Genomic DNA, 288,358 nt, shown 5'->3' on the forward strand with positions numbered 1-288,358 from the left:
TGGTGGTGGTAGTGTTGGTGGTGGTGGTGGTGGTGGTGGTGGTGGTAGTGTTGGTGGTGGTGGTGGTGGTGGTGGTAGTGTTGGTGGTGGTGGTGGTGGTAGTGTTGGTGGTGGTGGTGGTGGTGGTGGTAGTGTTGGTGGTGGTGGTGGTGGTAGTGTTGGTGGTGGTAGTGTTGGTGGTGGTAGTGTTGGTGGTGGTGGTGGGGTTGCCAGTATGTATGCTTCCTTGTAATATGTGTACATGTATTTGTGTGCTCTGTTTTCACGGTGGTTCTCCTTTTCTTCTGCTGTACCCATCGTCTTCGCTCTCCTCCTACTCCTCTTTCTCCTGTTGCTGCTCATACTCTTGTTCCTCCTCTCCTGCTGCTCCTACTCCTGATGCTGCTACTGCTGTTGGCGCTGCTAGGTTTTAATAGCCACCAGTACTCTAGCCTGGGGTGTCAACTTCCCAGCCCATCTTGTCATTGTCAAGGGTACTGAGTACTTTGATGGAAAGTTGCATCGCTATGTGGACTTTCCCATCACTGATGTGCTGCAAATGATGGGCCGTGCTGGTCGGCCACAGTTTGATGACAAGGGAGTGGCATGTATTCTTGTACACGACATCAAGAAAGACTTCTACAAGAAGTTCTTGTATGAGCCATTCCCGGTCGAATCCAAGTGAGTTGTCAGTGATGCTCTCCTTTCTGTCTGCTTTGCCTTCTCTTGCTAATGCTCTATCCGTGTATACATCTGTGTGTGTGTGTGTGTGGTGGGGGGGGGGGGGGGGGGGTTGAATACAGTAAGCTGTGACTCTTATCACCAGGAGTAATGTGATGGTGACATATTTTTCAGTACTTTCGCCATGTGTCACCTATCCATAGCTTTCCCGTGTGTGTGTGTGTGTGTGTGTGTGTGTGTGTGTGTGTGTGTGTGTGTGTGTGTGTGTGTGTGTATGTGTGTGCATGTGTGCGTGATTGTGTACATTTGTGCATTTATGGCAGTTTGCTAGAAGTGTTGGCCGACCATTTGAATGCTGAGATAGTAGCTGGTACTATTGGCACAAAGCAGGCAGCGCTCGACTATCTGACATGGACTTATTTCTTCCGTCGCCTGGTCATGAACCCAAGGTGGGTAAAGTTGTATGTGTGTACTGTAGTGATGTGTATGGTAGGCTTCATGTAGTGCAAGGTGGGTAGTACGTACGTAAGTGTGTGTGTGTGTGTGTGTGTGTGTGTGTGTGTGTGTGTGTGTGTGTGTGTGTGTGTGTGTGCGTGTGTGCGTGCGTGCGTGTGTGTTGTGCATGCTAGGCTGCTAGGTTGCTGCATGTAGTGCCAGTGGTACATAGTGATTAGTTTTGCTCCAAGGCTGTTGTGCCTCAACACACTCTCAAATTCAGATACTCTCGGGTACTCTCAGATTTGTCTGGTTCTTGGCCATTGTTTTATTAGATATAATTTCCTTGTTGATGTCATGCTGTGGCAACCCCTGGCCTGTGGCAAGATGGCCTTCTCTCTGCATTGTCTCTACAGTGTTGTCTTGTTGACCATACTGCTTTATGCTGTGTGTACTTGGAAACCGAAGCATCTGTGCTCTGCTTCGGGTGGTCATTTCTCCGCTGCTGCTGGTGGTGGTGGTGGTGCTGCTGCTGCTGCTGCTGCTGCTGTTGTGTTTCTCGCTGCGCCATTGTTGGTTGCTGTGAGCACAGCTATTATGAGCTAGAAGACACTGGACATGAGTGCCTGACTGGATTTCTGTCCAATCTGGTTGGCCGAGCACTCAACGACTTGGAGATGTCTGGATGTATATCGTTCGACGAGGTACTGTATATCCTGCATAGTTCTAATTTGTAGTTTATTGCTATTTATATGAAAGTTTCTATCATTTGTTTTATGAGAGTGCCTTTGGAAAGGACTGTCTAGCCAGAGCAGCTATGAAGCGGCGAGAGCTTTAACCCTTTGTGAGTCCACTGGTTTCGGAGAAAATGACCAAATTTTCCATTCCGACAATAATCCCCTGTAACTCCACAGTTTTTGAGAATTTGTAATTAGAAGTTGTGTTTTTCTGAATGGAATCGTTCGGCTGAATCCAAAAAACTATGTTAGAATGTTGCCATGGTTACCAATGTTGCCATATTAGGCACATATTGTCATAATCAAGTGTATAGCCGCGTTATTTACAGAGCGCACCATAGGAAGGAAATGAAACCATACTTTTATGTACAAATATACAGTAGACAAGATAGAAACTCACAGCACTGAGATAAGATATCCTTCACGGGAAGTGGCATGCATGGTAAGCGGCGTAGCAGTCGTGGTCGCTCGTGATGTGGAGGTGAACATCGCACGTAGGGCAGTAGGTTACACACTGGTGCTGCTTGTTACCCACTTCTGTGCAGTTTCTGCAGTTCTTCCTTTTCCTCACTCCAGGTATGTGAAGCTGAGCAACAGGAACCTGGACATCCTGCGGAACAGGCACTGGGCGATACGAGCGCTTCGGTGGCGGTGCATGCTCATCAATCGATGACAGCTGCCGGATGAGGTTACAGCGGAAATCCGAGTGCTGCAAGTTGCATCGTCGACTTATCACCCCTGGATGCTGGCTCTGCCACAAGTGAAAGAGGCGGTATGCATTGACAGCGCACACGTCGACCTTATCCAAGAAGAGACTCTTCCAGTATTTCTTCGTTTTGCGAAGCACACGGTGCGTTTCGATCAGCTGATCGAACGTGTCGACTCCACCCATGCTGCTGTTGTAGTCTCTGATGCACATTGGCCTCTGCACTTCCATTTGCTGGTGTGCACCATCAATCTTGACATTTCTTGTTACTGTGTCATGCTCATGGCCCTGATGTATGTTGCTGTACATGGACACACACCGCTTGTCCTTCCATTGCTGGTACAGGTGATCTCCGTTGCGAACATAGCGTGTTGCACCTCGCTCTGCATGTTTCTCGAACTGTTTCATGTTGGTCCGCAATACGGCTGGAAATCCAGTGCGGTTCGCGCGGACGGTGCCAACCAACGATATTTGCTTGGTACGAAGAGATGTGGCCAGGGTTTCGGAAGTGTAAAAATTGTCCGTGTAGATCACACTTCCGGCGCGCACGTCACTGACCAGCCGCATCACCACAGCATGAGTCAGGCCATTTTCACCTCCAGGTTGCTGGCCTGTGTAAACTTCAAAGTTTACAACAATGGAGCTTTGGGCGTCGCAGGCAGCGAAGACCTTGAAGCCCCATTTGACGGGCTTTTTGGGCATATACTGCGTAAAAGGAGCGCGTCCCTTGCACTTGACCATGCGCTCGTCAACACTAACGCACTTGCCAGGGATGAACAAACGCTTGCAGGCCGCCTGCAGATGGTCGTGAAGGTATCGCACCTTACGAAGTCGATCATTTATATCCTCTGCCCTGAAGTCCACAATCTTGATGAAGCACATCAGCGCAAGAGAAATGCAAGCGGTCGTAAAACTCGTTACGGTCGGTCTCCTTCCACACACCATCCGTCTGGTACGTCTTTTTTTCAGCGATATGCTCGTGCGCATACAAATTTGTAAACTTGACAATTGAATCCACAACTTCGTCCGGGAAATATAGTTTGAAGAAATCAAGTTCACATGCTGGAGCGAAATTATCAGGTAGGTTCAAACCAGTGCCAGTTATGTTGAACTCAGGTGTATTGGTTTGCAGCTGGTCAAAATCATCATAGCCACTACAATTTTCGTACTGTATACCACGTCCTCGTCCTTGCCCTCTTGCAGCTCCGCGTCCTCGCCCTCTTGCAGCTCCACGTCCTCGCCCTGTCGCAGCTCAATGTCCTCGCCCTGTCGCAGCTCCACGTCCTCGCCCTCTTCCACGCGCGGGGACACCTACTGCTTGGCCTCTGCCTCGTCCAGCGCCACGTCCACGAGCAGCGACGGGAACAGGAATAGCGATATCGTCAGCCGAATCGGATCCTATTTGCTCCAAGTCGGAAAAGAGATCGTCATTCAGGCGATCTTCCTCGTCAGACGAAATAAAATCGTTGTCCGAGTCACCTACCTCGTCGCCTGAAGAGCAAGCGATATCCTCTACTGGGAGATCTGCTTGGTCCGCGTCTTGTATTAGGCGAAGAGCCTCGTCTGCATCCATCGCTGGATAAGTCCAAATTCTAATTTTGACATCAAAGGCTCTTTGAAAGCGTGCTATCAAAAAAATGTTAGTGGCGACCTACATCATGTTTAGTACCTACGTCACGGAAATTTTCTCAGCTACGCGGTGGTGAAGCCTCGGCGCGATGCGGTAAACCAGTCAAGCGCGACGATCAAAAATGTGACGCGCGTTTGAAACGAGCGAAATTGCTCGTTGAGCGCACAAAGGGTTAAGCCTTTTACCCCTGCTATAGGTGTGACCTTCACTTTCTTTCTTTGCTGAATCATGTACATGTACATGCGCCTCATGCGTGTGCTTGCTTGCATGTATGCTTGCGTGCGCACACACGCACGTACTGTGTACATGTGTATGTGTGTGTATGTGTGTGCATGTGTGTGTATGTGTGTGCATACGTATGTGTGTGTATGTGTGTGCATACGTATGTGTGTGTTTGTCACTGTATGTATTTCTGTGTACATGTGTATGTGTATCAGGATGGTCGCACTATCATAGCAGGCACCCTTGGCCGTATAGCATCCTACTACTATCTCCATCACAGTACAGTGCGTGTGTTCTGTGAGTGCCTTCACCAGTCATCCACCAACGCTGATGTACTCAAGACACTCTGTGTAAGTTGCCACCACGTGTAGCTTGTATTACACTGGGTCTTGCTTGTGCTGCATTTCCTTTGGGATTTGAAATTCCCTGTGCTAGAGATGTGTGGGTGCGGGCGGGCATGCGTGTGGGTGCGGGCGGGCGTGCGTGTGTGCGGGCATGCAGGCGTGTATGTGTGGGTGCGGGCGTGTATGTATGGGTGCGGTCGTGTATGTGTAGGTGCGGGCGTGTATGTGTATGTGTGTCTGTCGGCTGGTTTGGGAAAGGCTAAAAAGAATATTAGACATTGTGCTAATCTGCTAATCTGCCTGGCGGGTGGTTGAAAGATACAGCTCAGGCCGCGTGGCCCAACGGATAAGGCGCCTGACTACGAATCAGGAGATTCCAGGTTCGAATCCTGGCGTGGTCGAGTTTTTTTTGCTTTGCTTCCCAATAGCCCTCCGTCATTATCAAACCTCACCAACACTACATGTGTGCAGTGCAGTGCAGTGCAGTGTGCAGCTAGCTTCCACATGGATGTCTGCTTAATACAGTAAGAAAACAATTACTGTACAGGCAGAAAATTTCGCCGGTCAATAATTTCGTCCAAAAGGGAGTTCATCTGGTTGTAGATTTCGTCCATGGATCATAAGAATGTATTGAAAAGCTGGACAAATCGACATTAGTCCGGCATTTCTAAAATTTAGTCCAAAACCTCCTTGGACGAAAAAGACGAAATTAAATTCCAGACGAATAATTCTGCTTACTAGTATACAGTACTAGAAATCCTATAGTATTGCATGTCGCGTGAGGGTTGTCTGCAAATACAAGTACCTCCCTCCACGAGCAGGCAGGTATCTTCATGGGATTTTTCGTGTATTGCCTGCGGGGTCGGATCACCCCGGGCAAGCTCGAAAACAGGAGGACTCGACTGACGACGGACATGCACAGAATAACGGTCAATACACAAACTACTTGCCAACCTGAACCATTGGACTTGCTTGTTCACTACGAAGTGACGCATGATGTCTGTTGTAACTGCGCGATCGTGTGCTTGCCAGCTAGAGCAAGCCACTCGTGCACACGTTGAAAACGGATTGTTCTCGTATGGCCGTGGCCATTAGCTGGAGCATTGCACCTTGAAAACAAGTCGAAAGCAAATCTGATCCAAAGCGTCACACGTGCATTATACACACATTGTATACACATTGCACAACAGACCTGGCCGCGTGGCCCAACGGATAAGGCGCCTGACTACGAATCAGGAGATTCCAGGTTCGAATCCTGGCGTGGTCGAATCTTTTTGACTTGGCATGCGAAATTACTGGTGAGAAAGTGGTACGAGGTGATTTGGCTTTTTTTAACATGGTTGTAAAATGACGTTTTTTCAGCCACTTCTAGGCAAGCTACGTCCAAATGAATTGTTGCAAGTGGAAGTGCTATCCTTCATGCCCGTTGTCTCAAAAAATGGGAATGATCCCACTTTGGAAAGTGTCTTGAATCATGTCCTACTTTCATAGTATTCTCAGGGTTCAAATAATTGGTGTGTCATTTTTTAACAAATTTGTAAAATGGCATCACAAACTGGGATATTCGGTTATCAATGTTCTGAAGTTGATAGATATCACTTCGGGGAATGCTAGTGGATGAAAATTAATCTGTCAACTGCATTGTATGCTGCCGGAAAGCCGTGTTTTTGTATTTGTAACTAGTGGCTGTGTCATACGGTAGAATTGGATAGGTAGCATAGCATCGCAGCCATGTTTTCGTTCTCACAGAGTGTATTCCGTGACCTACTGTTCTTCATTGTTGTGTTTAGTGATGGCAAGACGGCCTGACGCCGTCCAAAGGCCCTGCGGAAGCAATTCACTGCCCTCCTCGTCCATTCAAGGGCTTATTTTACACATTTTACACAAAATGGCAAAGCACCCACCACTAGTTATACCGATGTGGCAGGGAGAATTAAATTACATGCACCAAATTTCCTGGTCAATATTGATCTACGATAAACTGGCTCTCTTTTGTCACCACCCATGTTTCGATACAGCCATCCGGAGCAGAGAAACAGCCAGAAGAAAAGCAAATTTTACACATTTGTTAAAAAATGCCAAATGTTAAAAAAAGCCAAATGTTAAAAAAAGCCAAATCACTTCGTATTCAGAGAATCTTTTTCCTTTTCTTTTTTTGCTGTGTGCAATCAAAGAAATCCTTATTCCTTACCCCTGGTTTGCAATTTGGTGGGCTTCACTCTCTCTTTTTTCACCACATTTGTAAGAGCGGAGTAGGGGACCAGTGTGGTATGTTCGTGATGTTGAGTGGATGGTATGTTTGATGTGTGATTTGTGTGTTTTGTGTTTAGGATGTACATGAGTATGCAGAGCTACCTGTGCGCCACAATGAAGATGGCCTGAACAAGTGAGAACACATGTAGTAGCTGTTTGTAAACTCTGTACTTGTACTTGTAGTAGTACTGGCACTGGCCCAGTCTGGCTCTTGCCTCCCTGAAGTATAACAAGCTAGGACTAGTTTCTGGTGCAGTAGCAGTCTCTTTCCACCACCAAAGGTTGTGCTTTCCCTAACTGCGATACTAAACAACAGCATTGAGCTTAGCATTAGAATAAGTTTGAGCGTGTCATTACAAATGCACATCATTACACCATTACAAACACACATGCTTTCTTTCTTTTTACATTGCCGAATACACCATAATGATTGCGTTTTTGTATTTTTTTTCAACTATTGCTACTTCGCTTTGTGACATGAGCACGGGTATCATTTTATTTATAGCTATCTTACGATTGTGTTTTTGTTATTGTTTTCAGGACCCTCTCCGAGCAGATGTCACTGGAGATTCCCGACCAATCGTTTGACAGCTCTCACACCAAGGCGCTGATCTTGCTGCATGCACACTTCTCCCGGGCGGCCTTGCCAACGTCTGACTATCTCACAGATACCAAGTCTGTCCTGGACCAAGCGCTCAGAATCTTGCAGGTGAGCTAGTCTTTGCACAAATGGCATACTGCTGCAAAGGAATTTTTTTAAATTTTAAACTTGGAGTACATGTACTAACTTACCTTTGGAGTTTCCAACAAGAGCAAGCTATGTGAAGGTATTCAAACTGTTGGTGTTCTTGTCTATGGTGAGCTTTGACAGGCAAAAATGGGTGATGTATCATCATGTGTATTATTGGTGCAGCAAGCATAGTATACAGTACTATGTAGATGCACAGTACAGTGTGCACATTGCAAAGCTGCAGCATGTTGTCAAGATGCGACATCAACACTTCCTACTCTTTATCACTGAGTGCTAGATTGGGTCTTGTCACTTGTGCCCCACTGCCTTTTAGCCATTCAGCCGCATTCCTTTTCACGGCACTATTACATGTGTGGTGGTTGACTTGCTGAAGCGCGTTATCTCCTGAAATAAAAAAGTACTAAAAGTACTTCAAAGTACTGAGTAGTGTGTAGTTCTGTTGTTCAAAGTACTGAGTAGTGTGTAGTGTGTAGTGTGTAGTGTGTACTGAGTAGTGTGTAGTTCTGTTGTTCTCACATTTTGCTGATTGTAATAAAACCTTTGTGTCGAGTATAGCTCTGTTGTTTTGCTGATGTTTTGTTCTGTCGATGCTCTGGCCACTGCTGCTGGTGGTGTTGGGTGTGTGCTGTCCAGGCTATGATAGATGTAGTGGCAGACCAAGGCTGGATGGCCACAGCGCTACGCTGCATGCATACAGTGCAGATGTGTGTGCAAGGTGCTTGGCTGGAGAAGAGCTCACTGCTAACACTACCACACGTTGATCAGGCTGCTGTCGACAAGCTGACCTCTGCCAATCTCACGATCCGTCTTCTCAGCAGAGAGCACAGCGCTGGCCCCCGGAAGCAAGGAGGAGGTCGAGGAGGCCGTGGAGGACGTAGCAGCAGTGACGCTAACACCGGTAGTACCGTGCTTAGTTCTATCAAAGGCCTTGCTGAGCTACTGTTTGCGTATGAGAATGATGCCACCGCTACTCGTCACCTGCTGGAGAAGGTCATTGGCAGTCAGCAGCACACTGCACCGGTATGTATATGTTCTGATGCACCACCGTCATGTACCACACAGCGGCGTATGCATCTTGTACCATCGTCATGTACCACACAGCGTATGCATCTTGTTGTTGGGGTCTTGTGTTTTTTTAAAGAACTCTCTAGCACTACATGTAGCAGGATTCCTTGTCTAGCACTACATGTAGCAGATCGCACTTTGTCCTTGTAACTAGTTGGGTGCGCAGCAGTTGTTCCCTGGTATACACTTTAGGGACCTATTGACAGCAACATTCACATCATGGGTGTGTGTGCGTGTGTGTGTGTGTGTGCGCGCGTGCGTGTGCATGGTTGTGTGTGCATGTGTGCTTTCATACTAACACCTGGCACTGCGTCACTGGTCAAGCCACTGTCAACTCTTCCTTGCACACTTCTTCATGTTCAGCATGCGTTTGAAAGACTGAGAAGAGACTTATTTATGAAGATGGCTGGCCTTCTTTCTTTCTTTCTTTCTTTCTTTCTTTCTTTCTTTTTAGTTCAAGCCCCCATCCACATTCGAACAGGTGGCGTGAGACAAAAGTCGTAAATTAGTAATATAAAATCATTATGAATATGCACACTCGTATCACGAACATGAAAACCAAAGATCTGTTCCGCATCGTTTTCTTGTGATAATTTTCATTGGAACCTCGTGACTGAAAGGAAAGGAGAAAACAATAGGGTTTATACACTTTTAAAGAGTGAACACCAAGGGAGTGAAGTAGTATAGGGGGAGGGGGTTCTGGCTCACCTGAAGGTATCCCCCTATACTTGGGATGTCCTGTTGCTCCCCCTATACTACTGAGTGAAAATAGCAGATAGTTTTACTACTCTGTAGCTTCACGTACAAAGATGAAAAATGCAACCATTGCAACACTGTGGTTGCTTTTTTCGTGATATGAATGTACATATTATTTTATTCATTGCTATCGTCATCATTAACTTCTCTGCTTTGTTCTAATCTGGGTTTTGTCAGGTTCTCAGTGTCCTGGATGTGTTGCCCATTATCGATGTGCGACTGCGTCTCACAAGCACCGGTGTAGCAACAGCAGCAGCACGTGGACATGGTGATGCCGACGATAACGAGGAGGACACCAACCCTGACCTTCCTGTTCATCCCAAGGGCTCCAATGGTGCTCGTCGTGCTGCAGCTGGTGGCAGTGTGTCTCATGAGATTCAGTGCATGCCGCTAACATCACGGCCTACTGAGAAGCACTGGATACCTGTGAACTGTGAGGGTGACTGCACTCTGAGTGTACAGCTGAGGCGGCATCAAGCAAGTAATAAGGTATGGTGGCCTCTTTGACTGTCATTTTGTGAGAGCACATGCTCACTGTGTTGCCAACCGCTCCGTATCTTTTTCCATATTTTGCTGGAGAAAAAGAAATTGTGTCCTATGTGGGACTGGCTTGATAGTCGTGCAAAGTCTGAAAGAGCTTTGTAGGCTGTGGCATGCCGGTACTTGCATGGTACTGTAGCGGACATGAAAATCCAGTTGATTGACCGGGGCCGGCGCCCTCAGCGCATACAGACCGCTAGTGCAGTGTGCAGTGTGCATGTTGATCCGATGCAATCACTGAATCAGCGCGCGCGCTGCATGCAGCGCATAAACATCCATGTGTGTACCGCTTATCCACGGCTGCATGGCCAGCGCCCTGGGGCCGCTAGACGTGCGACCGGATTTCCATGTCCACGACAGTAGGTAGGAGAGTGCAGTTCAATCATGTTCTGTGTCCCATCCGAATTGCTGCCTTGCAGCAGCTACACATACACAGATGGGCAAAGACTTTAGCTGTACGTCATCGTATAAGGAACTGGAGTAGGAGCTAGGTCCTTGGCTGAAGAATATGATCGCATTGACTGCCTGCACATGGTTTAGGCTAGTGTGCAACATGGGAAATCATAGGAAATCTTCCTGGGAAAATTGATTCTAAATCGAATGTTTTATACCCGACAGTAAATAGTATGAACATCATGCCCTACTACATAGTTCTTTCAAAATAATTAATAACTAAAACTCATTCAGTGAAGTACAGTCAGACCTCGCATAACCGCACACATCTGTTTTCCACAAAAACATCCGGATAGGCGAGGGAACCAGATAACCGAACACCGTTTATGTTGGATGCATCACGTATGCTGTAAATATGTAACCAGCTATTTTCTTCCGGATGGCGAGGGATCCGGATAAAAGAGGACCGGATAAGCGAGGTCTGACTGTATAATAATCTAGGTATCAATTTGATTTTTATCTTGCAGGTAGGGTTTTGATATCCGTGAATTGTTAGATGGCTTCACCTGATGTACATGGTCAGTTAATTTATCCTAACCAAATCTAATAATAATAATGTGTGTTGGTTGCGGTTTTAATTTCCTTAGCGACCGGAGTCCAGGGCCGTAACTCCAAGATTTGGCAAGGTCAAAGACGAAGGTTGGTGGCTGGCAATCGGTGAAGCAGACACCGGAGAGCTGCTGGCACTGAAACGTGTTGGCTTCTTCCGTGGCACTCAGACGGTGAATATCAACTTGCTGGCACCGGAGAAGCCTGGTCGTCACATCTACACAGTGTACGTCATGAGTGACTGCTACCTGGGTCTGGACCAACAGTACAACTTCGGTATTGATGCCTTACCAACAGTACAACTTCGGTATTGATGCCTTACCAACAGTACGACTTCGGTATTGATGCCTTACCAACAGTACGACTTTGGTGGTATTGATGCCTTACCAACAGTACGACTTCGGTATTGATGCCTTGCCAACAATGACCGTGACAACGGCGGAAGCCAGGATTCAGACGTAAATTGGCGTGTGCATTGGCAATGGCAAGCAACATGAATGCACAACACTAGTGCCGTCTTCGTTGCAGCTGCTATGGTGTGTCCCTGCATGCAGCAGCAGCAGCAGCAGCAGCAGCAGCAGCAGCAACAACAAAGGAGCACCACCGAACAACCCTTCTTGTACATATAACGTGGTTACTACTAAGATGGTACTACTCAGTGTGCATACTCACTACTCAGTGTGCATACTCATCTCACTGTACATTGAGTATCGGATGTTCATTCTTCCCCACTTTGTTCATATTTATTCTCCTTATTGTATATGTTTTACCCTTTATCCAGTTTTTACCTTTCCTACCCTCATCAATTTTCATTTTATTATGCTCTTTTGTTGAGTTTGTGTGAAACATTGCACGCATTAAACCATAATTATTGCCATACGAAAGCGGAATGAAAATAGTTTCCAAGAATTATCAAACACAAGAAAGCTCTGCTCTGACTTTCCTTTTTCCCTTTTCTGATCTTCTTACCTTACGTTTCTGGTATGGCATTGTTCATAGGGAGGGTATTCACATTCTTTAATGTTAGGCTCCTACCATAAAATTCTTGTGTTTTAAAGTGTCTTCCTGGAAGTGAAGTTCGATGTCCTGCCATTGCTGCTACTTGTACAACGTAGTGTTGATTTTCTTGTGTGATCTGAAAGCAAGGGCAGTGTAGAATTGCATAATTTTCGTGAAGACAACAGAAGTTGCCAAGTCCGGTGAATGTGTGATATCTCTCTAGACATCAAGAGATGACAAGTTACAGAGTAGGCTTAGGTTCTGCGAAAGTGCTCCTCAATACCTCTGATTCAGGCAGAGCGGCGTACACAAAGGCGCACAATGAAACCCTTGGCAAATTCCGTTGTGACTCAGAGTTTCACGGCTGAACCAATCATCAGACAACGGTTCAAGGTTTTCATTGTGTTCAGATGACAAGTTCATCAATCATGCTGTGGCCCAGGGATGAGGTAGTAGGATGAGCAGGCAGCTATTACTGTACAATGATTATGGATAAATCATTGGATCTTCTTGAATACTTTAGAAAACTGGGGATATTATTCGGGAAAGGCCTGGAGTCATGTCATGCTGTGTACCAGGGTGAACATTTAGTATTATGGTAAGCTGGAAATGCGCGAAGCCGGTAGAATGAAATTGGACAGTGAAGCAGCCCCTGTAACACGGAGTAGATCGTTTGCCTGGTGATTGGTGTGCTGGTATGCTACTTCCAGTGGACCTATTTGTGAAAGTTCCCGATACAAGTACGCATGATTATAAATCGAAAAATGTGAATGTGTTTGCAGCCTATGCCTGGGATCCTTACGCCGTTATGGAAGCATTTCTCGCTTCTTGCCGTTTGTGTGCGCAGGGTTAGGATCAGCATGTGTACACAGTCATGTTTCTACGTGCACAATGCATTGGACCAAGAAATTGCGGTCAGGTGACCCGAAACAACAAACTAATCTGGGTGGTCTACTAGTCTATAGTAATGGAAAATCAGAGAGCATTACTTTATTCATTTATCCTACACCACCACACTATTAGCATGGGTGCAGTGAATGGGATTTTTGATCACTTTGCGGGTGGGTCACCTCCCATTGCTAAGGAGCTGCATCTGTGCCTTGATCCTTCAGGAATCAGGGTACTGGTCCACTAGTGGAGTTCCCATGGATGCGGGAAATTCAGTCGAGTCTCGCGTATGTATGCTCCGTCATCATGGCTCGTCTTGATATAATTATTATCTACTTAAAGTACATACCTCTCTGAAGGAACTCGGGGGAAATCGTCCTTCGTCTTCTGCAGCTGTTGCTACTGCTTTTGTTGGTACCGTCGCCGCCGCTGCTGGTGATGATGTAGCAGTCCATTCAATTCTCCTTCACATGATCATGTGTGTTCAGGCTTGGGAGGAGAGAGAGAGAGAGAGAGAGAGAGAGAGAGAGAGAGAGAGAGAGAGAGAGAGAGAGAGAGAGACGTAACAGCCATGCAGTTACAATGACTTCTGTGCCACATCTGCTAGTGACCTGCTACAGTCACCTGCCTGGAAAACATGTAGCAATGATGAGAACGATGCCATGGGCATGAGCAACAGTTGGCGGCGGCCGGTTTTGCTTGCCATTGCTAAACTGTCTGCACAAATCCAACACCAATACATGCACTACCTGCACTGAAAGGCAGGCAAGCAGTTGGGCAGGTACAGTCTTCTATTCATGACTCGCATGCATCAGGTCTGGGTGGCTACGGTCAGAAGGTATACACCTGTACTAGTAGCTAGTAACTAGTAGGCAGTGTAAGCCATTCTTGGGAACTGTAATTATAGTTATCGCCCAGACACATCTACTCTTCGGCCGGGCGTGATACAATGGTGGAGAGAACAATGGGCATGCTTGCCATGTACTCTTGGGACAAGGTGGATGACACTGAGGTGTGTCATCATTACATTGACAGGTGTGTCATCATTACTGACAAATATCAGATAAACCTGTCAAGGAAACAGGAAAACCAATTTTCTAGCTGTCAAGAATCAAGATAGCGCCCTGAGTGTGTTATATAGCTAGGATCAGTATCAATGGCTAGTGTGCTGCTGCAGTCGCCAGACATCAAGAACTTACGTAGGCTAAGCGGCAGTGACCAGCAAGGATGGCTTGGTTGCCATGAGAGCCATGCTCAGCTGCACTTCAGCGTAGAGTGCAGTAATGGTTGACCGGGGCAGGAGGGCGTTGCTGCAGTGGCTGGAATCAGCAGTGCACCATGCTGCTTGTGCTATTGCAGATTACAACGCAACTGAGTAGCCATCTGTGAGTTACTACTCAGTCTCAGTGTTGTAGGTTCAGCTTCTGTGATCATGAGGGCAAAGCAAAGAAACAGGCATTGGAGACACAGTCTTCTGCAGTGTATCTCATAGATGTGGTGTGTGCACCCGTTTTATAGTTGGTTATATCAAAAGTTCCCTTATAGAGTCGGTCGGTCTACAGCAGGATTGCAAATGAAAACTACACACTGCCTATGGGCCGGGGGGGGGGGGAGTCGACATCACCAACATGACAGACCCAAGATTCAGTCCCATTGATTTCCTTTTCCTTGCCGACAACCTGCAGCTGTTATCACTACGACCTGCCTTTCATTGAATGATTATCGCTATTCAATGATTACAAACTGTCTAGACACTTACCCAAAGGCTGTGACTCGGAAGGAATCGTGAAGTGCATACTGAACTGGAGCCTCATTTTCCTGACATAGCCGCTGTCACTCTCATCACCTTCTGATGGTGAGCTGTACACCAAACACCACATGTCAGGTTTCATACCATGACACACATCAACATGGGCAGCAGTAGAAAGTAGTTCCAAGGCAGAAGCCTGCACTGAGTGTGGACTTACAACCTCCATTGTATGGCCATTCAGGGTACTGCCACCACACTACCCAAAGCACACGCCCCTCCCCCTCCCAATACACACACACACGCACACACCAAATGTACAGCTGCAATATGAAAGTGTGGAAGTTTTCCTCTCAGGCATGATATTTGAAGGTTTTAAATCTTAGGTTTCCCACGGCACAGCAGTGTGAACACATAGAGCAAGGCAAATACCTTCTCTAGCCGTTATGATCAGAATGCCATCAGATACGCTCAGTGTAGCAACACCACATGTGTCATTGTTATTGCGTGCACACTATGCAGTGTTTGCGGCAATGCAGCTTGCGCAGTACAGGACAGTGATAGGCACCAGCACAATGTTCATCTACCGTGATGAGCGGATTGCGTTCGACATACCACCACTCACTGCCCTGACTGTGCATGAGGCAACTTTCAGTACAGTAAGTTAGTTCTGCTCCAGGAAGATATTCATCGGGTCTTGGCTCATTAGTGATAATGTGAGGCTCCACTGGCACAAGATAACATCTGTGTTCACAAGCAAAGAGAATGCTGAATCGGGGGACCGTCTCATTAACTCAGAACATGACCGTAACTCGCATAACAGTTAGATGCAGTACACGGACAGGGCACAGTATTGCATACATCAAGCCAGTTCCACTAGCGTCCAGTTAACACAATGTGTCATAATTATCATTGCTGTACTTGCTATACACAGCGCACAGATCCAAGAACATGATATACGGTACACATTTTCACGTGCAGATCTTCTGCCGGTCCTAGTCCCGGAGATCAGGGAGTAGTACAATACTACTCCCTGTCGGAGATAGCACACCCAATTCAGGAGCCAGTAGGCCTATTGCAAATATTGCTACTTCGGATACATTACGCATGGCAATGAAACTGTGGACCACAACGCCGTCTACTTGCTAACCGCAGGCTCCAGCCCAACAACAAAATTGATAATCATACTAAGGGATCATTCACCAGAGAGCAGCATTAGGAATAGCTGCCCATGATGCACCAGTCTCCAATGACAGGTGACAGGGCAGCATGGGCTTCCCAACGCATCCCACACATAGTACACTCAAGGTGGAGCAAGACACATCTCGGCATATGACACCAGAAATAACCATTTTGAAATAGGCCCCACTCCTATTCAAGAGTTGGGATTTTCGATCCTCAAGGTTGGTATCCACAAGATCATAATAATTTTATTCCCACACTTGCCCATTTCCTATACTACATGCATACCGTCCCAAGCCAATGATGATGATGTACATTGCATGCAGTATGTAACCCGGATGCAGGTGCTACATAATTTTGCATGCTGCATGCATAATTATGTGTGACTGGCCCTGTCCAGGTCGAGTGCCACTTATCATCTCTTATGTCTCACTCATGTTATTATTGCCCTACATTCAGGGGCTGACCAAGTAGCATGTCAAGAACAGGATGGGCCTAAGTAGACCTTGATTGTCTCCATGTTCCCAGCTGAACATCCCTACTATGATTCTGCTCAGCAGATGCTTGGATCCCTACAATGCTCGCAGCTGTAGATACTCTCTTGTTCAGTGCCAGCTTTCATACGCACATGATGTTCTCATCTTTCTCTTTAGCAGTAGGAGTCAGTAATGAGATTCGAGATTGAGATAAGACAATAGACTCGGAACAGAAAGGCTGGTCAGAGCAGACAAAGTATATAGCTAGATGTGTATGCCGCAACACAGCAGAACAGTTGCATAAAGCGGTACTGAATAATAGTTAGACACATATGCTTTTTCATTTAGTTACCCAGGTCAGAGAGCTGCAGAGAAGTTATATTCTTTCTTTGTCCCAGGATATTTTTTCTGGCCTGGTAAGAAAATTTAGAGTAGTGACTTGCACCCCCTCAGTGCTTGCCAGGAGGATGTAGTGGGTGAGAAGTCATAGGTACTCCACTCTGCTGGAAGATGGTTGAAGAACGTATCCATCCAGCTTAGGCAACGAGAGGGTGTCAACAAGCTAATGGGATATGGCACCTACAACTAGATATGTAGCTAAGTGCCGACGTAGACAGCAGCAGACTGCTGCTGCTGGTGCTGCAGTGCAAGGAGACTTCCCCAGTCCTCCCTGTCCTGAGTGCGAGCGGCTACCAGAAGCAGTAGTCCAGCTGCGTAGACGTCTCAGCAAGAAATACATGAGCCAGGCGTATGTACGGTTTGGTTTGCTCTCTCCGAGTAGTTGCATCAGGAAATTGAAAGTTGATCATGTGTTTGGCAGACTGCTCATCTTGCCACGCAAGGTCTTGGCCACAGAAATGTACCAGAAGGGAATGCTTGGTTCGCTCAACGATCTGGACAGAGTTGAGCACATGTACAGTGAAGCAGGCGGCCAGTTGAAAACCATTTCACTGGACGACCTGTTCAGAGCAGATGGAAGTGACGACATGTCATTGGTGCCAGAAGCTTACCGCATTGTGGCAGTTGCAAGCGCCGGCTGTGGAAAGACAATGCTCTTCACAATCAAGGCAACACAGGACTGGATACTGGGAAGGCTGTGGGTGAACAAGTTTGATGTGCTTGTGGCCAGAGAGCTGCGCTCAGTTTCAGTCCAGCAAGCCAAGAGCATCAGTGACTTGCTTAGCTTGGGCCACATTGGAATGAGGAGACCAGCTGACCAGTATGACATTGAAGAGTTTGTCATGGACAACCTGGAAAGAGTCTGCCTCATTCTCGATGGTTTTGATGAAACCACAATGGAGCAGTGCAGTACATTCATCCAAGACATCATCCGCGGCAAGGAGCTGGTGGGACTTAAGCTGATCCTGACATCTCGCCCATCGCCGGAGGTGTTTGAGCTGGCAAAATGGTTCGACATGCGTATTGAGCTCATCGGCTTCATGCCCGATGATATGAAGCAGTACATTCGCAATGTACTGGAGCCAGTCAAGGCTGAGCAAGTTGTGGAAGCTATCGGGACCAACCCGAGACTAGCCAGCATCATGTCCACCCCGTTCTTTGCAAAGGCAACATGTGAACTGTACGAGTGGAGACCCGAGCTGCCCGCCTGCATTTCAGACATCTTCGACTCCATGATACTCCACATCGCGGAGCGTGCTGATCCACAAGAAGCAAGCACAAAGCACTACTCGTCCTGGTCAGAGGTTCCAAAGAAGATTCAAGACCATGTTCTAGAGCTGGGTTTGTTCGCCTTCCTGACACTGATCGACCGGAAGCTGGTGTTCTACGAGGAAGATTTCCGAACTCTTGGACTCTCCGACGAGGCCATCCACCTGGGACTGCTTGTGGCATGTGAGAAGTCACCGTTTGACATTGCACTGCAGTGGAGGTTTAGTCACTTGACACTTCAAGAGTGCTTGGCAGCAAGGTTTATCGCTGTGCGCACATGCCCGGATCGCGGTGACGAATACTGGCTTGTTCAACAGCTCGGCGCATTGAAGAAGCACCTCAACACGTTCTGGGTGCTGCTCTGCGGCCAACTTGAACCTGCAAGGGTGGCTACGCTTCTAACCGCCATGCTGTGTGACAAGTTAGGTCGCTTCATCAACCCAAGAGCAAAGGATATACAGCGCAGCGTAGAGCACATGCTTTTCATGGCCGAGAAGGATATCCGAGCGCTGCACAGCTTGCTATGTGAGTTGATCAACTACGATGAGATGTGCAAGCTTGCTGATATCCTGCTCAGTGATGCTGTCGGCCGCAGCGGTCAGCGGTACGTGGAGGAACTCATGCCCGTGGGCCGCACATACCGAGACACCGATTATCTTCAACTGCTCCTCTACACCTGGCTCTCGGTTGAGCCCAGAGCAAGTCGAAGATCACTAGTGGACGCCGTGTCAACGTTCGGCATGCCCAAAGCCCAAGTCCTTGCACAGCACTTTCAACCGACATTGGATGAAGCAGGCCGCACTGTGATACTAGAGCGAAGCGCAGAGGAAAACTCCGTCTTGTGCAAAGAGCTGATGCAAGCAGCAAGTCAGCAGTTCTTCATTTGGTCGCAAGGTGCAGGAGAGGTGCTATTGCTGGCTCAGTGGTGCTTCTCGGAGTACGCTCAGCATGCTGGAGATCATGCACAAGCTATTCCCATACTAGGTTACCTGCTGGGGAAGTACGGCATCAACTCCGTCGGGCATCGTATCCCACTGTCCGGATGCCGGTCGATTAGTGACACTCTCATCTACCATCACGACAACATCACCGTCATCAATTTCTTCTACTCGCACATGACGGACAGCGGATTGCAGCAGCTGGTACCTGGACTCAAGGCCTGCAGTAATGCCATTGAACTGCATCTTGACGGCTGTGACCTAACCAGCGATGCGGTGCCCTGGCTCTGCGAAGCACTGCCGTGCATGGACTCCTTGGTCCGCTTGAGCCTCAGCGACAATGAGATAGGAGACGACGGCTTTGGAAACATCTGCATGGTTCTGCTGCGCTACAATACATCCCTCCAGTTTCTCTCCCTCTACAAGATGCTGCTCACACCGACATCATTGCTAGCTCTGTCCCAGCTCCTTGAGAGCCTGCTTCGTGTGGATGAGATTGAACTTGATCGCAATGATTTCTGCACGGCCAGCGAGAAGACCCAGCAGAGATTCGTCAAAGCCTTAAGCACATGCGAGCACATGAAAAGCCTGCGGATGCCCAGTCAGCTGCTCACTGGAGATGGCCTGTGTTCCGCACTCAGCCGTGTTAGCAGTGGCGCCTTCAGTATCCGCTTCTACTAGGTGGATGTGAATCAGCCTTGACATTGAGATGTCATGCATTGAAACACACAGTATCGACGGTACAGCGTGTATCAGAATTCGCACCGGACCATGTAATTTAACTCTAGCCGTGGCAGCTATTCTACGATGCGAAGGTATCACTTATCTGTCACTTGCTATTGTCGAACTTCTCTTGAACTCCTCTTGACGTCATATTACCACTAATGCTACTTACCCACCAGAAAGCATATTGCTCCACATACTTGATGATTATTTACACCCTTCCGATGCTGTGAGCAGAGCCAAGAATAATATCCTCCCGTCCGAGATAACCAGCCTGCGACCAGCCTTGCAGTTTTCATACGAGCAGATTCTAACAAATTGCCATTTCTAGACGTACTGGTGGAAAGATTGTTTGGCGGTGCTGTTAAACATCTGTCAATTACAAACTTACATTTACTGGACAATACTCAATGCTGCAGGCAGCGCACAATAATATTATAAACAAATTATTTTATAGGTATAATGCTCAATCCGTACCATCGGTGTTTCAAATACTGTAAGACATGTTATTATAACGAGTCGCAAATTTAACGATTGTCCAAAATTCATAGGTTAACGAGAAGATATGTTAACGATCTTGCAGTATTCTGCCATATCCACACACAGCATATATGAAGCAGCACGGCCTCAACGGATCTTATTATAACGAAGAAATGTCATCCGTTAAAACGTTAGATTTGCTTCCTCGTTATATATACATGTCTTACAGTAGTACAACGCCAGTCTGGATAATTTACTTGACCGTGAGTTGCGGCAGTTTTGGCATCCATGTGTTTGGTTTTACCCGTGCTGGCCGGGAGGGGGGGGGGGGGGGGGGGGTATTTTAACTGTGCTGGCCGGGAGGGGGGGGGGGGTATTTTAATAGGACTATAACACCAACTACATGTACCTAGGAGGGGTTATCGAGAAACTGCTCAGAGCCAATACGGTAGTGGGGTTGCACAATGGAGAAACTGCTCAGAGCCAATACGGTAGTGGGGTTGCACAATGGAGAAACTGCTAGCCAATACGGTAGTGGGGTTGCACAATGGAGAAACTGCTAGCCAATACGGTAGTGGGGTTGCACAATGGAGAAACTGCTCAGAGCCAATACGGTAGTGGGGTTGCACAATGGAGAAACTGCTAGCCAATACGGTAGTGGGGTTGCACAATGGAGAAACTGCTAGCCAATACGGTAGTCACGGGGTTGCACAATGGAGAAACTGCTAGCCAATACGGTAGTGGGGTTGCACAATGGAGAAACTGCTAGCCAATACGGTAGTCACGGGGTTGCACAACAAGCAAACACAATGCAATGCCCGGATGTGCGTGGATTGGCTTTGGATATCTCAAAGCAAATGCAGAAAAGGGGGTGAGCACAATGCGCAATAAATTTAGTGGAGAAAAAACTCTTGGAACGGAGAGAAAGAACCGGCCAACGAAGATGGTATGGCTACAAGCTTGTTTCGCGAAAGAGGACTTATCAGACCACTGGCCTAAGTCAGAGGAGGCAGTCCTTTTCTATGTGTGAGGTGCAGTGGAACTCAATCTGCGAGATATCATAGGAGAGTAATTATAATATAGGTACTCATACTCATGATACTCATGTACTCATGATTGGAAATTTTTATTTCCATTGCTATCAGGTTCGGCCTCATTTCCTCTGTGCTGCGCTGACGAGTCCACAAAGGACGAAACAGTTCTGTCCGCAAATTGAGTATTTCGCTCCTGCTCTTGTAGCAGTTGAGCAATCTTGCGTGGGGTAGTGCCTTTGCTGTTTGCTTTATGCAGAGCTCACTGACTTGTCAGTTTGAGCACTCTGGCAAGGTACGTTCGGGCCTGATTGGAAATTTTTATTTCCATTGCTATCAGGTTCGGCCTCATTTCCTCTGTGCTGCGCTGACGAGTCCACAAAGGACGAAACAGTTCTGTCCGCAGATTGAGTATTTCGCTCCTGCTCTTGTAGCAGTTGAGCACTCTTGCGTGGGGTAGTGCCTTTGCTGTTTGCTTTATGCAGAGCTCACTGACTTGTCAGTTTGAGCACTCTGGCAAGGTACGTTCGGGCCTGATTGGAAATTTTTATTTCCATTGCTATCAGGTTCGGCCTCATTTCCTCTGTGCTGCGCTGACGAGTCCACAAAGGACGAAACAGTTCTGTCCGCAGATTGAGTAGGTACTCATACATGTAGCTTGAGAGGCTTTTCACCTTTTCCATGCAATTTACGGTGGTGAGCCAAGCATTTCGTTTCGTCGCATCCGCCGGGATTAAGATCCAGATCCCAGATCCACTGGATACCTCAGAATCAACCTATCACATTCGGAACACACTGCTACCGTGACCATGTTGAGGTACAGACGTCGCCAAAAAAATCCGGCCAATGCTATGCTAGCTACGGGTAGCTGTACGTGGCCGTATGCACTGCCACCGCTAGTGCTAGCCTAGTGCTAGCCTAGTGCCAGTAGTGGCACGGCACATGCTCTGCTACCTGGCCTGCACTCTGCACTGCAATGCACAGACTTCCGTGCTGTGCTCGACTGCAGCAGGTAGAGCTATAGAGTGCAGCGTGGACTGCTTTAGCTCAGTGCTCAGTGCTCAGTGCTCAGTGCTCAGTGCTCAGTGCTATGCTGGTAGACCCTCTACTGTCTGTAAATGCATGCATGTGACAGGCACCATGCCACTGTACATGTATCCATGGCATTGGCCGGATGTATCCATGGCATTGGCCGGATGTATCCATGGCATTGGCCGGATGTATCCATGGCATTGGCCGGATGTATCCATGGCATTGGCCGGATTTTTTTGGCGACGACTGTAGAAAACCACAAAAAGTTACTCCAGGTTCGTACTTGTCATACTTATCTGCATGGTGCATCTCTTTTAATCGTGTATGTGTACTAAATGCGTATATCAATGATTGTTACCCGCCAAACAAGTACACACGTCTTGTTTTTGGCAAAAAACGAATTCGTTGGATCCAAATCTGATGGATCTGGATCGGGATTCAACCAATCGATCACTGCAGATCAAGTGGATCATACGGATCTGGATCTGGATTCGACCAAACGATCCGGGCCTTAGTGAGTGGAATAAGTTAGTGAAAGAAGCTGTCCACAAATTGGCAACGGATAATATACACACAGCCACTGAGCTTGGGCAGTTGGAGTCCACTTGAGCGGTCCGGCCCTGGACAGATTCACTGGGCCGCAATTCCCTACCGTCCCACCCCCTCCTGTCTTCAGTAGTTTGGACACCACCGGCACTGCTTCCTTCGGTCACGGTGTGGCACAAATCAAATGCTTAAAGGGGAAGTTAAGGCAAAAATTAAAATTTCACCAGTTGTAGTCTTCGGGGTGCTGAGTCGAATGGTCTTGGTCCGAGAAAGCTGAGACGCTCCCTTCCTACTTGAATCCCAATCGAACTCGCGCACTTCCACCGAAACTGGGTGACTGCGCCCTACTAGATGGGGATTTGTATGCAAAATGTCACTAAAAGCGCCGTTTCGTTCTTATAAAAGCACGGATGACCGCGATTGGCCCATATGTTGTAGTCTTTTGGACGCTGAGTCGACTAGTTTTGGTCCGAAAAGGCTGCGATGCAGCGTTCCTCCTTTATTCCCAATCGAACATGGCTGAACAAGCGGTCACGTGCTCCTGGGTGCCCAAATCACCTGGTCACCACGCCAGCAGGCGAGAACTTTCACACCAAGGTTCAACTCGAGTGACAGGACTGCACCCAAAAAAGGTCAAATAGGCTAGTAAGTTGTACCCTGCAGGCAGGGTGACCAGCTGACTGGTGTACGTTCAACCATGTTCGATTGGGAATAAAGGAGGAACGCTGCATCGCAGCCTTTTCGGACCAAAACCAGTCGACTCAGCGTCCAAAAGACTACAACATATGGGCCAATCGCGGTCATCCGTGCTTTTATAAGAACGAAACGGCGCTTTTAGTGACATTTTGCATACAAATCCCCATCTAGTAGGGCGCAGTCACCCAGTTTCGGTGGAAGTGCGCGAGTTCGATTGGGATTCAAGTAGGAAGGGAGCGTCTCAGCTTCCTCGGACCAAGACCATTCGACTCAGCACCCCGAAGACTACAACTGGTGAAATTTTAATTTTTGCCTTAACTTCCCCTTTAATACTTAGTGGTACCGGTAATTGTGCAGAAAAAACAGTTACGGGCTACATACCTGCATGATATCCTGGCTTTTGTGTTAGCGAATACACACCGTGTTGTGTTTCAGAGCAGAGCCAACCATGTAGACGCACGCTTTCCATTCGGGCTGCAAGAAGTTGCTTTGAGATGACCTGACGGTCAGTTGGCTGGTGGCTTATCACTAGTATCAGCCCGTGTCGGGCGAACGCTGCAAGGGCGGACTGGGCAGATTCTGGCTCCACGCATGCAACTAATAATAGTAATAATACTTCCGACATCCGGCGCTGGTCTCTCTGCTCCCGTCGACGATACATGCACAGTGGAAATTAGTTGCGTGCCGTTCGGTTTCTGCGTGACTGCGTCGATAGGCTACATCAGTACATGTACCACCACGAAGGGTTACGGCAGGTCATGGTATTCCGTACACACGTAAACATCACACACCAGTAGCGTCTGGACATGACAAGAACACGATTGTACGGGGTCTCTACTACTTGAAGGTGTCACTCCAAGTTGTAAGAAAAGGGTAAGCTTGTTGGAAACGAGGTCCAAGAAATAAAATTAAAGAAATTACTTCCTTCTGCTACGCATACGATACTGAGCTGTTGTCTTTCAACTGAGGAGAAAATGAGCGTTTGGTCTTGAGCTCTTGAAGTGAAATGGCGCGGCGTGTGACGAAACGTCGAAACTGCGAAAGACACAGCTAGCTAGCTGTGAAAAGTGCCCATGTCATGATCTTGGTGTGGTATTTCGTGTGACCGTTACCAGGTTTCCTCCCTAGTAGTGGTTGACTGCTTACTAATACTAGTACAGTGCTCAGCCTAGCCTTGTGTGGCGTGGTAGATCTACTCCATGTACTAGTACTACTAGTAGATCTACATCAGGGGCGGATCCAGAGATCTCTACAGGGGGGTTCCGGTTGAACCAAAATTGAACAGCCAAAATATTATGGAATCAGATGTGCGCTTGGCACTTGTAATAACGACAATCCGATATATACGCGATTGTGTTAGTGGAACCGCATGCTTTTAAAACATACTACGGACATAATAATTATTATATTTTTCCATCATCGACCACACCACAACTGCGCTCTCCAGCCGGCCTCGACACGTTGCCACAGCACACCACCACTGCACCATCGCTGGAGACTGAGTCGGAGCGCAGTTGTGGTGTTGTGGACGATGGAAAACCTGTACAGGGCCAAATGCTGCTACTTACCCTACATTGCATATTATTTAGTACGGAAGACCCTTTCAACTTCTTTTAAAGATCGAATATGCAAGCCATGGGTACGTTGAGAGCCAGGAATGCCGAAATGACAACTAAGTTACTTTCCCTGTCCATTTGTGCTTTCGGAAATTTTTGGCATTTTTACGATGCGAAATGCTCTATAGTCACAGGACAAGAGCACCGTCTTCACTTCAATTCAGTGACAGAAACAACAATAGCGGAACAGTGTCGACAATTGTACAATCCTTCCAATGTCATCTGAAACACATCTGGCGCAGCACTCTGTTCCTGCGGAGGAACAACTAGTCACTACTGCATGCTGCAGCAGGTAGAGATTACTGACTTTGCTTGGATGTCGGAGCCCTCATCTTGATAGGCGTCAGCCTTTGGGTAATCTTGAAATAAAGATTATTATAATTATTCTGAGGAGCTTGAACTCTACGTGTACGGTTCGAAGTACGTTGAAGAGTGTCAGTACTCGGAACATCCTTTCTCTTGTGCAAAAAACTTGTCCAAGGAATACTGACCACACCACACTCATCCTGAGCAGCAGTGAATGACAGCGCCAATGGAGGTAAGTTTGGATCGTTTCGAAAGATCAAAAAGGAAACAACCATCCAATGTTGTCAGTGTCCGTTTGTATATTTTCACGGATGTGAACACCAGTACAGACTACTATCCGTACAGTATCGATCTACCGCACGCGCATGCAGTACACTGACTGACACAGTGACAGTCTGTGCTCCTTGACTCAGTGACCAGGTGACTGCCACTGACTGTGATCGGACGGACGTCCTTTTGAAGTTTTGTGCACACATGATATTTTTCGATATTTCTCAGCCGCACACTTTGCAAAATTAATTTAGGGGGTTCCATGGAACCCCCGGACCCCCCCCCCCCCCTGGATCCGCCACTGTACATGTACATGTACATGATTTGTGGTGTGAGATCAGTTGGCTGACAAGTGACATAATTATCACCTTTCTCGTCGCATGTCGCAAAGAACTTTATTGAAAAATCCATGATGGTCCTTTCTATGACACCAGGGATCTACAACTAACTATTACTTACTTACACTAAAATTGACTTACAAGTAGGGAGTGGACTCCTCAAATACCTGTACTCGTACATGTATTTGACGACTCCCTGCATGCATGACATGTCGACAGTAGACCTCTACTGTCTACATGCATACGTGATGATGTACAAGCCCCCCCCCCCCCGGGGGGGGGGGGGCCGTGGCCCGGTCGGGTTCACCAGATCTGATGCCGCGATGGTAGAAGTACAGAGTCGAAGTGCAGTCATGTAGATCTGTATGTATATTTTTATTTGAATTCGCAAGTACAAATTGGGCTAGATCTACATGTAGCTGTAGCGTTGATTGGTCTACGCGGCTACGGAAGCTCCTTCCGATCCGGTACGCGGTACTACAAGTAGTAGACTGCACTTGCACTGGTTCATTCCGAGTTCAAGAGGTCAATCAGTGCGCATGCGCATCAAATATACCGACAAATCCACTGCATGCATGCTATCAAGAGTAGATAAACAAGAGTGTGCAACTCCGGATGGATTGGCCCACGGCGGAATTTTTTGTTGACGTAATCTTTTCGACGACGCACGCGCTGCGAGCCTTTTGGAGAGTTTTCCCTCGTGCACTTGGCTGCGCTTTACACTACAAGGTCGGTGCCCAGCACGTGCTCTCACACTGCTCTGCGGCAAAGCCGCGTTTCTCTGAAAAAAGGTGACGTAAACAAAAAATTCCGCCGTGGGCGCGGGGTATCTGCAGATTGTGCAGGAGAGATCCGGAGTTGCACACTCTTGTTTATCTACTCTTGATGCTATAAATATGAGCGGACCGGTCGACCGACTACAAAAACTAGGAATGACTATTGACTATTGACTTGTACTAAGTTGTAGACAAGGACACGTTTTGTGCTGAGTCCGTTTGTGCTTCTCCGAGCTTCTGTCATTGTTCCAGTTTGTTGTGACTTTTCACTACAATAGTATCGCTTACTATCCCTAGTCTAGAATAGGGCCGTGAGCGGCAGTTCTAACAGCAGCAATTGCAATTGATGAGCTATTGGGGATTTTTTGCATTACTGATTTCCCATGTCCATCGTGACAGAGTTCGCTGTATCACTGCTACACTAACACAGCGGAGTACAGTTCCGCAGGGTTGCTATGCTGAGACAGTCAACCGTATGCTCCCTAATTGATGTGGCGAAGCCAAACCCAGGGAGCCAGGCAAAGTCTGGATCTGAGAAGCGGCAGGTGTGGCGGTTGCACAAGTATGCTCGATTTGTTCCGATAGAGCATGGAGGCGGACAATCCAGTACTGCCGCTACAACAGGAGGAACATGGAAACACTATGGCAGCACAGCAGGTGAGAATGATGGAGAGTTGAGTCTGAGTATACTGGAGGGAGGCCACCTGTTGATCGGAGTCGACAGAGAAATTCTGGAAAACCTCATGCTATGGAATGCACACAAGTGGCTGAGAATTGCGCGAAAAGGAGACAGTCTTCTGTTTGTGTCACTCAACCCTGGGCAGACAAATCGAAGATTTCGCGTACGATTCCAGGGTGATGAAGAGGAGAGCAATGAGGAGGCTTGCGAGCGCTGTATATCCTTGCTACAGTCATATACAGACATCAAAGAGCTGTCCTCAGAAGCGGACGATCAAGACATACCGCCATCCAGAGACAACAGTCGTCCAAACACATATCAGCCATCCTCAGTCGGGAAGCAGACAGTAGGTGCAGCTACAGCGCCATCTTCCACAATGTTGCCTTCCCATCAGGCCGGCATAGCAACACTCGCAACACCCAGCGCTGGCATAGTACGCAGTGGCACCACTCCTACCAGCAGCAATAGCAGCATGTCTGCTGGTCCCCTTAGAATGAGTACGGGAAGCTTGGCCAGACATCTCGTCTTACCAGCATCTGAGGAAGAGCTGCCGCTGAGCGAAGCATTCAAGCGTTTGACTACATCTGGTACAAACTGGCCCACGCACCAGATGCGTACTGTGTTACATCTGTGCCTGTCTGACTCAAACTTTCCGGCATTCGTAGAACAGGTTGAGAAGGAGTTGAAAAAGGTTATGAACAATGATTGATTGCACCAGGCAATGCTTAGCGCTGACAAACACAGCATCCATTTCTATCCGTTCTATTCTTTTTTACAGAAGTTCATTCATATTCTTTGGAAGTGTGACTATAGTCTTTTCTTTAGTCCTTTCTTGTACAATTTGATAGGTGTGTTTTAGTTGAAGAACCTTTTATTTAATACTTTACACCGGTTTCACATTTCCTCAAAACGGCTCGGCAATCGTAAGCTCAGGCCATTGCTTGCCACGTACATGCACAACATAATACAGGCCTGCTGCTGCTCTGGTTAACCAGCAGGCAGGAAGTCGACAAAAACCATAAAATACCAGTATTGTATAAGGGAGTCGTACAATACCGGTTTCTAAGTGGAGATGCCGCGAGATGGATTCTTTGCGCAATACAATAACAAGCGCAAGCTCAAACATTGCTGCTCTCGGTCTGCTGGTGACTCTACTGGAGAGGCGAACGTGTGTTCTGCGGGCAGAACCACACACCCCACGGAATGCGGTCGAGATGCAGGCAGCAAGTCGCCGGTAAGTGACTTAGAGGTTATCTCGCCTCCCGAAGACTCCATATTAGATGTCAATGGCCTGATCGAAAGCATCAAGACCGAAATAGTTGGGCCAGTCAAGGCTGAATTGGCCGCCCTTCAGGAAGTTTTTTCAGGGATCTCCTCGGCAATCGTCAACATGCAAGGGGAACTCTCCATGATTAGAAAAGAGCAAGCTGACCTTGCACACACGCATACGCCTATTAGTACGGTGCAATCAGATTCCCGTATATCTGCGCTGGAGGACAAGTGTAAGGAACAGGAAGCGCGCCTCAAGTCAGTAGAGCATAATATGCAACACATGTACACTGAACCGACCCCACTCAAAAAGGCTGGCGATACCGTATCCAAGCCGGGTGCACGTGGGCTGCAAATGCAGCAAGCCAACCAAGGGCGCCTCAAGTCAGTAGAGCATGTACAACACACTGCACCGACCCCATTCAAAAAGGCGGGCGATACCGTATCCAAGCCGGGTGCACATGGGCTGCAAATGCAGCAAGCCAACCACATGGATACGACTACAAGTTGTAGCACTTGCAGATCCACGACCCAGCAGCGCGTATGGGCATCAGTGCTCAATAGCTCCAGTGACAACGGAGCACTTCGGCCCTCCTCCAAGCCATCGGTCACTGCGCAGCCACCTCTCCCACAGGAGCACCGCCAGCAAACTAACCAGCACCAACGACCCCAACAGCGACAACAACAACAAAAACAACAACAACAGCGCCAGAAGCAGCAACAACAACAACAACAACAGCAGCAGCAGCAGCCAAACGATGAGGAATGGACTGAGGTTACTAACCGCAATTTGAAAGGATCACTTGGCTCACTCCGAAAAGTATACTTTGTTGGTAACATTGACAGCAGCTGCACCGCGGATACCATAATAGCCCACTGCAAGCACAATGGTATCACACCAACAGCATGCCGCACCTTTCCCTCTCGTAAGCATATTGGTACAAAGGCTGCACGGCTTACGATCCGAGAGGACCAATGTGCACTGATCGAGAAGGATGGGTTCTGGCCAGCACCAATACACATTCGCCCGTGGGACTTTCGTGAAACAAACCAGAACACCTAAACCAATATGCGTACCTGTGCTGCTACCCGAAGAGCAAGAAGTCATCATTCCAGTAAGCCAACTCACCATATCTCACATTAATATATGTAGTCTCAGAAACAAGGTCCATCACATTCACCATCTCCTGCACCACCATAAGATCCACGTGCTATCAGTGAATGAAACCCACCTAAACAGCAGCATACCCGATTCTAGTGTTCATATACCAGGCTACGATCTATATCGCAAGGATAGAGATCTACATGGTGGAGGGGTATGCATTTATGTCCATTCTGATATTCACTCTATCAGAATTCCCATCACTGAGCTAGGAGTGGAGTGTGTCTCTGTTCGTCTTCGCCTGTGTACCAAACCTAAGGCTATTGAGCTGGCTGTGTGCAGTATATATCGTCCACCGAGTGCAACTGTCGACTTCTGGAACCTGTGCAGTCAGCATCTTGACGTCATCAGCCGTAAATTTAGCAGGATTATTGTACTAGGGGACTTTAACACTGATGTGCTACAGCAATCATCAAATAACCACCATTACAAGCACCTGTCCAATCTGTGTGAGGAGTTTCACCTCCGCAATGTCGTGACTTCACCAACGCGACTTGCCAAGACATGTCTGGATCTAATACTCGTTTATGCTGCCGCACCACATGTTAAGACAACTGTAGTATCTGTAGACGGCGTGAGCGACCATGATCTCGTTCTGACTAACTTCTCCTACAAAGCCACGCAGCAAGCTAACTCCCGCCTCAAATTCGTGCGCAAACCGCTCCCACATGCAATTGACCCCGCTACACTCTGTGATGATATCGACAGCACTCTGGAGCCTCTCCCCAAGTCAGCTGATGTCAATGCACAAGTCACCCAGCTTTCACACTGTATTACTCGAGTTTTAGACAAACATTCACCGATCTGCCCCGTGGTCTCACCAGCTTTCAGTAAACCGAAGCCTCAGCCATGGGTGACACCTCAGTTGAAACACCTCCTCCAGCAACGAATCCACCTACATAGAAAAGTACGCACTCACCCGTCAGATCAACAGCTTCTGCAGAGGTATCGTGCAATACGGCGAGAAGGCACTCTCCTCAACAGGCAGCTGAAGTCACAGTATTACATCAGAGAGTTCAAAAATCGTCGCCATGACCCACGAGGCCAATGGGCCATTATCAATAGCTTGTCTGGTAGAACAGCAGTGAGGGCTGCCCCAGCAGCCACACTCGCCGATCTGACAACTACCTTCGCCGAGATCGTCCATGACCCTGCCAGACCAGTCGAGCTGCCCCTACCCGTTGCAGACCCCAATAGCACTACTCTTTTGGAGTTTGATACCGTCAGCGTCGATACCATCTCCAAGTTGCTTGAATCTCTGGTATCCAACAAAGCCACCGGCTCCGATGATATTCCGTCCTGCATCCTGAAATCCTGCAGAGATTCAGTCTCGTATCCGTTAACTGTTATCGTCAACCAGTCTCTTCGCTCTGGCATCTTTCCTGCTGCCTACAAACATGCCCATGTCTGCCCTGTTTACAAATCTGGTGATAAGACCTCAGCCACCAACTACAGGCCAATCTCACTGTTGCCTATCGCGGCCAAGATCCTAGAGAAGGTTGTCCACAAGCAAGTCACTTCGTATTTCACCCAGAATCCAGACCTGTCAGCCATACCAGCTGAACAATTTGCGTACCGCTCACACCATAGCTGTGAGGATGCCCTGACACTTTGCATAGACAGATGGAACAGAGCACTTGACAACGGTGACCAATGCGGAGTAGTCTTTGCGGATATGAGCAAGGCGTTTGACCGTGTGCAGCACACAGGTCTGCTGGGAGAGCTAGCCACCACTGGCTTAGGCGGCACTGTCCTCAAGTGGTTCTCAGACTATCTCACGAACCGCAGCCAGCAGGTTACTGTCAATGGTGAGAAGGGTGACACCAAACCCTGTACAAGAGGGGTCCCCCAGGGGTCTGTTCTTGGGCCTTTGCTTTTCTGCGTCTACATTCGCCGGGTACCCGATATATTTCACCAGAGTGTCGTGCAGCTGTACGCTGATGATATTGCGTTCTACGTATTCGGCTCTGATGTGGCTACAATTATGCTACACTTGCAGGATAGTATGCGGTTGCTAGAGCAATACCTTGATGAGAAAGGCCTTCTGCTCAACCCCACTAAAACACAGTTCATGTTGATACGGCATCCTGCCCTGCCTGCACTGAGCCCAGCCCTGTACCTGACCTGTAAAGGTATTGTCATTTCCCCTGTCTCTACTGTGAAATACCTCGGTATACTAATCGATGAGCATCTAACGTTCCGCCCACAAGTAGAAAAGGTGTGTTCAGTGGTCTTCGCTAAACTAGCCTGTTTTGCTCATGGCCGTCGCAATTTATCAGCTACAGCTCGGAGAACTTTCTTCTTGTCAATTATACAGTCTACTCTAGAATATGCAAGTAATGCGTATGTGCACTGTTTGAAAACTACCCTATATAACAGGCTTGTAACGGTCAGCCATATTGCGATGAAGAAGGCATTTGGTTTAGATAGAATGACCCCAACTGCATTAGTTTTACAACGATGTCATCTGTATTCGTTTGAGCAACGAGTTAATTTGAAACTATACGTTTTGGTCTATCGCTGCTTGTCATCAATTACTAGCCCCCTCCTTCAGTCACTGTTTCTCCTGCGTTCAGTTGGCCCGCACACAAATGCTCGTACTCGTGGCCAGGATACAGCTGCCTTAGTATTACCTACTGTACATATTGGGTATGGACTGCGCTCAGTTTCTTTTCTGGCGGCAGGTCGGTGGAACACTCTTCCTCCAAACTGTCGTCAGGCACAATCTGCTGGTACTTTTGCTCACCTCACAAAGATTCACCTAGGGTTCCCTGTAACAAGGCCATGCCTGTTGGGACTCCCCTAGTCAAATAATAAATACTACTACTACTACTACTACTACTACTACTACTACTACTACTACAAAACAACACCAGGCTTACAAACCAGCTCACAGGAGAGGCAGCTCATTTTCTTTCGAAGGTACTTGACATAAGTACAATCACCAGACGAGTTGGTGCACATTTAAAAAAATTCTTACTTCGAGTAAATAGAATAATATGGTGGGTTTGGAAATGGGTATCATGACCTCGGGCCATGGCTTCAAATAAAAAGTTAAAACTGCCACCTAGTCGCAAACAGTACCGGAGTTACCCTGGCCCTGCCATGGCCTCCAGTTCTGTTTAGCATTTAGTCTATAAGTAGAAATCTCAATCTCAAGGCAACTAAACGGTAGCCAAACTTGACTTCGGAACGAGTGAAATGAGGCCTTGTGCAGCGATGCATAAAGGCCGATTCATACTTCATTTCGCGTACGGGAAAGTCGGCTTTTACGGCTTTCCCGTACGCGAAATAGTTGAGCTCAGATCAACTTTTTCGCGACGCGACGCTTTTCTTGTACGCGAAATGAAGTATGAATCGGCCTTAATTGCCAGAGTTTTGTAAGAGTCGGCACATCGTCATACATGATGGGCGAAGGTGACAGCTTACTGCCGGAGTTCTGTAGTATGTAGTATGCAGCATGCTTGAAGTTCACTGGAGTAGCGCATGGACAAACTACGGACGGACTGGTAATGGTCCCGGTGCCGTGACTGGGCAGATAGTAGGGTTCTGGCTGGAGTAATCAGTGCATGGTCTCACCACCACTAATGCCTTGTGCATGCTACATAAGCACGTAGCTCTCCGATTCATTGCTGCAGTGAGAAGCAACACTGATGACAATGGTATGATGTTGTAGGCATGCCACCGCAGTGTGTCACTCTGGCAATACTGATCAATTAGGAGGCCAGTGAACTTGACGTTGGTATCATCTTACTTCAGTGGTGTCTATAGAACTTCTCTGAGCAGCAGCACCAGACTCGCAACAACTAGCAGTAGAGCAACAGTGATCTTGAGTGTTCTGTATGAACAACAGGCAACAGCAATAGGTAACAACCAGCAAACCAATAATGTCATCATCTGCACCTTAGAAGTGAAAGGAGGATCCGTGGACACACCATTGGTAAGGAACGACAGGTTTACTAGTACATGATCATCAGGATGGCAATGTGTGTACTCTCTCTCTCTCTCTCTCTCTCTCTCTCTCTCTCTCTCTCTCTCTCTCTCTCTCTCTCTCTCTCTCTCCCTCCCTCCGTCCCTCCCTCCGTCCCTCCCTCCCTCCGTCCCTCCCTCCCTCTCTCTCTCTCTCTCTCTCTCTCTCTCTCTCTCTCTCTCTCTCTCTCTCTCTCTCTCTCTCTCTCTCTCTCTTCTCTGCTAGCGATACGTTGATCTACCTTGCAAATATGGAAACAAAAGCTAGTTCCAGACGATAAGCATTCGTTTCTCGCCAAAAACACTAAGTCAGCTACGACGGGCCAAGTTTCAGGAATTTTACTCTAATTTCAGAAATTTTAGTGGCTAAAACCTTTAGTTAGGTATGAAGGCATAAGACCAGGTTAGCTGAACAGGGAATTCAAGTACAGAGTACAGAGAACAGAGAAGCAGTCCCCTACAGGATGATGTTTGTCAGTATTTGTTCGGCTATTGAAAGAGATGCACTGAAAAATATGTAAAGCCACAGCAATCCCCGAGCATTGGATTCCGCAGTAGTGACCTGATTCTCATGCTGGAAGCTGTGAATCCAAAAAGTCGACACTCTACCAACTATGGAGTTTATACATTTATTGTTGGTAGCTACATACGACTTTCTGTTATCTGCATACCTTTGTGGAAGGTGATCGGCTATCGCAGCACCAACAAAGACAAATGGCACCAGTCCAGCAGCCACGCATCCAGCTGTGCATGAACAAACAATCAATAGCACAGGCAAGCTCTTGCTTTCAAACTACTTTCTAAAAAGTAGTGCAAGCCAGATTTCTCACCACAAACAACGCCGCCCGAAGTTGTCGTCTACTGGAAGAACACTGCTGAAGTGAAAAACATTCCTGCATTGAGGCACAGTGCATATCGGTTATAGTGTGGTCGTCTAAAAGAATATACTGCATACAAGAATGAACTCTTATGTTTTCATAATCATACCATGGGTTTCAAGTAAACATTTATTCTTACAAGCAATGTTATCGCATAGGAGAATATATCGGTCCTAAGAACATGTATGATGGCCTTCCAACCTCCGCGAACATGAATATGATATGTCACACTTAATTAATCGTGTGTAAGAAATATCGGAAATAAGAACAGATAGTTGTTTTCAAACACCCACGCTACAACCGATACCTACTGTACAATATAATCTCCCATAGTGCGCGGGGGGGGGGGGGGATACTATTGATGGTGGCTATCTCCACACTCACGGCGGCACAACGGTTTACTCCCAACTGTTCTCAACCAAGTCGCAACGCATTCTACAGTACCGGGCAAATACATCCAACCCTATGAATAAAGTAGTGCCGGGCGCTACGCAGCCCCAGCACTACACGTACTGGTCTGTCCACTCGAACGCGGCGCTACTTTATTCATAGGGTTGGATTTCGATGGCCAGCACTTTACAATCCAGACAAACAAACCAGTATAAGATTACTGTATAGCAGGAAATTTTCGGACGGAAATATTTTCGGACAAAGCCAAATTTCGACCTTTTGTACGGATTTTATTTTCGTACAGTGCTGCATGCTAAATACACGTGTTCGCAAGGAGCATGCATGTATAGTGTACATAATTTCACATGAACAAATTTTAGTACGGAATTAATTTTAGTACAAAAGAGGCCGTGTACGAAATCGTCCGAAAATAAATTCCGTCCGAAAATTTCCTGCTATACAGTATATTATGTCTTGTCCCTGAGGTGTCCGTAATTTAAAAAAAAAAAGTTCCAACGTATTGCTGAGCTTATAGACCAAGCAACATGCTATGAAAAGTTACAAGACTGATAAAATTGTTGTACAAGTAGAACTATGGTATGGATAGGTGGACAACATGATCTCAAGTAACACTGCAGATCTTCGTTCGGAATTCACTTTAGTTAATTTTGTTTCGCATCCTGAATGAGCAAAATTTAATTCTGAACAAAAATGGCTGTGTACACAGCATGGAGGACATAGGGCGAGGGTCCACAATTGTGTTCCTGGAGGGAAATACCGTAAAGTACCGCCAGAGCGCCCCGTCTCGCGAGAGCACCCCACCTTGATTTTACAGCCAGGGAAAAGAAAATCGTATGGTAGAGGGCAACGAAGTTTGTACTGTGTGAGAACTTTAGTGCACTAAGGTCACACTAAGCAGATTTTTGTGTGGAGTTCATGTCCGCTCGAAGGTACGGATTGTCTGCACAACGTGCAATATGTGTACAAAGTTCGTGTTGTATGACCAACAGGCAGGAGACCACCTCCACAATACGACCACGAAAGGACGAGATGGTGGGGCGCTCTGGCGGTTACTTTACGGTTTGTGCTAAACGGAAGTTTTTACAAACAAAAAAATCTTCTCCAGTACCGGATGGTTCGTACGTGCACACCCATGGAAAACACCAGCTTCTTGGCAAACTTACCGAGCTTAAACATGTCATGGAGATCAACTTGAGATGTTGCGAAGAACAAGTTGCCTACAGTCGCTGCACAGGCGATCGGCACTTGAATAACCTGAGCACAGCTGTGTGTGTGTTTGTATGTGTGTGTATGTGGGGGGGGGGGGGGGGGGGGGGGTGCATATGATCGGCAGGGGAGATGAAAAAAGTCAGGAACATGAATTCAGTAGGTGAAACAGGATGAACAGGATGTGCTATAGTATACTACACTTGTAGAATGTGTTAATATCAACAACCGTGTGCGTGTACATCCTCACTGGCATCCTCACTGTCCTTACTCTACTCAAAGTCTATCACCTAGATCAAGAGTACATGAAAACCAGAGTGTGCAGCTCGGATGGGTTGCTGTCACGGCGGAATTCCGTGATTACATCATTTTAGTGATGTAGTGCGTACAAGCAGGATTCAAGCAGGTCTCTTTCTGCACAACTGCAGCTCAGTTGTACGCACTACGCCATTTCCCGCCTCTGATCTGCGCCAAATATGATGTAATCATGGAATTTCGCCGTGACAGACACCCATAGCAGAAAAGGCCCCAAGCTGCACACTCTGGTTTTCATGTACTCTTGCCTAGATGAACAGCCTGTTGAATTACTTTCCCGCTAGATTTCGTCACAAACATTTGAAAACCCTTTTTTGATGATGAGCGGCACGGAAGGGTGCTGTCTATACTTAAAAATCTAGCCAGAACAACTTTCAAGTAACTTACCCAAGAGCAGGAAGAGCAGGCCAGAGAAGAATGAAGAGCATGGGAAGCAGAAGTACTGGACCGCTTGTGCCAGTCAGTGCTGAACCAAATCCCGCCAGCATGCCGACCAGCAAAGCCTGCACAAGCTGTACACCTAGCCGCCCAGAATAACAGGAGATGGAGACAGATAACTTACTATAGCACAATCACACCAACAGTTCCCTTGAGAGGACATCAACAGATACACTGTCCATAGATAGTGCTGTTCAATACTAAGCATAACGTTACTACTATGTTCAATACTAAGCATAACGTTACTACTATGTCCGTGATTACAGCAGGACATACGGGCTGTGCGATTACACAGTGGGTGAACACAAGTGCAAAGACTCTTTTTCAAGATTCATGAAGATACTGGAACAACCAATACTAGAATGAGAAGCATGATTGTGTAGCAGTACTTGAAGAGGCTACAGTACAACAAGCCAACCAGGCCACCAGCCCTACTGAACCACTGTGAAGGTTCGTACAAGTCAATCACGACTCAATCATAATTATTATCTCCTAGCACAACTGCACCTCAGCATCAGACTTGAATATGGTCACCATACCTGTTAGTGATCCAAAGCAGCACATAGCTTTGTCCGTACTGGTGTCTGAGGCTACCCTGGGCAAATAGGCAAGAGGAGACGACAAGCTATAGTGACAGGTCAATTGATTCAGTATGCAGTGGAACTCACCCAGCACGTACTCTGATAAGGCGTACCTCTAGCTCTGCATACCAAGGATATTGTCAGGGCACCAGTATACTGGTGCATATTGAAGTATGGTCGGATAAAACCCATGCGGGTATCATGTCTTACTATGATCGGACTTCCACTGTAGTTGTATCCATAGTATGTTCACAAGTGCTTTATGGGTTTATGCTGCTTACTGGCGGTGATTAGTGCTCGCACCCGCCACCACCACCGGTCTCTCTCTGCCATTCTGTGAAAGAATACCAGGACCAGCAGCCTTCTCGTCCCCGTCAGGTGCCATCAGCCGTGCCTGCTCCTGTTCCATACTATGCACTCCATCATCGAATGCAGTTGAGTCCTCACCCAGACTAGCAGCGCCACTATTGCTTTGACGATCAAAGCCTGACATACCCGACGCAATCGTGTCTCGGGTTCCAGCTATAGATCTGGGCTGCTCGGCTTTCTTCTCTGTCCAAACAGCATGAAGTGAGCGTACAGCAGACAGGCAGGAAGTGCCCAGCATAATGCTGTACAGCACAAGCTTGACTACATGAGCACTTAGCCTGACTAACGTCCATGATCCCAGCAGGGCGGCAAGGGCAGCAGGCAAGCACATGAAGACGGCGCTGTGCCACGGTACAGCACGTTTGCGCACATACGCCACAGCTCCGGCCAGACCAGCCGGTACATACGCAGCCATACACGCTACCACGGCCAGGTGAATGTCCACATCATGACGTAGTATGAGCAATGGCACTATCACCACACCACCCACACCTATGCAGCCAATCAACACTCCAGCAACAACTCCAATTACTGCTGCCAACAGAAATGTCAGCCATGTTAGTGCCATACTGGGCTGAGCAGTGGCCCTGCCAGTACTCGGTCAAGGTATGTACTGCACAAACGTCTTTTCGCTGTTGCTACAAGAAATAGTTGCAATCTGGTCGGCAAAACTGATTTATGCAGGATTGGCAAAACTCGTTGAATGTAGCCATCCGCCCAGCAGCTTCCACAGTTTTATTTCTTCTGTGCTAGAAGCTGCAGCCTGGTGATACTTCACGAAAGCAGCAATAGCTCAGGACATCTGCCAACACCCACGGTACCTGTTCATTGGGATACAGTCTCTGACATGCTCATTTGAAACTTCAATTATTTCATTGTAGAGGAGACGGCTCGATACCGGAACGTTTTGACAGCCAAATTTGTATAGACCCAAAACGATCATCAACGTTGATTTTTCACTCGAAATATGTTTGTGGAAGGAAACTGGCATGTTGAAGTTTGCTCTGGGGCCAGAGTCAATCGAACTGAGCCACTCCTTTGTGTTGACCCATTGCCTCCAAGTTGCCCAATTTTTCGCTTCAAAAAAGTTCAAATCAGAGGTGGCTCCAAACCGGACACGTTTTAGAGTGCCCGTCAAATTCACTCTGGGTCTGAAATTAGGTAATTGCTATCGCTCCACGACGGCCAGTACAGAGTAACAATAAGCCTTGTGTGTGCTTCCATTAGTTTTGATTGGTATGCGGTGCTTTATTGTCGAGAGGCGAGCCGCTGTTTACCTGCGACAAGAAGTTGATTTTTCGAAAGTCGTAAAACTCAAGTCGCAGTGCGAAGCAACACGTCAAAAACTCACCTGCTTGATATGGCGCTTCTGGTCATCGCAGAGCCATGAAATTTTGGCTCGGAGTATAACACATCGTAGTCTCACTGTGACATATGTTTTCTAATCAAAATACCAAGAGAGAAAGTGAATATTGAGTCCGTTCCGGTTTGCAACCTATTTCCTATTTGAAACCGTCGCCTCTACATGTACATTGTACATTCAAAGTAGTTTCATTGCAAATCTGGCAGCAGCCTGCAGCCTAGCCAGTGCAGTGGCACTCGGCACGTGGAAAAATGACATCATGGAGAGTAGAGTGTACAATGCAATAATTATACTAGGCGATACTATATACGACTATAGCTAGCGCGCATAGCGCCTAGCCCCTTAGGGCGCGTTCAGACTACCGTGAACCCCGTCAAACCGTGAATGCCGATAAACCGTGAAGGACATTCACACTACCAAGAGTCCATAAACAAGAGTATGCAACTGTGATCTCTTTTCTAATTTCTATGGGCCAGATGCGCGGCGCGCTGCCTTCATTACATCATTCAGCTGCAGTCCGCGCACTGCGGAAAATCAAACACCGCACTTTCCCTCCAGTTTGAAATGAACTTTCGTACGGAACTGGAGTTCACGCACCAGAATTCAGAGATTTTGTAGGTACTGGAACGAATGGAGCAAAAACGGATGGGCTCGTGCGAGAAATTGAGAGTTTGGATGCATGCTTTCAGAGCGTGATGAAGGCAAGTTACGTAATGAAGGCAGCGCGCCGCGCACTGACCCATAACCACAGTTGCATACTCTTGTTTATGCACTCTTGACACTACAGATAAAGTAACGTCACCTGGTCACCGTGCCTGCAGGGTACAACTTACTAGCCTGTTTCAAGTGTTTGACCTTTTTTGGCTGCAGTCCTGTCACTCGAGTTGAACTCGAGTTGAACCTTGGTGTGAAAGTTGTCACCTGCTGGCGTGGTGACCAGGTGATTTGGGCACCCAGGACCACGTGACCGCTTCTTCAACCATGTTCGATTGGGAATAAAGGAGGAACGCCGCATCGCAGCCTTTTCGGACCAAAACCAGTCGACTCAGCGTCCAAAAGACTACAACATATGGGCCAATCGCGGTCATCCGTGCTTTTATAAGAACGAAATGGCGCTTTTAGTGACATTTTGCATACAAATCCCCATCTAGTAGGGCGCAGTCACCCAGTTTCGGTGGAAGTGCGCGAGTTCGATTGGGATTCAAGTAGGAAGGGAGCGTCTCAGCTTCCTCGGACCAAGACCATCGACTCAGCACCCCGAAGACTACAACTGGTGAAATTTTAATTTTTGCCTTAACTTCCCCTTTAAACTAAAGTATCATCTGAGCTGAGTGACCACTTATTTTATTTTCTGCTTTTGCCGTTTTCAAAAAGTGGACCTACAGTGTAGTAAAGTGAGTTACAGAGTGACTACTGACGAGTAACAGTAACACGGACACAAGTAATTACACACTTGTACTTTGTAGTTGAAGATAGTTTTGTTGGTTCCCAAGTGTCTCTGACTCTGAGCAGGGAGTAGACCTTTCACGAGAGACCCAGTTCCGCCAACCATTACCTGCCTAGCGCCTGGCACACTATGAAGTATTATAATTATGGCGCATTTTGGATTGATCGTGACTGCATGCAGTAGCCAGTACCGGTCGAGTTTTCGAGAGCGGGGTCGCCCCCTATGTCTATGATATACTATGACCCTGTCCCTTCTCCCTGTCCCTCCCTAGACCCTCTACAAGTCTAAGGCTCTAGCATAATAGTACTAGTAGATCTACTAGTACTAGTAGTAGTGTAGTATCCCTGCTTTACAGTTAAAGGGGAAGTCCGGTGAAAAATTTAAATTTCACTGTCCGTAGAGTTCGGGTCGCTGAGTCGAATGGTCTTTGTCCGAGGAGGCTGCGGCTTATGGTTCGTCAGATACGCCCAATCGAACATGTGCGAATTTGAGCGCGCATCACCCAGATCTAGGTGATGACGTCACAGCGTGCAGTCAGGTAGCCACACCATCTAGTTGTGTACAAAAATGGCCATATTCGGAGCGCGTTCGATTGGGGAACCGTTTGTCGCAGCTTCTTCGGACCAAGACCATTCGATTCAGTGTTACAAACACTACGTACCCTGTGATTTTCAGCTCGGTAAACCTGGAGGTTATACCGTATTATAGCCGTTTCCGAGTTGGACTTTTCCGTCAGCCTCTAGCTCTACGCGCTCTGCGCTGCGTGCATGCAGTGCGTGCAGTGTGTTATCTAGCTGTAGTGCAGTCAACAAACTCATCACAGAGGAACTACTCCCGCACTGCCGTGCTGGTATGGGGTATGGGGTAGTATGTACAAGACTCGAGTCACAACTGACACAAGACTCAGAAAACTAGTCAACACACGGACTTGTCATGTACTACACTCGTATCAGTCGTATTGTACAGTCATGTAGTCAGAGAACGTGCGTTTCTCCTTGCCGGTGCCGGTGGTTGTGCTTTGAGAAAGAAAATTTTAGTTTTCCGCACCCGCCTCATTATTTTTATGTTACAGCGATGAGTGCACAACCGGTTAACCGTGACAAGTGACAAAACAGCGAACAGCTCCCGGACCTAGAACTTTCAGATTCCATAGCGTTGCGAGCGAAGAGTCGTGCCCGTGGTTCAAAGAGCCTGCACTGTTCTCCAATTGAGTAGTCCGAAATATTCCAAGTTCGCACCAAAACATCACCATGTGGCAGGCTACTGGAGTCTAAGCGAATCTAATCGGTATGGAACAACATTTAGAGCACTCGCATCACTCTTCTCCATTTTGGCGACCCTGCTCTCCAGCGATCTGATCAGCCTCGTCTGCAATAGCTGCTGCTTCTTCATCAGTCGGAAACTCAGTAGCGCTCACTCTTGACCGGCCCGCGTGGCCATTTCTTCAGCTGAATACCGAGGTTCTCAGCCCCAGACCGAACTCATGAAGGTCAGCCATGGCTGCATCCTCACTCTCACAAGGAGTTACAGGTCTTCGGGGTCGCTTGCACCAAACTATCAGTCGCCAAATCATTTGAAATAGCACTGACACTATTGCTTTCACGCACTCCTTTTGACCTAGCTGCACGCTATGACGTTGCAGAGGGTGTGGCGCGGCCGCATGACGTCATGGCGCAGCCCCCGAAACTCAGTTTTTCAAACGGAAATATCTCGAGAACGCTTTGTCGGAGACACGTGGGACCAACACCATTCGACTCAGCGCCCGAAACTCTACCGACCCTGAAATTTAAATTTTTCACCGGACTTCCCCTTTAACGCATGACTAGTACTTTGCATGACTCTTATTATTACTCTTGTTACTACTTTCAGACAAGTCCTACATCATGTACCTCACATATGATTTGATTACATCAGGAGTACCGCGCTTCTAGAAGATCATAGATTCCATGCATGCTGCTGTCATCACTTCTAGTATCACTTCCTTTTAGTTACTAGTTGGTACAGTCATGACTCATGTACACATGTACATGTATGTCATGTTGTTCCGGACTATTCCAGACCTTCCACGTCATATGCCCGATGAGTAATGTTGCTGACTAAATTGCATAATATAGATATCTCATCTTCTAGAATACCTCGCTTAGTCATTATGTTAATGTTACGTAATGCTCACTTCATCTACCTGTATAGCAATGATGATCTCGGTTTGCCTTCTCCACTATTCTAGAACTTGTACTAGGAGGATGATTTCGTAATCACTGCAATGGCTTACTAAGCTTACTTTCCTACCGCCGCCTGCTTTGCTATACATACTTTGCTTGCCTATAAAAGCTGCTGTGTTTCTCTGCCAAGATGAGCTGAGCTGAGCTGGGAGCTGAGAGCAGAGATCAGAGAGAGAGCAAGTTCACTTTCACTTTGATATAAGATAACCTCCAGGCCGTGCCGGAGTAAGTTCTGATACGTTACTGTAGTTGACTGACTGTGGGTAGTAGCCTCCTAGCCTCGCCGACGCACGTTACATTGGTGGCAGCGGTGGGATACGTTACATTGGTGGCAGCGATGGTTCAATTTTATAATTGCTAGATTCGAACCCATCTAGTATCTGTACTGCATTGATGGCAGCGGCGCTACAGAATTGATGGCAGCAGTAAATTGTTTTATTGGTGTAACCAGTACCAGCATGGCCCAACCTGATGCGTCAGTCGCCGCTACTCCTTCGCCCGCCATGTCTCCCCCTAGCCCGAAATGATGACGGACAGCGTCTCTACCGATCAAGCTCCATGTCCAATGTAAGCTAATTCCGGGTATGGCATTCTCTTTCCTGTCTTCCTTCAGTCCTTCTGTTCTCTTCAGTCTTCCTTTATGCGAGTGAGTGAATCCAGTTTAGTCCGGTAGACGTCCGATCATGGTGAGCCACGGTCTACCTAGCTAACCTGGGACAATGTGTGTGAGAATGCCCTTGTGTACTCAGTTCGGCTTGGAACTGCGATTTGGCTGGCAGGTTGTGCCAGGGTTGTGCAGCAAGTGAGCTGTAGTTTTTTCGGTCCTGTTTGGAGGACAATATTCCCTTTTTGACCCCGTGAGATGGTGAGAACCTGGTGTGCTTCTATTTTTGATTTGTTATCAGTTCAGTTCTTCTGTCTACTCTAAAAATGTTATCAGTTCCGATATTATTTGCCATATTCCGGTTGACGCTCTACAAGTAATACGCTATCTACTATGACGTTCACACCGCCTCCTATGATCTGCTGCTGAGCTCGAGCTACTACTACTACTACTACTACTACTACTACTACTAGTGTCAGTTGTCACCCTTTCGTCCGAATATCAAGCACTCTGTTCAAGATTCAAGAATACATGGACGTGAATGCAAGTTAGTTGTCCAGTCCACCTACTGACGGTGCCTTCTAGTTCTAGTGAGTACTGTTCATCATACATCATCGAACTCTCTGTCAAATCACGAGGGCGTGATTTAGTGTAGGAAGGGAGGGTGTAGTATCCCTGCTTTACAGTTAACGCATGACTAGTACTTTGCATGACTCTTATTATTACTCTTGTTACTACTTTCAGACAAGTCCTACATCATGTACCTCACATATGATTTGATTACATCAGGAGTACCGCGCTTCTAGAAGATCATAGATTCCATGCATGCTGCTGTCATCACTTCTAGTATCACTTCCTTTTAGTTACTAGTTGGTACAGTCATGACTCATGTACACATGTACATGTATGTCATGTTGTTCCGGACTATTCCAGACCTTCCACGTCATATGCCCGATGAGTAATGTTGCTGACTAAATTGCATAATATAGATATCTCATCTTCTAGAATACCTCGCTTAGTCATTATGTTAATGTTACGTAATGCTCACTTCATCTACCTGTATAGCAATGATGATCTCGGTTTGCCTTCTCCACTATTCTAGAACTTGTACTAGGAGGATGATTTCGTAATCACTGCAATGGCTTACTAAGCTTACTTTCCTACCGCCGCCTGCTTTGCTATACATACTTTGCTTGCCTATAAAAGCTGCTGTGTTTCTCTGCCAAGATGAGCTGAGCTGAGCTGGGAGCTGAGAGCAGAGATCAGAGAGAGAGCAAGTTCACTTTCACTTTGATATAAGATAACCTCCAGGCCGTGCCGGAGTAAGTTCTGATACGTTACTGTAGTTGACTGACTGTGGGTAGTAGCCTCCTAGCCTCGCCGACGCACGTTACAGTAGTACTACTAGTACTAGGCTATATCTAATCTATACCATGCCATGTCACAACGTGCAACTCAAAATACAGTAAAAAAGAAAAAGAAATGTAAAAAACAGTAAAAATAATCAAAAGTTCAAAACCCAAGCCCAAGGCAAGGGCCAAGATCAAGACCCAAGAAAAGACTAGTATTTTAAAGTAAAAAAGTTAGTAAGTAAAGAGAGTAGCTAGTTGAAGAGTGAAGTAGCTGAGTAGGCTGATCGCCGCAGATCTCTGTAACTAACTAACTAAGATATTACACAGAGGCAATAGGCCGCTTTGGTTCTGCGAAAGTGCTCAATACCTGATTCAATCATCAGACAACGAACTAAGACATTAGTGACTTGGGTAATTAACTGTCACCTTCTGGTGCAAGGACAGGTTATTCCTGCTAGCTGTTGCGCCGAGCAAATATTGGACGAAATGTCTGCGAGCGGGGAAGCCAGCACGCAAGCAGGCGCTGCGCCTGCACCTAGTCCGAGTACTGGTAGTACGCGTAGTGCAGCTAGTGATGTGCACGAACAGGTGAGCGCTCAGCGGAGAGCGGAACGACCATTCCGAGAGCTATTAGATTGCTATAGGCTAGAACTAATTGACAAGTTGGAATGGGAAGCCGTTCTAGATTATCTGCTGAGCGATCCCAATAACGGAGTGCACCATGGCGATCAAACAGAACGCATTAGTCGAGCGAACCACGATCGCCGAAGCAGGAGGTATCTCCTGGACGCCGTCATGTCCAGAGAACTGGACACTTTCCGATCATTTGTGCGCGGCCTGGCGCGACCTGAGGCAAATCCAAGACTGGCACAGCGTATTGCTGAAGGTGAGCAATTAGAGATTTATGAGAGCTGTGTATACAGTGGAGATTGGATATAACGACACTCTTTCGGGAGAAAGCAAAATGTCGCTATATTCGATCTGTCACTAAACCCGATCTTCACATTTAGTATGCAACATGTATATCAAAAGGACAGAAATGTATTGTAGATACAAGTACATGTATACATTGTACTAGTACATGATCGTACATGTGGATAACAGATATGTATGATTGTACATGTGGATAACAGATATGTATGATTGTACAGTCATGTGTCTTGCATGCATTGTTCAAGGTAAAGTCATACCGCACCGCTGCACTGCGGCTACAACGTGTAATGTAAAGCACACATGAGTGACCCGGAGGTCCGAGCACGTGGCACAGCCATAAATAATATACCATGTTCCAGACATGCCAGTCTGCCTGATGCAAGAGGAAAGTCGTTATACCCGATGTATTTTCACTGTTTTTCTGCTCTTCGGGCACCAAAAAAGTGTCAGTAAATTCGATCTGTCGTTATTTTCGAGGTCGTTATACCCGATCTATAATGTACAGAAAGGACTTGCTAAACGACTTGGGCAACAGAATTGTGTCGCTAAACTCGATTTGTCGTTATATCCAAGGTCGTTATACCCAAGGTCGTTATACCCAAGGTCGTTATACCCAAGGTCGTTATACCCAAGGTCGTTATACCCAAGGTCGTTATATCCAAGGTCGTCATACCCAAGGTCGTTATATCCAAGGTCGTTATATCCAAGGTCGTTATACCCAAGGTCGTTATACCCAAGGTCGTTATATCCAAGGTCGTTATACCCAAGGTCGTTATACCCAAGGTCGTTATACCCAAGGTCGTGATACCCAAGGTCGTTATACCCAAGGTCGTTATACCCAAGGTCGTTATACCCAAGGTCGTTATACCCAAGGTCGTTATATCCAATCTCCACTGTAGTATCATTTAAATGGGGATGATCAAAAATGTTCTCGAACCTATGCTGAAGACATCCTTCGAAGTGTTTTCAGCCGCATATCATCTTTGTGTGTACGGACGCACACACACACACACACACACACACACACACACACACACACACACACACACACACACACACACACACACACACACACACACACACACACAATGGAGCGCGAGAGCAAATACCAGCACCCACTGTGGTATGCGTCCACATCACTTCTATAAATGACACATCTGCATTAATTCGGTATGGCTTTGAACGCCCAAGCACTGTATCTACCTTATTCACTGCCAGATAGTATTGTTGTATGTGCCACATTCTTCTATAGGCAAGACACAACCCTGTGAAAATTATAAGGTGGAGCGTCAATTTGCAGCGTGTGGCGTATTCCATGCTGAGCTGGTCACGGACATGATTGGAAATAATTCCCCGCTTGGCTGCAAGAATGACATGGCAAATACACGCAGTGTGTATCCATGTACCCTCCGGTTTTCGGCAACCCCTATCGGACTTCAGGTCTAGTAAATTCTCGAGCTGGGATTCGGCTCGCAAGTGCTGACACACCTTGATCCCCATCAGTCTGGAATGTGTTGTTGTGTTATGTGCCCAGATGCTGATGCACAGCTGGATTTGAAGCCGCCATTGCTGTCACAAGTACGAGAGATAACCGAAAGCGGTGCTAGCACAGCCAAGGGCAGCAGGACAAGTACCTCGAGCAATGATGGCCAAGCAAGCAGTACAGCTGTCAGCACCAGCAGCACCACCACCACCAATATCACAGGCAGTGTTCTCCCCCCACACCAAACCCTCCCGCCGCTACCGGTCGCTGGATCAATGTCACAAGCCGGCTTGACGTACTTACCGCAAGTGCCGGTCGATCCTGCGAGTGACGTAGACGGGCATCCATTATCGTCCAGCTTATTAATCACAACTTTAGCCGAACTAGAGAGCGAGCAATCAGTGAGTATTCGTGAAATGAGCACTGCTGAGTCTCAGTTAGGAGAAAACAGCCCTGTTGTAGAATTGGATCGGGCAGTAAGTACATCTTCGGAAGTGTGCGGTGTGCCCGTACAGGTGGAACAGTCTGACACAGTGGAGCCAAGAGCACCGGTTTCAGTTGGTCCTCGTCCTACCATAATAGCCTGTCAAGAGTCACGTAATGAAGCTGCTGAGCGGTCAAGCGAGCATGCTGAACCCGATTTGGTAGCAGACGTGGGAGATACAGATTACCCCTATGACAACAACACATCTGACAATGTTGATTGTAGACAGCTGCCTTCACCACCACCATCACCACCTGTACCACCTTCACCGTATGCAGCACTGCCTTCACCAGAACTAGAACCAGCACCAGAACCAGCAGCAGAACCAGCAACAGAACCACCAGCAGCAGCAGCAACAGAACCAGCAGCTGATGGGTATGTTCCCTGGTATTCATCACGATCGTTTCCGGCCATTGCTATCAGTGGACTCGGTCTGACCTGCTTGCTGCTGGCACCTGCAGACCGCGCACAGCACATCGTTATCCTTACCGGCATTGTCGTGGCATGCTCACTTGTAATGCAATACCACCCCTAGGCAACCACTGGCACATGTGTTTAGAAGCGACCGTTGACACCCTGGCAATTATCATCATTCTACTCCGGCTCCCACAACACTACTAAGTTCTGAGATCAATCTACAACCTAGATGCACTATGCACTATGCACTGTAACATTTAATGTTGCTAGTATTTGTCTATTACTAAAAGTAAAATGTAGGAGCTAATCGGCGCATAATCACGTGCCAGTAGTGCAAAGTTGAAATTAGTAAACACCGCTAGTGGTGGACACTGCTATCACTAGGAGCACTATTACATTGACAATATTAAATTCGAGGTCACAAGTTTTGAAATGGAACTGAGATGGAGGAAGAAGAAATGTAGTTTTCAAACTATAATGGAGAGTTTGCCCTCCCCTGCTCAAACCCGAATGGTCTTCCTATGCGCCGTTTCTTGCACCTTCCTTTATGCTCATTACATTTATTGACCGTCGTTCCGCGGCCCTAACACCCTGCACACTTCTCTGCGGACTTGAGTGCGGCGCTACTTTATTCTGATCAGGTTGGATTTCTCTGACCAGAACTTACCTCACCGCCGCATTGCATTTTCTAGTGCATTGCTATAGCCTAGTTACCGAATCATCAGTTGTGTTGAGATTATTTGACGAAGTCGCGGACGGAGTGAGAAGTGTTCATGAATATTGCATGAGTGTAGCTAGCATGACAGGTTAGGTGACGTAAGAAGAATGTGAAGGGTTCCTTCAACTTCCTTGCCGGTGCTTTCCCTCCGTTGGTAGTGCACTCGCTATGACATAAAACTAACTAATACTTACGTACTTAGAAGTCAGTAGATCACTAGCGAGCTGCGTGTAGCATTGGCATTGCATTGCCATTGCCATTGATCTGTGCACATGGTGCATGCAGTCACTGAGCCAAAAAAGCGAGTGTGGAGCTTTCGCATTCAGAAGATCCTAGCCCTGGCCGGGTGGGTCGCCGAGTTCGAGTGCACGACAGTTTGATATTGATAAAAATTCCATGGAGGTTTGTTGTTGTCCCTTTCACCGATTCTAGGTCGACATGTCAGTGTGCTTTTACGTGTGTTGAGTGCAGTGTTTGGTGTAGCGTAGGCTCAGTTTGATTCCAGGCCAGGGTATGAGCTGAGGCGGCGGGCAGTTGGACTCGAGCTCAGGCAATGATTCCCTTCTAGGCTGCTCCGATGGGAATCGCTACGCGAGGCCTTGTAGTGATTCCTGTACATCTGCTAAGAAGGTTTCAACTCACAAGGACTGCTGCTGCTGCTGCTTGTTAGCAGATCTATGTCGTATTGATACTACTTGTAGTAGGAACATCGATTTGTCTAGAATTTCTTTAGTGCTATAAACAGCAAAACAAAAACCGGGAGGAACTGGCCATTTCCTCATCGATCAGACGGACACCCACCCCAGTCGCTACTACTTCTGCAGCAGTTTGACGAGGCCGCGGTAGTGTCGAACTTTTATCGGCCTGCTAGAAGTGTAGTGTCTGTGCCGCTTGTTGTGGTCCTGGAGCGTCACGGAGATTATCAATGGACAACGAGGATGAAAACAGCACTGAGCTGAACGCTCTTAGGGAAGAGTACGCACATCAGGAGCGAAATAATGCCAGGTGCCGTGCCCTGCTAGACGACAATCGCCCGTTACTGACCAGGTCGATGTGCTGGCGTTCTGTACTAGAGGGAATGATCGGACATAAGGATGGAATTGATGCAGGTAGTGATGCAAAACAGAAGATTGAAGCACCGCCCATAGAGAACGAACGCCGAAGGTTGCTGGTCGAGTATGTACGTGCCAAGGGTACAGTGGAGACGTTCCAACTGTTCGTGAGGCAGCTCGCTCAGCCTGGTGTCAACGGTGGAATAGCGTTGAAGCTCGCCAGAGGTAATTGCATTGCAAGAGTTGTAATAACAGTACTTGAACTGCAGGGTACAGGGTGTGCTGTGGCTGTACGGCCCGTCGCCCGGTGCATGGAAAGGTAATGCATGGCAAGTCGGTACAATCGACCCGGCGTGAGGGCATGTACCGGAGCAGGTCACGTACACACTGGCAGGTGGGTTGTACCGTCAGCATGCATTGCACGAAACAAAGGTGTTGAATCCGCAGCCTCAACTCCAGGTATAAACGGAGAACTTGTGACTCCAGACAGGGTCAGGGATGCGGTGAGTCACCCCATCCCTGACCACTATCCCTTCCGGAGCTTGGTGACTCCACGGCCACACTGTTTGTGTTAGCTTCAATTCTCTTGGCTCCAATCAGTCTAGCACTGCTATTTTTGTGTGGTCTGGCTTTACACCTTTGCATGTCTGTCTGTCTCACGTCTGTCTGTCCCTCTGTGACTGCCTGTCTGTGTGGGGTTGATTGCCAATGAACTGCCCGTATGCAGAGTTTGATGCCGTGGTTAAGCTGACATCTCCGTTCCTACCTGAAGTTAAGGCTATTTTCAACAATGGAAAGAGACCGACTAGCCAAGCAGCCACAGCATTGCCTGTACAGCAAGAAGATAGACAGGAAAACGTAGTGCAGCCACCAGCCGATTTGCAGCAGAATGGTCATGCGGAGCATATATTGGGAGGTGGTGCGCCTATCTGCGAGGAGGTCGGTCCTTCAGACCAAGATCAGACAGAAGGCACCGACGACACAGTCCCGTCACCTACAGCTTCCCAACCCCTACACCCAACTGTGTACAGAGATGGCACGCAGCTTGGAAATGGAGACGTGCACTTTCGACATGCTTCTCGTCAGCATGAGAACAGGCCAATTCCGTGTACGGAGGATTTTCCAACAACAGTTCGAGTGAGTACTGATCAGGACAATGGTTACTCTGATTTCCCTCGCGACTCAAATGATCATAGCTACCAACCCCAGCAGCTCCAACACTACCACCAGGGTAATCAACAACAACAACAGCAGCAGCAGCTGCAGCCATTCATCAATGGTGGTGCATCGCATAGCGCAACTAACCCCAGTCCTCAGCGGCAAGCACAGCAAGCCCATGTCCCAGAGCTCAACTGCACGCTGCTCCGTATCCAGATAATTATTCTTGCACTACTTGTCATCTACAGTCTGTGCCACGGACAGACCTTAACGCTTGGAGCATGTGAAGTATTGTGGTATTTAGTTTTAGTTCTTGTCGCTGTTGTGTTGTTCTATACTCTACAAGATCAAAATCAGCACCAGCACAATCGTTGAGTAACCAGGCTACATGTACTCTCAACAGCGGCCTTGGTAGCCAACATGTACTGGAACTGGCCCATGTTGAAGGAGTATAGCGATTCTGAATATAGTCAAGCTGTTTTTTAGCCACAATGCATTTCAGCACCCGGCACATGTACTTCGCATTATATATGTTATTATTACACGCATCAGCGATGATCTCTAATTCACCTGAGTTCCTAAACTAGGACTAGGAAATGGCACCACCATGTGCCAGCACTGCCGTGCCCACGAGGCGTTATTCTTGATGTACATACACCCCACAACAATCCTTCAGCTTTCTTATTCTTCTTCCATCATTATCAGCCATTCCCGTGCGCTTGCCATTATGTTACTGTGACAACTGTTTATTGAGTGAGTTGAAACGCCAGAGTTGAAACCAACAACGACACTAATGTAGATGACAGCAATGCAACAATACGTGAGTCACCAGCCATGGCTTTGTCTTGTCTTGCAATTACTTCGCACATTTTATCATACACTTGGCTGCTGTTCTATCTCCGAGCGTCGCTGACGTTCCAGTGACTCGATTGCATTTCCTTTTAGTAAAACAGAGATTTATATTTTCTTTTTCATCTCATCCTGCCTTTCCAGCTGCTTGACAAGTTCTACTGGTACTCTACTACGTATACAATGATGTGTGTAGTATTTTCAATCTCCGGAAAGCAAGCTGTTTCGACCTTGTTGGGTAGGACTCATCAGCCGCAGAGTTCAGAGTCACTGGCCGAACCAACTGCATAATGAAGAGCAAAACATTTTTTTCTCTATACACCTAAAATACAAAAGTACATGTATACCATCCCTGAGGCCAGCAAGATGGCAGGTACAACGACACACCTTCAAGCAGCAACCCATTGGCAACAGAACAACACTATCTGACCTAAGTGTACTCACTAACTCAACTAAACGACACCACATGCGCACAAGCACGCACACACACACACATGCACACACACACACACACACACACACACACACACCATGCACACACACACACACACACACACACACACACACACACACACACACACACACACACACACACACACACACACGCTGTGACACACACACTGGTCCTGGTAAACACTGCCATTGCGGTCACGTGTCCCCTTGCGGGGCCGACAATATGGAACGACGAGCGACGGCAGTCTGCTGAGAGAGAGGTACTAGGTCAGGGACTCAGGGACCATGTTCGAGAGAGCCATCTCTGGCAGCTATGGATCTGGCTTATCATCGGAAACGATTCCTCTCACGGCTGCCGCTTGAACTGGTCCATCACGCTCCACAACAGAGCGAACATTCCATGAGCCAATGCTCAGAGTCGTTCCAAGTCGTCGTCTTCGTGCGGTAGTTTGCTCCACTTGCGGGCTTGCAAGGCCTCGCGAAGGACTCCGAGGTGGGGGCGACGAGGAGAGTGTTGGCATCGTAACTATCCGACCGAGTCTCCTGTCGTTGAAGACCCCACCTCAGGCACTGTTTGCGAGGACAGCTGGGGACACCCCAGGCCGTCCACAACGGCGAGAACAAGCACACGCACCACACACACACACACACACACACACACACCACACACATACACACACACACGCACACACATACACACACACACACACACACACACACACCACTCGACATGAATACGCATTTGCGACTACTTCGCCTCCAGCTGTTGCCCGCTCTAGATTATATCTCCCATGTAACCTAACAATATTCTAACGGCACTGCCGGTGACCAGTGATATACAATTGTAAATGAAGTACAGTATTCTACATGTTCTATGTATGCAACTAAAACCAATTTTCAAAATACTGCAGATATCCTGGCATCAAAGAGAAAGCATACTCAAAGTATATTTACTTCATACATTCACAATCATCCGGGACTACAAACGACTTACATTCAAATTGAGAAGCAGCAAAGGAAAACACTGGCATCTGCCTGACTCCCACCAGCATTACTACCATCAATAATCATCAATATTCGTACAGCAAAACAAGATGAAACTTCCATTCACTGACACTAAAACCAACCCCATTGCCACGCACCACGCGTAAATGCATCACCTTACAAAACACAAATGAACTTGGAATAATTATATGGAAAAAAAAGTAACCGGAAACAACATCCATTGTATGCATGGGCATCAACCATGCATAATTTCATTGTGCATCTTCAGAGTTACACGTGCCAGCACATGTTCACTGCCCGTCTCACTGCCCGTTCGTGCCAGGTCCTTCGCAGACTGGACAGTCTAGTAGTTCAATGCACACAGGAGAGCAACGCCTTGCTTGATCCAGTAGTTCTGTGGTTTGCTGGAGGGTACCTCTACAGCGACTACATAGTTTGTTGAATGACCGGTTGTTGAGAGGGTACCTGTGAAGGATAACAATAAAACGTAGACACACCAGTTAACACCTAGTAATTGCAAAGTGCTTGCGATCAGTTCTAGAATTGCTTTCATCATTGAGGCTAGTGAGCAGTGTGATCCCATGCCCTAGCAGTGTGATCCCATGCCCTAGCAGTGTGATCCCATGCCCTACCAGTGTGATCACATGCCCTAGCAGTGTGATCCCATGCCCTAGCAGTGTGATCCCATGCCCTAGCAGTGTCATGTCATGGCCTGTACTGGCAACCAGGATTTGATGTTGTGTTGATAAGCTTGTGGGTAACTGGCAGCTTGCCAGACCCTTGAACACGGTAACACACGGTTGTGCGAAACATTGACCAATTGTGCAGTTCACATGTTGTTGTATGGCTGAGCTTAGCAGCGACCAGTTGTGCAGTACAGACGGCACTGTATGGCTGAGCTTACCTGCTCGCTGAAGTGTCTTGTATACCGGGCACTCGTAGAAGCCACTGGTCGGTGCAACGCGGTTTTCAGCCGGCTTCAGCCACATGATGGGCATGTCTGTGTATAGCTCCTTGGGCCGAGACTCACCAAGCTCGTGATTTTCAGCATTCCAACGAGCACCCTCCAGAAACAAACCATGTATGTAACAGCCACTGGCTGGCCTCTCCTTCAGATCCTTTGCTTGCTGCTTCATTACCTGGACACAACCGCACAACCACAGACAGTGAACAAGAGCTCTCGTCAGCTTTGATGACGGGAAGGGCTGCTTGTAGTGCGATAATAATGTTGCAGTACAGTTTGCGTCATAACAGTAGCACTCGTAACAGTTACTCGTGCTCAATATATCCTCTGCTGCTGCATGTGTGAATGTCGTTTCACATGTGCAAAGAGCGAACACGTTGGCAGAGCAATCTCTACTCACCTCGAAGTCGAACGAAATCGTGTCAATAGACACCACTTCTCTACGCGCAAAATTCTGCAGTGTGCCAGTGAGGAAGGCTTGCGGGAAGAAGAATCCCGAGATCCAGAAGACAGTTGGAATTCCTGTGTCCACCCAGCCTTGTATGAAGTCCAGGCGAGTCACAAGGTCCGTCACCCAAGACGCAAGTGGCTTCAGCGACGGGTATGCCTGTGCAGATCGGATACAAGTATATCAACGAGACGTTCTAGCATTTCTAACTGTATACATTCAAATCTGTGCCATGAGGGCACAGTGTACTTTACATTATGGTATGTGCAAGGGAAAGAGTGTACAAAAACACAAACCACACGAGTGCATTGTCAACCAGTCTCCACAGTACTTTAGACAGGATCTGTGTCAGATGGTCTACTTGACACGGCTAGCATTCAGTACCGGGTGTATGCATGTACATCGTGCCACCACAGTGCCTACCTTGCCGGCCCAAAGGTCTGGAACGGCATTGTTGTACAGGCTGTTGAACATCTTCTCCAGCTCTGCGGACATCACCACCAGGCCTTTGAGCGCCTTCAGCATGTCACGCAGCGTTCTCTTCACGGTGGTCAGCAGGCGATTGTAGCGGATGACCTCTTGTATGAGCACAGTGTTCATGCTCTCCTCGTAAAGCACGGGGTAACGCTTCATCACCGCCGACAGGTTCAGTGGATCACTGACACGCTCTAGAATGCTGTTAGCCGTCTCAGATACCACCTGGAGAGAAAGTCATGAAAGAAAATCCCAGAGAGAAAAAAACGTTAGGTGTTGGCTGCCATCTGTGTGGGTTTTCTCACGTAGCCTGAGCACTGACCCAGCGAGGGAAACCGTGCTGTGGCAAACTCCAAGAGTTCAATGCCTGCGAAACAGCACACATCCGAAACACCTATGCACACAATACCACCCTATATTACCGTACTCACTCGATTAGAAGCCGGGGGCTTCTATTTTTTTCAATACCAATTTTGAGGAGGCTTCTATTCAAGAGGGGCTTCTATTGGAGAAGGTTTTTTTATTGTTTCATTCCATTCCAGTATTCCAATCGAATCTCTAAAACTTTCATATTCACAGCAACTCGTCCCCGAGTTTGTTTGCACACACTACGTCGACCAGAACATGCACCAATATGAACATGCACGAGATGTTTTTTGCACTCCTTCATACATGGCACTACCTGGTCACCCCATGCTTTGCGAATAGTAGTCAGGGCTTCTATTCGAGAGGGGCTTGTATTTTTTCAAACAGTCCTTGTAGGGGGGCTATTATTCAAGAGGGGCTTCTATTCGAGAGGGGCTTCTAATCAAGTGAGTACGGTAAATGGATTTTATTTTTATTTATTTTTTACTATTAACACAGCCCTACTGGCAGACAGGTGGAGAACAAAAAGAAACGAGGAAAAGGACAAAACATAAAATTGAAACGCTAACCTCTTCCCGAGAGCGGCCCTTGCCGCTGCCAGTCTTTGGCTGCATGGTCAACAGGCCGTCGAGAAGCGAGAACGTTTCGTTCTGGGCAAACGTGATGTTAGCGTTTTCATGCAAGCCAAATATCTCTGGTGTGTCGTTGATCGGCAAGTTCTTGATGTACTCCACATACACCTGCACGTACACAGCGCAACAAACAAATCAGCAGAACCAACATCTCATAATTCTTATAGAGCGGCATGTTGAGGTGCCAGCGCCCACTGTCAATCCTCTCCGAAATGTGGTTTTCAGTTGCCCAAACTGCCCAAAGTCATGAATACAGTGCTGACGATCATCGCTCCATGGGTCATACCAGAAAAAATCTGATATTGGTGACTTTGCATGACACCACTTTAATATAACTGCAATTGTAAAATTGATCTCCCATCACAACAGTCGTAACGTTAGCCTCCTTTCCACTATGTACTGGGGCGGAAGCCAGGCATTGAATCGTTGCAGGCTCTCTGTGCAATATCTTCTTGCTAGATAGTATACGGGGTTCATACCATCAGAAACAAACATCTCCATGCTGTCATGGCACAAGTCCTACATAACCATACTCACTTGATGCTCCGTGTTGCCTGGGAACTGGTGGTAGATTCCCGACGGCGAGAAGGCGTGATCGTCTTTAAGCACTGTAGGATCATAGAAGTCATGTAGAATATTCATGAGGCATCGCCGATCCCAGTCATCGGTGACTCGTCCGCCATAGTTGATATGTCCAGCAGTGTACGTCAAGACCTATACACACATACACACAATACACACACATGTGTATGCATACAGAGTTCACACAGGTCATGCAATATTACGCTCCCACTACCCCCCCCCCCCTCTCTCTCTCCACAATAATTCACCCTCTCCACAAGAACTAATCAGCTTGTCCATGTAATGCGGGCAATGTAGCCTGGATCACCTTAACCTTTCAGTGCGGATGACATCTTTAGACGTCATGGAAAACGGTATGCTATTTGGCGGATGACGTCTTTAGACGTAATGGAAAACGGTGTGCTATTTGGCGGATGACGTCTTTAGACGTCCTGCACTGTATAGTGTACGTCGCTCGGCAGATAGACATCTGTATACATTTTTGTTTCTCTGTCAAATAGCAACCCATTGCAATAACCCAAGCAAAGTTGGAAAGGTCTTGCTCTCAGCTTTCCGTAGATGGACAGTTCTTTGCGACAGGGAAACAATCGACCCGAGCGGCAACAAGAAGAAACTTGAAAATGTGCTCTCTGGCGATGGACACGTTCTTTTACTCGCAATTCTGCAGGTGCTTGGGGATTTCCCATGGCCACGGCGCTTGCGTAATGGGTAACAGAAGGAGCTCTTGAATTTTAGATTTCCAACTCACTTTGAATCGTGAAAATCAGTTGAGTGTGAGAAAGGAGGTAAAAGAAAGTGTGAGATGAAGTTGTTTCATGAATCTGATGCATGGTAGGGCAGCTTAGAGAGGACATGGAAGTAGGCCTGACATGCCTAGGGTGCTGAAAACATCACGGATATCTTCATATTATCCTGATCTTTCCAATGAGCCATGGATCGTGAAAATCTACCAAGATGAAGTGAAATAGGAATCGAGTTGATTGCAGCTGTGCACGCAAAATTCGTTCATGTGAACAATAGCAATGGCTGAGGAAAGTCACCTGTTGTTTCAATCAGGGGTAAGGGAATAATAAATGTCCACTGCAGTAATGTACAAGTTAGCGCAAAGGTCAAAATTAAGGTGAAAGGTACAAAGTACATACATGTACTTCCTCCGCGTCATTAAAATTGTCGCTTCGCACATTGCAATATTTGTGACTTGGCTCGTCTTCGTCAGACAGCCGGAATCGCTGTTTTCTGTGTTCGAACACTGGTGCGACCCTTCCTGCGCAATGTCTACTTGTTACTGAAGCCGTGGTGGTCACGGACTTTGTCGGAGCTCTCTTCCGCACCAAGCAAATTCATCGCGCTCCACACTATTCACCCCCAGAGCGCATTTCGTTTTCTGGAGTTCGTGCCGTCCCACATCGTTCGAGTGGGCATTTATCAAGACTGCAAGCCCGGGTATAAGAATCCTGGTATCTCTCCTGAACACGAAATGCTGAAGTTGACGATGGCAAGAACAAAGTGGTCTCAAGTTCCTAAAAGGCGCTACTTGTGGCGCATGTTGCTGCGAAGGTAGCAGGTCTGAAAACCCCGAAAAAATCAGCGAAGCGCTTGCCAAGGAAAGAAGGTGCGAAACTGCTTACCTACCCTGCTGGAAGGTCGTTACAGTGTACTTGAAAATGTTAGCTTGCCTTCATCCCCTGCCACCTGGAGGCATGGATCGCTTGAAAACGAAGTTTCTTGACCTGGATTTGAACGCACGTCTTCTTCATCGTATTGTTGAGTGCTGAAGGGTCTGCCTCAAACTCTGATGAAGACGTCGACCTTAGCTGCAAGTGCAGCGAAGCGGGAGGCCACAAACTAAAGCCTGGTCCGTCGACAATGCTCTGCCTCAATTTCTAGCTGATTTCTTTGCCCCTCGAGTGGACAAAATAAATTCGAAAATCGCTCTGGGAAGCGACAATTTTAATGACGCGGAGGAAGTACATATGTTGGACTCAGTAGGCACTCGGGTCACTATAGGCAGTCAGGTCACTACATGCAGTTAGGTCACTATAGGCAGTCAGGTCACTATAGGCAGTTAGGTCACTACATGTAGTTTGGTCACTATAGGCAGTTAGGTCACTATAGGCAGTTAGGTCACTACATGCAGTTAGGTCACTATAGGCAGCCAGGTCACTAAAGGCAGGTAGGTCACTATAGACAGTCAGATCACTATAGGCAGACATGTCACTATAATCAGTCAGGTCACTATAGTCAGTCAGGTCACTATAGGCAGTCAGATCACTATAGGCAGTCAGGTCACTATAGTCAGTCAGGTCATTATAGGCAGTCAGATCACTATCGGAAGTCAGATCACTATAGGCAGTCAGGTCACTATAGGCAGACATGTCACTATATGCAGTCAGGTCACTATTGGCACCCAGATCACTATAGGCAGTCAGGTCACTACAGGCAGTCAGGTCACTATAGGCAGTCAGGTCACTATAGGCAGTCAGGTCACTATAGGCAGTCAGATTACTATAGGCAGTCAGGTCACTATAGGCAGTCAGGTCACAATAGGCAGTTAGGTCACTATAGGCAGTCGGGAGTCTAGTATACAATTTGAATCCTGTAAACAGTCGCATGATGTGCCCCTAGGCCTCTATGAGCAGTCGAATCCCTGGTATGCAGTCAAAGTCAACGGATATGTAGTGTTCACTTCATCACGTAGCAAAGGCTGATTCAAAGCGATACTAGTATGTTCCAAAGCTTTCTAGTATTTTCAAGTACCAATACAATTGTTTCCTGCAAGAGCTTAGTCTTTGATTGTCATTGATGAGGCTCCAGCTTCCCATGATCAGGAAACAATAGCATTCAGAAGTACTAGTAGTGCAGATGTGAATGTCTTGAAGCAAAAGTAAAAAATCGACAAGTTAAAATCGTAGCTGTTGCGGTACGCCGGTGCTACAGATATAGCTTATACTTTTACCGAAGGTCTATCGCCACGCGAATTATTCTTTCCTTGCCGAGAGCTAGCTGACCTCCACACTCCGTCAAGTTCTACCAAAACGTCCACTGATTAGCTAGTGGCGGTGTCATTTCCATTGGCTTCAGCTCCGATAAATTCTCCAACTCATTCTCCAACGCAGAAAAGTGTTGTAGCTGCTGCTCCTTGAGAAGTTGAGTGCAATATGACATTGATGCACACTTCAAACTATCCTGCATACCGGTAGTCCATGATTGGTGGATGAAGCGGGTGCGTGACCTTTCCAAAAATCCGAACTGACAAAACTCTGACTGCGTACTGGAAATGTTTTGACTTTCTACAGAGGAAGTCACCGGAGTTCGACGGAATCATAAACATATGACTAGATCATGAATTTGACTCCCTACTGGACTTCTGAGTTCTGATTGTTTATAATTATGACAACGACTGCCTACTGAGTCCAACATAATTATATATCTGCCTAGCTTACAGATACATACAATCATGTACTTCTGTTTCACAACCTATACTGTACACATAGTGCTCATACAATGATGCAGGAAGTCTCATAATGCGACACGGAATGTTAACCAGCCAGAGTATGGCTTACCTTATATGGGATGTCGGAGTACTCATTCAAGAACATCTTCAGCTGGCTGATACATATTGCCAAGTCACCTTCAGTGAACTCGTAAGGAATGTTGAAACCCAGAGCTCCAAACTTGCGTCTCTCAAGCGTGATGCCATGGAAGAGACAGAGAGATAGCAGCAGGCCCTTGAATTGCTCGGCCTGCGGGGATGGCAAGATAAACACATCGCCACAGTTGCAGAAGAGAACTCGAGTACAAACCAATGACCTGATGGCTTCCGGAATCCAGATCTCCTGGAAACGCACGCAGAGTAGTGCTAGGTGACCGACACCGATACTGAATTCCCCATCCAGAAAAATATCCACACGTACCAATCAATTATGCGCGATGCAGACTGGTGTACTTTTGCTAAGAGGTCTGTAAGGCATCAGTCCTGTGTACAAACATCAAACCTTACCTTGGAGCAGGTCTCAAGGAACTCGACAGAGAATCCAGTATATGAGCGCAGTAAGTTCGCCTTGATGCCCTTTGGTGGTTCAATGGTCATCTTGGAGCTGTTTTGAAGGATAGGAACAGGGAATTTGGGACTGGGCATACTTGTTAGCCATAGTCGAAAGTCTTTGTGGACCTGCGTGCACACGGTAAAACACAGTACACAATGAATGCCGCTGGGAACATGAACACAGAGTGAGGCACAGCACTGTACAATGAACCCCGCTGGGAACACAAACACATTATCTAGATGCTGCGTAGGAAATATTTGTCACGTAGCAGCCAGCATCATCGTCTACTTCTTCACATCCCAAGTTGAAAGATATACAGGAAGTACACATAGCTATAGAGGTACAGCTCCCAGTTTTAATCCCAGTTTTAATGGGAGAGTAAGGTCTAGAATCAACATTTCTCTACTCGTAGTCTTCAGGGTGCCGACTCAAATGGTCCGAGGAAGCTGAGACGCTCCCTTCCTCCTTTATTCTTTCTCACATCCCTCCTCAGTCATAACTAGTGCAGGGTTGGCTGCAGACAGCCATATTGCAAGACAACACTTACAGCCTGTCAGCGTGCGCTCCGGTCATCCGAGTTGAGCCTTTGTGTGACAATTGTAGCCTGCAGGCACGGTGATCAGGTGGCTTGTGTACGCATCAGCATGTGACCGCTTGCTCAACCGTTTCCGATTGGTAATAAGGGCCGAATGCTGCATTGCAGCCTTCTCGGACCAAAACCAGTCGACTCAGCGTCCAAAAGACTACAATATATGGGCCAATCGCGTTCATCCGTGCTTTTACAAGAACAAAGTGGTGCTTTTAGTGGTTTTGCGTACACATCCCCATCTAGTAGGGCGCAGTCACCCAGCTTTGGTGGAAGTAGCGAGTTCGATTGGGAATAAAGGAGGAAGGGAGTGTCTCAGCTTCCTCGGACCAAGACCATTGGAGTCAGCACCCTGAAGACTACGAGTAGTGGAATTTTGATTCTAGACCATACTTCCCCTTTAAAAGGGGCTGTGTGAAGCTAATCCATGGTAAGAGAAACAGGAATGCAGCTAGTAGAAACCTGCACTGCTGGTTCTTGATGTGCACATACCTTTTCTTTGTCAATGTTCTCAATCAGTCTTTCCAGGGCGGGCATCCAACTCGGCGACAAGTGGCAGTTCTGGAAGAATACCCATTTGCCGCGGTCCATTGCTTGCTGCATCAATTCCTCAGCGCGCGGACCCTGAACAGAGAGGCACGTGGTGGACAGAGCAGTGAGCGGAGTTAACCGAATGTAGACAGAGCCGGCTGTACAAGGCCAGTGATCAGTGCCACTGCACTCACACTCATACAGAGTGAAGCCAACATAATAAGCCCCCCCCCCCCCACACACACACACATACACCGTACAATGAGCCCCCCCCCCATCCCATCCTGCTCGCACATACACTGTAACACATAAACAGTAGCAATAGCTACACGGTTAGCCTGGCGTGCGCACTGAGCGCAGTACAGGTGAGTTCCACACTCGGCGCTATCGGAGAAAGCTACATAGAACACATTCTGTAATGTCCACACATATAAACATACATGCACACGGACACACACACACACACACACACACACACACACAAACAAACGAACCTGTCCCTGTCCAAGGGATATGGCATTCAGCTTCCGTGTGAAGTTCATTTCATCAGCAAACTTGTAGAGGCTAGCTGCCGGATCCGTTCCAGTGGACAGCACAAAAATGAGAGGTATTGTCGGTGACGAATCCCCAAACACTGCACTCAAATCCGCAGTCTGGCACAAGGAAAATAGAACAAAAGTTTTTTTTAAAATAAAGAAACTATTTTGGGAACTACATTCACTCACAATGGCACAATCATATACATTTCGTGACATTCTCCTGCCCAGCATCCGAAGAAGCTCAATTCGCAAGATATGTGAATAGCTAGAGAACTGATACCCTTGTGCGTTGACTCAGGTATCCATTTGTAAGCTGACAAACCAGAGGACATGACCATGAAATTTTGAACGAGCTCTGGTTCAAATGTTCTTTCGTCCAAATGTTCATTCGGCTTACTTGAGGTTCAATAAAACGTTGGCCAAGATGATGAGCGACAAAATCCTGCAGGGAAAAATAGAAAACGACGTCCACCAAGAGCTAAGTCGAACAGAGTAATCAATTGCACCGTAAGCATTTTTAAAGCCAGATTGGACATTTCCATCACCATTATGAAATGGAGGAGAGGACTTTGATGAACACATAAGTCTTCATTATTCCGTCATTTCTCTTGCTTTGGCAGTGCAGTTAAACTCCCCCAATCCATACTCCCCAGATCCGGGTACTCCAGTCAGCCGGGCACCGTTTCGATCCTTCTTGAGTCACAAAAGATAACTTTCAATGAAAAATAACATCAAAGCAAATTGGCATAGAAAAGTATTTACTTGCATGCCAACAGTGTCTGCGTTCTGAGTTGCAGGCAATTCCTAGTCACGAATTGCGCCCCGATCCCAACATGAGGAGTTCTGCTGTGCACAGCTGTGGATACTGCACTGAATATGATACAGTTCATTGGGGTTGCAGGGCGGGTATCGTAGGAGGGTTCAGCAAAGTGGATCTATGGCAACCTAACAGTACAGAAGGACCGACAAGCATACATTACCCATGATTGCAGAGACAGTTGGTAATTACCTGCATTGCATTGGTGATCTTGTCAACACGTAGACACCGCAGCACCAGCATTTTCTGGAATGTATCTAAGTCCTCATTCCACTTGCCTGGCAATGGTTCTCTGCATGCACAAGAAATACATCAAGACCGGACGTACATCACAGGAGAAGAGCTATGCTATGCTTATATATGTCCACTGCAAAGAGTACTCAACAGTGCTGGGGTGCACCAGAGCTAGTACACACTCAAAGACATCCATCCATAGCTAAAATCATATCCATCCAAAATAGGCCAAACACGTAGCATTGAGCTGATTTTTATTGTAGCAGTGTTGTGGATCAAGCATTGGTGGTCGGCTGTTTCCGTACTGAACATTGATATACATGTAAAGCTGAGACACCAATGATCCAATACACCTGTGCAGCATCACTACGGCATGCAGTGCACTCAATCGCCAATGACATGTTGATTCTGTCATAAGATTGTGGGGTGGGGGTGGGGGTGCTGCACTTCAACATACAGGTATGCAAAACCGATTCATAGCCTTACCGATGAGGGTCAGGACTGTCAAACACAGCTCTGAACGCACCCGTGTGATTTGGAAAATCCGTTGCAAAGGCTGCAAATGTTGGCTGTAGAGTAGAGAGAAAAAAAACCGGACCAATGCTTAGCCTAGGCCATGTATATCTGGATGATTGGAAGAAGCATCAGCCCTCCAAACGTGTAACAGAATACTTTTGGATGATTGGCGCTGCAAGTGTTCTGTGATCCAATACTGTTCGTTTGGCACTTGAAAGACTTTCTACTGTCTATACAAAATCATTAGGCGTTTGGTTAGTGGGCCGTGACATGGAATGCACACTGTAATGTATGCATGCAGAGTTGTCTGACTGTCACAGACAATCTGGTGAGCTGTATTGTACACGGACAGATGACACTGCACACGTCTCCCCGAGACAGCGGCACAGACAAACGATGTGTTCACATTGGATGCACAACTGGAGACCCAAAGCACATACCAGTGAGTACAAGGCATGTCTGCGATCACCATCACCCCTAGTGGATCCCCAGGACCAGTATGCACCCCCCCCCCCCACCCCCCCCCCCCCACGCACACACACAAACAAACACACTCTTATCACTCACGAGGACAGTCAAGTTGAGGAATTCAAACCATGCTCGTTCACTCAGCCATTCCGAGGCTGGGTTGGGAATCTTCTCTGGACTGGTTGTTCCTCCTGCTAGCAAGTATCTCCATTCATCCTGTGCAATGTACATTCAAATGAGACGCACATGTCAGCACACATATCATCACACACATTACACACACAATCACGGTCCTGAAGCAAGTAAGCCGTCCAATAGAACATCTTCCACAGAGACGAATCCTATGCCAGGTATTACGCTTAAACATACGTATAGCACTATTGGGAGCATTCGCTTGTTTCTAGCATGATCGAAAGGAACAAGGATGATGAGTGAATTTGAGGGAGCATGTCGAAAAATAGCCTGGGCATAACAAGCTGTAAGAATGAGTTGCGATTCGGAAACCACACCAATATTTCACACACCGCCGCAGAGCACACTCACCATGTTGATCCGGTTGTCATCCATCAATATGCGGGCACACAGCAGGAAGGAGAAGAGTAGCTTGTGCTTCTCGAACAGCGAGCGACATACATTGGAGTAGAGACTGAATGTGAAGAACTCGTTGATGTGACCGATCCTTTCGACCACATCCTCTGTGCACCATAGACATGCATGCACACACATACACATACACATGCGCACACACACACATGCACCCGCACCCACACATACCCGACAATGCTATTTCTGAAGCACCAATCCTAGTCACAAGCTATCGTACCAGTGTCACTACAGCCAATAGCAAAGGTAATATCCTTTCTCCTAATACACCACAACCTCAAGGTAGCACACACTGGCAAAGCGAGTTACGCTGAGGCAACTATTACAAAGTAGGAACATCCTGGCTGCCTAGTCGTGTACCTGATGGTTCCGCTTTTGCTATTCCGTTCTTGAAGATGCCAATGAACCACTCCAGGGAATATTGATACATAGGATCTACATTGCTAAGATCCGTTACACAGAAGAAGAGGATCTGTGTGCGGCGTGCGACAGGAATGTACTGGCTACGCGTGTCGTCAATCTCCTTCTCGGTGGCTTCAGCAGAAGCAACTTTGGTCTGCAGGGACGCAAGGCAAGTTGGACAATACACAGCAAGTACATGTACAAAAGCATTCTTTAAACATCATGACTGTGCTAGCAGCAGCTTTCAGCCTGTTCGCCGCATCTGTACCGAGAGCGCATGCGGGGGAGCTTGGACTACATTTTAAACATTATTCAATACTGACCTGTGAACTACAGTGAAATCTGTCTACTACGACCACTGCTCAAGGGACCTTCAAAGCTGTCTCTGTTACCAGGTGGTCCCCTTATCCAGGGTTATTGGACTGGAAACAGTATCCCTTGGTTCTTGTTGTGGTGGTCTTCTGGGACAGGTATCTGAGTGGTCTGAGTGGTCGCCTTGACAGGTGGTTTACTGTACATCAGTTCCAGGGCCACAGAAGGAGTGGCTGTTTGTATGACAGGTTAGTCCTATCCTGCAGCCATAACTATATGTTAGTCCTATCCTGCAGCTGCAGCCATAACTATATGCTCACGGTAATCACTATGCTGTGAAGTGCAGATTTCGAAAGCCTTCGGAAAGGGCTAGAAATTCACAGGAGCTCTAAATATACACACAGCACTTGTATATGGAAACATACACGCACACAAACACACACACACACACACACACACACAAGCATAAACACATACACACACACACACACACACACACACACAAACACACACACACACACACACACACACACACACACACACACACAAGCATAAACACATACACATGCATGTACAGTGGCGGATTTAGAGGAGGGCGAAGGGGACACGTGCCCCCCTTCAGAAGCGCCGACCGACTTTTTTTTTTACTGATCTCGATCGAAACCGAGCTCGCGCGCACTTCCTGTGTAGATGACAAGGCCCAGTCGCTGTACTGCATGCACTGTACACATTCATGCACTGGTTCACCGGGTCCGTAGATCGATACGCGGTACGCGTGTACTGAACTTGTGAACTGTCAACTCTCGTCGCGTCGATCTGTATTCCGCGATCCGCGATCCGTGCGCACCAGAACTACGGTTTTGGTCTAGTACTGCACTGTACTCGTAGTACGAAAACAAAGACGGTACAAGTGCAAGTACACAGTCCAAAACTTCGCATGGCAATTCATTTTACTATACAACTTGAACTAAATAATTACATCACTTCATAAAACATCACAAACATCATAAAACAGGTCTTTTTTCCGTTTGGTTGGTACAATTGCTGATTGTTATATTATACCAATAGTGCCCATACATTTACATGTTCGAGTATCACAAAAGTCATTGTAAAAGTAAACTTGTTCCATTGAGCCTGTAGTGTGCCCCCCCCCCCTTGTTTCGAATCCTGGATCCGCCACTGATGTATGTGTAGCTACTACACATACACACACTAGCGTGACATACACACACTAGCGTGACATACACACACTAGCGTGACATACACACACTAGCGTACATACACACACTAGCGTGACATACACACACTAGCGTGACATACACACACTAGCGTGACATACACACACTAGCGTGACATACACAAACTAGCGTGACATACACACACTAGCGTGACATACACACACTAGCGTACATACACACACTAGCGTGACATACACACACTAGCGTGACATACACACACTAGCGTGACATACACACACTAGCGTGACATACACACACTAGCGTGACATACACACACTAGCGTGACATACACACAGCTCTGTTACCTTGATCTCCTCAGATTTCACTTTGGAGCGTTCAAGGGTGTCGATGAGATCCACGTCATCAACAGGACTTCCCTCTGATGAGCTAAGTTTCTCCAGGATCTTGTCCTCGATTTCCTTCAGTTCCTGCTTCATCTTAGCATTGTTCACAATCAGGTGGTTCTTGGCTTCCTCCAGGTCCGGGCGTTCTTCTGCAACTACTAGTGCTAGCAATTGATCTTCCAGACCGCTACACACAGCAACAACAGCAGTCAGGAAATACAATGTGAAGCAAACGAATGCACATTGGTGTAACGAACTAACAAATCACATACTTCGAAGTACTTCATTACGTTGATCATCTTGCCATAATTACGATCCATTTACACAACAATAGACAGCAGTACACCACCACCGTGTTTCTAATCACCTTGGCGATAGCGTGAAGTTGACCAGGGTAACCTTGGTGGATACCTCTGGTGTGTAGTGAGGGTTGGGTAGCTTGGTGGTGATGTAGAAGCAGAAGTCATTGTGATACGGTATAACAGCGTCGCCGAGCTTGATCACGATACTGCCTGCTTGCTTGTACGTCTGCACAGAAACGCACAGACCCAACAGTACACAGGGATAACACATTGACAGTGCAGGGATAGCATGGGGAAACACAGCGGACACCGGAAGAAAAACAGAGACAACACAGAGGGAATACATTGACCGTCTAGCATAATTCGATGATGTCATCTACATTAGTCATAGGCTAGCTCAGGGATGGCATAGAGAGAACACAGGGACAACACAGAGACAAGACAGAACGAACAAAGTGATGACAGTACAACCTCTTGCATTTGCTACATGTCCAAGATGCAGAAACACTCGGCATAAATGGTAACAGTTTTTGGAGGACTTACAGGTCAATACCACAACTCTCCAATGGCAGGAGTCGGTAAGCAAACATACTTTATTTTCAAAATCCAAGGAAAGGACTAGAATAAGGGATACACATAAACCGTCGTACACACGCATGGTACACACATGTATACACGCATGGTACACACAGTATTCTTCACAAAGGTAGTGGCTGAATAGAGTATTCATTGATCATACCTGTCGCAACAAGATTGGCTCCAGTGCCGGGTCCAACTCCTCTCCAACGTTCTCGAGCAAGCACGCCCTTCCAAAGCGCACTGCGTTTTCCAAGCTCCGAAGGAAATCCCGATCAGTGAGTTTGACGACATCAAGACCACGTTCCTTCTCCTGTAGGAGTAGCGGATCAAGTAAAGTAAAGTTTGCACATCCGCGTCACAACCGGTTATACATAGCCAGCTTAGGAAGTCGTGCTTGTGCCAGGCCACCACCATGCCACCACCATGCCTGTAATACACCACCATGCCACCACCATGCCTGTCATACCAGGGTGGCAGATGCAGCGCCTAACAGCAAGGGCGAGGTGGTAACTCTCACAACCAATGCCCGACAAGGGGCGAACCTCGTTAGCTACATCCATGTTACCCTCACTCCGAGTAGAGAGGATCGAGTAAAGAAACTAATGAAACCATCTACAGTGTGTGTGTGTGTGTAGGACTGCACATCTTACTATAGAAACTTACAAGTACAATGTTGTGAACTTGTGATACTTCACATGTTCATGCATAGGATGCTGTTTAGACTGACCTTGTTCTTCACCCAGCGATTGGCTTGGCCCTGCGGGTCGATGAACAGCGGCCATCGGTTGGAGAACTGCGTTACAATACCATTCTCCACGGAGAGATTATCTCGCGGCAGGCCGGCAATCTGCCAACTGCGGATAGCAACCGGGTCACCTAGGATGCTCAGCAGGTTACTGCCTGGCGTGTGCGGTAAACTCTTCACGGCAAGCTTACTCATCCAGTCCGTGACCATGGCTGCTCGGTATTCACCCTAGGAGTGTGGCACAGAAGTGCATCAAGACAAGCAGGAACAATATATATGAGAACACATTGGAGCATACCAGTAAAATACTTGTATACAGGTCATACTTCTTACATCACAGTAAGATGCGTTTCCAAACTGTGAAAAGTACATGCTGGCATTCACACTAAGCCATGCGGGTATAAGATCATACAGTCTTTGGGAGTGCAGTAGATTTCCAACGACAGGTTGTATCTTGAAACGAGAGTACTTACAGTGAAAGGACCGAGATAGGCCACTGCACCGGCCGCTACCAGTACATCTCCCACAATGTTGATCAGCATGGCATTGAGATTTTCCACGGAGTCCGCCCAGCGGTCTTTCTCGTCAGCAAGTCCTCCTATGAGCTATTCACAAAGTATGAACATGAGCAGATTCGTAGAGAAGTATCATCTTGCTAGCCCGCAGCTGCAGTCAAAGCATTTTACACTGTTATGATCTTAGCCGGATGACCAATGCTCTACCAATATTTACCGTATTTTTCGGAGTATAGTACGCACCTTTGTATAACGCGCACCCCCAATCTTCATTGGGGGTGCGCACTTCAATCTTCATTGAAGTACATGCATTTCATATTCGGAGCATAGTGCGCACCTGCGATTTAGGGCCTAAAATAGCATATCTAAAGTGCGCACTATACTCCGGAAAATACGGTACTCGTTACAAAATATAGGGCACTGGGAGAGCTGCAACAAGACATAATACAATGGAAAATGATGAAAGATGCTCAGATACCTTCTCGGCACGACCGAGGCGAGCACTGCAGGTATCGACGTTGTTAGCTAGCTCGACTTTCTTTGCCTCACACTCCTGGAAGCGAGCTTGGAGGACAGCGATGCCCTGTTCGACACCGTCCAGTTCCTTCTTGGCAGCTGCCAGAGTTCTCTGTGTCTCTTCAAGTTCCTTCTGTGCTGCCTTCAAGGCTTGCTGCAGAGCAGAATCATAGAACAGAGAACAACACACTACTCAGACATGATCAGCCAATACTCCTTTTATGCACCTTTTCATATTGGTGGTCAAGGAGCCATTAACCCGACTGCTGCATGGACGATAAGTGCTGCGAATAGTGATCATGCGCCCTGGCCTGAGTAGCTCGCTTGGCTAATTGAAAGTCTGCCGACCTGGGCCACATTATGTTGCTAAGGCATGCACAACCCCAGTCACAGCGCGCAAGTTGGTTGAGTTTGGCCGTCAGGAGGCCAGCGCAAGGTATCCGGGGCGCGGGTCTGATTCCAGCGAGGGGCAATGTGGTACCCCGCAGCGCAAGGGTAGCGTGATACCCTAAGCCAGCGTGCGTGCTGCATGAGTAGCGTGATACTCGCTGAGCGCTTTTGCTGTTGCCTAGCAACGCGTTTCTGTCTTTCCTGGGCCCCCAACGCATGTTGGGTGGCCCTGCGCATGACTGTACGTTGTCATAGCAACCTTGGAAACCTCAAGCCGGTTACCAACAAGCTAGGAATCAGACCAAGCCGCCGAATGCCCCCGCCGGCCCCCGGCGCTTCATTGCAATTGAATTAATATGTGTCCAGAATAGTGAGCTAGGACAGATCAAGAGGCGTGGGTGGGAGGGAGAAATTGCAAAACAGTTGGATGCACGCAGCAGCACAGCTAGCAAGAGAAAGAGCCGTGGATGGGTTTGTTCCTGTTTTTGATGGCTGTGGCCATCCGTTGGCCCAGCGGTCTCGTGTGAGTACGGTGTTTGTTCGTGCTGCCAGCTCGCGCCCGGCATTTGTTTGCGCTGGCAGCTCGGGCCCGGTGCGCGAGTGAAACCGAACCGTGACAAAGGCTTTCGCTCTTTAGTGCTATTGACTGGCTTTTCATACGATGCCTATTGATGTCTAGAGACATGCTGTCTAGCCTTCCCCTAGTACGCATTCACGGGGCTTTGTTGAAGTTTGTGCCGTGAACTGCCAAAGGGAACTGTTTGAATGGTGCTGGGGCGAGTGCGACATTACGGCGTCCCTGCAGCCGGCCTAATCGCGTTTGTCGCCACAACCGATTTTAACCCGACTGCTGCATGGACGATAAGTGCTGCGAATAGTGATCATGCGCCCTGGCCTGAGTAGCTCGCTTGGCTAATTGAAAGTCTGCCGACCTGGGCCACATTATGTTGCTAAGGTATGCACAACCCCAGTCACAGCGCGCAAGTTGGTTGAGTTTGGCCGTCAGGAGGCCAGCGCAAGGTATCCGGGGCGCGGGTCTGATTCCAGCGAGGGGCAATGTGGTACCCCGCAGCGCAAGGGTAGCGTGATACCCTAAGCCAGCGTGCGTGCTGCATGAGTAGCGTGATACTCGCTGAGCGCTTTTGCTGTTGCCTAGCAACGCGTTTCTGTCTTTCCTGGGCCCCCAACGCATGTTGGGTGGCCCTGCGCATGACTGCACGTTGTCATAGCAACCTTGGAAACCTCAAGCCGGTTACCAACAAGCTAGGAATCAGACCAAGCCGCCGAATGCCCCCAAATGCCGCGTTGGTCAGCCGAATGACCTTAGTGTGGTATTCAAGCGCTTCAGCTACATGTACGTAGTTCAAATGCGTGCCCTTCGCATGTTTGTTTTCCCTTAGTGACACCGAGAAGGGTTTGAATCGCATGTAGTCGGAGCGTGCGTGCACACATGGGGTGTCCCACACCGCCATGGCATGGGGTGTCCCACACCGCCATGGCATGGGGTGTCCCACACCGCCATGGCATGGGGTGTCCCACACCGCCATGGTCTGGGGTGTCCCACACCGCCATAGCATGGGGTGTCCCACACCGCTAGGTGGGAGCTATAGCACAGCAACAGAGTGGTGCAGATAACTTATCATAAGTATCAGAGGCGTGCGTGCACAGTCAGTGCTAGAACGTGAGTGCATACGTCCGCGAATGGGCGTACCAGCGTGTGCGCAGCGTGTGTACCTGCATGCATGCTTGTGCGGTGTCAGACTGTGGGTGCGTGTACGCGTGCATGCATGTGTGTGTGCATGCGTGGGTGTGTGTGCGTGCGTGTGTATGTGTCTGCGGGTGCGTGTATGTGGGTGTGGCTGTGCGCGCTTGCGCGCCTGCGGACGGCGAACAGTTACTTTCCACAGCGTACATAGTTCTTGTAGCAGGCACTTCGCCATCTGCCGAGTTTCATGATCTCGGATTCGGTGAAGCCGCTCATTGCTCCTGTGGTTGTGGCTCCGGCTCTGAGGCCGTGCAGTGAATACTGGATAGGTGGGTACCCTGCGCTGCTCAGGAGCTGACGGATTAGACGGGTGAGTCTTGGTGCAGTTAGGAACTTGCCACAGCTGTCAACGAACAGTGGTCTATTGGGCAGGTTGGGGCGTCTTGATAGATAGGTATGCATGGCTTTGACCGGGCAAACCGTTGAGTTGGTGGTTGTGAGCCGGACGGAGTGACCCTTGCCGAGTTGGTCGGTCTTGGACTTCTTGATTGTGACCTGTATTGCCTGCGGCGTGATGGAGAGGTCTTCTGTTCGGAGGCCACCGTCTGACATGGTCGTGGCGGTTGTGGAAGTGTACTCACTTGCCCGGAGACACGCAAAGAAGCCCAGGCAAATAGCTGCCCATACCATGGCTCGGTCGGTCGCGTTGAGGTTAGACCGTATCAGGGCCCTGCGCATAGCTGCCATGTGGGGCAGGAGGATTGGCTTACTGGCGTTTTTAGTTCGGTTGGCCTGTGCACGTGCCACTCCTTGAACTGCGAGGTCCACTCTTCGCGACGAGAGATCTTTGCCGTTTTCTTTGGCAATTGCCCGGATCGCCGACACATACAGGCGGACGGTTGACGCGGCATGTTGACGCGCCAGGTAGGCTACAAACGCCGGCATGATGGTGTCTGTAATCACCTTGGTGCCGACTAGTTGGCAGAATTGGTGCAGTCGTTTCCAGGCTGTCGCGTATGTGGCACGTGTGGACGCTGACAGGCCTAGCCACTGGTAGGCCTGACCCTCCAACATCAGAGGGAGTAGGTGCTCTCGGGCACCGGAGATGGCGTGTCTTCTGCTGTGGGTGCCAGTCGGCGAAATCGGGCCATCTGAAACCGAGACAGAGAGTCAGCAATCGCATTGTCAGTGCCGGGGATGTGGGAGACTATGACGTGAAAGTTGTGTCGGGCAGCAATGGCAAACAAAGTGCGTACCAGCGCCATTAAGTCGGGGCACTTTGTGCGTGAGCGGAGCCAGATGTCGCATACGCTACGGTTGTCGCAGTGGAAGCGGATGCGCTTCAGATGCAGCTGCGGTGCCCATGTGGATGCTGCGGCCACGATGGCAAAGAGCTCCATCCACGCGATGGATCTCTGGGATTGGTGCCTCTGCCACCGGTGTTGGAGCCACCGGCCGGCGAAGAAAGCACCATAGCCGATGGCTCTAGATGCGTCCGTGTAGAGGTCCATATCGGCGGCGGCTGACCACGTGGGTTCTAGGAAGAAGGCGACGCCATTCCAGGCAGGGAGGAAGTCAAGCCACCACTGGATGTCTGCTTTGGCGTCTTCTGTGATTCTGATGTAATCGTTTGGATGCGGGACCGTCGTGCTGAGATCAATGAGGCGGCGCAGAAACATGCGGCCCGCAGGGACCGCCTTGCAGGCAAAGCTGAGGTGACCTATCAGGGACAACAATTCAGACTTGCGGGCGGTAGGGCGGGTATGTTGCCAAGCCTTGAGGGCAATGAGAAGGTCTTCTAACTTGTCGGATGGGAGGCGGATTTCGAAGCGCTCTGTGTCCAGCATGACACCGAGGAATGTCAGGGTTGTACTAGGGCCTTCCACCTTTTTTGGATTGACCGGGAAGCCTAAGTCGTGGCAGGCTACCAGGGCACGGTCAAGCTGGTGCTGTGCGCCGATAGAGTCCGTCGCTCCACCAAGGTAGTCGTCTAAGTAGTGGATGACTGGGGCTACGTCGAAGTTGTGCGACATGACCCACTGGAGGGCGTCTGCGACTTTGTTAAACAGCGACGGTGATGAGCGAAGGCCGAAGGGTAGGCATTTGTCCACGTAATATTGCCCGCGCCAGAACAGGCATAATAGTTCCCAGTCCTCTTTCCGTACTGGACAAATGCGAAATGCGTCTTGGAGGTCGACCTTCCACAGATGGCAGCCACGGCCTAGGGACCGTGCGAGATTTACGCCCTCGTCGACCGAACAGTACTGTACAGAGAATTTGTCGACAGGGATACCATCGTTCACTGAGTGGCCCTGTGGTGCTGACAGATGCATAATCAAGCGCCATTTTTGCACCGACCGTGACTTCTTGGGAACCACACCCAAACCGGAGACGTGTGTAAGTGTGAAGGGGGGCTCTTGGTAGGGACCGGCCATGCGACCTGCGGCAATTTCACGACCGATGGCAGCATCGACAATGTCAGGGTGCTCAATCGCTGATTTGAGATTACGAGAGACTCGGAAGGTACGGGGACCAGCAAACCCAATATCGAACCCGTAAGACAAAGAATGTATTACGAATGAGGCAAAAGCCGGATCAGGATGCTGACACAAAGCGTCCTGCAGGTAAGAAACGTTAATGGGGGTTACAGGCGTGTGCAAATGGATTGGCTCGTGAGCGAGGGTGCGTGTAGGAGAGATGTGAGCAGCTGGGCAGAGTGTGTGAGTGCTATTGGCCTGGGTGAGTGTAGAGTTACCGGTGAGTGACTGGAGTGACCGAGTCTCCAAGCTGGGCAACTGCGAGCTATTGGTCGCGGCTGGCGGCGGCTGGCTTTCCTGGGCATGACTTGGCGGGGTGGCTGCCAAAGCATGTGCTGCACTGGTGGCCGTAGCGACAGGCTGCGCGTTGGCAGCGGCCTTGGTTGTAGTCGCGGCAGACAGCTGGGGCGTTTGGGTGAGCGGTAGCCCCTGACCTGAGAAATTGCAAAACAGTTGGATGCACGCAGCAGCACAGCTAGCAAGAGAAAGAGCCGTGGATGGGTTTGTTCCTGTTTTTGATGGCTGTGGCCATCCGTTGGCCCAGCGGTCTCGTGTGAGTACGGTGTTTGTTCGTGCTGCCAGCTCGCGCCCGGCATTTGTTTGCGCTGGCAGCTCGGGCCCGGTGCGCGAGTGAAACCGAACCGTGACAAAGGCTTTCGCTCTTTAGTGCTATTGACTGGCTTTTCATACGATGCCTATTGATGTCTAGAGACATGCTGTCTAGCCTTCCCCTAGTACGCATTCACGGGGCTTTGTTGAAGTTCGTGCCGTGAACTGCCAAAGGGAACTGTTTGAATGGTGCTGGGGCGAGTGCGACATTACGGCGTCCCTGCAGCCGGCCTAATCGCGTTTGTCGCCACAACCGATTTTAAAGTAGTGTTATTGAGGGTGTGTAGGTAGTATAGTACAAGAAAGCCCATGCTTGACAAGAAAAGGATGGTAAGAAGTAGGTGATAAGGAAAGTGGCTGATACTCGTTTATACCACCATTCAACCTTCAACGCTGACTGCACTGAGCTCTACCCGGCACTAATCCTACGCATGGCAACAGACAATGTCTTCTTTCCAGATGCACATCTGTGACTGTGATGTCTTTGCAATTAGTATCCATGCACAGTGAGCCAATAGGCACACAGGTCATATGCACTGCAGTCATATGCACTGCAGTGGACCTATCCGTAACACAGGAAATGGCAATGGAAGGGCAGTCGTTAAAACATGTGTACTTGGTCGGATGTTATCAAAAAGTGACACCAAGTGCCTCCGGAAGCCCAGGCAACTTACTCGTTTAGGCTCGACACCCTTGGCCACAAAGTGATATTTGTGCATGGCACGCACCCATTGGCAAATAGATGTGCACGCCAAGGAAACCTGCAGACAACACACACACACACACACACACACACACACACACACACACACACACACACACACACACACACACACACACACACACACACACACACAGATTATCGGGCACATGTTTTTGTATTGCAAAGACGTTTCTATCAGTTTGAACAACACACATGACGACCTAGGTAGAAACAAAGCACATCGAGGGCCCCTGGGCTATCAGACCCTCTATTTCTTGTTGGGAACAACTCCTCAAACCAACGTCGTGTGTGACTCGCAACTGGTAAAAACGAGCTGTTTCCTTTCCGGAGGCTATTAATCTTCTTGGAACTCCACAGCACAACCAAGTCTATTACTATTATCAGTGCAACCCGAAACTAGTAAAGTATTGCAATCGGACCGTAGAGTTTATCTTTGCTTTTCTGACCTTCTTGATAGCCTCAGGCATGAAATCCTGATTGTCGATATACGGCTGAATCTTTTCAATAACTTGGCTGGGGATGTTTTCCTGCAAAAGTGACACAAGAAAGTGACAAGCGGCGATGTAGATGGACAGAATCACATTCCAACAATCAAAAACATGCAGCTCCAGTCATCGTCAGTATTGCTAAGGTAAAGGTCATTCTTATGAGAATGAAGAATATCACATGCATGTACCTTGTCATAGTTGAACAAACTTTCCAAAAACTTGTTTGGATCTTGAATCATTGCCTTGCCAACTTCCCAATAGTCGTCGATCTTCACACCCGGCTTGTCACCAGCCACCTTCTTTGGCTTGACTTCCTTCATGATACAGCATGCCTCGATCACCATGCGTACACCTTGCGGCGGGCGTGTTAGAGACCGAACCTCGGTGACGTGGCCTTTGTTAAGCAATTTCAAACTAGCCAGAGCAGCATCCTGAAAGTCAGCAGAGCATAACAGCACACACAGCCATGTTAGGATCAAGCACTGGACATGCGGACACGCATGCGCTCGCATGCACATATGCACACACACGCGCGCGCACAAGCGCACACATACACACACGTAAACACCCACACGTAAACACACACCACATACACCCACACCCACACACACACACCCACACACACACACAGGGACGGTGCTGTATGACACTGCACTTGATTCATCTAGATATAGCTAGTCAAATGTGTTGTAGTACGTTAGCAAGAACATTAATCTAAAAAGACCATTCCTAAGCCAAACAGGCTCTTTTTGATAAGAACAAAATACTTGCAGAAACTGAAGTTGTATGTCCAGGCAGCTAAACAGCGAGTATCCTTCCTACCCGAGACATATACGTAATTTGCTGCTGCACCATGCTATGAACTCCGTACTGAGGATCAACATGATACCACGGAAGATAGCACTGCTGCATGCACCTACCAACGCTGGCAAAGCTTCATCCAGATCTTTCTGGGCGCTGTTTTTGATTGCTTCAGTTTCCATGGCTTTCTGAAGTGCCTGCTCCTCCTCTTGTTTCACCCGCGCTCGAGTCTCATTGGCGACTAACTGTGATGTGCAAACATTGAACAGAACAAGACCTTGAATACAAATCACTAAGGATCTTTGTACAGGTCTATCCCACAAAGTAGATACAATGCCAAGGTAACATGAGAGAACACTGTGCTTACAACTACATCAGTATTGCATGCTAAGATCAGTACAATGCAAGCCCAAGTACAACATTGTGTGCCCCAAGCGAAATCGTTGTCTATTGCAAGTGCTCACAGCTCACAGCTCACAGCTCACAGCAGCGCATATTTGTCTGGCCTGTGGCCCATGGCTTGCGGTTCAACAGAACCAGTGTGGTGAGGCAGGGCACGAATGCTCACCGTATCTCTATTGATTTGAACGATGGTCTCCTCGGTCTCCACTTGAGCCTTCTTCAACATGGGCTGCATCTCTTCCAGATCCTCTTGGAGCTTGGCAACTTCTTTCGCTGTGGACAGCAGCTAGTTAGAGACAAATGCAGAGGCAGACGCAGAGGCGGAGATGTGAGTGGAGTGACAGAACACACGACAATGGTCAACACACACACACACACACACACACACACACACACACACACACACACACACACACACACACACACACACACACACACACACACACACACACACAAACTGATAGACACACTAGGCTCACGGTTAGAAGAATGTGGAGCCTGGAGAAATAAGTGAACTTCTCAGGTTAGCACCCCTCGATGATAGATCACATCCTGGAGTTGTACGTAACGAACCAGGCTGGAGTCAGTGATGCTACATACTTGGAAGCAAGAGCCTAGAATACGAACTTATGATTCCCACTTCAAGGCTATTTGTTTCATTTCACATTGGTTTCAGACTAGGCATGTACTTTCCAGTCACTTCGTCACGGTCTACCCTACAAATAGGAAAGAGACAAACATGCTGTGACAGAGGACGACATCTAAACCTAACAACCTCTTCCAGTTACAACATTGTAGAAATCTTGAATGTCAACGTCAGCTCCTGGACAGAAAATATACCTTGTCCAAGCCTATCTTCGTTCTGTTACGCTGGTTCAGGACTTCAGTCTTCTTCACTTTGAGTAGCTTTGAGAAGATACCAAGAAGCTCCAGGTAGCTAGTCGGTGTCACATAGTTGTGACGTGACAGCTCAGACAGGAACTTCTTGGATACATCCGCAACGGACATGTGAATAGCGACGCAGATGTCAACCTGTACAGAGGAATGAACGCACGCACGTGCACGTGCATGGGCACACACACATACACACATACACACATAATATGGTAAGTTAATGCATACCAAAGTAGACCCTGAAGTTGCTAGGACTGCTTTTGAATGGGTATGAGGAGGGAGAAAAGACTTCAATGACATGCACGATAACATGGCATAGGACTATTGCATCTCATAAGTTTGAGGGAGGTGAGGATACTTCTGACAAATATTGCTTTTCGGCTATGCTGCTGTACTCCGCTGGGTATAGCATCATGCAACACAATAAGAACCATGGTAACACTGACTGGGCAAAGGGTATGCTACAATTTGGAATGGATGTCGACATGCGACTCACCAAGCCCGTGATGACATCAGCCTCAACATCCAACTCTGTCATTTCGCTCATGAAAGAGCGTGCCACTGATTGCAGAGCCTCGTCTGGCCACGCGGAGAACCAATCGATGGTGCAGCAATTGACCAGCGACGGGAACATACGCAAACGCTCACGGAATGTCTCACCAATGGGGCTGAACAAGCAGTAGCAAACAGATGACATCACAAAAATTCTTTTTGCAGGTCTCCAGCCTTGATTTGCAGGTCTGAGGTCATATTTGGTTACAAAGGCATGGCTGTACACAAACGTGTACACATACAAGAATGCAAGCAAGCATGTGCGCATGTGCGCATGTACGCATGCATACATCAACAGCTAACCTCATGGTGATGACACTGTGAATGTTTGAGCGGACGCGCTTGGTGTAAGCAGAGAACAAGTTCGCCTTGGTGGGGGCCAACCCCATGTCTTGCACAATGCCTTTCATCGAAGCATAGATCTTGTCCAATTCGTCCAAGGCATAGATATTCGGCACATCGCCAGAGTTCAGAATGTTGTTGATATCCTCCAGGAAGCTTTCTTCTTTGATCTGCAGAACATCGATAGGAAGGAAAAGGACATAGGAACGATACATAAAGCAATGCCTTTCAACCAGCCTCCTTTGCAGTGCCTTTTAACCAGCCTCCTTTCAACCAGCCTCCTTTCAACCAGCCTCCTTTCAACCAGCCTCCTTTGCTAAAATGAATCACGGTGTTATGACTGTACACTCAAATGCCCAGACTTGCTAAGTGTATCGACAATGCTGCCATACCATCACCGTACCACTCTATTGGGTGGCAGAAGTGGACCCCTGCAACCCATTCCAACACAAAAAGGAATATCACATTACTTCAGAGGCAGTCTTTCGGTATACGTTACTTGGTCCGCCAAGTTAAAATTGGCGCTTATCTTCTCACTTGGTTTTTCGGTGTTCTGCCTGTGTCACACGGCATGGAACCAGCGATTCACCATCCGAACATAACCATTGACCATTGCATCCGACGACATGGCGGCACAAACCATCACAGAAGTTGCGATCGGTTCGTTTGAGTCTTTTTGACGGAGCTGCCGCCGACGAACACTTCCGTCAGCGCAAGAAAACACTGCAACCTCCGCTCGAGTCCGTAAAATAGGTCAGGATGTTCGCATTTCAGAGCGATGGAGAATACAGTTTCTGTCTACGTCCAGCTGTCTGATGGCAAGGATTGTTTACCCCGGGGAGGTAAAGAAAAGCTGAAAAAGCGCTTCGTGAGCTTGAATTTTCAGTGCTTGCACAGCACAGCGCCTAGTGAAGGGCTATCACCAGCAAATCGCTGACGAAGAAACTGCAGCTCATGTCGACATCTCCAGTAAGTGAGACCAATCCGGCGGACACACTTTGAACCTCACAGAGGACAGGGCAAAGGAGCTAATCAAGGAAAACACCAAGTCCTGAGGGAAACACTCGTGCAAAGGACTTTCAGGAAACTAGCCGAAAAGACTGGTGCACGGCGTTAGCACTTACTTGTAGGTGCCGTACGCACATGTGCTACATCAAGCGGAAGCTATCACTGCGCTGCATGTACAAGCACCAGCGGCTCGTGTGGGTGCTGATCAGCAAATACGACAAGTGCAAGAGGCGATTCGAAAAAGGGACACTGATATGGCGTTGCCTTTTTGTCTCAAACAAAGACGCATTGTTGGGACGAACGGAGGTAACACTTACAGTCAACATGCAGGCAGTCTCACTCAGCTTCTGATCGGCAAGGTGACAGGCATGCACTGCCTTTGAGCGTGATTCGAGACGAGAAGTGGAACAAGCTATGAAACGACACGTGCAGCAGCTGTCCGGATCGAACGTTTTTAGCTCTTCCTCCAGCGACGATAGTGGCGAGGAGGATGTGTAACTTGCTTGAATTTTCGACTGAGTTGCTTACTGACATGTAAATAATCATGTATATAGTGCTTTGTGATCGTGGCTTGCTTCAAATATTCGTATTTCTTTCCTGAGACAAGTGTGAAGATAAGCGCCAATTGTAACTGGGCGGACCAAGTAAATTGATTCAAGGCTGATAGTATGAGATCACACGTGTTCCAGGTTGCGGCCCTACTGCCGAGAACGTCGTCACGCAGCAAGTGCAGTGGATTTAACAGCAAGTGTAGTGGATTTAACAGCAAGTGTAGTGGATTTAACAGCAAGTGCAGTGAATTTAACAGCAAGTATAGTGGATTTAACAGCACGTGTAGTGGATTTAACAGCAAGTGCAGTGGATTTAACAGCAAGTGCAGTGGATTTAACAGCAAGTGCAGTGGATTTCAGTGTCTGCTCCAGCGCCGGGTGAGCCGGGTAATCCACCCGGTTGGGCGGCGCTTGGACCCGGTTGAAAATATAGTACCGGGTCACCTGTGACCCGGTTGGTACTTTACACTTTCGAACTTTGAAAGGACTGACTACATGGCTTATATGTGTCAGATACTTCTTCTTCTTTCGTAATTTTCTAATTCCTGTCCTCTCTTTTCTAAATGCGGCTTATCCATTCGCCTTTATATCATTGGGCCTAGTTCCCGTTTATTGTCCGAATTAAAATAAACCAACCAACCAGTTAAAGCATGTGACTCGGCTGGTGAGACAGTGTCAGGTGCATGAGTACCCGGCTCCGACCCGGTTGAAATGGTTGCGCCAGGTACACGTGTACCCGGCTGTCCTACAATCCTAGAGCAGACACTGAATTTAACAGCAAGTGCAGTGGATTTAACAGCAAGTGCAGTGGATTTCACCACATCATCACTGACCTGAGTATCACTGAACAAGAAGACCATGGATATGTCCTCTAACCCAGCCTTCAGCATGATATTCTTCAGGTCTTCTTTCCACTCCGTGATGCCATAGTTCTTAGAGAGCTCAATTTGGAAGCATTCAAAGTCAGCCCTGACCACATGTATGCATGCACACGCATGAACACAACCACATGAACAAAGAGCAGGTTTGAGACACAAAGCTCTTCTGGATCAGCACTGCACATTACGACCAAGCAGCATTGACAATGCGTGGAACCCTATGCTGCCATACAGTGTATAGTGAAAAAGGCACAGATTTCGCTGGGGAAACACTTGTTGCTTGTGGTGTGACTTACATATGGGACGCCAGTCGTGTGAGACTCTGACGACCACTGCCGCCAACACCAAGTAGCAGCGCATTGCCCAGTGGCTGTCGGATGATACGGCTGATACGAGCTACGTGCCGTGCGGCGTCCAAGAACAGCACGAGATTCATGGGAGCTGTGCTTGTCTGGTTGTAATCCTCCAGGTTTTCTTCAATTACACGAACCATCTGCAGAATGACAACCATGTCAGGACACAAGACCAGACGTTTGGCCGGACTTTACCAAAGTCTCAGTTGTCAATTTGACACAGAATGGTAGAAGTCTCTCACAACACACACACACACACACACACACACACACACGCGCGCGCGCGCGCGCGCACACGCACACATACACACACACACACAAACGCACACACACACACACACATACACACCCCTACATACACACACACACACACACACACACACAACGTATGATGTTTGATGAATACAATTTTTAATCACGTGCACTATGCCAGCAAGTCCCATCTACTCGCCGTGAGTTCGAGGTGAGTTCAAGCACAGCTTTTTTCCATCCCCTTAAAACAGTACTAGGGAAATGAACATCCAGCTTACCTTTCCAATGTCGGTGATCTCCTCGTACGTCTTCACGTCTGAACCTTGTGCAAAATCACCGTAAATTGGAAGGCCGTGAGGTAAAACATCATCCACGGAAACATTCAGATCAGTTGCCATCTTGTTGCGCAACAGGTCTTCAAACCAGTTACGATCCTCGTTGTTCACCAGGCGGTCTTCGAACACACGGCAGCACTCGTGGAACCACAGACGGTACAGGCCCACGTCGTCCTGTCGGAAAGTAGAAAAGAGAAATTTAGGCTAAGCTGTAGAACGGAGAAATGTAGGCTAAGCTGTAGAACGGAGAAATGTAGGCTAAGCTGTAGAACGGAGAAATGTAGGCTAAGCTGTAGAACGGAGAAATGTAGGCTAAGCTCAGAGTACCCTGTCATATTACCAGTGTCACTTCAAGTGTTTACACATGTTGGGTAGTGTAGGCTCTTCACTGTTCAATATAATCCCCGGCCCAGCGAGGGTAAAGATCCAGTCACACTTGCTAGCTAGTCTCGTGTATTTTACGAATCTTCCAAGTACAGCGGAGTGTTCCTAGTGATATTGTCGTGTTCGGAGCAGGATTTTCCTGAAGTGGAAATCTTCCTACAATGTCAAAGTGCACCACTCCCCTGCATCCTGAGAGTATACACATATTACCTTCACTTTAGATGGCTTGGCCATGAGTAGGCCTTGAAAGACCTTGGACAGGTCACGCAAGTTGAATGTATAATGTGACTTGGCTGGCGTGGGCAAGAGCTGGGAAGTGATCGTCCCGTAGATGTCAATGGTCGTTGTCACCAGTATGTCGCTCAGTGCTGCACAGTCTGGCAATTCAACTACACAGCACACAATGCCAGAAGACAATGTCCACGGCAGCGACTGCAGGAAAGGCAAAGGAATTCTGAACCCTTCCCCTCCCCGGCCTCCTTCCCCTGGTGTTCTCCCCCGGATCCCTTGCATAGGGCTAAGACCAAGTGTCAGAAAGCCGGTCTTGTGGCCACGTACTGCCGAGCGTCAGCTCTTATGCTAAAGAATTGGATTTCTTTGGGCCCCAACTGTTGTTAGGGGAGTAACACAGTTTAGAGCATCAGACAAGGAAACCCTGTGATGATAGCCTGTATAACAACATTGCTAAGGGAAACCCCCTCCTGCAAAGCAGGATCAATATGACGGTCTGTGCATCTTCAAGACCAAGCCGTCCAGCATGAACACCATACATAGCATGCATACCATGAGCTATACACATGAGCTATACACATATCAAACTAACAGAAGTAGTAGGCATGAATGTTGCCATCTCCATCTTACCTAACCAACTATCAAGGATTGTTTTGAAGATCCTGTGCTTGCTCGATGTCTCCATTTCGCAGAATGTCAAGAAGTTGAAGTGACGAAGGAAACGCGGCGTTACCGGGTTTCTACCGCCACCAGGAGGACCCATTGCACAGATGAAGCCAATGTCAACAAGGTTACGGAAAGCGCCTATACAAAAGCCGAGACAAGATACGGGACAGTTAGATCAGCGTCACTAGACCAACAGCATTACATCACCTGGTTCAGATGATGGAATGGAGGCATTTTGCCCTGATGTATTGATCGAGTAGAAATAGCATGGAGTTTTGAAGGTCTACACAATAATGTACATGTATGATGAGCAAAATGTGTTAACACAAGTTAGTAGCCAGCCCAGCGAGCTGGTCCGACCTGCGCGCATGCGCAAGTCACACGGGCACGCACCCTTCAAGATCCCGTGCAACGTTGCTCTTGCAATGTCATTGCTGTTTTGACTTTCGAGCTTGCAATATATAAGTCATGTACTTGTGATCGCCTGAATTTGCCCTGTTACACTCACCTATCTGTTTTCTATCATACCAGCCGCCATGGTCCATCCACTGGCGGAGCAGTTCTATTGGAGGCTGTGCACCGTACGTTTCCAATGCCGGCATGTTGAGGTCATCAATAAAGAAGATGCAGAACTTGCCCAGTGGTGGGGCGAAGATGCCCTTCCGTCTGTCAAGCAACACACAGTAGACGAGCAAACCGATGACATTGTTGGCAGCATGGCCGGGGACACAGAACTGACATTACAAGACAAGACTTTACAACAGGGGCTCAATCAGTAACTGTGTCCTATGCGTCGAGAGTCCTACCTCTTATCCAGCTTTGAGTCAATCATATCCTGTGTTTGATTGGCACCGGTGCGAGCCGAGAATGAAATGAACTCGGATAGGAATTCCTTGGGCATGTGACTGAGCAGCTTGCTGGCGACAGTCAAAGTTTTACTCGTACCAGTTGGGCCCACACATAACACCTAGTCAGTTACACATAACAAACAGAACACACAGAGCAAAAGAAATGAGGCTAAAAGAAGTTTGGATACAACCAGAATACAGTAGCAAGAAATCTCCTTATATTGTAGGGTCTGTCACAATAGCTAATCATGATCTCGGCATTCTTGATACAATATGCTAGAGGTATGATCTCCAGTACCATTACATCCTTGCCAGGATGCATTGTATATAAGTTGTTTTCCTGGGAATGGCTAGAGGGCCAGTAGAGACACATACATTATCTGTCATCATGTACTGCTGAATATCAGGCAAAAACACATGCATACGTAGACGGCTTCCTGATCTATCACCGGGCGCTGCTACATATGAAAGCTATTACCTTTCCCTGAGCCTGGCTACACATCAAAACAGACAAACAGACGCATGCACAGCAATTATTTGTGTAACAATGGCAGCAGCAACCATGCTACGTGTACACCGGGCTAGAGCTAGACTGCATTGTGCATCATGGATTTTACAAATCGCATGCGTAGCGTAGGCATGGACTGACCTGTTTGTCGTGTGTCAATAGCAACTCCATGAGTGCTGCTGATCGCACCGTATCCATTGTAGGCACAATGATATCTGAGTACCGCTTTGGATCAACAACCACGTCTGGCAAACCCTCCATCCAGCCCACCCAGGATACCTAGACACAAGAATATCAAAGCCGATATAATAACATGACATCATCGTGCACACTATGACATCATGCTGTGCACACTATGATGTCATCATTCTGTACTCACTACTCACCTACATGTCCGGTTAATATGCGGCATGATTATCTCATCGACTCCTTTGCGTTGTCATCCTACAGATATCAAACTGAATGGCCCGCAAGACTTACGGATCTTACAAGAGCACAGTGAGACCATCTTGGGAAGCACAACCTATGCTATGCGCCTCAAGTACAACCCAGCGATTATTCGGCCATTACAACAACATTCAGACAGCGTGCATACCTTCTTTTTCTTCTTCTTTTTGGCATCGTCATCGTCATCATCATCACCAGCAACTTTGCTCACACCCAGGTCATCAATCTGATAGTCGTAAACAAGACCCTCCTCTGGAAACGGCAGAGCAACCTGCAGACATTGTACAGAATCGTGACTCAAGCACATGCTGGTGTAGACAATGATTGTATTGGGAAAGCTGCCATATGTGATGGCCTTGGGCAGTAAGGCAGCAGTCAGCACTTTGACCAAACAAAACGTCAAAAGCAACTGAAAGGGAAACAGCTCATGGCATCATTTGCAGTAGACACAGCTATCCAGGGTATATGCTGGGGTTTTCCCCCGGCATGGCATCACCATCCATGCTAAACGATGGTTTGTCCGGGCATGTCTGCTGGTCACTACCAGTGACTACCAGTGCTTTACTAGCTAGCTCTAATCAGTCATGGATGCTACAAACTCTCCAAATCAGCAGCTTGTAACAATGACAGTACTGTTTGTAAGCACTGACCCAAACACTCCCCCCGTCTAGCAAACACAGTGTTACTCCCTACTCACATTGTTTTCTTTCATCTTCTCACGCAGACACTTGTCTAACTTGCACCGGCCATCTTCATCACAACTACCGCCGATGCCCCACACCAGAGCAAAGAAGAACCACGGTTCAATTAGCTTGGCTATGAGAGATTGCTTCTCCGATGTGACTTCCACGGTTTTGGCACTGCCTCCGAGCTGAAACCAACAAAGAGATCAACTTCTGAAATCAAGCACAGCTGCTGGCATCAGCTTGTCAGCTCTTCACATTCAACAGTACTTAGAGAGTATACACATGTCCCAGGCTCGGAGATATTCATAATAACCATCGCAGCAGGCTCTTGATATCAAACATCACATCACGGTCTGGGATTTTTAAAAAATTGACTCCTTATCGTAAGGTCACATACGTCCACGTTACCTGCTTCTTTGGAGGTGCAAATGGTGCAAAGAAGCAGTCCAGGATACGCATCATACTGCCACACAGGTTGCTATCCACGGAGGGAACATACTCCTTGGCGTTCTCACGGAGAAAGTCAACACATGGCTGCATGCAAGACAGAAGAACAAGCAGAGAAACACAAACGCAACTATCACACATTATGCTAAGAAGTTGTTGGTAAGGTCCTGGCTATACGTAAGGCACAGTTGTTGGTAAGGTCCTGACTATACGTAAGGCACAGTTGTTGGTAAGGTCCTGGCTATACGTAAGGCTGTCTCAGCAAATTAACATGTCTTGTATTCTCACACTCACCTCCATGTATGTGTCAAAGAGCTTGCTCAATTGGTCTGCATAGCCAGTGAGAGCCTTGGGCAGCCTCTTCAGCCAGCACTCGACAAACGGCTGCAGTCCAAGAATGCTGGGTTCAAGGTAGACCATGCCACAGCGACTGACCGTAGCTGGACTGGCCACCGCTAGATCCTGCACTTCAAACATCATTGTCATCACCTGTGCGGGCAGCAGATCGGCATTGAAGGACACGTCCACGTGAGAGAATGAACACGTGAGAGAATGATATGCCGGGGCATAGAGGTAGCAGTACTCGTAAAGCCATATGTGATGCAAGTATGAATGGGTTAGTTCGTGTAGCTATATGTGATGCAAGTATGAATGGGTTAGTTCGTGTAGCTATACTAGGCAAACCAACATGCTTGCGCAAACATCCAGGCACACTATCAGTGGACATAAAAAGGAGAGCAATAATAGCATTCTGCGTGTGCCACTGTTTCAATGCACCAGCTGCTAAATGCACAGCGCTATCTTCTATATGTATGTTGTGCGTTACCTCAGAGAGTTTGATGATCTCTCCACTGCTAAGGCAGAGTTTCTTGTTGTCGTCCAGTACAGTGTTCATGTTCTCAATCCACACAGCATCCACTGGACCATCAAACATGTACCACTTCTTGTCCTCGTCCTGGGCTGAAGCTCCCCAGCGAATGAGGGATGAGAGAATGCCGTCCGTCCTTCATGCACACACAGGAACAGACCAGGTACAGACCAGGTAGGATCAATCAATCCAAACTCATCACTTCAATCATGCACTTAATCAGTTTGCTGCAGAGAACCGTGACCCAGCATGTCTGGACATGGCTGAAAGTGTGTATACATGTAGGCTTAGTCCAGTATCTACTGGTAACACATGGTTGCTATCATTGATGGTTACTACCAGTTGATCATCCTATTGGAACTCGCTCTGTACTCATATCATGCGGCACACCATCTTGCAACGTTTAGCTACGCTAAAGCAGAGGACAGTTTACACACTCAATCAGATTGTGCTGGCAATCTCACCATTCATGGGTCAGTAAGTCAAACTCTCCATACAGCTGACCCATGGTGATGGACTTCGGGTTGACTACAAACGTGTGAGTTTCCGTAAACTCATATCCAGTCGGTGCCACTTGTCCTTTGAGTGCAGACAGAGCTTTCTTCAGCACGCGATAGCACTGCCAATATGAGTAAACAAGATAGAGAAATGCCAGCAGCAGAACTGACCGGTCATAAACGACACAGGCTCCCAGCAACACCACTGTGCAACACACCACACATGCCACCAGCAATAGTATGTAATACACCACACTGGAAGCCCATACTGGGAGTGCTATCCAGTAGAATACCAATAGCAGCGCACATCAGTACACACCAGTACACATCAGTACACATCAGTACACATCAGTACACATCAGTACACATCAGTACACATCAGTACACACCAGTACACACCAGTACACACCAGTACACATCAGTACACATCAGTACATATCAGTACACATCAGTACATATCAGTACACATCAGTACACATCAGTGCACATCAGTACACATCAGTACAGTGCAGAACCTCCCATAACACCACTAACACCCATACATTCTTGGGCTCCTATAGCAGGGCTTCTCAACGGGGTCATTGATTGTTCCCATGTTGGGAGAACCCTGACGTGCACCAAACTAAGACCTCTCCAAAACATATCATGAAAGTCATTACTAGTGTACTACAATACTGCTAGACGTCAATCCGCTCACAACACCTGCAGCAGTGTAAGTATAATTATTACGTCGATTACGGTGTAAGATGATTTTTGTCATGTTTACTTTCTCCAAACTGTCTCCCCTTGCGGCAACGTCACTCTATGCCTACTGTCAAACGGTACAGAAGCAGATCTCACAATTCAGGGCCTTTCAGGCTTCAAAGTGCGCCTCCTTATATGAAGCAATACGATGGAAAATCAGCAACTAAGTACCTGCGTCTTTCCAGATCCAGTAGGTCCGACCAACATCAGTCCATGTCTGACAACTGTAGTCTCGTACAGCTGAATGCACTTAGTGATGAAATCTACAAATCCAAACACAGAGGGATAAATTCATTGGTTTCAGGGAAAACACCTTCATTCTTCTCAAAAACGCAATACACTGCAATGCATGGCATACAATGCAATGCATGGCATTCAATATTGGGTAGGGAAACATAGATGCAGCAGTCCAGTAGTCCATATAAGGTCTGGGCATTCAACCAGGCAAAAGTGCCTAACAAGACCCAGTCATAGTATGCTGAGAGGCCATTGCTCTTTCCAGTCTAGACTAGAGCATCATTCGCCGGCATGCATCCACTTACTGTCAACATCCTTCAGTCCAGAGTTGATGGTACATGTTCGAATGGACGCCTCCAAGTCTCCATAATCGATTGGCTGCTCCCTGCACAAAGACACAGCAGTCGTATTTGAAGTAACTGTTAGTAACAGCTAGTCACTAGGTGCAGCACAACGATCACAGACTGACCGTGAGCAAATCACAGACTGACAGTGATCAACAAAGAGATTCCCTGCAACGTGATTTAGCCTGAATTACAGTGTAGGCGACCCGGTGGACACAACAGAGATTGGGTGACCCAACTTCGGTTGGAGAGGCAAAGGTGACAAGGAAGAGGCGATATGTCCACTATGTCGAGCCTATTGAAGTAGGGTGTCTCCAACATTTCCTGCCCCAGAACCACCTGTGAGCTACCTTCACCGTATTCAGCAGCTTCCAATAAGATTGTGAATGGATAGAGAGAGAGAGAGAGAGAGAGAGAGAGAGAGAGAGAGAGAGAGAGAGAGAGAGAGAGAGAGAGAGAGAGAGAGAGAGAGAGAGAGAGAGAGAGAGAGAGAGAGAGAGAGAGAGAGAGAGAGAGAGGGGGTGAGGGGGAGGGAGGGAGTGAGGGAGAGGCAGATGGAGAGGCAGAGGCAGAGGCAGAGGGAGAGGGAAAGGGAGAGGGAGAGGGAGAGGGAGAGGGAGAGGGAGAGGGAGAGGGAGAGGGAGAGGGAGAGGGAGGGAGAGAGTTTCGCAAAGCAGCAGTACGCATTTAAGCATTGTGAATCTCTTCTTGACTGTCTGGTCTTGCTTGACTTGAGCATGGTGCTATACCACTCACTTTATTTGTGGGAAGAGATCAGAGACAATGCCGTTGAAGAGCTTCAGATCATCTTGCAGGAACTTGGGTACGTTGACATCTCGAATAGCACGTAGGACAATCAGTTCCTGCAAAGCAACCAGCCAGAACACGGCTCAAAGTACCCAGACACTACCTGAAACACCACATGTCTTGGATCAATCCTGCCAACACAAGCCAACACCTCCCAAGTGTAGTATTGTTTCTTCTTCAGTCCAAAACAACAAGAGTCCAGAGTCAAACCATGCACAGCAACTAAAAGCCGCGAAGTCCGTTTCACGCGCGCGCGGGAAACGGCACATGCTACATGCATAACATCACGATGTACTACTACTACTACATGCATCATGAATGTCTGGAGTGGCCAAGGAATGCCACAGCGCGTAGGAACACGTGAACACTACATCTCTCCCAAGCACAGATGAAAAAACGTAGGGTGAAAAGTGGAAAACTGAAAACTGAAAACACGAGGCATGGATAAATGACTTGATGTCAGGCTGTTCCTCTCCCTATGCTACAGATAGAAAAGGCGGAGCAGGTAAACAGTCACACAAAGGATAAAAGGGAAAAAACTGAAGCCAGTCTGAGATTCAGGGTGGACTTGATGCACACATACATCAGGTGGCGCGTGCTGTTTGGACATATTTGTGGACCGCCTTGGCCGAGCGCGGTGGCTGCTGACGCCGCCGGTGGGGCAGGTGTGGTGTTGTCGGTGGTGGCGGCGGTGGCGGCGGGGTAGGTAGTGGAGGCTCGGGCGACGGAGGATGAACCACGATAGCGGGAGCCGGCTTCGTAAATGACACATGCCTAGAGACCCGCTGGCCTGTGACTGGATGGGTGATGACCACGGTGGAGCCCGTCATCTCGTCCACAGTCCATGGGTTTGGATCCCAGATTGAGTCGAGCTTGTTGTGCTGCCGTTCGTTCTTGCGCAGAACTTGTTGACCCGGCTTGAGGGTGATGGTCGAAGCCGGTTGCGCACTGCGATGGTGGTTCGCCGCCTCGCATTGGCGGGCGCGGAACGCATGCTCCTTGTTCGCCGTGACGGTCGCATCTGGTGCTGGGGCCGTGCACAGGCTGGGGAGAGTGTCCCGGATGCTGCGGCCGAACATGATGGTAGCTGGCGGCAGGCCTGTGGCGGGGTGGGGAGTGGTGCGGTATGCGAGTAGCCACTCGTCAAGTGCAGCACGCAAATCTCGGCCATCCAGTTGGGCAGCACGGAGGACCTTGCCGATCGTGCGGTTCATCCGCTCCACTGCACCATTGGCTTGGGGCCAGAGAGGAGGCGTGCAACGGTGAGCGATGCCCATCTGGGCCAGGAAACGGTTGAACTCCGCCGAGCGGAACTGGGGGCCGTTGTCAGAGACCACTTCTTCTGGCAGGCCGAATGCTGCGAACGCACTGCGGAGCACTGCAAGTACGCCAGCTGTAGCGGGAGTGGAGTTGAACACGTGAGTGACTGGGTAGCGACTCAGTTGGTCCACCGCAACCAAGAGTGTGCTTCCGCCTGGCAAGGGGCCATACAGGTCGACAAACACCCGTTGCCATGGCGCCGTCGATGGTGGGGTCGGTGTGGATTCCGGCCTGTATGGGCCTGTTGGCGTGTTTGCCTGACAGGAGAGGCATTGGCGGCAGAGGGATTCCGCAGCGGACGTCATGCCAGGCCACCAGACTTTCGTGTACAGTCGTTGCTTGGTCCGTGTCATGCCTTGGTGGCCGGAGTGGGCCAGTTGAAGTGTCCGCTCTCGGAGAGACAGTGGAATCACCAGACGATGGTCCTTGAGCAGGAGACCGTCGGCGGCGGAGAGTTCATGCCTTTGCGTGAAGAAAGGGCGGATGTCCACTGCCTTGTCGTCCCACATGCCCGTCTGCAGTGACAGCAGCACGGCCTGGAGCGTTGAGTCTGCTCGAGTTGCGCCTTGGATGTCGGACAAGAGGAGGGCGTTGGGAACAGAGGACTGCGCGATGGCATTGATATAGGCGGTGTCCTCCTCCTCACCAACATTCGGCAGGGGAGGATGTGGCTGAGGGTGACGACTCAAGACGTCTGCTGGGTTGGAAGGGCCAGGTTCATACACCAGCTTGAAGTGGAGGTCTTGGACCTTGAGAGCCATCCGTTCAATGCGGGGTGGAGGTCGTGAAGACGGGTGAAGCAGCTGTAGAAGGGGCTTGTGGTCGGTGTGGACCGTGAAGCCGGGGTCGCCGCTGAGGAAATGGGAGAAGCGCAAGCAGCCGTACTTCACACCGAGGGCTTCGCGTTCCGTTTGCGAATAACGCTGCTCAGTGGGGGTCAGGCTGCGGCTTGCGAATGCGACTGGTTTCAGCTCGGAGTGATCCTGGACGACTGCTTCAGGAGACTGGCAGAGAATGGCGCCAAGGCCAACGGGTGAGGCATCGACGTAAAGGTGAGTGTGTTTGGTACGGTCGAAGTAGGCGAGGGCCCGATCAGCTGCTATGTCGGCTTTGATGGCATCGAATGCTGCCTGAGCCTCGGGTGACCAATCCCACTGCTGACCCTTGCCAAGGAGTTTCCGCAGGGGTGCCGTCTTGGTGGCCATGTCGGGGATGTAATGGCGCATGAATGTCGCCAAACCCAGGAAACTCTTGATATCGGAAGCTGACTTGGGTGTGGCGAAAACAGCAATGCTCTCTTTGTGGTGTGGTGCAGCCTGAGTGCCCCGGCGACTGTAGATAGTCGACATGAAGGCCAGGCGGGTTTGGCGAAACTGGCACTTCGCCAGGTTGAGGGTAACATTGTGGGCACGTAGGCGTTGCAGGCAGGCGTGCAGGCGCTCATCGTGGACTTGGGCCGTCTCGCCGTAGATGAATATATTGTCGTGCACGCTGCGAACACCTGGGAGACCCGCGAGGACACGGTCCATGGTCCGCTGGAGGATCTCAGACGCTGAAGCCAACCCCATGGCGAGTCGCTTGCACCGCATTAGGCCGAGGGGCGTGTGGAACACGGTGAAAAGACGGGAAGACTCGGCCAGTGAGATCTGGTGGAAGGCCTTGTTCATATCCAACTCGGTGAACACGGTGGCCCCTGGCATGTCGGAAGTAATCTCCTCGAGCGTGGGGATGGGATGGCGTTCCCGTGCCGCAACGGCATTGACATCACGGAAATCCTGCGTGAGGCGCACTTTGCCCTTGCGCTTCGGCACGACCACCATTCGGGCAACCCATGGGGTGGGGCCAGTGGCAGGCTCGATGACATCCAATGCGAGCTGCTCATGGAGCTCAGCGAGTGCGTCCTCCTGGAGGTGGACAGCCACTTTGGATGGTGCGTGAGCGACAGGGCGGGCGTTGCCATCTACGTAGATATGGGCTTCTACGTCGTTGATGCAGCCGAGGCCCTGGAAGCGGTCGTGGTACTCAGCAAGGTCGTCTGGCAGTTGCGGACTTTCGATGCTGTGGACCAGCTGGATGAGGCCAAAATGCATGGCGGTCTCGCGGCCAACGATAGCAGCGGTACGTGGCGCGTGTGCGACAACGAGGAATGTTGCCATCGAACTCATGGTAGCGGAGGAAACACAGAGGGTGATGCTACCCAGAAGAGGAAGAGGTGAAGTTGAGCCGTAAGCAAAGATTTGCACATCCGTTTGCTGAAGTGCTGCACCAGGGGCAACCTTTGCCAGGTCATCAGTATTGATGATATTGTGACTGGCACCACTATCAACCAAGACAGTCAGGGGTATGCCGTTGACGTGCACGGTGCGCCGAGCATCCTCACGGCAGGGTGCCGTAGATGGGCGAGGCGGAGAGTCGGTAGAAAACAGCTCTGCGCCAATCTCTAAAGAATGAATGGCATGGTGGCCGCTGTTGACAGCGTGCTGGTCAGAGTGTTGGTGGGGACGGCGTTCCCTGAACGTGCGGGCCTGGATGGCGGAGTCCGAGGCGCGGCATGCCGCAGCGAAATGGTTTGGCTTGCCACAGCGGCTACAGAACTGGCCCTTGGCAGTGTCACATGTGGCATGGCCTGGCTTTCCACACCGGTAGCAGGTCAGACCGGATGAGGTAGACTGTGGACACTGGGCTTGGGGCTGGCGTGCAGCTGCGTAGCCGTGGCGCTGTGACCCTGAGAGGGCATCCACATGGGCAGGCTGGGGTGCTGCTGACGCCAGGGAAGCGACGTGGGCGTCCTGCTGTGAAGCCACTGAAGAGCCCAGAGAGGCGTCCTTGATGGCGAGTACATGGGTGATGCTGGCCTCATACGCGCGGGCTGCTTTCAGAGCTTTGTCGGAGTCGAGGCCATCGATCTCCAGCAATTTTCGCCGAAGGGCGTCGGACTTGCAGCCGATGATCAGCTGGTCCAAGACAGCCAATTTCTCCGCGGCTGTATCCGGGAAGCCGCTGCGTTTCACGTGGTCGCCCAAACGACAACAGAAACCCTCCATAGTCTCGTTCGGCTGTTGACGAAGCTGACGGAAATTGAACCTGAGGAGCGTTTTGTTTTGGTGTTTATCGAACTCGTCCTGCAATGCTTTGGCGAGGTCGTCGAATGTTGCCCCTGTGTTGCTGAGAGTGGGCACGAGTTGCTGGATGTCGTCTCCTCCCAGGTACTGGAGTAGCCCACGCTGTTGGTCGTCATCGCCAATTTTGGACGCAGCAAGATAAAGTTTGAAACTCCGTGTCCAGGCGGGCCAGCGCGTGGCGGCATCGTAGAGGGAGACATAAATAGGAAAAGGTCCAGGGGGCGGAATGGCGGGTGGTCGGTCACCCATGCTCGCCGCGGAGGAACGAAATAGCTCGCAGCGCCAATGTAGTATTGTTTCTTCTTCAGTCCAAAACAACAAGAGTCCAGAGTCAAACCATGCACAGCAACTAAAAGCCGCGAAGTCCGTTTCACGCGCGCGCGGGAAACGGCACATGCTACATGCATAACATCACGATGTACTACTACTACTACATGCATCATGAATGTCTGGAGTGGCCAAGGAATGCCACAGCGCGTAGGAACACGTGAACACTACACCAAGGGTCTCCAATACCCTGGTGAAAGGCAGTGTATGCGCTGCACCCATCCACAGCCTATACATGTACAGGTACAAGTAAAGCAAAGTTCACACACCCTCGTTACCACCGGGTATATAGTTGTGTTAAGAAACACCACCAGCTTAGAGAAGTTTCCCTAGTTCCAGGCCACCACCGTGTCTGATTATGCCAAGGTGGCAGATGCAGCGCCTGAGAGCGAGGATGAGATGGTAAGCTCTCAATCAGTGCCCGGCAAGGGGGCAATCGTTAGCTGCAGCCACATTACCCTCACTCCGAGTAGCGAGTGCCCAGTTGACCGTGGGTGTGCCGGTATAGACGTGATCAACCCAGCCACATGCCAACCACTCACCTCATCCATGTCTTGGTTAGCTCTCTTCAGATTGCCAGCGGCCGATATGACAGTTTTCACAGCTCTCATACCGAAATCATAGTGATCCTATGCACAAAAAAGAAACAGGCACAAAAAGTACAGTTCCATCAGTGTTCGACACCGAGATTTGGGCAACATGATAGCACCAGGCAATGATGACACTGCAGCAACAAAACTTATCTCAAGATAGTGGAGAAGACAAATGAACAACACACCTGTCGACCCTTATCAACTTACCTGAGAGCTGAGCTGTTCCGATGACAGCTTGAATGTGGTGGTGATCTTTTTGGACATGACACGGGCGTCGGAGAATCCAAACGAGAAGAGCATGATTTCTGCTATCATAGCGTAGTCTGGCACCATCATAGCCACCGGACGGAACAATGCCTACAATCGCACATGTATGTGTGCATGTGTGCGTGCATATGGATGTGAAAGTGAGAGAAAGAGAGTACATTCAGCAGGCAAATATATCAAGTTCCCAAACCTACATCATTGCAAAAGGAGAATGCTAGCAATGGCGTACACTAACATCGTCCGGGAATTGTCGAAACAGTTTCTGTAACACCTACTGTGACCTAAGGGTGATCGTGATGTATTTGCATTAGGGGTGAAACGGTTCGGGTAAGGAAGTGATGTATTTGCATTAGGGGTGAAACGGTTCGGGTAAGGAAGTGATGTATTTGCATTAGGGGTGAAACGGTTCGGGTAAGGAAGTGATGTATTTGCATTAGGGTGAAACGGTTCGGGTAAGGAAGTGATGTATTTGCATTAGGGGTGAAACGGTTCGGGTAAGGAAGTGATGTATTTCCATTAGGGGTGAAACGGTTCGGGTAAGGAAGTGATGTATTTGCATTAGGGGTGAAACGGTTCGGGTAAGGAAGTGATGTATTTGCATTAGGGGTGAAACGGTTCGGGTAAGGAACCGGTTTTGAAACCGCCAGCTGAAAAGAATCGGGTACCCGTTCCGTCAAATTTCGAACCGAAACTCGAAAAATTTCGTTCTCTTACAAATGCATGTACGCGTCAAGTCTACTAATATGGTACCTTACGATCATCGCTCTTCCAAGGACCAAAGGGTTCCCCTGGTCATTATCTTCTTCGCACATGGACTCTCCGATGTCTCGCTCTTGTTCGTAAACATGTTTTCAAAAACAATTGTTGTCACGAACGCATTTTGTCGGTCTGGAGAAAAGAGTACATGGAACCGATACCCGCACCGTGGAAAACTATGCCCGAACAAGAAAAACATGGAACCGTTTCACCCCTAATTTGCATGTGTGGACTGTACATGTACATCATAGTTGAGATGCAACTATCAGCCAACGTCACAGGCATGTGCTTGAACCGCCCAAAGCATCACAGTGCGAGTTAACGCATGTTGCTCACAGAAATCAACATTCACTTCCCCGTGTGCCGAACTAAAGCTGATGAATTTCGGCTAGTTGATAACAAGGTTATCATGATTTCCACAACCTGAAACATTAGGAGGATTCACCGGCAACAGTACTTTGCAACACAGTCACTGGATTTCTGTGTTTGGACTCTTCTGAGAAAAAAAAATGATCGAAGGGCATTTAACCTTCGATGGCCTATGAAGAAGAAGAAACACTGCATTTGGAAAAGTACAGTTCGGTTGACATGCCCCATACCTTCAAATTGTCCGGCAGTTCAGTGCGTCCTGCATATCCAGGATTCATGGTGATGAAGACAGCACACGATGCCTTCAAACCGATGTCAACTCCTTCAAACAGGAACCGGTCCAGCTGAAAATCACAATACACGGGTGAAGACGTCAAGGATAGGACTTAAGTTCAAACATACCCGGAAGCTACAAAGGATGACCCCCCCCCCCCGGAAGCAACTCAGGATGAACCCCCCCCCCCCGGAAGCTACCGAGGATATGCATTGCACATATGTTCTCTTTATCGCCCATTAACTACATAATCCTACATGTATATCAAATGGGTACATGCAGCCTGCACCGTGAATCATTAGAACTTGATGAGTGGGGAGAAAAAATACATGAACAGACTCCAGACAATCATATCACCCATGAGCGCTCAGGCTCTTCACACTGCTTTTCAAATTGTCATACAAGTTACGTGGAATGTACATGTACACGATCACAGCTCAGCCCTAGCCACACTAGTCAGGACAGCTAATACTATAGCAGCAGAACACGGTATAATACCCTCTGTTGCTGAGCGAGCTGAATGGTTGTGATCTGCTGAGCAACGACGGACAACACTTCGATGTCGATTCGGTTGAACTCGTCGAAGCAGGCCCAAGCACCAGCGCTAGCCAGTCCCTTGAAGAACTTTCCCATTGCCATAAAGTCAAGTTGGTCAGAGCAGTTGAACACAACACACTGGATAGCCATGGCCTTGGCAAGATCCTGCAAGTGCACACAGCAATTTACAAGACTACCTGTCAATCCAACCCACACAGCAGAATGCTCTCTGTAGACGTTAACACCCATATCCTACAGTCATATCCTACAGTCATATCCTACAGTCATGATAGCTACTTGCTGAAAGAATGTCACTGTGGCTGCTGAAGACCAGATCGTAATGAATGTTGTGTCTGTGGAGTTTTCAGTAAAAGAATACTTGTTTCAATAAACGGCCTAAAGGTCATGCAATAGAATAGATTGGCGACTATTGGCAACAGCACTTTAATCACAAAACATCCCGGATGTACGCTATGACACACCTTAGTTGTCTCTGTCTTGCCTGTTCCTGCAGGACCAGCTGGAGCTCCACCAAACTTGAGATGCAGAGCGCCGGTTAGTGTCAAATAGCACCGATCAGTCAGTGGTGTGATGACGAGCCGACCGGAGTTACCCAGGTACTCGTAGCCATACTCAAACTCTGCATTGACGGCGCGCGTGAACAGATTGTTCTCTACCCAGTAGTACCTGTAAAATACAACCAATACAAGCAATATAGGCAGCACACATCACATGCACCAGGACAGGCAGCACACATCACATGCAACCAATACAAGCAGCACACATCATTGTAGAGCACCGCCGCACCAGCATATGGATGACAGTATGACACTCGTACATGGCATAGTACAGTATGATAGTACGACACTACGTAGCTACATGGCTACATGGCATAGCACAGTCCATTATGTGCAACCACATGGTACAGCCAGACACAACTCACGAGAAACTTGCTTGAAACAGTCTTCTTGAGTTAAATCTAGATTCTAGGACTTTGTTACCAATGACTGCTGCACCAGCTACAAAATATTCTCAAAACACCTGCAACAGAATGTGCGGCTGAATACGGCAGAGTCCTGTTTTCAGAACCAGATGTTCCTGGAGTAGCACCGTACAGTCCCCGTGAATCAGTGCGTTTTTAAACATAGTATCAAGAAACAAACTTGAGGGTAGCAGATGCATGTTGTACCAGTGTGCACAGACTGCGAAGCTGCTCTGATTTACTCGGTATTCAGAGACATGGCATGTGTACCTCAATTGACTGATCCATTCGAAGTCATTGACGTTCTTCACGTCTTCGCCGACCATCTTGGCACAGACGTCCCTGGAGTGAACCTCGATGACAATGAGCGCTGACATGATTGAGCGCTGCATACGAGTCAGGTTGCCTCTCACCAAGGCCACCAGGTCAGCCAGCTACAGAAGATGAATCATACAAGCAAGACACAAGTCAGTGTTGACCCTTTTCCGCACCGTAAATGATGTCAGAACTCCACCAGTATCCTCATTAGCGTTGGTGCCGAGAACATACTTAGAAATTGTGAACAACATCACTCTCTCAGCACAGTAAACTGCTAGAAAGCATGAAACATTAAAGCACTGGTATCAATCCATCCGTGAAACAGTGTATGTCGTAGTCGGTTCCGCACTCCACACCGCATACCTGGTTGTCCAGGTTCATCTTGCTCGCCGCAAGCTCATCGGCTTCGATGGCCGCGGTCACGTCTGATGTCCAAAACGTCTGACAGCCAGCAATGGCAATCTGACCTGGCCATTGTAGCACCCACTCTGTTCGTGGTGTCTACGGTCACATTAACACCACACAAAGAGACAATGATAGAGACTGTTGCAAGTTGTCAACACACACACGCACGCGCACGCGTGCACACACACACACATACCTATCTAGAGTCTGATTTAGATCACCTCAGAACTTCAGATGATGTGGGATTGTTTCGCACCCATTGCCGTCAGGCGAAATTACTGGTCAGTCGGCGTCACGCATTTTTCACAAAAATTTGTGTTTCACCTGCTGGGAGAGTATGCGTGTACTCGAGTCTCATCCTGAGCACGTTTTTTTCTTCTTTTTTTCAGCTCCAGTATAGCTGTATTTTTCATTGCAAAGCCGTCCTCGATTGTTGTGTTCGTTGTTCAAACGAAGTGGACATTCAATCATGAAGGCAGAGGACATAGGAGCCTGATTGGAGTTTCTCGTGGCATAGGACGCCCACACAGAGACACTTTGGGATTTTCTGAATATAAAATACCGTACGCACGATGCTGAGATCAATTTGTGCGATATCAAATTGTTTGTGATCTACCACATCGAGCAGAACGGGATCCAAACACAAGCTTACCGACGGTTAGGCTGCCGACCTGACTGGACAAATGATCCCTGGCTTCACCAGACGCCAGACGTCGGACACCATGTCCTTTGCCGCGACGTCCATCTCCAAAAAGAACTCCATCTTCGTCGTGAAAAGGCTTGAAATACTCAATATTCAACCGAGATTCGCGGTCTCACCCTTTCTCAGATCGAATCATTTTTTGTTGTAGCAGTTGCAGGGCAGATCCCCGCCACTACTTCAACAGAAGATGGCTCCAAAGCATGCCTGGAACAAGCCATATCGAGGTTGCAAGGCACCCCTCTCAGCACTTTTTTTGAAGAAATTCGAAATTTCAATGGTGGAAGATATACTATGAAGAGAATTTCAAAAAGTATATTTCGCGGAGCGATCGCTCAACCTACGTCATTCAAACTTTGCAGGATGGTTTAGACGTACATGCTAGGCATGGAACCACAGAAGATGATATCATAGCTGACACACAGAGTCACACACACAGCAGATTCGTGTGCACAGATACTAAATTAGTGGACGTCGTCATCTTCTTCCCGCTGATCTCAAATGTACGATGACGTACTATTTCGCCTGACGAGGTCTCCTCGTTACAATACCGGAACAAAGCGGGGAATTACAGCGATGTGTGTCATTTCCACAATCATCCAGCAAATACACAGCACGGGACTGGCTACATCAGCTGAGTGCACAGTAAGAACCTGGACTACGTACCACTGGATATGCCTCCAGAGCACGGCGTAGGATGTCATTCAAGCTTGCACGCATGACACGCTCGACTTCCAGCAGCCAGTCTTCCACATTGCCCGTTGGATACAGCTCCTCGCTGAACGGCACCTTCTCACCGTCGCTACTGAACATCTCTGTGATCTTCAGATCCTCTAGGAAGGTAAGCTGAAGTGGCACGCAACATAAGTCAGCAGCAGTTGGCAGGAGAAGTGGGTATAGACAGAGGACACGCCCGATCAATTCAAAACCATCTGCACACACATGTAGCACATGCAGATGTGACTTGCTCGGCATATTACCTGAAACGCCATGCCGACCCCAGCAACCCCGAAAGAGCACTCCAACGCTCATCTACCTGTACAAGTACACCGGATAGCTAACTCTCATCTTCCGGTGTGTAGTATAATATGATAGCTAAGCAACAAGCCCTTCAAAGCATGACAGGCTCACCTTGGCTATGTTCTCAAAGCACTTCCTCAAGTGAGGCTGAACAGCAGTAGGATCCTTGGTCTGCGATAGAATCTCCAACAGCTCATCATCGGAGAGGAAGTAGAAGCGCGGGAATGCGGAGCGCTTCGTCTCCAAGTATTCACTCAGTCCCTTCTGGACCTGATCCAGAAGACGGTTGCACTCACGCAGACTCTCTAGAAGAGTGTTGTCCGGACACAGAACAATGACCTGCAGGCAAAACAGGAAAGAAAAGAAAAGAAAGTATCTGCAATCAAGCTTTAACCCTTTAACCGTCATATAAATTTCACCCATTGAAACGCCGAACGAAATTTCAACTTTGCCAGGTCATAACTTTAGTTGTACTCACTCGATTTTTATAATCTTGGGCTCGTTAGAAAGCTCTGGACGAGACCAGCACGATGATACCACACTCTTCGCCTCAGCAGTCACACAACCAGCGCTGGAACGCAGCGACGTCGTCTCAACGCCAGGCATGCAAATGACAAGTTCAAAACTCCGCCATGGCTGTCTCCTTCATCGTAGAGTTCAAATTTTTTTTGAGAGATCGAGCATTTCGTGAGGAATACGTTGGTCGCGAGCAACAGTCACAAAGCGCGTGAAGAAATGGGGAAATCCCGTGACGACGTCAGCCGCGCGCCCAGCGCAGCGGAAGTGACAAGCGTGCAGTACTCAGAGCTTGATAACTCTGCTCCACTACATCGTAGCTCAACGCGGATTTCTGCAATGGAAAGCCTGGAAAATTCGCGACCGAATCGATAGTAAATTTTCTATCGTGGGTAAAAAATCATTCCAGCGCGAGTATTTCAAATGATGGGTCGAATTCGACCCACAAATGTATGGTCTGACGGTTAAAGGGTTAATGATAGCTTGCACGTCCTGCCGGCAGGACCATCATACACAGATATGTTGTACGGGCCTGCGTTCTATCCTTTACCCAAAACTTGACCCTAAACTGTTGCTAAGTGACTGATGGATGAATCGACAAATTATAGAGGTGCTCCTCCAAGGCATATTTGTGAAACTCCATGACAACAGCCCATGGCAACAGCGGAAGTGGAGTATGGAATTTCGTACACTGTTGTCATGGAAAGCTGAGAAAGACCGTAAGGGTTCTTCATTTCCAGTACGCCATGGACAAAATTCACTTTAGACATAGTTGCTAGCGCACCAAGCGGAGCAAGTGGGACCATTTCGACAATTGTTAAAACTGCACATATGCAGAGCACTGGACCGGCATAGTCTTGCATTTATGCTCCATTGCTTTGAGTCACAAAGACCTCAGTTCAACAATTTTTGGCAAGAAAATTCTTCGCCAATAGCACTTTTGGAGAGCAATTTCTTGGGTCCGTCGGTAGGACGCCATGAGTGCTAACACTGAGGAAATGGGTTATTGAGCGATCTCCTGGTCATGGAGTGGAGTGTAAAACACAGACTAATGATGATATGGTCCACTGAAGCAAGGTGATAAACACATTCAGTACTGCTGTCAACACGCAGCTTACCCTTGGTTCTTCTTTAGCCCTGCTCATGACCTTGCGCCACATGCGATCCATCGTCTGATAGCGCTTGCCTTCGACCGGCAGCTGGCGCATAATGTCATCAGAGCTGAAGATTGGCTCCAGATAGAGCCAGGAACGCTGACAGGCCACCCACTCGTCCATGACATCCTACAGTCATAGCACATACCAGCAGTATCAGAACAAGTTGTTGTTACTGTCACACTAAATAGAACCAACCAACCAACCAAAACCCAACCGACGCTGACAGTATTCATTCGTGAATACTACCAATGCAACCATTTTGAATGTAGAGTAGTAGCCAAGTGCCATGCCGAGGTTGCCAGTGGACATGCAGAATACAAACCTGGACTAGAGATGTTGTATCAAGGAGTGTGTTCAGCAACGCTGCCAAACATGCATACTCTGTAGGAAGTCAACAAAATACTCTGTAATTTGCTCAAAGCAATTGCCCTGGTTTGGAGCTTCACACTAAAGAGAGATGAGCGCGACGCATGAAGGATAAAGGCACCGGGTTTGTACCTGTGTGACTTTCAGCTTGTTCTCCCAGGCGTTGATGCGCTGCTCGAATGGCTTCTTGTACGGTGAGAACGCCATACTCTGTGTCATGACTATGTGATCATCAAGCAGCTGCGAGCATTCTTCACTGGCGCGCATGATGGACGTTCCGGTCTCCTTGTATGCTATAATTTCCAGAACAATCGCCTTCCACTGATCCTCCATGTTGTCAAGAGCCTACACACAATCGGAATGGAAAACGAAATTCAAGACAAGACAGAGATAGGGTGCTGCCTGGAGAGCTATAAAATAGTCGCTACTCGCTATATTCTCTAGATGCTTCAACTCTCAAACACCAAGAACACCAAGCCCATGAAAAATATGCTTCACCACATCGATTTCCCCACAACTCAAAAGTGTGCCAATTCAAAACAGCAGCAGAACTCCTAAACATGATGACTCACAATGCAATGATCACGACCAAATAGAGCAAGTCCAGCAGCGGCCATACCTGTTCAATAGAGAATTCCTTGCCGGCGACCTCAGCCACCTTGGATATCACATCAATGTGCTCGTCCATCTTCATCTCCAAGCACTTCTGAAAGGTGAATGATGGCTTGGGGCGCACTTGAAAGCCAAGGTCAGCTGAAAGCTGCAGCAGAAGACATGAGTGAACAGAGAGCAGTACGAGAATGAGCACAGTGCATACTAGTGACTCAGCGATGGTAGACAGTGGAAAACAGCATGAGATGGAGATGGGTTGAGGATGAAGAATTCTCTTCCTGCACTAACTTTGTGAACGCATTTCGCACACACAAATGGAAGCATCCAAGTCACTTGACATATCCCAGAGCTGTGCCCGAACCCCGAGGTGGCCATGCATGGCTGCGTTTCTCACCTGATCCCAGTGGCGAGTACGCATGCCTGGGTTTCTTAGAGCTTGAATGAGCGGCACGTAGGGCTTGAACTCCTCGATCTGACGCTTGATCTCGTCTGCAACGCCTTGACAACCTGGTTTGTCCTTGAAAAGCTTGGAACACTAGGGATAGGCAAGCATGTACAAGCAAGCACACACACACGTACATGTATATCGTATGCACAGAGCCCGTGACTGGATAGTCACAAGTGGAACTAATACTGGGATTATGAGAACTACAAGTATTCTAAGAATAAGGCTCTAGCCAAAGTAAGCAGGGCACAAGTGCAGCACCCCCCCCCCCCCCCCGCCCCCCCCCTGCTCTGATGGAGTACCCCTTACTCATTTTTTAATTTTTTTAAGTTCACGCAACGAGAATGCGTCCACAAATCGATAGTTCAGGGTACATGCTGCGCCCATACGTTGCACTTTCATGTGACAAGGAATGATGTGAAAAATGGGGGAAATGGGGAATGGGGCAGGTGTTTGTTTCCCTTGCCCACTCCTCCTGCTATTTTTTCCTAGATAGAACTCTGGAAGAAGTTACTAAGAACATTCGGGCTGGAATTGCTCTGGAGATTTCGGATCATTCCCCAAATAGAATTGCCACTTTTCATCAACCTCTGAGAAAGCACTGAAACTTCCTGAAGAGCAGTTGGTGCACGTTGGAGCACTGCACAGACATTGGGAAATCATCAGTCCATATGGTACAGACTAACTATGATCATATTACTGCAACACCAACGCATAATACGGATACCGGCATGTCAATCTCAGCATCTGTAAGCCATTTGCAATTGGTTGCTGAAGTATATGATGACGTTCTGTATTATAAATTATAATACTTCAGGCCCGTCGCACCGACTTTGGAGGTGGGGTGGCCTTGGAAGGGGGGTCTGGGGGTCGTCCCCCGGGAAATTTTTCAAAAATTGAAGCCAATTGCAAGCATTTCCGGGCATTTGGTGCCATTTCAGTGTAACTACAATGAAAGACTTTTCGATTCTGCAACAAACCAAGAAGATGCTACGATCGGGGACATGGGTTCTTCATTATCTTCCCACGGGAAAAATTTCAAAAATTGAAGCCAATTTGCAAGCATTTCCAGGCATTTGGTGCCATTTCAGTGTGTTGTGAGTGCAATGAAAGACTTTTTTGATTCTGCAATAAACCACGATCGGGGACAAGGATTCTTCATTATTTGCCAGGTTTGGGCTGAGCTGCGATCATGCATAGAGTGTGCTCCAAAAAAAAAAAACGGCCGAGAAAGTGGGGCGGCCTCAGCCGCCCCAGCCGCCCCAGCTGTGACGGCCTTGTACTTTGCAAATACAGTAAAACTTGTCAAGGCGACCACTCGAATAAGGCAACCACCTGTCCTAGAAGACCACTGAAACCAGGACTAAGGGATGCTATTTCCAGTCAAATGACCCTGGTAACAGAGACCACGTTCGGAAGGTCCCATGAGCGGTCGTCTTAGACAGGTTCCACTGTATGATGATGCCAGAGGAATAATCAAGAGAAATTAGACTAAACCCAGCAAAAGTCCAGGAAAGCAGTGGTCAGTCGGTAGTGGTCAGCAAGCATGCTTTTCCTACCTTGTGCATAGTTCGGAATGAAGAGCTGACGTTGCTCTCCATCGACTCTGGATCAATGTTTGTCAGTGGCTCATTGTTCCAAGCATCATTCCACACCAGCCAATCAGCTGCCGTGATCCACAGGTTCTTGTAGGGCTCAAACATACGTACCAGCTTCATCAATTTCTCATTCTGTACAGCGGCACCAGCAGAAATAGTAGCACCAGCAGAACCAGCAGCAGAAGAAAGTATTGGTAAACCTATAACAGTGCATACACACAGACTGCTACCAACTTTCAACATAGCCTATTATTGGAAAGGCTTCCTGTCTGAAGCCTTTCCATACTGGTACTCGATGTTCCAGTTTTGTGACACGAGAATGGCACGAGAATTAGTGTACCGCTGAGTGTACCGCTATACACGTGGTCGACACGTAGTCGACACGTTGTTGATACTTTTTTGACACGTGACCCCGTCAACGGTCTGCTTTGTGCCAATGCCACTCGGTAAACGCCGATGTCGCGTACGACAAAGACGACTATCCCGTACGCGAAATAGTTGAGAATTGCATGACGTGGAGCTGACGGCAAGGACAACTGCGAGGAGGCCCCTTTCGGTACCCCTGACGGGAAGGAGAACTGCATAGCTGCAGAAGTCGACGAAGTCGAACGAGGAAGCCCCTTTTCCGTACCCCATACTGCAAAGTGCCATTGATGGATACCTTTTGCACCTGGAACGACCCCTTAAACGCTGTCGCGGCGACTATCCCGTACGCGAACTAGTTGAGAACTGCTGACGTGGACCTTTTGCACCTGGAACGGCCCCGTAAACGCTGTCGTGTCGGCGGAGTGAATGTGCAGGGTACTAGGGTGAAAAGAATTGCTGCAAAGACGTCCCCTCTACTAGGCTCTAGGCCTTTGCCTTTGGAGACATGGCGAACTGAATGCGCAGGGCGAAAAGAATTGCTGCAAAGACGTCCGCTCTAGGCCTTTGAAGACATCGTGGGAACTCCTTCCGGTACTATAAAACTGCTGACGTGGCCGTGGACATGTACATGGAGAGTCATGGTGGGACTTCATGTACATGTGGGAATTCCTTCCGGCACCCCCGTACCGCAAAGCCAACGGTGGGGAAGGAGAAGTGCAGACGTGCAGGAAGACGAACGAGGAGGAACCAGGACGAGCGAGCAATGGCAGGACTAGCTGGACCGTAAGTAATAGCTGAATTGTGCATGACAACTTGACATCCATGCGGCACTCGCCACTTGCCACTGCATATTTCTTGTCCACTAACAATGTCTCTCCTCTGCCCCCTGTGTGTCCACGGCCCTGTTGCTGAATTGGCCCGATGAATCGAATGTCTTCCGCAACTGGAACGGCCCCGTGAACGCTGTCGCGTCGGCGACTGAATGCGCAGGAGGGAAAATATTGCTGCGAAGACGTCTCCTCTAGACGACGGTAAGGCACCCCATTGATATGTTGCCAGTGTGTGCCAGGGAATGAGGAATGATGAAGGGTACGGTGGGACTGTAGACCTGTTACCTTCTACTAAGGCTGTGTTTACATGAAGCGTTTCAACCCGGGTTGAGTTCGACCCGGGTCAGATTTCAACCCGCCATGTGCACAAAATGAATGGCGCGTTCACATGACGCATTGCGCTTGACCCGGGTTGAAATTTCGCCCCGGGTTGATTTCAACCCTCCCCCCAAGGGGAGGGTTGAAATCAACCCGGGTCAAGAAAATCGTACAAACGTACTTCTGTGCGTATCTCGCGCCAGGTTTGAACGGCACTGCAGATGCAAATTTCGCGCGAACGGATTCACGTGACCATACAGGACTGTAGAAGTGGACTTTTGGCGGCATATCAGTATTTGACCCGGGTCAACTGTCTTCATGTAAACACTCACCTCTTTTGTCTATCGTACAGACTTTCAACCCGGGCTGAACTCGACCCGGGTTGAAATTTCTCATATAAACACAGCCTAACACGTTATCAGGTGGAGAGTGTCTTGTACTCACGTTATCAGGTCGAGAGCGTATTGTAGTCACTCTCTCTATTCCTGTACTTCATTACGTTTAAGGTGTACGTATAACTTCTCAAAAAAAATTAATGGTCTACAGTCGTGTCGGAAGGGTACGGTGGGACTGTAGACATGTTACCTTCTAACACGTTATCAGGTGGAGAGTGTCTTGTACTCACGTTATCACTATATCAGGTCGAGAGCGTATTGTAGTCACTCTCTCTATTCCTGTACTTCATTACGTTTCAGGTGTACGTATAACTTTTCCAAAAAACTTAATGGTTCACGTCTTCAGATAGAGAGCGTATTGCACCCACTGTCTAGTCTCTGTAGTGCATTGAGATTTTGTTGATCGAACATGAAATGGATACACAGACAAAGCCAGGCCAAGTACATGGCGAGATGTCGCCAGAAGAACGTCTTCAGGTAGAGCGCGTATTGCACCCACTGTCTAGTCGATTTTGTGGATCGCACATGAAATGGATACACAGACAAAGCAGGCCAAGTACATGAGAGAGTGGACGATGTGCAGATCGACACGGCCTGCGGGTACTTCATTAAAGTTACCCGTGACACTAGGATAAAAGTTAATCACTGCAAAAACATTGCCAAGTATGTGAGCACTTTGGACTTGACAGAAGAGTGCACGGGCGACGTTGACAAAACATACTGCGGTGACTGTCACTATCATGACAGTAGGGCACATCGCACGCAGCATCGCAGATCGTGTCGAATTGCGCATCATAATATTGCAAAATTGCTCCTGTGCATGCAAGTGGATTTCATTGCACTTCTCAGTTTGGGAAATGCTCGATTATGACAATTCTCCGTGTGAGTGCACTAGCCCTGAACAGACATGTAGGTGAACCGTTTGTGGTGTCTCATAGCCTACCTCACGACCTTCTGCTTTCTTTCTTCATCACTTGTATCTTGCAGGTATATCATCCCGTGACGACCACATTGAAGTCTGAATTTGAAGTGTGAAGATGCTTCAGCAACCACATCGTACTTTTCCATTGCTTTCATTGTGCTTCTACTGTGCATGTGTGTAACTTGTGGGGTAAACATGTGATGACATTGTATGCTGGCGACACGGTCAGATGTTCATGCGTCTAACGTACACCTGCATGTTATGCATTGAAAAGGGTTTGCCACTTGCGATCCTGGGACGAGTATCAGGTCCGCTTTGTCCTGTGTGGGCTGTATCAGATTGCTGTTCACTTCTCTATCTGTTGGATATGTGACTTTCTGCAAGTTTCTGGTGTATGATGGCCACGTCCTTGCTTGTCACTTTGTATGATATTACATTCTGTATTCGCTGCTTCCATGGCATGGTCTGCAAACTGCAATCATTGGGCAAATGTCATGTTTGCTATGTTGTGCTTTGGCCGTCAGCTTGTCTACACGCTGTAGTTGAATTATTTTTGTTTCACAACTGACTTCCTCAAGTACGGTGGCCACTGCTTTGCATGGCATTATACATGAAGAATTTCCTGTTTGTGTCGTGTGCATGTGCGTATGTGTGCGTGGCCACGTGTGTGTGCCGTGTGCATACACATGTTTGTGTATCTGTGTGCGGGGTAGCGAGGCGGGGAGGGCTGGTATGTATCAGTGTGTTATTGCAGTCGCATGGCTACATACAGTACATCGCGCGTGTGGTCATCATGTTTACCTTCGGGGTTGGGGTGGGGAGGGAACGGAAAAAGAGCTGAAATTATCCATATAAAAATCGCTCTGTGAGCGGTTCTGAAAAACCTTTACTGGTACTGCCCCGTCGTAAAAGTAAGAAATTAGAACTGGCCCATTGTCCCCCCAAATGCGAACTGATCCACCTAAATCGCGAATGACGGGACCCGAACGCACCAGTAGCACGAGGTTCCTACCTGTGGATGCAGATGGGGACGTTGGTCCGGACCATAAGCCATGTACTGTACTAGCGGTAGGCTTCCCTATCAAAATAATAAATTCTACTGCTACTACTGGTGTTACCCTATGATAATTACCGTGATCCTGTGCCCTCCCGACCTCGTGCTACTGGTGCGTTCGGGTCCCGTCATTCGCGATTTAGGTGGATCAGTTCGCATTTGGGGGGACAATGGGCCAGTTCTAATTTCTTACTTTTACGACGGGGCAGTACCAGTAAAGGTTTTTCAGAACCGCTCACAGAGCGATTTTTATATGGATAATTGAAACCCTATGTGGAATGCGTATTGTTTGTTCGTTGGCTCGGTTGTGGTTGTTGTCATTGTTGGAATACCAAACCAATACGAGTGCTGCTCAACAAGCAACAAGAGGCATGTGGGTAGTGGAGACGTCAACGAACAGCAAAGAATAGTCCCGCGTGCTAGTTTGTACGTGAAGTGTGTGAGTTACAGTGAGGACTGCATCCCACTTGCCTGTGTGGATTCGCAGGAAGCATGAGTTTCGAAGTCTGAAGAGAATGTTGAACGATCTCTGCTGGGATGATGGCTGCACCATAGCTCAGTGGTTAGAGCATCGCTGGCTACAAGCGAGGGTCCCTGGTTCGCGTCCTGGTGGTGACAGTCAATTTTTTCTTCACACTTTTCCCGTTTGAATCTTTTCCCTCAAACCAATGAATAATAGTGTTAGAGTTAGAAGTTTAGGAGTTGGTGGACAAGCCGTTGATTATCCACTCTCATTGCAATATCAAAAAAAGTATTCTTTCTAGACCAAAGAGTGGTATATTTGATAAAATTTAATAACAATAGAAATATTTACGATACTTCTCCAGACGTTTCGTTGTTCTGAACAACATTGTCAGTGGATAAAGAATGCTTCTTTATCCACTGACGATGTTGTTCAGAACAACGAAACGTCTGGAGAAGTATCGTATATATATCTATCGTTATTAAATTTTCTCAAATATACCACCACTCTTTGGTCTAGAAAGAATACTTTTTTGATATTAGAAATTTAGGTTAATTGTCCGTAGACACATGTATACCTGCATGTGTCTGTGCATGTGTTCGTGCATGTGTTCGTGCATGTGTCTGTGCCACACACCCACACGTGCAGGCGTACATGCAAGCACTCGCACATACACCCCCCCCCCCCCCCACACACACACATACTGTACATGCACAAACACACGCACGCACACCCACACACGCACGCATGCACACATACACACACACACACACACACACACACACAAGCACATACACACAAGCACACACACATGAACACACACACACACACTGACTTCCTCACTTACCGAAGACACCGGCAACTCAAACAACCTCTCTCGCTGATTGATGATCTGGGACTGTTGTTGGTAGTCTTTGAGCAGACCAGCAACGCGTCTAGCCTCCACAGCGGTTTCTTTCGCACGCCCAAGATCAGTGTAGCCGGAGAATCCAGCCACTGCCAGCTACGAAAAAGCAACAACAGAATAGATGTGTTTGTTCCACGCGAAAAGGGAACAAAGACAAGCCCTTAGGATAATTAAATCGCAGCTCATTGCTGGAGAAAGTAATGTCAACGTGCCATTTCACCTGTTTGCATCATTGTACACAGCAATATTTTGCACTTACCTCCAAAGCATCCACTTTGTCGACATAATCCGTCCGATCAGTCAGGAGATTCTTCTTGAAATGCTCTTCATCATGCGCTTGACTAACAGTGACTTGCTCCACCTGCCTTTCTAGCTTGGCTGGCCAGCCGACCAACGTCCAGCTACAGTGGCCACATTCAATACCCAGAGAAATGCGACATTCTTACAACACCCAAGTCAAGCACTATCCGCCTCATTCAGAATTGAAGCTATTCGCTGCGCATCCATAGCTGTACCATGGCATGGTACAGTGTTCCCATGTGACAAGCGGATTCAAACTCATAAATCGAACAAAGCTATGCCATGCACGTGGTGATGCGTGGAAAGGATTTACCCACCGCTATGGATGGACATTTTTTAGGACATCGTCTTTTCGATTTCCTTGGCTGAAGATGACAGTGTTGTGCTATGCATGGTTGTCATGGCAAATACGGTGGAAATGTCATGGCGGTCTGGCATCCTCGGCTGGAGAACCGACCATTACCACTCCAACGGCTTGCCATAATGCGAACAAGCGAGCCCAAAGCGGCCAGCCACCACCTCAGCCATGGTGGCCATTTCGTGCCAGTACATAAACCCGAGAGCAAAGTCTCCCAAGAGAAGAAAACCAGTATAATGTTGTGCCCGTAATGAGGCACAGAACATAATTCCTTTCAACCCAGCAGCGCCATGACCAGGCTATGTTGCATCGTGTGTAAGCCATGCACTACATCATCACCACTAATTTAAACCCAATGCCCTAGCAACTGATTTTGGAAGTAGTCAGAGGACTGCGGTCAACAGTGCATCATCCACCTTGTGAGACAAGCTACCCTGTGTCAAACATGTACCTGCTGAACTAACGAGTAAGGCATTCAAAGACTCAGGCACTTTGTCATGGGCACTGCACCATAGTAGCAACCACTGTACCCTAGTAGTGTCAGGGCCGCGCTTGGCGGGTTTGTGACTTGGCTTAGATCAGTCTAGTGGCTACCCAGGTAGACGACCAATATAGTCGCCATCCAAGTTGCTAGCTCACATAGAACGACAGGTTTCTAATTCCACTTGAACAGTGTTTATTTGAACCATTGCAGTACTAGATCGAAAGATCAAGTGTGTAGAGTCAAAAGACTAAAGCAGGAGAGAGTCGGAGTGACTCTCTCAGAATCGAGAGGAGTAGTGAGCTCCCCGAGAATCGAGGATGAATGTTAACAAAACAGCTCCTTATATATGCTACATTATGTGATCAAAAGTATACAGTGGCAAGAATGCGTAAGGATTATTTCTATATTACAAACAGTGGTGCAATATGTGCAATCAGCCAAACTAGAATATAGTACAAAGAATGATCAATCAATACGGGGAGCTCGCTCACCCACATTACATGAAAGAGTTACAACTATGCGTGATGTCCGAGGTTATTCGTACGGCGATCGTGCGACGGAGCCTGGAGTACGCTGACGGATGTTGCCGCAGCTAGAGCGCGCCGCCTTCGTACGGTGTCTTGATTGGGTCACCCTTCATCTTCTGCCCCGTATACGCGTAGGCTCTTCCCTCTCATTACCCCGTAGGGCGCTGCACGGTCAAGCCGTGACCTCAAAAAGGGATAACGGAGTCCGCAGTGCGCGAAGCACTTGCAGGACCCTTTACGTCGTACGACGCGAGAAGAGGTGCTGTTGTGTTCACTACTAACACCTCAAAAGTTTCAGGATCGCACAGACGCCACAAGACAAAAGGTCACGTAATTCTTTACGGACTATAATGAATGAACAGTAGAATACATTGAGAAGAAGAGACTGGAAAAATACGAACTACATCGGAAAGAGAACTCTAGAACACTAAAGAAAAACAAAACCACAGCATCAAGGAAAAGAACAACGCATGATAGGTAAAGCGCTGGCCAGCCACAAGCGGTGACAAGGTGCGTCCAACTTTGGCATGAGCGTACAGAAGAGCGTACAGCGCTCGGAAAGCGGAAGCTAAATTTGGCGGCAAAGCGACAGCAATAGTACGGCGCGCGGCACATAAGCAGTACGAGGCGAGGCACGTATACGCGTGTGCGGCAAACATTACACACTATGTACCATATATGCATGAACAGCGCGGGGCGCATACTAACTCATTCAACATCAGTGCGCGGCGCAGGCATCTAGCTAGCTGGCGCAAGCATGATCATAATTGCATGGCATCACGCAATCAGCGCACATAAATCGCGCATCAAATAAATAAGTAATCAAACACCAATCAACACATCAACTAAATAAATCAACGAGCTAGCAAGAACACAATTCAAAAATGCTACGAAGAAATAATTACTATTCTAGTCGGTTATTCGCATGGGACCAAGCGCAATGTCCAAGCTGATGAACTGTGATTGCACAAGGTAAGCCCAAGCTCCTGAGCTAACCGTTCTGGTGTGCAGTCTTCTTCGTGCTGCAAACACACACTACACAATGTGTCGTATCTCGTAACAAGTACTGTACCAAATCACAACGAACACTAACAATACGCAATAGTAAACAATAATCAAAAACACTACGCAAAAAAGCAAAGCAAGCAGCACCTAGCCAGGGAGACAAGCCGGAGTCACGGTCGCAACGAGATCTCGACGACACCCCAGAAGACCTTTCTCCGACACGATACACAACATTCTCCCCACCAAAGGGCTTCAACCACACTGATCACAAATCAAGACGAGGTGGTGGTCGAACGGTACGACGAGATCGACGCGTAGCTTGCGGTTCAACGGTCGTCGAAGGTATTTCAACATCATCGACGACGTTGACTGGATCAGCGCTCGCGGGTGTCTGCGGCTGCGGCTCAGCGTCCACAGCAGGCGGCTCAACATGCTCCTTCGCTACTTCCAACGGAACCAAGCGTTGAATGGGCCGTAGCATGGACGATTGGCCAACTTGGACTTTGGCCACTCTGCACTTGCCATCTCTTCCAGGATACAGCTCTGCGACCCTACCCAAGCGCCATGATTGCCGCTTCCGGTTGTCGTCGGCAATAAACACAACGTCATTCACGACAATCGGAGTTGACTTCGACCGATGATACTCACTGAGACGAATGAGATACTCAGACGACCAACGCTGGTTGAGGTGCTCGTAGACGGTGTGGACATACTTGACTCGAGCGGACAACTGCCGTGGATCGAGTGGTCTGTCAGACGAGGCAATACCGGTTGCAAAGATGTCTCCCAACATCATGGCTGGAGTCAGCGGCGACTCGTCAGCTACATCCGTAGAAACCGGAGTGAGGGGTCGAGAGTTGACGACTCTCTCGATCTCCGTCAAGACAGTGAACAGCTCGTCTCGACTCAATGACGCTCGACCGAGAACCTTCTTCAAGGGAGCTTTCACACATGCCACCAGACGCTCATAGAACCCTCCATGCCACGGGGCAGATGGCGGATTGAATAACCACGGGATTGCCACCTTGTCTGCGGCGGACTTGAACGTCGTAGCATTATCTGAACGTATACGCAGCGGCTTCCCACGACGGGCGATGAAACGACGCAATGCTAGCAGGAACACCTCTGTCGACAGGCTATCCACGAGCTCTAGGTGCACTGCGCGAGTAGTACCGCACACGAAGAGTGCGACCCACACTTTCTGAACATTTGATGAACTGCGCACGTACAACGGACCTGCATAATCAATACCTGTGAGACCGAATGGCTGGTGGTGCTTCACCCTGTCTGAGGGCAACGGCGGCATCTCCTCAGCAGCAGTCTGTGCGCGAAATCTGCGGCAAACAATGCACTTCTCCGACACGCTACGAAGAAACCGACGAGCTCCGAGAATCCAGAACTGCTGTTGTAGAAACGCAAGCACGCTCTCTACACCCTGGTGCATTCGCTGAAGGTGAGCATCACGCAGAAACAACTCACTTAGATGACATCTGCCCAGGATGATCGGATGCTGAACCTCGTAGGACAGATCGCTCTCCTGCAGACGACCACGAACTCTGAGCAAACCAGCTTCATCCAGAAACGGAGACAACTTGAACAGCTTCGAACCCTTCTTCAGTGGCTCCTTGCTCCGCAACTGGGACAACTCCTTGGGGAAGCATTGCTCTTGGATGGCGCGAAACATCACAGACTCAGCAGATGGAATCAATTCTGCACGCGAAACACCCTTGTGTCGCCATGACAGCATACTTGCGACCAAACCGCGAGCTCGTTGCCACTTGGAGAACTTCTCCCACGGCCAAACAACTGGAGTGTCAACCTCCACAGCCGACACGCGTGCTTCGGTGACGGACTCATTGGTGCTCTGAAACGAGATGACTGGTGGCCACTGAGACTCATCGCTCAACCATGACGGACCATGCAGCCACATCTCCTTCTGCAAGTCACACACTGGGACACCACGCGAGACAAGATCTGCAGGGTTGCTAACTCCTGGACAGTGACGCCATTCTACTTGCAGCTTCTGCGAAACTTCTTGCACTGCAGCAACTCGATTAGCAACATACGTCCTCCAGAGATACGACGGCTTTGAGATCCAGTGCCATGTGGTTAGGCTGTCTGTCCACCCCACAATCCTTTCAATTGGCACTCTCAATTCATTGACGACAAAGGACAACATCTTCACGCCAAGACACACAGCCGACAATTCCAGACGCGCAAGAGTGGGACGTACAAAAGGTGCAACCTTCGCCTTCGCACACAACAAGGAAGACGTCAAACCAGACACAACATAGAAACAACAGCCATAGCCCTTCTCGGATGCATCTGAGAATACATGCAACGTGACTGGAGCATCTGGAGTACACCCGATCCATCTGGGGATTTTAACGGAAGAAAGCGCTGCGAGCTCTCCCCACCATGAAGCACATCGGACAGCCAAATCAATAGGGAATGAGTTATCCCAACCACCGCCGAGCTTCCAACTCTCTTGCAACATCATCTTGCCTGGCACAACTGCGGGTGACGCCCAACCTAGCGGATCGAACACAGCGGCAACACAACGCAACAACGCACGACGAGACCAACCAGACACTTCCTTGGGACACTCAACATCACCGAGCGCAGCCACCGAAATACAATCTGACTCGGTGTTCCACACAATACCCAGTGCCTTGGAACCAGCCTCGGGGTCTGAGGTCATCGTGTTCCCTCGCCACTTCCGCAACTCCATGCCTGCTCCCTGCAAAACATTAACGCTATACTCCTGCAGCTTTTCAGCATCCGCACAGCATGGCAAGCTAGAAACGCAATCATCAACATAAAAACTACGCAGCAGCAGCTCTATGATATCACGCTCAGCAGCAGAAGCAGACTCGAATGCACTATCGAGATGAAAGCGCAGCACAGCACTAAGTATGAAAGGAGAACAATTCACTCCAAAAGGCAGCTTCTTTAAACGCCAGATACACATTTCTTCGCTACCTATCTCAGGCCAAACAAAACGCAGATATGGCCTATCTTCTTCACGCATTCCGATCATAAAAAAAGCCTTGCGAATATCGGCTTGTACAGCACATTCATACTCACGGAACCTGAGGAGGATGCCAGTGAGATCCGGTAGGAGTGATGGCCCGGGATCGACCATGTCGTTTAGGGATGGTGCTCCGGTGCAGGCGGCGGATGCATTGAAGACGACCCGTGTCTTCGTCGTTGAGGCGTCGCTACGGAATACGGCATGATGCGGCATGTAATAGCCGGCTTCCTCCGGATGCGGTTCCTTTTCAATGGCATCCAGCTTCAAGTACTCAGTGATGAGGACGTCATCATACGCTGGACGTTGACCTCGTCTCTGTAGCTGCTTCAGCAGTGAGTGTGCCACTGCCATCGCTTGGTTTAGGTTGGCTGGCGGACGCTTCTCAGATCGCCATAGCAATCCCACTTGGTAATGAGGGCCTTGCCGCTCTATCGGGAAGTCCGGTAACGTCTCAGCTATTTCCGGCACCTCTTCCATCTTCCACAGTCGGTCAAGTTCAATACAACTCACACTGACGGTCGCTGACTTGGTTTCACTATTAGCCGGTCCTGACAGCACCCAGCCTATTTCAGTGTGCCAGGCCGTCTCTCCATTGATTTGCTCCTTGCGGAGAAGGAACTCATTGCAGTAGTCAGCTCCAATCAGCATGTGCACTTCGCTTGATCCGGCCTTTGTCGAGTCATCAGACAGCTGCAATCCCTGTGACTGCCAACGTGCAATTGTGCTGTCTGCTAGCGGATCGAATCGGAGACCTAGCGACTTCTTTTGCCAGGCATTGACGGAAATGGACTTCGTTGCACCCTTGATGGTGACACGGTACCTGTCCATCTTTTCAAACTTCGGCTCCACGTCAAACGCCTTCAGCCTGACAGTTTGCGATCCAAGGTGTGCCGGTTGCAGCGAGTTCACCAGTGGCGCGGTGATGAACGATGCCTGCGCACCTGGGTCGATGAATATGCGTACACTGGCCTTTCGGCTAGGTCCTTGTACCTCAGCCACGCCGGTCATCAAGTGCACGCTGTTTGCACTGCATTCATACGTACCGACTTTCGATTCGGCTATCGGTTCGGATGTTACCTGTTTGTCCTCTCTGTGCAGTAGACTGTGGTGTCGCTTGTTGCAGTGCTTGCAACGACCCTTGTTCTGACAATTCATCACTCGATGTCCTGGTCTCAGGCAGTTGAAACACAGTCCCTCTGCCTTGACGTACGCGTTTCGGTGCTCAGACGCCATAGCTGACAATTTCTTGTTAGCCTCATCAACGCTGACCGTCAAACACTCTGCCGACGCAAACGGTATACGTTTGTCGCTGGTGCTAGACTTGGCAGGCTTCAGCTTGCTACGTCCGTGGGCTGTTTGGTAAGCCATACCATCCTCCGCAAACGCCTTCAAGTCCTTCGTGTAACATCTCTTCTCGATCAAGAAGGCCTTAGTTTCTGCCGACACAGCTTCTAGCAGGACTTGACGTACGACACATCCGAACAATTCAGTGTCGTCCAGCTCACCGATTTGTCCGCGGCTAGAGGTACGGCTAGGCCTGGCGAGTTTTGCCCACTTCTCCGTCTCGCGCGTCACTCGTACCACAAACTGGTAGAAACTCTCATCACTTTTCTGCTGTATGGCCATCAGGGCTTGCCACGCTTTGTCGGCGGTCTTCCCATGCGCCATCAGCAGCTCGCGCTTCGCTTCGGCAAAGGTGTTGCAGCCATAGCATGCACCTTCCAACTTGCTGCCAGCAACAGCCACGCGCAAGCGGATCAGGTACTCGTCGTCGCTGAACTCATTTTGCTTTGCCACATCCTCGAACAGTTCGAGATAGGTCTCAACAGTCTGCTTACCGTCGAACTTCGGCATCTTGATGGCAGCCCTCTTGCTCGCTAAACTGCCATTCGTCGTATTCAACAAAGTGCTCTCATCACTCTGAGTCTCTCGTGTGTGCTGGACTTGCAACTCCAAATCTGCAATCCTCGCAAGCAGCTGCTCGTCATCTTTCCTTTCCAATCTACTTCCTGCTCGTTCGTCGCGCTCTCTGTCTGCACGCACTTTCTCCTCGTGCTTCTCGATACGCTCCTCTACGTAAGTACGCAATGCCTCTCCAGTGTAGCCATAAGCTTGACCATTTGCGATCAGCTTCGCTTCTAACTCATCCATGTTCACGCGTCTCTATCCTGGCGTGGTCGCCAAAATGTTGTGTTCACTACTAACACCTCAAAAGTTTCAGGATCGCACAGACGCCACAAGACAAAAGGTCACGTAATTCTTTACGGACTATAATGAATGAACAGTAGAATACATTGAGAAGAAGAGACTGGAAAAATACGAACTACATCGGAAAGAGAACTCTAGAACACTAAAGAAAAACAAAACCACAGCATCAAGGAAAAGAACAACGCATGATAGGTAAAGCGCTGGCCAGCCACAAGCGGTGACAAGGTGCGTCCAACTTTGGCATGAGCGTACAGAAGAGCGTACAGCGCTCGGAAAGCGGAAGCTAAATTTGGCGGCAAAGCGACAGCAATAGTACGGCGCGCGGCACATAAGCAGTACGAGGCGAGGCACGTATACGCGTGTGCGGCAAACATTACACACTATGTACCATATATGCATGAACAGCGCGGGGCGCATACTAACTCATTCAACATCAGTGCGCGGCGCAGGCATCTAGCTAGCTGGCGCAAGCATGATCATAATTGCATGGCATCACGCAATCAGCGCACATAAATCGCGCATCAAATAAATAAGTAATCAAACACCAATCAACACATCAACTAAATAAATCAACGAGCTAGCAAGAACACAATTCAAAAATGCTACGAAGAAATAATTACTATTCTAGTCGGTTATTCGCATGGGACCAAGCGCAATGTCCAAGCTGATGAACTGTGATTGCACAAGGTAAGCCCAAGCTCCTGAGCTAACCGTTCTGGTGTGCAGTCTTCTTCGTGCTGCAAACACACACTACACAATGTGTCGTATCTCGTAACAAGTACTGTACCAAATCACAACGAACACTAACAATACGCAATAGTAAACAATAATCAAAAACACTACGCAAAAAAGCAAAGCAAGCAGCACCTAGCCAGGGAGACAAGCCGGAGTCACGGTCGCAACGAGATCTCGACGACACCCCAGAAGACCTTTCTCCGACACGATACACAACAGGTGCCATGCTTGCTCGACTAACAAAGGTATCAGCTCCCTTGCAGGACTAAGCAGGGTCCCCTCAAGCTCAACAGTGTAGTGAGTACAATGCTGACGACTTGTACTGAAGGTGTAGCCGCCGTACGACAACACTTGTGACTCGAGGCCACGAGTTGTAAGCCATGATTGCTCAACTAACGAAAGTGCCAAATCCTTCGTAGGACTAATCATGGTTCTTACAGAACTCTAGAATATTTCGGAGCCCAGCTTTTGGCTGCTGAACTCAATGCATGGTCGCTTTCACGACGAGTCTGATCCGGGTCATGACAATTCCCCGGCCTCTCAAGAATCACGTCCCCGTGATCTCAAAGGCTAACGTTAAAGTCAGCGAGTCGTGACGGTAACCGCCCAGCTCTCGTTGGCCAAGCCAACTGGTTCTGCACCGTAACAGGTACGGGCATAGAGTACGAAATGTGGCTCCACAGGCGGGACATTTCCATCAAAAAAATTCCAACTTCAAAATGAAACTGGTACTGCTCCACTATCGTAGAGATGAGCCTGGTGCTGATGATCAACACGCAGCTTGTCATGTACAACTAAATGCACGTTGCAAATCTTCACGCAAAGCGTATACGTATGACAGTTCGCCATTTCGTGTCATCTCAGATGAATGTAGACCATAGGCCATAACGTGTGGTCGACACACCCTTCTACCAAGTAGGTATCCGGTTCAGTACAAAAACTGCTGCAGAGCTCCAGGAGCCATTTCATAGATTTGGTGGTATCCAACGAATCGGTTCCACCCACACTCCACCCATTACAAAAGACCTTGGCGACCTCGCCAAGACTTCCACGGTAGGTTCATTACTGCCAGCAAGGACAGACACAATGGCATACGCCTAGTAGCCTGTGCAACAGGACCACGATCACGTGTCTCAATTTTGTAGTGTAGCACCGAAGTGCGATCAAGCTCAGATGGGTTCAAAGCGAACGCATCTCGATACCGAAGCACTAAGGCTTGCAAGCAGTGGATCTCCTCGCAGGAGATACCAGATTGTCCCAGAGATGTCTCATTACCATCTCTTCCGACCCCCACTTCCGTGTGTTCCAGGTCCGAGTCCCAGCTCGTCCACACACCTAGGCTCCAGGATCGAGTCCAGCTCGTCCAACCTACAGGCTCCAGGGTCGAGTTCGTCCTCGCCCAACCTCAAAGGTTCCATGGATGAGTTCGTCCTCTTCCAACCTTTCCGGGGGTCCACAACCGGACATCTTGCGCCAATGCGCAACTGCTTCCAGACCCCGAGAGAGAGTCCTCCGTCTCAGCTATTTGAACTGATTCCTCTCCCTGGCCATCAGCCAGAGTGTCTTCGGTCACGATGCTCATGACCTCAGATATTGGTTCTAACCGACCAATCTGCATTGCCCTCTCTAGAGCCACAGCCTCGTCAGAGTAATTCAACACCCGTACGGGAACACCATCCACCGTAGGGCTCACTAGCGCATGCGCCATCATGACATCATTCATTCCTTGAAAACACCCATCAGGTATCGTCAAGGCACAGGTCGGCAACCCTTCCGACTTGTCTAGCACGGCGTTAACCGTCACCTCCGAAAAGGGAGTACCACTTCACGCCTCCGCAAGCGAAGAACGTGCTCTCGTTTGCCATCACCATCATGGCTTGGCGGAACGACATCAGCTTTAGAAGCTTTAAAATGCAATGCTCCATCACCCGAAATGATCTCGCAAGGAATTGGGACAGCACATCGCGTCCAATGTCAGAACCAGTAACCAACATCATACTCAGTACGTGACGAAACACCACAGGGTGCGGACGTCGCGACATATCCGACACCAAACAGGCATCGTCCAACACAGAAATGCTGGTTTCAGGTGGGCATCAGCTCACTAGTGATTTCCATCACACTCCAATCAAAACATTCGAGATCCGCATCAACGAACTCAAATCAGCAGTTGTTCAAGCTCTCTGCAGAACTTGTTACTGTATCATCGTTTCAGCCAGCATCTCAACTGGTGCGCCCAGTTTCGAAATCTGGCTTCGTGACTCCGTCACACGACAAGGACATAGTCCTCTTGACTGTTTTTGAACCGTCAAAGTTCAAAAGAACAGCAACACTCCTCAACTGCAGCTGAGGGCAACGTAGAAGCTAAGCTTCATGCAGTCATTGATCCTGCCACTGCAAGACGACTCTAAATGTCTAAAAGCATTTCGCCTCTCGAGCAGTTTCTGTGCAAGCGCTGACAAAACAGCAGAGTTTCCTCACTGCACGTCCTTGCAAGAACCTCTGTGGGTTCGAACAATGCACCGTCCACACCGCAAAGCGAGTGCATCTGACACATACCTCCGACCAACAAGTGGTGCAGGAGTCGAAACTCTTGTCAGCGGCATGACCGACTTTCGCCAGGTCTTCCGGAGCAAGTAAGTAATTAGTTGGCACGCCAACTGATAGCAACAGCTACATGTATACAGAACAGAACGAGTCTACGTTCCATGTGCACGCACTCAGACAGAGTGTTCAACTGAACGGACCAAGGCCAGAACAGAACAAAACAGTTCGCTTCCGAATCCACTTGAGAACTGCATGCAGCCTCGTGAAATCGACATCAAATTCACACCTCTGCGTGCTCGAGTAAACAAGAGCTCAGAGTTCAGCATGGACCAGTGCACACCGAGTTACGACTACTCTGCCGGAGCAACAGCAAGACGCAACTTGGATCCTGGTCACAGCACCAAATGTCATGGCCGCGCTCGGCGGGTTTGTGACTTGGCTTAGATCAGTCTAGTGGCTACCCAGGTAGACGACCAATATAGTCGCCATCCAAGTTGCTAGCTCACATAGAACGACAGGTTTCTAATTCCACTTGAACAGTGTTTATTTGAACCATTGCAGTACTAGATCGAAAGATCAAGTGTGTAGAGTCAAAAGACTAAAGCAGGAGAGAGTCGGAGTGACTCTCTCAGAATCGAGAGGAGTAGTGAGCTCCCCGAGAATCGAGGATGAATGTTAACAAAACAGCTCCTTATATATGCTACATTATGTGATCAAAAGTATACAGTGGCAAGAATGCGTAAGGATTATTTCTATATTACAAACAGTGGTGCAATATGTGCAATCAGCCAAACTAGAATATAGTACAAAGAATGATCAATCAATACGGGGAGCTCGCTCACCCACATTACATGAAAGAGTTACAACTATGCGTGATGTCCGAGGTTATTCGTACGGCGATCGTGCGACGGAGCCTGGAGTACGCTGACGGATGTTGCCGCAGCTAGAGCGCGCCGCCTTCGTACGGTGTCTTGATTGGGTCACCCTTCATCTTCTGCCCCGTATACGCGTAGGCTCTTCCCTCTCATTACCCCGTAGGGCGCTGCACGGTCAAGCCGTGACCTCAAAAAGGGATAACGGAGTCCGCAGTGCGCGAAGCACTTACAGGACCCTTTACGTCGTACGACGCGAGAAGAGGTGCCATGCTTGCTCGACTAACAAAGGTATCAGCTCCCTTGCAGGACTAAGCAGGGTCCCCTCAAGCTCAACAGTGTAGTGAGTACAATGCTGACGACTTGTACTGAAGGTGTAGCCGCCGTACGATAACACTTGTGACTCGAGGCCACGAGTTGTAAGCCATGATTGCTCAACTAACGAAAGTGCCAAATCCTTCGTAGGACTAATCATGGTTCTTACAGAACTCTAGAATATTTCGGAGCCCAGCTTTTGGCTGCTGAACTCAATGCATGGTCGCTTTCACGACGAGTCTGATCCGGGTCATGACAGTAGCGAGTACTGTGCCTTAGTAGCAGCCACCATGACCAGGAGCTCCAAGAGAACGCACAACACGGCAAATAAGCAATTGGAAGCATTCACATACCGGTATTAACCCGACTGCTGCATGGACGATAAGTGCTGCGAATAGTGATCATGCACCCTGGCCTGAGTAGCTCGCTTGGCTAATTGAAAGTCTGCCGACCTGGGCCACATTATGTTGCTAATACATGCACAACCCCAGTCACAGCGCACAAGTTGGTTGACTTTGGCCGTCAGGAGACCAGCGCAAGGTATCCGGGGCGCGGGTCTGATTCCAGCGAGGGACAATGTGGTACCCCGCAGCGCAAGGGTAGCGTGATACCCTAAGCCAACGTGCATGCTGCATGAGTAGCGTGATACTCGCCGAGCGCTTTTACTGTTGCCTAGCAACGCGTTTCTGTCTTTCCTGGGCCGCAAATGCATGTTGGGTGGCCCTGCGCATGACTGCACGTTGTCATAGCAACCTTGGAAATCTCAAGCCGGTTACCAACAAGCTAGGAATCAGACCAAGCCGCCGAATGCCCCCAAATTCTGCGTTGGTCAGCCGAATGACCTTAGTGTGGTATTCAAGCGCTTCAGCTACATGTACGTAGTTCAAATGCGTGCCATTCGTATCGTTGTTTTCCCTTAGTGACACTGATAAGGGTTTGAATCGCATGTAGTCGGCAAAAGCAATGGGTGGCATGATGCCTTAGGTGGGAGCTATAGCACAGCAACTGAGGGTGCAGGTAACTTATCATAAGTATCAGAGGCGTGCGTGCACAGTCAGTGCTAGAACGTGAGTGCATACGTCCGCGAATGGGCGTACCAGCGTGTGCGCCGCGTGTGTACCTGCATGCGTGCTTGCGCGGTGTCAGACTGCGGGTGCGCGTACGCGTCCATGCATATGTGTGTGCATGCGTGGGGGTGTGCGTGCGTGTGTATGCGGGTGCGTGTATGTGGGTGTGGCTGTGCGCGCTTGCGCCAGCGCAAGGTATCCGGGCGCGGGTCTGATTCCAGCGATGGGCAATGTGGTACCCCGCAGTACAAGGGTAGCGTGATACCCTACGCAGCACAAGGGTAACGTGATACCCTACGCAGCACAAGGGTAGCGTGATACCCTACGCAGCACAAGGGTAGCGTGATACCCTACGCAGCACAAGGGTAGCGTGATACCCTACGCAGCACAAGGGTAGCGTGATACCCTACGCAGCACAAGGGTAGCGTGATCCCTTACGCCAATGTGCGCGCTGCATGAGTAGCGTGATACTCGCCAAGCGCTTTTGCTGTTGCCTAGCAACGTGTTTCTGTCTTTCCTGGGCCCCCAAATGCATGTTGGGTGGCCCTGCGCATGACTGCACGTTGTCATAGCAACCTTTGAAATCTCAGGCCGGGTACCAACAAGCTAGGAATCAGACCAAGCCGCCGAATGCCCCCAAATTCCGCGTTGGTTAGCTGAATGACCTTAGTATGGTATTCAAGCGCTTCAGCTACATGCATGTAGTTCGAATGCATGCCATTCGTATGTTTGTATTCCCTTAGTGACACTGATAAGGGTTTGAATCGCATGCAGTCGCAAAAGCTATGGGTGGCATGGTGCCGTAGGTGAGAGCAATAGCACCGCAACTAAGTGGAGCAGATAGCTTCTCATAAGTATCAGAAGCGTGCGTGCACAGTCAGTGCTAGAGCGTGAGTGCGTGCGTCTGCGAGTGGGCGTACCAGCGGGTGCGCAGCGTGTGTGCATGCGTGCATGCTTGCACGGTGTCAGAGTGCGGGTGCGCGTACGCATGCGTGTGTGCATGCATGTGGGTGTGCGCGTGCGTGCGTGCGTGTGTATGTGTATGCGGGTGCGTGTATGTGGCTGTGCGCGCTTGCGCGCCTGCGGACGGTGAACAGTTACTTTCCACAGCGGACATAGTGCTTGTAGCAGGCACTTTGCCATCTGCCGAGTTTCATGATCTCGGATTCGGTGAAGCCGCTCAATGCTCCTGTGGTTGCGGGTCCGGCTCTGAGGCCGTGCAGTGGACACTGGTTCGGTGGGTACCCTGGGCTGCTCAGGAGCTGACGGATTAGACGTGTGAGTCTTTGTGCAGCCAGGAAATTGCCACAGCTTTCGATGACCAGTGGTCTATTGGGCAGGTTGGCGCGTCTGGAGAGATAGGTATGCATGGCTCTGACCGGGCAAACCGTTGAGTTGGTGGTTGTGAGCCGGACGGAGTGACCCTTGCCGAGTTGGTCGGTCTTGGACTTCTTGATTGTGACCTGTATGGCCTGCGGCGTGACGGAGAGGTCATTTGTTCGGAGGCCCCCGTCTGACATGGTTGTGGCGGTTGTGGAAGTGTATTCGCTTGCCCGGAGACAGGCGAAGAAGCCCAGGCAAATGGCTGCCCATGCCATGGCTCGGTCGGTAGCGTTGAGATTAGACCTAATCAGGGCGTTGCGCATAGCTGCCATGTGGGGCCGGAGGATTGGCCTAACCCCCACGACCCTGAGATTAAGAGTCTCATGCTCTACCGACTGAGCTAGCCGGGCTGCACGTGAAGCCGCAGAAATTGCAAAACAGTTGGATGCACGCAGCAGCACAGCTAGCAAGAGAAAGAGCCGTGGATGGGTTTGTTCCTGTTTTTGATGGCTGTGGCCATCCGTTGGCCCAACGGTCTCGTGTGAGTACGGCGTTTGTTTGTGCTGCCAGCTCGCGTCCGGCGTTTGTGCTGCCAGCTCGGGCCCAGTGCGCGAGTGAAACCGAACCGTGACAAAGGCTTTCGCTCTTTAGTGCTATTGACTGGCTTTTCATACGATGCCTATTGATGTCTAGAGACATGCTGTCTAGCTTTCCCCTGGTACGCATTCACGGGGCTTTGTTGAAGTTCGTGCCGTGAACTGCCAAAGGGAATTGTTTGAATGGTGCTGGAGCAAGTGCGACATTACGGCGTCCCTGCAGCCGGCCTAATCGCGTTTGTTGCCACAACCGATTTTAAAGCACTTACCGCGAAATGAAGTCATCATCATTAAGATTGTACAAGAACTCATCAAAGACATCATAATCTTGGTTGAGACGGTTAACATCGTCCTGAAGCCAAGCAACCAGTTCAAAGAAGATGCCAGTGCAACAGCAAACACTCAGCATATCACATACACACACACATACAGGATTATCACATACATATCACATACAGGATTTTATGTGACAAAATCTGGACAGCAGCACAGAGCAGTGCTCAACTAGAGGCGACTAGAGGCGACTAGAGGCAACTAGAGGCGGACAGAAGGCAACAAGGAAAGCTTGTGATTCATACCGATGCACTTCCATTTCCTGTTTGGTTGAACGACTATAAATAAAAGCACAACAAACAACAACTTCCAGGCCATTTAACTATTACTACTACATGTACATCATCATCATTACCATCATCATCATCATGAACCCTACTTGAGTGCAGCTCTACCAGGGCTTCCCCGCGGTCTTACCATTTGAGCAGCGACGGCATCGGGAATGGTCTTCATGAACTCCTTCTGTTCCATCAGCTCCTCAATGCTGTTGGGCTTAGTGAAGAGCTTGAAGGATAACTTCTGGAATTCATTGCAAACCTTTAGAAGAGAGGAACACAACAGGAATACCACTTAGGTGTGTGTGTGTGTCTACTACTTTACATGAAATATCCGAGGTGTCACCATATCGGTTTGGTTCTCGTGTCAATATTTACTATGCACAGGCAATACTCTAGCTGATCACGGACACTTCTCTACAGATCATGTCACTTGCATTGCCAGTCAACACACTTGGTAACATAGTACATAGCTTGCTGTAATACAGCGACTTTCCCTTAGCAGACGTTTCCTAAAGTTCAGGCAAACTGCTTTTATTCTAGCCTTTTTCAATCAAGTTGAAGCAGTGTTCTGTAACTACGGCAGCACTAGACCTTCTAATGATATCATTTACAGGCTGGATCATACCTCATCAGACTGCTCTCTGAGCTTGGCAACCAAGAAGTCCAAGAGGCCATGAGCAAGATCAGAACGCCGTTTGATCAAAATATTGCGAATGGCCTCACAGCCTAGAGCAAACGGACCGATGTGAAGCTGCATAGGTAACGTGTCTTCCAACTCCTTGCGAGCCGCGATGTGCTTGGATATCTCCACTCTAATCTGCTCAGGTGTACGTTCGGTCGCCTTGAAACCTCTGCTCAATAGTAGCAAATTCAGAGAAACAGAACAGCACAGGAAGGTGTTTGGTTTAGGATCGTGATACATGTATATTGATGATTAAAAATGAATGTTTGTGGTGCCAAAGTGGCTGATGGTGGCTCTCTGTAACTGAGAAATCTGAAACTAGGGAATTAGCCCATGCTTAAATACAGCCAAACAGCATTGTTTGATCTTCGGACACTACTGTCGTGGGCGGGCAGTGACATGTTTAGTCGAACAGCCGAGATTTGCCAAATACATTCAGACAAGCATTGAGCTCATAAGCACCAGATCTCCAATAGCCGGAAAAGGAAGTTTGAACACATGGTCCCAATGAACTGCTAAGCATGAGAAAAGGGGCAACAGTACAAGGCATCACAAGTTCAATAGAAGACTCTGTTCGAGATCCAGCATTCAGCTACCCTGTATGCTCAAAAGGCAGTGTTGACCATTCAGGTAAATTGACTGGTAAGCCAATGCTGCGACTGTACTGGAAATAATCGTCTACGTGATCACACCAGGACCTATAAGCCAGCGTGAACTAAGGGACTGCCAGGCAAATCTTACTCGAGATAGGGCTGGACCTCGGTATTGAACAGCATCATGTGTTCTTCAAAGCGCCGGGCCAGGGCATGTAGCGGAACCAAAGCCTGTTCTATGCAGTGTACCAAGTGCTCACGCAGAGCAACGACAGGAGGCTCGTCCTCTCCGACGGTCTCCAATGGTGCTACACCGCCTTTCCAGAACAGGTATTCCAGGATCAACTACAGTGACACGCACACACGCACACACGCACACCCACACACGCATGCATGCACGCATGCACACCCACACACGCACACACGCACACGCACGCATGCACACACACACACGCACGCACGCACGCACAACAGAAGCAAACACAGGGTTAAACACACAGCAATACATAAAGCACAGTGTGTAAAGCACAGTGTGTGAAGGATGCCAGGTATGGACTACCTGGCTCATGCTATTGAAACAGGCAACACTTCACTTTATTTTGGCTGGCGGCTGGCTAAACTAAAGCAGTGTAAGACAAGTGACTTTTCCAAGTCCACACAGCGGCTGTCATACCCCCCCCCCCCCTCCACCTATATACGACCACTAGAACAGCAGAGCTCCTACAACGGTTGGCTGAAGGCAGACATCTCAGTGATATTGGTTAATTCTGCTGGTGTTCGGCCTTACTATAGCCTTCAGCGAGTCCTTACCGGCTCAAGGTTTCCCACTTTCTTGGTGCATTCAAAGGCCTTCTTGAATATTGCAAGCAGACAAGGCACAATGCTATTGAGAGGAGTACTGAAGCCAATGCCGGACTTGGATATGGTCATCTCAAGGCCAAACAGTGGTGTGCATGACGACCTGCCAAAGAAACAGTGACAAACCGAGAATAACTAGGCAAACCGGACATACCCACCTACGTCAATAGTACCACTTTTGGAGGCGCACAGTGAATGCCATCACCAACATGGGTGTGCCACTCTGAATACATATATCCCACTTATTTGAAAGCTCTCGACCATCACAATGTTGCACAATGTTGCACAATGTTGCACAATGTTGCACAATGTTGCACAATGTTGCACAATGTTGCACAATGTTGCACAATGTTGCACAATGTTGCACAATGTTGCACAATGTTGCTCTCTTTGCTGCATAGTGGACTTTGGACCTGGGAGCATCTTCAGACTGCATGGGCGTAGGAATCGGTCCGGCAGGCCCGGCGGTCGCCGGACCAATAATTTTCGATTTTTATGGTGGTTTAGCGTGTGCGCTAAGCCCTGTTAACGAACATGGAACATCTACCACTCATACTTAGTCTGATGATCATGCATCTGATTATGATGTCATTGCTATACAGGCGCATGCGCAACGCGCGCCACTCTCCCACGCATGCATTCCAAATCTTGCTTTAGAGAGAGAGAAGGAGAAAAGAGAGACTCCTTTGTCACTTTTGCTTTCTGACGACTTGACTGTTCACTGGTTTGTCCGTCAGTGTCAATTTCCTACATTTTTCAACGGACATGCCAAGAACACGGAGCACCTCACGGGGTGCAAGCGCTGCTGGCACTGACGCTGACGGTCCCCCAGCTCTATACCCGTATCCGCAGCGGGCTGTGAATTCTGCGAATTCTCAAGTCCATCGGAGAGCGAGGTCCCGTGTGATCCATGCTCATGGGCACATTTCAGCCAATGCGGACCAGGTGACTTCTCCTGCGCCGTCACAACCAGCTCCTCTCACCCTGAGCGACCTGACTGGTGTTATCCAGCCCCTCCTGGAGCGCGTGGAGCGCTTGGAATCCAACGTCGTCGCCCCTACCACCTCGCCCATTGCCGCACCAGCACCAGCACCAGCATCAGCTCCTCTCCCGCTGGGGCAGCCTTCCCCGATGCACTTGGCTTGCGCAGCCGGCTCTCCAGGACTCCCCGTCATCCCTCCACGGCTACGGGAACGTATCACACGAGGTGAGTTTGTCGAATTTGGGGACTTGTTGCCTGAAGCCATGTCCGGCAGTAGTGATGTCCTGCAGTTGTCGTTGGTGAACGGCAGGTCCGTTGAGCTGGTGCAGAGCTCGTCCACTCCCCAGCCCTCCAAGCGCCGAGTCCATGACTTGGCGACGTGGTTAGAGGCCTTCACCTTGTTCACCAGAGTCCTGGTCGATGCGTCGCCGGACCAAGCTCCAGATTTGCTGGCGTACCAAGCCAACATCATCGAGGCCAACAACAATTATCTGACCGACGCGTGGGTGACCTATGACCGTCGTTTCCGTGCTGGTCTTGCTGCCATGCCGCACCTGTATTCCTGGCGGCAACTGGACCCTAACCTCTGGCAGTCCTGCTTCACGAGCCGCGGGCGCCCTATCTGCTCGCGTTGTTCTCTCGTGCACCCATCTCCAGCCCCGCATTGCCCCTTTCGTGGAGGGCTCCCTCTTGCGCAGCACGCAGGCGGGAGCCAGTCAGCCACCAGCCCAGCTCCTCGTCACGATGGCCGCCAGATCTGCCGGAATTACAACAACGGCGCCTGCACATACCCGTCCTGCATACGGGCCCATGTCTGTCTGTCATGCCGCGGCAAACACCCAAAGAAGACTTGCACCCGAGCGGCCTCTCAGTCTTCCCAGTGACGTCGTCACTCCAGTCAATGTGCCTCGGCTAACTGCACTGCTAGCTGCTCACCCTGATGCCCTGTTTCGTGATTATGTATGTGCTGGCATGTTTAACGGCTTCTCGATTGGTCACACCACTCCTCTGGTATCATGCATTCAATCTGTCAATCATCCGTCTAGTCTCTGCAATAAACAATTTGTCACCCTGTACCTACAGTCTTGTTGCGATGCTGGGGAAACAGCTGGTCCGTTTGCTGAGCCGCCATATCAGCTGTTTCAAACCTCGGGTTTGGGCCTGATCCCAAAATCCAATGGCAAATTTCGCCTCATCCATGACCTATCCTCCCCCACTGGCCGCAGTGTCAATGATGGTATTTCCCGGGAGTCATTCAGCTTGGAGTATGACACTGTCGATTCGGCTATCTCCTATATCATGAAGTTCGGCCGTGGTTGCCACCTGACCAAAGTGGACATTCGAAACGCCTTCCGATTATGCCCTGTTGCCCCCTCTGACTGGCACTTGTTGGGTATCTCTTGGGATGGTCGTTACTATTTCGAAAAAGTCCTCCCGTTCGGCCTTCGGTCAGCTCCGTACATATTTGACAAGTTTGCATCTGCCCTTCATTGGGTTCTGGAGGACACATGCCGCCTTCCCCATCTCATTCATTATCTGGATGACTTCCTGAATGTATCGCCTCCCAGTCTTCCTCTTGCCCAGCACCAGAAGTCACTACTGCTCGACCTGTTTGCATATTTACAGGTCCCAGTTGCACCTGAGAAGGTTGACGGCCCCTCTACGGTTCTCACCTTCCTGGGCTTAGAGCTGGACACAATGGCTCTGGAGATCCGCCTTCCACCCTCAGAGCTGACTAAGCTATCTACCACCGTGTCGGCCCTCGTCCAATCCGGCCGGGTTCAGAAACGCGACCTCGCCTCCGTATTGGGCAAACTCTCGTTCGCGTCCAGAGCTGTACCAGCTGGTCGCACATTCCTGAGACGCCTGTACGACCTGGACAGAGCAACTCGATCAACACCATTGCACCAATGGCTACGCATTTCGGCATCGGCAATGGCAGACCTGTTGTGGTGGGCAGAGGCCCTGACCATATGGAATGGGAAGTCATTCTTCCTGGTGGATGAGTGGACGCCAGCCCCCGACATGCAACTACAGACTGATGCCAGCGGCACTCACGGTTATGGTGCCTTCTACAACGGCCGGTGGCTGAGAGGAGAGTGGACAGCCCAGAACGAGAACGAGAACATTGAGTTCAAAGAAATGTATGCTATCATAGTTGCCTGCGCGACCTGGGGTTCGGAGTGGAGCAGGCGACGCATTCAGTTTCAGTGTGACAACAAGGCCGTGGTGGACTGTATACGCTCCGGTACCTGCCGTTCACCGCCAGTCATGACACTTATCCGGGCATTGTATCTGCTGTGTATTGAACATGACTTCTTGGTGTCAGCTGTCCACATTCCTGGTGTCACTAACACTGTCGCCGATGCATTGTCTCGCAATTTGCTGCAGGTATTCAGGCACCAGGCCCCGGAAGCGGCAGCCGAGCCAGATCAGCCAGTCTTGCCAACTCTCCGTTGACAGACTCCGTGCTACAGCTAGCAGCACTGGCAATAGCACCATCCTCCCGCCGGACGTATTCTACCGCCGAGACCCGCTACTTCCAGTTCTGCCAAGTGCATGCCTGCAACCCATTGCCGGGCGACGACTTTACTTTGTGCTATTTTGCTGCCGAGTTGTTCAGGACTCTTCAGCCTCGATCTGTCCGTGTCTACATGTCGGCAATCCGCAACCTTCATGTGGAACTTGGCTTTGCTTACCCGTCGGGCCCAACAACTCTCCTCGCTAGGGTCCTGCGGGGCATCGACAGGTCGTCATCGACACAGCGTCATCGTCTGCCGATAACCACTCCACTTCTCAGGGAGATCTGCCGGCATGTTGCCGTTCCACGCATGCGGCACCCTCACGACAAGGCCATGCTAAGGGCAGCTTTTTCCTTGGCGTTTCATGGGTTCTTCCGTTGTGGAGAACTGACTGCTGGCCTGAGGCGATGTGATGTGACGATCAGTACTGACCAGCGGTCGTTATCGGTAAACGTGCGCTCATCTAAGACGGACCCCGACAGCACGGGCCACACAGTATTGGTTGGAGCCAGCACGGACGCACTGATCTGCCCAGTGCAGGCCATGGCAAACTACCTGGCGTTTCGCCCCGGCGGCGACCATCTGTTCACTTATGCTAATGGCCAGCCGCTTACAAGAAATGCAGTGTCCTCTGAACTGCGCAACCTGCTGCCACTCTGTGGGGTCACGGACCCGAGTGCATATGCCAGTCACTCTTTCCGGATTGGCGCCGCAACATCAGCGGCCATGGCAGGTGTCCCCGAACACATCATCCGTATCATGGGTAGATGGCGCAGTGATGCGGTCCACCGCTACATCCGGGCTGCTACAGCTGACACCCTGCGAGTGTCACGTCAATTAGCTGCAGTTCAAAATCATCAATGGTAGCTGCGGGTTAGTGACCACATCATGCCTGAACTGCTTAGCTTTAGCTTTACATTGCTGCTGTCAGCACAGCACAATACACCAGTCGTATTTCATTATTACTCTCATGCCATATAGGGGATATTGGGAACGGGCAGTCTATCTCCGCAGCTGGCTCATTTCAATCACTACCGGTCGCAGCTCCTGCCCACGGCAGGCCGACCGTCTCTCGTTCACACTCTGTGTGCTCCAGGTCACAGCTCCTGCGCAGAGCAGGCCGACCTGTCTGTCTCTCTCTCACACACACTATGTGTGCACCGGGTCACAGCTCCTGCGCAGAGCAGGCCGACCTGTCTTTCTCATGCACGCCAGCTGCTCCGCCCAATATCCCTGATATGCCAACCAGAAAACAATGTGTTCTGAGCCGGGTGCATGCCTGTATGTGGAGAGTGCGTTAATGGTGGTTTAGCGTGTGCGCTAAGCCCTGTTAACGAACATGGAACATCTACCACTCATACTTAGTCTGATGATCATGCATCTGATTATGATGTCATTGCTATACAGGCGCATGCGCAACGCGCGCCACTCTCCCACGCATGCATTCCAAATCTTGCTTTAGAGAGAGAGAAGGAGAAAAGAGAGACTCCTTTGTCACTTTTGCTTTCTGACGACTTGACTGTTCACTGGTTTGTCCGTCAGTGTCAATTTCCCCTTCCCTCCCAACCCCATTCGACTGGGGATCACTATCTCTCCGTCACTGTCACCATAATTTCCTCAATAACAGTGTCAGTACAACTCTTGTCAATATACTTATATCGGGTGAGGGCAGTCTATCTCCGCAGCTGGCTCATTTCAATCACTACCGGTCGCAGCTCCTGCCCACGGCAGGCCGACCGTCTCTCGTTCACACTCTGTGTGCTCCAGGTCACAGCTCCTGCGCAGAGCAGGCCGACCTGTCTGTCTCTCTCTCACACACACTATGTGTGCACCGGGTCACAGCTCCTGCGCAGAGCAGGCCGACCTGTCTTTCTCATGCACGCCAGCTGCTCCGCCCAATATCCCTGATATGCCAACCAGAAAACAATGTGTTCTGAGCCGGGTGCATGCCTGTATGTGGAGAGTGCGTTAATTTTTATTTTTTACATTTCAACCTTGTTGATGGCTTGTCGACTCTTGTACAGGTACCATGTTTTACATCGACAATGCGGTGTATCATCAGCATGCATATTCTTATTTCTCATATTATTCTGTAGCATTAAAATATGGCCTTTTAGGCCCAATGTTCAAAAACAATCCCGGGGGAGGACCCCCTGACCCCCTCTCACGATTTCGCCGCACCAATATTAAACTGCTTCCTACGCCCCTGGACTGTCTTACATACCAAAACACACACGTGCCCACGAGATCGTGAGTTGCATAGACCATTGGTTACGTAGAACTTCCAAATTTTGGTTTGAAACACACATTGTTCCATGCACTTTGATTTCGTGCTGTCTCCCTAGATACTACCACTCTCTGATTGGCACAAATCCTTATTTGGCTGCAGGAGTAACTTACTCGAATGGGCTGACATTGACAGGGCCAATCCACTCAAAGCTGGATGCAACACTGACAATATCCCGGCAGTTGTCAGTTATCATACCCACAAAGTCCTTCAGTGACCGCTCGACAAGGGAGCGAATTGAATCCTGCAGCGCATACACACGTAGTAATAGGACCAAGATGCGACTTATATAATAATGGCACTAATATGGCATGCCAGAGAACTGTGTGTATGCGCCAAGGATTGTGAGTACAGTAGCAAGTATCATGTATACGCTGAGCTTAAAAGCTTCTGTTCCCGAATTGAATGGGCTCCGAAATCAACCACTTGCAATCAAACTGCATGTGTAGCTGTTAGGCAGGGCACTACAGCACAATCACTTCTTACGCCAGAGGGAGTGCGCAAATTCAGTACAATGTATTGACAACAATGGAGCATTGCTGTTTCTTCAGAGCCAATGGGTGAATAGTACTGAATACAGAGCCTGAAATCCTTTTTTCAAAGGTCTGATTGCGCTCCAAAACGAACGAAAGGCTCGCAACAGGTTATACTAATTCATTTCATTTGGAAATCAGGCTCCTATTTCCAAGTGTGCGGCTCTCTACCTGTAGCTGTTGCTAAGTCCCAAGTGTGAAAACATGTGAGAATTAAATTCACGAAATGCTTGCGAAGAAGCTAGTGTGCTCGGGATTCGCCATGATAATGTCACACAAGTCTGCAAAAGCACCCTCCAGGAAAAGCAAAGACAATGACAGACGAGTGGTTTAGTCCTCGCTGCTTGTTATCCACAAATTTGGAGATGGTCTCAATATTTAGGTTAGGCAACTATACACAGTAAATAACGTACCTGCATGGCATACTTGACTACTTCCATCAGCTTCTTGAGCTTTGAGCCCAGATAGACATCCACGTCCTTCTCTTTTGGATTGAACCAGCCCTTACCAACATCACGCAAACTGTGACGGATAGCGTTGCGCAGATTGATGAAGAATGTCTCACTCAGATACGTCTTCACCTGAGGTGCCATGTGTGCAAGCATGAGAGAGGGAGAGATAGAGATAGTCAGAGTGAGGTTGCAGACAAATAGCACAACACATGAGGCTTGGTGACGCTCCCAGCTACCTCCCCGAGTTCAGCACCAAGTCGTCCGGTCAAAATGTCTTGTGAAACACTTTCCCAAAAACTGCCTGTGCCATTTTGTGTACATGTGTCAAGTAAGCATACACACAGTGTGTTCCTCACTTCTGTGTGTGTGAGTATTCTGTTGTTAGTCACGTTCTCTTGTCCCTGCCACTTCCTAGTCACACTCAGTACCTTTCCAAGCTTCGATAATATAAAAAAATACTTGCCCTTTAGGATATTGTATTTCTGTGCGCCGGGTCAAGAAATTGGCACGAGTCCTTATAACAACGAGGAGAGCAAGCTAGAATATTCTTTAAATGTGGCAATCTTACCTGTACGCAGCTCTGCGATTGCATCTGGTCGAAGTCAAATAGTTTCATTGTCTTATTAAGGCCGGTCTGAAAGAGGTTGCATGCAGCGGCTGCAAAGCACTCTGACGACAGCGAAAATAGCACATTCTGTGCACTGGTGCTGATCAACAGTGTCTTGAATTTAAGGACTTGCAACGCTGTTGCAAAGTCAAATGCTGGAATGGGGACTTTCCCTGTCAGCAAGAAGCACAAGAAAGAACATGACATGAAGGTGGTGGTGGTGGTAACACAGGCAATTAACACACGCATGTTGAGACTACTCCTAGAGCACAGAAACTACAAGCTTACTGCCATAATTTCCTGGCTGCAAATTGACCTTTCATGGTCCAAAAGAACGATTTCAAACTTTAATAGGAGTTGACTAGCCACTGGGATTTAGCTTGTGTTGGGACCAGGGATTTGCTTGTGTCACTGTTGTGTGTAGTCTGACGGTGGTGTGCATTGTGCTCTGTGCAGGGTACAAGTACTGGGTAATGTCCACAAAACGCAGCCATACCCACGACTGTTTTTTTGCTCCATGTTTCCCAGTCAAACAGCCAAAACGTTTTAAAATTCCAAGATGTGATAGTAGCCACAAAGATCAATTTGTGCACTATGTAGAGTGTAGCAGTTCACTACCACCAGCTGACAGTCGCCACTGTTCTCCAGCTCACGGCTGAGACTTTCTTCCACAGAGTCTGATCAACCAAGCAGCTACCAACAACTTGAATCAACCAAGCAGCTGCCATCCAACTTGAAAGAAAGCATTCTATCACTATGTGACAGTGAATCACAGATGTACATTGAACTTGACTCTTGCATGCCATTGCACCAGTAGAATGTTCAATGCACATCACAAGAACTGACCCGGCAGATCCCATCGGTTTGGAGTCACACATACCTGTGTTCGGCACTCTTTCAGGCTCTGGCTTTGGCAGAGTTACATAGGGGTACTGGTCCGGAGATCGTTTCACTTCAATGTCAAACTGTAACTTTGCCATTGCACGTTGATACTCCAAAGAGATCTGACGGCAGAGGCGAGTCAAATACTCTTCAGCCCTGCATGGAGGAGGAGCGAGAAGAACAATAGTCAACTTCGGGTATTCTGGCATGCACATGCGCGCACACGCACACACATGCATGCACACGCACACACATGCATGCACACCCACCCACACACACACACACACACACACACACACACACACACACACACAGCCAACAGAGCAGGACGATTAAGTTATTTCCCTAACTGGGTTGGTCAACCAATGCAGCAACTTTCCTTGACATAGTGAGGGTGATAACCATCTCCTCTCCTCCATTGCTTTTGTCTCCCCAACCAAAATCAGGTACATATACTCAATGCCAGATTAGCCTCCTGTGTCCAGGGGGGGGGGGGGGTACCTTCACATACTAGGAATCAAACATGAAATGTCTCACTTGGAATGCTAATGGTCTAGGCACATTGCCAACCACGTCCCCATGTTCCCCCAACCCTAATGCCAGCTTACTTTGGCGTTTGTTTCAGGTTGACTGTATCAGACACATAGTGAACAAGTCTGTTCAGAGATGAGCTGGGAATTGGAAGCAAGCCTTCGGTTGGAAAGCAATCCAGGTAGAGATTGTAGCGGATTATCGCCTCACAATAGCGACGCCTTCGCTCAGCATCGGCTACACGATTGGCAAAATTGACAGGATCCTCCGCATCGAACATCAGCAAGACGCGCGGAACGCGGTAGTGGAGATCATCTTTATCAATTCCATTTTTCCTCGCTTTCAGGCTGCAGTCCGCCAGAGGTATTCCCGCATTGTCGACTCTGCAAACAAGAAAGCACCCATATCGCTCGAGGTGCTTGAACACGGCTACAGGAACCCATGCGTGTTGTGCTGCTGTGTCCTCAGACGACTCGCTTTTGCCTTTCAGTACTGGTCGGTCGAAGCGTCCCTTCTTCGGCCTGATGCGACTAGTAGCCGACAGGATGGGTGCCTTAGGATGCTGGACCACCGGCAGAAATGCTTTGGCTGGGAGAGGATGCTGTACACGCTTCACACCTGCACAAGAAGAAAAAAGGTGCACCGAACAATAAGAGGATGAGGATTGCCTGTGGATTGAGTAATACATGTACTGCCAGGACATGTAGAGTGTATGTATGTGTGATACTGCTCTAGACTCTACACCATACTACTACACTGTGTGTATGTATGTGTGATACTGCTCTAGACTCTACACCATACTACTACACTGCGTGTATGTATGTGTGATACTGCTCTAGACTCTACACCATACTACTACACTGCGTGTATGTATGTGTGATACTGCTCTAGACTCTACACCATACTACTACACTGCGTGTATGTATGTGTGATACTGCTCTAGACTCTACACCATACTACTACACTGTGTGTATGTATGTGTGATACTGCTGTACTACTTTTACACTGTGACGCATCACACTACCGGGCCGACTACCTGGGTGAAGTGTACATCAGGGAACACTATACCAAATGCAATGTTATGACTATCAACAATTACTCACTCCTTTTCAACATCTTTCTACTGTCATTCGATCGGAAAGAGACAATAGATCCATGTCTACCAAGTATACAGAATGCAAACGACAATGCACTTTTCTCCGCCAACATCATTAAGCCAGCATTGTAATGCCAGCCACCCATCTTACTTCCATCGGAGCATTTCTCTTCAAGCACTCCTTGCTCCATCCAATCATCGACGCTTCGACACTCAAAATCAGTGTTGTCAAAGATGGGAAGTGGCAGGTAAGGTGCGAACGCCCAGCATCCAGTGTTGTCCTCATACTTTGACTTTGCATTCAGCAGACCACGTGGCGCGTGACAATTCTCAGCGGCTTTGAGGTCGTCAATGTCCACATTGCGCTCAGCCAGCAACTGCTCAATGTTATAATCCCGGAAAAGCCGGCGATTCCTAGCAGGAAATAGATACAGACATGGGCATACCGATGTTAAGTAAACTCAAGGGCGTCGGAAGCGGTACGACTGGTACGGCTCGAGCCGTACCACTTTTGGCTCCAGGTGGTCCACGCGGAACATCCAAATCCGGTATAAAAAAATGGGGGTATCCAGTTTGTACATGACCACGCGTGACCGTGAGCCGCGATCCGTCACCGGTGCACCAGTCCGGTCACTGCACCGTGTAAGGCGTGACTAGACTGTCGACTACGGAACTGCATGGCATGTATGCGCCATGACTCGTAGATCTACTACCATGTACCAAGGAGACCCTCTGAGAGGGGTATTTTGAGAACTTCCCCCGGACCCCCTCTGACTGTCGAGCCGTACCACTTTCTACCTCTTTCGGACGCCCCTGAAACTGACTAGCTACACGTATTCAGTCTTCTCCAGGGCCTAACTATCCACGCCCTACCTATCAGCACAGGGTGCAGCACTACAGTAGGGGATACCATAACCACTACCTATCCAAGTTACTGTCCTCTCATCAACATATCAACATATCCGAGAATTCACTAGCATATGCTATGCTGATCTCAAGGGAGCAATGTGCCACCAAATTCCAAAGCAGTGAAACATCAGCTCTATAGTGAGGATCAGCCGCGGCGGCAACAGCGGCAGCAGCAGCGGCGGCAGCAGCAGCAAAGGAACCAGGTGTCACTAGCAACCGCAGCAACCTCCTATTCAGTGTGTCAGCCTCATATCAGATTGACTGCAAGGTATCACAACACTGTGTCGGTGTTTCCACCGATCTTGCCCGCTTACCGCTCCATCTGAACGTAGCGTGGCATAATGCCGCGCCTGGTGTCATAGGCGATTTGAACTTTCGGCTGCCGAGACCTTTCCGGGAACGGCTGCATAAAACGATCAAGAAAGTACAACTAGTGCCATGAAATACTAAACCAAAATTCTTTAGCAAGAGAATGGGAGAATGCGCTGAAAACCAATCACATCATCCCACCATTCCCACCATTCCCACCATTCCCACCATTCCCACCATACCACGGAACAAGTATCAGCACAATAACAGCACAAGTCCAGTGACATCTCAGTTCTCAGTTCTCAGTATAGGCACTGCTGCATCCTAGACTGAGACAGGGATCGATGGAGATAACATACTTCCAGGCCCTGGGATGAAGCCAAACAGTTCATTATTTGCCAACTTGACTAGAGACAGACTATTATCAAGGATCAATAGCAGGAAATGGGAGGTAAGGAGGAAACCAATCCATGGAATGCAGAAAATTACCCACTTCAAAAGAAAATCACCACGTCTATGGTTTTGAAATCCACTACAACTACAGATATGATCCTTACCGTCAAATCATCTTTCTTTGCTGTCGGACCACCTTTGCGCATCGCATTCAGAAGATCGTAGGGACCTTTGAATTTGTCCGCTGGCAGAGAAAGACATCAACATCCCAACAATCAATGTAGGCATTGTTGATCAGATGGTATTCAAACATGCTTAGTCTGCATACAATGTACAGTGTAGCTGGTGGCGTTCAATAAGAAAGACTAGTCCTACTTCCAAGCCACGAGTCGTAACAATACTTCAACAATGTACAGCTGAAACAAACAACATACTGTACATGCAATTCATCATGAGCAGCTCCATAAGGCTCCTATGAATCGGGGGGGGGGGGGGCAGAAACAGTCTTACCCCAATGTGTCTACTAACCGGTCACATGCACATTTTGCAGAAAGCCGTGTCTTACCAGGGACGCAATGCACTCCTGCAGTCGTCTGAGCACTGAATGCTTGGTCGAATTCGGTTGGTCCAAGAAAAGAATCCTCTTTGACAGTCTGCATCTAGATCAGTGATAAGAAAATGTGCACAGGACACATCATAGCCAGCCTGATGCTTGTTCTGGCATCGGACAAAGGGAATACCCTTCCAAATGAATGAATGGCATCAAGCCTTAGTAACCACTGCAATACTGACCGGAGGACGGTCTCATGATCAGTCCTGTCAGTGTCCATGGTGCCGATGTACATGGATCTCATGAATCTCTCTCTCCTTTATCATCCAATCGGCGCCTCACCCTACATATGCATAACTTCGTTTCCTTCATCCACCCACCTGGGAGGACCCGTTTTCAACTGATCACTGCTAGTACCAATTACGGTGGTGGTGGTGGAAAGCTCATAGCTCTGCCCGGTCCTGTTACCAGGACGACATGACTAAATGCAGTCGGGACTGCAGACACCTTTTGTGCAAAACTTTTACAGCACCTTCTTCAAGTCGGCCTGTACAAATGTAAAGAATCTGGCCCTGGGTTTTGTGTCATACACGTCAGGCGAAATAGCACGTCATAGTATAATTGAGATCAGCGGGAAGAAGATGACGACGTCCACTAATTTAGTATCTGTGCACACGAATCTGCTGTGTGTGTGACTCTGTGTGTCAGCTATGATATCATCTCCTGTGGTTCCATGCCTAGCATGTACGTCCGAACCATCCTGCAAAGTTTGAATGACGTAGGTTGAGCGATCGCTCCGCGAAACATACTTTTTGAAATTCTCTTCATAGTATATCTTCCACCATTGAAATTTCGAATTTCTTGCTGAGAGGGGTGGCTTGCAACCTCAATATGGCTTGTTCCAGGCATGCTTTGGAGCCATCTCCTGTTGAAGTAGTGGCGGGGATCTGCCCTGCAACTGCTACAACAAAAAATGATTCGATCTGAGAAAGGGTGAGACCGCGAATCTCGGTTGAATATTGAGTATTTCAAGCCTTTTCACGACGAAGATGGAGTTCTTTTTAGAGATGGACGTCGCTGTCGAGAACGGTAGGGGAAGACAGACTCATCAGACTCATTCTCATACCACAGTTTCCTTTCTAAAAACTTCACCTTCAACCATAATCAAAACTTGCCAACCACCCCCGTATGTGTGTGCGTGCGTGCGTGCATCATGCAAGCGCGGATCATGCGGAATGCAATGATGCAACTACAAGAAAACAAATCTCGGCAGCTAGCAACGAGTGCATTCAGAGAAGAAGCAAACAAGTTCAGATTTAAGTAGTTTGTGATGAGCAGCAGAGACAAACATGCAGGAGAGTATAATTATATGATGAGATGGAGGCGACATTGGGAATACTCGGATTCACAATGTACGCGTGCCATCAGCTGGGTAATCAGAGTCGTCGTTGGACATCGTAAGTAGTCTTCATGATGTGGTGACATTCATGACATTCCCGACAACGAAAGTTATCTTACCCACTCTGCGATACGCTCACGGGCCTTCTCTGCTGCTTTGCGATTTGCCCGCCTAGGCTGGAACATGGTTGGAGCAGCTTCGTCCGCCATTGCCTGTTCCATAGCCGTCGCCGGTGCCGGGCGGTGTTCCATATCACCAGCCTCCACTGCTCCGACGTCATCCACAACGTGCAGCTCGAGCGGATAGAGCTTGCTGATCGGTCTCGACAACACTGCCTTCGATTTAGCCGTCTTCAGCTTGACAGCTCTGACTTGGCCATCGACTCCAGGTAAGATTTCTACCACTCTGCCGAGTCTCCAACTTCCACGTGGCTGGCCGGTCTCTTGGATTACGACCACTTCTCCGACTGTTGGTGTCCGAGAGATGCTACTCCGTGACTGTCGGTGTTGACTCATTGATGCTTCGCGCAGAGCAGGGAGGTACTCATCTTCCCACACCTTCCATGCTACATCCAGTTGTATCTGTTGCCGTTTCCACATCCTCGTGACCTTGGCTGCTGGTGTCTCCGGACCGTCCTCCTCGTCGCTGTCCGTCTGAAAACCGGTTGCCGTTCTTCCTCCACAGAGGAAATGTGACGGTGTCAGGGGTGAGAATGAGGACACATCGTCGTCGTCAACATATGTGAGCGGCCTCGTATTGATCATGCCTTCCACTTCGGCTGTCAGGGTTGCGAGCTGGTCTAGAGTCAGGAGGCACCTTCCAAGACTCTTCCTCAAGGCTCTCTTGACAATGCTCACCAGCCTCTCGTACACACCGCCCTTCCATGGCGCAAACTCTGTTGTGAAGCTCCATTCGATATTCTCCGTTGAGAGATACGATAGCAGGTCTGGGTTGGCAAGAATCAGCTTCAGATGATCGTCCAGGACAGAGCGTACCAACTTGAACTGGGGTGCGTTGTCACACACAATAGACTTTGGCTTGCCTCGTCTCGCTGCGAACCGTCTCATGCTGTTCAAGAAGGCTGCTGCAGATAGGCCAGAGACTATGTCCAGGTGTACAGCTCGTGTGGTTAGGCAGGTTACTAGGTTGATCCATACCTTGCCTTTCTCCGTGCCGGTGCGGATCAATAGCGGTCCGAGGTAGTCAAGACCAACGTACGTGAATGGAAGTGCTCTGGTAATCCGTTCCTTGGGCCATGGGGGCATGGACGGCAACTTGAACGGACGCCCTTCGTGTCTTCGGCAAACCGAGCACTGATCCAGGATACGGCGAACGATAGCACGGCCACGTATGATCCAGAACTCTTGCCTTGTCTGGGCCAGGGTGTGTCGAACACCTGCATGCAGAAGCCGTCCATGGACTTCGCTGATGACATGCTTCGTGAACGCGTGATACGTTGGTAGCAGCTTCGGTAGTTTCTGGTTAGTTGGTAGTTCAGCGTTGCTCAGTCTTCCGGCGCATCGCAGTATGCCGTTGTCGTCGATCACAACACCAAGGTTAGCAACTGAACTGTGCTTGGCATTGGTCTTGATAGCTTTGAAGATGTCAGGGAAGGCCTCGCGTTGTACCATTCGAGTCCACCAATCTCGCGCAGCCTGTATGTCTTGTGACACGATGCCGTAGCTGTTGCTGATCTGAGAGAGACGTGGTGAGTTGGGACGCAGTTTCTTCAGGAACTTCATGCACAGAGCAGTGATTCTCAGGACCTTCCTCAAACTGCTTGCTCTCGTAAGCACGCTGCCGAGACCAGATGGAATGGTGTGTGGACTAGGTTGGTCAGTAGCACGATCGCTGCCACCAGTCACCAGGCTTGCGGTATGAAGCGTTGGTGCTTGCTCCTCCTTGCTGGCTAGGTCGGATTCGTCAGCTGAGAGTGTGAGGTCCTCGTCTGGCCAGTGATCTGATGTGGTACGTAACCAGTCCGGACCGTGCCACCATGACTCCTGAAGATCGGCCACCAAACCGCCTCGGCTAGCGACATCAGCAGGGTTGCACTCTCCAGGAACATGGCGGAAGGACAAGAACTCGCCGCAAGTACGAATCTCTGACACACGGTTGGCCACGAATACGGACAGTGGCTTGGATGATTTGATCCAATGCAGAACACAACGCGCGTCCGTCCATAGGGTGATGCTGGTAAGTGGGAGATCGAGTTCATCTTTGCAGAATCGGGCTGCCCGTGAACCAATCGTCACGCCAAGTAGTTCCAGCCGTGGCAGGGTGAGACCGTTAGGCTTGCCGTCCTTGGACTTCAGCGGTGCAAGACGTGTCTTGCCGAAGAGGAGCTCACAGGTTGTCATCATGGCTATGGTTGTGCGGAGGTAGACCACAGTTGCAAAGCCCAGTTGTGACGCATCGGTGAAGACGTGTAGCTGGTAGGTAGCATCGGTTCCATTAGCAATTGGGTTGATTTGCCTGGGGAACGATAACGAGCTGACCTCGCTCGAGGCTGCATGGAGGGTCAGCCAGGTGTCCAGTAGGTGTCCAGTCAAGACAGTGTCCCAGTCCATACCAGCTTGCCACAGAGAGCGTAAGAAGACCTTGATACGAAATGTGACCGGAGCAACCAGTCCCAATGGATCGTACAATGATGCAGCATACTTCAGGACAGCGCGCTTAGTCCAAACCGGGTCGGTGCTGGGTTGGGTTCGAGGACAAGCGAGCTGTAGACTGTCATCCTTGGTGTGCCACGTGATTCCAAGAACGTTGACACTGTCGCCCTGTGCCCTTTCCTTGGCATCCATAGCTGTCGTAGCGTGGCTGTTGTTAGATGCCCACTCACGTAGCCGCATGGACGAGCGAGAGAATACGGATGTAGTTCGGTTGCACATATCGTACCCTTCTTCCGGGGTGTCTACACCGATGAATACGTTATCCACGTAGATATTGCGGGACACCAAGCGACCGACATCCGCATCTTCATCATTTGCTAGATGGTGTTGGATTGTTGCCGCTAGCAGAAATGGACTGCTCACGATGCCGAACGGTACTCTCCGAAACCGATAGACCGCGATGTTGTCCGGAGTTGCTGTGGGATTAGTTGGATCGCGATACCATAGGAAGCGTGTCACGTCCCGGTCTGGCGGCCAGATGTCAAGTTGCAAGAATGCCTTCTCGATATCGGCTACCAGCAGAATGGGTGTGATGCGGAGTCGCATAAGAACTCCGGCAAGGTTGGGGAGCAACACGGGTCCACGTAGCAGACAGTTGTTCAAGCTCTTGTTGTGATGCCGTGCCTTGGCCGAGGCATCATAAACGACACGCAACTTGGTCGTCGTCTTCGTTGGAGTTAGAACTGGCTGGTGGGGTAGATAATGGAGTTGCGGACCAGTGACAGAATCCGGTGTCATCTGCTCAATGATGCCCATGTCGGCTTGCTGCTGGATCACCTTGTCATACTGCTCAAGTAGTGACGAGTCGGTGCTTAGCCGCCGCGATAGAGTCCGGAACCGGCCCAACGTCAATCCGTAGTTGTCCGGGAGAAACTGCTGCTGGCCGTTCCATGGCCAGCGAACGATGTAGCGATTATCGGTGCACTCCACTGTTGAGTGGAAATGTTGCAAGGCTACGTCATCGTCTTTCACGGGAGACGGGTGCTCTATCCCAAGCGTTTCGAGGCTCCACAAATCCGGAATGGACTGCTTAAGAGGCAGAACCTCCTCGTGTGAAACGTCGGCTGCGGCTGCGATCAGAGTGGTTGCCGGTAGGGCAGTGGTGGGAGAGGTGTCCGTCTTGCCGGTGACCACGTAGCCGAGGGAGGTTGGCAGAAGGTTGAGGCCTGATGGTAGAGGTTGCACATGGCCCTGCACGAAGTCCCACAGATAATCAGACCCAATGAGTATGTCGATCTTTAGCCGTTCATCTTCGGCGTTAATCGCATCAGCTAACTGGTTGTCGTGTTGCAGTTGCTGCAAGGTCGTGATGTCGGGGTGTGCAACCGCAGGACGGAGAACCGGGTTTGTGATGTGCGGTAAGACGCTGCCTTCGATGGCCTTCGTTGTACCATCCTTGAGATGAATGAACAGGTCGGAGATCGGTACCTGTGCTGTGTGGTGTTTGGTGGCACCAAAGGTTGACACGGACAGCCATTCATGGCGAGTATGGCGCAGGGAGAGCTGCCTTGCCAAAGCCTCCGTGAAGTACGTGCGATGGCTGCCTGAATCAAGAAGAACGCGAGCGGTGGTGATTGTACCATTGTTGCCTTGCACATTCGTTGTGGCGGTTTGGAGTGTGACAGTTGATCCTGTTGCTTGCAGGAGACACGATGACTGGTCCGAAGCAACTGTCTGGTCCGAAGCAACTGCCTGACCTGGAACCTGAGTGGGTGTGCACGTAGCGGTTGTAGTGTCAGAAGCTGCCACCGCTGCCGTGGAAGATGAACCGTCAGCTCGTCGGGTGGAATGCGAACCTACACCAGATGGCTGGCGACTCTGCGAGCAGATGGTATGGTGATGGTGACTTGGGCGCTTGCACATCCGGCAGGTCTGTGTTTGCCGTTGGTAACATTCCTGGCTGCGGTGACCGGAACCCAAGCAAATAAAGCAACGACGTAGCTCCATTAATCGTTGTTTCCTGGCAGCAGAAGATGTGTAGCGTGAGCAATCGTTGTCCATATGTTGGCCATCGCAGAATATGCAACCACGACGGGAACGTTGTGGTCGTCCTTGGGTATCAGGGTGAGCTGCCAGTGCATCCGCTGTGCTAAAGAGTTGCTTTGGCTGCACTCCAACAGCGTCAGGTTTGTTCGGAGGGCCTTGGCCAGTCCGCTGGCGGAGTTGCTCTTGTACTTGGCCATATACTCTCGTAGAGTGGTTAGTTTCCAGGGCTGGCCGGCGTTGCTGATACCACGCCACTCCTCAAACTTGGTGGCAACCTCGAGTGGAACCTTGCCCCACAGCTTTTGGCACAGGAGACGTTGATCTGCCAACTTCTCTCCCTGTGTTTCCAGCTGTCGAAGGAGACACTCCACAGTTTCGAAACTTCGATGGATCTCCATGGGCCTGTTGGGTGGTGCCGGTAGTGCTTCCAAACGGCTGTACAGGGATGCAATGATGATCTCCGCTGAACCATACTTCGTCTTCAACAGATCCTTGACGGTGGTATAGTTTGCACTTGTCAATGAGATGCCCGCTATGGCCTTCGCCGCATCGCCGGAAAGGCAAGATTTCAGGTATGAGAACTTGCTGACATCCGCAATGGGCTGGTTGTCGATGGAAGACTGGAATCGCTCCCAAAACTCTGGCCACTCAATCACCTTGCCAGAAAAGGACGGTAGAGTCAGCTTTGGCAGCTGGACGTTGAGGCGTGATGGCTGTGGGGCAGTACTGAGGCCAGCTGCCGCGGTTGCAGCGTGGGCTGCCGCTAATGCCATGGCCTGTATCATGTCCGGGGAATTGGTTGGTGTCGGGACAGTTGGCTGGGCCTGTGTTGTATCCGTATGCTGAGCCTGAGCCACAGGGTTCTGAGTAGTAGCACTGATGTCCGTGCCTGTGGACATTGTGCTACGCCTTGCCTCCACACCCGTGCTAGGGCTGTCCAGTCTGCCTGCAGCAGATTCCGTGTCGCCCGTGCCTGTTGCCGGCAATTCCTTTGATTCCAGCAGTTCGCCCGTGGGCCTGTCCGTCCCATCACTGTCCACGACCACTACCTCCTGTGTTGTATCGTGCCGGGTGGCCTTCTGGGGTGTTGCTGCCTCTGCAGCAAGCTCCGTCACCACTGGTGAATGTGTCCCTACCCCTCTATAGTCGAGTAGTGCACGTGCGTCCGACACACTTGTGCATTCGTGGTCAAAGCCATCATCCCAGGCTTCCAAATCAATTAGTGCGTCTTCCACACGCTCGTCTGCCTCGCAGTTCTCCAGCAGGGTACCAATCTGTTCGGACAGGTCGTTCACTGTGTCAATCAAGGGTAGGATTTTCTCAACATCACTCTGAAGTGACAACAGACTAACGAATTTCTCCTCCGTTTTACGGAGTTCATGTTCGATCCTCCTCCTTACTCGCGTCACCCTTCCCTTGGCCCTGCCTCGCTTCTTGACTAGGTCGTTGTAAACCACTTGGTCCAGGACGTGAGATGTGCTTTGCTTCTCAGTCGTCTGATCCAAGGACTCCTCTCCATCGTTCGTTGTTGTCTGTTCAACCTCTCCGTCCATCGTAAAAAAACGAAAGTTGTTGGACGCGTTGGTTCCAAATCCTGGTCTCTACAGCACCATGTCGAGAACGGTAGGGGAAGACAGACTCATCAGACTCATTCTCATACCACAGTTTCCTTTCTAAAAACTTCACCTTCAACCATAATCAAAACTTGCCAACCACCCCCGTATGTGTGTGCGTGCGTGCGTGCATCATGCAAGCGCGGATCATGCGGAATGCAATGATGCAACTACAAGAAAACAAATCTCGGCAGCTAGCAACGAGTGCATTCAGAGAAGAAGCAAACAAGTTCAGATTTAAGTAGTTTGTGATGAGCAGCAGAGACAAACATGCAGGAGAGTATAATTATATGATGAGATGGAGGCGACATTGGGAATACTCGGATTCACAATGTACGCGTGCCATCAGCTGGGTAATCAGAGTCGTCGTTGGACATCGTAAGTAGTCTTCATGATGTGGTGACATTCATGACAGTCGCGGCAAAGGACATGGTGTCCGACTTCTGGCGTCTGGTGAAGCCAGGGATCATTTGTCCAGTCAGGTCGGCAGCCTAACCGTCGGTAAGCTTGTGTTTGGGTCCCGTTCTGCTCGATGTGGTAGATCACAAACAATTTGATATCGCACAAATTGATCTCAGCATCGTGCGTACGGTATTTTATATTCAGAAAATCCCAAAGTGTCTCTGTGTGGCCGTCCTATGCCACGAGAAACTCCAATCAGGCTCCTATGTCCTCTGCCTTCATGATTGAATGTCCACTTCGTTTGAACAACGAACACAACAATCGAGGACGGCTTTGCAATGAAAAATACAGCTATACCACTATACTGGAGCTGAAAAAAAGAAGAAAAAAAGTGCTCAAGATGAGACTCGAGTACACGCATACTCTCCCAGCAGGTGAAACGCAAATTTTTGTGAAAAATGCGTGTCGCCGACTGACCAGTAATTTCGCCTAGCGCCTGACGTGGTCATGGAGAGTTGCCTCATCCTGCCCATCCCACGGACAGGTGCAAAAGTGACTGGGTATCCTTTTGCACTGCAGCTACCGCCTAGACCCTGGCATTCCCAGTCACTCTGCTGGAAATCCCGCCTAGACCCTGGCATTCCCGGTCACTCTGCTGGAAATCCCGCCTAGACCCTGGCATTCCCAGTCACTCTGCTGGAAATCCCGCCTAGGCCCTGGCATTCCCAGTCACTCTGCTGGAAATCCCGCCTAGACCCTGGCATTCCCAGTCACTCTGCTGGAAATCCCGCCTAGACCCTGGCATTCCCGGTCACTCTGCTGGAAATCCCGCCTAGACCCTGGCATTCCCAGTCACTCTGCTGGAAATCCCGCCTAGACCCTGGCATTCCCGGTCACTCTGCTGGAAATCCCGTCTAGACCCTGGCATACCCGGTCACTCTGCTGGAAATCCCGCCTAGACCCTGGCATTCCCGGTCACTCTGCTGGAAATCCCGCCTAGACCCTGGCATTCCCGGTCACTCTGCTGGAAATCCCGCCTAGACCCTGGCATTCCCGGTCACTCTGCTGGAAATTCCGTCTAGACCCTGGCATTCCCGGTCACTCTGCTGGAAATCCCGCCTAGACCCTGGCATTCCCGGTCACTCTGCTGGAAATCCCGCCTAGACCCTGGCATTCCCGGTCACTCTGCTGGAAATCCCGCCTAGACCCTGGCATTCCCGGTCACTCTGCTGGAAATCCCGCCTAGACCCTGGCATTCCCGGTCACTCTGCTGGAAATCTCGCCTAGACCCTGGCATTCCCGGTCACTCTGCTGGAAATCCCGCCTAGACCCTGGCATTCCCGGTCACTCTGCTGGAAATCCCGCCTAGACCCTGGCATTCCCGGTCACTCTGCTGGAAATCCCGCCTAGACCCTGGCATTCCCGCGGTCACTCTGCTGGAAATCCTGCCTAGACCCTGGCATTCCCGGTCACTCTGCTGGAAATCCCGCCTAGACCCTGGCATTCCCGGTCAGTCTGCTGGAAATCCAGCTGTTACTACATATTTCAAATGTTGTCATTTTACTCACTTGTACTTGTACTGCCCAGCTATAATACCACCCGGCTAGCTGTACAGCAGAGAACTGCACGAGTACATACCAGACTCATTTCACTTCAGTGTATACTGATGATCAGGTGATTACTGCCTTACAGGCAAGTACCTCGTATGTAGAACACACGCTCCCTGCCGAACTGCTGACACTTGACTGACTCGCGACTGCCATCCGGAGCACAGGAGCATGTTGTACCTTCCGTTCGGCAAACCTGCAAGAAAGTACCACTCCCTGTGCAATACACAGTGTTTCGGGGAATTCAACCTTCATCAGTTGAGCTTGAGTAAGCTAAGGAAATGTTGAGCTCCAGGAGCACTACACTTTATAGTGCTCAACCAATCCAAACATCACTCAGGATACAAACGTACAGTGACGCTCCGTTTCCAGCGCGATTAACACCTCATGAGGCCCCAGGTAGCAACATGAGTGAGTCATAGTCGCTCATGGAGTGGTGCGAACCAGACGCTGAGAGCCAGAAGCTATTCACACTGCTGTCACCTCCAACAACTAGTCGCACGTTCACGTGAGAGACAATACAAAGTCGCTACTTCTAAGTTCGTATTGTTGTCCCTTGTGCAGCCGTGCAACTAGTTGCTGGAGGTGACTGCGTTGTGAATAGCTTCTTTCACACAACATTAGTGTCTGTTTCGCGCCACTCCATGTGCAACTATGACTCACTTAAGTTGCTACCTGGCCCGGGCCTCATGAGGTGTTTATCGTGCTGGAAACGGAGCGTCACTGTAAGCTTGTATCCTTAGTGATGTTTGGACTGATTGGGCACTATGCAATGTAGAGCTCCTGGGGCACAACATTTCATTAGCCTACTCCGGCAAGCTCAACTGATGAAGGTTGAATTCCCCAAAATACTGTGTATTGAGCAGGGAGTGGTGCTCTCTTGCAGGTTTGCCAAGTGGAAGGACTTAGGTGCGTCGGGCTCCTGGTGTGCTCTGGATGGCAGTCGTGAGTCAGTCAAGTCAGTTTGGCAGGAAACGTGTGTTCCACGTAGGAGCAACCAACTCACTTCATTCACTAATACACGTATACAGCTAGGCATATACAGCCCGAGAGAATGAATTGTTGAAGACTCCGCTGCAGCCGTACATATGAATCAACCCTAATACAGCCCGAGAGAATGAATTGTTGAAGACTCCACTGCAGCCGTACATATGAATCAACCCTAATACAGCCCCAGTCCAAGTAAGTCAGTAACTACTGTATGGTTTGTACGTTGTAAAATAAACTAAAATTTACTAAAATTTAGTCACTTGAAGGACACAGTTCATGTAGATTGGTACAGCACCCGAATACCATCAAACAGCACAGGCACGTGCAAGCAGAGCTTACTTCAGCAGCAGGTGTTAGCGAGTCCGCCGCAATCAAATCCGAGTAGAACGCAGCACGTCCTTTCTTCTGTCCAACATCAGCATCAGCATCAGTGCCACTATTGGCCTTTCCTCCCGCCATCCTTCTCGGCTGTGCACTACGTTCTCGAGTACCATCAGCACTCACTAACACTGGACGACGCCCTGTGGACGCTGATGCTCGCCGCAGCGGTGGTAACTGCGCCGAGCGGCCATTGAAAGCGCTGCCCGGCGTCTTTCTCGCTGTGCTGGGTGGTAACCGTCCTGGCGGCCTCGCTGCTGTTCCGTCCGAGTTTCCATCCATTTCGGCTGTGCCACGCGAAGTGGTGGCAAACCCTGCGAGCTCGGAAAGAACTACTCCTCCATTCAACTGGCAATTGTGGGCAAGAGAAGATTGAAAAGAAGCTTTGCCGCACGATACAATGTAGCAGAGGTATTAGCGAAAGAGTGGTTTGGCAACATTTGACTATGAACCAATTTCTTTCAAATTTGTTTCGAAGATCGATGTTGCCATCCCACCGAGCTCATCATTCACTCACATCATGGTTATTTAGCCTGAACACAGACCACCGATGCCAGTACTGTCAGCGTCTACACTGACATAGCCTGTCACCAGCCATCATGGTCATGTCGCTTGAACAGTTTTTGTACAAACCGATACTAATCCCGCCACTCGCCAGTACAAGCAGCAGCTAGCTGCCAGCGCTTGTCCTTTTTGATTTTGACTCGATCGAGTCTCCATCACTAGCACCAAGAGTACATGGTTTTCATGTACTCTTGCTAGCAGCACTGGCATCAGGCATTATCCATGTATTGCCTGGCACTACTCGTCGTAGATTCAGCGCGACAACACCACCCACCAGATCCCCATGGTAGCCTTGCTGTCAAGACGACAAGGGAGCAGGGCTAGGCCTAGGCCAGGGGGGCCGATGTCATGTACGATACTTTTATCTACGAACGCAAATCCCGCGATACTTCTGACTTCTGTGTACTATAAACAAGCTAGCTTGCATTGAAATGGCAGGTGAAATTTATCTTGCAGCATGTTTTGATGAAAGTGGTTGCCAATGTTGTCAACTTTCCTAGTTTGTTCTCTCGCCAGCATTGTGCTGACGGATTGTCTTTTTCAAAAGCTCACTTAGATTTAGCTCTCTATGGATCTGCTCCCCTGTCGGCACCGGCGTAATGGCAAGCCTGCCACAACGACTTTTCTTCAGCACCATTTTTGTCCTCGTGTCGGCTCTGGCTTCGAACTCTCGAAGTGCCCATCACTGGAAACTGGACAGCGATGGCACGATCGTGGAAGTACAGAACAAATCAGGGAGCTCTGACCCATTGTTTGTACTTCTAAACAGCCGTTGCGGCACAGAGGGCATGACAGAACTCTCACCTAGTACCCTGCCAATTCCTGCTGTGCAGTAAGTGCAGGAGTCTTGACGTAGTCACTAGACCCATTGTACTGTATTCATTCACATATACACACATGCATACGCCTGAGCGCGCCCCCCCCCCCCCCCACACACACCTGCACGCACCCACACACGCACACACAGTGACACGCACACACACACACACCTGCACACACTCACACACCGCCACGAATACACACGCACACACACATACGCACACATGTATATGCGTGCACTGACTAATGAGTAATGTGATGTGTGAACTCAATGGCATTCATATTCATGATAATGACTAGCAGCACCCCCGCCAGCGTTGCCTGGCCGAATGTGGCATGCGGGTGAAGCAAGTACATGAACAGCACACGTGCTCAGCACGTGGTGGTGGCCAGACCGCTGAAGTCCTGGTGAGGGAGGTTCTTCATCGTTGGAAGGAGAAGGAGGGACGTCTGTTACGCCTTCGGGAGGCTGGTCAGGGTTGTCCATCACCTGGTGGCGGATGAAGCGGCTCAAAAAATTCATAAACTTACGAACAAAAGTGCGATGCGCTCTTCACCGCAGATCAGATGCAGAGTGCAGTCAGTGCAGATCTTTTGTATCCTTTTGTTGCAGATGTTTCTATTTGCAGAGAACGGTTCACGTGGTCCGCAGCGCTTGTGCGGCTGCTAGTGCTACCTATGGCCTAGGCTAGGTGGCTACATGATTCGCACGCTTCGCGTGCTCAGTGCTTCTGCGCGCGGCTGCTACTGCTACTCGTACTGATCGTGTCTGCTATCAAGAGTACATAAACCAGAGTGTGCAACTGTGCATATCAGATCTGAAACAGCGCAGTTCGTGCACTACGTCACCCGGATGAGATCAGCCAAGCCGCGACTTGCGTAGAGCTCAAATTTTCATGTTTCATAGCCCGGAAATCAGCCAAGTTTGCTTGATTTTAGACGTCCTGTTTCAGGATTTCAGTGTTTTGTGTGACTGTGTACGCTGCGTACATCCAGTACCGACAAGTAAAGTCACCAGGCTATCCGTCTCAAAAAACCGAAATCAGGACAAACTCAGTGAACTGCACCACCGCGACTGGTTACGCAACTTTTCACCGTACCTGTGGCTTACCATGCCGTCAGAAATGACGTAGTGCACGAATTACGCTCCCACAGGAACCATCCCGAGTTGCACACTCTGGTTTATGTACTCTTGCTGCTATGTATAAGTATACCTTATAAGCGCTACCACCGTACCTACACTGTTCGCACGCTTCGCGTGCTCAGCACGTGGTGGTGGCTACACGATTCGAACGCTTCGCGTGCTCAGTGCTTCTGTGGCTGCTTCCGCTAGCTACACGATTCGCACGCTTCGCGTGCTCAGTGCTTCTGCGGCCGCTAGCTACACTGTGCTACACTGTTCGCACGCTTCGCGTGCTCAGGGCAGCGTGACACAAAAACACACGTCACAGGTGCCTCTTCTTTATAAGGAGCGTGACACACACACACACACACACACACACAGACACACGTCACAGGTGCCTCTCTTTTATAAGTAAAGATATGCTCGTCATATTACATGTATAACTAGACCTCACACGATCACATGACCACCTGGCTAGGTCACTGTGAACCTTATGGACAGTGACGTCACTGACGTGGACACTTTGCAGATTTTGATGTAGATGGTGTTGGTGCGTAGTGTCGCTGACTGACACACTTTTGCGCCCAAACTATTGCTGTGCATTCATCATAATACTATGTGTGTGTGTGTGTGTGGGTGTGCTGCACGTGTGTCTGTATGTGTGTGTGTGTGTGTGGGTGTGCTGCACGTGTGTCTGTATGTGTGTTTATGTTTCCTGGTACACTTTAGCTCCCCGTTGTCGTCGGACGACCGGGTGGATTTCAGTGATTCGCGTTGGCGAAGTGCTGGGGATGACGAGGGGGATGAGGATATCCGCATCACCGTCACGACTACTACCGCTGGCATCCTGGGTAGCAATGCGCTGAAGTCATCCTCGGCGTCAAAGCCCAGCTTACCTGCCAGCTCCAGGCAGGCTACTACTAGTGCCAGTGGCAATGGTGATGGTGATAGCAACCAGGACTCATCACTCTCCACATTTCTGCTGCATAACCAGGGACTGTCGGTGGTGGATAGCTCCGGTACGTACTTCCCTCGCAACGGCAAGCTTCTCTTGAATGGCCTCTCGACAACGGACAGTAATGCTGATGAGGCCGGTAGCCAGACTATGCCAGTTTACAGCCAACTGAACTTGTCCAACCCACTCACATGTGGCCCACCAGTATCATCCACACGCTATGACTCGTTGCAAGCTCTAAAGCATCGTGATGAATATCCTGTCCTGCAAGAGCTGGAAGTGGCGGTCATCTTCAAGAAGATGAACTCCAACATCATCAACTTAACCGCTGTGGAAATTGATTTGCAGGAGGCCCTCAGTGCGGTAAGGATCATGGGTGATTCAGTATCTCTGGATGTCACATAGTTCTGCATACAAGCATGCAATGCATTGCCTATGAAGAAACTCAGGGAAATGTACCTTTTGTGAAGAAACTCCGGGAAGATATGATAAATATTTAATGATAGCTTGCATAGACCTCGGTCCTACCGGTAGGACCATCATACACAGACATACTGCATGGCCTCTGTTCTAACATTGACCTAAAACTTGACCCTAAACTGTTGCTCAGGGGCTAATGAAGGAGTCCACAAATTTTAGACATGATCGCACAAGGCATACTACAAAATTCCATGGTAACAGCCCATGGTTACCATGGAAACGGTGTATGGAATTATGCATTCCACTGCCTTGGCAGACTAATAAAAACATTAGGACCTCACCACGATTGATGTGCCATGGTCAAAATTCACTTTGGACAGAGTTGCTAGCGCTCCGACAGGAGTATGTGCGGCCATTTTGACAATTGATAAAATTGCGCGTATGCAATGCACTGGACATAGCCTTGCATTTTGCACCATTACTTTGCCTGACAAAGACCTCATCTCAACAATTGTTTCAAGAAATTTCTCAACCAAAAGCACTTTTGCAGTGCGACTTCTTGGGTCCTACCTGTAGGACCCGTGGTCCTACCGGTAGGACGGCATGCAAGCTATCATTAACATGGGAATGTAGTGAATTCATGCTGTTTGTGCTAAGGCAGTGTTTGCATCAGAATGATACTCTGTTACTGTAAGTTGCCAGCTTTTCTGGATGGGCATTAACACGATTTAGCATTACATGTATGGTTTTGTTTTGCTAACAGGAGGCGAAGCCGTCACTGGCACTGCTCAATGAGCTTGGTAACTTCTGGCGCGTCCAAGGCAACACCCTGGAGGCGGTGGAGTGCTTTCGCGCCGCTCTGCACCAGCAACCGGACAATGCTGACGTTCTACTGAACCTTGCGCGCCTGCTACTCAACATGGGTTACGTTCAGGATGCTAGGGCTCTTGCTCACAAGTCACTGGCAGTGGCCTCGCCAGAGCACAACAGCTGGTTACAGCACTTTACATTGGCAGATGTAAGTACATGAGTTTACCTCTTTATTTAAGTATTATCTTGACACTCTGGTCTGTAGTAGGCAGTGAACAATTATTAGTCAGGTGTTGGTTTTGAATGGCTCGTCAAACTGGTGTTGGTTTTGAATGGCTCGTCAAACTGGTGTACATGTACTTGCTGCCGCAATACTGAATTATTCATGCCTGCAGAGTTTATTTGTCAGTCGATGACTGCCTAGCACTGTAAATTTGTGCGCGTGCGGGAAAGGGGTTTGCAACTAGGCCAAGTCATGGAGACATGGCGTATTTCCACAATGGCTGCTTGAAGTGTTGACCTGTCTCTCTCTCTCTCACTCACTCTCTCTCTCTCACTCTCCTTCCCTCCCTGATGGTGTACAGACATATGAGCGGAGTGGTTCCCAGGAGGATACCATTCGAGAGCTGTCACACACGCTGGACCTCAACCCTGGATTCAAGCCCGCTGAAATGCTTCTATCGCACCTGAAACTCAAGCATCATGTGAGTGGTGGGTTTGATGGCTACCTACTCTGCACTGTCTCTATCATCGTCTTGCTTTCTGGCCTTGTTCTAATGCTTCTGCGTTCTCTACTGGTGCAAAACCAGGCTACCGCAGCACAGCCAAAGCCACCCGACACGAATGGAGCATCTTCTGCAGCTGCCTTTTCTGCACTGTCTTCTTCCGAATGTTGTCACTGCGCTGCTGTCAGTGGCAATGGTAGCAGCAATGGCAGCAACACTAGCAGTGTGGATAAACCAGTGCTTCTTCAGCAACACAACCACACTTTGGAAAGGTGCAGGCCGCCCGATGTTGACAGTACTGATGCGGAAACTCAGTGTGTTGCTGCTGCTGCCGCCGCTGCCTCACACAGTGACAGCAGCGACTTAGACTCGCCTGATCAAAATATGTCTAGCTTGCGCCATCGCAAGGCTTTGTACAAATGGATTTCCGGCTAGAACATGCGCACAAACGTGCGCGAATACACACATACACGCACATACATACACACACACATCTTTTCTCTCTGCTCGTACTCGCCAATACACATGCAGTGTGCCTGTATTGGAGTTGTTAAAGTTCTGTTGAGACAACATGCAGTAGCACCCGCTGCATTGAGCTAAAGTTGAGGACAATCATGCTATAGGACTCTTCTATTTTACTGTTTCATTGTTTCCAGTCTGACCCGTTGAGTACTGGTGTTTCATCTTATTATACAATGGTCACTTCTTGGTGTTCAATTTATTATTGCCCAATCTGACCTGTTGGAGTTCCATCTTGTTGCCGAGTGGTCATGCTAACAATTTAATGTTTTACATCTTTTTTTAAAGCTTTTTCTTGACTTCATTTTGAGTTGAATATTTGGTAGCCTTGCATGCTACCTTAGCTTCTCAAAGCTCTTCACTCTGTTTTAATACAACTTCTGACGCTTTCAGTAAGTTTTTTTCCTAGCCGTGTTTGTGAATTCGAATCATAACAAGAATAGTACGTGTATGTCGAAGTGATATGCTATCGGCATACATGTACTACCATCGTCCACGTGTCACGTGTGGTAACTGTACCGGATGTGTAACATTATTCGGATGTGTGTGCGTGTGTGTGTGTGTGTGCACGCGCACGATTTTAATTGAGCTGAGGTTTACAAAATTACAATCCAGCAGTAGATGATGGCATCAAGCGGCAGTCTCATCCGTATCAGCTACTGTATAATACATAAAGCAATACTCGGGAGGCTCAGGCCTCTTCAATGTACCTTTTTGTACTACTGTTTTTACTACTGTTTTACCAGGTGAAATCTGGCCCAAGGTCCAGCTTGGCAAGGGCCAAGTGCAACCCTGCCAGCGCCCAGAACCAGCTCCCATTACATGTACATGTATGTGTGTATGGTATCTACTCGCCTAGGTATCCTTGTACCACTGCCGTGTCCGGCTATGCGGCCCCCAAAGGGGCAGACTCAGGTTTGCGCTGTCCATCAGGGCGCCCGACGGGAGTGTCTTGTCGCGTTACATTTGTGGCGACTCTCATCCTACCGTCGACGAAAACTACGGTGGCATGCCGGGCATTGGAACGGCTTTGTTACAGGTTGAGTCCTGATGTTGACGATATGCTCTTTCGGGCCAGACTCACCCCACGTTCTTCGGCGCCCAACAGTACTGTAATCCAACTGCTTGCAGTTAGCCTGCAGTTAGCCTGGGTAGTGGACTTCAAACTGATGGCATGCATGAAGCTACAATCATGCAATACTAAGTATCAGGATGCAACATGTGAAGTTCATCCACCTTCCATAGAGGGCTCAATTTGCCGAAGCCAACGAGCGGAACACACAGACAGAAGGACGAGCAGTTGCTGTTTCATGATCATCAGGATGTATACGGTATTGTTAACATGTACCAGACACTATTGATGATGGTGCTTGACAAGTGGTAACTTACAATTTCAGAGAGAAACTTAGGCAGTCTACCAGGTCTACTAGTCTAGTACTACAGTTCTTGGTGACTAGCTCTGCAGGTTGAGGTTGGCTCACACATACAGACATCATACATGTGCTGTGTCCAGTGGATGCGTGAAGGACGATAGCGACATCATCATACAGCACTTTCCTTTGTTCCTGACCGTCTCGTTCATGTACGCCCGCGCCTCGGTCAGCTGGTTGTTTTCTACTGGTGTAGTGGTATGGGGTATGATACCATATACGGTACGGGACAGTCTTGCATTGTGGAATACAGTATGCTTTAGTGTCCTTGAGAGCAGAGTACGGCATTTACTAGTACCATATACTATGGCCTTGATCAGTGCAGTGGTGTGTTGTTTGTTCAACACCACTGCACTGATCAATTCTACTACCAGTAACAACACTAGCCAGGTTCTGTATCAGTGCTGTGTGTTAGGTAGATCAATGATGCGTTACCATGTTGCACTGCTACATACAACCAAGGCGCGCGGCCTTTTAGCGATCAATTCGACAGTTCCAGTTGCGATAGCGCAGCCTGCAAATGGCCGTCAGTGGTAGCGAGCTCCTGCAGTCACGCACAACGCAAACGGCAACAAGCATCCACGAAAGCAAGACAAACTAAACACACCGTCATGTTCTCAATGTAAACATCCAAACCAGCTTTGTACTGTCCAGGTGTTGGCAGCACATTCATGGCAACGGCGTCACAACACTGCAAGCAGCATGCACACTGCACAGCCACGCATAACAACAACAACAACAACAACAACACAAACGACTAACATTTTTCATGGTTTTCAACTCCAGGTCTTTGCGGCGCAGCTGCTGCTCCAGGTCGTGTCTCTGTGATGCGAGCTGTACAGCAGGGACATAATCACAACATGTTTGATTTGTGGCGGTCAATTTCTTCTTCGGACTTTCCCGTTTGTGTCTTTCCCTCAAACCAGTGAATATGTTTGATTTATGTCATCCTTTGAGAATTTAAAAGTATTCAAGATGCTTGTGCGCATCAGCCAAAGCCACCCGGTTGCATTTTTACCCGTAATATAATCTTTGAACTTTCATCATCTGCCATAATTGTAGCGTGGTGTCTGACTTACCTTGTGATCAACTTCTGATGGTAGCATCAAGCATGAGTGAGGCGTTGGCTCATGTTGGCGGCTCTGAGACTCCTTGAAGATCTGCAAAAGGCGGGTAGTCAAACGTCACAATATCAACATGGGACGAGTAGAGGGTGCACGGTAAGGAATTAGAAGTTGGTCAACTGAGCATGGTGACCAGTCATCTCTTGCCTCTCCAGAACATGCCAGAAGGAGCAGAGCCTGTGGAAATACTGGTGCATGCATCGCCACCCCCCTCCCCACATACAATGTCTAGCCATGCTCGGTGAACTCTCAAGTCATGCCGGAATAAGACTCAGTGCGGCCCTGTTCCAATGTGTAGGTCAGTGTTGGCAGTGCTAGGGGTGCAGCACAGTGACTTGGTATTGTGATGCTACTAGTAACTCTCACGTGGTTGGATTTCATCAAGTGCATGGCTGTACTGCAAGAGTAGCCATTCGGGCAGCGGCAAGAGCTGAATCTCATGTGCATGGCAGTATGGCATGTACTACATCATTACATGTACCGGTGCATGCAAGTGCAGCCTTTACCTGTCTCGTTCTCAGCGAGGTGTTGAGTCGCATCTGCTGGTCAAGCTCGTCTTGAACGCGATGCACGCTCTCGCGGAGCATGTTGACCTCTTTCATCTTACCACTGATATCCCTCTGCATGTGCGGGCCAGACATGTAGACAGTCAGCAGAACAGTACAGTACAGTACAGTACAGTACAGTACAGTACAGTACAGTACAGTACAGTACAGAACAGTACAGTACAGTACAGTACAGTACAGTACAGTACAGTACAGTACAGTACAGAACAGTACAGTACAGTACAGTACAGTACAGTACAGTACAGTACAGTACAGTACAGTACAGTACAGTACAGTACAGTACAGTACAGTACAGTACAGAACAGTACAGTACAGTACAGTACAGTACAGTACAGTACAGTACAGTACAGTACAGTACAGTACAGTACAGTACAGTACAGAACAGTGTAGTACAGTACAGTACAGTACAGTACAGTACAGAACAGTGTAGTACAGTACAGTACAGTACAGTACAGTACAGAACAGTACAGTACAGTACAGTACAGTACAGTACAGTACAGTACAGTACAGTACAGTACAGTAGAGTGTACATGTAGTAGCACAATGCATGACAGTGCGGCATGTGAAGTACTTCAGTACCCACACTTGCCATATAGGACCGCGCCATATATAGCAACCATATAGTGTGCACGTGCAGCCATGTATAGCAGGGGCGTAGGAGGGGCTTTGGAAGTGGTACGACCAAAGGAAGGCCGTTTTGGAGTGGGGTCGGAGGGACCTCCCCCGGGAAAATTTTGTAAAAAAGACACAAAATCCTGCGTTCTGGGAACTTCTGGCACACTTCTGGCACAGTTTAAACGTTTATAAGTCATAGAATTATTTCACGGGCAGAAGAAACGTGCATGGACATGCACAGATATGCATGGCAGATGTACGAGTACGAGTCTAGAAAAAGGTCAAAGTGTGATGCGCATATGCATCGATGGATCCTGACTTTTTTATTACGGTTTTGCACGTTCCGGACGGACCACACTTTTCGAAAAGTGGTACGGCCGGCCATGGTCGTTCCAGTCGTAGCGGGTGCTACGCCCCTGTATAGTATATGTGTACATAGTACACATGGTGCATGTGTATCATACAACTGTTATCGGTCTACTGAGTTCGAATACAGAAAATGGGTCACACTCAAGGATCAACTGAAAGGTTCATGGGTGACCCCAAATATGAATGGCCACTGTATGCTACTATTCCTTGTTTGCCTGGGCTGTGACCTATTGTAGTATTGACCTGTTTAGCCTGCATACGGCTTTGTCATACACAATCTGCATAGTGCATTATATCATAGAAGTCCATTTGTGGTGCCAAATTGCTAACAAGCACTAAAGTCATGCCATGCTGTTATTTCTTCTGCAGGGCCAGGGGAAGAGGTGAACAGTTAGGTTTATGGCACAGGATGCATACGGTGCAAAGGGAATACTACTGTTGACAATGCACAGACATGTCCATCCATTAGGCCAGACTATCTATTTGCGAGATTGAAAGTCTCACACATTCAAACACTTACTTCCAGGCTTGAAATTTTGGCAGTCTTGGTCATGCCGTCCATTTCCAGCTTCCTGCATGCCAACACGATCATAACCATCATCAGCAGTGCAGTGGTTATTTTATACACATACTGGTATATGATCCTATACTAGTAGTCCCAATTCCTCATTTACATTGTACTTGTACACTGATACAGGAAGGAGTGCGCACCACTAAGCAGCCGAGACTGAGTAATTCTAGTTTCAGAGATTTTCCAGGGCTATGATGTACATAAAATACTGGACTTGAGAGAGAGATAAAGAGTTTGACCAATAACACCGGGCGGGAGACAAAACAGGATGAAGGGGTCATGTACCTGCAATGTACTAAATTGCAAATATATTCCGACATGGAATTAGGCCCGGGTATAGTCTGAGAAACGACACAACTGCTACAGTCACGTACATCAGTAAATGCTGCAGAGCAGAAACAACCATCTACCACTGTGTACTTAGCGTGGTTCTAGCAGAATTAGTACTGTGACAAGGTTTCAATAGAGGTACAGTGCACTAGGTATTGCAGGTCCAATGCACATGACTGGAAACTGGTACGAACCGTAGTTTGCCAAGGTCTTCTTCGTACGACTCCAACAACTTCTCCTTTCGCTTGACCTTCTCTCGAATGGCTGATATTCGAGTAGCAAGAGTTTCTTGTATCTATGCCAATACCCGATGTGCATGTGGACACACACATGCACACACACACACGTGCGCGCATATTGTTACATGCCATTATTTTATCTTACGGCACACACAGCCTGCCAGTCGTAACGGAAGTGACAATTGATGGTACGGTCCTGATCATACGAATGGTTCCTGAGACTTCAAAGCATGCATACCACTCAGGCGACAGCCACAAGGAGTCAAGACTAGACTGCGCTTACCTTGCTTCTATCGTTCATAACAGGTTGGCGTTGTGGCGGGGTCAGGCCCACAATGGAACGAGCACCTTGCAGAGGCTCTATATCCAGACTGTGTGTAATAGCTCTCACTAAGCCACAGTACTGCATGTCGGCACGGCAACAACAAGACAGAGCATGTCATTAGATACTGACTGGAATATGCTACATGTATTGGTATACATGTACATGACTGCGAGACAGTGGCACACTGCATTGGCAAAAACGATTACACTCTTCACCGAAAGTTATAATACACTAAGTGAGCTAGGCGTCGTCAGCAAGAGCACCCTAGCCAACATTACAAGGCAGCTCCGTGACGCTACAGGAGCGATGCTTTGGAGAAGCACGGCCGATGTAACTAATTGGTTCAAGAGCATAGAAGAGAAAAGCGTCAAACGTTTGTAGTATTTGACATTGTCAATTTCTACCCGTCGATCACGAAGGAGCTCTTGCAGGACGCCCTGGAATTCGCTAAGCAGCATGTGCAGGTCAGCGACGACGACATGAATGTGATTATGCATGCCCGCAAGTCACTGCTATTTGCCCAGGGTCAGGCATGGTCTAAGAAAGACCGAGGTGATATGTTCGACGTTACCATGGGTGCATACGACGGTGCGGAGGCTTGTGAAGTTGTTGGAGCCTACATCCTCCACAAGCTAGCTGTGCACCTGGACTGGACGTCGGTGGGGCTCTACCGTGACGATGGACTTGCAGTGCTGAAGGATGCAAGTGGACCCGTAGCGGACAGAGTGAGAAAACAAATAATCGAAGTATTCAAGTCGTGCGGCCTGAAGATAACGATAGAAAGCAACCTGCGCACGGTCAACTACCTGGATATAACCATGTGCCTGGAATCCGGTACGTACAAGCCATACCGTAAGCCAAACGACACTCCGCTTTACGTAAACGCAAAGTCCAACCACCCACCGCAGGTGTTGAAGAGCTTACCCGTTGGCATCAACAAGCGTCTGGAGATGATTTCCAGCTCAAAGGAAGTCTTTGAGGAAGCCGTGCCTGAGTACGCCGACGCGCTAGCTGCCAGTGGCCACCCCAGAGTGCTTGTGTACGACGATGTGAACACCCAGTCAAGTCGCAAGAGGAAACGCGGGCGAGACATCATCTGGTTCAATCCTCCGTATAGCGCCAATGTCAGGACAAACATCGGAGGCCAGTTTCTCGCACTAGTAAGCAAGCATTTCCCCAAGAACGCCAAACTGCGAAAGCTCTTCAACAGAAACACCTTGAAAGTCGGCTATAGCTGCATGCCTAATATGGAAACGCGGATCAAAGGCCACAACAAGAAAATGATACAACCAAAGCACGAGAGAGTCCCCTGCAACTGCCGAGTCGCCGCATCTTGTCCACTGAAAGGTGATTGCAAGTCGACCAATGTGGTGTATGAGGCCGACGTAACGTCGGACAGTGCCCTGAAGACATACACTGGAATGTCGGCACCGGATTTCAAGTCCAGGTATGGAAATCACATGACGTCGCTGCGCCACGAGCGATATGAAGCAAGTACGGAGCTGGCAAAGTACGTCTGGAGCCTAAAACGCCAGAACAAGGCCTATGAGATTGGCTGGTCCATCAAGGAACGTGCACGGGCTTACACCAATGTCACCAAGCGTTGCAACCTATGTATCGCAGAGAAATATCACATCAGCATATCCGATCGCAGCACCTCCCTCAACAAGCGAACGGAGCTCGTATCAAAGTGCAGGCACTCTGCCAAGTTCCTGCTTGGTGGGTACGGAGTCACGTGACTTGCAGCTACATGACTCGCGACAGCCATTTGCAAACGTCTGCAGCCCTTCTAATTATGGGTGTGGAATCTTGCATATAGCCTCGCTTGACGTCGCGTCATCGTGGTCATTTCTTTTCATGTTCCTCGCCTATTCTAAGCACCTATAGCCATCACAGCGCGTGGAAATTTCCATCTTGCACCTGTTTTGTTGGTGCATTGAAGAGCAAGTATCTCCCCTCCTCCAACTTATTTTAAGCGCTTACCAAAGTGTGTGGCATCTTGCACCTGCATGATTGTGATTACAGGCAAGCCACATTATCATTATCATCCTTTCACACAGCCTTGCTTGCCTTCCTGCCATATCACATTTCTTTTCTCACTCACGGACAATGTGAGTTTGGCACATTTTCCATCCAGGACTTTTTGCACCCACCAGACCTCAAACCTTCACAAATTCCTTCCTATGCTGCTGTATAAATACCATACTAGCTGTGCATCACCGTAATCAGTTGTCTGAGGATTGCTATATGGCATGAAACTTTAAGTTACGACAATCAAGACGCGTGGTTTTCCTGTGACTCGTGTAATACACCCTATATAATACGGTCATGTAATATTTGACCCTCTTCCTAATATTTGACCCTCTTCCTAATATTCGACCCTCTTCCTAATATTTGACCCTCTTCCTAATATTTGACCCTCTTCCTAATATTTGACCCTCTTCCTAATATTTGACCCTCTTCCTAATATTTGACCCTCTTCCTAATATTTGACCCTCTTCCTAATATTTGACCCTCTTCCTAATATTAGACCCTCTTCCTTAGAAGTATTCGGCACTTTCTGAATGTATACAGATACCACAGATATCTACACATCACGTTAGTTTCAACATGACACGACCAGCCTGATGTCCACATCCATGTGCTGAGCGTCACCTAGCTGATATATCCCTCGCTGTCAAAACTTACGACTTTCTCGCTCTCCTCTAGCGTGGCCAAGAGTTCATGCTGAGCGTGGCGCTCTGCCTCTAGTTGATTGCGAATTAGCTCATACTCACTGTTGTTGGAAGATGTCTGCAACGTACAGGGTTCAAGACAACAGCAGACCACAGGCTCAGTAGAATTAGGAAGGCAGGATATAACAACACAAACAAAATAGTCCCATGTGTGATCTTTCACTATTCCCGATCTTGAAAGGACTTGCTTGCAAGTAGAAAGTCGGTGCACTACGGTAGTGGCCAAAGGAGACTCCGCTTTGGTAACTTTAGTATTTATCTCTTGCTTTATTTCCAACAACAACCAACCGCAGAGCTCTGGAAAGCTCCATGAAAACATGAATACATGATACTATGATACGTACACACAGCAGCAAGGTTGCCACATGATACTATGATACGTACACACAGCAGCAAGGTCGCCACATGATACTATGATACGTACACACAGCAGCAAGGTTGCCACATGATACTATGATACGTACACACAGCAGCAAGGTTGCCACATGATACTATGATACGTACACACAGCAGCAAGGTCGCCACATGATACTATGATACGTACACACAGCAGCAAGGTTGCCACATGATACTATGATACGTACACACAGCAGCAAGGTCGCCACATGATACTATGATACGTACACACAGCAGCAAGGTCGCCACATGATACTATGATACGTACACACAGCAGCAAGGTTGCCACATGATACTATGATACGTACACACAGCAGCAAGGTTGCCACATGATACTATGATACGTACACACAGCAGCAAGGTTGCCACATGATACTATGATACGTACACACAGCAGCAAGGTTGCCACATGATACTATGATACGTACACACAGCAGCAAGGTTGCCACATGATACTATGATACGTACACACAGCAGCAAGGTCGCCACATGATACTATGATACGTACACACAGCAGCAAGGTTGCCACATGATACTATGATACGTACACACAGCAGTAAGGTTGCCACATGATACTATGATACGTACACACAGCAGCAAGGTCGCCACATGATACTATGATACGTACACACAGCAGCAAGGTCGCCACATGATACTATGATACGTACACACAGCAGCAAGGTCGCCACATGATACTATGATACGTACACACAGCAGCAAGGTCGCCACATGATACTATGATACGTACACACAGCAGCAAGGTTGCCACATGATACTATGATACGTACACACAGCAGCAAGGTCGCCACATGATACTATGATACGTACACACAGCAGCAAGGTTGCCACATGATACTATGATACGTACACACAGCAGCAAGGTCGCCACATGATACTATGATACGTACACACAGCAGCAAGGTTGCCACATGATACTATGATACGTACACACAGCAGCAAGGTCGCCACATGATACTATGATACGTACACACAGCAGCAAGGTTGCCACATGATACTATGATACGTACACACAGCAGCAAGGTCGCCACATGATACTATGATACGTACACACAGCAGCAAGGTCGCCACATGATACTATGATACGTACACACAGCAGCAAGGTTGCCACATGATACTATGATACGTACACACAGCAGCAAGGTTGCCACATGATACTATGATACGTACACACAGCAGCAAGGTTGCCACATGATACTATGATACGTACACACAGCAGCAAGGTTGCCACATGATACTATGATACGTACACACAGCAGCAAGGTTGCCACATGATACTATGATACGTACACACAGCAGCAAGGTTGCCACATGTACATGTAACGGTTACATTTAAAAAGAAGCACCACATATTTATGTGACCATGCTGAAATGTGTGTGTGTGTGTGTGTGTGTGTGTGTGTGTGTGTGTGTGTGTGTGTGTGTGTGTGTGTGTGTGTGTGTGTGTGTATGCCCACGGCTCGCACACCAATCACACGCATGTACATGCACGCTACACGCACACATCCATGTGTAACCGGCATGTAGATATGCACACTGTCTGTCAACTCACCGTGGTTAGAAGCTCAGCGGTGGTGGCCAGTGCAGCTTTGTTCTGCAATGCAAGCTGACCCCGTGTGTCCTGGAGCTGTTGGCTGTCAACATCCATACGTGCTGAAGAGGATAGACCTGAATATTTCAAAAGCAGTACACAGAAGACGTACTAAATAGCACATTGAATGAGTCATGCAGGACAATGGGTGCACACTGCTACACTAGTGTTGGTAGATTAAACATCTTTCATACAGGGGATCCCGAGTGTGGCAACAAATATTATCAGAGGATAGTAAAGAACGGCCACATGAAGAAAATGAACGCTATGCTATTACATTGTACATACCGTATTTTACCGGTTGTAAGTCGACCCCGGTTATAGGTCGACCCCCGTATCCGGAGGTCTCAATTCTGCATTTTAAAGTTTTCACCCAAAGAAGCACTACTAACCACCTCCTGCTACTAACACATCAACAAATCATGTGAACATTCCTTATTGGAGGGTATAACGTCCCAATCCTTGAAAAAAAATGCCAATAAACTGGCAACAATGTGTACACATGGTGCACTCGTGCATGCAGTGCAGGTCATTTTTTGTAAGATACTGATAGTTCCCGGTTATAAGTCGAATCCCGGTTGTAAGTCGACCCCCACCCTTTCTCCGTCTATTTCAAGTCGTAAAAGGTCGACTTACAACCGGAAAAATACGGTAGTATGTCACCATAGAACCTCCCGCTACACTATTCACAGGCTCTATAAGTTAGTTAGTAGTGGTGGAGTTTTCACACGTTTTACACTACGCCACTATGCAACTCCCCTGTAAGTATATCTGAGAGCTGTTTGGACGGACTCACCGGGCGTAGTCGCTGCAGGACTCCGTGTTTCTCCGCGCCTTAGCGTTGCCAATGCTGCACTCTGATCCCGAATGACTCGATCATGGTTCTGTGCCTGGCAGCGTGCTCCCACTTCAGCCAAGCTAAAGGTTTTCTGATGCTGCCAAGGAAGAGATTGGCAAGCACAAAGCCGAGTGGCATTCATTTCCTGACCCATTACTAGTCTAGCACATGTATTTATATCCTGCTCCTGTATCATTTCCTTGTGTTGGATTGCCTATGCATGTACCTGTTTATATAACAGTTACACACGAAGGGCAGAACACGCATGTAATGGTAAATTACCCAACATAACCCCCCCCCCCAAATAGAGTCTTGAATAATGTAACTGACCAGAACCATTGAACCATTATGCATTTCACTACCAGCATCAACTGGTACTGGCACTAAGTACTGTAAGCCACTCTTCCGTCAAACACATCCTGGCAGCAGATCTGAGCAGCAGTTTGGACAGCAAACATTGCTGCTTCACATCATAGTGCAGTCAAGGTTAAATGGCATGTGCCAAGCACCGGCGGCACTTTCAATAAAATTACCTTCTCGTTCAGATGAGATAACTCTTGTCGGTGTGCACGTACACCGCTTTTCCATTGCATGCGTGCTTGTTTGAGCTCTTGACGTTGGTCACTCTCCACGCCGTGACTTGCCTCAAGTAACTGATGTGCATACTGTGTTTCAGCCACCTGGGCTTCCATGTCAGTACTATGGCGCTGGCTCTCTTCTTTCATCGTCCTTATCTCACCAAGCTGACGCTGGATCAGCTCGTGCTTGGCATTCAACTCCTGCTTCAGGCATCTCTCAATCTCCATGCTCTCCTGGGTGCGACTTGCCTGAAGGTCAGCTAACTGAGCCGAAGCACCGGCCAAGTCGCGCTGCAGGGTGTATATTTGATTGTTTTGCTCTCTGACCTTTGCTTGGAGAGCGCCAGTGTCTTTTCTGTAGGTCAATAACAGCACAGCACAGCATAGCATGGCACATGGCAGCACAGCGCGAGCACAGCACAGCACAGCACAGCACAGCACAGTATGCGGGATCAACAGAGTGATCAGGAACTGAACACCCTTGCAGTAACAGTCAGGTTTCACATCATCTCAGCAATGGTTCCAACTCAAGTACACACAGTACACCACAGCACACACTATACCTGGAAACTTCCAAGAGGCGCACCAGGTTGTCGAACTCAGACTCCAACTCGTCCTGGCTCATGTCATCACAGGAAACAAGGCTGTCTGACACACCATCATCGACTTTCTGCGTTATCACCGGCCCACTGTCATCTGCGGACACAGTATGTACTGACGGCTGTGCTGCAAAGCTGACATGCTGGGACGTGTCCACTGGTCTAAGTAACTCCACGGCAGCTGACCGGCTAGAAGCGCCTGTATTGCCATGCAGCAAAGAACAAACAAACAAACACACACACACACACGGACACACACACACACACGTATACACACAGAGTATGCAAACATACAGCCAGCGTCTGGCCACCAACATATGTTCCAGTGAGGGGAAAAGGATGAGGAATCTGGGAGCCTAGCTGGCAGAGTGACGTCTTGCTGATGAGTGCCATGTCGATGGAGATTTGGACTTCTGCCGACTCCGTTGAAAGTTGGTGGCGGCCTGGAAGCGTGTGAATCTACTTTTCCACCAAGTCCAAACCACCGGTGGCTGAATTTTTGCAGCGGTGAGCAGGTCCAGTGCCAAGGGTTCTGGTACTAATCGGGAACAAACGCTTCAGACGTTTCATTTTATTTCATTGATCTTCCAAAGGCAAGTAAATACCTGTCAAGTGAATCCTAGCCAGTTTAATACCTAGCATGCTGTTACCTACCTAGTGCACTACATGTACAAGGAAGTACAAATGCAACACATCCATGCAACACATCCATGCAACACATCCATGCAACACATCCATGAAACACACCCATAAAACAAAATGAAGGAACGAACCTATACAGGTTATGCGATTACATCGCGAGTTGAGATCCTTTGGTGGCAAAATCGTAGCACATCGAAGCACTGGCGGCTCTCTAGCGACTCAATAGCGGCCCGCGCTGCATACATAGCGCCCATAAGCGGTTCCGCTGACTCACCACTATGACATCATTCGCTTAACATGTATTAGTATAATATATAGTAAGGCCACTCTTTGTTAATTCATTGTTTAACGTCCTTTTTTTCGCGAAAAGGTACGCGGGAGGGCGGAAAAAAAACAAAAGCCCATTCCAAAAACTGGAAACCCCAATCAAACATTTTGACCAGTAAAGCATGTGATATATACAATATTTCTGGGTCTAACGGCACTTGCAGGCATAGAACAACACTCTTTGATGGTACATTGGAGCACATGCCTGATGAATTCAACAAAACAGGTACATAGCATGGAGTTAGCATGTCATGAATTCATTACATCTGGATTTTTACTAGGACACACACCGTCCGATATTTAAAAGCCAACAAAAAAAAGAAAAAGAACACAAGACAAAGGCATGCCCGGGAGGCAAGATTATAAGTTTAAGGTCATGATCGGCACACTGTGAAACTACACAATCATGTATTTACAACTTCGCATATTATTGGTACTACTACTTTCTTGTTTTTTTTCCGGTCGGAGGCAAAAAGGTACGCGGGCGCGGACGTTAAACAACGAAAAAAGAAAGGGTGGCCTAATACATGTATGTCCATTACCAGTGCTAACCTACAACACTAGTGTGTGCATGTGTGTCCATTACCAGTGCTAACCTACAACACTGGTGTGTGCATGTGTGTCCATTACCAGTGCTAACCTACAACACTGGTGTGTGCATATGTGTCCATTACCAGTGCTAACCTACAACACTGGTGTGTGCATGTGTGTCCATTACCAGTGCTAACCTACAACACTGGTGTGTGCATGTGTGTCCATTACCAGTGCTAACCTACAACACTGGTGTGTGCATGTGTGTCCATTACCAGTGCTAACCTACAACACTGGTGTGTGCATGTGTGTCCATTACCAGTGCTAACCTACAACACTGGTGTGTGCATGTGTGCCCATTACCAGTGCTAACCTACAACACTGGTGTGTGCATGTGTGTCCATTACCAGTGCTAACCTACAACACTGGTGTGTGCATATGTGTCCATTACCAGTGCTAACCTACAACACTGGTGTGTGCATGTGTGTCCATTACCAGTGCTAACCTACAACACTGGTGTGTGCATGTGTGAAGAATACTGAAGATAGATATACCCATGAATGGTTATCCTTGATGATGTGGACCGGTGGTGTTGAACTTACGTCTGAGTACGCTGGCTCTGCTGTGCCTGATTGACTTCTCGGATTTCTTCCTTCCGGCGACGTCCAACTGTCCTCTTAGCTGCTTGATTTCCTCCAAGGATCTGCACAGTTTCTCTTCCATGGAAATGATAGTCTTAGTATGCTGTCTACTAAGCTCCTGCACATACCGGAGAGCACATAACGTTAGTGAGAAAGGCAAAACAGAACACTACCGTAACTTGGACTGAATGATGGGATGCGTTGGCACTAGCTGCAGGAGAGCAATCGTATTTACATGCACATGCACCCTTCAGGTGGGTGCATATATTGAACTTAATGTTCAATCATGTCACAGTAGGGCCGTGCTAGCCCAGCCTAACACTGCTAGTAGTAACCCTATGGTCCAGGATCAATGTTCCACAATGAGTCGACCCATGCAGCAGCAGAACCTCAGCATATTGGAGCAGCAACATATGAGCTGATTAGTGCACTACCAAGTAGATCATCAAGCCGGCAATGAGCAATGAGGAAATTGAACTACTAACAATACTGCATGGGATATGCCGGACCGACTGATAAGAGGTCACACTACCATGGGTCACACTACCATGGGTCACACTACCATGGCTGAGACATAGCCAAACTGTTAGTCACAGTATTCAATGGGTGTAGGGCGTCGTTCTAAGATGCCAGACCAAGCTTGCCTTACACTGTTGCCTATGGTACCCACCTCCTGCATCGTAATAGTTCCATGGCATTTCTCATGCACTGCATTGCATGCAGCGCCGATTCTGTCAGGCTCACCGTCCAATTTGCCTTGAAGTGAATCCTGCATGCATAGCACACAGGCCAACCTCACCACAATACACAATACCCATGCTGCCCTAGTACATGCATTATTTGGTTGTTCGGGTTGGGTGGGTGGGTGGGTTGGGTTGGATTGGTTGGTTGGTTGGGTTGGCTGGAGGTCATGTTCCATGATCACCATCAATGTATTCAGCTGATCAAGGGTGCAGGGTGCGGTACAAGCACAGTGATGGTCATCTAGCCTAGGGGTGATGGTACAGCGATGGCCACCTGCATTCATATGTAGCAAACACAACACAAAAGGCCAGGTCTTTGAGAGCAATTACATGAGGGGAGGGGGGGGGGGCAGACATACGCCAGCGAGAATGTGGCTGAAAAGAAACGCGGTAAACCCACCCTAGCTGCAGTCATCTCCAGCAGTTCCTGTTGCACTCGCTCCTTCGCCTGCTCGCGTTCTCTGCAATCACAAGTAGCGGACTCCAACGCCTAGCACAAGGAACAAGGTAGACATCCACTATTACGACTCTTTCAAAAACATCAGTAATATGTGTACGTATCCATCACGAAATATTCAATGATAGAAAAGAAAAGGATCAAGGAACTACAAGTTACGCAATACAGCCTATACAGCCAATATTCATTGATTGGAACTTTGGAAGGAAAGGTGCAAATGGGAAAAGTCCAAGTGAAGAAAAAATTGACTGTCACCCGCACCACAAACAATGCACATATGCAGGCAACTACACAATGAGGGCCAGTAGAGAGTCAGCTCGTACCGGCTTAGGGCCGTAGCACCAGGATTTCAGGTGGTCTAGCCAAATGACATACTTGGCCGGAAATGAACATTATTGAGGAAAACCGCCTTGCACAAATTCGGTACAGGGAGTTGTCAAATTAATAAGTATAGAATCAGACATGGATGTCAGGGCAGTATCGTTGATTCAGGCCCCGAGAGCGGCCCAAGGCCGAGGGCCGCTCGAGGGCCTGAATCAACGATACCTGCCCTGACATCCATGTCTGATTGTGTTTCAGACTGGCACCCACGCACGACAGCACAAGCGAAAGCCAGAACCCTCTCCTCAGCAGAACGTGCACGGGCAAGTGCACCTACAGCGCACCCCCAGCATGCTAGCAGTGCAAACAAAGCCACTGTACTGCACTAATCTACATAAATCGAACCTGAAATACATCAACTAGAAACACCGAGTGCCTGCCTGCCTGCCGGCTGAAGTTTCGTTCAGAAGTTTCAGCTCACAAAGTTTCAGGTCCTGAAGTTCCAGTTTCGTTCTGAAGTTTCATGTCAAGCAAGGTGAAGTTTCATCTCAAGCAAGGTGAAGTTTCATCTCAAGCAAGGTGAAGTTTCAGGTCCGTACGCTCTCGGGCTTTGTTGATTCAGGCCCTCGAGCGGCCCTCGGCCTTCGGCCTTGGGCTACGCTCTCGGGGCCTGAATCAACAAAGCCCTCGAGCGTACAGACCTGAAACTCACAAGCTGAATCCTCCACGTCCCCGACCACCACCCCTAGACGTGTCTTCCTTTTATACCTTCATGCCCGCGTGCTCAGTTTCACCTCCACATGCTCTCGGGACGTGCTGATTGGTCAAGGGCCTGAATGGCACCGCATGTATGTCGTGCGTGGGTGGCAGTCTGAAACACAATCAGACATGGATGTCAGGCTTTTTCTTTCTCTCTTGTTCCACCTAGATCAGGTAAGTCTCTCCATGTGTGAGTATACCATTATGTGATCATTCATGCCCTCCTACGGAGCCATTCAAGCCCTAGGGCCTGAATGGCAGGGCATGATCAGAGGTTCAGGCCCAGCCTGTGAGCGCTCTGATTGGGTCAAACTGTGGCAGCGATCACGTGGCATGTCTGAATGATATTTCACGACTCCCTAGTTGGGTGGATCGACTACTAGTAGATACTTTTGAAATATGGTCCGGTTACGGCCAAACAGGCTAGACTGGGTGCTATGGCCCTGACGGTGCAAATACATTAATTGGCACACTGATGGCAGCAGATGCAGCGACAGTGGCAGCAGCAATCGCAGCCACAGGCGCAGCTGTGAAACAAGCCACTGAAATGAAATATTTCCGTTTCGTGAATTATATAATTATAATGACCGAAGGACCCATACCTTCTTTAAATCTCTGGTTTGCTCCGCATACCCATCCTCCACCGTCTTACGCTCAGTGATGGCTTTAGCCACAGCAGCTTGTGTTGCATCATCTATTTGGGCTTGGCACTCTGTGAGGGCAGCTGACTTGTCGGCATTAGCCTCCTTGCGCAGTGCTACAGTCAACAGTGCCACGGACTGTTCGTGTTCTTGTCTGGCATGGACTAGGCTAATGGAGAGAGAAAGAGAAAGAGAGAGAGAGATGGGTGAGTGAGAGAGAGAGATACAGAGAGATACAGAGACAGAGAGAGAGAGAGAGAGAGAGAGAGAGAGAGAGAGAGAGAGAATTAGGGAAGGAGGGAAGGAGGGAAGGAAGGAAGGAAGGAAGAAAGGAAGGAAGGAAGAAAGGAGGGAGGGAGGGAGGAAGCAAGTAACGAAGGTAGGGAGAGGGAGAGGGAGAGAGAGAGAATTAGGGAAGGAGGGAAGGAGGGAAGGAGGGAAGGAAGGAAGCAAGTAACGAAGGTAGGGAGAGGGAGAGGGAGAGGGAGAGAGAGAGAATTAGGGAAGGAGGGAAGGAGGGAAGGAGGGAAGGAGGGAAGGAAGGAAGGAAGAAAGGAAGGAAGGAGGGAGGGAGGGAGGAAGCAAGTAACGAAGGTAGGGAGTGGGAGAGGGAGAGGGAGAAGAGAGGGAGAGGGAGAGGGAGAGGGAGAGGGAGAGGGAGAGGGAGAGGGAGAGGGAGAGGGAGAGGGAGAGGGAGAGGGAGAGGGAGAGGGAGGGAGAGGGAGAGGGAGAGGGAGAGGGAGAGGGGGTGGGAGAGTGGGGTGGGGGAGATACAAATGCCATAATACAAGATATCCATATGTACTCACACAATCATCACTTTTAGAGTGCCAGGGCATGGACTACTGTGCCACCCAAAAGTAAATCCCTACCCACCAACACCACCGTCACCGCCACCAAAGCAAAGCCCCACAGATATATTCGGAGAAAACACACAGAAGAAGTTGCCTATACGTTGCAAACCAAACTTGCCACATCTGTAGGTCTCATAGAAGGCTGATCCATAGAGGGTGGTGGTGTTCCTACGGATGTGGAAAACTCGGCCTCCAGCCAAGTCTCACATGAACCGTGATTCTTTTGGTCTAAACACCAGCAACAATACATCACTACTCCAGCAACAATACATCACTGCTGGAAAACATCGAAGAGCAATGATCGTAACCATAGTAACAAGATAACTTACTGGCTTTGCAAGTCTTTCGTCTCTTCCGTCAGTTTAGTCAATTTCTGTGTGAGATGAGACACTATTGCACTAGGGTCTGGATACATGATGTACACACGTGCACGTGTACACACACACACAAACAAACACAGACATGTGTGCAAGCGCATACACATGCATACAGACATGGAACAATTTAGAAACCGGCGGCATTATGAAGATTATAATAATACTACTGTTAAGTACCGCAAGAGCGCCCCGGCACCAACTCATCCTTTTGTGGGCGTGCTGTGGAGGTGGTGTCCTGTCTGTAGGTCATACAAATGTACCTTGTATCCACACTGCGTGCTGCGCAGTCAATCCGCACTCAGTTTACCTCAGGGCGGATGCCAGCTCCACACAAGAGGGACAAGACCATGCTAAGTGTGACCTTGGTACTAAGGTTCTCACACCGTACAAACTTACTGTAGTTGCACTCTGCGGTAGTTACGATTTTCCTTTCCCTGGCTGTAAAATGAAGGTGGGGAGCTCGCGGGGTACTTTACGGCACATGTGCTGCATAAGATTTCACAGCACGATTGCTTTACAGTACCGGGCAAAAAAGACTCGCATTCACAACCAGTACATTCCCATTTGGTGTTGATGTACACTATTGTTAAAAAAAAAAGGATGCATCTGTCAAGTACAGCAACGTGTGCATGGCAGCTACAAGGTAGCATTGCCGCCGCATACAGTGAGTTGTGCATGGACTGGTAGCTACAAGGAAGTATGGCCATAGCATACAACGAACATGCATCCCCGGAAGAAATCCAACCTGGGGTCTGATGCAGTGTCTTTGCAACTCAAGGTGCACGGTGTTGATACATTGCAAGAGTCCGCAGGCTTTACTGCCCACTGGCCCAACTTCGTAGCTTACCGTCTCGCTGTAGCATTATTACCCTAAGTACAGGCCTGCCCGGCGTTTGGTTCACGTACCTGCTCCTTCTTCAATGTCACTTAAAACAGTAGCAGCAGCAGATTGTAGCGAGCACACCAGATCTCGCAGCTCAGAGCGGGTGACAACCATGTAGTCCATCAGATCACAGACACTCCCCTTATGAAGAACAGGTCAAAAACAACCAGCAACAGTAACAACAACAGAATCAGCAGCAGCGCTACCAAGCGTGATAGTGGCAACCCATCCACAGCAACAGCCGCATGATCAATCCGTGACCAGCATCGGGTGACATGAGACAAGCCGACACAGAACTACTGAAGTAGATATTCCAGCCATTTTAACGTACCTGTACTGCACTAGCAAATCAATACAAACTCTCCCGGTCTGCAGACCAGTCCAGGCACATTAGCCCCGGTGTGCTGCAGGGCTTTCAGTCTAGACGGTTGCCTAAATGCTACCATCAACACCAAGTGTACACAGAACCCACAAGGATTGGACAAACCTGATTGCTTATATGTATGTATTCATGCGTTGTGTGCCATGTGCATGTTTTGACGAACACCCCCATTTTGGCGGAGTTATGCAATGTGTGGCAGGATTACCTTCATCTTTGCATAGTTGTGTGGCGCCTTGAGGTCTCGAACCTGCTGAGATGTACCCTTCAAAACGGTGTTCTCTATCTCCTACACACAGAGATGATAGACAGAATTAAAAAGCCATATGAGACGTCCATGCTCCCTAAAGAACGGCATGATGCCATCTGCAAGGTTGCATGCATGTGCATGTGCATGCATGTACGTGCACACCACACACACGTATGAGCACAGCATGAATGCACACCTGCGTGCGCATGTACACGTTCAAGTCACTCCCTCGATATCCAAGCTTACACAGGAAACCGTTATTAGGCCATCATTTTTTATATCTATGTTTCGCGTCAGTTCAACTTCCAGAATCATATGCGAGAGGTGGAAAAAAATAAAAAAGTTGCAAAATAATAAAAAAGGCTCATCAGAGGTGTATGCACTGTACATAGCACAATAGCTCGTGCATGGTGTACATTCGAAAGAAAAATCGTGCATCGAAGCACAACATCTGGGTTATCAACATGAGTAAAATATTCACTTTGGACAGAGGAGGCAACCGTTGGTGCCTATGCTTCGCTGGAATATTGTACTTAGACTTCAGCAGCGGTGCAAAGAGCTCCGGAACGACGCATCCTCTCAGCTTAGGCGATCAATGCGGTCTGGTGTAAGCTCATAGAATATTGCTCCCAGATGCCGAACAAATGATTTACCAACGCTGGCCTAGGCTAGAGGCCATTTCTGAATCCCAGCTTCGCCGTATGCAACCTGTCCACACTGATGACTCGCACTATCGTACACTCACTGTGCATGTTTTATTTTTTATTTTTTTCCGAAAAAAATCAAAACGTATGCGTGCGGACGACGCGAAACATAGCTATAAAAAATGATGGCCTTATTCTCTATGAAAACCCCTTCTAAAGGAGTTTAAATGGTAACAGCTTCCACATGTGCATGTATATGTACTTCAAAGTAACAAATTGTTCGTGTACCTTTGGGTTGCCAATGTCGATACATTCTTGGAGACCAGAGAGAAAGGCAGTCAGCTCTGCGTTGGTATTGCTGACCTGAAGAAAATGAAAGATGAGGCACAGAGAAAGATTGAGGCGCACAAATGGTACACGACGTGACGTCACTAGTACACCCGAACTGTTAACTCAGCTTCTAGTTTTATTTGGCCAGCTCGGCCTCAGGGATCTAAGAGTAATTCAGGGGCGTTGGAACCGGTGCGGCAGGTGCGGCCAAAGCCGCACCAATAATTTTCCAAGTTTTTTTAAATTTTTAGACGGGAACCGGTCTCTTGTACGGGCAGAAGTAACACAATGATATATATATTCTTATTTCTCATATTATTCTGTAGCATTAAAATATGGCCTTTTAGGCCCAATTTTCAAAAAATATTCCCGGCGGAAGACCCCGGACCCCCTCACACTTTCGCCGCACCAATGTTAAACTGCTTCCGACGCCCCTGCATACACCTGAGTAGCTTTCCTGAGTTAGCTCAAACAGAGACATGGCTGCATGATTCAGGTACAGGTACACCTTGAACGGTATGCTGGTCACGGTCTGTATTTCAATGCGAGCACCATCCATTCGTGTTGTCGTCACGATAAGGACGAACCGATTCTACGGTAGCTATTACAGACCAGATGGTGGTTCAGTGACTAAATCTTGTGAAAACAGTGCATGCGGCCAAACACCATATTCATGTTCCTAGCTGACAGCTTGACAACACACTACTACATGTAGTACAAAGCACAGAGAACATGTGACACCACACTGGTACATGCTCCAAACAACGTCAATTGGCAAGACAGGGATTAGAAAATCACAGGCATTCACTGGCCGCACCTCTTCAAACTCTGCCCGCAGCGCCTTGAGTTGTTTCACGCAGGTCCTCCTTCCAGCCATCACCTTGCCCAGGCCGTGCAACGCTACGTCCACCGACAACAGCTTCTGCACTGCGGCTCCATGGCGGCGTTCAGATCCACTGAGATCCCCGTCAGAACTAGACTGATCCGCGTTGCTGTCATCGTCGTCGTCATCATCATCATCATCTTCATGGATGGTTTCAGTGAAGTCTAGTACATTCCTGATGAATGCCTTGAGCTACAGCACAATCAATGGAGGACAGCATTGCCTGAGAACAAAATAGAAATGCTGTAACAAAGTATATACCGACAGCCTCCAGTAATGCAGGGAAAGTCCCTGTCTTGGTAAGGTGGGAACTATAGCACATCACACCGCTAATGCAGTCTGGACAGGAGTCATCATGCCCGAGCATGGTAAAGAAGGTAGAGGAGACGGTTTCAAATAGGAAATAGGTTGCAAACCGGAACGGGCTCAATATTCACTTTCTCTCTTGGTACAGTCTGTATCGGCTATAGAGTGACCGGATATAAGAATATATCGGCTACAGTGATATTGGTACGAAATATCAAAAGCAAAACGTATTTTATCCAGTAAATATATCACTATAACCAATATTATCGGATGTAATGATATATCGGATACTATGATGGCAACAAAGAATCAAAACATGCATAACACACTATATTGTTATCGGCAAAAGTGATAACTTTAAAATACATGTAGCAACAATATCAAAGGCCCTATGTTTTTACTTTCTTCACGTTGCTTATTTTTATAGTGATACATGTACATGTACATAAGAGAATTTTTTTATGGAAATGCCGGCACTGTCAACCAGGGAGTCGTAAAATACCATATATTTTACGACTCCCTGCTGTCAACTATGCAGCATACTCATTTGTCAAAATGCCATGCTGGAAGTATTTCCTTGTCTTTCATGTGTCGATCGAAAAAAGAAAAAAATCGATCGTATCGCATATAGCGATGCATCGGTTATAGTGATAAAATCACGGAAATCAAAAGGGCCGATACAGACTGTATTTTGATTAGAAAACATAATACTGATTATCACGACTACGATGTGCTTAATCGGTTGTGGCGACAAACGCGATTAGGCCGGCTGCAGGGACGCCGTGATGTCGCACTCGCCCCAGCACCATTCAAACAATTCCCTTTGGCAGTTCACGGCACGAACTTCAACAAGCCCCGTGAATGCATACCAGGGGAAGGCTAGACAGCATGTCTCTAGACATCAATAGGCATCGTATGAAAAGCCAGTCAATAGCACTAAAGAGCGAAAGCCTTTGTCACGGTTCGGTTTCACTCGCGCACCGGGCCCGAGCTGGCAGCACAAACAAACGCCGGACGCGAGCTGGCAGCACAAACAAACGCCGTACTCACACGAGACCGTTGGGCCAACGGATGGCCACAGCCATCAAAAACAGGAACAAACCCATCCACGGCTCTTTCTCTTGCTAGCTGTGCTGCAGCGTGCATCCAACTGTTTTGCAATTTCTCCCTCCCACCCACGCCTCCTGGTATTTATTATCGCTCTACACTATCCTACGTCTCACAATGAGTGCCACTCAGCATGATGGTACTCCAAGCTACATTGTATTTGATCTGTCCTAGCTCACTATTCTGGACAAAATATTAATTCAATTGCAATGAAGCGCCGGGGGCCGGCGGGGGCATTCGGCGGCTTGGTCTGATTCCTAGCTTGTTGGTAACCGGCTTGAGATTTCCAAGGTTGCTATGACGACGTGCAGTCATGCGCAGGGCCACCCAACATGCATTTGGGGGCCCAGGAAAGACAGAAATGCATTGCTAGGCAACAGCAAAAGCGCTCGGCGAGTATCACGCTACTCATGCAGCACGCACGTTGGCTTAGGGTATCACGCTACCCTTGCGCTGCGGGGTACCACATTGCCCCTCGCTGGAATCAGACCCGCGCCCCGGATACCTTGCGCTGGCCTCCTGACAGCCAAAGTCAACCAACTTGTGCGCTGTGACTGGGGTTGTGCATGTATTAGCAACATAATGTGGCCCAGGTCGGCAGACTTTCAATTAGCCAAGTGAGCTACTCAGGCCAGGGTGCATGATCACTATTCGCAGCACTTATCGTCCATGCAGCAGTCGGGTTAATACTCCGAGCCAAAGGTCCATGGCTCTGCGATGACCAGAAGCGCCATACCAAGCAGGTGAGTTTTTGACGTGTTGCTTCGCACTGCAACTTGAGTTGAACGTCTTTCGAAAATCAACTTCTTATTGCAGGTACACAGCGGCTCGCCTCTCGCCAATGAAGCACCGTATACCAATGAAAACTAATGGAAGCACGCACAAGGCTTAGTGTTTCTCTGTACTGGCTGTCGTGAAGCGATAGCAATTACCTAATTTCAGAACTCAGGGTGAACTTGATGTGCACTCCAAAACTGTTCCAGTTTGGAGACACCAAAATTTGAAGGGAAAATCGGGCAGCTTGGAGGCAACGGGCCACAAAGGAGTAGCTCAGCTCAATCGACTCTGGCCTCAGAGCAAACTTCAACATGCCAGCTTCCTTCCACAAACATATTTTGAGTGAACAATCCACGCTGATGATCGGTTTGGGTCCACACAATTTTGCTGCCAAACCGCTGCTATTTGAAACCGTCTCCTCTACCAATCATTGGTAAGTAGGCTGCAACCCACTGCCGGTAAGGTGAGTGTAGCCCATTGGTAAGGTGGGAGTGACCACTTGGCAAACCTGATCAGCGCACAAAGTTTAAACCCGCAGTGATTTCTTTGAAAAAAACCTGGATACCACTCCACCACAAGTCCTCACTGTGCTAAGGAAGTAGCCTGGGAATTCCCCCTTGGTTAGTCCCCCTCCCTTCAGATCCCTTGGTATATTGTAATTATCGTCTATCGTTTGGTTAGGAGTGAGACTGCACCTTGATCCTAAAGAGTGATGGTGTTCCTGCAAAATGCGGAAACCTCAGTCTATTTAACCGAGTCACACGTGAACCGAAATTTTTATTTTAAGACGGAGTCACTCCGTTGAAAGGGCTGGGTTCCACTGTGGTGACGATAAAATCATCGTTTCGAAGAAGTTTTCTGTAAAGCAGAAGATGAAGAGACATGCAGCAGCAGCACTCCCCTCTAAAGAGATATGGTCAGTGCTTACGCGTGTCCGGTCCACATACCTTCTCACATACCTTCTCACATACCTTCTCACATACCTTCTCTGTGACTCCACGTGCCTCTAGTTCCTTGTCGCGCACTCGGCTACGTTCATTAGATAGTTCAACACGCACACGATCCACTTCCTTGTGAACCTTTCCAACCGGAACAATACCCAATGGATCACATACATGCAAGCACATCCGTACACGCACACACACACACACATACACACACACACACACACACACACACACACACACACATACACACGCACACATACACACCCATGTTTGCATCACAAATACACATAAACTATACCTTGTACAGGCAACATGCACTGCTACAGATATCGGAGCCTGCTAGGTGCAGCCCAATGATCCTCCATCAGTGTCTCAGTGAACTTGGCACGTCCACATGACCTAGCAGAAAATACTGCACCTGCTCATCCAATGATTAAAATTTATCTCTCTCCCCTAAACAATTAAAATCGTCTCCCCTAAAAGGTAAGGAAATGTTTTTTTTTAAACCAGCAGCAGAACTCAATAACTCAAAGTGTTGTAGAGGAACAGGGATGGTGACAATGGCATGCACCACCAATCACAGTATACCACCAGCAAACATACCATTGCTGCTTTTGTGAGACCTTCCTTCAGAGTGTCCACTTCACCTTGTAACTTGCTCAGGGCCTTTGACCGATCGTCAACCAACGTTTCCTGGACAGTCAGACACTACACACAGTACACAAACACACCACATGTGCATATCAGTACCAAGTCAATCACCAACACTCTATTGAACTGGTCTCTCAGTCTGTACTGCATTTTGAAAGGAAAAGGGAAAATCTCCACTGAATATTTCAGCTCCGGACCATCATCAGAATTGATAAGAAAGAAGCAGTGACGTGAACCTGCTGCATGTACTTGTAAATACATGCAAGGATGACATTCCGGCGAGAAGGCTACACCTATGGTACTGAATAAGATGCACTTTATAAGTTGCAATGTTGCGCTAAGATAATCATGTGGCGAAGCTGATCTTTGGTCAGCATTCACATGATGTGTATGGCTGTCCGCACCATAGCCTACATATACAGTGCTGGCAACTGAAGGTGTAGTCTTCTCACCTTCTGATTGTAGTCTGTGCATGTGTGTATACAGGGTTTTGATTGATTGATTTTTATTAGGTCTCTCTCACTGTTTGTTTCTTTTCACTCCCCCCCCCCCCCCCCCCCGTTAACAGCAAGACTTCACTGTGAAAACGCAGCCGGGTTACCACTAACCAGCAGTACCGTATCGGATAGCGGAGGACTTACTTGCCGAAGGTCTTCAACTTCTCTTTGACCTGATGTCCGGCGTGTACGCATTGATGTTAGCTAAAAAATGACATAATATGGTCAAGAGCAGACACAGCAGCAAACACACACAACAATCACATAACCAATACTGGGCTCTATTACATACAAATACCCTACAGTTTTCATACATCATGCCACCTTACGCTATCGCAACAGTCAGAATACAATGTAGACCATAATGGTTCTTTCAACCAAGGTACAAAATTAATACAATCAAACGTTCACTTTGACTTTGGCTGGGATCATTCTTAATTTTTGGAAATGATTTTGTAAACGTAACACCCATGTGCATGATATCACCACCATAGTGGCCAAGACCAAGTGGTGGCTCATGGTGATGTCAGGCAAACCACAGTCGGCATTAAACTCTTTCACACCATGGTCTTACTTCACTTCTCAGCATATTTGCCGTAGCTGTCTTCTCCGCCAAGTCCTTCTGCAGTTGGTTGTTGATCTTGGCAAGGTCAGCAACCTCTTGTTGAAGCTTCTTGCGTTCATCCGTCAATGATGAGACAGCCTGCCGGCGCTGTGACAGGTCTTTTCTTAGACCGGGCACTTGTTCAGCCTGTGGCAGCACACACCGGAGAATTCAAACAGACTCGTGACCAGGCGCGTGCCCCGTATGGGTTCCTGGGTGCCCAGAACCCCCCTTTTTCGCTCAAAATGCAGGATTTTGCTTCATTTTTTGAAAACATTTCCCGGGGGCCCCCCCTTGAAGGGCACCGGCGCTCGGGCCTGGTGACTACGTAACAGTTACGAACAGGACCGGCAGAAGCAGTTTTTGATTGGTCCAGTCATACCACAGCGGTTCATGCTTTGTGTGATATATGGCGGGTACATATGACTCCCTCGGCAGGTAACACCCATTGGTGGTCAAAGAGTGGGTCCGACCATGGCCTGACCAAGCGGACCGGCTCCGCCGGCCCTGATGAACCAGCACTAAGATCCAGAGGACCAGCATCATTACCACTCTCCGGCCCTATTTCCCCGGCAACCGCATTCTCACTGAAAACCGCTATCCAACCATCAACCAAAAATATGCTGAAGTGAACAATAGAATAGATGGCACTCGATCCAACCATCACACTGAACCGGCTCCCTTGCTTCTTGCTGCAACACTTCACCAGTACTAAGTCAGAATAGCAGGATATGCGGGAGTTGCACACTCTTGGAGGTTATGCCCTCTTGCTAACACACACTGTATTGATGCTAGTACTGGTATTGATAGACACTAAATTCAAGTTTGGCTATTCTAATGTGGAAACGACTGCAGCCCTAAAGCTCAGTGAAGTTTGCATGTTTTAGGGGAAATGCAACATCTTGAAGTTCAGTTAACGCTACCAAGGTAAGCAGAGGAGATGGTCAAATGCAGATTAACATGGTAAGGAACTTGCAAATATGACGTTGCGGATCCGGTGCTCAGTATGATGGGAGGAACGTTTCCTCCTCCGGGAGACCTACTGCTGGAGATTCAGTACCGTATTTTACCGGTTGTAAGTCGACCCCGGTTATAGGTCGACCCCCGTATATGGAGGTCTCAATTCTGCATTTTAAAGTTTTCACCCAACGAAGCACTACTAACCACCTCCTGCTACTAACACACCAACAAATCATGTAAACATTCCTTATTGGAGGGTATAACTTCCCAATCCTTGAAAAAGGCCAATAAACTGGCAAAAATGTGTACACATGGTGCTCTCGTGCATGCAGTGCAGGTCATTTTTTGTAAGATACTGATAGTTCCCGGTTATAAGTCGAATCCCGGTTGTAAGTCGACCCCACCCTTTCTCCTTCTATTTTTAGTTGTAAAAGGTCGACTTACAACCGGAAAAATACGGTATGTGATTTTGGTTGGGGAGGCCCAGGTAGCGAGGGAGAGGTGTTGCACCACCCTCACTATGCCAAGCGTGTCAAAGCAAGAGGTCTCTAACACCTTCTGGGGGAGAGTCAGTATACACGTTGGGCTACCATTGCCTTTCTCTTACGGCAAAGAAGTGCAACACAACACTGCACCACCGCCATACCTGATCTCTAAAGGCGATCAGCCGCGAGGACTCGGTCTCTCTCTTCTCCTCCAGCTGCTTGACCGATGCAGTCAGATTCTGGACTAGCTGCGCTTGTTGTTCTTCGGATTGTCCCGTACTGGTGAGCTGTTGGCGAAGCTCGGCTATAACAATGTCCTTGCGATGGCACTCATTCTCAAACACCGACAACCGGCTGATTTCATCACCCATGCGGAGTAGCTTTTCATTCTGCATGCATTGAAATAGACAATGGTGGACAAATACAATACCGCGGGTTGAGCCAATCCATGTACATTTGCAAGTCTAATATGCTATGTGAGCGGCCCACGTTTACTGAAATGCTGCACAGGAGCATAGATTAAGTTACTCTATCCGCAGACAGTCCTGTGTGTTTCTGGCTTTGACCCACCTTTTCTCGTTCCGTCATTGAAGACAGCACGCTTGTTGACATAAGATTAGCTTCCGCTGTGCTCATAGAGAGCATTGGTGCTGGCGACACCCGGCTACGGCCTAGCTGCAGCGACCGAGTGCTGCCACCTCCGCCGCCGCTGCTACTGCTATTCATTGGCCCAGCGCTGCTTACACGAGCAGTTGTGATGGGCGTGCTGTGAGCAGCAGGGCGCGATGCCCGTGCACGCTGGTGGGATCCATGACCAGCGGCTGTTGTTATGGCTGGCAAATGGGAAGATGCAAACGATGCGCCGCTCTGCATGATGAACAAAGGCAGAGAAACTGGCACATTGAGCACTGAACATCCATTGAAAAACGGCGCAGTACCGTGTGACAACCAACAACCAACGCACAAGCAGATGATCACTACCAGACTGAGAAAAAGTAGGATGAACACGAAACATTCAGTACCTCAGTTGATTCCACTTCAAAATGAAATACGTCTCCTCCTGGAAATAAGCGTATTGGCATTGCTAAGGAAAATACACAGTAGAGCATCCCAGTCCTTGCATCACTAGAGCCATGCCGCTAGCGTCACCACACCTTCAGTGCCTATCACAAACATTCTGCTATCGTGCACTGCATTTGTTTATACAGACCAATACCAACATGTGTGTGGGCATGCTCGTAGTAATATGGCTCAAGTATCCAACAATCCAACAGTGTCTCAGTTGCAAGTTGTTGGCCACACCTTGCTTCGACAGCATGTACATGGGTGCATGAAAGTCTAGTCCCCCCCCCCGGCATGCGCCAGTCCTATACATGTACTTGTACAACATGAGGATACCATGTCCAAACTGTATGGCATCACCGTGTGCCAGGCGGACTGTGGCATTCTGCAGACGCACATCATTGATGTACGTGCCCTGGGTAGTGTTGAGGTCCGTTAGCACTGCAGATGCACACGTGCCGGGTGCCTGTTCATCCACCTCAATGACCGCATGCCTTCGATCGGCCGTGGATGCCTGCACATAACAGACAAGCAGTAACATATCACAGATGCTATTATTATTACAGAGAGCACATGGATTTTGAAATCTGACTTCACAAATATAAGACAACTGCCACTGGGACTGACAGGAACCGAGCGTGGCGGGAAACTGCACATACACCATGCTACCACCGTCAGTTGGCAAAAGGTGTCAACCGGCCCAAGACCAACCACCGCATGTCACGCAGGGCAGCACATGTCACGCAGGGCAGCCAAAAGCAGTGTTTGATTGGTCCGGCCATACCATAGCCTTTCATACAGTTTGTGCACGATATACATACCATAGCCTTTCATGCCTTGTGCACGATATACATGTACATGTACATGTACCGTAAAGTACCGTTGATCTCCCCCCCCCCCCCCACGCCATGTCGCTTCCCAGCTGGTTTTCGGCAGGGGGCGGGAATTAGATCACGGCTGTCAAGTGCAGTACGATGTACAACAACTTGAAGGATCAGACTCGATGTGCTAAATTGTGCACATTTTCATCCTGGATTGGCACATATTGTGTACAGCAGTGCAAGCGTTGGTTCAACATCGTATTTCGTTGTATACGCCGAAGTCGCTTCACAGGTAGAAAATCGACAGGGGACGGGAAATAGAGAGGGGGCGGATCAACGGTACTTTACGGTAGTGGGAACACACACTAGTAACCTAGTATCCTCAGCAGTAACACACATTATGTTGGTGGCGAACAAGTTTGTTTTTCAAGTTGGTCTGGTGATGACCTGACCAACTGGACCGATTCCGGTGGGCCTGATGTGGATGTGCACATACCAGCATGTTCTGCATCTCACCATGCTCCTCTCAGGCATGTGATGGGGATAGGCAGCATGATGCATGTGATGGGGATAGGCAGCATGATGCATATAATAATAATAATTCGCGGGATTCGCGTTGGCATCGCTTGAATGTTCAGAAACACACAAACTAGCCTTCGCTTCCGCAGGCCACCACTATGCCTATGCCTTGCACACCTTAGTGGCGAATGCAGACCTCACAAGTGAGTCAGGGGAGAGTAGGTGAGTCTCTCAACCAATCGGGCGTGTAACGGCCCATAACCCTGTAAACTGCATCCTTGTTACCCTCACTCCGAGCTGTGAGTACCCAGTTGACCGTGGGTGTCGGCGCAGTTCACCACACATAAAAAGTCTTTACTCACGTAAAAAGTCTTTACACGCTCCCTGCTACCAGCGCGGGTCTCGAACTCGGGACCTCATGATTCGCATGATGCATGTGATGGGGATAGGCAGCATGATGCATGTGATGGGGATAGGCAGCATGATGCATGTGATGGGGATAGGCAGCATGATGCATGTGATGGGGATAGGCAGCATGATGCATGTGATGGGGATAGGCAGCATGATGAATGAAACACCACACACATAGTGTACACCTGTGTGTTCGTGAAGGGATTGCAGCTACTGTGGCAAGCATTATTCTAATTCCAATACATGTACTGCAGGGGCGTAGGAGGGGTTTTGGAAGTGGTACGACCAAAGGTCGGCGCGGCCGAAGGGCGTTTTGGAGGGGGTCCGGGGGACCTCCCCCGAAAATTTTGTAAAAAGACACAAAATCCTGCGTTCTGGGAACTTCTGGCACAGTTTATAAGTCATAGAATTATTTCACGGGCAGAAGAGACGTGCATGGACATGCACAGATGCATGGCAGATCTACGAGTACGAGTCTAGAAAAAGGTCAAAGTCTGATGCGCATATGCATCGATGGATCCTGATTTTTTATTACGGTTTTGCGCATTCCGGACGGACCACACTTTTCGAAAAGTGGTACGGCCATGGTCGTACCAGTCGTAGCGGGTGCTACGCCCCTGCACTGCATGTAGTAATCCATTGTAAGCTTGACGCTTCTGTGTAGTAAGTAAAGTTCGCACATCCGCGTTACTACCGGCTAAGACTTAGAGAAGTTTTGCTCATACCAGGCCACTACCATGCCTCTTACTTTTAGTTAGTCTTACCATCTCATGCTCTCGTGCACAACATACATCTAACGTTAGCACCTACATGCAGTGTTCGTATTCGTCAAGCTACTATCGTGCCACTCAGTTTACAGTACGTATGATGCTGTTATGCACACAGGTTGTGAAAATACCCTGAGTGTAATGTCACATCCTTGACGTCCAACCGTTGTCCGCCTGGATAGCGATAAGTGTGTATCGCCGCTCTTCAACACCGCCCTCATCTCCACCACCAGCTTGCCAATCTAGCGCACTGCACTGTCTTCTTGTTTCTCTTTCACAGCGAAAGCCCGTGGCATTAGTTGCTAAGTTGTTTGCTGCACTGGTGCTGAGCTAGCCGCCTGGTGAATGCCGGTAATGTCTCAAACTGGACCGATTGGTATTGTAACTTGAAGTATTCATTTGCTTTGACTCGGTATGAAGGAGTAACCATGACTCTCAACGATCGATAAATGTCACGGTCAAGACGTGATGGCCGATCCTGACATGATGAAGCTTATTCCCGCAAAGCTTCTTTTCGGAAGCATTTTTCAAATCGGGCTAGCGATATTCATTTTATTGAAGCCTTGAAAAGTTGAATGAAGTAACTAGGCAACCATGGTAACAACCAGGCACAAACGCTAAAAAAACACTTGGTAGCTGGCTAGCTATAGGCCATAGGCGCTATGCAGCGTGGCAGCTACAAAAATAATAATTATATTATTTGTAGCTAGTAGTAGTACTACTACTACTACTAGTACTAGTACTACAGTGGTCCCTCTATAATCCGGCACCATTTGTGCCACGAAAATCTGCTGGATTAGGGAGGGTGCTGGATTAACAAATCTGATTTACTGCTGCAATGTGCATGAAGAGGACATTTTGGCTACTGAAAATTGTGCTGGTTTATCGAGGGTGCTGGATTATAAAGTGCCGGATTAGAGAGGGACGACTGTAGTAGTAGTCATGGTAGTACTAGTAGTAGTCATGGTAGTACTAGTACTAGTAGCAGCCTACTACTACTTTAATACTAGTTATACTAGTGACTAGGGCAGAACTGTCAGAAGTACCGTCGTCGACGCGTCGTCTAGTACTAGTACTAGTACGTAGTAGTACTAGTAGAGATAACAGAGGCAGATTGCTGAAGTCCCTGGCGCATAATTATGCATACAGAACATACAAATTACAATGTAACTAACGTTACTTTGTTGGTTTGTAAGAGGAAAGAGTGCTACTGCTAGCTGGGTAAGTGTCACGGTACCGGTACACTACAGCCATTTTCGGAAATTTCCTGATATCGAGATCTAGACTAGAATCAACACAATGTCATGCATCGATACAAATTATTTACAATAAAAGTCTAAATGAAGTTTCAGTGGGACCATTGTCATTAGGTTTAGGCCTGTTTTGGAACTCCACTCTAAATAAAGCCAAACAACAACAAGTACATGTAGCCGGGCCATGATTATGTAGCTAGGTGAAGGATTTGCCAAAAAATGTTTGAAGCAGGCTACAGTGATAGTCTACATGGCCTATGGTTGGGCGTTCTGAATCACGGATCATACAGCGATTCACCTCAGTAGTCAGTAATGTTTCGTCTGGCAATGGCTCATGGGAATAACACTACAATACTGATTATGCAGCTACTAAGTACAGGCAAGAGTAGTACATGTAGTACACTCATATCATGCTCTCTTATCCGGACCTCCAAGTTAAGGGCACCTCGGTCTACCGGGCACCCTGTTGCCCGAGTTTTAGTGGAAATATTACTACTATTTTGCCAATTTTTGTTGAAACAGTAACGTTTATAGGGGATTCATACTCACGGGAAAACCTGAGGTCACGGGACAAGGTAAAAGTCCAGGCCGTCGGGCAACCGAGTGTGGCCATTCACACCAGTGGTCAGCTTGGCCTTGGCGGCATGTTTGGACATGAATTTGTGGCGTGGAATTAAAAAATCTGTACTGCATTTTTGTAGTACATTCTGTATTTTTGTTTGCATTCGCCATGCGCGATTCTCCGCATGGGGTACTGTCTGAAAATGTAGGCTGCAATGCACTCATCAAGCTGCATGGGGTTCCGAGTTCTCGTCAAAGACAAGATATACGCACTTGCTCCGTATAGCCATGGGATTTTTCCCTTGACAAACGCTCTGAGGCCCACGGCCACGGTTTTGCCAATTTTTCCCGAGAGGTCACTCTTCCTTTCCCTCAGCGCCATGGTTTCCATAACCATGATAACACCTTTCTCTAAACTGTGGTTTTACCCGTGCACGCGCGCGCACGCGTGTGTGTGTGTGTGTGTGTGTGCTGTTTGGCTCCTTCTTGCAGCGTCGCCCAGCACATGGCCCACGCCGCAGATGGAAGGACTGTGCTGTCCGGGATCTACGTGCCCGTGGCGTGGAGGCATCATGGTATGATGTTGCATGTGAGTCTCGCGCGGAGTGGCGCAGCACCTACCAAGAGCCTGACAATGTGCCTGAGCCTCCGCCCCGAGTGGTATGTACGGTATGCGGACGGGATTTTGCACGGAAAGAAGACTCGTGACATGGCTCGGCATAAGTGTCTGGAGGAGCGTGCGCGGCCTGTGTCTGAGCAGCGGGGCGCCAGTCAGTGCGGGCGGTGTGGGCGGTGGCTGAGAAGCCGCGGTGGCTTGGTCCGGCATGTGTGTGCCTCAACGGTGGATGCCGCAGTGCCACCTGGAACTACCGGAACGTCGGCACCGGCGGAGGGATGTTGTGCCGCGCATTGTGACGGGTGTGGTCGCTGCTTTCGCGGTGTCCGGGGACGGGGAAGGCATCGCTGTTCAAGGGTGGCGCATAGACCAACAGCAGAGGAGCGCTCAGCCTTCCAGCACGTGTGCATATGCGGCAAGCGGATGCGACTACCCGTGCACCTGGAGCGTCATCGAGCGTCGTGTCCTCTCTCTCTCTCTTCTCAAGTTTCCCAGTGATGGGATCACGTGACCCTTTTGCGGCAGTGACTCTACAGGACAGGACAGGACAGTGTGTGTGTGTACATGTACTGTGTATGTGTGTGGTGTGTGTGTGAATCCCCTATTATATCCCAGAGCTCTTGGCCTCTGGCCCTTCTCCATCAAAATGTAATATTATGTACTTGATTCAGAGCTAGAGACATTTCCAAGTGATGGGCAGTGCCCAGTCCCTGACTGCCCAGAGACGAGAGATATGAGTGTTCATAACAGTTATAGGCCATTCACACGACGGCCAAACTTACTTTTATCGTACTGTTTGCAAGGATATTTACTCGGATACGATAAACTTGGACACCCGCGTGCAACTGATTTTTTATCTTGGCCGAGGCCCTTTTGCTCGCGATTATCTTTGCACGCCAGGAAAAGTGTCGGTTGTTGAAAGTGCGTACTGCAAATGCAGTGCTTGAACAAGGGAAAATTCAAAATTGAACATTTCCCGGCATTTTCAGGAGGTCACTATGGATACATTGACGGTTGCAAAGTTTGCCCAGCACCGTGTGAACTGGATCACGGTTTGCCAGTGTTATCTTGGTCACACACGTGCAAATGTTTACACGTCGTGTGAATGGCCTATTACAGGTGACTCTTGCCCAGGGCCGCATGATCTGACACCATGAGCCTTGGCTCTGCTTTCGGCTCACGCTTTTGGATTTCTTTGGCCACAACTGTACTCGACATGACAGTACAGTATACATTATCCATATAAAAATCGCTCTGTGAGCGGTTCTGAAAAACCTTTACTGGTACTGCCCGTCGTAAAAGTAAGAAATTAGAACTGGCCCATTGTCCCCCCAAATGCGAACTGATCCACCTAAATCGCGAATGACGGGACCCGAACGCACCAGTAGCACGAGGTCGGGAGGGCACAGGATCACGGCAATTATCATAGGGTAACACCAGTAGTAGCAGTAGAATTTATTATTTTGATAGGGAAGCCTACCGCTAGTACAGTACATGGCCTATGGTCCGGACCAACGTCCCCATCTGCATCCACAGGTAGGAACCTCGTGCTACTGGTGCGTTCGGGTCCCGTCATTCGCGATTTAGGTGGATCAGTTCGCATTTGGGGGGACAATGGGCCAGTTCTAATTTCTTACTTTTACGACGGGCAGTACCAGTAAAGGTTTTTCAGAACCGCTCACAGAGCGATTTTTATATGGATAATTTCAGCTCTTTTTCCGTTCCCTCCCCACCCCAACCCCGAAGGTAAACATGATGACCACGCGCGCGATGTACTGTATGTAGCCATGCGACTGCAATAACACACTGATACATACCAGCCCTCCCCGCCTCGCTACCCCGCAGACAGATACACAAACATGTGTATGCACACGGCACACACACGTGGCCACGCACACATACGCACATGCACACGACACAAACAGGAAATTCTTCATGTATAATGCCATGCAAAGCAGTGGCCACCGTACTTGAGGAAGTCAGTTGTTAAAAAAAAATTATTCAACTACAGCGTGTAGACAAGCTGACGGCCAAAGCACAACATAGCAAACATGACATTTGCCCAAGGATTGCAGTTTGCAGACCATGCCATGGAAGCAGCGAATACAGAATGTAATATCATACAAAGTGACAAGCAAGGATGTGGCCATCATACACCAGAAACTTGCAGAAAGTCACATATCCAACAGATAGAGAAGTGAACAGCAATCTGATACAGCCCACACAGGACAAAGCGGACCTGATACTCGTCCCAGGATCGCAAGTGGCAAACCCTTTTCAATGCATAACATGCAGGTGTACGTTAGACGCATGAACATCTGACCGTGTCGCCAGCATACAATGTCATCACATGTTTACCCCACAAGTTACACACATGCACAGTAGAAGCACAATGAAAGCAATAGAAAAGTACGATGTGGTTGCTGAAGCATCTTCACACTTCAAATTCAGACTTCAATGTGGTCGTCACGGGATGATATACCTGCAAGATACAAGTGATGAAGAAAGAAAGCAGAAGGTCGTGAGGTAGGCTATGAGACACCACAAACGGTTCACCTACATGTCTGTTCAGGGCTAGTGCACTCACACGGAGAATTGTCATAATCGAGCATTTCCCAAACTGAGAAGTGCAATGAAATCCACTTGCATGCACAGGAGCAATTTTGCAATAATATGATGCGCAATTCGACACGATCTGCGATGCTGCGTGCGATGTGCCCTGCTGTCATGATAGTGACAGTCACCGCGGTATGTTTTGTCAACGTCGCCCGTGCACTCTTCTGTCAAGTCCAAAGTGCTCACATACTTGGCAATGTTTTTGCAGTGATTAACTTTTATCCTAGTTATGTCACGGGTAACTTTAATGAAGTACCCGCAGGCCGTGTCGATCTGCACATCGTCCACTCTCTCATGTACTTGGCCTGCTTTGTCTGTGTATTCATTTCATGTGCGATCCACAAAATCGACTAGACAGTGGGTGCAATACGCTCTCTACCTGAAGACGTTCTTCTGGCGACATCTCGCCATGTACTTGGCCTGGCTTTGTCTGTGTATCCATTTCATGTTCGATCAACAAAATCTCAATGTACTACAGAGACTAGACAGTGGGTGCAATACGCTCTATCTGAAGACGTGAACCATTAAATTTTTGGAAAAGTTATACGTACACCTGAAACGTAATGAAGTACAGGAATAGAGAGAGTGACCTGGTGACTACAATACGCTCTCGACCTGATATAGTGATAACGTGAGTACAAGACACTCTCCACCTGATAACGTGTTAGAAGGTAACATGTCTACAGTCCCACCGTACCCTTCCGACACGACTGTAGACCATTAAATTTTTTTGAGAAGTTATACGTACACCTTAAACGTAATGAAGTACAGGAATAGAGAGAGTGACTACAATACGCTCTCGACCTGATAACGTGAGTACAAGACACTCTCCACCTGATAACGTGTTAGTAGAAGGTAACAGGTCTACAGTGCATTTCAAAACTATAGACGCGTAGGGTTTTTGAAATATTTCAAATTTGGCTGGAACTTTTTGAGAATAGTTTTCGGAATATTGCTCAGGATCGCCCCACAATTACTCTCATTATAGTTTCTAAAGGATTGGATAACAGACGCCCAATTTGGAAAAAATGTATGCACAAAGTGATCACAGATTTTATGTGGTATAGATGCTGGCATAACGGTTTTTGCCTAGGTACGCGTCTATAGTTTTGAAATGGACTGTACAGTCCCATCATTCCTCATTCACCATCGCGCGATACCCTGGCACACACTGGCAACATACCGTATCAATGGGGTGCCTTACCGTCGTCTAGAGGAGACGTCTTCGCAGCAATATTTTCCCTCCTGCGCATTCAGTCGCCGACGCGACAGCGTTCACGGGGCCGTTCCAGTTGCGGAAGACATTCGATTCATCGGGCCAATTCAGCAACAGGGCCGTGGACACACAGGGGGCAGAGGAGAGACATTGTTAGTGGACAAGAAATATGCAGTGGCAAGTGGCGAGTGCCGCATGGATGTCAAGTTGTCATGCACAATTCAGCTATTACTTACGGTCCAGCTAGTCCTGCCATTGCTCGCTCGTCCTGGTTCCTCCTCGTTCGTCTTCCTGCACGTCTGCACTTCTCCTTCCCCACCGTTGGCTTTGCGGTACGGGGGTGCCGGAAGGAATTCCCACCATGTATCCATGTACATGAAGTCCCACCATGACTCTCCATGCAAGTTTGTATAGTACCGGAAGGAGTTCCCACGATGTCTCCAAAGGCCTAGAGCGGACGTCTTTGCAGCAATTCTTTTCGCCCTGCGCATTCAGTTCGCCGACGATGTCTCCAAAGGCAAAGGCCTAGAGCCTAGTAGAGGGGACGTCTTTGCAGCAATAGGGCTTGAAAGTGATGACGTCAAAACGGCCAGGGAGTAGTAAGTTGACATCAGATTTCTATTTTTGGATCCACTAAGGTGTGACTTTGCTATTGCCTAAGTATGTGGGTGCATAGCAACCCACTCATGTCGCATGCAGGTGTGACTTTTATTTCGCCACCAGTTGTAATCCCGCCCCCAGTAGCCAAATCAGTCAGTTTCACTGGCTACATCACCATGCTGTGGGTAAGACCGCTTGAAATGTGCTTGGATCCATACAAAAACTGGATCCAAGTGGATCCAGTTTTTGAATTTTTGAAATTGTTGCTATGCTGTGATGTAGCACTTTCAAGCCCTATTCTTTTCACCCTAGTACCCTGCACATTCACTCCGCCGACACGACAGCGTTTACGGGGCCGTTCCAGGTGCAAAAGGTCCACGTCAGCAGTTCTCAACTATTTCGCGTACGGGATAGTCGCCGCGACAGCGTTTAAGGGGTCGTTCCAGGTGCAAAAGGTATCCATCAATGGCACTTTGCAGTATGGGGTACGGAAAAGGGGCCTCCTCGTTCGACTTCGTCGACTTCTGCAGTTCTCCTTCCCGTCAGGGGTACCGAAAGGGGCCTCCTCGCAGTTGTCCTTGCCGTCAGGTCCACGTCATGCAATTCTCAACTATTTCGCGTACGGGATAGTCGTCTTTGTCGTACGCGACATCGGCGTTTACCGAGTGGCATTGGCACAAAGCAGACCGTTGACGGGGTCACGTGTCAAAAAAGTATCAGCAACGTGTCGACTAAGTGTCGACCACGTGTATAGCGGTACACTCAGCGGTACACTAATTCTCGTGCCATTCTCGTGTCACAAAACTGGAACATCGAGTACCAGTATGGAAAGGCTTCAGACAGGAAGCCTTTCCAATGTACTCAAGCCAAAGCTTCACTGAGTGGTCACAACTGAGACATGGCATGATCAAGCAGCGCTGCAGAATGTTGCACATCGTTTTCAAGGCGTCAGGTTGGGACGTTAGAGGGGTCCGGAGTACGATTTTCCGTGCCAAAATCCGTCGAGGCGCTATGGTTTTTTATACGTCGTTTTCGAGTAGTGAAATGATCCGGAGTACCTGGAGAATGGAAATAATGTGTTTGCCGGTGTACTATTAGAATGACCCCCCAGCAGATGGACCCCCCCCCCCCCCGATATGAGCCGTCAGATGCGAAAACCGACCTTATGCCATGCACAGTGTCTGCACTGTGGGATTGGATTGGATTAAATAAACCAATCCAATCCAATCCCACAGTGCAGAAAAATGCAGTTGAAAGTTGGCGAGTTTACGCACTGGTGCGCCTGGACAACCAAGCTACAAACCGTCGTATTTCAGTCAAATATCGGTCTTTCGGGATAATCCAAGTATGTAAATCGAAGAGAAAACTCCAAGCAGGAATCCAATGCAGCAAGCGCGATCGCGGCACGATGCTGCGTTCCCCAGCTAGCTACGAAGCCTGCAAGACACGTCACCATGGTCACGGCACTTTGCATTTCTACGTGCAAATCAAACGATCCAGACCAGGGGTTTCCCCCTTTTCAAGTGCCCTACGATCTCAGCAACAGGCTTCAGACGTCTTGGAAGCTCTCAGTGCATCTTCACGAAAAAAATTGGGCGTCCTGGGATAATGGAGATGGAAATGGCGAGCGATCTTCGTGTGACGGCGCAAGTCCAGCGCTGAAGCGATGTCTGCAGCTTGTTGCGCTGGTGCTGTGCTTTATTTGCTATCGGATTTGGGCCAAACGGGTTGCTCGTCGCCAGAGCTTTCCAGAAAGCCCAAGTTTGTGGAAATCGGTCAAAGGAAACAGGAAATATTCTCCAAAGTATGTAAAACAATTGTTGGTATTGCACCCAAAATTGAGATGCAATTTGTAACGGTCTCCTATTGTAGAGGCTATAACTTTACTTCCCTTGGTCCAAATCAACTCTAGTTTTTTGCATACGACTCCTGATGCTCCTAGCTTTCAGATAATATCACTAGCACCAAGAGTACATAACTACTCTTGCTAGCACAAATATGAATTTTTTCCCATAAGGTCTGTTTTCGCATCTGACGGCTCATATAGTAGAGTGACCCCGGGGTCACTCTACTATACAATGCCCGGGGGGTCGTTCTACTATAATAGTAGATTGCCCCCTGTCATTCTACTTCAGAGTCCACCAGACTTGTCGTTTCGCACGTGCAGGTAGAAAGGGATGGAGTTTACACCACAGATTCCACGTGGACATTATGGATTGTGGCAAGAGTCCGGGGTTATGTACTCTTGATTGTGGGAATATGTGGTGAAAAGTCCACAACATTTGTACATAGGTCGCGCACTTTTCCTCTTTAGGAGACATGAACATCCCACCTTGTGTTGGATTGTTTTTGTTTTGGAGTTGGAAGAAGGTTTGCAAGTTCAGTGTTCCTTTGCGTTTTCTGTGTGCTCCTTGCTCCTTTTGGATTATTGTGTGTGTGATAGGTGCATTGATATTAAAACAGAGAGGTTCCAGGCTGTCCAAGAGAGTGCTCAATACCGAGTGGTAGAGCAACAAAAGCAAAAGGTGCAACCTGTGCCTGGCAGAGAAATTGGCAATCGCGCAAGCACCCAAGCACCTCTCTCTCAACAAAAGGAGTGAGCTTGTGTCGAAGTGTCGAGAATAGGTACTACCTTCGGAACTTAGCGGCCAGGGGGATCGTTGTACTATATAGTAGAGTGACCCCGGGCCCGGGGGGGGGGCAATCTACTATAATTATAGTACAATGACCGGGGGGCCTTCCACTACGGGGGTCATTCTACTATATGACACCGGCATTCCCTAGGTTACGATCGCAAACACATCATATTCCCGTGTTATGCCTTAATATTTTGAAAATTTGTACCAAAACAAAACTTCCCGTGAAAAATCGAGGTTTCTCGTACCAAATTTGTACGCGAACCTTTCTGCTCTCGATGACGCAAAATCTCTATAATAAAAATAATGAAACATGGTTCGTAGATCTATGAACTAAAAGCCAGCCGGCCACACACGTACACTGTGACACAGATTCTCGGTGCCGGAAAATCGTGTAAAGCTAGCACGCCTCAAAAATCCGTAGTGCCCATCAGGGAGTAGTACAATACTGTACTACTCCCTGGTGCCCATACGGATTTTGGCACAGAAAACCGTACCGTAGGAATCAGTACGAATTGAGCCAGAGTGCTGAAAAATAAGAACGTCTTTGTGGTCCACTTCACAACAATAACACACACAGAAGTCTCTGCTGTGAGCACGGTGGCTCGGCAATGGCTTTATTATTGATATTATTATATCTCCTTCCTGATATTTTTTTTTTTCTTTTCTTTTTTTTGAATAATTGTACCCATAGGGCCTGATATCATAAGAAAAATTAGCACAAGACACTGCTGCTACTATAGTCGCACAGCAAAACACACAGAAAACGACAAAATGTTACAATGAATGTAACAACACCCGTCCAAGATAAAGGACCGACATCCCTGCCCCAGGACGGCATCTCGAACCCCCCACACACTCACCACACGGTCATCATCCAGCTTCAGTTCAATCACTGTATTCTTCCCCTGCAGACTCAACCCCCCTGTCACTAGCCATACAATCTGAAGCTGTATGTAACCATACAATGGCCCACGACGCACACACCACCCCTAAGTTTTTTAACTAAAAAAGAAAAGCAGTCGTAACTGCAAAAGCCACATGGCCAATAAGAAAAACCAATACGATAAAACATCGATAAACACACACCCAGAAGTCAGGGGTGGGAGGGTGGGATACAAACTGCACCAACGAAAAGCCACTGCGAAGTGACAGGAATGCGGTCCAGCACAACATTTTTGCGGACGCAAAAAGTTGTGGGGAAATCCCAAAATCGGTGCGATTTTGCATGAGCCCAAATGTTCAGGTTACCCACAAAGACACAAGCTTTCCAACTCTCTTTGGCCGTTGGAAAGCGTACCGTCTTTGTGGTCCACTTCACAACAATAACACACACAGAAGTCTCTGCTGTGAGCACGGTGGCTCGGCAATGGCGACAGAAAAGGATAGCCCTGGGTACATGCCTTGCCATATACTCTGTGTTACCTGTCAAATTGTGTCATCCGATTCGCCTGCATAGCGCTTGCATAGATTCCCAATATTTGCCAATACGAGGTTTGGATTCGTCCAGTAAGGCAGACTGCACTATCCATGTTCCTGAACAACACTCTCATTAACATCCTACTCACGCAGCATCTATAGAAAACAGCTCTCGGCCCTGGTATACGTCATAGAGATGTAAAGGCCATGGTAAGTGCCAAGCATGTGTCTCGCCATACAATGGCTGGCCCAGCTGCTGATGTGATCATGCCAAAATGTCTGTATATAGGCCACAGTCCATACTGTACGGTCAGGGCATTGACTCGGTAGGTACCAAATGGCCCCCCTGAACCCAGGCATCTTAGTGCTCTTCAGACCACTGCGATAGCCACACAACTGAGCGCAAGATTAAGACAAGATATGTCACTTCCGTGCCCAACGCCTCCACCTGTGGAAACATACAAGTCACAGAAGCGAAGCACAAACACAACACACAACTGCAGGCCAAAGAGGTACTGTACTGTATTTCTCACTAATTCCCCGACGGTACTCACACCCATCAAACTGTGCCACTTTGGCAATATTTCTCTCACTCGTTTCCCAAAGGCATTCACACCCATGAAACTGCGGCATCAGCTCTCTCTTCCTCTCTCTCTCTCTCTCTCTCTCTCTCTCTCTCTCTCTCTCTCTCTCTCTCTCTCTCTCTCTCTCTCTCTCTCTCTCTCTCTCTCATTACCCGAAGGCATTCACACAGACCAAACTGTGCCACTGCAGCATTAGCTCTCTCTCTCTCTCTCATTACCCGAAGGCATTCACACAGACCAAACTGTGCCACTGTGGCATTAGCTCTCTCTCTCTCTCTCTCATTGCCCGAAGGCATTCACACCCACCAAACTGTGCCACTGCGGCGTTAGTTCTCTCTCTCTCATTGCCCGAAGGCATTCACACCCACCAAACTGTGCCACTTCGGCAATATCTCAGTGCCACTGCGGCATTAGCTCTCTCTCTCTCTCACTCATTGCCCGAAGGCATTCACACCCACCAAACCGTGCCACTGCGGCATTAGTTCTCTCTCTCTCATTGCCCGAAGGCATTCACACCCACCAAACTGTGCCACTTCGGCAATATCTCGGTGCCACCGCGGCATTAGTTCTCTCTCTCTCATTGCCCGAAAGCATTCACACCCACCAAAACTGTGCCACTTCGGCAATATCTCCGTGCCACCGCGGCATTAGCTCTCTCTCACTCATAGCCCGAAGGCATTCACACCCACCAAACTGTGCCACTTCGGCAATATCTCGGTGCCACCGCGGCATTAGTTCTCTCTCTCTCATTGCCCGAAAGCATTCACACCCACCAAAACTGTGCCACTTCGGCAATATCTCTGTGCCACCGCGGCATTAGCTCTCTCTCTCTCTCACTCATTGCCCGAAGGCATTCACACCCACCAAACCGTGCCACTGCGGCATTAGTTCTCTCTCACTCATAGCCCGAAGGCATTCACACCCACCAAACTGTGCCACTTCGGCAATATCTCTGTGCCACCGCGGCATTAGCTCTCTCTCTCTCACTCATTGCCCGAAGGCATTCACACCCACCAAACTGTGCCACCGCGGCATTAGTTCTCTCTCTCTCTCTCATTGCCCGAAGGCATTCACACCCACCAAACTGTGCCACTGCGGCATTAGCTCTCTCTCTCTCTCTCATTGCCCGAAGACATTCACACCCACGAAATTGTGCCACTGTGGCATTAGCTCTCTCTCTCTCTCTCTCTCTCTCTCTCTCTTCATTGCCCGAAGGCATTCGCACCCTTCACACTTCTGAGCCGCACTGGGGCTCTCTTACAGTTCACTGACAAGGGCAAAGTAAGAATAGGATACCAGATATACGGTAATCGGCTACACAACTATTTCACACTTTTCGGTGTTTGTCTCCTTCATGCTCGTTACTCCTTATTCATGCTTCCGCAGGTTCCCTTGTCTCATTTATGCTCGTTATTCATTATTCATGTTTCCGGCTTTCCGCAGGTACCCTTGTCTCATTCATGCTCGTTATTCCATATTCATGCTTTCGTAGGTACTCAACTATTTCACACTTTTCGGTGTTTGTCTCATTCATGCTCGTTATTCATTATTCATGCTTCCGCAGGTACCCTTGTCTCATTCATGCTCGTTATTCCTTATTCATGCTTTCGTAGGTACCCATATACCTTATAATGGATTCTGTTTTTCATGTCCATGGATCATAGTGATGTTTCATCACTGGTTTAGCGGCAAAGCACCGAGAATTATGAGTAAATACATCCCTTGCACACAAATTGCATGACCCACCAGGCCCCTACATTATACTCATCCGCTTGTAAGAAGCTCGTTGCATGGCCTGACCACTCATTCAATGCAAAATGAACACCTTAAGCCCAAAACAGACATTGTTTATCATCATGTACACTTGCCTGATGGATAATTCAGCCCAGGTGGTATCTGAGGGGATTTATATGCCCTCGGCACAGGTGTGGCTGTAAAGCATCTCACTTGTCAGATTGCCGCTGTGGGCGATTCCAGCTTTTTCTTGGTGGCTGCCAAGAACTCGGCTAGCCTCCTCTGCTGCAATACCGCTACTGAGAATAGGAGGCGGCCACATCAAATCCATCCACTTCCGCGCCACTCAAATATTGCAGCATCTCTGCCATCATGGTTTGATCATTCTCCACGGCCTCCAGACTTAGATTGACGCCGGCTCTCACACTACGCCCGAACATCTTGCTGCTTGTGCAGAAGTTGCTTGCTGAGCGGTCGGGGTGTTGCCGCTACTTACTGGAACCCCGGAACCTTTTGTGAAAATCTCTCCACTCATTCACGCGGCCAAAGAGCCCATGCAGGGGCAGCACTGTGAGGTACATCCATTATTACCGTGATGTGAGATAACTCGCTGGCTAGTTGCAGCTGGCAACATGCGCAACTGAATGCAGTACGCGACATACGGGTACCGACCGACCGACAAAGCTGGCATATACGGATGACCACCAGCAGGAAAATTAGTGGCTGACTGGCTGTGAAGGGCGAATATGGGTGCCCAGCAACATACTGCATTGTGAACAATGTACGAGTGATTACTTATACATGGTCGATGGTTTTACATGTTGACTGACAAACAGCAACATTCACCAGGCCTGCAGCAGATGCCACAATGGTTGGCTGACCAGCTGCACTGGACGAATCATTTGGCAGATTCTCCGCAGATAATACTGTATGTGACGGACTAGAAGTAGTAGCAATGGCCAAATTTGGCATATTCGCAGCAGATGACACTGGATTTGGCTGATAAGACGCAGCAACAAAGTTGGCTGGACAGCATCAATGGACAAACTTGGCAGCCCCGCTGTAGATCACACTATTATTTGGATGAACACTCGCAGCAGGCCGGCCGTACGTAACAATGACATGCTTGGCCGGCAGTTGACGTCCAGGGATCTAGCTGTTCAGCAGCAGAGGTAAAAACGGCCGAAGCTGAAGAAAAACTAACCTGCCTACGCCCCGGCAGGGTGAATATTTGACTTGCCAACATAAAACAGCCAAGAAATCGTTCAATCACGTCTTCCCTCTGACCACCAGCATCGATTTTCTTTCCTGCTGTAAAGCTACAGTTGAAGCCCTGTTCTCGTCGAAAGAGCACTCTTCCATGATCATGTCAGACCCAAAATGTCATAGAACTCCAAAATACAAACTGCACCAACGAAAAGCCACTGCGAAGTGACAGGAATGCGGTCCAGCACAACATTTTTGCGGACGCAAAAAGTTGTGGGGAAATCCCAAAATCGGTGCGATTTTGCATGAGCCCAAATGTTCAGGTTACCCACAAAGACACAAGCTTTCCAACTCTCTTTGGCCGTTGGAAAGCGTACCATTCCAGGCTAACCTCTTGCTGCTTGAAAACAGCATGCATGGGCGCGCAACTCTACTGTAATCTGGCTCTGTCCTTACCAGGACTCAGGAGTACATGACTATACTACGTATTGACTGAGTACGAGGTCAATAGGAAATAAAAGCCGAGTAAAAGACCGAAAAAAAAGCCGAGGTCTTTTACGAGGTTTTTATTTCCTATACAGTATACCAAGAGTACATAACTACACAACTTCCTCTTTCAGCTGCAGCTCACAGCAACGAAGTTCAGCATACTCCGGACCCAACTGGTTGAGGTGACGGCGGACATCATCAACGGACACTCTGCAGGGCTCTTGGGCTTCAGTTCGTGAAGCTGAGTACGACAAAAATACCCGTTTGGGTGCAGGAACAAACTTGGAAATTCCCAAAGAAGACGCAAGGCGTTTTGGGGTTTGCTCGTTGCTCGTACTGCAAACTTGTAAACAAGAAGCCCGAGGAGAAAGAGGAGGAGAGGGAGTATTACTAGCGTCAGAAACAGGAAGAGTAGCGTCCAGTCCTGAAGCAGGAGTCTCCATTCTCCGTCACTACACTCTTCCTTCCTGAAACAGTTCTCAACAAGAAATAATAAATCAATTATTTTGCCTTTTGGACATGTTTCTTCACCACGAAGGACACGTCGCGTCACGCGTCAGTGAAAAAAGAAAGAACAGAAAAGTGGCGCAGTTTTCCACCATTTCCTTTCCACGGCTTTTTCGTGTTTGGCCGGTTTCAGTCAGTTAAAATCGAATTTCCCCATCGCGAAACTCTGCCCTCACTCTGCCGTCTTGCGCGTCTGGCGCCAGTTTGTGGGCCAAAGTGCGATCCGAACGACCGAAGACTGCAAAACATCGCGCACGCCGCGCACCATGCAGTTGAACTAGGAATTCCGATGAACCAGATCCCATGGCATGAGTGGAGTTGCACACTCTTGTGTAGTTATGTACTCTTGAGTATACTGACCAAGTACGAAGTCAATATTAGATTTATCACGACAAGCAGTAAGTATTTCAAATTCCAGAACGGTAACCTCATGAATCCCGGTTTTATGATTGCACAACCGTTGCACCACCACCTACTCATGCAGTGACAATGCTGAACTAGGCACCGTTCAACTGTGCAACCCCTAAAGCAGTCAATACGAGTACAGCCCTATTGGAGTGAAATATGCAGGAATATTTGACTGCTTAGATATAGCGAAAATCAACGGGAGTCAATACTACAGTGCATTTCAAAACTATAGACGCGTAGGGTTTTTGAAATATTTCAAATTTGGCTGGAACTTTTTGAGAATAGTTTTCGGAATATTGCTCAGGATCGCTCCACAATTACTCTCATTATAGTTTCTAAACGATTGGATAACAGATGCCCAATTTGGAAAAATTTATGCACAAAGTGATCACAGATTTTATGTGATAGATGCTGGCATAACGGTTTTTGCCTAGGTACGCGTCTATAGTTTTGAAATGGACTGTAAGGCAGTACTCTTGTTCTTACATACTAGATTGCTCGTTCACCAATGTCCTTCAGCATGTGACTCCTCTGAAGTCTTGAGGACACCGAACAGCCAGCAGATGAGGAACACTCCGTCTCATGACCCTACTTACCCCCCCCCCCCCCACACACACACAGACTGCGAAAGAAATGGGCACCGGAAAACACTACTCAATTTCTGTCAACGGCAAAATAAAAATGTACATGATAAATTGGCAACAAAGACCATCAAGCCGACGCGCCAACAGTCAAAATAATAATCGATACGGTTAGAATGGTCGGGGTGAAGGGTAGAGTCGCAAGAGCGACAGTTAAACTTGTGACATTTTGTGACATCGATACCAAATAACGGTGACGAAGGGCATGAGTAGCAAGAAGAGGTGGTACATGACAACGCAACACAGCCTAAACACAAAAAAGACAGAAACAAAAGCAAAGACGGCGATGGGAAGTAGAATAGTGCGTGAGGAAGTTGAAGATCAAGAAAGATACGGGCGCACATGGGAGAGAGGGAAACAAGAGATAGTGGGTAGGAATAGAAGTTGAAGCGATCCAGACCAACACGAGATCTAGTTTACAAAAGAATGTAGGTGTTGTTGTTGTTGATGATCGAAGATAGAGGGACCATGAGCCACGCCAAGCAAGAGCACATGCATGCATTCATGATCGCCGCCGAGACCAAGCCAAAGGGCGACCACAATGATGCTGTGATGTGGGCAGAACAGATGGAAAATATTTTGGGAGAGTGAGAGGATTGATGTCGACAACGTTGCAAAGTTTTGAATTCAGCATCACAACTCCTGCTAGTATATAAAAGATGACAAGGATAAGGCATTGATGGGAACGCCAAAAATTATTGATGGAAAAATGGGCTACTCATGGTAAGAGAGCTAAAGTGCCCCTCCGGTGCTGCTGGAAGAAGCCGACGACAGCTGATGCCACTGAACTAGGTTGACAGATAATTCATGTAGCGTCACTAATGCAGTCTTGCTGCTGCTGTTAGTGCTGCCATGACAAGAATAGAGATTACGCCTGAGCTCCAGAGTCAGCTGAACCCTCACCAACATCCTGTCAAACATAAAAGAGAGGAAAGCAAAAAAAAAGGTAACATAAGAATGTTGATAAAAACATGGATGTGTGCACTCGCACACACACTCCCTCATATTTTAATGGGCACTTTGATTACTGTAGAGGCAGAAAAATTCGTCGGTCGATAATTTCGTCCAACTCCAAAGAAAGGGAGTTCGTCCGGTTTTAAATTTCGTCCATGGACAATAAGAGTGTATTGAAAAGCTGGACAAATCGACATTCGAAAAAGACGAAATTAAATTCCAGACGAATATTTCTGCTTGTACAGTACATTTGTTTAGGGCTGAAACAATAATACCGATTACCTGCATATCGATCGTTAACCCTTTGCCGGTCTAACTCAATGTATGTGAGGGGTGGTCACGCAAACACATGTACACACAACCAGCAATAACTCAAGAACCATGTGATGTAGGTATGGGTAAACCATATATTTTCAAAATCTGTATGCCTGAACGCGTCCAGAAAATTCAAATATGACTAGGTCCAGGCAAGGATAGGGCCCATGGTAGCCCTTCAAGTTGAGAGAAAATACAATTGCGAATGAAATACACGAATATCACAGCACGAAGGGCATACCAAGTTCGTGATGGAGCTGAAGTCGTACGATAAACAATCAGGTAAGGGCTACGTCTTTACAAGAAATGTAGGCTCTCTACAATACCGCCATTGAACACCAACACCTCGCCATCGGCGATACGCCAGCAGCAGCAATTCCCATTGCACGATATCGCAGTTTCGTTTTGTTCATCTCAGCGCTGCTCGCGTCAGATTCACTCTCGCTCAGATGAGTACTCAGGCGCGAGCTTACGCATGCCGTGATTCTCACGGCCAGGCGAATCAGCTGAACGCACCTGACGAGTCCTTGTGACAGTCGCTGTCGCCGTGTCGGCAGCAAGAAGGCTTCCTCTCTGTTTGGAGAATTTTGTTTCTTCATTCGTGGACGATATATTTTTGAACTAGCAGGACTCAACGGAGCTCTTTTTCTCAACACACTACACTGCAAAACCTCCCGGGACATCCAGCCTGGACTAGTGATGTTACTGCTCTCAGAGCGCTTGTCAAACACGGCCCCAAGAGATGCACTCGCATTCTTGAAATGCGTGCATGGCGGATGGTCGTCTTTTCCAATTTCAACAAACTTCAGTCGATCGATACGGTAAAAATTTGTATGGTAAGCATGGTTGTTTTGCACATCGTCAGAAAGCCTTGGACCTCAGCTACGCGTAGAGCGCCATTTTAGCTGTCTCCTAGCAACAAGACCCCAAAAAAACGAGGGCCAAACGTACCGATACTATAGTATCGGTACGCTTATGGTAGACCGGTAAAGGGTTAAGAGTGCAATCGATACTCGGAAAGGCCGATTCACAGTACAACTTTCTGCGACGCGACACGCGATTTGCGACAAGAAACTGCGACATGCAACGCGCGACATACACAAATGGAGTGTAGTTTCTACCATGGGCCATGGGGTGCACGTGCAGTGCACGTTCAATGTACGTGCATAGTACTACTAGTGCATAAAGCTGTCGCAAACATGAAAAAGATTGTGAACCGTGTGTTGTTGTCGCAGCTTGTCGCAAGTCGCGTCGCAAGAAGTTGTATTGTGAATCGGCCTTAAGTGTTCAAAACGAGTGCTAACGATTTTTATGCATGCACATCAGTGACAAGGTTCTAGCCCTTGCACTCCATACGATAGTGAATGCGAGTGCTATCATGTACTGTCAAGCGCAGTAAAATCGATGTGTGGCTTTGAAAGAGATCGGGAGAGAAGACTGCCTTTTCGGTTCATTTGTGGGAGAGGTCGGAGATAAGAGCAGTTGCCAGAAGGTGATGACAATATTCTTCGTTCTAGAAACAACATGAAATTTTCTAGTTCATGTTCTAACGTAGCAAAGGTATCGTGGAATTTCTTCATAAACTGGTGTTCGAGGCACACGGGTAGAGCCGGCAAGAATCGATAAAACCAATATATCGATCGTTATTGAATGATCGTTTCAGCCCTACAAATTTTGTACAATTTTGTTGAATGACCAGGATAAGCTGGTTTCAGCCACATAAATAAGCTCATGGTGATCGCTACGCTTTGTTTTTACCTAGGTCATCATGCATGTAATTTGAACTGCTAGAAACGTCTTTGCAATACGAATCGGGTACAAGTACACATCCCAGTGGCCAACTTGCACTACATAGAAAGCAGTAATACGAGTACACACACTGTTGGGAAACACCATACTAGACACCCTTAGCTAAAAACGTTATGTTGTAACGGTATTACCGTAAGGGGAAAATACTGTGATTTGGGTTCGACCGTTAGCAAGATATACACGCTATTTCTAGTACGCTGTAGCCACGAGAAAAGCTTTTAATTCGCGGTACAACCATTTATGTCACCATATACGCGATACAAGGTGAAATGCGTACGGACTATGCAATATTTGGCCAAAAAACGTTCCGTTTGTCACAACGATAAATCAGCCCCCATAACGTTTTTATGCTGCAGCTTCAGCACTATTTGGGTGATCAAGGTACGAGTGCCGTAAAAATAGCGTTACCGTTGTTTGCTAAGGGTGTCTACTGCAATGAGGTTTGTCCTATTTTTCAAGTACAGTATACTGCGCCTGAAGTTCTTCAGACCTCTGACACCACCATTTGTACAGTGATCCTCGATGAAATCCAGTTGTGTCACACAAGTATGCGCTGGGCGTTACGCAGCCCTAGATCTGTGAACACTGGGCTGCGAAATGATGCAAGGTGCACACTTGAGTGATGCGACTGGATTTCATTGAGCAACACTGCACAAATGTCGGTGTCAGAGGCCTCAGGAACTCCAGGCGCAACTTAGATGAGCAGTCTCAAACAGAGTACACACTCCAGTGCCTTCCAGGAGTAATCCACCTCTTGGTGCCTGCTTTCCCCAATGAAATTAAAGTTACACTGAAGTAATGTGTCATGCAATACCACATGTGTATGTAGCTTCAGATGTGTAGCTGGTGCGCAGAGGCATCCAGTACCAAGAGTGGAATGAATTCGAAAATGGACGCATAAGCCTCCACCGGCACAGGACGACTGCCACATATACCCACTACATGCTACGCAAAGCTGGAGATGGGCGCGCCCGTTTGGATCAGATAAACCCAATCAGTCAACTATAGTTAAACAAATAACGTACCGTATTATCTCTAATATAAGCACGGTCCTTTATTTTTTCAATGTACCTCCGCCCCGTGCTATTAATGGGGACGTTCCTTTATTGGAGACTGTTCCATTATTATTTCAACCTCATTTCAGAGGCATGTTGCCATGCCAAATTCATGTATGACACACACATTTCAGGGTTTTTTTTGCCGGTACAGATAATGAATTGACACAGTGTGCTTATAATGGAGACTGAGCACTTTATTTTTCGAATGCCGCCCCAAGGTGTTCTATTATTGGAGACGTGCTATTATTGGAGACTGTGCTTATATTAGAGATAATACGGTACGTGGAGACACCAAGTTAATCAGAGCTATAAAAAGTATGAATGCCGCAGACATCACCACGCAACACAAGTTGTCACGTTGCGTGGTGATGTCTGATGCATTCATGCTGTTTATAGCTCTAGTCAACTGTAATTCCTCACTTTTATAAGTCGTTTTGGCACAGAAATACAATTCCAGCATACAGGCACTTAAAGGGGCACTTCGGGAATTTTTTCGGTGGTGTGTTCTCTTCATGGGGGCCTCATACGGCCCCCAAGGAATGGGGAATCCCGAAAACTAGACCCAAAAAGTCGATATATGAAGCCAGGGAGGGCCAAGTTTGTCTCCTCTTTTGATGGTTTTGATGACGTCACGTGTGATTAGTATTCAAATTCTCTGCATTTGAAGATCTTAGTTGTTTGAATTTTCTGGTGATGAAGAACGATGTTTGGTCGACATTCCCAAGCTTCACAACTGCGGACATACTCTAAGGAACCTGAAGGACCCCCTGAGGTGCCCCTGGTAGAAGCGCAGCCTGGTCAGGGCCAGGAGATTGGAGCGGACGACTTCACTGGTCCGAGTACGTGGATCCCGAAATTCTCTATACGCCGTGAGGCATATGGTGAGAACAGTTTTGTTTAGACAAGCTGACGCGAAGTCGGGGTGATGTGTAACGCATGTCAAAGGGCTGTCAATGCTAACAGCTGCAGCGCTCTCTCGACAGCAAAGGTAATCGACTGCCCTCTGCATCATCCCACATTTCTGGCAGGAACGCCAATCGTTATTTCCTTGTCGACCAGTGAAGTCGTCCGCTCCAATTTCCTGGCCCTCATCAGGCTGCGCTTCTACCAGGGGCACCTCAGGAGGTCCTTCAGGTTCCTTAGAATATGGTCGCAGTTGTGAAGCTTGGGAATGTTGACCAAACATCGTTCTTCATCACCAGAAAATTCAAACAAGATCTTGAAATGCAGGGAATTTGAATACTAATCACACGTGACGTCATCAAAACCATCAAAAGAAGAGACAAACTTGACCCTCCCTGGCTTCATATATCAACTTTTTGGGTCTAGTTTTCGCGATTCTCCATTCCTTGGGGGCCATATCAGGCCCCCATGAAGAGAACACACCACCGAAAAAATTCCCGGAGTGCCCCTTTAACCTTTTCTGGGTTTATGACAAGTATACTCGTCATGCAGACCCCATCGCGTCTGGGCAATGACGAGTATACTCGCGCTATACTTTTTGTACAGTCCACGTACCGTACGCACTGATAGATCACTGTACAAACAGCCATAACTCTGGAACGGATTATCGCGTCGCGGAGATCTATAGCTCATTGGAACGGTCTTGGAAAGGGCTTTCCACAGGTGTTTTCGGTGTGGCGATAGCTCAACAAATGATCGAGTGGCGATAAATTGAACGCGCGATTTCGATCTGAACATTTTTCTTACTTTCTGTCTGGCGATATTTTTGCGACTTTCAAGTCATTCAAGGGGATTTCCCTATGATGTGTGAAAGGCAGCATGACATATGAGTACATCATTTGAATCGCTTGAATCTCACGAGCTCGATGCAGTTTGAATCGTAGTTCTACGTTGAGTATGAGCCCCAAACCGAAGGAAATAGTTGAGCGTGGTCTTGATGCCACAATGGCGCGGGGTAGGGACACTGTTGGCGAGGCTAGGGGCGTCCTTGAGGTGCAGTATGCTCTGAAAGCACGTGGAAGATGACGAGCAGGAAAGGAGCTTTCCAGTAAGCCATAAGTTGTGAAAATCTGTTGAGAATCAAAAATGTTGTGACAATTTGTTTGTTGCTATCTCCACAATTGTACTGATGCACTGAATTTCAGTGCCCAGACGTAGTAAATGCACTGTGACCCTGAAAGGGTTAAATGGAGTTGAAAGCTAGAGGTTTCGCTCTACGTAAATACGTATGAAAATCTGTATGCCGTACGCGCCGGGGAGTGAGGGCAACTTTCATACGTAAGTTTCTCTACGGATTTCCGTAGGAAAGCTCTTTCCTATGTTGGCTCTTCCGTAGGACTTTTTGAAATATTTTTCGCATTTTCCGGATTTATCCATGGCAACGTTCAAGCCATACACACACCGTTCACCACGTGCAAAATAAAATGGAAAATGCGGTTTCGGTTTGTGGTGCATGCGGTGGGCGCATGCAGCCAACACGTCTCCAAAGCAACAAGGCATGTTTAGCCGTCGTGGAGAAATCAAGTAGAGCGAAACGCAACAGCGCGGATTTTTACGTATGAAAATTACGTGCAGTTCCTACGTTACTTTCATACGTAATTCCGTAGAGCAAAACCTCCCTATTGTAAGTGGAGACAGACATACATGTACACACAGGTATATACCAAAGTGAACATACCTCGCCACCGGCACCAGCTTCGGAACCACCACGACCACGTCCGCGTCCTCGGCGTCCACGGCGAACACGTCCACGGCCACTGCGGGGGGGGGGGGGGACAGCAGCAGGAGAAAGCAATCATGAACACGCTAACACTTACCCACCAAAGAATACGTGAACGAGGGAAAGTGTTCTTACATGGGCCCAGACTCTTAACCCTAGCACCAGTGAAGATCTCTGTTCTGCAGGAAGAGGAGGTATGTCCGCTTGTGACAAATCTTGACCTCAGCGATGAAAGCGAGGCTGAGTAAACAGCCATCATTCCGTGTGAACTGTGTGTGTGTTTGGAATGGTGATGATTGAGCTATCGATGTCCAGCGATCAGCACAACTCTTTTTTTCCGCGCGCATACCACGCAATTGGTGCAATTTCTCAAAAATCGACCCGAGTATGCCGCTCGGCCAGGCGTGCCTTGGCCGATTTTCGCTTTTGTTCTTGTTGTCGAGTGCTGGTCTGGGTCCTACCTAGAACTGCCTTTGTTGTGGCTCCTAAAAATTTCACGACTTCACATACCCAAGGTTTGAAAAATTTCAAAAATGACCATTTTCTTACGTTGATAAATATGGTGGTAAAGACACACCTGGCAATATGGCGGTAAACACACGCCTGCCCACACACGCTCTTTAGGCTGCAAAGTTCTGGCACAGAGCTCTCCTTCCCTACGTGGTGCATTAACCCTTTCACTGCCGCTGTCGACTGCAGTCGACAGCGCATTCATGCACTCCGAGTGCCATTGTCGACTTGCGTCGACGAGTAAACATGCAGTCCCCAGTGCTGTTGTCGACTTCCGTCGACAGGCAGACCTCACCCAGTTCGTGCCTCTATTTTCGAATATTGGAGATGTTTTGCCGTGGTAGACGGCCACTGGGCCCTGGAAGATGTCCATACCCATCGAAATACGCTTCCAGAAGTATGGGTTGCCATTTGAAAAAAATCGAACCAGCGTCGTTGAAAATGCGCATCCGATTTTTAGCCGATCGGCGAAGAAGAAACCGGTTCTCACGCACTTCCACCTCGCTGAGTCGGTGCGAGTATTTTCCTCTTTCCCGTCAACTTTCATTGCACGGAGCATGGAATTTGGTTCAGACTTGATGCCTAGCTATTACCCAAGACTCCAGGCGGCTATCCGTTGCGATAGGCGGTTGGAGTCACGGGTAGAGACAACCAGACGATAAATTCCTCGCGGACGCATTCACTGCAAACTTGACGGAAACAGCGCTGGCGGCGGTCACCGGGTCCAGAACTAAAATTTTCTAAGAACTACCACGTTGCAATGGCGACCAGCACGGTCAAGAGACACTACAGGTATGTCAGCTACAACATAATTATATTCTTTCTACAACGACACCTACCTCTGGCTCAAAACCTGACGATCTACTGCAAGCTGATGCGAAAGTGAATTACACTCGCGAACGCTTGTCAACGGAACAGGGAAGCGCTTCACTCTCCGAAGTTGAAAAGTATTTGGACTGCTGCTAATGGGGAGAACAAACGACCACCATGGCGGCAGAACATTCCGCAGCCGTTCACCGACACGATCCGCTTCACCAAACGACTTACGAACGTTTCGTTCTCCGAGTTTTCTGGTGGCAGCAACAAGAATTTCGTCCGCAACGACAGGACGAAAGTCTCTCGCAACTGAAGTCCTATTGCCACGAAGATAGAGAAGATTCCGCAAGCCATCTCTTCTGCTTCCAGTGTTGTAGCTCAACTGTCCACTGGCATATCTTTCAATCCCAGCGAACGAAAAAAAGGATCTGCTTCTCTCTCCAAAACAACAACTAACTTTACTTCGCGAGTGTCCGGGCCGATCGTGTACATAGTGTATGTAGCGCATGCGGCGCACGGCGCACTTTCGCATGACATGACACGCATTTTTGTACAGCGGCTGGCGCTAGATCGCGCAGCACGTTTGTACTTCGGATTTTGCGATTTTTTTCGACGGCAATGGCTTCCTTTATGAGTTGTCTACCTACGATGTATACTTTGGAAAGCGATATTCCGTACAGAAAGTACCAAAAAATCCAGGAAAAGTAGGCCTTTCGATTTTTCGAGCTGGAGGTAAAAAGTGCCTGGCAGGGAGGGGGTGTACAGCTCAGCTGACAGCCTGGCAGGGAGCGCCTTGTCACCTTGAGTGGTCAGCTGGCAGTGAAAGGGTTAACAAACAGCCCCGCGCTCAAGGGGTTAAGAAGACTGTAGCCCCAACATAGCAATGTGTCAAGTGTGTTGATTTGTGTGGGGCTGATGTATTGAAAAAATAGTTTGTGGTATTTCGTCGATGTAAAGAATCTTTCGCAAGCTCCGTTAACGAAAAGAACCTTCGATAGGGAATTTTAGACCTTCGCTCCACCCCAATGTACACCATTACTAAAACCCAAATTGATATTCCACATTTGCTTTCCTCAAACAACATATCAATTCACAATGGAAGTGAGATTACTCCTAGGATGAAATCCAAGAAGAGGAGCGAGTACAATGAGTAAGACAACAAGGCACTCACCGGCGTGGAGGACGACGCTGTGCACAGCCAATAACAAAAGCATGCAGGAAGAGAAAAGGAACAAGAATAACATACGTGTAAGTAGCTGCACAAAGCAGAGGACAACTTGCAATCAAAACTAGACTCTTACTCTTGACGTCACATCAACAACAGGCAAAGAAAAATTGCACGTGCCGTGCATTGCCTCATTATCTTGAGGTTAGGGTAGTTTCCAAATCCATTACAGAGACAAAACGCTTACAAGATCATTGGAACTTGCTTCGCTACCATACACGTATTAAAGATTGAATTTCCTGCAATATGCATCGGCCGTTGTTGGGACGCCACATAGCAGTGTGTTCAGTATTCATATTCAGTGGAAGCACGACATCGTCAATATAGCTAACCTCGCCTCCTTCCTCGCCGTCTCGTACTTCGGATCCCTCAGCACCTTGCTCGCCATCAACCTCGGCCATATCACCATGTGACATGCCACCACCACGGCGGCCACCACGACCACCGCGCCCTCCACGACGACCGCCGCGACCACCACGGCGAGGAGTACCCTGCTCATCATTTACTTCCTCGCCTCCTTCCTCGCCACCTTCCGGACGAGGCCGGCGACGCCTCTCTCTCCTTCTGCGTGGCTCTTCGCCACCTTCCTCGCCCTGTAGACGCTCATCTCCAAGGTCGCCATTGTCGTCCTGGGCATCGCCTCGGCGGCCACCACCTCTGCCGCGGCCTCTGCCGCGACCACGCCCAACTCCACGGCCACCTCTACCGCGTCCTCTACCACCACGGAAATACTGATAGCGGTTGGCTGAAGCGCACAGGCACAAATCACACAAAAAGATATGAAGAAATTAGCAAAAGCCTTGGGCTAACATCTGGTAGGATCCCGATCAAGATTCATTGGATCCCTCAGAATGAAAGCTGAGATTCAAGCGCTCCTTTCTTCATCTATTACGCATGCGCCGTGGCCATGGGAAATCCCCCAAGCACCTGCAGAGTTGAGTAAAAACTTGTCGATCTCCAGTTATTCTTGTTGCCTCTCAGTCAAACGCTACCCTATCGCAAAGAACTGTACATCTACGGAAAGCTGAGAGCAGGGACCTTTCCAACGGTGCATTGGTTGTTGTAATGGGTTGCTATGTGACAAACAAAAGTTTGTACAGTTGTCTATACAGCATACTTTCCACGGCGCATTTCGCATTTCGGAGTGCATGCATACCATACGGCGCGTGTGTCATGTACATGATGTACTGTAGCGGACATGGAAATCCAGTCGATTGACCGGGGCCGGCGCCCTCATCGTGTACAGAACGCTGCGTGCAGTGCACATGTCCATCCGATGCGACCAGCGCGCTGCAGCGCATAAATACATGTGTGTACCGCTTATCCACGGCTGCATGGCCAGCACCCTGGGGCCGCTAGACGTGCGACCGGATTTCCATGTCCATGACAGTAGCACTGCTACAGCCAGTACAGATAGTCAAGTGCAGGCATCACGGCAAAATAGACAGGTACACATACTCTGCACTCCCAGAAACATGCGCTGAGCCCTTTGGAGCCCCAAATTATCCTGATAATTGTATGCAACTGCAATTGCGACATATTCTTTACCTTTTTTTGGGCATAACTTTGGTGTTTGTTTTTGGATTTCCATAATCTTGGGCTTCCTGGAAAGCTCTCCACAAGCAGAGTAACTAGAGCTCAAATTCAACACCACAGCAGTCACTTATCCAACGCCACGGCGCCTCGAACAGTCCACAGAGCTGGATATACGAGCAAATGTCCTCGAAGCCAGCCATTTCACTCTCATTCATCGCGGAGCGCTCAATTTTTTGCACTGAGTTTTGTTTTATGCTGGCCACTTGCAGGAAGCGTGCCTGGGTGAATCAACATGTCATCCAAGGAGAAATCCCTCACTCAAGGCCAGTCACTGAGAAAAAGTTCGACTTTTGCCGTGACTGAAATGTCGAGCGCAATATCTCTGCAACGCGACATCGCAGCTCTTCGGCGATTGTTGCATTAGAAAGCTGAGCTCTTCGGCTTCTTCCCAGAGATTTTTATTGTGGAAATCCCTCAAGTTTCGAGTGAGTTACGAACGTTTTAGTCCATCGACGGTATACTGTCGATATTTGACTGTGCAGGTTCCAAAGGGGTAAGCGTGCAGTGACAGCCAGCTACTGTAAAAGCAGAAATTTTCGGTGGTGTTTTATTTTCGGTAACTTCCGTGCCGACAATTTTTACCGAAAATAAAACGCACCGAAAATTCCGGTACTACCGGTACTGTATACATTAGTACTAGTACATTTACCTGGAAAACGGGTTTTACCGAAAATTTCCCTCCACCGAACGGCCGGTTTTGGAGAATACCGAAAATATTACACCACCGAAAATTTCTGCTTTTATAGTACCAGGTGACAGGTAGGTGTGAAACAGGATTCTTGGCCTTGGGTTCAGGTTCACCTCTGAACGGCACACGCCGCGTCCTGCGTGCTGACTGTACGCCAAAATTGTGTACTTGTTGAACTGGCTGTCTGTAGTGCATCATGTAGTTCTGTCGTTGGCCACTTGCACAATTTCCTCTCACTGCTTACTATTCGAACTAGGCGGGAGGATAACAATTTCATGGATGCAGCTACGAGGTTTCTGTTGTGAGAGCCCACCTTCACCCTCGCCGTTAGGCGCTGCATTTTCCACCATCAGTTTCAACTAACTTTCAACCATGTCAAACCTACGTCACCATAACGTGTACATGTGTGCCATGTTTGTGCTTGTAGTATGGTGTCATGAGTGGTACAGGCCTGCTCTTGATATAACAACTCTCACTTGTACATAAACCTCGCTGGTACATAAAAAATCCAATCCCACGCCGAAACATCCCATACAAATTTTGTTCTACACAACATAATCCTACATAACATAAACCTCGACATGACACACGCTACGGCGCGGTCCCCGAATCTGATTTTCTGCTGCAATGTCATGACGAGGACTTTTTGGTTACTGAAAATGGTGCTGGTTTAAAGAGGGTGCTGGCTTATAAAGTGCCGGATTAACCCTTTGTGGACGGACTGTACGAGTTTCTATCTAATAAGATCGAAAGTCTGCAGGCGGTAAAATCTTCGTAACTCCATCGTTTCTTGAGCAAATTCCACAATCGAAGGGTCTACGTGGTAGCGGAAACTCCAAGCTGTCCAATGCAACAATCGCCGAAGAGTTACGATGTCCGACGCCAGAGATATTGCACGCCGTATTCTTACCTCGGCAAATTCAAATTTTTGATTGATCATTTCGCCATTTGGGGGGAAAATCCCTTTTCGTGTGCTCTTTGAGCGACTGAGCACATGATAATGACGTAGCCGGCTGAAGTTTGAATCGTCTCAAACAGATTTGAGCGTTCTGCGATGAAGAAGAGTGGAATGGCGTTGATGGGACGAATTTGCTTGCATATCAGGCTTGGAGACGACTTTACTGTGTTACCGCGCCTGATTTGTGGCGGCTGGATAATGGAGATTGGTACCCTAGCGTTGCTCTCGCCAAGAGCTTTGCAATGAGCCCTTGATTGTGAAAATCAAGTGAAGGACACCAAAGTTATGACATGGAAAAGTTGAAAATTGTACTGACATTTTGTAATTCTGGTGCATACTGTGCTAGCAATCCGTCCATAAAGGGTTAAAGAGGGACGATTGTACATGTATTTACGGACGGCCCCTTACGTGCGTATTCGCTTCCTTGCACCGGTGCACCGCCAAGTCCAGTTACATCTGCTGCCTCAAAGCCCTGAGCATATTGAAGCATATAGAATAAGCCACAATATTGAGATCAATCCAATACCAGAGGACAGCATCAGCAGTCAAGGGACAGGATGAGAACAAAAAATGTAACTTGCAACAAAACACATGAAACAGTCAAGATTCAAGAATAAGGTTAGCTGCAGAAATGTTGGGCTGTTGCAACTTACGAAAGTAATTCATAAAGCGAAGACCGCAAACTTACCTTGGCACCTTCAACAACATCAAACTCGACTACTTCGCGATCACCAACACTGCGCAAGTACTTCTTTGGGTTATTCTTCTTGATTGCTGACTGCACAAGCATTAGACCAAAGGAACACAGAATACCAGTCAAACAAACTGGTCGTGTATGCTCGTGTCATCCCCCCGTATTTTACTACTCCCCGGTAACTAATAGAGCATCTTGAAACATGCATTGCAATAATAACAAATGTTGTCCCATGAAAGATTTGGATAATTCCCTTGATTACTAGTACCTCTCTGCATTGCTTGATGGAACCAGTAGAATAATACAGAAAGCTGGCACACAAAGGGAACCAATAGTCCAAGAACTGATTTCTCGTAACCTACTAGTACCGTTACTTTTGTAGTATTACATCAGTCTGCAATAGACAAAAGGACTGTCCATGTACCGATATGACAACGACCCATAGGAACACGGAAGGACAATGGTACAGAGTGAAGGCAAAACTTAGCCTGTAAATGCTTACCCGGTGTACAAATACATCCTCTTGGTTGTCATTTCTGGAGGTAAAAGTGAAAAAGAAATTGCGTTGAAGATGACCTATCGGGTACACATTATGCAGTCAGTATTTTAAAAGTTCTGGTAAGGAAGTAAGGAAAAATGAAATGCTAGATGCTCTTTATCCAAAAAGCATTGCAAACATATAACTGTCACATTTATATAAATATGGACAATTTTTTTAAAATTTCTAAGTGCTGTTACTTATCCAGCATGGCTCCATTCCTAAAGTGGATGCTGGACAATTCTGGCCCCCGTGAATTCCGCAGACTAAGAAATAGAGATACTAGATAGATATAGATAGATAGATAGATAGATAGATAGAGAGAGAGAGAGAGAGAGAGAGAGAGAGAGAGAGAGAGAGAGAGAGAGAGAGAGAGAGAAAGAAAGAAAGAGAGAGAGAGCCGTGTTTCACAGCCATTCACGTATGATCGTGAATTAATGTGAATCTGAGTTTCAACACAGCTTCCTCTCTCTTTACTGCGTATAACTCAAGATAGCCATGCAAACTTGGAATAGCGGCAGGTAGCCGTTTATGAATATTGATAACTAAAACGATTATAATCGCTTTCTTGTAACGATCAACAACTTCATTAGCCGGTATAATCATTTCGCACTTAATGTTTGTGATCTGTCAGACTACGCTAGCCCAAGACAGGTGTAGACAATCACAGCATTTTGAACAGACCCAAGCAAACCAAACAACATTGACTACGAGGTGAATAGCAATTTCTGGATATAAAAATAAAAATAGAGCCCCACCGGCTGTGTGTTTTCCATTTTTCATATCTTTTTGTATTTTATTGTATGGCCTATTCTTTCATCTATCCAAATATGTGACAATCGCTCATGTTGTGATCCAGGAGACTTGATAGGACGCTTTCGACAGGCTAATTTTTTGGCCTAAATTTCAGTGTATGGAATTTTGGACATGAAGATAAAATAGCGTCAATAGGCATCCTATACTGCACCATTTTGTTATTTTTCTATTGGTGGACAGAAGTTGGCCTCTTCACACTTCCAGCCATCAGTTCCAAGACTATACAGCGTCTGAAGTGGAGTGCACAAGGGAAAGCCAACGATTCGTCCCGTTACTTCTTCTTTTACTCAAAATGCTCATGCAACATCGTACCACAAAACTCGTTGAAGCAAAGCACAAGCAAAGGCTATCAGCAAGACACCGACATGGGGAGAAACTACAACAGCCCAGCTGTCAACTACGGCAAGAAAAAACTTCATCACTCGAGTGACTTGACTCTACACGCGACGAAAAATTATTTTACTCGAAATGTCCAGATATGTACAATGTCCAGAAATAGTAATTCACCTCGTACTCGATCAGCTACAGATTATCGCATAGCGTATAAACAAGAGCACATATTCAAAAACAAGAGTGTGCAACTCCCCTCAGGTTGGCCCACGGCAGAACTTTTCTTGACGTCACCTTTTCTGGAAACCAGGAGTCATGCCACATGAGGCATGGACTGCGAGTCTGTGGCCGCGTTAAATCGGCAGGGTTTCACTAAACTTGCACTACGAGCACGGCAAAAAAACTACAAAAGCGGGAAAAAGTTATTTTTCGTTTTGAAAGCGACAAAATCACGAACTCGCGATGAAAGTCGTCTCCCAGCGCATGCTTTGTACAAAAGCCATAGGTTCTGAAAAAAGCGACGTCTACAAAAGAATTCATGTACCAGTCAGACGTGGAGTTGCACTCTTGTTTATGTACTCCTGACATAAACCAATCCATATTAGGGAAAAATTGGTGAAGTAAGCGTAAGGTTAAAACTTCTCGAATCTCTTGCTGCTGGTTGCAGCCGGAACACATCCCAAGTGCACCAAAAGAATAACATAACACATCGAACAGTGACGTTCGGTTGTGTCAAGGTCGGCATAGTTGAACGCACTCTTGGTACTCACTAGTACGCCCTGATAGTTGTACTACAATTCAGTACATAATGCATATTTGGTGTTTGCGAAAGAAATTGTTGAACAGGTCAACAATCATAAAATTACATATGCCCTTATAACAACCAATTGGCTAACCGGTTGATGAAGCCGTAACCACTTTTAACGTTGAACCATTTCACAGTTCCTACGACTTTTCCAGCTGTGGGGTCGGACAGAATGAGGAAAAATAATGACAAAAGGTTGATCAATTGAAGTGAACTATTCGTAGAGCAAGGTTGGGGTAACAATATTGCACTATTAGTATCCTAAGAATGAAATCCAGGGCTCATGATTACACGGAATGACAGAAACGAAGTGGATATCATGGCCGACAGATTGCAGAAGGGGGCATGACGTCCGTACAAATGCAGCTGACGAAATAACATACATTGACAAAATAGAATTATACATTCTTTCGAAAGTGAAGATACTCATGTGGGCGAATTCAACATAGCACTAGAAACTTACGGGTAGGTTCGGCTTGCTGAAGTTGTCCTTCGGCTTCTCTGCTGTCTTCGCCGTCAGCCATTGTAGATCTGATGGGCAATCTATGTGTTTCCCTGTCCGGGGTTCTTTACGTGCTTACACACTCCTCTGTTGTTGTTCTACCAAAGAAAGAAGGCAAAAATGGCGGCATAAAGGGCGCGAGGTTCGCAGCGCGCAGCCGGGGTTCACTGACTGTATGTGTAGCGCCTTTCTCTACACTTCTGCCAAAATGCACCTCGCCGACGACGACGTAGACTACGTGTCGGTCCAGGAAATGCAGGGTGACAAATCACCGACCTCCGGCCGGCGCGGCCACATTGGTCGTCGTCGGCTCGTCGCAGCAGTCTGTGCTCGCGCGCGCCTGCAACACTAATAGTAATGACGTCATGTTAAGTTACACGTTTTTTGCCCTTTTTCAAAACGCGGTGCAAATCTCACGTTACGTGTAATTTTTAGAGGTGTTCACAACTGGCGCGTGTACGCGTGAAATCACGCGTTTGTGCGTATTTTTGCTGGCTTTTGGGGCGCCATGCGTACGGAAACGCGCCGAAATGGAACTGTGTTCACAACTGGCGCGTGGACGCGGTACGCTTGCGGTTCATGCGCCCCCAAACGCGCGCTCAGCCTTTCACAAAAAACAGCAATCCGAGTCATCTTTAGCGCGTGCGACACCTTCGAGTACTAATTTTTTGACCCCGCCAGTCAAAGTGACTGGCATGTACGCTGATACGCGCCTGATACGCGCTGAAAATTCCAACATGTTGGAAGTTCCATTTCGGCGCGTTTCCGTACGCATGGCGCCCGAAAAGCCAGCAAAAATACGCACAAACGCGTGGTTTCACGCGTACACGCGCCAGTTGTGAACACAGCTAACTTCCAACATGTTGGAATTTTCAGCGCGTATCAGGCGCGTATCAGCGTACTTGCCAGTCACTTTGACTGGCGGGGTCAAAAAATTAGTACTCGAAGGTGTCGCACGCGCCAAATACGACTCGGATTGCTGATTTTTGTGAAAGGCTGAGCGCGCGTTTGGGGGCGCATGAACCGCAAGCGTACCGCGTCCACGCGCCAGTTGTGAACACAGCTTAAGTTACACGTGCGACCTGACGTGAAATTTTGCCTGGCAGGATTCGGGTTTAGTTCGCACAAATATCAAATCTTCCAACAAACTTGATTTATCTCGATAAAATTCCGGAAACTCACACAAATTCGGTCTGGATAACCAAGCGAAACTTCCAAAAACTCACGTCATGAACTTACGTGCGGGACAGTCAACTCACGTAAAACACGTCAAATTGAACAAAATGGTGAGTGTTGAGAGTGTGCAATGAAAAAGTTTGTCCGGAAGATAACCACCCCCAGTAACGCTGGCCGTGAAAAGGGTGGCTCTTCACGTAGTTCATGCAGTAGTGATGTCTCCGTGGAACCATCTCCCCCTGCCCCAGGCGCTCATAAGCGTAGAGCTGAGAGCCCAACGGAGAGTCTCGCCCCAAGCGAAATTGACAACCCGTCCCAAAGCCGACGAGCTGGAGCTGAGAAGACAGCTCGCAAACCGCAATCCAGCCTGACACCAGATCGTCAAGCCCAGTGCGCCGGAGTGTCAGAAGGTCCTGGCGATAGTGATGCTGTAAGGCAGATCAAGGGCCTCTTCGAGACGTTTCAAGGGCAATTTCGATCGGAATTCAAGAACATCATCGAAGAGACCCTGGGACCACGACTGGACAGCCTTGAAAAGAGGCTTGACGAGCAGCGCCAAGACATCAACCGCTTGTCAGCGGAGAACCGTAGGCTGAAGGCAGCAGTAGAGAAATGTAATGACGATGTTGGCAAGGCGGACAATGGTGCCAAGTCCGCCATTGTCGAGATGAAGAAAACATTTGCCGACATCACTGCCAGCCATCCTGCCGCCAGTCCAAATTCTGCTGCAGGCTCCAAATACGGACTGTCTGAGGAGACACTGCGTGACCTTGTTGCGGAGGCCAGTGAGCAGCAGAACAGAGTAAACAATGTCATCCTTCGCGGCGTACAGGAGCTCCCATCGGAGAACCTGTCTGCCATAATCGGCACCCTCGCCCCACAACTCGCTCCAGAGGACATCAAATCTGCAGCCCGGCTTGGCCCCAGCCATTCATCACGGCCACGGGATGAAACATCTGGCTCACTTGCTGGGGCAAAACCAGCGCCTCGTCTCGTGCGAGTGGTGTTGTCCCCACAGGGGAAGAATTTACTTCTACGCAACAAAACGTCAGCACAATATAAAGGAGACAACGTCTACATCCAACACGACCTAACCCGACAAGAACAACGACGACGGAAGGACTTAGTCCCGAAGTTTCGAGCTCTTCGCGACAAAGGTGTACGATGTCACCTCCCCCGTGACAAGATTATCAATAATGGTGCACCGCTGTCATCAGACGACATCACCCGTCTCCTCAACACAGTCACCCAATAGGATACTGCCAGGGCATCCCCTCAAACGTCAGCACGAAAGCTAAGTATCGCTCACCTCAATGTATGTAGCCTGTATAATATATTACATGAAATTGAAGCACTCATGCATGCTCACGATTTAGACATATTAACGTTAACGGAAACTTGGCTATCCGACAGTGTACCTGACATATGTATTACAGTACCTGGATACACCATGCATAGACTTGATCGGAACTCAAAGAGAGGAGGTGGTGTCAGTATATACGTAAGAGAAGGCTTTGATAATCGAGCACTACATCACTCCTCTCCCATTGAAGCCCTCGCAGTACACGTGAACATTCACCCCCAGCCTCTCACTATCCTCTGTGCATATAGAGCTCCAACAGTACCTGTGGCATTTTGGCAAAGCCTATCTAGCCTAACTGATGACATACTGGACTGTACACCGGCCTCCTCCGCGTGCATAATTCTAGGCGATTTCAATGTCAATGTCCAAGACCCTAGTCACGCACACTACCCTCACCTACGAACATTCTGCTCTGATTTTGATCTCCGAAACGTTGTCACGTCACCAACTAGATTCCCCAGTGCAACAACCATAGACCTAGCACTGATCTCAAGCTCCTCCTCCACCACGTCCACTGCAAGACCAGGCAGGGACGAACTGATTTACAAAGACTGCAATGTTATTCCATGTGATATTTCCGATCACCAACTTGTTCGTGTGACCTACACTATCCATGCTACCACCAGCACGCTCAAGACAAACAGACAGGTACAAGTACGAAAGCCACCGCTGCGCGCGTTGAAGATCAAGCAATTCCAAGAGACAGCTGCTAAGCATATGTATACTCTCCACCAGCAGATCACACGCAGTTCATCACAGATGTCTCTAGATAGTTATACTGAACACTGGCAGGATGCAGTCAGTGATGCCTTGAATGAGTACTGCCCACTAAAGACCGTTAACGCCAAGAAGAGCTATACTCCATCGCCTTGGATAGACGATGAGCTCCGGCAGACTTTATTCAAGCGCAAACGAGCACACCGTGCAATGATAAAACGTCCAGATCGCCCAGACCTGCTGCAACAATTCCGAACTCTACGAAGACAATGCAAACTTTTGACTAGGAAGAAACGGTCTACATACTTCCAGCAACAACTAATCAATCATCGAAACCACCCAAGAGAGCAATGGAGTGTCATGAACAATCTACTGGGTAGAATTAAAATCAACCAGGAACCTGCTGCCGAAGTAGCCGACATCACAAAGACATTTACAGACGTTGTCAACGATACATCACTTTCTGGCAGTACACTACGCACTCCCAATGGCCCTTTATCGGAATACTCACTGACACAGTTCACACCAGTCACTGTTCCACAAGTCCAACTCCATATCCAGAGAATGAACAGTCGTAAAGCCACAGGACCTGATAACATCCCCGCCCAGGCTTACAAGCTCATCAACGATGAGATCGCCCCATCTTTGGCCAAACTATTTACCATGTCTCTTACATCTGGCGATTTTCCATCGACTTACAAACTAGCAAATGTGCGGCCTATCTACAAGCGTGGAGATAAGTCAGTCCCATCCAACTATAGACCAATATCACTCCTGTCCCACATGTCTAAGCTACTGGAACATATTGTACACGACCAACTAATGTACTATATCTATAATGCACCACCACCACTGGTACCCCTACCTGCTGAGCAATTTGCCTACCGCAGAGGCCACTCCTGCGAGGACTTGCTCACTCCCGTGATCAACGACTGGATGCTCTCCTTGGACAAAGGTGATTATGTCGTAGCTGCCTTTCTAGACATGTCTAAGGCATTCGACACAGTTAGTCATGCAGTTCTACTGAGTGAACTTCTGGAGATCGGTGTCGGTGGTACTGCCTTGCAGTGGTTCTGTAGCTACCTTACCCACAGGAAGCAACGTGTAGTCACCAAGACACAACACGGCCTAGAATATAGCAGCAACAGGGGGGTTCCGCAAGGCTCCGTCTTGGGGCCCTCTCTCTTCAATCTATCAGTCAGAAAGCTCCCCTCTGTACCCCGACACTGCAAGGCTCGACAGTACGCGGACGATGTCTCCCTTTACAAAGCTGGCAAGAACGTTGAACAGTTGTGCAAGGAGCTGACGGAAGACATTGTCAAAGTGAAAGAGTTCTTGGCGGCCAGAGGCTTACTGCTGAATCCTTCCAAGACGCAGTTTGTCGTGTTCAGGTCAAAGTGCAAGCCCCTTGACCCCAGCGTCGCTCTACAGCTGGGTGAGGTCACAATCAACCCTAGTGCACACATTCGATACCTTGGCGTTGTACTCGACGAACATCTCTCCTTCGGAGAGCACGTTATCCAACTAGAGCGGAAAGTTGGAAGTAAGTTAGCCATGTTCAGAAAGGTCCGAGATCACATGACGGTAACTGCGAAGCGTGCATTTTACATTTGTTCCATTCAGACAGTACTCGAGTATGGGAGTAACTCATTTGCTCATTGCTTGTCAGTAACTCTTCATGACCGTCTAGTCCGTCTTAGTAATAGAGCTCTACGCATTGTGTTCAGTATGCCTCGCTTTTCTGACGTATCCCTTGTTAATGCACGCCATCACATTCTCCCTTTGTCTGTGCGCTATCAGTTCAAACTCTATATCTTAGTGTTTCGTGTCCTGAATCAGTTAACTACTACTCTCCTTACTGATTGCTTTTGCCTTCGTTCTACTTCTACTCGTACCAATTCCTGCACTCGCTCTCAGGTATCTTCGTCTGTCACTCTACCAACAGCTAAAACTCGTTTCGGTCTCTTTTCAGTTTCTTTCATCGGTTCCGACCGTTGGAATGCACTCCCCGCTGCAGTCCGCTTATGCTCTTCACTGCACCTATTCCGTCATTCAGTACTTTCATTTCTAGGGTACCCTGTAAGAAGGCCTTAGGCCTGTGGGGATTGCCCTATCAAAAATTTGATAATAATAATAATAATAATAAATTTTACGTGAGTTTTTTCACTTTTTGACGTAAAAGTTCACGGACGTAAGACTTTTACGTGAAACTTAACCTCTCTAGTAGTACAATCAATGCATTATAAATTATGCATGAGTACGAGTATTAGACGGCGACGCGTCGACGGGAGCCTCGCAGACGCATGTCCACGCGCTGAAAATGGCGAACTGAGTGCGCTACTGTGCCCTATTTTTCGAATCCTATAATAATAGCAAGAGTCCATAACCCAAGGGTATGCAACTGTGATTATGGGTGCATGCGTGGCGCGCTGCCTTCATTACGTAACTTGCCTTCATCACGCTCTGAAAGCATGCATTCAAACTCTCAATTTCTCGCACGAGCCCATCCGTTTTTGCTCGATTCGTTCCAGTACCTACACAATCTCTGATTTCTGGCGCGTGAACCGTCCAGTTCCGTACGAAAGTTCATTTCAAACTGGAGGGAAAGTGCGGTGTTTGATTTTCCGCAGTGCGCGGACTGCAGCTGAATGATGTAATGAAGGCAGCGCGCCGCGCATCTGGCCCATAGAAAAGAGATCACAGTTGCATACTCTTGGGTTATGGACTCTTGATATATTAGGGAGGTTTAGTTCCCACGTAACGGAAACGCGTACGTGGGTGATCCACGTAAAGTGGATGAAGGGCACCCACGTTGCAATGTTGTGTTTAGTCACACGGAACAAACAAAAGCATAAAGCTAAAGGCCAAAACCTGGTCAAAGACGAAGCTACCCCGGCCTTAGAAGCTCATCTAATATTTTGATTTCGTGCTTCGGAAACTTCTTCAGCTGAGCACCCTCACAGCTCGCACAATGCGCTCCATTCTGATTTTCACCCACGTTCTGGCGGAACGTGGGTGAGCCTCCATACACGGTATGTCGTGAATCAGAAAACGTCTGTACGTGGGTCACTGAGTATCACGTGGTACACCCACGTAAAGTACCCACGGATTACGTGGGACTAAACCTCCCTACTATCAAGAGTCCATAACCCAAGAGTATGCAACTGTGATCTCTTTTCTATGGGCCAACCGCGCGGCGCGCTGCCTTCATTACATCATTCAGCTGCAGTCCGCGCACTGCGGAAAATCAAACACCGCACTTTCCCTCTAGTTTGAAATGAACTTTCGTACGGAACTGGAGTTCACGCGCCAGAATTCAGAGATTGTGTAGGTACTGGAACGAATCGAGCAAAAACGGATGGGCTCGTGCGAGAAATTGAGAGTTTGAATGCATGCTTTCAGAGCGTGATGAAGGCAAGTTACGTAATGAAGGCAGCGCGCCACGCATGCACCCATAATCACAGTTGCATACTTTTGGGTTATGGACTCTTGATATTATGATAGGATTTTGAGATTTTATTGGACCTTGTTTTGTCCTTAAAAGTTTCATGACGGCATGTGCGATATGTCATCATGAAACCACCCCGTGCCACACCTGCAATGTTCTTCTGCACATTCACTGCTAGCATGCTTCAGTCCTTTCCATGACAGCAGCTGCACAATTATGCTCAAATTTCCAATTACTGTATATCACCTTATTTTCGGTGTTGTAAAATTTCGGTAAAAGCCAACCCCTGACCTTTCGGTGTAAGGATATGCATGGCACCAAAAAAAAAAAAAAAAAAAAAAAAACGCTCTTGCACTATTTAATAGACTAATATCTCCGGCTAGGCTCCACATATGTATACAGTCGTCCCTCTCTAATCCGGCACCTTTTGCAACGTCATTTTCTGCTGGATAAAAAACAAGGGTGCTGGATTATCAAATCCTGCCCTCCAACCCGGCCCACCTATTTTAATACATTCATGTTAGTGTCGTACGTCAAAACGTAGCAATTTTCTGTGTCAATCCAAGTACTTTGTGGAATGCATGCCTATAACATACACTTGGGAATATCCTATGCTAGTGCATAGGATATTCCCAAGTGTATGTTACATGTGTTGTGTATGTTACAATGCTCCTTGACAGTATGCGATGTACAACTGCTGGATTAGAAAATCGAATTACGTACAGTTTGAGTGATTTGTTGCAGAAAATCACTGCTGGAGGCGGAATTCAAGTGCCGGATTAAGTAGACTGCTGTGTCCAGTGAGGAGCTGGTTAAGAGTAGACGTTGTTTTGCGCCCAGTGTTGTCTGGGCCAAGCTTCTTGATCTTAAGGAGTGGTCTCGGGTAGGCAGTGGCATTGCGGATGAATGACTTGGCTGCTTGAACAGGCAGGTCGATGTTACCCTGGTCACCATCGCACCCCAGCTTGGCAAGATGATCTGCCCTGCCGTTGCCCTTGATGCCACAATGACTGCTGACCCACACCACGTGAGTAGATCTGGCCTGTTCCGCAACATCGACAATGCGGAGTAGGATGAGGTCACATCAGGGCTCATATGGTATGGATCACCCACAATGCCATCGAGGAGCGACCTGCTGTCCATGATGAGGACGATATCTGTATCAGCTTTGACCATTGGGAGTGCTGCTTTAATGTAGCGATACTGTGCAGTTACATGTGTCACTGTGTGTGCATATTACTAGTTCCAACCGGCAAAACCGCGGCAGCCTATCGCACACTGCCAGTGTTGGTCGTCGGGTGGGACATCGTACTCCCACCTGGGGTTATTTGATCTTTCCGCCATGCCAGATGATCAACATTCATGTTATCCGGGAAGCATCAACTGTAGCGACCTTGTAAGCGGTTTGGTGAGGCTTGTTTCGTCTATCTGTTCACTATCACTCTCCTGGTACTGCTTCCCTGGGACCGGGATCAAGTCAATTGATCAAGTCAATGTTGCTCCGAAGCATTATGGCAATTTGCCTTTTTGGCGGCATCAGTATAAGGTGACACACTTCACAAAACAAGTTTCCAGTGGGTGGTCAGAAACTCTTGAGGGAACTCCGTAATTCTAGCGGGAGGGCTGACATGCACAACCTTCGTAGATTGTCCTTTAACTCACTCTTGTCCTGGGTTACGTCGTTGGCTTTCAGATCCGCTCAAATGATCTTGACTCGATATTCAAGCTCCTTTCGATTTTGGCGGCAAATTTTCTGGTTCAGTTTCATCCGATTGTTCTGACTCTGACACATTTTTCAACCGTTCCATATTACTTGTCGCCATCAGAACTACCCCCGCCATCATCCATACCAGGCCGCTCCTGCTAAATCACGGACACAAACTAAAGTGGAAGGAAGATCGACTACATGTAAATAATAATAATCTTGTAAGGTGAGTCAGGTGACTAACAATTATCACCTTCTCTCGAAATGAGGGACATAGCCATAATAGGCGGTGAAGCTTGCAGCTTCACTTGGAGTAGGAGGAGCAAAACCTACAGAAGGTACTAAATTGTAGTGTGAAGGTAGTGTAGTATAGTAACAACTGCAGCGTTAGCGGACTACCCTCTACTGGCTCTAGTCTAACCACATGGCTTGCAACATGTAGCATTTTGACCGCATGCCGTGTTGACTCCCGGTATGGGCACTTTATGATTCATGATCGTAAAATGTAGCAGTGCTGGATAGCTGTACATTCAACGGTAGCTGGGAATAGATGGGGACAATGATTCAGATGGCGCTGGAGACACCACAACTCAATCACAGCTAGCTAGCTGGCTGCAGACTGCGCGTGTAACCAGTTTTCGCTCGTCTGCTACAGTAGTTGGCATCAAAAGCACCCATAAATTAATGCCAGTTTGCTACAGATATGCCACTTTATTGCTCGGCAGTGCTAGTTTACCAAAACAAGCCATGATATAATGCCACTTACATGTAGCTAGATTACATGTATAATGCTAGCATTCGACGCCGATGCCTACCCAGTACCCACCTCGATATCAGGTGGGTCCCGGCCAAATCGGGATGGTTGGCAGGCATGCTGTAGGCATCGGCGGCTAATGCTAGCATTATAATTAGGAATTCCGCTAGGACCTGAAAGGTCTGACGTGGAATTCAGGTTACACTAGGAGGTGAAGGCGGAGAATGTGACAGTGTGTTAGGCCTCAAATCTTCGCTTTTCAAATAATTCACAGCGATTTAAAGAGAAAAATTTACACAAACTCCAACCTCGTCCCCTTGATATTCCCGCCCTTTCCCTCACTCCTTTGGCCTTTGATGAGCTCATTTATGGACAAGCAAAAGGCAACGTCTGACAGCGGAGAATGAGACAGGGGCGGCGCGGGTGGGAACACACTGTCACATTCTCCGCCTTCACCTCCTAGTGTAACCTGAATTCCACGTCAGACCTTTCAGGTCCTAGCGGAATTCCTAATTACACTTCGGAGGCTCCGGCTACGAATGTGACAGTGTGATGTTTAAAGAAAAGACCTCACATGAGTAGCAAGGTATGAAATTAATGGCTAATGTATGTTGCCATCGACACTACACTCTGTCAAGAGAAAGAAGCTGGAAGGAAACAGCATGTTATAACCGCTGAGGACAGATACACTTTCTCAAATCAATATGAAACAGATTCAACTGTAGTGTTCCACACAAGCAAAGAAACGGCATGGATAGTGAAATAATCAGGGAGCAGGCGCGCTAGGCATGATCACTATGAGAAACCATGCATAGAAATCGGAACCACAGTCCGCACTTGTAGAAGACTCCTCACCCAGTGCTAACCGTCAAGACGGCTTGGCCAAAAGAAGCTTGGCTGTGCGGTCGGTAATAGTGGCGGATGAATGTGTTGGGCCGTGACCAGTCAGCTGTCGCCAACACACCCGCCAATGACACCCCAGCTTGTCGTGCAGCGCTAGTGGAGGCACTCCGCGTAGAATGGGCTGAGAAGTCACTTTCAACACCCGCTGCTTGGAGCAGTGTTGTCACCCATCTGGCGACAGTTGAGGTCGAGACTGGCTGAAAGGGTCGGCGAGTGGACACAACGAGAGCACTCTGCGCTGGTGTAGTGCGGCTGGACCTAGTCACATCTAGATAGGCTTTGATGCATTCCACTGGGCACAGGATCGGATCAGCCGGCAGACCTGGCACAAAGAACTTCCGCGGGCCGCCAGAGCGTTGTGTTTTGGTGACGTGAGTCAGCTCAAACTCGACACCATCTGCCAGGAAGCGCATTGCGCGGATATCCAAGTGACAGATCTCACTTACTCTTGCTGCCTTAGCCAGTGCGAGCAGCATGCACAGCTTCCAGGACAGGTGCGACAGGGTCAAAGCAGTATTCGGGCCCAATGACCGAATGTATTCTAGAACAGTGGCCACGTCCCACGTACGTGAATAGCGAGGCAATGGCGGTCGTTGATTGTAGATACCACGCATAACCCGGACGACGCTAGGCGATTGTCCGACGGGTACATTATCGTGGAGTGGCGGTACGGTGGATGACACCGCCGAACGGTACACGTTCAGGGTACGGTATTGCTTGCCTGCCTCATACTGTGTCGCTAGAAAGTTGGCTAATTGAGTAGGGTCCGCCGATACGGGATCCACACGTCGTTCGCAACACCAGCCCACCCACTGTCGCCATGCTGACTGATACGTTGCGTTGGTGCTAGTTCGCCAGGAGGAGAGCCAGAGAGTGACAGCTCCCTGCGAAAGGCCTCGCAGCGAGGCTGCTTCCCGGAGATACTCCATACGGTCAGTCGTAGGCGTTGTGCCTGTGGATGGACTTGTCCCTGTGGGTCCAGAACGTCTGACGATACTAGTCGTAGCGGAGCACTGCAGGACATTCGGAGCAGCTGAGGGTAATAAGCCTGTGACTGCCAGGCTGGAGCCACCACGATTACCCGTCGAATGTCGTGTTGCCGGATGTAGCGAAGACACCGGGTGAGCAGGCTGAATGGCGGAAAGGCATAAGCATTCTCCCATAGCTCTGGAGGGGTGGAGAAGGCATCCACTGCTTCTGCCTCTGGATCTGGACGCCAGCTCAGGTAGCGGGGCAGGCGAGCATTGTGGCGGGCCGCAAACAGATCTACACTCAGCGGGCCGAATGTCTGTTGGATGGTAGTAAACACATGGTACGGGAGCATCCAGTCGCCCGTCTCCTCCACGTGACGGGACAGATAGTCTGCTGTGTGGTTCAGGGCTCCTGGCACATGAACCGCTTCCAGCTCCAGGTGTCGGGCTGCAGCCCACTCCAGCACCTGAATCGCAAGCGTACACAGACGCCGAGAATGAGTGCCTCCCTGATGATTGAGGTATGCCACGGTGGTCGTATTGTCGATTTCCAACCGGATGGTTTGGTTGGATGCGTTGCGGAGCAGGCTTTTCAAACCTAACCATACCGCGATCAGCTCTTTCCAGTTGATGTGGTGCGCAGCTTCGGACTCGTACCATGGCCCACCGGCATGCGCCGTATCCACAGCAGCACCCCATCCTACATTGGACGCATCTGAGCTCATGGTGACCGAGGGTGGGTCTCTGTGCATGGGTATCGGGCACCCCGCCGTCGTTATCCACCAACGCAGGTCGCTGCAGGCCCATTCGTCCAACTGTTGGGTCTCGAGACGGTGTGCCAGAGCCTCGTTCAGCAGGAACTGCAGTCCCCGGACATGAAGCATAGCGAGGTGTACTGCAGGGCGCGCTGCAACCATCTTGCCTGTCAGTGAACGCAGTTCGGCGAGGGTAGCAAATCCCTTGTTGCGCAGGCGACGGCACTCGGAGCGAATCTTGTCCAGCTTGTCGAGAGGCAAGGAAAATTCCATGCGCACCAAGTTCACTTCGACTCCGAGAAACGTCAGGATCTGCGTCGGCTCCATGATAGATTTCTGGCGGTTGACTATGAAGCCCAGTCGTTCTAGGAGGGCTGCCACAAACTGGATCTGCTGCGCCACTAGAGCAGGGGAGTGTGCTATCAACAGCCAGTCGTCCAGATAGACAACGATGAGCAGACCCATTGTACGGAGCCACGCTGCTACTGGACGAAGCACCTTGGTGAACGTGCGGGGTGACTCCGACAGACCGAACGGGAGGCAAGTGTACTGCCATACCTGGTCGTTCCACATGAACTGGAGGAGGCGTCGGCTGTGAATGTGCACCGGTACCGAGTGAAAGGCGTCCTTCAGATCGAGTTTCGCCAACCACCAGTTCGGCTGAACTAGCTCGGGTACGACTGCCAACGTTTCCATCTTGAAATGGGAATTGTCCACAAACTCGTTCAGCGCTTTGAGGTTGAACACTAGCATCCATCGACCACCGCTCTTGGGTACCATGAAGTGCGTGCTCTTGAATGTCGCGTCTCGCACTGTAGTGGGCTCGATGCCCCCCGCTGCTGCCATGTTGGACAGGGCCTCCTGCAGAGCAACCTGCTCCGCCTGAGCCAGGTGCATCTGTCTGGGAGCCTGCCGCTGATGAGGGCGAGCCAGCAGTGGGATACGCAGGCCGTGCCGGACGGTACTGCGAACCCATGGGTCCGCCGTCAGTTGCTCCCAGTTCTGCCAGGCCACCGCAATGCGACCAGCGGGTGGAGGTGGATGATGTACCTCCCATCGCCAAGGAACGGGAAGCTGCAGCTCCGATGATGGTGTTGGCGATTCTCGGAGCTGCCCCGCGTGGCCCACTACTGGGCCTGAGGGCGAGGTGGTGACTTGCCCCTCGACCCTGGTGTCCACTGCCCTTGCGGTCTTCCGCGGTGGGGGCGAAATGAGCCTCGGTGGGGCGGCTGCTGGCGGTCCCTGCCGTATTGGCGACTGGAGAAGGTATGCAGCTTCGGGGTACGCGATGACTGGAACGCGAACCCCTTTCGCTGAAAACCCGGCTTTGGCTGTGGCTTGCGCGCCAGCCTCTGCGCCTCGTTCAACGTCGCCTCGGATTTCACTTTCGTGGAGATGGCTGAGATAAACTCCTCACCAAACAGCTCCTTCCCAGTGCCTGGTGGTGGGATACCTTTGGTTACTCTTGCCACGTCTTTGTCCACAGCCTCGATGATGGACTGGCGGCGGATGCCATTGATCGAAGCCATCAGGTCTCCGACCAGGACAAGTGTGCGCTGGAGCACGTCCTTGACTTCCGCCGATGGTACGGAGAGTTCCTCCACTGCCGGAACACCTTCCTCTGCCTCGACCAGGGCGGAGAGCATACATGCAACCGGACCAGAGAGCGATGCCACATCACGTTGAACAGCCGCCCACTGCGAGTCGGATGTCTTGGGGAAACGGGAACCAGCCCAGCGCAACACTGTATCATCCACCTTGGGCACATAGGCTGCTGCCGTGTCAGGCCGTGGATGGTCCTCGTGCATGGCCTTCCGCTGCTCGTCAGAGAGCGGAGACCGAAAATACTTCTCAACATAACTCGTCACCGCCTCAGGGGCGTTGAAAAGGAATTTGCGACTCGCCACCGCAGTGGCCGGTGCGAAGTCCAGAGCTCTGGCCGCTCGTTTGGCTGCAGGCTCTCCGATATTACTACCGGTATTGGCTGCATCACCGCTGGACTCCAGGACCTCAGTCCCTGGGCCAGGCAGTGCTTCGTTCTCGGCGGAAACACAGAGCCCTACAGCCCGCTGTGCAGCCGAAAACGGATGCTCTCCAGTCGGAGCTAGCCCGTGCGGTGGTAGCTAAAACGACCCATAGGCCGGGTAACCTCCATGCGGCATGGGCATAGCCGGCACCCCACCACTTCCGCAGACAGTGGGGGATGCGGCAGAAAGCAAATCACGCTGAGTGGGCTGTGGTGGCCTCTCGGGCACAGCATTCCCACTCTGGATCTCTGCAGCTCCACGATTTGCCACAAGCGGGTCGTGCTGCGTGGGACGCGCAGAACCAGCCGTCCCCTGACTGGGGAGATCACTAACGGATGACATGGCTCTGCAATCAACACGTATGTAGGCTATACGGCTACGTCCAAAGAGAAATAAATCTGCAACTGCAACAATTTGAAGCGAAGAAAAAGGCCAAAGGAGTGAGGGAAAGGGCGGGAATATCAAGGGGACGAGGTTGGAGTTTGTGTAAATTTTTCTCTTTAAATCGCTGTGAATTATTTGAAAAGCGAAGATTTGAGGCCTAACACACTGTCACATTCGTAGCCGGAGCCTCCGAAGTGTAACTAGCATTATGTGGGTGTTTTGAAGAAGTAGCAGTGCTCGGCATTAAGTGGCATGTTTTTGGCTGGAGAAAGCATTATCAGTTCTATTTTGGTACAATACAAGACTTTTTACACGTCTTTTCACATGACAAGAGGCTTGTACAGACAGTGAACCGACACTCTTGCAGCAGGTACATGTATGATGTATCTGTCTAGTGTGGTCATGCATACTGTATACATGTAGCAGGAAAATTTCGGACGGAATTTATTTTCGTACGATTTCGTACACGGCCTCTTTTGTACTAAAATTAATTCCGTACTAAAATTTGTTCATGTGATATTATTTGATTTTGATTGATTGATTTTTATTTCACGGATCCTCCAGAGGCAAATAGATGCCTATCGAAGGGAGTCTCCTATATAAGTATGGAAAATGAGAAAGTATGTTCGTAAGGGAGAAGAGGTAGAAGATACATTAGAATATAGAGTACAGAAGAAGTAAATTCAGTACTTCGGGTAGTACATTGCATGCTAATCATAATGAGAATTAGAAAAGCAGCATTGCGGACTACTATAACTGACATATACACAAACTATTGAAACTATCATAGATGTGGTTAGCCTAGACACAAAAGTCAGGAATACCTTTCAAAGAAAACATAGATTGCGAATGATACCGACGAACAGCAATACTAAATTTCGCTGTTGTAGAGAGTGAACGAATATCTTCAGGAAGTTTATTCCAGGCAACACTCAAAGAAAAAAGGGTTGATTTACGAAAGAAGGTGCCAGCTTTAGGAAGAATTATGGATGAAGGGTGACGACTGCTTTGGGAAGAGGGTAGCTGGAAGTGAGACAACAAGGAGGGGTATTGGGAGAATACATGGTGGAAATAGACAAGGCCAAGAATCTGCCGTCGCCATGCTAACGATTCCCAAGAGGACAGAACATTGAGGTCTTCTTTGGAAGTCGTCCAGTCAGGCCGACGCTTGAGTTTACTATTTAAGTATGCTCTAGCAGCAGTAGCCTGCAGTTTATCAAGGGTTGTGGACATGGTGGCTGAAACGGAAAACATCCAAACGGGAACAGCATATTCAAGGAGGGGACGAACATAACATTTATACAAAAGATTCACAGCAGGAAAAGGAAGGAAGTTGGACATGTGGTTTAAAAGAAAAACCCGACCTCGAAATTTGCTGGTAATGTGTTGAATATGGGGGGACAGATTGAGTGAAGGAGTGAGGATGATGCCCAGATGGCGGTGGGAAGAGGGCTGGGTCAGTAACGTACCGGCCATGGTGACGGTCCTGGGATCAGGTGGGTTTGATTTAGGTCTGCAAAAGGGAACATGGACACATTTGTTAGCATTGAAAACTGCTTCAGCTTTATGGGACCAGTTCACACATCTATCAAGGTCTAGTTGCAGGGAGGCAGTGTGCGCGGCGGGTACGACAGTAGGCGGAGAAACGCAGACCATGTTGGAATCATCCGCAAACAGAGTCAGATCGCTGGATTGGGGAATGCTGGGAAGGGAGTTGATAGAAAGGTTGAATAATAGAGGGCCTAGGTGGGAGCCTTGTGGCACACCAGCGGTGAGCGACATATGGGTTGATAAGGAGGTTCCGACCCGCACAGACATCGATCGGCCTTCCAGGAAGTCCATCAGCCACGCGAATGAGTCAGGTGCACACCAACCGGACAGACATGAGGCTAGGAGGCGATGGCTGGTACGATCAAATGCCTTCGAGAAATCGAGAAAGACGGCATCACACTGGGCCCGGTTATCAAATGCAGAGCTGACAGTTGATGTGATATGCACAAGTTGGTCAACCGTGCTTCGGTGGTGGCGAAACCCGAACTGTTTCGGCGACAGTAGTTTGTGTTTCGCTACAAACGCGTACACCTGGCGGCTGATTAACGCTTCGTAGCATTTTGCCACACCATTCAGCAGAGATATCGGCCGGTAGTTAGCAGGGTCATTGCGACTTCCCTTACCCTTGTAAATTGGGGTAACGATTGCAACTTTCCACTCAAGGGGTTGGGATCGGTAAGTGGTGCAGCGGTTAAAGAGAGCAGTGAGGGATTGGGCGAGCACTTCTGCTGTCTCTCGTAGGATCCTGTTAGGAAGACTGCCAGCTGTAGACTTTCGCACACTTAGGGTCGACAGTGCCTTGAATACTTCCACGATAGACAGAGGGCGGATGGCAAATGTTTCCGGAGAAGAAGGCATGGCGAGATCACGATGATCTGCATCCGACGACGGTGTAGCTTATGTACACTATACATGCGTACTGCATGCAAACACGTGCATTTAGCATGCAGCACTGTACGAAAATATAATCCGTACGAAAATGTCGAAATTCGGCTTTGTCCGAAAATATTTCCGTCCGAAAATTTCCTGCTATACAGTATACAACTACACTTCCTTATCTCAGTGTGGATACATAATTTCTTTTCCATGTGCATATTTGCCCAAGATAGCTCGAAAATGTACATGTACATATCACTCTAGCATTATAGTGTGAATGGAGCATTATAAGTTTATAACAGGCATTATGCCGTGAAATATCGAGCACTGCCAAAAGCATTATACTCTGAAAAAACGAGCATTAGCCGCCGATACCCTAGCATGCTGATATCAAGACCGCTTTTGTACTTACCCTTCCGTGCCTGTTTTTCTCCCCTCCCCATTCTCTTCCTGCTCTCTCCTCTTTTAAGTCGTCTCCTTGTGGGAAGGCACCATTGCCTGTTTGGTTGAACGACTACATGTATACCGTAAAATTCCGTTAATAAGCCCCGGGCGTATATTTCGCAGAGCGTCAAAAACTGGGCGTATATTTGGGCATGGGCTTATTTTAGGGCATGGGCGTTATTTCGGACGCAATCTGCAGAAGATCAGCAACCCACTAGTTTCAGTGAACCACCATTCACACTGAGCGCGGTACAGGTAGATCTACATGTACATCAAACCACAGCTGGAAATTTGGTCGTAACCAAGAATGTAGCGATAAACTACAGATTTGATAAGTAAACCACTTGTCCACTTTACGCCCTAGCGCTGGGCATATTTCGGGCATGGGCGCTAAAAGCCTAAAACGGACTTGAAGTGTACACCGCCTAAAACTGGGCTTATTATCGGACATGGGCGTTATTAAGGGTGGGCTTATTTACGGAATTTTACGGTAAATAAAAGCACAACAAACAAACAACAAGAGTCAATAGGCATAGGCATAGGCATAGACTCCACACGTCACCATGGTCACCTCTACTCTTGCAGATATCAAGCCGCTGGCGCTGAGTACAATCACAGATGTAACTCCCCATGTACTCTTGCACTTAGCAGACATCTGTGCGGTCAGAACTCGGATTTCTCTCAGTGCCGTCGGGTACGAGCTCGTAGATACCCTCGTCCTAAGAATGTACTCTATTTTCTGGAGTATAAGCCGCACGGAGCCAAAGTTTTCGGTCACGAAATACAGACACTAGACATCTGCCCCGTTTTTTAAGTTGAAGACACCAATGCAGCAGCTGTACTTATGGTTGATTCAAATGGTGGTAAACACACACCTGGCAATGGCGGTGAATACACGCCTGCCCACACACGCTCTGTACACTGCAAAGATATTCTGGCACAGAGCTCTCCTTCCCACCAACGGTGCACCACCACCATCAGTTCGCGCCTGGCGCCTAGTCAATGCATGATGGTTACTTGTGGTGGTATCCGACATAGCAGGCTGGTACATCATCAGGTAGCGAATGGCACCTGATACAGCATCGACATAGCTCGATTGCAACGTACTTCGAAGTAGATCTACGTTTCGTGCCCGCTGGACGAAACGCTACTGGACCTCAGGCAAGCTCCGTGTGAAGACGGGCGAGAAGAAGATTGCATGAGCCCAGCGGGGACAAAACGTAGCGTCGGAATCGAGCTATGTCGTTGCTGTGTCATCTGCTAGTGTCATGCGCTACCTGATGTAACCATGCATCGACTAGGCACCAGGCGCGAACTGATGGTGGTGGTGAGAAAAAGAGATCTGTGCCAGAATACTCCGCTTTGGGGTGAATTATTGGTTAAAGTGTGGCTTATACTCCAGAAAACACGTTGCCCAGAACAGTACCATACTACTACCAAGTAAGTAAATTATTATCATGGGACTGAGTCAGCATAACGTTTATGCTGTCGGCATTATAGTATACACGTAACCACGTTGACTCTTAGGCAACGGGGCCAAGGATTACATAATTGTACCATAATTATCATATGAGTGCATGAACATACATATTAGTACACCTGACACGATTTCTCCACACTGCTCATTACCACTTCCAGTTGTCACGTTTGTCCTAGGGTGCGTTTGGTTGGTACGATCTAGAACAGGATCGAACAGCTGGTGCACATGGAGCAGCCTCATGCCAACCAAACGGTACTCCAGAAACAGAGCACATTTAAACTTGGTGCATTCTTCATAATGTGTATGGGTCACCGTGATCACTTTGTACGGTACGAGTCCAACCCAAAAGCGTGTGCACGTGATCATTTGGGACCAAAATCGATGTTCCCGCCAGGTTTCACTGTGAAAATGTGAAACTGCTCGGTCTGCTCCGGCCTCGAGGCCGGAGCAAGCAGAACATGTTCTGGCCGACCCAGAACAGGTGCAGTCCCAACCAAACGCGCTGTTCTGGTGAATACTGTTCTAGTTCATACCAACCAAACGCGCCCCTGGTCTCCGTACCATTGTCTTTCCTTATTCTTTTCGAGCTGGTTATGTGAACAAAGTAAAAAAAACAAAAACATGACCAGGCATGCGTGTACACGATTGTATTGGCAATAAATGAGACTACCCATCAGGGAGTCGTAAAATACTATAAGGCCCTCCCTGCCATGCACTAAGCTATAATTACGACTCCCTGCTACCCATCTTGTGGTCTTTGTCGGATCGGATTTTTGACAGCACCCAATAAATCGGACCCAGGGAATCATACCCAAACCTGGTTTGGGTATAACTCCCTCATCCGAGTCATCGGACCACTTGCTTACTTAAAGGGGAAGTTAAGGCAAAAATTAAAATTTCACCAGTTGTAGTCTTCGGGGTGCTGAATCGAATGGTCGTGGTCCGAGGAAGCTGAGACGCTCCCTTCCTACTTGAATCCCAATCGAACTCGCGCACTTCCACCGAAACTGGGTGACTGCGCCCTACTAGATGGGGATTTGTATGCAAAATGTCACTAAAAGCGCCATTTCGTTCTTATAAAAGCACGGATGACCGCGATTGGCCCATATGTTGTAGTCTTTTGGACGCTGAGTCGACTGGTTTTGGTCCGAAAAGGCTGCGATGCAGCGTTCCTCCTTTATTCCCAATCGAACATGGTTGAACAAGTGGTCACGTGCTCCTGGGTGCCCAAATCACCTGGTCACCACGCCAGCAGGCGACAACTTTCACACCAAGGTTCAACTCGAGTGACAGGACTGCACCCAAAAAAGGTCAAACAGGCTAGTAAGTTGTACCCTGCAGGCACGGTGACCAGCTGACTGGTGTACGCAGGAGCACGTGACCGCTTGTTCAACCATGTTCGATTGGGAATAAAGGAGGAACGCTGCATCGCAGCCTTTTCGGACCAAAACCAGTCGACGCAGCGTCCAAAAGACTACAACATATGGGCCAATCGCGGTCATCCGTGCTTTTATAAGAACGAAACGGCGCTTTTAGTGACATTTTGCATACAAATCCCCATCTAGTAGGGCGCAGTCACCCAGTTTCGGTGGAAGTGCGCGAGTTCGATTGGGATTCAAGTAGGAAGGGAGCGTCTCAGCTTTCTCGGACCAAGACCATTCGACTCAGCACCCCGAAGACTACAACTGGTGAAATTTTAATTTTTGCCTTAACTTCCCCTTTAACGGAACAAGGGACGAGTTGCAGTTCTCCACCAAAATGCAAGGTCTCTAACTACACCAGGAGTCTGAGGGAAATACATGAAGCAACGCTTGGATTTCATTTGCAAAATAAGTCCGCGTAACCGAACGCCATTCACATCCTGGTGTTCCAAGTACAGTGCTGCTCAATGAAATCTGATCGCGGGAGTAAAGTCTATGCCCTGCACCAGTTTACATCCTGGTGTCCGCAGGTCTGGGGCTGCACACTGCACCAGCTTACATCCCGGTGTCCGCAGGTCTGGGGCTGCACACTGCACCAGTTTACATCCCGGTGTCCGCAGGTCTGGGGCTGCACACTGCCCGGCGTAGCATTGACTCACTTTTGATCGGATTTCATTGAGCAGCACTGCAGCTGCTACTGCTACAGTTGCGCTCACTGAAATCTGACCCAAAGTGCAAAGCTGGCGCCCTGGCCTGGATTCCGCGCACATCACCGTGCAGTAGTTGTACATGTGTACGTCCAGCCGCATTCGGGCTACTTCCAGGGCGTCAAGGGCCGCACAAGTTGAGGGATATGCACTTTGGGTCGGATTTCATCGAGCGCAACTGTACCAAACACCTCATTACTGGCAAATAGAATAAACGCTCCTGGACAACTCGGATTGGAATGGCAGCACTTGACAGTATGTGCACATGACACACGCACGAACACACACACATACACGTATCTACCGCAGCTGACAGTACACCTAGAACAAAGAACAGATGCAGGAAACGTCTGTCAAGCTGCAGGATCACAGTACGCACAACTGCATTGAGCAAATGAAACTAACCTACATGTAAAGGTCTCGTTTTGACTTAACTAAAAAGTATACTATGAAGTACATTAAAAAAAGCATAAAACATTCTAAATTACTATTACATTGTACACAAAAAAGCAAGCATTGTCCTGTGCAACTGGTATGAGTTGCCGAGGTTAGCATCCAAAAGGAACAATCCGAAGTAGAATCGACAAGGGGTTTCAACTAACGACATCCGGCCGAAAAAGCAAGGTTACATCGCTAGCGTCATAGAGTCGGTCTAACCCAGAGTGTGGTCCAGTGGAACACTAACCGGATCATCTGCAAAGCCAGCAGCAGCAGCCCAATACCAAGCAGTAGCCCAGTCTCCTTACACAATCACACAAGAGCTCTTCTGCGAGTTCTCGACAGGACGTGGAGATTGCCCTTTGGCCACATCTAGAACTATTTCAACAACCTGAGGACAAGTTGAAGCAGCAAATACACACATGTACACACACATGCACACACATACACATACACACACGCACACACACACACACAGAGTTACATACCAAGGGTCGGTGAGCAGTATGTAAATTAAACCCACAAACTCCAAGACGTATCACACACTGCATGCTTGCAGGTCAAAGGATAAAGGAAAAGTGCTGGAGTCCGACCAGGCTGAAACACAACTGTTTGAACATGAATACTTACACATGTGATTGTCATGACAATGGGCAGATCAACTAATCTCCAATACAGCCTGTATCGGCTATAGTGTGCCCCTTTGTGTACTGCAGTTTCATCACGGTTGTATCCAATGCATTACTACAAGCGATATCATACGTACATGTACTGTAAATATACAAATTTTCGGCAGCTATTTAATTTCGGCTATATTCGGCACCGACCCAAAACGCCTAAATTAAAACGCCGATGAAATTTTTCACAGCATCTGTCGCACTATACCATGCCCTCTACCCCACGCCGAAAATAAATCGCCGCCGAAATGTGAAAAATCGTGAAGTGCCGAAATTTTGCAGCGCCGAAATTTTGTATATTTACAGTACATGTAGACATACAGGTACACGAGGTACTCAACCATGTCCAAATGCTCAAGAGTCTACAATGTACAGTTGTGTTCGGCGAATTCAGACAACAATTTCGGTGCCCTCAACTGGCACGGCCCTTGACGCCCTGGAGGTGGTACGAATGCAAATGCATTTTGCTTTTGATATTTCGTTTTGATATCACTTTTAGCCAATATATCCTTACACCTGGTCACACTATAGTTGATACAGACCGTATCTGTAATTTACACGATCAATTCACGAACAGATCTCACTTCATTTCCTGCGCTTTATCTGCTTAGCTGTTGCATATCCACTCTTTCAGCGCACTTCTCCTTGTCGGTTGTACATGCAAATTCAGACACTCAATTGCATACGGCTATTGTGTGTTTCGTTTGTTATGTACATGGACATACATACACTCTTGCTTGCTTTCGTTATAAAAGGCCAGGTTCGCTCCTTGTACATTGTTCTGACGATGGGTGATTGGCCCGAAACGCCAATAATCTTTCGACGTCATTAATAAAAGAATTTTCATCTAAAGAGTGAATAGCAACTAAACAGAGCGGTTGTCAGTTGACAACCCCCCTTTTATTTACAATGCAGTTGCGTGATGTCCACCACTTTCTGAAAGATGTCACTTGCAAAAAAAAGCTCGGCCACCGATTATTTGTGACCATCTCCAGGACGCTTCTCCTTACCTCTTCAAACACTGGGAATCCACCCTTTACTTGTTTGGAGAAGATGAGGGTGTCATTGACCTTGACTTCGAAGTCGCCTGCAGACAACAACAGAAGGACGAGATGCCGTTTATGCTAAGAACGAAGGGATCACTGTTCGAAATGCGTGAACACAATGATCTCAAATTCTAGACAAAGTGAAGGCACGAATTCGAAATCCGAATGAACTGTCATACAGCATCAACTAGTCAATCAGAAGGGCAGAACACATTGGACACTCTCCTACCTCTTCCTCCTGTGCTGCCTGAGACGTCAGCATCAGGGACGGCTTCTTTGATACGCCGCTCCAAATCTTTGTAGCGGCCATAGTACCCTCAGGCACCACTGCACCAAGAAAGGACAACAACCAACACCAGCCACTTAAAGCGGGATTGCACAACATAAACATGACTTACATAGACATGTTTTGAAACACTGTGGTACTGCATTGTTGATCCGACCCCTCTGTAAATTCCGCCACCAATCAACATTCTGTAATGCTTCACTACTACACAGTATCGAACAAAAATACAGATACGTTTTATCTGTGCGCGGTTTGTCGAATGCAACTGCCAGTGCAAGCACTCAGAAGGATCAGGTGAGTGGAAAGTGTACTAGGACAAGCAACCATTTATCACTGATCGCATTCCAAATGACATCGGTGAGGTTCCAGTAAACGGGAAACATACTATAATACACATGAAACTTTGCAAGTACCGTACACACTGTGTCGCTTCCCAGCTGGTTTTTCGGCAGGGGCTGGGAATTAGATCAACGCCCCCAAGTGCAACTGCTATGTGCAACCACGCGAAAGATCAGTCTTGCCATGCTGGATAGTGCATATTTTCATCCACAGGTATGCCTGCACTGGCACGTATTGTGCGTAGGCGCATCGGCGCTTTGCCCCACCAGGGAGTTGTAGCATCATAGAAGACAACACGAAACCTTAGCACCAGAAACGTGGTACATGTTGACCCCAGATTTGGACGTTCTACGCTATCCGAGGCCTATGCAACACACGATCATAATCCACACCGCAACATGCCCACCCTAAATACAGTTCAAGCCCGCAGGAACATACGCATGGGTGCACAAATCAGCCATGCCCCAATTGCTCAAACTTCCACTCGGCCGCTGTGTTGTCTTGTAAGAATTCCACCAGGGAGTCGTAGCTTCCACTGTAGTGGCCCACATTTAAGCCCATGCGCTTATAAGCGAGTTTTTGGCATATTTGAAATTCTTTGAAGGTTGTTTGGTCTCACCTCGCGGGATCGGGTTCACATAAAAAAATATAAAAAAATTTCACGGTTCGCGTGAGACTCGGTTTCTCTATCTCTTAATTTGCTAAATCCTATATATAGGATTCTGGTCATATTTTTCAACTCAAAATGGGTGTGGCATGAGCATAGGGAAACGTATGTGACCAATTCTTCCGCGTTAGGTCTTAGTCGATATGGAGAATTGAATAAGATATATTTTTTCAAATACTAACATCTAAGGCTCATCTCCTTGCGCAATATTTCTAAGGCATGTGCCCTATTTTTCGAATCCTATATATAGACCTTATTCGATAACGTGACTTTTGGACTCGCCTCCAGGGATTTGTCATAAGCTAGGGCACGCGTACGAGAAACGAGTGGCAAGAAAGGCCCAGTTTGTACAAAAGAGTAGTGAAATACCGGTATTTATCTACTCCGATGTTCGCACACAGAGTCCACTGTGCACTGAGCGCAGATCTCTTGCCACTCCCTGGTTCCCGGGACCCCGGTTCACGTGATTGTGACGTTTATCGAATAAGGTCTATAGGATTTGAGATTTTACTGGACCTTGTTTTATCCTTAAAATTGGTAGTTTCACGACGGCATGTGCGATATGTCGTCATGAAACCACCCCGTGCCACACCTGTAATGTTCTTTTGCACATTCACTGCTTCAGTCCTTCCCATGACACCAGCTGAACAATGCTGCTCAAAATTCCAATCCTTGCTCAAAATGGGTATTCATGATGTCCTATGAATCTAAAAAGTAAACATTCATGCCTCAAACATATTTACAGCTTCTAATAAAACCATTATGCTCTTATTATGGGTCATGAATGACTCACGATGACCAATAACAACGGCATAAAGGTCACGCATTTTCAAATCCTATATATAGGACTTTTGCCCAGCAAATTAAGAGATATAGAGGCCGAGTTTTCCGCATCCGTAGGAACGCCACCACCCTTCAAGGATCAAGGCGCAGATGCAGCTCCTAAAGCGGTGGGAGGTGAGTAGATCAGCTTATCAGCATGTGGTCAAAGACCGAAAATCCCATTCACTGCTTACATATAAGCTCATCCGCAAATATGTGAGGGTGCGCGTATGCCCAAATATAAGCACATGCGCTTTAACGCGTCACTACGAGCACGGGTAGGGAGATGACACGAGATCATACTGCCGAAATACTGTGAACGTCGCCCCAGGATTTTTAAGTTCCACGTGGTCCGTATTCTGTGCAACTCACGGTCGTGATCGTAGCCTTGGCCTGCCGGTCCCAAGTGCAGCCACTGCAAGCTATGCCATGTGGCATGTGCGAGCATGTATAAATCTGCCCTGTCCAAGGGCGGCTGTAACGGGCAGCTCACGTCATTTTAGTGATTCAGTCGCCCATGTCATCTACCTATAATTATGCTACAACATGCTACTAATAGTAGGGACTTCAGACCACGTGACATCATGACCCAAAAGCGTGCAAATCGACACCTGCACAAATCGTGTGATGGTCATATGTCAAGTCGAGTAAAGAAATGTGGAACCGTTTTTCGAAATGAAGGAAGTCTTGTACAGTTGGAGAAAGTTTCGGTTCGTCTTGTTGGAGCTTGCCTTCATTTGGGACCAGCAAGAGAATGGAGCTGTTACGTTCATTTTTGACGGAGATACGTATGCGGATGGAAGGGAAAGGTGAGAAACTATATGATCCGTCCGGGTCCCCTTCTTGAAAATGTGATATTCATATTCTACGACCTCAAGGTAATCTTGATTGTTTTCACCTTCCAGAAGACCTATGTCTTGCATTATTCCTCTTTGTACTTTGCCATGCAGCGCCGCCATAGTCAGTATGGAAAGCAGTGAGAAGTATCCTGCGCTAAATGATGCTGATGTGCAAAGTGAATTGCTCTTGGCTGTTTCGGTCCATGCCCCCATTCTTGTCTCCAATGCTGTTATGCTCGATCTGGTTGAGCTCCGCAAGAATAGCTGAAAGAGTGCCGAACTGGGAGATTTGCTGTATATTGTTGTTGCTATTTGCTGTATCTCTGCTGATGTGCGTGCTACGATTACCCCAGCCAATACAATGTCCTGTACATGTACATGTTGAGCTTAGTCAGTGCCTCTTCCGTGATCATTCTTTTTCTTGACACTAACAGTCCGAAGCTATCGGATCAATGTCTCCTGTTACTAACCACTACATTGTAAACCATGCTAGTAAGTAGTATTCAGCTATATCATGCGGAGAATCAAGATTGTTTTTGGATCTGGTGTGCGGTTGCTATGCATTGCTAAGGAAAGTGGGTTCTCTCAGTTTGACATTATCTCTCCGATCTCAAATGTGTGGGACGTTTGTCGGAAAAAATCCGGTGATAGGCGATGACTATTTTGCTTGAAACTTTAGTTTCCTTTGTCCAATTTAGAAAAACTAAAGACCGAACTCCTCAGGAAGCTCTAACCTATCCGAAAAGCAAAACATAAGCCACAGAAAACCGATTTGAAAAAAAAAGGTCTGAAGTCCCTTCTAATAGTACACACACGCACACACACACACAATGCATCCGCCCGTCGAAAGGGAAGCACGCAGATCGGACAATGCACTGGATATGTGCACCCACAGATTTTCTCTTTTTGATAGCGGACAAGATCTGACTGAAACAGATCAAGACTAGCGCCAGACAGACAAACACTGACCACACACACACCACTGAGTCATTGCCGTGCTTACTGCCACCAAACGGGTGGCCCGCGCATTTATAACAAGTGCATAATTATTATTGTTTTCCCATACAAGTAACTTATTGTGTACATCTAATCACATACCAGTAGCTGACGTGAACGGTTGGGGCCATTGCGTTGAATGAAATCCAAACGAAAAAGAGAGAAGTGAGAAAACAGCCGAACAAAACGCAACAACTCGTACTTGAACTTTGAAGGTCTTCTCTGAATCCTCGGGTGGTGAAAAGCTCCAAATGAAAAGCTCTTCACTGCCAGCTACTACCGTACATGTCTTTGATAAAATCAAACCTGAAAGTAGTACCGTATTGTACTACTCTCTGGATCAAACGGTACGGTAGCTTCTAGAATTCTACGTCCCCGTGTACATGCTGTACGGTAGCTTCTAGAATTCTACGTCCCCGTACCATGCATCTGGTACAGTACATGGAGAAAGAGAAAAGCGCAGATGACTCAGTTGAAGGTTCTGGAAGCTGTATGTATTCGTGTGCATAATCCTGTTCTTTGTAAACAAAAGAAGCATGTAGTCGCGCTAAAGTTGTTCTCGTAGCTGGTTATCAGATGTAAATGTTGTGTCATGTTGCACTGTATCACCTCTTGCTTTGTGGCTGCACTCAGTTATATACGTTAGCACTATGTTTGACACCTATTAATACACCAGAGACTTGTAACTGATTGATTTCACTACATACTCACTAAAAAAAAATTGCCGCACATCAATATTATTCACCGCATATTTACCGCAAATTCACCGCAAATTATGCCATATTATGCCACGTTTTTCCCCGCGTTTTTTTGCGATTTTTTCCGCAATTTTCCCCGGGGACAGAAAAGCCGAGTATTTTAAAAAAAGAACCCGGAAAATCATACAAACAAAACAAAATAATGATGAAAACATCTCGACTCCCTGGCCCAGACAGATTCTGCTCCGCTTGCCTCGATAACGATAATTATTTTGCCGCAAAATGTTGCTGTGAAATCTTCGATATTTTGCCGAGCCTGGCACAAGAAACCGATATTATGCTCCATTTTGCTCCTTCTTTTCTTTTTTCTCTTTTACGTTTACTTTATACCAGGCGTGGGCCATCCCCTGTACATACATGTAGGTGCCATCATTTTTCTTTGTTTCTTTTTGGTCTATTTTGCTCCTAAAAGACGTGTATTTTATCCACTTCCCGCACAATCCCGTACAAAGTTTCATCAAAATCGCAGGGTCGGTTTCTCAGCACGGGTTTCCACGCACGTGTCCCTGAGTTCTTCCAAAATCACGTCGATCCACAGTGAATCCCAGTGATATTTCGGTGACACGATCTCGTCCTGGGCAGTGTACTGTATCCTGCTGAACGGGTAAGAAACAAGGAAATCCAAGTATCAGGCATCGATTTTACCCAACATCTCGATATTTTGCCGGCAATTTCCGCTCTTTCAATTCTTGCCGAAAGAATTGCCGGCATGCATCTGTCTGGGCCATCAGGATCGACGGAAACCAGGTGAAAGACGTGAGCTGATAAAAATGTTCAAACCGGCCCCTGGGTCCAGAAATAGCAGAATGTGGGGAACAAACTTGTTGACTGTTGAGTGTTCTCAAGAGTCCATAACCCCCGGATAACCCCTGGGGTTATGGACTCTTGGTGTTATCAAGAGTACATAAACCAAGACGGGCACTATTCAAGACAGGGTCATGGGACTCATGGCCCTAATCGCACAAGTCCAGTGTTAATACTGTATATCAGTACTGAGTAAAATCAGTAAATACTAAATAACTAAAAAAATAGTGATGCACCCGAAATCGTGGTGGGTTTATTATTAATATTTTTACCAGACAAGTAACATAGTTTTGGTAATAGAAACTTCAGTCTCAGAAAAAGGAAAATAGAAATGTTCACGTATTCGAGAAGGTGATAGGTGCCAGTTCGAACTCATAAAAAAAACGAGACTAGGCGTGAGCAGAACCTCTACTGGCACTAGTGGCATAAGAATAGCTTCCAGTGATATCACATTGCTAGAAAATATGCAGCTAGCAATTTACCGGTAGGAAGAAAAAAACTATTCATTGGTTTGAAATAAAATTACACATGAAGGTGATCAGGGATGCTTCTAAACAAAATACAGGGTGATCAAAATGCCACAGAGCAGGATAATCAAGCATATGTGCAGCAGCAGTGCGAACAGAACAACAAATACATCTGCATCTTGGCGAACATCTATCGTCGACCCAGAGGCTTCGCTGGCACATTCATTTGCCGTCTAAAGATGGAGGGAGCCAACAGAAAAAAACACCAACAGAATGGTTAGGCACTCCTGATCAGCGGCTGTGCTTCCAGCTAAAAAAAGTCCGTTTCCATTTCCAGCATGTGGGGCTTCGCAATACAAAAATGTGGTCCCCAAAGTGAACAATTTTTTGAATCTCTACAAATCGCCCATTGCGATACTTAGCACGCTCTGCAGATACATCACTACTTGCACTACAGAATAAGGTCAGGGCAATATACAGTAGGTGGGGAAACAGAACTGCACAGCGTGGAAACCTCCTTTACCTTGCTGCCATCATTTTCATAGTTTTCTGCATCAGAGGCTTGCCAGCTGCAACACATTCACACAACGTACAGCAGACAAAATACAAAGTCAAAGACGATTGGGACCACATGAACACACTGGAACCACTACTGAGCAGGAAAGACAACAGTTGGTGTGTATGTGTCACATCGCAAGATTTTTTACGTATACCGTAGAGTCGAGTGGCGGTAAACATGCAGCACTGTGGTGTTACTTTTCTGGCAGGTTTGGGATATATCTCTTTGTCTGTCACCAGTTAATCCCATATATAGGATTAGACTTCAAGTCGCATTTGCAGCCTCGAAAGTGGTCGAAGTGGAAGCAATGTTATTGAAGATGCATTTTTGATCTTTTCCACAATGCCTCTCTTTATTTAAAATGAATGAATAGAGGTTACTCACTGGCTAAGACCCCCAGGAAAGGTGTCTGTGTGCAATTATTGCTGATGAATTCAAAGTGCAATTACAAGTGGTAGAAATAGACTAGCAGTGGAATAGATGAATATTAGCATCATCCTAGCATTGAAGTAGTGTTGTAAAGTGCTCGCAGATCAATACGAACTAACGACACTACATGTTTGGGGCATTTACTAAATCAGTTGTGTTCAAGTATGTACACATATTAATAGTGGAATGCTCTTTTGGTACTAGCCTAGGAGGTGCTTCTTCTTTAGCCATAGATGCATAGAATGTTTTTGTTAGCTCCATATGGGCTATATCTAGGCTTGGATATTGCCAACTATGGTTTTTATTGGCAGGGGAAACTGGGAAGAACAAAACCAATTTTCGAAGAGGCCAAATCCTATATATAGGGTTTTGAAAATTCTGGACACCTTTGCACGGGAAGGCCTGTTACAGAAAAAGTAAAGCCCTTGTGCTGGTGAAACTTGGCAGGCATCATCTCTGATAAACACGGAATGCAGACTCCAACAGGTTTTTGCAGAAAGAACTTTACTTTGTAAGGTATGATCTACCCTTTCCCAAAAATTGGGAAAAATCCTATATATAGGATTTGACAGACAAAGAGATAAAATCCGCTGCGATCTTTTTCCAAGAACGTGCAAAAAGAACACCCCAGGCTAACCCCATGAAAACGTTCTTGTGCGCGCGCGACTCTACTGTAGACTCAGAACGTGGTGTCAGACTGCGACCAGGCCGCTCGTTCCTGGGAGGACATTATGCACAATAATATAGTTCTTGCTCACTACCAGAGACTGGTCACGTGGGTGTCACGGAACAGTGGAGAGAAGGAAACTTGGAAAGATGGCTATTGATCCGCCCGATTGCTGACACCACTCAAAAAACCCAAAACTCTGGGTGGGCATGGAAATGATCCCACTTATGGGCTCACCACACTGTAGATTGTGGGTGAGGGCAAAGTGCACAAGAAGGATAGACGGCATTAAGGTATCCATCCCGGGATTTAGCAGCATCTATCCCTGCCCCCAGTGTCATACTTCATACTAGTGTGGGTTGCTAGGTCAAGAGTGGATCTGATAAAGACTTCACAAGCACCAGAGTTAACCCTTTGTGACCCCATCGATCGATATCGATCGATTGGTATACAGTGGCACTAAAAATATTATATCTCTGGTGTTCCTTCCCCGATTTTCATAAACAAAGCGTCTACGTCTCGAGAGGAAACCTTGGCTATCACGTCGAAGTTATCTGAAGTCTCTACGAGGTACGATGCCGCCGCGGTGAGACTCGAGGTCGGCGGAAAACTGAAAAATTCACTCCGATCGAAAAATTCAAATGTTCACACTGCGCTTGGCGGGGGTTTTCCCTGGAGTGCTACGTCATACTCAAGCATGCTGCACGCCAAACTTTTGCGCTTGAAACGAACTTTCCGCTGTAGTTTATTTGAAGTCGATGTGACGAAGGAGAATGGAATGGCGGCTGTTTGAACTTTGCTGGAGCTGTTCGCGCACGGCTGCTGTTTTGAGCGGCATTCTAGGCCACGCAGAGCAGAGGCCGTGCAGTTAGCTGGCTTGAGTGTGGTATTAGTCGCTTCGTCTTGGAAATACCTTTCCAGCGGTGGCAAGTTTGTAAAAATCGGTGAATGTTTGGCAGAGATACAAGCGAAAGTGCATGTTATTTGGAGGTGAGTAAATTGTCGTACTTTCAGTGGGGTCACAAAGGGTTAATCTAGCCAGAAAATGGCCGTTGGTCGACAGGTACGTATACATGTACTTCAAATGAAAAGTATATTATGGACCCAGAAACAAACAAAGACACACACACACACACACGGTATACATACTTGAAGAAGCAGCTCTGCTGAACGGAGTTGTTGCAGGACGCTGCCAAGAAGACGGGGCCGACGCCACAGTTCTACGGCGTGGGGCACGGGTCACCTCCGTGAACTTGGCCGCATGTTTAGCTACATAGGGCATGTTCAAAAGAAAGAGCAATGTCATAATATGCAAGTGAACTCTTCAGCAGTGTCGTGTGATTTACATGCCATGCACTTAACCCTGCATGAGTTGCTGCTAGAGTCCATAGCCCCAGAGTGGGCTGTGTACTTCACTTCCCACATTGGGTCCTGCTGCTCACCGGTGCATGGTAGTGTACACAGGTGGGTGCTACTGCCTGCAGGCATGCTTTGTGCACAATGTAATCACGGATTTACCGACACAGGTGGGTGCTACTGCCTACAGGCATGCTTCGTGCACAATGCAATCACGGATCTGCAAGTGCATAGCTGGAATGAGGTAATGTTAGGAGCTTAGGATGTCAATGCAATGTAACCCAGACCAGTGCAGGCTTGCGCTGTGTGTGACTGTGAATCTATCCATTCGAAACGATACTAATTAATACACGTGATGAAATGCAGTGAGCAAGACAGAAACTCCTGGCCCCATGTTCTCACCATCTTCTTGTGCTTGCTTTTGACTGGTCTTCTTAATCCGGGCAGTGAGCGATTGTAGGCGGTTACTTTTCTCCTCAGCAGTTCGCTATATCACGCATGAGATATCACACAAGCACAGTTGAAGAGGAAAACCAAGCCATCAAAGAACAACACAGCTGATTAAGCACACTGAAGGTAGCTACAGTTCAATCTCATTGTTGAGAATCATGGGAAACCGAAATACATGCACAGTGCGTATCGTCTACAGTTGGCAGCTAAATTGATATACTGGCTTGAAAAATCGATCATTAAATGATCAAATTTAAAAAGAAAGGACCAAAATGTTAAATGTTATCCATAGTTAAAGTGTGTGAAACACTAACAGTTATAAGCAAGATGTTGTGTTGGACACAAACTACGGATAACATGACATTGTAACATTTTGGTGACCAGGTCCTTTTTAAATTTAATCCTTGGCTCTCCATCCGAGTCTTATTAAATGATCAATTTGAATTTTTCAAATTCATTTTCATTTGAACTCGGATATTGAGCCAATAATGAATGTGAAAAATATAAAAGACACATGGGTACGAGTTATGAGTCACTGTCCAAAACTGTAACTACAGTTGCGCTCGGTGAAATCCGACCCAGAGTGTACATGTACATGTACATTTGACGCCCTCAATTTGCACAGCCCTTGTTGCCCCGGAAGTGGCACGAATGCGGCTGTACGTACACATGTACAAATACAATGATGTAATTAGAACTGGTACAGGGCGCTAGTCTTGCAGTTTTGGTAAGATTTCGCCGAGCACAACTGTAGATAATACGCAGTCAGAAAGCGCAATAACTGGGCACAAAACCGACAGACTACTGATTCCGAATACTGAGATATTGGTCTCGTCAAAGTCGCCATCATCCGGTAACAGTCGACATTCTCCTTTGACGTGGGACTTAGCTTGTGGACATTTTCGCTTCGCTCACCTTTCCCTCTTTGTTCCCACCTAAACCTTGAACCTTCCAAGTTGGAAGGCTGTTGGTTTGCGCACTGGAGATGTGTTAGAGCTAGGTCGTTGGGTGTCTCAGTAATCTGTCAGTTGTGTACCCAGTTATCGCGATTTCTTCTAACTCCTTACTATCTAGTTACAGTACTGGACAGTGACTCATAACTCGTACCCATGTGTCCATTATATTTTTTACATTCATTTTCATTGCCATGACTAAGATTAGATAAAACACACACACACACAAACACGCACCCACCCACCCAACACACAACGCCCAACAGGATTCGAAACACGCTGTACAGCTGTACAGCCTTACAGTGTAGCAGTCTTTCCAAGACTCGCCTTCCTGTGGCCCTGCAGTGCGGAAGTCCTTCATGCAGTGGCGCTTCCACAGCTCACCGGTGTCATCAACTATTTGCTGCACACAACGCAAAGAAACACAATACATGTAGTGCAGTCCAGCCAACAGTATACTACATCAAGTAGACGGGGGTGTTCAATAGTTCTGTTCCTGTGAAGATACTGTAGCAGCACTTGCAGCCGGCTCAGTGCCCTGACCCCAGGCCAGTGTTCCGATGTTCCACACCTGTGCTGCTGCTGCTGCTGCAGCTTTATTGGAGAAGTTGAGGGCCAAAGCTCAATGTTGCTGTTCATGATCAGCATCAGTACATGTACAGTAGAGCTCTGATAGGACGCACGGCATGGGTAACAGCAAGAGTACATAACCCCCCAAGAGTGTGTAACTCCCACATACCCTGCTGTCCCGACAGAATTATTTCAAGTTGACGTCATTTTTTATGACGCAATGGTCTTCGCATGAGTGATTTACGATGTTTGTACGGGGTGTAAACGGTATCACACGTGTTTCCTTGTACAAGCAAAGCGAGATCAAGCCGACCTTGTCCACCACATGTCCAGGATACGTCTCATCATACGTGTGCAATGCACATTGAATCATGAGAAAATGACGTCAACTTGAAATTCTGTCGGGGACAGCACCCATAGTGGAGTTACACACTATTGGGGGTTATGTACTCTTGGTAACAGGAAACTGCACCAGTGTTGCCACATCATTATAGCCAAATATCAGTAGACTGAAAAAATAAAATGCATCATCCGGGGGCTTTGCCCCCGGACCCCCCCCCCCCCCCTTCATAGTATCCCCAATATACCGTAGAATCCAGCGGATAAACCCACCCGCACATAAGCCTAGGCCAAGGTTGAACATCGCCAAGCTTCGTTGTACAAACCCACCAGCGGGATTCTACAGTGCACACGACTCAGGCTGAGTTTGCCGATTTCCCCCAGACAGCTGATGTTTGCATTGTAGGAGAGAGCTATGGAAACACTCGTAATGAGCAGTAAAAGCCAAAATTCTGGACCATGACTTCTAAACCTTGCAGAAAGGTCAAATTTGGACACTTTCACGGCTGTTGTCGGCAGGAGACGGTCAATTGTCGGCAGGTCGTGACCGGCCTAAAAAATCGGCAGGCTACTGACATGTCGGCAGGTGTGGCAACACAGGTGCACTGAACATCCGAAGTACTTCTTATCCCAACACATACTTCAGTATGGATCAATGTAACTACCGTAGTTGCACCTGTGCTCCAGACAATGGCAGAGCTTAGCCTGAGTACGCCATATCAGAGTATGTACTAAGGAGTTCCACTGTACATTAGTGCCGAAGACACCAGATACCAGCAGAATACGGATTTTTTAATCGCAGGGCACTGGGAAATCACTGCACCAAGTACAGTGGGCGCAAAAGCTGCAAAAGAAACTTTTTAAAGAAGGTGTTTGCATATTATGTACTAGCATACAGTCATGTATGTACAAGCAAGAGTATATAACCCCCCAAGAGTGTGCAACTCCTGATACCCTTTCTATGGGGTACGCCGACAGCGAAAACCCATATCACATGGTGCGGTGTCCCAGTCGTACGTTTCCAGCTCGTTTTTAGCGAGCAGCGGAGTAACAATAAAAACACTCCCTGGCAGAAACTTACTGCGCGTATGCAACTCGCCAGCATAATCGCGGCAGATTTCCGGATTGCGCGCACGCTATCCTTAGCTGTACGTAGTACAAAACGTACCTGAGACACGTGATGTGAAGTTTTGCCGTCGGAGACCCCATACGCAGAGTTGCACACTCTTGAGGGCTTATAATATTATACTCTTGGTACGATGTATAAGCATAATAGAATGCTAGGGCGTAACGTTACGTATATGCAAGCGACTCACTCCCTGCATTGATCTGGGAGTGCCTCTGAGACTGCGAAAAGACAACTGTGTTCGCGTGGCCTTACAAAGAGTAACATGAATCACATGATGGCACATACCGGGTTGAACGACTCCAGGCGTGAAAGCTGTGCAGCAGACGCCCTGTGCAAAGTCACACCAATTAGAGGCAGTTGCAGAGCATCACTGTCTTCTATGCAATGTGTTACAGGGGTGCGTAGCCAGCATAGGGGGGGGGGGGGGGGGGGGGGCGGCGGGGGCATGTGCACCCCCTAAAAATTTCAACCTACAGTCTGTTTCAAAAAGATTAGCAATCAAGTTCAGCCCTCACCATCGTCTACACGGATTTCAAAAGCGTCGACCTCCATTTTGAAAACATGGTGGCTGGCCGCGCTACCCGTAGGCGCACGTGCCCACCGCGTGTCTCAGCGCGAGCTTCGAGCTCGCGAGCTAAAGATCATGTCGCCCACTCATTTTCCTGTGTTTCCCCATTTCTTCGAACTCGCTCAGCTTTTGCTTCAGCTTTTGCTTCGCTCGTGCTTCAGCTCCACGCTGTAGTCTGAGTTTAGTTCTCTTGTCTTCTTCCAGCAGAATACTGCAAACTCTACAGCACGTCGAGCTCCTCCTAGAAGAGTTTCTTTTGCGTCGAGGCAGACTGTCGATCGTTTCAGTCCTATCTTGCCGTCGTCTCATGAGCGCCCCGGAAAGCAACAGTATCTATTTTCTTGTCGTTCCATTTTCTGGCGAACTCATTCACCTACTACTTCTTCCTTTATGAAAGCTTCAGGTGGCTGAGTTCTCCCACTAGCGACAATCATGCCTTGGAAATGAACAGGATATTCCTAAGGTATATACAGCCAGTGCAGTGATGTCAGTGTACTGCGCGTACTAGTAGTTGTTTGTTTTGTCGAGAAAGAATCCCTTTCGCACTCGCGCGGGCCGCGAGGGCGCAGCACGGAAACAGGTCTATTGAATTCATTTCTTGGTCGATTTCGACAACCAATACGTCGTTGTTTTTCTTTTTTCACTGGCTATCCTTTCTCCGCTTCCGAATTGCGATGCCGTCCACCTGGAAAGCCTTGAAGTGAAACGAGTGGAGGCCGGTTTCGGAGGTAATTTTCGGCCAAACGGCAATCAAATCGAAAAATTCGAAGCGGACGATCTGTTGGTATCTATCGAAAGAAGACGTTGGCCCATAAAAAATCTTTGGAAACTACACCGTATGAACCAAGGAATTACGGTAAGTTTGAGAATTTTGGTACATTAGCTGTACGCTGATTGGTCGATTTGCGCGACCGTTGAGAAACGGGCCAGTGACGCTTTGTACAGCGTTGGTGAGGGCTGAAGTTTGGGTCTTAAAAAGTATGAAGATAAGGGAAATTTGGACAACAAAGTACATAAAACGGCTTGTTAGGACACGGCAAATTGTTCTGTGAAGGTTTCGGAACAATTGGACCAACCGTTAAGGAGTTAGTATTTCGGCCAGGTTTCTGGCCTTTTCCCATGGTTTATAATTTGCCCTGGAAGCCAGTATCGATTTGCTACCAAAAACCCACGATTTATCCCTTCCTTTTTGGCCTTGTGGTTATGAATGCTGTCTGCTGACCATGAAGTTGTGAGTTCCCAACAAATCTTCAAGTCAAACATTTTTTCATTGTTTTGGTGATCACGCTGGTACAAGACAAAGAAGGTGGCTGCGCCAAACCAAACGACTTGTTGTTGGAGCTCGCGTTTCCTGCCGAACTGACTGACACTTAACTGGCTCACGCCATGTGGAGTTGTGAACACACACAACACTGAAACCGTGTGAGTGAACACGGAAGTCATTGCGCTGTAGCTACGTGTTGTTGAATACACCGGCACATCGATCGATCGATTTCTGTTTGAGAATTATTTTAGTATTTGAAGATCGCCAATTTATTTGAATTTAGGAGTCAACGCCGTCTTCTATCAGCTTTCACAGGCGTCTGCTTTTCTCAAAATGTCGTCGAAGTCACACGGATAGCTTTGCCACTTCAAGGCCTTGGGAATGAGTCTGTGTTGATGCCGTTTTCGTCACATCGTGAGAGTAAATTGCATCCGCGGCAGCTCAAACAATCTATTTGGTCACAAAACGGACGCATCCCGCTCGTCAAAATGTACCACACTTTCGACATGTCCTCTCTGACTCCATATCGATGCGAGGAAGAACTCGTTTGTTGTAAACCAGACGAACATGTACGAGTACGAGTACCGACGTCAGTGAGTTGTCATTTTTCATGCTTTCGCGCGGAATATTTCTTCGAGTTCACAGTGAGTTTTTCCAGGCAGCGCTCATACGGTAAGACGGCAAACTCCCCGGGCGATCGCCAGGATTGCTAATCTTTTTGAAACTGACTATAGGTTCGGCATGCACGTGACATGCACCAGCCATCCTACACATATGTGGCTGTGCACCCCCCCCCCCCCCCCCCCCCAAAAGGGAGACCAGCTACGCCCACAAGTTGGAACATACTAGTACTAGTAGCACAAAATAAAACCACATGACCATGCTGAGATACTGAAGGAAAGTAGGCGTTGGGTGTCACTGGCCATCACTACACCCACGTACACACTCCACACGGATAGATCATCTGGGATGGAGTGTTGAGTGAACTCAATCGCTCACAGTCTTGAGTGAACTCAATGGCTCACACTGAGCAGCAGAGATACATGCACGTACATGTCAGTCAAGGAAGTGCTTGGAACTGGTAATGAAACTAATCATGTTCAGAAATGACATGGGAATCCTGGTGTAGATTGCAGCGGAATGGCCCCCCCCCCCCCCCCCCCCAACAAACACACAGCCAAAGTCCAGTGAATAATGAAAGAGGACGCTCCACTTACTTCTCAAGAAGTGGCGAAATAACATGATACGGCAAGTATGTTTGCTCGACGCCTGGGAGCAGAGGCATACATGCGACAGAGCAGACTACATGTGAACAACTAAAATAATATTAATACGTTTCGTGAGCTTGAGCTGGCACAACAGAAGAGATCTAATCTTCATTCTGCACTCAACATCTGCCCCTTTCAGACATCATAAGATCCTTTCATTCGAACATGAACACAAGAAAACCAGAAGAGACCCTGCTCTACAGTGGAATATTTGACTACTGTAAAAGCCATTATTCTAAAGAGGCGCATAAATAACGATTTCCCCAAATCGACTGGTTTACGTGTACCAAAGGTAACGATTCTCACTTATTTTCAACGCTCAATAGGACAGTATATGTAACGATTTCTGTATAACGATTTCTATTTTAACGACAGATTATCCTCGTTAACTCGTTAGAGTTAGCACTTCATTATATATATGGCTTTTACAGTATGTGGCAAAGCAACTTTGAAATACGCCCGTCAGGCCAAAAGTACAGTTGAACTCGGTGAAATTCGACCCAAAGTGCAAATTTGGCGACCTCGACTTGCACGACCCTGGACCCCATAGAAGTGGTACGAATGCGGCAGGACAAACACATGTACAAGTACAGTGGTGTAGTCGGAACTGGTCAAGGGCGCCAGTTTTGCACTTCAGGGCAGATTTCAGTGAGCACAACTGGTGTTTGCAGTAACCAAAGATGTGACAAACATTCTGCTAATGCCGAGTAATGGATGGCTTCAGAAAAACCGAGTTAGCAGCACGAGACAACCAAGCTCAGTTCTATCATCATAAGCACATGTCCAACATGCAATGCAATTCACAGAACACACCCTTTGCACAACCACAACCTCCCAGCATCACAGCCAATACTATGCAGCTGGACTGTTGAAATGAAATAAAAATAAACACAGTAAGGATCAAGTCCTTTCCATAGAGGATGATAGGAAGATAATAAATGTTATCGGCCTGATCATCGCTGTCGTCATCATCATCCTCGTCATCATCATCATCGGCATCATCCTACCGTCCTTGTGGGATATGGCAGGCTTGTTGTTTGTGATGTGCCACTTCAACTCTTTCCTCCCGTTCCCTGTCTACTATATTCCTTTCCCCTTGCGCCACACAACCATTGCCAAGCAGGAAAGGACATACAACAGAACGTTACAGCAGTACCTCAGAGGCTAAGCTGATCAGTCTCTGTCTGTGGATGGATGTGCACGTGTGTCCGAAGTGAACAGCACATACACATGATCCACCACACACGCAGGCCAACCCAGCTCAGCAGAGTCATCATCAGTACGCTTGCAGTATGAGCAACAGCTATCGTCTTTGCATACAAAGAAGACATGAGAGAAAAGAGAGCACCCAGATTGGTACGTACAGTCAATGTTGTCGATAAGCACTTGCATGGACAGTTCCATGAGAGTTGGCAACGAGCGGCCTGCACGTAGCATCACATCCAAACAAACAAGAATAAAATACCGTAAAGTCGCGGATAGAAGCCAGGTTTGCATACAAGCACATCGCGGATAGAAGCCAGGTTTGCATACAAGCACATAGCGGATAGAAGCCAGGTTTGCATACAAGCACATAGCGAATAGAAGCCGGGTTTGCATACAAGCACATCGCGAATAGAAGCCTGAAAATCAAACCGGTCAAATGCATAAGCCTGTCGCGCGTAGAAGCCTGGCTTCTATGCAAGCGCGGATCGGGTGGGTCAAGAGTGCATGCGCTATGTACGGTGCATAGTAAAACTGCCGCCATACCGGTAGTCAGTGGTACATCTACGCGTGTCGCGCGTAGAAGCCTGGCAAAAATATCAGTGGTGCATATAAGCCTGGTTTGCATTAAAGCCTGATGCAGAAAGCGGCTTATGTTAGGGATGTCAGCGAACGCACTGCGCAGGCCTCTGCGCATGCATTGCGTCATCGATTTTTTGAATGTGATCGCGGCCGACAGAGAAAACATGGCCGCGGTCTGTTTGCCCCGCTGGGAGTCGTAAAATTACTGTTCTTCTGTCCCCGCGACCATTCAAATCATACGCGATACGGAGGACCCACGTTCTCCCCGGTCGATTTCTCTGGAAGTTTGCACATCGTGAAACACCAGTATGAAAGGTGTTCAGGCCAATTTTCAAGGGATTACCCTGGTTGGATCGTTCCAAAATCGGACTTGCATTTCTCGCTCGTGGCCATTTCTTGCGCGATGGAAGCGCCCTGCCCTGGTGAGTAACCAGCGTCGCGCTTGGTAGAGAGTTGCTGCAATCAGCTCCCTGATTGATGTCTTCGCTGCCATTGTCAGAAGCGATGGACCATGAATTCGTTTGAGAGTCTCTGGGTGCTACTTTTCCTCAGCCTAGTTTTCAGCCATTCCGTGCATCTTCTTCGCACGATTTATTTTGCAAAAAAATGAAAGTGTTCATGAGTTTTCTTGTCGGCCGCGCGTAGATGGGCCAGGCCGACCTGCGCAGATGGGCTGCGCAGTGCGTTCGCTGATATCCCTACTTATGTGCTTATAAGCCCGGCTTTTAGCCGGAACTTTACGGTAATCGAAAAAAATACCGTCGTAGAGACTGCAATACCTAGCCTGAATGTGCAGTGCTGTCTCAACACAAGCTGACGCTCTGTTTGTGGCATGAATGTATGCAGACATCCTCATGAGCATTCCGCAATCCAGCCCTGCATATCTTTGCACGGGCTGCCACATGTAGCATGCTGGTACCTTTACATGGATGTCTGATACACGGGTACGCCGGGCATGCAAACATAAATTTCGCGCCAACACAGAATTCAGCTGGGAAAGCATTGCATGTGGGAGTTGCACACGCCAAGGCCTGTGTCCTTTGAGTATACAACTGCTTGCGCTGCTAAGCAGCTGTAGGTAGACAATGCTGAGGACATCGTCTGGGGAAACCATCAAGGATGTCACTAGTGACAGAGCTCCAAGAGCACACGGTAGATACCTTTCTTATTGAATAAAAATTATTTCCTTTGAGGACCCCGCGCATCCTTTGCCAATCATATCAAGTTGGATATACTTGAAGTAGAATACCTCTCAGCTGTTGAAGTACTGACTTTTTTTTTGCGTCCCTTAGAGGTACGCTATACTGCAGCGTTTCACTGTAGTGGGAATCAATGATGAGCTCAACGTCTAAGTTACAACACTAAAGTACATGTCTTCAAGCCCAGTTGCACTTATACAGAGAGCTAGGGTTACGACAATGTCAGTGGGTCCTGCTATGCGTAACAGCCCGCATCTTTCAAAACAAAACAGGTAACACAGCAATGAAGATGATCAACTGATCATGACGGATTCCATTCGGAAATTACCTCCTCGTCTTCTGCCAGAGTATATGGTGTGTGTGTTCTGTGCACGTTGTCCAATGCTGGTGTCCAGATCACGTTGGTCCAAAACTGGGAGCATTGAGCACACAGGCATCACATGTGCAATGTACAAACACACGCACACCCACACCCACACAGCATTAATCAGAAGGGCAATCGAAAGTAGCACACACTTTACAGTATGTGTATAGAGCGCTTTGAGACACACCGTGGAGATGGAGATCCTGTGAAAAGACCACATGTGCTACGTCTCAAAGCGCTCTATACACATACTGTAAAGTGAGAAACTTTCGCTGGAGATTAAATTTCGCTATTTTCGTGACCATCACACATTCACGAATATAAATTGCCGCAAACTGCTCTGTACATGATCGTAGACAGTATACGGTCCAACTGAAGAGATACAATCGCAAAGGTTTCTCATCGTGAACCAGCACAATTCATGAAAACGCTAAATTTGCGCGCCACGAACGTTTATCGTTTTTACAGTATAGCACTGTAAAGCACACCACATTGGGTAACTCTGTCAGGAGTCTATTAGCATGCATTAGAGTACGGCCCAGTCATCAATCTTGTACTTCAAGTACCTTTGTCAGTTTTGCAATTCTGCAATAGTTGAAGCCCCACTGAAAAGTGAAAACCGATAATTATCATGTTCTAAAAATTGCAGTTGCTCTTCTTTCATAATAGGGACGTTTAGGAACGCGAAAGTTCGAAAGAAAACTCGAGTCTGAGAATGAGTACAGAAACAAAGGTCGAAACTTCGAAAACTTGGACGCGAAGTTGCAGTGATTTGCGAAAATTATTTCTCTTTCCTCTGTATGCACTTGACGGTTGGGAGTAGTAAATTTACAGCCCCGCGTTGCTAAACGTCCCTGATAATATCCGAAAGGCTGGTGAACATTTCCAAACCTTGCTGCGGGGAGCCAAATGTGCTCAGGAAAAAGTTAACGAGTGCGTAGATGAGCGGGTAAATCAGAATACATGTAGGCGGACAGCGCCCATAATTCACCATGTAAATTACCATGCAGTACTAACAAGAGTGTGCAACTCATGATCTCCGAGCTATGGGTGCCCTGCGCGGCGTGCTGCCTTCATTACGTAGTGAAATGACGATCCAGCTGCCTGGATTTGAGTATTCCTACGGTTTAGCCTCAACGATATCACGTGCAATATGGTAAGTTCAAAGGCAATGCCTGTGCGTGATGCATCACATACAAAACTATCCGAAATCTCCGAGGAAAGCGGATTTGGAAGCAGGAAACCGTAGCAGATTAATAAGAACGCACTGGCCCACATTTCGCGGCTACGCAATGCAGGCAGCGCGCCGCGCCAAACTCCATTATGCAGAGTTGCACATTCTTGGGGTTATGTACTCTTGGTGCTAAGTATTTGATAGTCTTACCAGATGCTGCTGGCCGCTTTGCGAGGTCACGTGACTGAGGCGGTGGTGGGGGTTGCGGCTTGTACGCAGTCTTCGGTGGAGACAATGGCGTATCCGGAGTGGTCTAGCAAAGCGCATACAATAACGGAAAAAGCAACTGCATTCAAAATACCCATATCCAGCACCCCAAAACAGGCACTGACATCTACCAGGCACATTGTTCACAAAAGGAGGTGTAGTATGGTGCGTACGCCCATGATACAAGGTATTGAGTGATATTCATACCACTGAGAATGCATACCGGATCGAAGCAAGGTCTCTTGCTGGGCGACTCGATCTTGGCAGGTGCATGTGCACGTCTCTTCCCCGTGGAGAGTAGTTGCTGTGTTGAAGACGAGCGTGCCATGGGACCAGCTTGCTTCCTTGGTGCGGAGGAGGCGGTAGCTGGCGACGTCAGGGCGGTGGGTGAAGAGTTTGATCTATTCGTGATCACAGTGCCATCTTGAGAGGAAGCTGAGGACGATGAGACTTGACCATGACTTTTACTTGGCCGCTGTTCCAGAGACCTACAAGCAAAGCAAAGCAAGAAAAAATATATAAAGTTGAAGTGCGAGCTCCAGTGGTTTACAAGAGCGTTACGGAAACATAGAGCAGCACAGCGTGCTTGCGGGTGCACGCCACTCACACAGACAAGCCAATGCTGAGAAAAGACTGGACCGTCTGCAGTACTTCAAACACTGGACTGTCTACAGTGTTTCGGCCAGGGACATCTTCAGGATCAAATAATATCAAGAGTACATAACCCCCCAGAGTGTGCAACGCCTGATCCAGCTCTGCATAGGGTCTTGGTCGAGCGGAATCGGATCTTTGCGTCATAATACCGTACACATCTGAGGGGAACCCGGGGAGTCGCGGGTATTCTCGGATCAAAAGCAATGGTGCCCTGCCTCGAGACCGGCCTTGCGCTGGTGTGGAGTGTACGCATGACATCAGAAGATCCGATTCCGCTCGACCAAGACCCTATGCAGAGCTGGATCGGAGTTGCACACTCTGGGGGGTTATGTACAGTAAAACCTGTAACTAACGACCACCCCTTGGTGCCCGGAAAAGTGGTCTTTAGTGGCAGGTGGTCTTTAGTTAGAGGTTTGCACCACGTGACCATATATGGATCCCATTATATGATATGTATGTCAAAATGCAGATAATACAATCCCCCACCACTTGCGCACTGACGTTCTTCTTTCAGATCATACAACACTTGGAGAAAAAGAAAATCAAGTTTTATTACAGACATTAAATTCAGCTCCTACTTCTGAAGCCAGGAGTCAAGAGTTCCCTATTGAAGCTTCTCTTTGCGCCGGGCTTCAAGTTTGTTCATGAAGGCACCAAGTTTCTCTACATCCATTGCCATGGTAGACAAGCCACGCTGCAACGTAAACTGTTGCAATGTTGAGATGCAGGACAGTGCTTCTTTGCCGGATACTTCTCTGACTTCTGTGGACTCAGTGTGACCTGGTGACTGAGCTGTGTGATTGCACTTCGACAGAGAGCCGCTCAGTCTTAGTTTCTCCTTCGAGTAGTAACATCGATCAAAGAGCGCTTTGGATGCGCTCTCCAAGACGTTTCCTATCATGTTTGTTCTTGACAGCACTTGAAATTATGACAGGTGTAGTGCAGTCCACACTGATTCCACAGTCAAAATGAGACTGCGTTCATTTGTCCAGCTGTAGTATCGAAACAGTCCTTTCAGAATCATGGAAAATCATCAACATTTCGAGAAGGAGCTTCGAGCAATGTTTGATTTCCTACATCGCGGTCGCTAGTTACGGGTCAAAATTCGACATTGGGACAAGAAAAGGCGGTCGCTGGTCGCGTTCAGCAGGTAGTCGCTAGTCACAGTGCATTTTGAATGTGAGACCGTCCGTGCCTGACGAAGTGGTCGGTAGTACCAGGCCGGTCGCTAGTCACAGTGGTCGTTAGTTACAGGTTTTACTGTACTCTTGATAATATTGATACTTCCTCCGCTAAGCAAAACTTCGTTGCGTTTTTAGTGTTCTTGTCATGATATTTCTGTGGGCAGTAGACATACATGTCAGTGATCTATCCCCTACATAGGGTAGCTGAGTTGTCGTCCATTGTTCTGACAGGCTTTTGAATCTCTGAAAAGCTGTGGAGTCCTTTGAAAAAATCGGCAAAGCAGAACCGTTTCTCGACAGGATGTCACCCAACCCCAGGTGCGCGTGCATGACACCAAAGTGCGAAAATTAGAACCAGTTTGAAAGACAGAGTGGCTCGAAGAAGTGTCTAGGAGCCGGCCAGCGCTCATGCACTGCTGTACTACACTGTAGCACGAGTCGATAGTGCGCATCCGCACACAGCCAAAATCAATGCACTTGTGTTTGCAGCGCAGGGGAAATCAAAAGCGTTCGACATTCAGGTTGTCGTTCAGTCGGCGCAAAATCCTGATCTCAACGTCGACGACTTGGCATTCTTCCACAGCCTGTAGACAGACGTGCCACTCGTGGCGAAGGAAACCAGAAAGGAGCTTCTGCAGGGTGTGGAAACGTGCTGGCACGACTACACCGCTGCGAAGATGGAGAGCGTTTGTTTGGGTCTTTATGGCTCCTTCCATGGCGTTCCGGAGAGTAGCCACAACTACCAGCGCCACCGTGGAGGTCGTCAAGCTCACAGTTCGAGCGAAGAACTTGGCGATCTCCATGATCAAAATAATCGTGTCTTGGAAACTTGTAAAGGCTGCGGAACAAAAGCTGGCAGCGCTGGCGACGACAGTCAGCGAGGATGCAGACTCGATGTCATCAGGGAGTGAGTCGTCATCAGATTCAGACGAAGAGTGAAGCTGGACTGCTTTGAAACGAGCTGTGTGACATCTGTAAATAACTATCTTTCATATCCTGCCTTGTTTTCCACTTTGCAAAGCGTGTTCGTAGCCATAGAATGATTTGGACTGAACTGTAAAAACGCAACGAAGTTTTGCTTAACGGAGGAAGTAGTGAGGTGGATTTATGTTTATTTTTACGATAACGCCCACAAGGATGCACCCGGGGAAGCCATTATAATTACAGCTATGTGATGAAACTGGTGTATAGAGACCAGATCTAGAGCCAAGCGAAGTTGTCCCAAAGTCGTCGCGCAGTTGCACAATTCAAAGAAAGTTTGCTTTCAGCCGCCATTCGACTCTCCTTGCTCGCATTGAGCTCGATTTTTTTGAACATGTCCGCGACTCTACCGCTCAATAGGCTGTCGAAGTGCCTATGGCACGCTGCCTGCTCGTAGTTACACGTAGTTATAAGGCCAAGTGGTGACAACCAAAAGTCTCATCACCTGCGCTTGTCGTTTTTCCAATGCTCACGGCATCACTTTGACTGGGGCGCGCTGGTGCAAGATCGCAAGTTCAAATTTGTTTTACCTCAAGAAGTTTTTTCCTTCGCTCTCAAGCCATTGTGCAGTGTTTTCCTGCTGAGTGTTAACCAGCACCTGAGAGATTGTTGTAATCGCAAGCTGAGAGCTTTCTCTTCGACCTACATAATATTATTTCAATTGTCAGAATAGAGTAAGAATACGGAGTTACAATCATTTGAACATACGCGCGACCTGTAAATTCTCATCAATACGCGATGTACAGTCATCCCGTAATAGTACGGGCTCAGAGCCTGGGCGTCATCTAGGATACCGTAATAGTACGGGGTCAGCAGTCAAAGGGTTAATACGCGACATTATGGTATATCGATTGCTGAATTTTGGAATGTAGCTCTCGTAAGTTCTCGTACTTGTAATATTTACCTTGCTGATGGGGTGTGCGGTGATTTGCTCGACGACTTGGCGGGTGGACTAGTCGGAAGTGATGGAGTTGGCACCACTGGCTTGATATTCAAAGGAGGTGCTTTCGGCAGTTCACCACTTGTGACAAGGGACTTCCAGCGGCGAATTGTATCCTTGCACTGCTTGCATACCAATGCACTAGCTTCCATTACGGCTGATCCCTTGCGAATGTCATTCAGGGTACGTCCAATCTTCGTGTCCTACATCACAGTGGTAGGAAAGCAGAATAGACACCAAAAAAACATAATGCAGCACTTCCGTCCAGATGGCCAAATCAAACAAGCTATCAGAATACTCATGCTTGCCGTGACGCGGGAAAAACGAAAATTGATCCACACGGCCGGATTCACGTGCACTACCTGCACTACAAAACAGCCCACGGAATGCCACGGGGTACCATTTTCACCCCCAGCCACCACACGGTACCAGGACCGTGCAGGGATAGCTCGTGGGATGTGTTAGTGGCGCCGACATTTGAGCTCACGTGACTGAATCTGCATGGTAGCATCGCACAGGGGATGAATCATGTCGTCGTGTAAATCGCCTCCAAGGAAAGTGATCAAATAGAAAGGGGATTCTGATGCTAAGGGCATGATAACGATAGGTCGAACCAGAGCCATAGCACTAGTACCAATTGAGCCTCCAGATCATAATTATTGTGAAAAATGCAGTTGAAAGTTGAGTTTTGGTATTACATAAATCTTGTATTGTACTTTGTCCGGCTCATCGCAATTGTCACTTATCTTCCACGCACCTTTTGACAGGTAAAACCCAGTCCGATCACGATATCTAACTTACTTTTGCTTGGGAGGTTGTGATGGCAAGATCAAAGGAGGCACCAAAGAAAAATGATCGCGACTAGCACTTTGAATCGCGATGTGTTCGACTTTGTTGGGAAGTGGGAATCTGGCCATTCACTGTCTGTGTTGCCAAAAGCCAAGCGCGCAGTGACCCAAAGACCGGAACTGTGGCAGGGGCAACTGACATCCTGGAGAGCGTGACAGGCACGCGTGCACAGCGGAGGAGTACGAGCCGCATGAGCGTCATGCTGAAGAAGAAAGGTGTTTTTGATGCGATGCGCAGGGCCGACGGTTGTTGTTCCTTGCTTGGTGGACCTAGCAGCAGCGTTACAAGAGTCGTGTGCCTCGAAGGCTTTGTTGAAACACGCTGTGGAGACACACAGGTCACACTGCCCACGGTTCCTTCAAGCACCGAAGTGACAGCCACAGCTGTTCCTTTCCCATTGCTGCCATACGACAGCCTTAGTGAGAAAGCAAGAGATACTCCGTCTACGCCAGCAGCTAGACACCAGCAAATGTCAACTCATGTAACGGCGCGGCAGCTTGAGTGATGCAGAGTTGAATGAACTCTGGACCTGTAAGAGTGTGAGTGCAAGAACGCGCTCCTTCGCGGATTTATTTCGTGCATTTTGCTTACCTTGCTTCCTTTCTTCGACTCGCTTCACCTGATTCCATTGCTGAAATTTTTTTCTTGTGGCGGAGAGTATTCTTGTATCATACTTCCTCACTATGCCTACTAGAAATTTCACAGAGCGGTAAAAAAACTCCTGTTCTTAGTGGCGATAGATAAGCGACAATTGCGATGAGCCAGACCAAGTAGAAACACGTTTTTAGTTTGACAGCATATTACAAGGCAGTGGAACAGCATGGTCAGAACCGGGTCTAGCACCCATGCAGCTCAGATGGTCACAAGACCCTACCACCCGTGGATGGTTGTACAGTGCTGGCAACTGAAATCCGACCCCCTTGGATTTCAGTTGCCAGCACTGTAGTAAGGGGCACTGTTTCTGAACACGGTGTTCCGCCGCCTTGTAATATGCTGTCAAACTAAAAAGTTGAGTTTTCCATAAAAAGCGATGTAAATGCACTCATTCAAACACCCATAACTCTGTGAAAGATGAAGATTTTTGATTGAGGTCTTTTGCACAGTGATCTGCTGGATGGCAGCTATGTCATGTTACAGATAACTCGAAATACTCAAAAATTACAGAGGCCCCCTTTTTTGGATCCAGAGGCTCAATTATTTGTTGTAAATCAACTAGTAGTACCTCTCATTCGACCTCACGTACCTCTAGAACAGTAGTGGTCATGGCAATCTTGTTGAGTTCGTCCAAGCAACGCAGGGCTTCCTTCTCCTACACGCGCAGAAAACAATATTGAAACACATCACCAATATCAACAACAACGTTCTATGAACCAGCGCGCAACAATATTCTTTCCGCTCAACTTCACTTACGTCCACCAGAGCAGATGGAAACTTAGACAGACGAGCGCCATAACGCTTCACCTTTTCAGCTAAATCCATTGTTTCCTGTTTCCTGCGCCAATTTACTAGTGCTGGCGCGATCCAACAAACAGTAGGAGAGAATACCGATACTGCTCCACCGTGCGCGTGAAAAGCAAAATCGAACACAAGAAGCGTCAGAGCTTTTCAATACTAGTAGCACTGACTTGGTCGGATGCGGAGCAGCACAAGTGGAAACGTGGCCCACGCACAACGCAGTAGGTTAACAGCGCGAGGCAATTCGTAATGGGTGCTTGAAGAAGGTCCTGAAAGGATTTGTCGTTATAATTATGGTCGCCCACATGCACCGAGCTTGAGAAACAAAGTATCTGTACTAATAATATTTCACTATCCTTTCTGGAGCAGACCTTTGCCTACACTACAGCTAGGGGATCGACCAGGTACAGGTGGCGCTGACTGTGGATCTTCCAACTCCAAGCTTCTTCGAGCAATACAAATGCTGGATTTGCAAACCACTAATTTTTTGAAACAATGAAAGACCAGTGCAGCATGCTGTATGCGGAGAGCTAGCTATGTAGAGCAGCGGTGCATGATCGCTGGCATGCATGGCGTGGCATGACATTTTTTGATTTTTGTTGTTGTCTTGGCAGTCTAGTTTGCACTGTACTCAGCGTGCTGTCATGTCATGTCAGCTGATCAATTTTTTTATTTGATGGATGCACATGCACATGTCAATCCACTTTTTATTTTGGGAAAATCCCTTCACACGTGGCGCGGAGATCGATTATTTTTATTTTCTTCTCCAAGAAGACAGTTCTCTATTTTCGTATGCAAGGACACTGAACATAGCCAGGGCTAAGGAGTACAGCAAGAGTAGAGGTTAGATCACAGATCTACTTCCTGGTCGATCGTGTAAACAAACCTGAATTTTGTAACACTTGTTGCTGTTGTGCATGATGTGCTTTGCAAGCTCGTGACAACACTGTAAGTTCAAAGATCTATGTAGTTCTTTGGCGAGCCCTGCCATTATCAAAATAGTGTTCTAAGTATGCTTAGAACACCTTTGGCCCGCAATCTGTATCGTCAGGCATCGGGCCCCGGATGCCTAGCGTCCTGTGCAGCACCACCCCCAAGAGAGGTAGGAGAGAGGTTCTTCAAAGGCATACAACTTGTGACATACGTAACATGCATCATAACATAAGTTTAACACTACTAGTATGATCGGGCGCCGTAGAACACTTCGCCGAAGAACACTTAGGCTGGAAAATGGCACAAATTGGAGAACAATCCAGGCTAGATTTGCAGATCTAAGAACACAGTCATGTACTGCTGTATACGTGGTGTGATCGCATCGCATGATGCTCTCCATGATCGCGGAAAAAGAACAAAACGACTAAAATCTGAACATTTTAGAACAATGCCAGGCTGCGCCTTGAGCCCCTGCGTTCTTCAGCGCCCGATCTTACTGTAGATCTTCATCTCCAGCCCTCACTTCCGGCCCTGCTGAACACACACTGCATCACAGGCAGGGTACAGGCCTGGCTGGTGGAATTTGCCTGCATGAGCAAGGCAGCACCGCATTCGAGTGAACAGCACAGAGTCCGTAGTGCTAGTTGCGTGTAGCACGCGCGGCTATTATATTCACGAGGGTGAACACTTCGCTTGACAGTACTGCAGGACTACATGTAGTACAGTGCAGGCAAGCAAAACCTGACAGCATGAATGAAGCAGTGTGTGTGTGTGTGTGTGTGTGTGTGTGTGTGTGTGTGTGTGTGTGTGTGTGTGTGTGTGTGTGTGTGTGTGCGTGTGTGTGTGTACTTCTAATTGTACAGCTGTACCAATGTACTCTAGAAAACCTGAACACTACCTTGGCACAAGCCTGGTATCCCCTGGCCTGTGATGAAGGATGCCAGGAGTTCGTGCGCCTCAGCTGCTCGGAGGCCTCAGCTATTTTCCTCCAGTTGTTGTACAGCATTTTGTTGACCTTACTGTCTCCATTCATGTCCAGAACTTCTATAAACGGGTAAGGCTCTCTGCTACATTAGCTGACAGGTCAGACGATTGTTTGCAGTGTTTGCTTTTTGCACAAAACGGCAATACCCTCCCCTCCGTTCCATATTATTTGATTGCATAGGAATCTAATACCAGGGTACGTTTGCTCGATCCTTAAGCTCTCCTAGTTTCTGCTGCAGAAACTGGACTTGACTGACTCACACCGCCACTCACAACACGTGGGAAGCCCATTGAATCTTCGATTTGCAACTAGAAAGTAGTAGTAGACACTATACTCAAGGCACCTGTTTCGGAAAATTCACTTCTCATAAGTATTTCGGCTGCAGAGTTATTTGAATCAACCACAAGTACAGCTGCATTGGTGTCTTCAACTTCATTCTCATAAGTATTTGTAATGCATGTAGTTACCATGACGGAGTGAAATTTTTACCATGAAGGAGTGAAACTTACCATGTTTTGCTACTCCCTTATCGTCACCGAAAGACCATAACTGCCCCATGAACTGAACAAACAAAGAATACACGCTCCACTGGAAAATCCTTTCGTAGCATTTTGGTACATTTTGTTCTTACTTGGCAGTGCTGTTCATGCTCTAATGACACTTGAACCATATGCACATGATGTGGCTTTATTAACCAACCCTTTTAACATCACACCTGATTTATACATGTTCTTCACTTTGCATGGGGAAACGCTTCGCAATGCGTATAGCGGCGGTTGCGCACTGGGGCAAATGAGTTCAATTCGAGTCAACTTTTTCTCCACAGAGAGTGTTGAGTTTCTTATGTGCGCGGAACGAAGTATAAACTGGGTTTACAGTGGACATTTGCTGTAGACTAGTACTACAATTATAGATGAGGAAATAGTTGGGGAAACTAGCCATGTGAATAGAGCAGAGGCAAAAGGCACCTACGTTGTTCAAGTACTGTAAATATACAAAATTTCGGCGCTGCGAAATTTCGGCACTTCACGATTTTTGACATTTCGGCGGCGATTTATTTTCGGCGTGGGGTAGAGGGCATGGTATAGTGCGACAGATGCTGTAAAAATTTCATCGGCGTTTTAATTTAGGCGTTTTGGATCGGTGCCGAATATAGCCGAAATTAAATAGCTGCCGAAAATTTGTATATTTACAGTACTCCTTCTGTCAGATAACGACAAACTACTGTACATGTTCTTACTTTTGGATGCCTCCAATAGCTGCTATGGCAGCCCTGTGATGGCAAATGTCAAAGTCGCAGCTGCGCAGTGAAATGAATAGAATCGCACATGAAGCAAATGGCCAGTGCCATCCGTAGAATTATATCAATGCAATGTAAACATGTGTAATATTACGTGTATGCGTGTGTGTGTGTGTGTGTGTGTGTGTGTGTGTGTGTGTATGTGTGTGTGTGGGGGGGGGGCGGGGGCGGGGAGGGGTGGGGGCGGGGGAGGGGTGTGTGTGGGTGGGGGTGTATGTGTGTGTGTATGTGTGTGTGTGTATGCGTGTGTGTGTATGTATGTATGTGGGCATGTGTGTGTGTATGTGTGTGTGTGTGTGTGTGTGTGTATATGCATGTGTGTGTATGTGTGTATGTGTGTGTATGTGACAGTGTGTGTATGCGTGTGTGTGTGTGTGTGTGTGTGTGTGTGTGTGTATGTATGTGTGTGTGTGTATGTGTGTATGTATGTGTGTGTGTGTATGTGTGTGTGTGTGTGTCTTTCTCAGACTCTTCCTGACTTTTCTTTCATTCTCCTGGGTGGTTACCAACAGCCAGTGTATGCCGGAGTATGTGGTGTGGTGTGTGTGTAGACAAAAAAAAAGAAAAAGAAAAAGAAAAAAATGGAAAAATGGAAAATAGGGATTCACTGGCCAGAAAAAGTCACTTCAAACAGCTGTGTGGTGGATACTACCAGGCTAAAAATAGTGGCGGTCAATTCATCAGCCTTGCAAGCTGTTGAATGGTGTAATCCCAGCACAAGTAAGTTGCTATGTCTAACATAGCTGTTCGCTATCATCGCTCCCGCGATGGGCATGTCTGAGGTCTGAGGTGTGTGTGTGTGTGTGTGTGTGTGTGTGTGTGTGTGTGTGTGTGTGTGTGTGTGTGTATGTATGTGTGTATGTATGTGTGTATGTGTGTGTGTGTGCAGGCTAAAAATAGTGGCGGTCAATTCATCAGCCTTGCAAGCTGTTGAACGGTGTAATCCCAGCACAAGTTGCTGTGTCTAACATGGCTGTTCGCTATCATCGCTTCCGCGATGGGCATGTCTGAGGTCTGAGGTGTGTGTGTGTGTGTGTACTTGCTTACTGTAGATTACTGGGGCGTGGGTCCATGTACATACTCTCCACCAATCAGGCGTCACGACTCTTTCACCAAGCGGGCATGCCCAGTACGCAGCAGAAGTTTGGCAGTCTGCTGGATGTAGGAGCTGGGGATGGTGAGGTCACAAAGCACCTTGCTCCCCTCTTTCATCATGTATATGCTACCGAACAATCGCCAACAATGCGATGGAGGCTGAAGCGAGCCAATTTCACGTAAGTTTAGGCAACAACCTGCCTGGAGGTTGAAACATGAACATGTGTAGAAGACATTGTCCTGAACATTTCTCCCAGCCGCAGTCTATGTTATCAATCAATACAGTGTACTTCAATCATGCTAGCTAGCTGGGGTATGAAGCATGAGGTAGTGAGGGCCATGACCCAGAGATTATAGCTCTTAGCCCCATAGTACTGGTGGCGATTCTAGGGTGGTAGCGGGCACTGTAGTGAAATGCTGCAGGAATGGCCCACCGCCTGGACTGCTCCGGGATCTTATTTTAGGAGTTGGGCGGTGTTATCAAGTCTTGCCTGCTGGCTGTGCAACTCGTACATTGCAGAACTCCCATGTAGAACTCTCATCCATTGGCCTTTGGAAAATCTAATAAATACATGCGGGGAATAGAAGAGGGGGGGGGGGGGGGGGGGGTGAGTAAAACTTCACTGCTACATCAAAGTATAGAATACTGATATGTCGAAGATCCGGAGGCTACGTATAGTGCACAATGTCCAGTGGACAAAGCCAGTAATATAACTCTCAAACGGCTATGGCCTTGTCATCTCTGCCCCCTTCTCTGTCCCCTTCTTTGTTATGCCGTCTGATGAGTGTTTTTTGTTCAGACACGAAACCCTGAGTAACACGACAAATAAGGACTTGGTTACACCATTGCTGTTTGAGAACTGTACGTGTAGATCAAAGTATAAAATACTGTGACACATTGCGTACTACACCCATGTACATGTATCAATGCTTTTATTGCCTGCAGTGTACTGGAAGAGGATGAATGGGGAGATCGCATGTTTGATGTTGTGTCCTGCCTCAACTTATTGGACCGCTGCTCGGAACCGCAAACTCTTCTGCGGCGCGTTCGTCAAAGCATCCTGCCTGGTGGCTTCCTCTTGGTCGGGATGGTGTTTCCTCTCTCGCAGTGTGTCGAGAAAGGTATGTTGAGCTTAGTTCGCAGTAGTGTTACGTGTAGTTACAATATTGACATGCTCCGTTGAAGTCGTAGGCCTGGGCAAGCAAGCCATTTTCTGACACATGTAGCAATCAGCAGGGATATTTCCTCCCTATATCGCTTTCCTTGATTGTCACGAACTGCTTACAAGTACAAGTATGTGTGTATGTCCGTTCTGGTTGCTTTCTTTGCTCAAGGGCCAAAGATGGCCGACGCTACTGAGCGTTTGCCAGCATGTACTAGTACTCACTGGGAAGAGAATGTGGAGAAGATTGTTGCAGAGTTCTTCGAACCCGCTGGCTTTCAACTACGCACCCTCAGTCGGGCACCGTATCTGAGCAAAGGGGACCTTAGTGTGTCCTACTACAAGTTGGATGAAGCGCTTTTCCTCTTCCAAACTACAAGTGAGGAGAATGATGCATCACGAACTGACCAATCATCAGGCATGCATGCTGATGTGACATCACCACAATCTAGTTTTCAAGTTTGATGCCATCAGAATGTTCTTTCGGAGCTATACATAGACTGGTGCTATGTCATGGCAAGTTTCATATATCCTAGCAGGCAATCATTCATCCAACATGACAGGGAAAATAGTATAATGAATTTACTTTAATACATGGGAAATCTTTACAAAATAGCGCAACTAGCTAAGTTTGATATCTGACTGTTATAAAGCCACTTCCATCCATCAAAAACATGATTGTATAGTTCCAAATTGACTGCAAATCTGTTGGTGTTATATGTTGGACTTTTTTTTTATACACTACCGTGTAGTCTAGTATTTTTTTTCAAACAATTAGATTTTCTACTTCGTGAAGTAGAGTTTCTGCAACCATGGTTGCAAGTGCCTGCAGTTCTCGCTTTGAATAGTGCTCTATGGGGGGGGGGGGGGGGGGGGGTGCAAGCGCATACCCAACCAGGGGAGCTCTGATCACTAAGCACCACATCTGCTCAGCCTTGTAGGAAAGGTACTCGTCTTCTATGTTGCGGAAGACGTGGATAGCAAACCTCCATGGGAGCGTACGAGTAGAAACGTATGATTGCAAGTCGTGCTCTATGAAATCCGATCGCGTCACTCAAGTGGCACTCAGCACCAGCACGGTACACTATCCCAGGGTTTGCAGGTTTGCAGTAGCGCTCCACAGCGTCCGGCGTGGCATTCACTTGCTCGATCGGATTTCATCGAGCAGTCCGAGTACTGTAGTTCATTCATTTCACACACACTTCATGGCGAGGCAGCTCCCTGGTAAATCAATAAGATTGCGAAACAGAGGTGACAAAACTAGAAATGTGAAATAATCTGTGTACACCAGTATGCACTAAGACTAAGTAAGAATGTGCAGATGTGAACAAACACCGTGCAGTGTGGTGCTACGTGAACTTTGTCTTGCTTGTATCATCCTGCACCTGCACGAGCAAGTCACTATTGCAAGTGCCGTACTGGTTTGTAACCTTGCACAAACCGTACAGGGATATCACTACAGTACAATGCAGCAAGCATATTCTTCAGTGCAAAGACGATCACATTTGATTCTACTGCGCTGAGAAGACAGACGCTACCGCATAGATGTTGAACGGAAAAACAAAACAAACGAAAAACATGGATAAACAGGAACAACATGTGTTGAGAAAACAAACGTCTTGAAAGTCCTAATGTACACAATACTCAAAGTACAATTTGTAAACGTAGTGGCACAAGCCCCAGCAGGATATCAGCAGAAAAAAAACTAAAAAATACTAGAAGAAAGCAATCAAGACACAAGTGGCCATAGCATGGCAGGCAGAACATGCGCTCGCAATTTCTAAAGGATCCAGACGACAACAATGCAGGCAAAGAGAAAGAACAGCTAATGACAAAAACACAGCCAAGAAAAGGCTGGAAGTAACAACATTTGAAGAAGAAAAAAGAACGAAAAGAGAATGATGTTAGACCAGCAGCGCTGGACTCACTCCATTGGGAGGAAATGGTGGCATGTAATGGTGGCACATGCCACCTTGTGTTAGTGCATACATATGTACAGTGACGTTAGAATGAGCGTTTTTTTCTGGAAATGAGGTACAGTATGACCGTTAAGGCGATGACGATGTGGGCAGCATTCGCTGTGTTAGTATGTATGAGACAGATAAGCCATGTTTGTAGGTAGCCAGCAAGTATGAAGCAACAAGCATGCATGAATAAAAAGAAAGAGGCAAGGGAAGCACACAAACGCAATCACACTCATCACATTCTCACATGTCCCATACAGAGCTATAATGTTATTCGGAAGCACACTGTCTATACAACTAAAAATGAATACTGCTACCTGAATGAAAAAAGTGACAGGCTCACCACTCACTCAATCACATCAGTGGACTCAATTAACCAAAGGAAGAACTCTACGTGCCCAGTCTTATTCAAAAATGTGCGCGTAATAAATTCACCTCAAAGACAGGAATTCAGAAGCTCAGTGTGGTGACAGCAGAAAGTCCAAGGTGCCATAAGTCAGCATCTGGTAGCTTGTCAACAATCCGTGCATCTACACATCTTGCGCCCTCTGGTAATTTCCTCGACCGCGTCCCCTGCCTCCTCGGCCTCTACCCCGTCCACGACCTCGGCCCCGTCGGACACTGCCAACACCGAACGTCTCAATGTTCATAGAGCGCTCCTTTTGCCACTCCTCACGAGATGGCCTGAGTACAGAAGCAAGAGAGAGAGAGAGAGAGAGAGAGAGAGAGAGAGAGAGAGAGAGAGAGAGAGAGAGAGAGAGAGAGAGAGAGAGAGAGAGAGAGAGAATGAGAGACCAACATGGATAGCCATTAACCCTTTGGAGCCCCAAATTATCCTGATAATTGTATGCAACTGCAATTGCGACATATTCTTTACCTTATTTTGGGCATAACTTTGGTGTTCGTTTTTGGATTTCCATAATCTTAGGCTTCCTGGAAAGCTCCCCACGAGCAGAGTAACTACAGCTCAAATTCAACATCACAGCAGTCACATATCCAACGCTACGGCACCTTGAACAGTCCACAGAGCTGGACATACGGGCAAATTTCCTCGACGCCAGCCATTTCACTCTCATTCATCGCGGAACGCTCAATTTTTTTTGCATTGAGTTTTGTTTTATGCTGGCCACGTGCAGGAAGCGTGCCTGGGTGAATCAGCATGTCATCCAAGGGGAAACCCCTCACTCAAGGCCAGTCACTGAGAAAAAGTTCGACTTTTGCCGTGACTGAAATGTCGAGCGCGATATCTCTGCAACGCGACATCGTAACTCTTCGGCAATTGTTGCATTAGAAAGCTGAGCTCTTCGGCTTCTTCCCAGATATTTCGATCGTGGAAATCCGTCAAGTGTAGAGTGAGTTACGAACGTTTTAGTCCATCAACGGTATACCGTCGATATTTGACTGTGCAGGCTCCAAAGCGTTAACATGACAAGACGTGAATGAATTATTAAAAACAAACAAAAAACAGACCAGACTGGTACGCAGTTGACTAGTATCACCAAGAGTACATAACCCCCCAGAGTGTGCAACGCCGATCCAGCTCTGTGTAGGGTCTTGGTCGAGCGGAATCGGATCTTCTGATGTCATGCGTACACTTCACACCAGCGCAAGGCCGGTCTCGAGGCAGGGCACCATTGTTTTTGATCCAAGAGTACCCGCGACTCCCCGGGTTCCCCTCATATGTGTACGGTATTATGACGCAAAGATCCGATTCCGCTCGACCAAGACCCTATACAGAGCTGGATCAGGCGTTGCACACTCTGGGGGGTTATGTACTCTTGGTATCACACTAACAGAGAATTTGTCCATGTGCACTATACACTGCTACTGCATATCGTGCAGCCAGTGCCAGCACATTTTCTACGCGATTTGCACTACATCAGGTATGATAATGACAGTTTGTCACAAGACAAAAGATTCACCGGAAGCAACAGTGCGTCTGACTACAACCAGAATTCAGTTGGTAGGGCCTGGGTCTATGCAACTTCATGAGCCATTGGGACAATATCCCTGGTTCAGACCTCAAGGGAGCACATCAACAGCATACTATCTAGATGTGTGCACGTGCGTGCGCCAGTTTTGGGTACTACCAATGAAGGTTCTGCATGAGCTTTTTTTTGCTGCAAACTTCTGAACACTGTCTTTCTCTCAGGTCACCAGCTGCTCAAATGTCACCACCCATGTCCAAAGTTGGGAGGTGATCGCTGCTGCTGAAGTTGGTGAAATTCCAGTACGCCCCCCCCCCCCCAAAACAAGAGAATTGCACATGTAAAATGTGACAAATACATACCTACTGCCACCGCCCATATCTCCAGTGCTGATACTGTCAAAGAAGGAGTCCTTGTCGTAATACACAACTGAATCTGATGCAGCATTAGCGGCAGCCTGCTTCTCCTTTTCATTCAGCGTTGCATCATCCAGTTTTTGCGTGATTTCATCCTCCAGATCATCCTTACTGAAGCGTGCGTTGGAGGTTGCGAAATCAAAGTCGTCCTCATATTTCTCCTGTGGCTTGCTCTGGTAACCACCACGATATCCGCCGCCACCGCGTCCACCACGACCACCTCGATACGTACCACCACCACCACCTCGTCCACGCTGCTCATAACCCTGGTTGTTGTCTCCATCATTTCGACGATAGCCAGAATAGTTACCTCCTCGGTTCCGCGGAGCACCACCTATGAGATCATTCACAGAACAGAGTGTAAGGAAAGTGGACTATTAGAATGACAAACATGTGAATGGAGTGCCATATCAACGGAAGTACAAGCTTCATATTATAATTGTATAGATCCATGTATGCACAACACTTGACAGCATAGCAGAGTTCTAGTCAGGAAAAACTGTGTGTGTGTGTGTGGGGGGGGGGGGGGGGGGGGGGGAGAGAGGGAGACGGGCAGTGGAAGCAAACAGTTCACCCATTTTCCCATATTCCCCTATTGCCTTGTCACAAAAATTGTTAAAAAAAATGCAACGTACAGGTGCACAGAGCACCCGGAACCATCGATGTGTGGCCGCATTTTCGCGGTATGAACCGAAAAACGTCAAAAATGACCCACTCCCCTTTGCTAGAACCGTGGCATAGGAATGCCTCAGCTTAACACAGAGGGGTCAAGCCTCTCCATGTGCACGCAACTTTAATCGACTCGGCTAGGGCCTGGTCAGACTGCGGGAAATTTCCGGTGCAAGAAAATTGTTCAGGATTAGAATCACGATCACACTACACATGTGGGGAGAATAAAAATTCATTTCAAGCATCAAGTGGTAATCTCCACGAACAACGTCAAATTCCTTCACCTCGGTAATCGCCAACACCTTCAGCGCAATCCTTGCAACTATCTTTATGAGTTTTGTTGTTGACCGCTGCCAATTAGCTCCTCGATATCGAGATGAAAAAATCAGTGAATACCAGCGTCAAACTCCTGTTTGGAGCGGAAAAGTGTGGTCCTTTCTTGCTTTTTTTGAAGTGTCAACCCTCGATTTCCCCACTCTGGCGTCAAGTTTCTATGGAGATTCGGATTATAATCACAGGATTATTTCGTTTTGCCGCAGTCTGACCAGGCCCTTAGGACAATACTAGGAAGCCATCGGTGTGAAGGCGAGCAGCTGACATGTCCACTTAGCGGCGACTCTACCATGTTTGCATGTACTATGCAGCCGAATGGCCGCTGGCGATGAGTGTGTTTGATTGTCAAGTTGTTCACATGTACCAAGTGCATGGGTCCAGGTTAACTTATCAACGAGTTGGGATTCTATTGAACACAACTACAGCCGTGGCCAAAGAAATCCAACCTGCGAATTAAAAAGTAGCGCCGCGTTTCCAATTCAATTACATAATGCATGTTCCCAAAACTGATCCGAGGGCCGCAGGGCCCGCATGAGCCTTGGCGCTGCTTTCGGCACGTGGGTTGGATTTCTTTGAACAAAACGAGTAGAGTTTCGATACGATATGTTATCTTTACTTATAAAGAAGAGGCACCTGTGACGTGTGTGTGTGTGTCACGCTCCTTATAAAGAAGAGGCACCTGTGACGTGTGTGTGTATGCCACGCTGCCCTGAGCACGCGAACCGTGCGAACAGTGTAGCACAGTGTAGCTAGCGGCCGCAGAAGCACTGAGCACGCGAAGCGTGCGAATCGTGTAGCTAGCGGAAGCAGCCACAGAAGCACTGAGCACGCGAAGCGTTCGAATCGTGTAGCCACCACCACGTGCTGAGCACGCGAAGCGTGCGAACAGTGTAGGTACGTGGTAGCGCTTATAGCAGACACGATCAGTACGAGTAGCAGTAGCAGCCGCGCGCAGAAGCACTGAGCACCCGAAGGGTGCGAATCATGTAGCCACCTAGCCTAGGCCATAGGTAGCACTAGCAGCTGCACAAGCGCTGCGGACCACGTGAACCGTTCTCTGCAAATAGAAACATCTGCAACAAAAGGATACAAAAGATCTGCACTGACTGCACTCTGCATCTGATCTGCAGTGAAGAGCGCATCGCACTTTTGTTCGTAAGTTTATGAATTTTTTGAGCCGCTTCATCTGCCACCAGGTGATGGACAACCCTGACCAGCCTCCCGAAGGCGTAACAGACGTCCCTCCTTCTCCTTCCAACCATGAAGAACCTCCCTCACCAGGACTTCAGCGGTCTGGCCACCACCACGTGCTGAGCACGTGTGCTGTTCATGTACTTGCTTCACCCGCATGCCACATTCGGCCAGGCAACGCTGGCCTGGGGTGCTGCTAGTATACTATAAAGAAGAGGCACCTGTGACGTGTGTTTGTCTGTGTGTTACGCAGAAGCGCTGCGGAGCAGCGCTGCCCTGAGCACGCGAAGCGTGCGAACAGTGTAGCTAGCGGCCGCAGAAGCACTGAGCACGCGAAGCGTGCGAATCGTGTAGCTAGCGAAGCAGCCACAGAAGCACTGAGCACGCGAAGCGTGTAGCCACCACCACGTGCTGAGCACGTGTGCTGTTCATGTACTTGCTTCACCCGCATGCCACGTTCGGCCAGGCAACGCTGGCCGGATGCTGCTAGTAGCCTATATAGGTGCCATGAGTGATATTCTAATGCGGATAGTAAATGGACGGCTCCTCCCCTCATGATTCAGGTTGCGTTTGGTTGGGCATTTTCAGAATGTAAATGACAACCATTCCGGAATGGGTAAGAATCACCTGACCAAACAAACACGCCAGAATCAACTACTTGATCCGACTTATTAAAATGTGCGCTTCACTTCAAAACTCAAGCATATGTACAAAGGAGCACCTGTACTAAAAAATCAACCAAGAGACGGTAGATAGATAACTACTGTGTCGTTTCTTGGCCTGACCTTCTAGTTTTCATCGCTGCTGGTGTCTCAGGGCGCATCTGCAAGTGCGTCAACCTGCAAAACGTCGACATTTTTTTATCTTCTCCAAGCTACACTGCGCTTCTTTGATTTTTTCACTCCATAGGCACGATTTCCACGATCGACTTCGCCTCCTCCTCGTGCAGTGCGACTACCAGAATGGTGGCTATAGGTGTTTTAGCCTGAAGCTCCAACGACATTTTCAAATGAGGCGAACAAGTAAACCACCACGCATAAAAAATCACTTCTGACCACCTTGTACCGCGCGCGCACGCGTACTTAGTCTGATCTGTGTCGACATGTCATGCAGTCAGACCATGCGTGCTCTTCCCTGCCTGTTTCACGAATCCACTGGCCCCGGAGACTGGCGATCTTGTGACGCATCGCGATCGCGGCTCCGCGCGCGGATCCGAGGACTCAGCACCGTATCCGCCGGATAATTCACCCTTTCTGCGCTTCAGTTTTCCAGCCAGGTTGTCGCCTGAAAGTCGACCTCAAGGCCGGTTATTTATTTCGATCAACTTCTCGACGATCTCTTCTGTGATCTTGATTCGTCGGCCGCCACATAGTGAACGACTGCCGGAGAGATCAGCAAACTGGACGGAGCGATGCTGGTGCTTTCTGCACGAGCTACTGGATGACGCGTTTGCTGAAATTCTGCCAAGGAAACAGCGATTGCAGCGATTTCAATCCGCCAGGAGGCACTCGAGAACGATCCCCCAGGAGGTTCTGGTACTCCGTGACAATCCCCCATCGCAGCGGGGTGTTGATTTCAGCACCAGGCCTTCTCTGTGTTGCGCGAGAAGCAACAGGAGTCCTCTGACGACAAAAATTTGGACGCAAAATGCTCGAGTCGACTAGGATCCCGAGCCGCTGCCTCCTTTGGAGTTGGAGCCATTTCTTCTTCAACATCACAAATTGACAACTGAATGATAGTGTTAGATAGCTGGAAAGTTTATTCCGTCCTGAGATTATTTGAATTTGTTTGGTTGATGTTCAAAGCGAAACGCACATTTTAATAAGTCGGACCAAGTAGGAATCACTCGACATAACAATTCCATGTCATTGTGGAACGGCGGCTCTCTTCTCTTTTACCCGACTATAGTTTCCTTGAGAGATTCAAGGTACTTCCGAGTGCATGATTTGAGGCACTTGAACCTGTTGCTATATTGTTTGGCTCGTGGCAACCATTATCATTTTTGATTCTGGAATGATCATTCTCAGCGATTCCCATTCTGGATTGGGACCAACCAAACGTAACCTCAACAGGGATATAATCAACAACCCCTCCCCCATACATACATGTATCTCTAAACACCTCACGTACATGTATGTGCTGTCATGTATGGACCTGTACATAACATTGTGTACACAGCACAGTATAGGAATGTTGCTTACGGTCACTGCGTGCTTGTTGCTGTTGCTGCTGCTGCTGGTGATGATGATGGTGACCAGCAGGAGCCGATTGCTTGGCGCCAGCAGCAGAAATCGTCGCCGTCTGCACCTTAGGGCCACCTTGTGCAGCAGAAGGCGCGGGCTGAGCCGCCTGGCCATGTGCCTGCGGCTGTCGCTGTTCATGATCAGCGGGCTGCGTATAATGTGCTGCCTCAGCACCCATATTGGATGGCGGCATGGAAGTGGTCGGCGGAGGTGCTGCCATACCCGGCGGAGCAGCAGCTGCTCTGGTAGCTGGTCTGCGCTGACCTATTACTCCGGGGCCAGACGCAGAACCACTACCGACAGCAGCAGGTGCAGCGGGGCGGGGCTGATTCGAACCAGCAGGCGGCACTGGACCAAAGTTACCAAATGTTACGCCAACACTAGGCGGAGGGGCACTTTGTCCGAATGGAGAGTAACCAGCTCCCTGACTCACGGGTTTCGGCGGCGCTTGCTGGACACACAACGATGGAAGAAGAGCAGTTTATCAATGAACAATGGTATGCAACCAGCTGGAAGCAGCAAGAAAGCATTATCACCTCTGTAGGAGACAACGCATTTACAAATGGAAGTTTGCAAGAATGGCCTCAGTTGAAGAAATAACCATCATAGCTGAATAACTGGGTCTGAACCAGTTTCAGGTAAGTCATTTCTCATCACCGGCCATGTGTAGAGATATAGCAAATACACATACAATGTACTACAGGTAGTCTGTATGTCCCCTTGTAATGAAAGAAAAGGGTACTTGTGAAGAAGATATAATTCTGCTTCGACTTTGAGTCTACGACTAAATAACTACGCGATGAAAGATTCCGAATTATTTTAACACAAACATTCCAGGCCGTAGTAGCAAATATTTTCCTTGGGCACCTACATGTATAATAGTACAGCCGGTGGTAACGCAAACGTGCAAACTTTACCTATACACTGTACATGGCACGTCTTGCCACTCACCATGACTCACAAGTGGGCATACAGCACCACACAACTTTGTTTGGGAGTATGAGGTCTATGGCACAGGCTCTGTTGTGACAAAAATACTACTTGTCGATGTATATCACGGGAATACTATTGAACATGAGAACGAGTAAACAAACATCCGTTCGGCCTGAGAAGATTGCCCTATTCAGTAGCATGCCGACAGATCCCCGCACTCCAACATATTCTAAAGGATGGTGTGAAGGTTTCTGAAGGAGGGCGCAGCGTAACTGTGTGTTGCC

At 48.3% G+C, this 288,358-nt stretch overlaps 14 protein-coding genes, 3 long non-coding RNA genes and 2 other non-coding genes across 20 annotated transcripts in view; 10 read left to right on the forward strand and 9 right to left on the reverse strand.

The window, feature by feature from the left end:
• LOC135825684 (activating signal cointegrator 1 complex subunit 3-like) overlaps positions 1–12,312 on the forward strand; it is a 51,038-nt gene extending 38,726 nt beyond the window's left edge. Inside the window, exons 27-35 of the mRNA XM_065338306.1 lie at positions 407–660; positions 984–1,109; positions 1,688–1,799; positions 4,606–4,740; positions 7,065–7,120; positions 7,528–7,696; positions 8,372–8,758; positions 9,737–10,048; positions 11,140–12,312. Coding sequence (XP_065194378.1) covers positions 407–660; positions 984–1,109; positions 1,688–1,799; positions 4,606–4,740; positions 7,065–7,120; positions 7,528–7,696; positions 8,372–8,758; positions 9,737–10,048; positions 11,140–11,415 — 1,827 coding nt within the window. The 3' untranslated portion in view covers positions 11,416–12,312. The remainder of the gene's footprint in view (positions 1–406; positions 661–983; positions 1,110–1,687; positions 1,800–4,605; positions 4,741–7,064; positions 7,121–7,527; positions 7,697–8,371; positions 8,759–9,736; positions 10,049–11,139) is intronic.
• On the forward strand, positions 5,063–5,135 carry Trnar-acg (transfer RNA arginine (anticodon ACG)). Its single transcript has one exon. It is a non-coding gene; the product is annotated as a tRNA-Arg (tRNA).
• Positions 5,929–6,001, forward strand: Trnar-acg (transfer RNA arginine (anticodon ACG)). The gene has a single exon. It is a non-coding gene; the product is annotated as a tRNA-Arg (tRNA).
• Positions 10,685–14,157, reverse strand: LOC135825694 (uncharacterized). Its single transcript, XR_010555110.1, has 2 exons — positions 13,338–14,157; positions 10,685–11,645 (listed from the first exon to the last, which is right to left on the reverse strand). It is a non-coding gene; the product is annotated as an uncharacterized LOC135825694 (long non-coding RNA).
• Positions 14,158–26,983: 12,826 nt separating this feature from the next.
• On the forward strand, positions 26,984–28,642 carry LOC135825708 (meiotic recombination protein REC114-like). The gene has a single exon (XM_065338331.1). The coding sequence runs from the start codon at positions 27,269–27,271 to the stop codon at positions 28,199–28,201; it is 933 nt and encodes a 310-aa protein (XP_065194403.1). The 5' UTR covers positions 26,984–27,268; the 3' UTR covers positions 28,202–28,642.
• A 4,159-nt stretch (positions 28,643–32,801) lies between these two features.
• Positions 32,802–39,256, reverse strand: LOC135825700 (uncharacterized). Its single transcript, XM_065338321.1, has 6 exons — positions 38,003–39,256; positions 37,680–37,735; positions 37,090–37,222; positions 36,345–36,445; positions 34,564–34,636; positions 32,802–33,761 (listed from the first exon to the last, which is right to left on the reverse strand). Exons 1-6 carry the CDS (start codon positions 38,656–38,658, stop codon positions 33,689–33,691), a joined length of 1,092 nt encoding a protein of 363 aa, XP_065194393.1. The 5' UTR covers positions 38,659–39,256; the 3' UTR covers positions 32,802–33,688.
• Positions 39,257–45,289: 6,033 nt separating this feature from the next.
• LOC135825717 (zinc finger protein jing homolog) lies at positions 45,290–49,137 on the forward strand. Its single transcript, XM_065338342.1, has 2 exons — positions 45,290–45,964; positions 47,546–49,137. Exons 1-2 carry the CDS (start codon positions 45,565–45,567, stop codon positions 48,511–48,513), a joined length of 1,368 nt encoding a protein of 455 aa, XP_065194414.1. The 5' UTR covers positions 45,290–45,564; the 3' UTR covers positions 48,514–49,137.
• A 221-nt stretch (positions 49,138–49,358) lies between these two features.
• Positions 49,359–52,370, forward strand: LOC135825728 (uncharacterized). The gene is made up of 2 exons (XM_065338351.1): positions 49,359–50,390; positions 50,893–52,370. The coding sequence occupies exons 1-2, from the start codon at positions 50,039–50,041 to the stop codon at positions 51,696–51,698; spliced, it is 1,158 nt and encodes a 385-aa protein (XP_065194423.1). The 5' UTR covers positions 49,359–50,038; the 3' UTR covers positions 51,699–52,370.
• Positions 52,371–53,401: 1,031 nt separating this feature from the next.
• Positions 53,402–153,725, reverse strand: LOC135825737 (dynein axonemal heavy chain 1-like). The gene is made up of 78 exons (XM_065338362.1): positions 153,040–153,725; positions 142,047–142,140; positions 141,646–141,725; positions 141,094–141,182; positions 140,022–140,284; positions 138,852–139,392; positions 138,242–138,399; positions 137,323–137,534; positions 136,716–136,883; positions 135,883–136,013; positions 129,931–130,081; positions 129,269–129,465; positions 128,471–128,696; positions 127,985–128,104; positions 127,504–127,586; positions 112,123–112,264; positions 111,804–111,959; positions 106,570–106,740; positions 104,960–105,100; positions 104,573–104,713; positions 104,086–104,298; positions 103,549–103,713; positions 102,026–102,253; positions 101,561–101,740; positions 100,153–100,290; positions 99,742–99,905; positions 98,972–99,176; positions 98,451–98,654; positions 97,909–98,022; positions 96,494–96,643; positions 96,236–96,322; positions 90,874–90,980; positions 90,079–90,158; positions 89,708–89,799; positions 88,760–88,914; positions 88,254–88,431; positions 87,722–87,916; positions 87,389–87,514; positions 86,992–87,165; positions 86,443–86,565; positions 85,989–86,126; positions 85,298–85,458; positions 85,000–85,157; positions 84,456–84,629; positions 83,805–83,983; positions 83,154–83,384; positions 82,567–82,763; positions 82,226–82,361; positions 79,795–80,003; positions 79,436–79,607; positions 78,886–79,077; positions 78,212–78,331; positions 77,763–77,888; positions 77,031–77,273; positions 76,801–76,881; positions 76,305–76,391; positions 70,352–70,543; positions 69,832–69,963; positions 69,341–69,586; positions 68,774–68,923; positions 68,100–68,260; positions 67,694–67,919; positions 65,797–65,992; positions 65,377–65,528; positions 64,933–65,049; positions 64,336–64,418; positions 63,808–63,907; positions 63,196–63,240; positions 62,754–62,912; positions 62,221–62,352; positions 61,097–61,267; positions 60,660–60,839; positions 57,052–57,228; positions 56,452–56,622; positions 55,466–55,741; positions 54,995–55,201; positions 54,535–54,769; positions 53,402–54,095 (listed from the first exon to the last, which is right to left on the reverse strand). Exons 1-78 carry the CDS (start codon positions 153,358–153,360, stop codon positions 53,974–53,976), a joined length of 12,897 nt encoding a protein of 4,298 aa, XP_065194434.1. The 5' UTR covers positions 153,361–153,725; the 3' UTR covers positions 53,402–53,973.
• On the forward strand, positions 107,568–110,048 carry LOC135806993 (uncharacterized). The gene is made up of 2 exons (XR_010551406.1): positions 107,568–108,005; positions 109,505–110,048. It is a non-coding gene; the product is annotated as an uncharacterized LOC135806993 (long non-coding RNA).
• On the forward strand, positions 130,482–135,390 carry LOC135825749 (uncharacterized). Its single transcript, XM_065338372.1, has 2 exons — positions 130,482–131,185; positions 133,352–135,390. Exons 1-2 carry the CDS (start codon positions 130,744–130,746, stop codon positions 134,347–134,349), a joined length of 1,440 nt encoding a protein of 479 aa, XP_065194444.1. The 5' UTR covers positions 130,482–130,743; the 3' UTR covers positions 134,350–135,390.
• Positions 153,726–154,066: 341 nt separating the features above from the next.
• On the forward strand, positions 154,067–159,456 carry LOC135825757 (uncharacterized). The gene is made up of 4 exons (XM_065338381.1): positions 154,067–154,474; positions 156,314–156,902; positions 157,723–157,977; positions 158,354–159,456. The coding sequence occupies exons 1-4, from the start codon at positions 154,242–154,244 to the stop codon at positions 158,927–158,929; spliced, it is 1,653 nt and encodes a 550-aa protein (XP_065194453.1). The 5' UTR covers positions 154,067–154,241; the 3' UTR covers positions 158,930–159,456.
• An 857-nt stretch (positions 159,457–160,313) lies between these two features.
• On the reverse strand, positions 160,314–191,436 carry LOC135825769 (forkhead-associated domain-containing protein 1-like). Of its 2 annotated transcripts, XM_065338391.1 has the most exons (30): positions 191,045–191,436; positions 188,732–188,909; positions 188,356–188,393; positions 187,904–188,200; positions 187,495–187,722; positions 185,859–186,035; positions 185,429–185,488; positions 184,740–184,844; positions 184,173–184,268; positions 180,934–181,191; positions 180,075–180,149; positions 179,101–179,181; positions 178,537–178,654; positions 177,583–177,658; positions 176,361–176,568; positions 174,622–174,711; positions 174,149–174,247; positions 173,440–173,596; positions 171,302–171,536; positions 170,694–171,093; positions 170,119–170,257; positions 169,284–169,399; positions 167,271–167,375; positions 164,541–164,660; positions 164,213–164,313; positions 163,638–163,689; positions 162,074–162,187; positions 161,523–161,603; positions 161,206–161,277; positions 160,314–160,987 (listed from the first exon to the last, which is right to left on the reverse strand). In XM_065338391.1, the coding sequence occupies exons 1-30, from the start codon at positions 191,132–191,134 to the stop codon at positions 160,925–160,927; spliced, it is 4,029 nt and encodes a 1,342-aa protein (XP_065194463.1). In that variant the 5' UTR covers positions 191,135–191,436; the 3' UTR covers positions 160,314–160,924. The 2 variants fall into 2 exon arrangements, with proteins under 2 accessions (XP_065194463.1, XP_065194472.1); XM_065338400.1 differs by lacking the exon at positions 162,074–162,187.
• A 9,560-nt stretch (positions 191,437–200,996) lies between these two features.
• LOC135825783 (uncharacterized) lies at positions 200,997–205,739 on the reverse strand. Its single transcript, XR_010555138.1, has 2 exons — positions 204,283–205,739; positions 200,997–202,278 (listed from the first exon to the last, which is right to left on the reverse strand). It is a non-coding gene; the product is annotated as an uncharacterized LOC135825783 (long non-coding RNA).
• Positions 205,740–207,392: 1,653 nt separating this feature from the next.
• On the reverse strand, positions 207,393–223,843 carry LOC135825790 (Y-box factor homolog). Its single transcript, XM_065338417.1, has 9 exons — positions 223,658–223,843; positions 223,286–223,349; positions 221,208–221,241; positions 220,700–220,789; positions 220,420–220,483; positions 217,102–217,514; positions 216,716–216,732; positions 214,177–214,255; positions 207,393–208,309 (listed from the first exon to the last, which is right to left on the reverse strand). The coding sequence occupies exons 1-9, from the start codon at positions 223,716–223,718 to the stop codon at positions 208,268–208,270; spliced, it is 864 nt and encodes a 287-aa protein (XP_065194489.1). The 5' UTR covers positions 223,719–223,843; the 3' UTR covers positions 207,393–208,267.
• Positions 223,844–244,716: 20,873 nt separating this feature from the next.
• On the reverse strand, positions 244,717–246,856 carry LOC135825799 (migration and invasion enhancer 1-like; the record flags this gene model as incomplete). The annotated part of the gene is made up of 3 exons (XM_065338426.1): positions 244,717–245,207; positions 246,504–246,580; positions 246,769–246,856. Coding segments are annotated over 3 exons (252 nt in total), but the record flags the coding sequence as incomplete, so codon positions are not given.
• Positions 246,857–252,212: 5,356 nt separating this feature from the next.
• On the reverse strand, positions 252,213–273,405 carry LOC135825809 (transcription elongation factor B polypeptide 3-like). Its single transcript, XM_065338438.1, has 14 exons — positions 272,877–273,405; positions 272,710–272,775; positions 270,582–270,820; positions 267,082–267,346; positions 266,802–266,904; positions 265,382–265,465; positions 263,434–263,493; positions 262,019–262,070; positions 259,255–259,297; positions 257,233–257,334; positions 255,931–256,015; positions 255,322–255,441; positions 253,041–253,086; positions 252,213–252,750 (listed from the first exon to the last, which is right to left on the reverse strand). The coding sequence occupies exons 1-14, from the start codon at positions 272,943–272,945 to the stop codon at positions 252,708–252,710; spliced, it is 1,377 nt and encodes a 458-aa protein (XP_065194510.1). The 5' UTR covers positions 272,946–273,405; the 3' UTR covers positions 252,213–252,707.
• A 268-nt stretch (positions 273,406–273,673) lies between these two features.
• LOC135825819 (protein-L-histidine N-pros-methyltransferase-like) lies at positions 273,674–279,228 on the forward strand. The gene is made up of 5 exons (XM_065338448.1): positions 273,674–274,023; positions 274,718–274,908; positions 277,192–277,413; positions 278,181–278,356; positions 278,570–279,228. The coding sequence occupies exons 1-5, from the start codon at positions 273,934–273,936 to the stop codon at positions 278,860–278,862; spliced, it is 972 nt and encodes a 323-aa protein (XP_065194520.1). The 5' UTR covers positions 273,674–273,933; the 3' UTR covers positions 278,863–279,228.
• Positions 279,229–279,615: 387 nt separating this feature from the next.
• Positions 279,616–288,358, reverse strand: part of LOC135825827 (protein LSM14 homolog A-B-like) — a 10,496-nt gene continuing 1,753 nt past the window's right edge. The window contains exons 3-5 of the mRNA XM_065338460.1: positions 287,100–287,592; positions 282,652–283,039; positions 279,616–281,045 (exon numbers count right to left, since the gene is read on the reverse strand). Coding sequence (XP_065194532.1) covers positions 280,892–281,045; positions 282,652–283,039; positions 287,100–287,592 — 1,035 coding nt within the window. The 3' untranslated portion in view covers positions 279,616–280,891. The remainder of the gene's footprint in view (positions 281,046–282,651; positions 283,040–287,099; positions 287,593–288,358) is intronic.

Source organism: Sycon ciliatum, chromosome 1 (genome assembly GCF_964019385.1).
Source record: "Sycon ciliatum chromosome 1, ocSycCili1.1, whole genome shotgun sequence".
Lineage (NCBI taxonomy): Eukaryota > Metazoa > Porifera > Calcarea > Leucosolenida > Sycettidae > Sycon > Sycon ciliatum.

Bases quoted from the DNA above. Each gene is read 5' to 3' on its own strand.
- LOC135825819 (XM_065338448.1), top strand. From the start codon at position 273,934: ATGCTTAGAACACCTTTGGCCCGCAATCTGTATCGTCAGGCATCGGGC. The intron at 277,414-278,180 runs GTAAGTTTAGGC...TATTGCCTGCAG, and splicing joins CTGAAGCGAGCCAATTTCAC to TGTACTGGAAGAGGATGAAT. The intron at 278,357-278,569 runs GTATGTTGAGCT...TCTTTGCTCAAG, and splicing joins CTCGCAGTGTGTCGAGAAAG to GGCCAAAGATGGCCGACGCT.
- LOC135825700 (XM_065338321.1), bottom strand. From the start codon at position 38,658: ATGGCACTAACATGGCTGACATTTCTGTTGGCAGCAGTAATTGGAGTT. The intron at 37,223-37,679 runs GTATGGTGACCA...CTGGGCGGCTAG, and splicing joins CTGCTTTGGATCACTAACAG to GTGTACAGCTTGTGCAGGCT. The intron at 36,446-37,089 runs GTAAGTTACTTG...ACACACACACAG, and splicing joins CCTGCTCTTCCTGCTCTTGG to CTGTGCTCAGGTTATTCAAG.
- LOC135825708 (XM_065338331.1), top strand. From the start codon at position 27,269: ATGCTGAGACAGTCAACCGTATGCTCCCTAATTGATGTGGCGAAGCCA.
- LOC135825728 (XM_065338351.1), top strand. From the start codon at position 50,039: ATGGACAACGAGGATGAAAACAGCACTGAGCTGAACGCTCTTAGGGAA. The intron at 50,391-50,892 runs GTAATTGCATTG...GCCCGTATGCAG, and splicing joins AGCGTTGAAGCTCGCCAGAG to AGTTTGATGCCGTGGTTAAG.
- LOC135825809 (XM_065338438.1), bottom strand. From the start codon at position 272,945: ATGGATTTAGCTGAAAAGGTGAAGCGTTATGGCGCTCGTCTGTCTAAG. The intron at 266,905-267,081 runs GTATGCATTCTC...GCGCTTTGCTAG, and splicing joins AGAGACCTTGCTTCGATCCG to ACCACTCCGGATACGCCATT. The intron at 259,298-262,018 runs GTAAGTGGAGCG...GACTTTGCACAG, and splicing joins ATTTCGCCACTTCTTGAGAA to GGCGTCTGCTGCACAGCTTT.
- LOC135825749 (XM_065338372.1), top strand. From the start codon at position 130,744: ATGCCAAGAACACGGAGCACCTCACGGGGTGCAAGCGCTGCTGGCACT. The intron at 131,186-133,351 runs GTGAGTTTGTCG...AATTTGCTGCAG, and splicing joins ACGGGAACGTATCACACGAG to GTATTCAGGCACCAGGCCCC.
- LOC135825790 (XM_065338417.1), bottom strand. From the start codon at position 223,718: ATGGCTGACGGCGAAGACAGCAGAGAAGCCGAAGGACAACTTCAGCAA. The intron at 223,350-223,657 runs GTAAGTTTCTAG...CCGACCCCACAG, and splicing joins TCAGCAAGCCGAACCTACCC to CTGGAAAAGTCGTAGGAACT. The intron at 221,242-223,285 runs GTTAGCCAATTG...TTTTACCTCCAG, and splicing joins GGTTACGGCTTCATCAACCG to AAATGACAACCAAGAGGATG.
- LOC135825737 (XM_065338362.1), bottom strand. From the start codon at position 153,360: ATGGATGGAAACTCGGACGGAACAGCAGCGAGGCCGCCAGGACGGTTA. The intron at 89,800-90,078 runs GTAAGTGGATGC...TTGGATTTGTAG, and splicing joins TGGACTGAAGGATGTTGACA to ATTTCATCACTAAGTGCATT. The intron at 76,882-77,030 runs GTACATGCATGT...TCACTTTTGCAG, and splicing joins GTTTGTTCAACTATGACAAG to GAAAACATCCCCAGCCAAGT.
- LOC135825757 (XM_065338381.1), top strand. From the start codon at position 154,242: ATGGCAAGCCTGCCACAACGACTTTTCTTCAGCACCATTTTTGTCCTC. The intron at 154,475-156,313 runs GTAAGTGCAGGA...GGTACACTTTAG, and splicing joins CTGCCAATTCCTGCTGTGCA to CTCCCCGTTGTCGTCGGACG. The intron at 157,978-158,353 runs GTAAGTACATGA...GATGGTGTACAG, and splicing joins AGCACTTTACATTGGCAGAT to ACATATGAGCGGAGTGGTTC.
- LOC135825717 (XM_065338342.1), top strand. From the start codon at position 45,565: ATGTCTGCGAGCGGGGAAGCCAGCACGCAAGCAGGCGCTGCGCCTGCA. The intron at 45,965-47,545 runs GTGAGCAATTAG...TTATGTGCCCAG, and splicing joins GGCACAGCGTATTGCTGAAG to ATGCTGATGCACAGCTGGAT.
- LOC135825769 (XM_065338391.1), bottom strand. From the start codon at position 191,134: ATGAGGGCGGTGTTGAAGAGCGGCGATACACACTTATCGCTATCCAGG. The intron at 185,489-185,858 runs GTAAGACCATGG...GTCATTTTTTAG, and splicing joins CAAATATGCTGAGAAGTGAA to CTAACATCAATGCGTACACG. The intron at 184,845-185,428 runs GTAAGTCCTCCG...TACTGTGTGTAG, and splicing joins AAGTTGAAGACCTTCGGCAA to TGTCTGACTGTCCAGGAAAC.